The 238,537-nt window shown below is 41.8% G+C and overlaps 3 protein-coding genes and 1 pseudogene across 6 annotated transcripts; all 4 read left to right on the top strand.

Moving 5' to 3' along the window:
• The first annotated feature begins 1,442 nt into the window (after positions 1-1,442).
• On the top strand, positions 1,443-185,167 carry PTPRA (protein tyrosine phosphatase receptor type A). Of its 4 annotated transcripts, XM_030847499.3 has the most exons (22): positions 1,443-1,724; positions 114,149-114,227; positions 115,387-115,728; positions 122,640-122,666; positions 136,461-136,545; positions 137,544-137,617; positions 137,832-137,968; positions 150,520-150,610; positions 152,094-152,170; positions 160,328-160,364; positions 164,317-164,414; positions 165,730-165,849; positions 166,647-166,813; positions 167,327-167,462; positions 168,164-168,313; positions 169,476-169,569; positions 169,888-169,964; positions 170,405-170,539; positions 178,885-179,010; positions 179,090-179,241; positions 184,070-184,205; positions 184,866-185,167. In XM_030847499.3, exons 2-22 carry the CDS (start codon positions 114,155-114,157, stop codon positions 184,938-184,940), a joined length of 2,409 nt encoding a protein of 802 aa, XP_030703359.1. In that variant the 5' UTR covers positions 1,443-1,724; positions 114,149-114,154; the 3' UTR covers positions 184,941-185,167. The 4 variants fall into 4 exon arrangements, with proteins under 4 accessions (XP_030703359.1, XP_030703361.1, XP_030703363.1 ...); XM_030847501.3 differs by lacking the exon at positions 122,640-122,666; XM_030847502.2 differs by lacking the exons at positions 1,443-1,724; positions 114,149-114,227 and having other exon boundaries at positions 115,570-115,586.
• LOC132593553 (proline-rich protein 13 pseudogene) lies at positions 156,836-157,413 on the top strand (annotated as a pseudogene).
• A 176-nt stretch (positions 185,168-185,343) lies between the features above and the next one.
• Positions 185,344-192,115, top strand: LOC115847548 (progonadoliberin-2). Its single transcript, XM_030847506.2, has 2 exons — positions 185,344-190,510; positions 190,631-192,115. The coding sequence occupies exons 1-2, from the start codon at positions 190,360-190,362 to the stop codon at positions 190,816-190,818; spliced, it is 339 nt and encodes a 112-aa protein (XP_030703366.1). The 5' UTR covers positions 185,344-190,359; the 3' UTR covers positions 190,819-192,115.
• Positions 192,082-203,267, top strand: MRPS26 (mitochondrial ribosomal protein S26). Its single transcript, XM_030847505.3, has 4 exons — positions 192,082-192,353; positions 192,448-192,594; positions 192,682-192,805; positions 193,551-203,267. The coding sequence occupies exons 1-4, from the start codon at positions 192,142-192,144 to the stop codon at positions 193,683-193,685; spliced, it is 618 nt and encodes a 205-aa protein (XP_030703365.1). The 5' UTR covers positions 192,082-192,141; the 3' UTR covers positions 193,686-203,267.
• The last annotated feature ends 35,270 nt before the right edge of the window (positions 203,268-238,537 follow it).

Genomic DNA, 238,537 nt, shown 5'->3' with positions numbered 1-238,537 from the left:
CAGCCCTGCTGAGAGGGAGTGGGAGACACAATTCCTACTCAGGGAGGAACTTCCCTGCTGGGGAGGGGATGCCCCGAAGGACGCCCGCCGCACCCGGTATTCCCAGTCCGTGGCTCTGGTCAGCACACGCTTATTCCACAAATCGGGGCAGCGGGGTGCATAGAGTTCCAAATTGACGCCCCAACTGCAGGCGGTAGTGGGGAGTGGAGGTGGTCACTGATGTGGGCTTCTGCTCCTTCGCCTAAATGTCCCCGCCATGCAAATGGATTGCAACCAGCCACAGACCCTTCCCATGGGGCGCGTTGAACGTGGGACTGTCTTCCGGGCCACGGACGGGAGAGGGAGGCTCGCCACCGCCAACTCCAGGCAGCTCAGGCTGCGGGTCAGGAATGAAGGGTCTCCCAGCAAGCTCCGCTTGCACACTGCTGGACAATCTTTCTCCAGCCTACAGACTCCCCGCCACTCCCCCTGTGCGGGTCCCGGTGCGTCCGTGGGACCCTGCGTGGGGACTACAACCTGAGGAGTGTCTCACCCGGCACCCACCACGACTGTGTAATCGGCCTTCAGCGATTCCTGAAGTCCTGCAGCCTGGGACCCCGCTGTTGCCGGGCATACCAACCGATGGCTTTGAGGTGGCCACGTGCGGCGGGGTGAGCTGGGGAGGAGTTCCGCACCTCCCACCCGGTCCCCGGTCCCTGGCCTCAGGGGGAGACGCATCTCTCGGTCCTTTCGGCGCTTTGAACCTCCCCTTCCCCGCCAGGCCTATCGCAAACACCCCCACCGCAGGGCACCGTGTGTCGTGTTTCTACCCGGCTCGGTGCAAGCCAGGCCCGGATATGCGCATCTGGAAAGCTGGGGAGATTTCGCTGGGGCTCGAGTGGGGATGGCTAGGTTGACTTGATGGAAGACCACAGCCACGGTGCTAGGCCTCTTCTGGCGGTTTTGCAGGTTCCTCTCCCTCCCCACTGAGAGCCTCCGTCCTTTAAATACCTTGCACCAATTAGAAAAAGGGAGGGGGGAGTTCGAGGGAACCCGTTTGGAGACAGGAGTGGAAAGACGATTTTTGAGTTCCAGGCCGCCCTGATCGCTAGACATTGGTGTAACTTGTGTTTGGCCTCAGTTTCCGCATCTGTAAACTGGGAAGAAGGCCCACATCCAGGGAGGTGGGACAGTAGAGAGGCGGACGGTGTTGGTGCACGGTCGGCCGGTGCTCCCAGGGTCCATGTGCGCTGCCTTGGGGTGCACATCTCCCAGGCCATCAGTGAGACGGTGACAGTGAGACCCGGCCTTACGCCCCAGGCTGGCAGGCGAGAGAGCGCTCGGAGGCGCGCAAGGGCGGGACCCAGGAGGGCCAGGAGACGCCCGTTCTGTCTGGGCCAACCAGCGCCCGTCTCTGAACCACCAATGAGGAGGCTCTTTACAGCCAAGGCCGGGTCGGGAGCGAGGCTGCGGCGAGTGCGGCGCTGACAGAGACGCGCGCGCGCGTTCCAGCTCGGACCCGAGGCTGCTGCCGCCATCACCGCCGCCCGCCCGGTAGCTCCTCAGCCGCTGCCCCTCAGCCGCTTCCCCTCGCCATGGAGGCGAGGCCGCCGCCGCCGCCGCGGGGCTCCGAGCCGTGGGCCGGGCGGCGGCCCTGAGGGCGTGTGGCGGGCCGAGACGCCGCCGCGGCACAGAGGCGGAGCCGCCGTCCTCGTCCCCAGCGGTCCCGCCCAACGCCGGACTCGGTGAGTGTTCGCGGCTGCCGCCGCCCAGGCGGGCTCCGGAGGCGGGGGGGCGGCTCGCGGGAGCGGGTGGGAGGGGTCCCCGGCCCGATCCCAAATCCCTCTTTTCCGGGCCGGATCCATCCGGCTTTCCAGGGATCCCACATCCTTGCGCTGTCTGTGTGTGTGTGTGTGTGTGGTGGGGGGTGTCCCCGGAAACGCTGTCCGTCTGTGTGGGTGGGGTGGGGTGGGGGGTGTCCCCGGAAACGCGCCGGCCCGGGCGCCGACCCCTCTCTACTGCCCAGGAACTTTGCGTGTGTCCTCCTGGGGTCGGGCGGGGGCGCTGCCATAGTTCATTCTGAAAGAAGAAATTTGGACAGCGAGAACAGAATTTGCTCAGGTCCATTTAATGGGAAGAAAGAGGAAAACTCCTGGCACGAGAAAATTTGCTCTTACAGTGACCAACTTTTCTTCCCCGGGCCCCTCTCTTTACCGTCCACTCCCTACAGTTGAGGCCGCTTAGGAAGGGAAGCAGGGGCTCAGAGCTGCCCAGAATTTAAAATGAGCCAATTGGGAATGCAGGTCTCCTCCTTTTTTTTTTTTTTTTTTTTACTTTTGGTGAATAACACAAAGAATACCGTTTTTTGAAAAATTAGTTCCTAATTGTATTTCCTGAAGATAAAAATAATAATGGCAGAGCTGAGCCTAATGTTGAGGGTTTGTTTGTTTTTTTTTTGAGGTCAGTGAATGATGTTTGTAAGACAGGAAAATAGGAATGTTTAAGACCTCTCTAGGAGGGTGAATGCCTTCAGAAGCCTTTGCCCAGGGTAGGGATCCCTGCTCTAGAACCAGTCACATCTCCTGAAAGATCTCTTCTCTTGCCACCTGCTTGCCATTAAGGCAGCTCTAGAACCAGAAGATGGTGGGCAAGGAGAGGACTGGTGGTGGAAGATGGGTGAACATCTTCCTGCCTGGCCACTCCTTTACAAAACACAGATCTGATGCTGTCACTTGTTTACTTAAAACTCCCTCGCTTTCCTTTTCCCATAGGGTGAATGAAGCCCAAAATGCCTTAACAGGTCCTACAGGGCACTTGACAGTCTTGCTTCAACTTACTCTTTTACTTTTAGCTGAATCCTTCAATTCTCCTTCCTTTCATCCCCCTCTCTGGCCAATCAGAATTGCTTGACTGCCTCTTTTTTTGCTTGTGTGATCCTCTTTCCTCCCCACCTTTACCTACCAACCTCCACCTCTTCCTTTAAAGCCCTTCTCATTTGAGAAGCTTGATGAGGGCAGGAGCTGTGCCTTGTTCAATTGTTCATCTTCCATATTGAGAGGTTTCTTCCTCCCGATTGTCTTACAGGTCCTGTCCCATCTCTTCCACTTATGTTTACTTCCAGGTACCCACTTCCTGAGAAAATCTTTTTTTTTTTTAATTCAGTGGAATCTTTTTTTTTTTTGGCTGCGTTGGGTCTTCGTTGCTGTGCGTGGGCTTTCTTTGGTTGCAGCAGGTGGGGCTACTCTTTGTTGTGGTGCACGGGCTTCTCATTGCCGTGCCTTCTTGTTGTGGAGCATGGGCCCTAGAGTGCATGGGTTTCAGTAGTTGCGGCGTACGGGCTCAGCAGTTGTGGCTCGCGGGCTCTAGAGCGCAAGCTCAGTAGTTGTGGCGCACGGGCTTAGTTGCTCCGTGGCATGTGGGATGTTCCCGGACCAGGGATCGAAACTGTGTCCCCTGTATTGGCAGGCGGATTCTTAACCACTGCACCACCAGGGAAGTCCCCTGAGAGAATCTTTCCTGAGTGTTTCCTGCTTGGTGTGCACACCTATGACTTTTAGTATCTTGATTCCCCATCTCTTCATGTCCATCCCATCCAGCCCCCATAAGTAATCAACAGGCAGAAGCTGGCCGGTCTCATATGCCACTGGCCTTCAGTCTGCTTGACTGTCTCTGAAAGGCTAAAAGCCCCACCATCTCTTTTTCACCTCTGCCTGCCTGAAGTGGCCTGACTATGTGCGTACTGTAAGGCAGGGTACAATCTAGGAGGCTGTTCACTGGGTACCTTTTAGACACTAATTTACCACCTAGGTGAAATTCAGAAACCAGAAAAGCCAGTCCTCTGACTGAAGTACGTTCACATGTATTCTGTTTGCCAGGTGAAGTGCTTGGCATACAGAATAAAAGTGAGGAAGTCACATCTTTACCTTTGAGGGTAAAGCACCAAAACTGCTGAGCCTGTGCTCTACAGCCTACGAGCCACAACTACTGAGCCTGTGTGCCGCAACTACTGAAGTTGGCGCACCTAGAGCCCGTGCTCCACAGCAAGAGAAGCCACTGCAATGAGAAGCCCGCATACCACAACGAAGAGTAGCCCCCACTCGCCGCAACTAGAGAAATCCCGCACACAGCAACAAAGATCCAAGGCAGCCAAAAATAAAAATAAACAAAATAAAATAAATTAAAAAACTAAAAGATAAAGGAGGTCAGGGACTTGGGCACACCAGGCTTTTGAAAGGTCATTCAGGGGCAGTATGGGGCCAGATGTTAATACCCTTCCAATTTAGGAGGCAATGGTGAGGCTTCACAGAGGCAGAATCATAGCCTCTTAGACCCAGAGTGAGGCCTAAAGAGAATACTGCTGAGTTTTGGGCACAGGTCATACTTATGAGAAAAAATTCCAGCAGTATGAAAGCGTATGTATAGAGAAATGCCTCCCTTCTACCCTGACCTCCCCAGAGATGGTTGAAGTTTCCAGTTTCTGTGGCTTTACATAGACACTATTCCTGTATAAACATGTATCTGCCTATCCGTACTCCTACCCCATGGTACATACCAGTCACATCTTGCTCTTCTTTTTTTTCACTGCTGCTCGGCTTGGCTTGTAGGATCTTAGTTCCCTGACCAGGAATCAAACCTGGGCCCTCTGCAGTGAAAGCACGGAGTCCTTGCCACTGGACTGCCAGGGAATTCCCATATCTTGCTCTTTTTTACTTAACGTAGGAAAATCATTACTTAACTTAGGAAATCATTATATGTTAGTACATATAGAGCTATTTATTCTTTTTATTTTATTGATATTCTTTTACTTATTTCATTGTTTGGCTGCACTATTATTTGTAACTAGTTTTTGGATCAAACAACATTTAAGTTGTTTCCAGGTTTTTCTATTACAACATTATAATGAATATCCTTCTACATACTTTGTTAAGAGCTCATGTGTAAAATTACCTGAATTGTATATTTTTTATTTATTTATTTTTGGCTGTGTTGGGTCTTTGTTTCTGTGCGAGGGCTTTCTCTAGTTGTGGCAAGCGGGGGCCACTCTTCATCGCGGTGCGCGGGCCTCTCACTATCGCAGCCTCTCTTGTTGTGGAGCACAGGCTCCAGACGCGCAGGCTCAGTAGTTGTGGCTCACGGGCCTAGTTGCTCCGTGGCATGTGGGATCCTCCCAGACCAGGGCTCGAACCCGTGTCCCCTGCATTAGCAGGCAGATTCTCAACCACTGCGCCACCTGGGAAGCCCCTGAATTGTATAGTTTTAGAAGTGGAATTACTGGGTCAAAGGATACGTGTGCATTTTAAATTTGTAGACATGTAGCCAAATTACCACCCCTTGGAGGGGGTTGTACTAACTTATCCTCTTTGCAAAAATGTGAATGGACCTCAAACAGATCTTCATCAGAGTATTTATCAGGGTAGCCTGGGATGCTTTTTCAGATAGACTGCTTTTTCAGGTGCTTTTCCCTCACCTAACCTCCTCCCCTCATGTGATTCTAGCCTATTTCTTTCTATCTGCAGAAGGAGACATTGAGTCTCAGAAGGATAAAGTGACTTGTGCAAAACACTGGGTGGTGGTGATTTTTTTAAGCAGCTCTGATATTTGTATTTGCCCAGCATCTTTCATTGGAGGTTCTCAGAGTCAGTTTGTAAACATTGTTGCATTGTTTTTCTCCACCTTCATGTGGGAAAAATGAGGTGCAGGTGAAGCTTAAGTTATAAGCAGGAATCTGGCCAAATATACAATCTTGTCTTTTTACTTCTAATGTAATAACTAATATGTTCCCAAATGACAAATTTGAAGAAATTTTTTTAGTGAGTCTGAGTACAACAAAAATAGCAATAATATAACACTAACAATACAATTGAGCAACAAACCCTCAAATAACCCAGTGTTAAAATTTGTTTTAGTATATTCTCTGTGGAAAAGAGAATCCATTAAATGTGAAATTGTATTTACTTTAAATTCATATCCATTTGTGTCAGTGTATAGGCATAGTTTTTTTTTATAGTTAAAACCTTTTATATGTACATGGTGAGTAAAGTAAATACAGCATATGATTTTTGTTTTCTTGAATAACATCAAATATTTTATATTTACTCATTTTGTTTATTATTTTAAATCACAGAATAGTATTCTATGCATTGATAGCTGTAGTTTGTGCGATCGTTTTTTATTTTCCTTTTCTCTCTCCTTTTTACTATTATAAATGGTACTTCTGAGTACCCTTGTTCAAATACTTCTTTTGGATTATTTTCTTGCACTCTTACCCCTAAAATGGGTTCACTGCATCAGAATATGGTTTCAGTGCCGAATTGCTCTCTAGAAAGGTTGAACTAGTTTACAACATCATCAGCAATTTTTGTGGCCCTATTTCCTGACAATACAGCCAATGCTGTTACAAACAAAACTTAGTATTTGGGCTTCCCTGGTGGCGCAGTTGTTAAGAGTCTGCCTGCCAATGCAGGGGACACGGGTTCGAGCCCTGGTCCGGGAAGATCCCACATGCTGTGGAGCAACTAAGCCCGTGCACCATAACTACTGAGAGCCGTGTGCCACAACTACTGAAGCCTGCGCGCCTAGAGCCCATGCTCCGCAACAAGAGAAGCCACCGCAGTGAGAAGCCTGTGCACCGTAATGAAGAGTAGCCTCCGCTTGCTGCAACTAGAGAAAGCCCACACGCAGCAACGAAGACCCAACGCAGCCGAAAGTAAAATAAATTTAAAAAAACCTAATATTCGATTTTGTTAATTTAAAAGAAATGTAATGTAATAGTACTTTGAGTTAGGTTTAATTTACATTTCTTTAGAAAAACTTTAGAAAAAATCTAAATGAGCTACTAAATGAGTTTTAGTAGCTCATTTAGATTTTGAATGAAGAACGGTGCTGTGTTATATCATATCCAAGTGTTATGTAGCTAAAGTCAACTTTTTTATGAAGAAAGACATGGTTGATAGGCCAGAAATATTTTGGAAATTTAGGATAAGATCATACTGGTATGAAATAGAAAACTGGGTGCTGTTCAGTAGAAAATACCAGACATTGTGCTGGTAGTTAGGGATACTCCAGATAACTGGATACTCCAGTAACTTGGTTGTGATGTCTGTCCTTATGGGCTAATGCAGAAGGCAGACATTAATCACCTGATGGTAATTCTAGATGTGATCAAAGGGGAAGAATAAGATGTCTTGGGAGCACCAGAGAAGTTCAACAATGCTTGCAGTTTAAACAACACAGAGACCCTGAGCTAGGAAGGAATTGGTACCTTACGTATATATATATATATGTATATGTATGTTTTAATTCCCTGGGTGATTCTAATATGCAGCCAGGGTTGAGAACCACTGGACTAGAGAGAAGCAGGGGCCAGAGTTGAGGGCCCTATACACCACGTAAGGATTTTGGACTTTATCGTGAAGGCAGGGCTAAGCCATTGAAGGATTTAAAAGAGGAGTGAACTGATCTGATTTGCAGTTGTGAAAAGTTCACTGTGGCTGCAATCCAAAGCAGTAGTTTTCCAAGTGAGGTGGATAAGATGCTGGGATGCTGAACTTTTTATTGTTTTTATCTAAACAATGATAAAACGTTACATTTAGGGACTGTCACTGGCATCTTCTTGGGTCTGTAGGTCAAACAGTGTTTGGTTGTCCAGAAGTAAGAGGGGAGTCCTGCAGTAAGCAAGCAGAGCTGTATATATACATTTTGTATATATATTTAAAAATTTTTTTAAATTTATTTGTTTATTTGTCTGACCTGGGTCTTAGTTGTGGCACAAGAGATCTTTGTTGTGGCATGTGGGATCTTTAGTTGCGGCATGTGAACTCTTAGTTGCAGAATGTGGGATCTACCAGGGATCGAACCAGACCCCCTGCATTGGGAGCGCAGAGTCTTAGCCACTGGACCAGCAGGGAAATCCCTGTATATATACATTTACTTTCAGTGTATTGCAACATATTGATAACAGTCTATATTATTCAGCTTTCATTAAACTAACCTTCACAAAATGAACAAGTGGCTTAAAAAGATCCCTGCAAAGAAACCAGTGATTGAAGAAAATATTAATAACGCAAGCACAAGGAAACAAACAAAATGGCAGAGCTGACCCTTGTCTAGCTCCTATTATGAAGTTCTGGTGAGCAGTTTTTTTTTTTTTTTTAGTATTTATTTATTTATTTGGCTGCACCTAGTCTTATTTGCAGCATGCATGTGGGATCTAGTTCTGTGACCAGGGATCAGACCTGGGCTCCCTGCATTGGGAGCTTGGAGTCTTAACCACTGGACCACCAGGGAAGTCCCGCTCAGTGAGCTATTAAGTCAGATTAAATAAGTCAGCTCGTATTACATTGGAAGGTATCAAGAACTCTGTTTGAAACATAGACTTACATCCTCTGTCATTATAGGAATCTTGTTTTAAGATTATATAGAACCTGAGATATTAAATAGTAAAATATGAGGCTATCACTAACAACAAGACATTTGAAAACTAAGCATCTGGAGCATAAAGAGAAGCTCTGCATGTTTTTTTTCCCCCAATGATGTTTAAAGCCATAGCCTGGGGAGTTCCCTGGCAGTCCAGTGGTTAGGACTCAGCGCTTTCACTGCCGTGGCCCAGGTTCAATCCCTAGTGGGGGAACTAAGATCCCCCCAAGCCATGGGGTGCAGCCAAAAAGAAAAGAAAAAAAGACATAGGCTATTCAATCAGATGCTGTACATAATTTTACTAGCCTAATGATTAAAGTATCTATTTCAAGGTTTTCTGTTCTTATAAATGAACAAAAGGCACATACCATTGGCAGGTTCTCCTGTCCGCACTGCCTGCACCCACAAAAAGGTTGATATAGTGTATGGAAAATAATATATCAAGAAACTAAGACTAAATTTTGTTTGCAGATACTCTTGTAAGATGTAGTAAATGTTGCTGAAGATTTGAACAAGCAATATTAGAATAAATTTTTCAGTGTTGGAGGTTTGTTACATAGTTTTAAAAGTATAGAAGCTTCTAGCATGCCTTAGTATTTGCTAGATTCTCTTTATTAAAAGAAATCCAAGAAAAATCACTTCTTTTGTGAGCTACTGGAGAAAGTTATACTGGAGAAAACATTCTTAATAGTAAATGACTGCCTTCATAACAATGTTGTATGGAATAATTGTCTAAATGTAAACAGAACATACACTTGAATGAAAAATGAAATGCGTTCATTGCCTCTTCATGAACTATTGAGGCAGGTTATCTTGTTGGTTATCTTGTGGTGGAGTTGTTGATGTTATACATTTTACTTCTACCAAAAAAAAAAAAGCCTACTTTTTCTGTGATAAATGGCTATCTAGCTAATATTTGAGAAGTTAATATCCTTAATCTGTCTCTTCAAGTAAAGATGTTATTTTAACAGTGAATGAGAAAGTAATGTCTTTTTTCTTACAAGTATGCTATGGGATAACATTTTCCTTGTAATTTAAAAAAGAAGCTTTATCATGATATAATTTACATACTATAAAATTCAGCCTTTTAAAGTGTACAATCAGTGATTTTTAGTGTATTTGTGGAGTTGTGCAACCATCACCATTATCTAATTTCAGAACATTTTCATCACACCAAGGAGAAACCCTGCACCCATTACCTTCACTCCCCATTCCACCCTCCCTCCAGCCTCTGGCAGCCCCTACTCTTTCTATTTGCCTGTTCTGGACATTTTATATAAATGGAATCATATAAAATGTGGCCTTTGTTGACTGACTTCTTTTAATTAGCATAATGTTTTGGGGAGTTCATTCATGTTGTAGCATGAATTCATTCATTCCTTTTTATAGCTGAATAAATAATCCATTGTTTAGATATATTGTTTATCCATCAGTTAGTGAATTTTTGAGTTGTTTCCACTTTTTGGCTATTACGATTAATGCTGCTGTGAGCATTCATGCACAAGTACATGTGCGGGCATACGTTTTCATTTCTCTTGGATATAGAGCGGAATTGCTGGGTTAAATGGGTCTGTTTAACTTTAGAGGAATTGCCAAACTGTTTTGTAAAGCACCTGTGCCATTTTACATTCCCAGCAGCAATGCACAAGGGTTCCAGTTTCTTCACATCCTCACCAATATTTATGCTGTCTTTTTTTTTTTTAATTTATTTTATATATTTATTTTTGGCTACATTGGATCTTCTTTGCTGTGTGCGGGCTTTCTCTAGTTGCGGCGACTGGGGGCTACTCTTCCTTGCGGCGCGCGGGCTTCTCACTGCGGTGGCTTCTCTTGTTGTGGAGCACGGGCTCTAGGCACGTGGGCTTCAGTAGTTGCGGCATGTGGGCTCAGTAGTTGTGGCTCGCGGGCTCTAGAGCGCAGACTCAGTAGTTGTGGCTCACAGGCTTAGTTGCTCCGCGGCATGTGGGATCTTCCCGGACCAGGGCTTGAACCTGTGTCCCCTGCATTGGCAGGAGGATTCTTAACCCCTGTGCCACCAGGGAAGTCCCCTGTTATGCTGTCTTTTTGACTGTAGCTATCTTAGTGGTATGAAGTGATAGTTCATTGTAGTTTTGATTTGCATTTCCCCAGTGACTCATGGGCTCATTGTGATTTTGTTGCATCTATAAAAACTCTCATATTTTTACACATGAAAAACTTGGAAGCATAAATTTCTTACCTGATAAACATCTCCAAATGTATTTCTAAAAAAATTTCCAGATGATCTAATGAAATAAAAGACCTAGACATTGATCATCAGTTGCAATTAAAACCAGTAGGGAACTTTATAATAGAAGAATCAGAATGACAATCTTCTAATCAGTCATAACATCTCTAAAATGGGTACAACCAAACTTTATGTTCCTCTCATGTGGTACAATAGGAAAAATATAACACCATTCATGAAATAGTCTTTCCCTACCAAAATCAAATCAAACCTGACTCTAATTAAGCATCTAGATCTAACAATCAGCTTATAGAATGTAATTAGAAAATTCAGAATGTGAGAAATCCAGTAGGACAAATGAACCCAGTTACTTCAAATAAATGGCAAGGAAAAAAGTGGAGAAACTATTACAGGTTAGAAAAGACTTGAGACATATTAACTAAATGTAATGTGTGGACCTTGATTAGATCCTGTGTCATACAATTTAACTGTAAAAAGGTATTTATGAGACAATTGGGAGTAATTTGAATACCACTTAATATATTAAATGATTTTTAAACTATTGTTTTAAGTTTTTAAAGATATGATAATAGTATAGTTATATTAAAAGAAAAAACTCTTTTCCCTTGGAGATATGTACTGAAGTATTTATGGATGAGATGATAGGATGTCTGGAATTTGCTCTAAGATAATTCATTGTGTCTGAGGGTTGTAGGTTATTTACCATTACTGATAATCATTGAAGCTGGATAATAGGTATATAAGGGTTTATTATAGAGTTACTCTTGCTCTTAGTTTTAGTGGGTTTCACATCCATTTGTTAGAAATTTAAAAAGTAAAATCTTCTGACTAGTTTTCAAGAGTAATTTCAAGAGTCGTTTCCTTTTCAAGGGAAGATAGACATTTGCTAGCCAAATTTGAAGGGAAATGTTTGTATAATTGGATGGGGTTGGAAAAAGAAATACCACTCTTTAGTAAGCACAACCGTAGTGCTTCTTCCTTTTGGACCCATATTTCTTTTGGACTATGATAACCATTAAAACCAAGTATTGATTTGAAACCAGGCTTTCAGATTGCTTTGTCACAAAGTATTAAAATGAGATTTTTCAAGCATAATAAATATTTGATCATATGGATCACACTAAATATTTTTAAAACAAGGTTGATATTAACATCTTAGTGATAGCAGTAATGGTTTTTATATTTTCCCATATAAAAACCATTATTACAATCATTATTACATTTGGAAATGAATGACTGTTTTTTGTAGTATTTATATATATTAGTATCTTTATCATATTTATTGGTGAACACATGTTGGGGATGTGCGTGTTGATTGATTGACTGGTGTGCAGTCAAAAAATTTGATTGTCATTACTGTGGAGAATGAACTGGACAGAGCATAGAGACTAGTTTCATGATTGTTAGAGCATATTTGGCCAGGGTTGATGGTGTTCTGGACTGGCTAGGCATAGGGGAATGGAAATTTGTGGATAAGCATGATTTAAGCAGTAGAAGCATTAGTAGGGTTCCACATTTTTGGCTTTTTGAAAGTGAACTGAGCTTTTGTGTGTGGGGAGAAGTTAAAACCCGGCTGCTATAAATTGTTCAAGAGTTCTCAAATATTGATTGACAAATAACCATCAATTAGTTTTCAAACACTGGTTGACAGGTGGCTTAATGCAGTATTATAAACGCATTAGTAATACCCCATTAATAAAGAGAATGTCTTCCATTTGGTGTATCAGCAGTACATCAGTATATAGAATAGTTCCAGGACTTCCAGTGTTCCTCTAAAAGGAAAGGTGGGGAAGTGTGGGGGAGAGCTTTCACAGGAATGCTTCTGTTCTGGTGCCCCTTTCCATGCCTCAATTGATTTGAATGCTTTACCCACCTTTCAAGGAATGCGGCCAGTTCCTGAATCAGTGCTTCTGCTGCTGTCTGTGAGACCACTGCTCTCCAGCGCACCTTGCTTCCCACCTGGACCTGCTTGCTTTGTTAACAGGGGCTGAATATACAGTGACTTCCAACTGGTGTTTCTCTGTTTCTCCATTCTGGGGAGTTAGCCTTGCCCAGGATCTTGCTACTAGTTGGTGGAAGTGATAGAAGATCCTTTTCTTCCTATAGTTCATACCCAGTTAGCAATAGTGCTGTTGGTAGCAGTTGTGAAGCTCTGAGGCAGTGATTCTCAATAGTGGCTGACTGTGGTGGGAAGGAGAAGGTAAATTTGAGAAAGCATCTTTTTAGAAAATGGAAAAAATAATGGCTTTATGTTTTTTAATCAATGTGTATATTTTTATTTTATTTTTTATTTAAAAAATTTTTTTTTTTTGTGGTACGTGGGCCTCTCACTGTTGTGGCCTCTCCCGTTGTGGAGCACAGGCTCTGGACGCGCAGGTGCAGCGGCCATGGCTCACGGGCCTAGCCGCTCTTCGGCATGTGGGATCTTCCCGGACCAGGGCATGAACCCGTGTCCCCTGCATCGGCAGGCGGTCTCTCAACCACTGCGCCACCAGGGAAGCCCCAGTGTGTATATTTTTAAATTTGCTTCATTTAAAATCATGTATGCATTTGAATGATACATGTACATGTTAAAATATTCAGATGTTAGTACTAAAAATATACGTAAAAGGTAATTCTCTCTCCCTCATCTTCCAAGTTCCCCTTCTCAGAGGCATCCCTAGGCACTATGAACAGTACTTGTGAAACCTTCCAGAAAGCGTCATGCCCGTATACTGTGAGAGTTACTTAAGTTTGACATTTCAACTAACATTTCCTGCTTATTCACTTGCACTTAGCTTTCAGAAGTTCTACTTTGAAGAATGCTGTTGTAGAGCAAGTAGTGGTTAACAGAGCAGTTCAGTTATGTGTGTTTTGTAATGTCTGAGTGGGGCTTTTGTTCATGAAAAGGACTAAAAATTACTTGGGTTTCAAATTAATGTTCAATTTATTTAAGTGGCAAATTTAAAAACCTAGTTTTTCTTTAGTCTTGTTATTGTACTTGTAAGCATTGTAATTTATACATAGAAATAAGAACAGTAACTTTCACTTGCTCTTTAATTAATGTTAATTCAAGCTTAACTGATTAAATTCCTTCATACCCCTTTGTTAGTGAATTAAATTTTCTTAGATATTTAAAATACATTTATACTGTCAGTCTGTCAAACACTGCCAGTCCTTGAATCAGATTAGTTCCTCCCCCCTCCGCCCCCTGGCCACGTTGCATGGCATGTGGAAATCGTAGTTCCCCGACCAGGGATTCAACCCATACTGCCTGCACTGGAAGCATGGAGTCTTAACCGCTGGACTGCCAGGAAAGTCCCCAGATTGGATTTTGTATTTCTTTCGTATTTTCCTTGTCAGGCTTTATAGTTATTTTAATTTGGGGAGTTGGAAGTGACTAGAGTTCATATCCCATACCTGCCATGCTTTGTGAACATGGACAAAGTATTAATACTTAACCCTTCTGAGACTGTTTCCTCACCTAATAAATGGGTTCAACAGTAGTACTCTTTTACTGCATGTTTGTTTTAAGGATTAGATCGTTCACCCCAAGTGCTTAGCAGAGTTCTTAGCATGTAGTAAACTTTCAGTAAATGTTAGGAAATATTATAATGACCTTGATTTTGTTTTTCCTCTGTAGTAGTTGGTCAGGATACAGTGTAGCTGCATAATTGATCACAGAGTAACTTTTATCTTCCTGGGGTTTCAATGGGGGAAAATGTGGCAAGGATGGGAGAGGGAAGAGAGAGGGAGAAGAATTGAGTAAATGGGATAAACCGTACAACATTTGCTTCCTGAACCATCTTCCCCGGAGTTCTGTGACACACTTTCTTGGTTTTTCTCTACCTTTCTGGCCACTCCTCAGTTCCCTTAGGCCTCTCTTCGGTGACCACTCTTTGACTTACCAAAGAGTACATCCTTAGCCCTCTTGTGTTTCATCCTACGCATTGTTCCTGGAAGCATATGCCTATGCCCAGGGTTTCGGCTGCCAGCTCCTTGCTAAGTAGGAGAAAATTCGTCCTCGCGCTGGATGATAGCCAGCAACCTACTGGTAATCTTCACTGGACTGTTTCCCAGGCACCTGTAACAGGCTCAGAACTGACCTCATCTTCCCTTTAAATGTGTTACTTTTGTATTCTCTGTCTTGATGAATGACAAAACCCTGTAACCCAAACCAGAAATTTGGATGACACTGTTCTTCTGGTTGGTGTTGCATTCCCATCTGTTTTACCTTTAATATTTCTCAAATTTGCCTGCTTTCCCCCACCTCTTCTGTCCCTTAGTTCTGGTTTCTTCTCATTTAGATGACTGCTGCAGATTCCCTAGTTGTCTACCCATTATTATTTCCTTATTCTACGTCATGTATCACACTGCTGCCAAGAGTGATCTTTTTGACTTCCCTATCTAATCATAGCACTCCCCAGTTTAAAATCCTCTGGGTAAAATCCAGACTCCTTATCAGAGCAAGTTTTTGTGACCAACCCCTCTTAACCCTTTAGCCTTACCTTTTCCCCATATCCTTGACTGTGCTGTGCTCTTTCAGACCCTCTGTCTTTTGGACTGCCCATCTCCCTCTTTTTTACCTTGCATTATAATTTCTTAGGTAGGGATCAGTTCCTCCAATGAGCATTACCTTACTGACTGTCTCAATTCTGATCTAGGTATAGATCCTTGTGCTATTTCTATCAAGTCACTTAATCATATTATGTGATAATCCAGACACTTATATAATAATCCATACACTGACACATGCAGATTAATGGTTTTAGAAGGATCTTGGTGGTCCAGGATGTATAGTAATATGTAATTTTGCTGAGGCATGGATTCATATTACTTGCACTTTGAGTTTGGTGGCAGCAGGTGAGTTCCCTTAGTTCTTCAGTGAGCCTAACCTCACTCAGCATCTAAAGCTGTCTTTTTATTATTTCCTTCTTTTTCCTGTTCGTTTCCTAGTTTTGTAAGTTTTCTGATTCCAAAACTGGAAAATACCTTTAAACAAGAAACTGTAAGCCCATGTAATGGCTTGAAAACTCAGAAGGTTTTTAAGATGTCTTTTTCTTCTACTCTCTTCTTTCCATCTCCCTTATCTTTGGCATTAAGTTTGTCGGGGGATGCAAACTCAAATATGTCTTTGGAAGCTGGGCAGCTTATATGAATGAGAGAAGTAGATCTCTTGGGTCATATGTCATACTGGAGTTTCCATGGCCTATCTAAAGAGTTCATATTCAGTATTTTTATAACACAGTGTGCTACCAGTTTGCAACCTTCACTGTAATTGCCAAAGACTGTACCTATATGATTTAGTTTATCTTTCTCTTTGAAACTGAATTCATTAAATAAACAAAAACTTAAGTAACCGCACTACTACATAGTCTTCTAGACCCTGCTGAAGTATCACCCACTTATGGAAGTCTCCTGAATTCTCCTAGGAATTGTTTTTTCCTCCTTTTAGGGTTGGTATAACAAATACAGTATTGATCACAATGTTTTTTGGTTTTTTAAAAAAATATTTATTTACTTATTTGGTTGTACGGGGTCTTAGTTGCAGCACTTGGGCTCCTTAGTTTTGGCACGTGGGCTCCTTAGTTGTGGCATGTGAACTCTTAGTTGCAGCATGCGTGTGGGATCTAGTTCCCTAACCAGAGATCGAACCCGGGCGCCTTGCATTGCGAGTGCAGAGTGTTATCCACTGAGCCACCAGGGAAGTTCCGATCACAATGTATTTTAATTACTCATTTTCATGTCTTAATTTCCTGTTAGTTTATTGAGGACAATTATGTATTGAGCATGTCTATTAATTCCATTAGGTGTTCAATACATTGATGTTCAACATTGAGCCAAGTGCTAGGCATATAGTAAACAGACATGTTTGCTGATGAACAGGTATCGATACCAAAATCTGGGGGCTCTGTAATATAACATTTCTTTTTCTTTTGATGATTCAAAGGGCTGTGTAGCTACCCTAGATTTCAACTTTGTTTCTTGGAAATTACCAAGAATGTTAGGGATGATCGATTATTGGGTTGGCCGAAAAGTTCATTCGGTTTTTAAGTAAAAATAGAAGACACATTTTTTCATTTTCACCACGAACTTTATTGAACAGTAAAGTTGTTTACTTTTTATTCACTGTTTTGTTCCACTACCTTCTGCCATTTTTCAAGCAACGTCATAATTCCATCTTCCCAAAACATTTTATCTTTTTGAGCAAAGAACTGTTCCAGGTGCCTTTTACAGTCTTCCAGGGAACTGAAATTTTTTCCATTAAGAGAATTTTATAGATAACAAAATAAATGGAAATCTGAAGGTGCAATGTCTGGTGAATAAAGCGGTTGAATCAAAACTTCCCAGCCAAGCTGTAACAGTTTTTGCCTGGTCATCAAAGAAACATGCGGTCTTGCATTATCTTGATAGAAGATTATGCGTTTTCTGTTAACTAATTCCCGACACTTTTCATCAAGTGCTGCTTTCAGCTGGTCTAATTGGGAGCAGTACTTGTTGGAATTAATCGTTTGGTTTTCTGGAAGGAGCTCATAATAGACGACTCCCTTCCAATCTCACCGTATACACAACATCACCTTCTTTGGATGAAGACTGGCCTTTGGTGTGGTTGGTGGTGGTTCATTTCGCTTGCCCCACGATGTCTTCCGTTCCACTTTATTGTACAATATCTACGTTTCATCGCCCGTCACAATTTGTTTTAAAAACGGAACATTTTCATTACATTTCAGTAGAGAATCACCTGTGGAAATTGGGTCAAGAAGGTTTTTTTCCTTAACTTGTGTGGAACCCAAATATCAAAGCGATTCACATAACCAAGCTGGTGCAAATGGTTTTCAGCACTTGATTTGGATATTTTGAGTATGTCGGCTATCTCCCGCATGGTATAACATTGATTGTTCTCAATTAATGTCTCGATTTGATCGCTATCAACTTCAACTGGTCTACCTGACCGTGGAGCATCGTCCAGGGAGAAATCTCTAGCATGAAACTTCACAAACCACTTTTGATATGTTTGATCAGTCACAGCACCCTCTCCATATACTGAACAAACCTTTTTTTGCGTTTCAGTTACGTTTTTCCCTTTCTTGAAATAAGAAAGCATAATATGCCGAAAATGTTGCTTTTTTTCTTCCATCTTCAATACTAAAATGGCTACAGAGAAATCACCAATTTTGATAAGTTTTGTTTTTAAATGCATGCTGATATGATAGCTGTCACAATACAGTCTGACAAAATTGTTTCAATTGAAGTTAAAGACAACTAAGCCCTACCAGAGCCATCTGAGGGAAAAAAATTGAATGAAGTTTTTGGCCAACCCAATATGTTGCTGTGTTTGGTGCAGACAGATCTGTGTATCGATGGTGACTAAACAGACTTAATTGCAAATAATCAGTCGTTCATCCCCTGAGAAAAACTCTGTTACAAGGGGAACTTCTTGCTTCTAATTTCACACGGTTAAGACAAATTAATCACCTGATGACTGTGGAAAATGTAAAGAAATTTGAGTACACCTTGGATAAAGAAAGGGTTTGGAGTAAGCAGACCTGAGTTCTATTTCTGGTAGTACTAATTAGCCTTGAGACTTTAGGCAAGTCTTTCCCGGTCACAGTTTCTTCCTCTGTAAAGTGATAAGGGACTTGATGGTTTAACATCCTTCTATCCCTAAAATTATTTAATTCTAATACACTGTAATTTTGGGACTTCCCTGGTGGTCCAGTGGGTAAGACTCCGTGCTCCCAATGCAGGGGGCCTGGGTTTGATCCCTGGTCGGGGAACTAGATCCCACACGCATGCTGCAACTAAGAGTTTGCATGCTGCGACGAAGATCCCGAGTGCCACAACGAAGATCCTGCATGCCGCAACTAAGACCCAGCACAGCCAAAATCAATAAAAACAAAACAAAACAAAAAACAACTAAAAAAAACCAAACAAAAAACGAGTGTAATTTCTAAAATATTAGGACCAGTGAAGGAAATACTCATGGCCTAGCTCATTCTAAGGAGAATTTGAAGTAATTTACTGATACAAATATAATACCATTGTGTGTGTGTTTCTAGAGAGAGTGCATTTAGGAGTTCTCCAGAAAGACACCAAAGAAGCTGGTCAGTAATAATGATCACTGGGGAGTGGGGAACTGGATGCCTGGTGGGAAGGATACCTTCTATTCAGCGTATTTTCTTTTGTAATGTTTGATTTTTATAGTGTGTGCTTGATTATGGTAGCGCAGTCCATTAGATTCTATGCAGTTATTTAAAGAAGACTGTATACTGAGCTCTCAAGTTATATTAGCCGAAGGTTCCAAGAGATTCACTTGACTTACAAGATAGAAACCATCATCAGTAGTGAGAAACAGCCTTTCCTGGCACTGTGGTTTGAGGCATTTTCCTCTTAAATGGGATATTGTGTGATATGGTGAATGTTTTCAATAGAACCTCTACAGTCATACTGTAATGCAGTATCTCAAATGGGGGTCCTTGGATATATTTTGAAGAGAAATTTCTCTGAGTAGACTCTAATAGTTTTTAAAATTTCAGTAACCTGAACTATAAGCATATGAATGACTGCCCACCTTGTAACTGAGTATTGCCACACAATTTCAGTGCCCATGTTTGTGTGTGTGTTTAGGATCATTGGTTATCTATGTCTTTATTTGTAAGTAAGTAGTTTGTGGGACCAGTCAGTGGAAGGCCAAGTAGTGCTGGGCACGCTGGGCAACTTGTTTGCAGTTGTTTGAATGGGAGAGTGATGGGAGAATTAGTATTATATGACGTATGTGTTTAGGCATGCCAAGCTTAAAAAAAAAAGAAAACTGTTGTAGTAGGTGATGCAATAGCCATGTTGTGACTAGTGATTTAATTTCAGCATTAAATCGATTGTTATCTATTAATATTGTTAATTTGAATCTTACTGGTTTTATATTTTTATATAAGTTTGTTTTGGTTTTATAGCTGTATAATAGCACAGTGTTACGTTTATTCATTAATAAAAATTTTTTAATTAGCATTGAAGGTGTGTTAAAAATTTTGTTTCCTTTAAAAGGTAATTTGTATCTCTCAAATTTGAGAAATCCTGCAGTAGTGATTACAGCTTTGCTTATTCTAAGCTGAGTCCACAGTTGCCCAAATAAGAGGCAGTTTTCTACTCATCATTTCTCATAATTGAATTTTGTTGAATTAGGAAAATACTTTGAAATCACGAGTACAATTGCTGATTAGTGACACATCCAACTTACTTTGAAAATAAAGAAGGCTGAAGACAGCAGTGGTGCCTTGAATAGGTGGTGACTCCATCTCTGTTTACATGGAGCAACTGCAGGCAGGACTGAGATGGTTATCAGGAAAGAGTTCACCTGCTCTAAGGCACAAATGAATGGATAGACCAGGCTCCAACCTTCTCAGTTGAAGAGAACATGACTTGAATGAGTTTAGTCTGAAAAAAATGTCAAAGTTGTAGTACCTGGTTATTCATTTTAGCTATAGAAAGATATCACTAATCTGCCAAATTTCAAAGAGCGTAGTTTTCTGCTGAGTCCTCTAATAAGGACAACTCTTTTGGAAAAGGTTACTCTAGAAAACAGAATTGTACTATTTTAAAAAATTGTTGGATATTAACTTCCTGCTCAAAATGATTTTGATTTTATTTATTATTTAAAAATATATTTATTTATTTATTTGGCTGTGCCGGGTCTTAGTTGCGTCATGTGGGATCTAGTTCCCTGACCAGGGATCGAATCCGGGACCCCTGCATTGGGAACGTGGAGTCTTAGCCACTGGACCACCAGGGAAGTCCCTCATTTTGATTTTAAAGTTGTTGATCTGAAGCCATTTTTTGCTGTTAGTAGCTTAGAAGAATCGCTTTTCTGTTAAGGTAATTGTTCTTGACATCAAAACAATATTTATCAGCACAGAAGAGATAACTACTTTTTCTGTCTTTTACATTTCAAATAATTGTAGTAGAATTTTAAAAGAAGGGTGCAAGGTTTTATATTCTGTGCAGTGTTATCTGATCTGGCAGGAGTCTGTTGAATCCTACCGTGTGATCTTAGGGCTGTAGACACCATTTATCAGATTAAGGAAGTTCCCCTCCATTCCTTGTTGCAAAGAGTTTTTAATGAGCGAATGTTGAATTATATCCCATGCTTTTTCTGCATCTATTGGTATTCATATGCTATTTCTTTAATCTGTCAGTATAATAAATTACATTAATCAATTTCCATGAGAAAATGCTGTTTTATTCTTTTGGGCTCATTTTATATAATTTTTATTGTAAAATATACATAACAGGACTTCCCTGGTGGTGCAGTGGTTAAGAATCTGCCTGCCAATGCAGGGGACACGGGTTTGAGCGATGCTCCAGGAAGATCCCACATGCCGTGGAGCAACTAAGCCTGTGTGCCACAACTACTGCGCCTGCGCTCTAGAGCCCACGCGCCACAACTACTGAGCCCGTGTGCTGCAACTACTGAAGCCCGTGTGCCTAGAGCCTGTGCTCCATAACAAGAGAAGCCACCACAATAAGAAGCCTGTGCACCACAACGAAGAGTAACCCCCACTTACCACAACTAGAGAAAGCCTGTGTGCAGCAACAAAGACCCAATGCAGCCAAAAATGATGAATAAATGGATTTGCCTTTAAAAAATAAATAAATAAATAAATAATTTTAAAAAAATACGTAACAAAATTTACCATTTTTACTATTTTTAAGCATACAGTTCAGTGTACATTCATATTGATTGTTGTGATATCATCACCGCCATCCATCTCCAGGACTTTTTCACCATCCCCAAGTGGAACTCTTAAACAGGACGTTCCTGTTTCTACCTCCCTCTAGCCCCTGGCAACTACCTTTCATTAATTAGAAAGGTAGCTTTTAAATGAAACACAATTTGGTCATGGTGTGTACCATATTATCTTTTTATCTTATACATTGATGGCATCAGATTACTAATATTTTGGTTGGAATTTCTTCAGTAACAGTTCAGACTATTTCCTAATTTCCATTGTGGTTTTATTCTTTGATCCATGGGTTATTTATAAGTGTGTCTTTTAATTTTCAACTGTGAGGTTTTTTAATATTGGCTTATAGATTTAATTGCATTGTAGTTAAAGAATACGGGCTATATGATTTTAGTCCTTTGGAAATTAGTATTTATTTGCTGTTTGGCCAAGTATATTCTTCACTGAGATTACACATTGTTAATGGTAAATTGTTAACATTTTACCATAATTGCTTTATCTTTGTCACTATATCCATGTAGCTATACAGTTTTTCTGAATCATTTGAGAAGTAAATTGCAGACAGAAGGCTCTGTAACCTCTTAATCAGTATGTATATCCTCAAAACAAGGATACTCTTCTGTTGAACCACAGCACACTCATTAATATCAGGAAATAAATATTGATATAATATTGCTAATTCACAGACACCACTCAGATTTCGCTGATCTTCCAGTTATGTTCTTTACAGTAAAAACAAACAAACAAAAAACCCAAAAGATAACAAAAACCCACTCCCCCCTCCAAAAACAAAAGCAGAAAAACCTCTTCCTTTCCCTCATATTTCTAATTCAGAGACCATCCAGGACCATACATTGCATTTAGTTTTCGTGTCTCTTCAGTTAAAGTTAGTTCGGAAGTGTTTTGCACTTCCTAGTAAGTAAACGTTATACATTTTGTGAGATGATACTTTGAGGCTATATGAATAGTTCATTTCTCATCAACTTTTTACCTGCTAGTTGTAGCATCTATTGATGATTTGTGCCTGAGTCAGTTATTACTACAGTGGTTACCAGATGGTAAAATTTTTAAAATTTCATCATTCCTTCTGCATTCATCATTTGGCATTTCACTTAAGAAAAAGCTTTCTCTCCCCCTTTTTTTCTTTGTATTTATTTATGTATTTATTTATTTATATATTTGCCATGCCACGTGGCATGCAGGATGTTAGTTCCCTGACCAGGGATCGAACCCGTGCGCCCTGCAGTGGAAGTGTGGAGCCTGTTTTTTTTTTTTTTTTTTTTGTAATAAATTTGTTTATTTATTTTTGACTGCTTTGGGTCTTCACTGCTGCGCATGGGCTTTCTCTAGTTGCAGCGAGCTGGGGCTACTCTTCATTGAGGTGTGGTGGCTTCTCGTTGCGGTGACTTATTGCAGAGCACAAGCTCTAGGCGCATGGGCTTCAGTAGTTGTGCCACACAGGTTCAGTAGTTGTGGCTCGCAGGCTCTAGAGCTCAGCCTCAGTAGTTCTGGCACACGGGCTTAGTTGCTCTGCGGCATGTGGGATCTTCCCGGACCAGGGATTGAACCCATGTCCCCTGCACTGGCAGGCAGATTCTTAACCACTGCGCCACCTGGGAAGTCCCAAAGTGCGGAGTCTTAACCACTGGACCACCAAGTGGTCCCTTTTTTCTTTTTTAAAATCATTTAAACATATTAGCATGAACTCCTGGATTCCTGTGTTATTCATTTATCATTTATTTTGATGCTCGAATTGTCCCAAATTTGGCCATAGGCACTCTTTCAAGCTGGCTCCTGGGCCCTTTTTTCATGTCCCCATCATTCTTTGATCACTTACTTTTCTTAACTTTTTTGCACAGTGAGATTTTCCATGCTCATCTTGTACTTTCACTGCCCCAGTTGTGGAATCAACCATTTCATCAAGGAACTCTGGTTCAGACCTTTTATTAGGGGCTATATTTAGAAAACAAGATCTGAATACCAGATATGTTCTTTTCTTCTGGGGTATCATTGCTCTTAGGCTCTATTAGAGTCCAGAGGTAGGATATTGTTTTAAAATATACCTGGGATTTAATTTATAAGTACGACTGAGTGATGGCATGAAGAAGTCAATGCCACTGAAGGAAGTTTATTACTCATAGTTCCTCAGATGCAGGAGGCACCATGCTATGCAGGGCCACATGGGAGAAGCACTAGGGTCAGAAGGCAGAAGGCATGAGGGGAAAATATGGATGAGGGCCTTTATCATCGTGGTGGTGGGAAGTTGTTAGGTGGAAATTTTCCCTGTTGGGCAGGAAGTGAAACACAGATGCTGGGGTTTGTGGTTGGAGGGTTTGTAATAATTTATACATATACATACACATGTATATACAAAACATACACAAACATCGATATATGCCTATAAATATTGAAAGCCATGATTTCACTCTGATATGTTTAGTTCTGTTTCAGTACCACAGGATTTTTTCTAGTGTTTCCCCTTTCTGAATTTGTACCTCCTTTCTCTGACATTTAGAATCTAGCTTTCCGTCTTTTTTTACTCCAGCCCCATTGTGGGTAACAGTCTCGTGAGCATGAGGGCTATCTCATTGACCCCAGCCCCACTGAAAGTGCTGGCTGAGCACCCCCATCTAGTTCCATGAGTCACTTTTATATACAGAAAATTCTTACTTTGCATAGTTCCAATATGCATGAATTTCTAACATGGTTTAACGGAATGGCACTGGTCCCCAAATAACAGTAAATATAACTTGTGATCAGGAATAGCTTCTCCAAAAACTTTAAAATTTACTCTGACCCTGTAATAGCTGATTAATACCTCCCCTAGACAGTATTCAATTGAAGGTAGCCTTTTTTTATTTTTTAAAGGAAAATTACAGTCTCTGCATTGCTCTCAGCTTAACTTTACACAGCTCTGCATTTCCCTCTGTCAGTTCCTCTTGGAATGGTGGGTGGGTAGCAGAAGAGAGGATATGTACAAAAATGTATTTTTAGTTCTTTTGAACAGAGAGGTTGCTACAGCCATTGCTATTGATGACAGGAAGTATATTTATAGCTCCAGGGAAGTAGGGTCCTGGTTTAAGAAAACCTGGGAGGCTGTACTTAATATATTTCATTAAAGCTCATTTGCACTTCATAGAAAGTGAAGTTGAAATGAATGGACCTGTAACTTTTCTTATGAAGTATAGTTATTTTCATAAATATATTCAGTCTGCTCCTGAATTTGGAAAAACCTTCCATTTTGAAATTTCACAATTGGTAGCACCTAAAACAAAGGACACCTCTAGAGTATATGGGATGTGTGTGGACAGTTCAGATGGTGGCATGCAGTTGTACAGTTGAGGGGTTACCAAATACTGGTCCCAGTTAGACGTTATTTATGAAGTTCTACTGGTAGAGCTTCTGTTGTGATTTTCTTTTAAAGTCTGAAACGAAAATAATTGTTTATGGGTCATAAGATAATCTCTGTAAAACCAATTTGGGGTTTTCCACTAGGCACCATATAACTTTCTCACAAGTTTGATTGGGACAGGACTTTTGCCATTGATTATCATGTGCAGTGAACACATTAAACACAAGTTAAATTATTCTGAAGCCTTTGCTCTTTTTTTCCCCCACTCCTTTTCTTAATTGAGAGAAGCCAAGAGTTGGTTTCCAAGGATACGTCTTCTCTCTTACACGAGTCTCAGATTGATGTAGTCATGGAAACCAGGCAGTAAACTCATTTTTGGCAGCTGCCACCACTGGTCTGATCCTTTCTTTTAAAGGCATGAGATTCTTTAATAATTCATTTTGGGAAGGTTGGGGCCAGATGATTCCGGGTCATCCCAGAGGGGTGGTTGGGAATGTTGTTAAATAGATGTGATTCAGTTAAGTATTAAGAGCTTGCTAAACAAAACTGCGGTGATTTAACTAAAGATTTTATGCCTAATTTAAACTGGAATTTAAAATACAGAATTATTAATGTTTAGTTCTTTTTAAGAATATTTTAAAACATTCCTAAGTATAATTTGAAGATTTTATTTTTTGTTTTTAACTTTATGAATTTAAAATGTTAAGAATTGTAGATATGCTGACCTTTATTTAGCACAATGAAGGTTTTCAACTGGCCCACTAAAGGCTATCCACTGATGAAATAAAAATATGAAATAATGTGCTCTTTAAAATATTTTTTGTGGATTCTGAAGCTGACTGCCTTGGTTCAAATTCCATCTTAGATATGTAACCTTGGGCAAGTTACTTAACCTCTCTGTGCCTCAGTTTCCTCTCTGCAAAATGGGGCATAATAACATCCACTTCATAGGGTTGTGGTGAGGAGTAAATGAGCTAAATTATGTAACACATCTAACTCACCAGGAGCATTCAGCAAATGTTGGTCATTCCATTTATACATAAGGAATAGAATTATTGGTGAGGTTGTAAAGGCTGAAAAATAAATCCAGAGAAGGTTTGTACTGAGTTCGTTTATGAAAGACTTTCAAAGGAAGGAAGATATCTTTTTTTAAAAAAATTTATTTTATTTTTGGCTGCATTGGGTCTTCATTGCTGCCCGCGGGCTTTCTCTAGTTGCGGTGAGCGCCGGCTACTCTTCGTTGAGGTGCACGGGCTTCTCAGTGCGGTGGCTTCTCTTGTTGCGGAGCACTGGCTCTAGGTGTGCAGGCTGGGTAGTTGTGGCTCGTGGGCTCTAGAGCACAGACTCAGTACTTCTGGCATGCAGGCTTAGTTGCTCCGCGGCATGTGGGATCTTCCCAGACCAGGGCTCGAACCCGTGTCCCCTGCATTGGCAGGTGGATTCTTAACCACTGCGCCACCAGGGAAGCTCCCAAGATATCTTTTTTGACGTGTACTATTTTTTAGGTTAACAAGGGTGGTGGAGGATTTAGAATCTCCTCCGTATCCCAAATGAATAAACCATCTGTTTTTTTCTCCCTTTTAAAGATTTAGTATCGGGTTTACATAACTTAGCAAGATATTTGTCAGTTTGGGAAACAGTAATTGTTTGATTGATTGCTACATACTAGGCAGGTACTTAGATTTCAAAGGTGAATGAGGCACATCCTGTTTTGGAAGAGTATGAATGGAGAAGGGTAAAGAAGTGAGGATGACCTATTCTTACAAAACTTAATTCTTTATAAATTGTGTTAAATACTACACTAGCAGAATTTTAAATTAAAAAAAATGATACGGTGATAGGAGAGAACACAAATTAACTTAATAAGAAATATGCAAAACTAATATGAAAAAACTAAAGCTTTACTGAAGGATCTTTTAAAAGATATAAGTTCAATATTTATGCTCTGTTCCTCAATGTGAGAGACTTAAATATTATAAAGATATTATATAGATGTCAGTGCTCCCCAAGTTATTCTACAGATTTAATGCAAATTGTTGGTAAACCCAGTGATGTGAGCCTTTTCGAGATCTTGACAAATCACATATATAGTTCATTTGGAAGAGTAAATGCAGTAGTTGAAAAATTTTGAAAAACTTTGAAGAAGAACAATAATTGGAGGGCAGTAGAAGTGGGGAGGGTATGTGACCCTTGACCCTCCAGATAGTACCATATACCAGGAAGTTAAAGGTGTTTAAGACAGTTTGGCATTTGTGTTAGAATAGACAAAACAAGTATTTAGAGCATAATAGTAAGTTCAGAAACAGACCTGGATATGTGGGGAATTTAGAATGTGATAAAAATAACATATAAAAATCAGGGAGAGGACTTCCCTGGTAGCGCAGTGGTTGAGAATCCACCTGCCAATGCAGCAGACACAGGTTCGAGCCCTGGTCTCGGAGGATCCCACATGTGGTGGAGCAAGTAAGCCCATGCGCCACAACTACTGATCCTGCACTCTGGAGCCTGTGAGCCACAACTACTGAGCCCTCACACCACAACTACTGAAGCCCGCGCGCCTAGAGCCTTTGCTCTGCAACAAGAGAAGCCACTGCAGTGAGAGGCCCGTGCACCGCAATGATGAGTAGCCCCCTCTCACTGCAAGTAGAGAAAGCCTGCGTGCAGCAACGAGGACCCAACGCAGCCATAAATAAATAAATAAAATAAATCAGGGAGAAAAGGATGGAGTATTCAATAAATGGTCCTGCCACAGTAGGCTGTTTTGGGGGAAAATACATAAAGATTACTAATTTAGACTATGCTCAAATAATCACGAGATTACAGAGTATGCTTAACCAGATTACTGAATTAACCACGCTTTTTTTTTTTTTGGCCGTGCTGTGCACGGCATGCAGGGTCTTAATTCCCCAACGCCGGGGATTGAACCCGTGCTGCCTGTAGTGGAAGTGTAGAGTCCTAACCACTGGACCACCAGGGAATTCCACACCACACTTTGCATTCTTTAGAATGTACTGAATGATTCTTAAAGTGATCTGAACACTGATGGCTGACAGACTACTCTCGAGTATACCTTGCCTTCTGCAATCACTAGTTGAATTTTTACTTTCAGGAGTCAGTATGTTCTAAACCTGCTTTTATGCCAATTATACTTATTGTAATCTTGTAACCTAATTATATATTATTTAAACCAAGGAAATATGTAAAAATAGTTGTTTTTAAGAAAGTTAAGTTGAAGATCCTGGAAGGATTGGATAAATATAAGTCCCTCCCTTCCAGATTACTTTCTTACTAGTTTTGGGCATGAACACTTTAAAAGATTAAGGGAAAGAAACCATAAAAATCTTATTAAAGGTTCTGTGCTCATTTGTCTCACAGTTGTCTAAGTTTTTGTTCCACGCTAAGGAAACTGAAATTTGAAATCATCAATATGTATTATGGATATGATGATCTATGCAAGAAACATTAATTAGCATATCTGTACTTAAAGACGAGGCCTTGGTATTCTTCCAAAATATTGGCAGATGAATGTACATGTATTTTTTAAGTAAAAATCAAATATTTAATTTACATACATATATATATTTCTTGATTACCTGATTTACTGTATTTTTTCATGTAACCAACCAGGCCCAGATCCTATTTGTGTTGGGTAAAAGTTTTTACCATTCCCTGGAGGAAGTAAGAGGTGATACTTTTATGTGCTTAGGCTAAAGAAAACCCTTTCTCCAAAGCAAGGTAATTAGACAATTTCTGTAAAGGGCCAAAGAGTATGTATTTTAGACTTCACAGTCCAAAAAGCAAAATTGAGGCTCTTATGTAGGTACTTTATAACAAGAAAGAAAACACATTTCCCCAAATTTATTATTGATGAAATTCAAATATCATAATAGTAATAATAATTATTCTTATTACTGAGTACAACTTTTTGTAATACAGGTATACTAATGAGAAAAATGGACTTCTTTTTTAGGTGATACATTTTGCTTAATTGGGGTTCAGAGTTACTGTTTCCTGTCATCAAAATTGATTGCAAATGTTCATCTGTTAATGCTGATCTGTAATGAGATTTTACATATTTCATCTTTGGAAAGAAATATCTTCACACAGATGTACAGCCAAATATTGGTGTCAGCCCATAAGCATATGATTTTAATTGAACATATTAATCAATTGGGAAACATTTATAGAACTATATTAGGTTTTTCTTAGTATTTGCCTTTTAGCGTATCATTACATTGTAGATTAATTACTTCCAGTTGAAGTTTAGGTGTAAGTGCCATAATTGCACTGTTAAATAGATTTTGAAAGATGGAAATTTTCTTTGCACTTGCGTTGAAGTCCTAAAAATGCTTCCAGAATTATAGTTTGAGCTAAAAATATATATCCACTGCAAATTTGTTTGAGAACTGAGATCTCACTTTTTGTTTTAACTTTTGACAGCAAGTTGACATTACTAGCGTTTGTGTAAATGAACTAACTGCAGTTTAAGTTTCACATGTAAGTCCAGTGCTGCCCTATAAGGTTAGGTTGAATTTATTAAATAGTATAAAGTCTGCAGCAAAAGCTAAGTTTCATTTGTGATGATAGTGATAATAGTGACTGAAAACGGTCTTATTGTTCTGAAACTTCAATCTCAGCCCTGAGCTTTAAAAAATAGATATCACAGTAAAACTTTACAGCTGCTAAGCCATCAAACTGCTGCATGGGCAGGCAAGACAGGTTATTCTGTTTCTGCTGCTGACAGTGATTTAGCCCATGACAGTGAATGAAGTTCACCATTGACACTATTGGTTCAGTACCATGATAAATTCAAATATTTTCAGTACTTGCTGATGAAAAATAATAAACAACCACCTTATATCTTCACAAGCTTTGTAAGTTCCAACTAAGCCTTTTTCTACTCCATATATATTTTTTACAAACATCATCAATTATAACTCATCTTAGCAGATTCTACTTCAGGTTGTTCTAAATTAGTATTTTCTCAGCTTCTAGCCACACAGACTATTCATAAAGCTACTTCTTCAAATACTTTAAACTTGGCATTGACTTCTTTTGTAAACAACAGCAACTGAGCAGTATTGGTAACATCTGACTCATCAAGGGACAGGGGAATCAACTTGAAATCATTTGCCTTTTTTAAAAAAATAGATTATTAATTTTATTCCCATTGTCCTCAACTTTTGGAGCAGCTGGTTTTGCTGAAAGGCTAATAAGAGTCTTAAGTTTATTTTCTCTGAATACATTTCTTGAGCTCCTGCAGTCAAACATTATTTTATTTAATTTTAATTTTTGGCCACCCCACATGGCTTGCGGGATCTTAGTTCCCTGACCAGGGATCGAACCCAGGCCCCCAGCAGTAGAAGTACAGAGTCCTAACCATTGGACCGCCAGGGAACTCCCAGCATGATTTTATCAACTCACAATTGGCAAATTACTTTCCTTACTTGGCTAACAAATGAGCTTCTTGGAAACTTACTTTGGTTGCAGCCTCATTTTTTTTTCTTCTCTACCTCTCTTTCTTCCTTCCCTCCCTCTCTTTCTTCCTTCCAGAAATTCTGCTGTGATGAGATATTCCATTTCACATTTTCTATTTTTTCTGACCATTGCTTTCCTGTGAATTGGGAATATTGAGATGACTACTTAGTCTGGTAATGTTGATGTATATTGAATTTTTCTAGCACAGCTGTAGTGTCATTGCATAATAAACACAATGCTTTCCCATCTGACTTGATAACAAAATAATCCACACTTTCCACTGTGCCTTAAAAGCATGACAAAGTCCACTTTTCTCTTTTCTTGTTTTGACTTGATGGCTATGCACTGGTAAAAAAAACCCCAAAAAACTATCATAGTATGCCAGTATGCATGTGTAGCACTCAAAACGCTGTTGACTTGCAACTTTATCACTGCGATGTGTGGTACACTGAGCAGCAGTGCAAAGCTCTGTGAGTACCACATATACAAGGAGCCACTCGATTCTGCCATTGTAATGTTGAAGCCAGCCATACATAGCCAATACATCAATGAATGGGTACCATTGTGTCTGATAATTATTTGTGGACACTGGAGTTTGAATTTCATATAATTTTCGTATCATGAAATATTGTTCTTTTTATTTTTTCCAACCAATAAAAAATATAAAATTGTTTCTTAGCTTGCAGGTCTTACTAAAATCAGTTGATTTGCTCACCTCTATTTAGGGTAAAGCATTACACAAGGCCAGAATCAAGAAGGAAAAGATTGCATAAAATTTGACTGCTTAAAAGGTAATATAGGGCTTCCCTGGTGGCGCAGCGGTTGAGAGTCCGCCTGCTGATGCAGGGGACATGGGTTCGTGCCCGGGTCCAGGAAGATCCCACATTGCCGCGGAGCGGCTGGGCCCATGAGCCATAGCCGCTGAGCCTGCGCGTCCGGAGCCTGTGCTCCGCAACGGGAGAGGCCCGCATACTGGGGAAAAAAAAAAAAAAAGATAATATAAACAAAACTAAAATATAAACTGCAAATTGGGGAAAAATATTTGCAACCATATGTCAGGAAGAGGTTAATATCATCCTAATATGAGAGAGTACCTACAGATAAGAAACAGACCAATATCCTGTTAGAAAAATGGGCAAAGACAATTCACCAAATAAATACAAATGTCAGTAACTGTATGAACTATTGATCCAATACTGAACCAGGAAAGGCAAATGAAAACACGGGATGCTTTCACTTTTCACTTCATAAACTTGAGTATTGCTTGAGACTTTTACAGCAAGCAAATACTACATTTATCAGTGTTTAGAAACCAAAAAAATGTTTTTTCTTGTAATGTTTGAATTGCTGCTTTTTTTTCTGGTACCTAAGTTTTCTGTATTCCTGAACAGAGGTAGAAGAGGGTGAGTCCTGTCCCTTTCTTGCCTCTGCTGTACTATACATGTTGCTTCAGTTCAGAAGCCAGAGCATGTGGAGTTGAGGCCCCAGAAAATTCCCCCACCTCTGTCTTTTGTATCATCTCGGGTTTTACTGGGAAAGCATGACAAGCACTGCTTGCATTTGATACCTGTTGACCTTGAAGTCTAGAGTTTGATTTTTCAAACGAAGCTAGAACTTTGCTGGTTCCATTAAGCATTTTATAAATAACTTTGATGTTAAGAGTTTTGAATTGCTTTTTAATTCCATTTTTGTTGTTTTAAATAGTTATTAATAGAAGCAAGAGGGGGGAGAGAATTTTCTAAACCAACTCTTGTTTAAAATAGTTCTAATTTTGATAGGATTCTATATTCTCCTAGATTTGTTAAATATTTCTAAAGATGTTTGGCGTAGGTATTAACACTTCGTGGGCCTGTTGTATACAAACCATTTTTTTTTTCTTTTTCTAGTTCTGAATTAAGTCAGTCCCGAGCAATAACCGTACCTGCTAGGTGTGTGACTGCTACTGCATTTGCTCAAGGCATTAGGTTAGCAAGGTGAATCACAAGGAATGAAAATTCTACTTTGCATTTCTTTTCAAATCAGGATTTGTAGAATTTGATGTGTATGAAGCATGTTGTGTTATTCCTTTCCTATTTTCTATGTAGATGATTTCATTATAGGGACTTTGACTTTTAGATCTTGGTTTAAAACACTGATTGACTAAGTGATAATTAAGTATATTTCATGTGGAAAAGGAATAATATGCTTGTCCTGAAATAAGCTGATCTGATCAGGAGGAACCTTATCCTGAGCATGGCAGGAAATAAACTTGTAACACCAATTACATACAGTGTAGCAGCTATGATTGGGGGAAGATGAATATGAGAGAGAGTAAGTAAAAGTAAAGTATAAATTATAAGAAGTTTGAGAGAAAGTGACTTTGTGATCTAACTTTGTGAGAGACAGAGGTGAGAATATTGGATAGGCATGTACATGTCCCTAGATTTTTAGGAAGGCATTCTTCAAAAAGGTAGAGAAGACATGGGTATGAATCAATAGGAGTGGTATACCAAAAGGAACGTCAGTTTAGAAAAAAACAAAAACTGCTCTCAAACTAAAGATAGGTGGTTGCTTCTAATAACCATTCAGACTTGAATAAGAAATTAGAAGATAGGAGTACTGAAAAATATACAGGGTATATTAGTCTATCAGCAAATATAGAAAAAGTAAAGTAACTTAACTTCTCTTAAAATCTAATTAGTATTAAACTAATTTTTTATGAAAAAGCTTTTAAATCTTTTATGGCTTTTACTGCTGTTCTCTCGAACTGCACTGTTCAATATGATAGTCATCAGCCACGTGTGCTACTGTATTGGGTAGCACTATGTAGAACATTTCCAATGTCACAGAAATTTCTGTTGGGGAGTGCTTCAAAAATGAGATACATTATTAGAAAAGCTAGTAAAAAAGTAAGTTGGGGTATAAGGATACTTTTCTGTCCAGAAATTTTGCTAAGGAAGAATTAGATTTTTATAATACTAAGACATTGGTGTGTCCTTTATTGTTTTACTTGCATTTTGTCCTTTATTTTGAAATAATTTTAAATTTACAGATAAGTTGCAATAATAGTACAAAGAGCCTTTTCCTTTCCTTAACCATTTGTGAGTAAGATGCTCACTTGATGCCCCATCAGCCCTAATACTTTAGTGTGTATTTCCTACAAACAGGGATATTCTCCTGTATAACCTCAACATACCATGTAATCAGGACCTTAATATTGATATAGTAGTACCAGCTAATCCTTAGATTTCACTGATATCAGATATCCATAGATATCATTTGTCCTGATAAAAATATTGTATAGCAGGAGAATCCAGTTCAGAATCACATATCGCATTTAGTTGTCATGTCTGTCTTTGACTTGATCATCTTGATACTTTTGAAGAGTATAGGCTAGTTATTTTGAGGAATATTCCTCAATTTGGGCCTGATGTTTCTTCATGGTTTGATTCAGAATATGCATTTTGTCAGGAATACCACATAAAGGATGCTGTATTTTTATTCTAATCTTATTCACAATTTCCATTGTGTCCTGTTTCTCGTAATGTTAGCCTTGATGACTTGATACTAAGGTGGTGTCTACCAGTTTTCTCTACTGTAAATTTATTCACTTTTCCCTTTGTAGTTAATAAGTGTTTTGTGAGGAGGAGGTACTTTGAGACCATGTAAATTATCTCATTTCTTGTCAAACTTTCACCCACTGGTTTTAGCATCTATTGATAATTTTTGGCAGGATTATTACTATGATGGTTGCCAAATGACAGTTTTCTCATTTTATTATTCCTTCCACATTCATCAGTGGACATTCCATTGTAACAAAAAGCTTTCTTTTCTTCCATTCATTTACTAAATTGATATGGACTTATGGATTCCTATTTTATTCAGTGAGTTATTGTCTATTAATATAATTTGTTACTCTGAGCCTGAATTTGTCCCACATTTGGCCAGTGGAAACCCTTCAAGTTGGCTCCTATATCCTTTTGACATGTCCTATCATTCTTTAATCACTTCCCTTTTTACCTTCTAGCACAACAAGATGTTCCAATCTCTTGTATTATACTTTTCCTCCCTCAGCCCTAGAATCAGTCATTTCAACAAGCCCTGGTTCCTTTTACTGAAGAGCATATTTAAAAAGCAGGTCTAATGGGACTTCCCTGGTGGTGCAGTGGTTAAGAATCTGCCTGCCAATGCAGGGGCCATGGGTTCGATCCCTGGTCTGGGAAGATCCCACATGCTGCGGAGCAGCTAAGCCTGTGCGTCACAACTACTGAGCCTGAGCTCTAGAGCCTGCGAGCCACGACTACTGAAGCCCGCCCGCCTAGAGCCTGTGCTCCGCAACAAGGGAAGCCACTGCAATGAGAAGCCCGTGCACTGCAACGGAGAGTAGCCCCCACTGACCGCAACTAGAGAAAGCCCGTGTGCAGCAGTGAAGACCCAATGCAGCCAAAAATAAATAAATAAATTTTTTAAAAAAAGAAAAAGAAAAAAACAGGTCTGGGCTTCCCTGGTGGCCCAGTGGTTGAGAATCCGCCTGCCAGTGCAGGGGACACAGGTTCAAGCCCTGGTCCGGGAAGATCCCATATGCCACGGAGCAACTAAGCCCGTGACGAAGAGTAGCCCCCACTCGCCGCAACCAGGGAAAGCCCGCCCACAGCAACGAAGAACCAACGTAGCCAAAAATAAATAAAAAATTAAAATTAAAAAAAAAAGCAAGTCTGGGAATTCCCTGGTGGTTCAGTGGTTAGGATGCTGAGCTTCCATTGCAGGGAGCATGAGTTTGATCCCTGGTCAGGGAACTAAGATCCCACAAGCTGCACAGCACAGCCAAAAAAAAAAGCAGGTCTGGATGCTAGGTATGATTGTTCTACTGAGACATTGCTGCTTGTAAGCCTCTCTGGACAGACCTAGGGGATATACATATACATACACAAAATATACTCTTACATATGCATCCATATCTATATTTTCTCTCTGTATATATATGTATATATAAAATGCTGTGAGTTCCTCCAATTCCAGGCTAACACCTCAGAGTTCATTTTATTTTCTCCCTTTTTTATACTTGAAACACCCTTCTCTGACAGAGAATCTTGCTTGTATTAATATATTTATTTAATTGCTCAGACCGCTTTTAAAAATAAATTTATTTATTTATTTTTTTAATTTTTGGCTGCGTTGGGTCTTCGTTGCTGCATGCAGGCTTTCTCTGTTTCTGGTGAGCAGGGGCTACTCTGATGCAGTGCACAGGCTTCTCATTGCAGTGGCTTCTCGTTGTGGAGCACGGGCTCTAGGCGCACGGGCTTCAGTAGTTGCGGCACGTGGGCTTAGTAGTTGTGGCTCACGGGCTTAGTAGTTGTGGCTCGCGGGCTCTAGAGCGCAGGCTCAGTAGTTGCTGAGTAGGCTCACACGGGCTTAGTTGCTCTGCGGCATGTGGTATCTTCCCGGACCAGGGCTGGAACCCATGTCCCCTGCATTGGCAGGCAGATTCTTAACCACTGTGCCACTAGGGAAGTCCTTGCTCAGATCCTCCCTTTAATGTACCCAGTCTTTCTTTCCTTCTGAAACCAGGTGGATGCCAGCCTTGCTCAGCACCACCTAATGAGTTTTAGACTTAATTATTCAAGAAGGAAGGAAGTGCAATGGATCAAAATTATTTGTAGATTTATCTACTTGCTAAAATTTATTTGTGACCCCAGAATCAGTACTTGAGCTTTCACGGTTGTTTGGGGACATGTGCAGAGGGGTGCAAAATTTGCATCATCCAACACGTATATTCCCAGCTAAAGTCAAACAAGGTGACTCTCTGCCTTCTTGTTTCAGCTCTCATACTGTCAACAAGTGTTCTTTTTTACAGTCTATTTAGTGTTATGTTTTTTTACATTTTTGTGCTTTTATTGGTAATTGGCCTCCAAGTGTGCTGTCTAGTATTACTAAGTTTCAAGAAGGCTGTGATGTGCCTTATGGGGAAAATACATGTTTTAGGTAAACCTCATTCAGTCATATCTTATAGTTCTGTTGGCTGTAAATTCAGTGTTAATGAATCAACATCCAGAAAAAGGAAAGGAAATTTGCTGATCTATACATGAAAGTACTAAGGTAACATGTATAGTGCATGTGAATCTGTGGAAAAGAGGGGAAAGTAGGTAAATTTGTGGATTTGTGAGGTGATAAACATGAAAAAGGTATAGTGGACAGCACTGTTATAAGGCTGAAGGCCAAAGAAGTTTACAGTTACATTATCCAGGACAAAGAAAATATTAAACACTTCTTGGCTAGTGCTGGCTGGTTTACATTTCTAAAGGTGATACTGTGTGAAAAATGGTAAACTTGCAGGCAGTGCAGGTTCTACAGATCAGGAACCTTTGAAAAAAAATTTCTAAATACCTGCTAAGTGTCATTCAGGGAAAGGGTTATGTGGAAAAGTAGGTTTTCAATTCTGAGATTGGTTTGTTTTATAAAGACATTGACGAATGAACTTATATTAACACAAATGGCATTTTGGTTGACAAAATGTTGTGACCATGATAACATAACCCTGTATTTCTCCTTAGGAGCAGTAGTTCAGTATTTGCTAACTCAGTGTTCATGGCAACTTTACAGAACATAACTACCACGAATAACAAGCATTGGCTGTAGTTTTACTTTTTTTTTTTTAAGAAAACAGTTGATTTTCTTTTTTTTGTGGTACACGGGCCTCTCACTATTGTGGCCTCTCCTGTTGCGGAGCACAGGCTCCGGACGTGCAGGCTCAGCGGCCATGGCTCATGGGCCCAGCCGCTCCACGGCATGTGGGATCTTCCCGGACCAGGGCTTGAACCTGTGTCCCCTGCATTGGCAGTCAGATTATTAACGACTGCACCACCAGGGAAGTCCCAAAACAGTTGATTTTTATTCTCCACATAGAAGTAGCATCATTTATTATCTTTAGTCTTAGTATCACTTGAGAAAAACCTTGTTAAAAACTCAGTCTTAGCTTTTCTCCCAGTTTGTGATTGGTCCCATCCTTCCTCTCTACACACGCATTTGAGAATCTCAAAGTGAAGATTTCACTGTTCATGGTATACATGTGAAGAGGTATCACAGGCAGAAAAAGAGGTTATCTCAAATTCAGTTGGTGTAAAAACCTCACTTGTGCAGACTGTACCACCTTAATTGGTTTTGCTTGCATAGCTGAATTCTTAGTCATACTTTAAATTACATGGACTTTGCTAAAAATTGAGGCAAAATCCACATAACATAAAGTTAACCATTTTAGGGCTTCCCTGGTGGTGCAGTGGTTGAGAGTCGGCCTGCCCATGCAGGGGACACGGGTTTGTGCCCCGGTCCGGGAAGATCCCACATGCCGCGGAGCAGCTGGGCCCGTGAGCCATGCTCCACAACAGGAGAGGCCACAACAGTGAGAGGCCCATGTACTGCACAAAAAAAAAAAAAACGTTAACCATTTTAAAGTGTACAGTTCATTGGCATTCAGTATATTCACAATGCTGTGCAACCAAGACCTCTCTCTAGTTCCAAAACATTTTTATCAGCCCAGAAGGAAACCTTGTATCCATTAGGTACTCACTCCCCATTCCTCCCTATCCCCGGCAACCAACCACTAATCTGCTTTCTGTCTGTATGGATTTACATATTCCATTTCGTATAAATGAAATTATACAGTATGTGACCTGTTTTCTGGCTTCTTTCTTTTAGCGTAACATTTTCGAGGTCCATCCATGTTGGAGCATGTATCAGTACTTTATTCCTTTTTTTTAAACAATAATGTCTATCATTTATTTAGAATTTATATGGAATTTACAGAGGTTTAATAGCTTGCTTCAGATTACCAATGGTTAAATGGCAGAGCAAGAAATGGCAGAGCAAGAATTCAACCCTGTTCTTCTGAATCTGCATAAATTACTTTACCATAAATAATGCCATTATTATATTGGGAGAAAAAAATCTTATTCAAATTTTGGCTGGCAAATTTTAGGTATTTAATTTTGTTCTTTAGACATAAAATGCTCTAATTCAAGTGATAGTTTGCTAGCTTCACACTGTATTGAGACTACTGTTAGTTTATCCTCTAAAAACTAAACATTTCCTTTTGCTGCCCTTTAGAGGTTATTAAAAAAAAAGTGGTTTTTTTTTTTTTGCTTTATAAAAACTAAAATTTCAGAATGAATGTAATCATTTATATGCAACTCAACTGGATCAACTGACATAAGGTCGTTGTATTCTTTCAAATATTGCACTGGAAGATTGATCACCAGCTGTCACCTACATGAACTGTTTTGATGAAATCAAGATGGTCATATAGAAGAGTTTGGTTGCTTTCAGCATTTAGAAAATTAAAGTATTCTAGTAACCAGTAAATCAGATAGATTTTTCATACATCACACAGGTAAATATGCATTCCAGTAAGTTATCCCATTTTATTCTGAGGGCAAATACATCTTATTTCTTTATCCTGTGTCATGAAGTTTGTGCTCTATCATCTATGTATTGGGTCGGCCAAAAAGTTTGTTTGGGTTTCCCGTAAGATGGTATGGAAAAACCCGAATGAACTTTTTGGCCAACCCAATATATATCTATCTATTTACTTCTTTATATTTATCTATCATCTATCTATATTACTTAGAGTATCAGTCAGAGAAAATAACATAAAATTCAACTAACTCATTTAGTAATAAAGGCACTTTTTTGGCTAACTAGCTGAAAAGTTTAGAGCTAGAGAATAAATACTTTGTCTGATGGTATCTTTAAGGCTGCATATCCATTTGTTTATGATGCTTTCAGCTCTTTCTCACTATGTTGGTTTCATCCTTACCTTATTTTTCCTCACAGTACTTTATTACTTTTTAAGGCTCAATAATATTTTGTTGTATTTGTATACCACATTTTGTTTATCCATCCATCTAGCAATGGACATTTAGGTTGTTTTCACCTTTGGGCTAATGTGAATGATGCTGCTGTGAACTTTCATGTACAAAATTTTGTTCGAATACCTGTTTTCAACTTTTTTGGATATATACCTAGTTGTGGAATTGCTAAGTCATATAGTAATTCTCTGTTTAACATTTTGAGGAACCACCAATATGTTTTCCACAGTGGCCACATCATCTTACGTTACCACCAGCAATGTACAAGGTGTCTCAATGAAGTGGATCTCATTGTGGTTCTTACTTGCATTTTCATAACAACTAATGATGAACATTTTTCCATGTGCTTGGTGGCCATTTGTAGATCTTCTTTTTGGAGAAATGTCTAGGTGAGTCCTTTGCCCATTTTTTAATTGGGGGACGGGGTCTTTCTGTTGCTAGGTTGTGAGAGTTCTTTGTATATTCTGGTTACTAGACACTTAGATACGTGATTTAAATTTTTTTTGTTTTGTTTTGTTTTTGTTTTTTGGCAGTACACGGGCCTCTCACTGTTGTGGCCTATCCCGTTGCGGAGCACAGGCTCCGGACACGCAGGCTCAGCGGCCATGGCTCACGGGCCCAGCTGCTCCGCGGCATGTGGGATCTTCCTGGACCGGGACATAAACCCGTGTCCCCTGCATCGGCAGGCAGACTCTCAACCACTGTGCCACCAGGGAAGCCCGGTGATTTACAAATATTTTCTCTCATTCTATCTTTTCACTCTATTTTCAAAATTTTTTATTTATTTGTGGCTGCATTGGGTCTTTGTTGCTGCTTGCGGGCTTTCTCTAGTTGCAGCGAGCCAGGGCTTCTCGTTGTGGAGCATGGGCTCTAGGCACACGGGCTTCAGTAGTTGTGGCTCACGGGCTCTAGAGCACAGGCTCAGTAGCTGTGGCACATGGGCTTAGTTGCTCCGCGGCATGTGAGATCTTCCTGGACGAGGGCCTGAACCCGTGTCCCCTGCATTGGCAGGCGGATTCTTAACCACTGCGCCACCAGGGAACCCCTCTTTTCAGTTTCTTGATAGTGTTCTATGTTGTGCAAAATTTTAAATTTTGATGAAGTACACTTTATATTTTTATTTGTGCTTTTTAGTTTTTTCTTAAATCTAAATTGTGCCCTTAATGCTTAGGGTGTTTTTGTTTGTTTGGTTTGGTTTTTTAATTAGTTAATTAATTTTTATTTTTCGCTGCGTTGGGTCCTCGTTGCTGCATGCTGGCTTTCTCTAATTGCGGTGAGCGGGGGCTACTCTTCGTTGCGGTGCGTGGACCTCTCACTGCGGTGGCCTCTCGTTGCAGAGCCTGGACTCTAGGCACGCAGGCTTCAGTAGTTGTGGCACGCAGGTTCAGTAGTTGTGGCATGCGGGCTCAGTAGTTGTGGCTCGTGGGCTCTAGAGCACAGGCTCAGAGCTGTAGTGCGCGGGCTTAGTCGCTCCATGGCATGTGGGATCTTCCCGGACCAGGGCTCAAACCCATGTCCCCTGCATTGGCAGGCAGATTCTTAACCACTGCGCCTCCAGGGAAGCCCTTAGGGTGTTTTTTTGTTTGTTTAATTTTGGGTGCATGGGGTCTTAGTTGCGGCATGAGGGATCTTTAGTTGCGGCATGCAGACTTCTTAGTTTCAGCATGCTAACTCTTAGTTGAAGCACGCATGAAGGATCTAGTTCCCCAACCAGGGATTGAACTCGGGCCCCCTGCATTGGGAGCATGGCGTCATCCCCACTGGACCACCAGGGAAGTCCTTGTTGTTTGTGCTTTTGGTGTCACATTTAGATAAGATTTTTAGGACTCTATTTCCAAATCCAGTATCACGAAGACCTACCCCTTTGTTTTCTTCTATGAATTTTATCATTCTTTTCTTATATTTATGTCTTTGATTTGTTTTAATTTTTGTAAACAGTGTGAGGTAAGGGTTCAGCTTCATTTTTTTGTATGTGGATATCCAGTTTTCCCGGCACCATTTATCGAAGAGCCTGTTCCCCTCAACCTTGAATAATCTTAGCACTCATGTCAAAAAATCAGTTGATTAAATAAAGATGTATGTGTTTATCTCTGGATTTTCAGTACTATTCCTTTGATCTTTATCTCCTTATGCTACTACCACAGTTTTGATTTCCGCAGCTTTGTAGTAAGTTTTGAAATTGGGACGTATGAGTCCTCCATCTTTTTTATTTATTTTTTATTTTTTTGCGGTACGCAGGCCTCCCACCGCCGTGGCCTCTCCCGCCGCGGAGCACAGGCTCCGGACGCACAGGCTCAGCAGCCATGGCCCACGGGCCCAGCCGCTTCGCAGTATGCGGGATCCTCCCAGACCGGGACACAAACCCGCGTCCGCTGCATCAGCAGGCGGACCCTCAACCACTGCGCCACCAGGGAAGCCCCATTTTTTTATATTTTAAGACTGTTTTGGCTGTTTGGGATCCCTTGCAGTTCCATATTAATTTTAGGATCAACTTTTTTATTTCTGTTAAAAAAAAAGTACTGTTGGGATTTTGAAAGGGATTACATTGGCTCTGTAGGTTGATTTGGGGAGTGTTGCTATCTTAACAATATCAAGTCCTGGAATCCCTGAACACAGGATATGTTTCCATTTATTTAGGTCATGTTTAATTTATTTCAGCAGTGTTTTGTACTTTTCAGTTTACAAGTCTTGTACCTCCTTGGTTAAATTTACTCCTAAGTATTTTATTTTCTGATGCTATTTTAAATGAGATTTTTCTTAACTTTATTTTTGGATTGATCATTGCTAGTGTATAGAAATACAACTGATTTTTTTAAAGATGTATTTTATTTTATTTTTTGATTAATTTATTTTTGGCTGTGTTGGGTCTTTGTCGCTGCGAGCAGGCTTTATCTAGTTGCAGCAAGTAGGTGCGCGGGCTTCTCATTGTGGTGGCTTATCTTGCTGTGGAGCTCGGGCTCTATGTGCGCGGGCTTCAGTAGTTGTGGCGCACGGGCTTAGCTGCTCTGCAGCATGTGGTATCTTCCCGGACCAGGGCTCAAACCCATGTCCCCTGCGTTGGCAGGCAGATTCTTAACCACTGCACCACCAGGGAAGTCCCTACAACTGATTTTTTTAAAACATTAATTAATTAATTTATTTTGACTGTGTTGGGTCTTCATTGCTGCGCGCGGGCTTTCTCTAGTTGCGGCGAGCTGGAGCTACTCTTTGTTGCAGTGTGCGGGCTTCTCATTGTGGTGGCTTCTCTTGTTGTGGAGCATGGGCTCTAGGCACGCAGGCTTCAGTATTTGTGGCATATGGGCTCAGTAGTTGTGGTTCGTGGGCTCTAGAGCACAGGCTCAGTAGTTGTGGCACACAGGCTTAGTTGCTCCGTGGCATGTGAGATCTTCCTGGACGAGGGCTCAAACCTGTGTTCACTTGCATCGGCAGGCAGATTCTTAACCACTGTGCCACCAGGGAAGCCCCCTACAACTGATTTTTGTGTTGATCTTGCAGCTTTGCTGTATTTATTAGCTGTAACAGTTTGTGTGTGTTTTTTTTGGATTTTCTATATATGAAGAGAGATAGTTTTACTTCTTCCTTTCTATTTTGAATGCCTTTTATTTTTATTTTTCTTGCCTGATTGCTCTGGCAAAAACTCCCAGTACCTTGTTGAATGGAAGCAGCAAAAGTGGGCATTGGTGTTTATTCCTGCTATTAGGGGGAAAGCTTTCAATTTTCCCCCATTGAATATAGCTGTGGGTTTTTCGTAATTCCCTTTGTCATATTAGGGTAGTTCCCTTCTATTCCAAGTTTGTTGAGTGTTTTTGTCATGCAAGGGTGTTTGATTTTTGTTAAGTGATTATTTTCTGCATTAGTTGAGATGATGATGTATTTTTCCCTTTTATTAATATGATGTATGACATTGATATGTAGACTTTTAAGTAGTAATTAATTAGCTGTTATCTTGTGTTTTATCCTATCTTTTGCATTGTATGTAGGGTTTATTATGAATGACTGTTCTGCAAGATTGTATTGCAGGCATGTCTTCAGGATATCAAATACTAAATGATATTATCTTCTTAAAATCAACTTTATTGAGGTATAATCAATCTTCTTACAATAAAATGTGCCCATTTTCCGTATACAGTTGAATGAGTTTTGCCAAATTTATATACCTGAGTGACCGTCACCACAGTCAAGATATATAACATTTCCTTAAACCCAGAAAGTTCCCTGTGCCCTTCTCATTCTTCTCTCCCCTTACTTCCTGCACCCCAGGCAACTGTGGATTTGCTATCTGTCACTGTAGATTAGACTGTCTTTTCTAGAGTGCTGTATAACTAGAATCATACAGTAGTACTCTTCCGTCTGGATTCTTTCACTCGGCATGTTGTTTTTGACATTTATCCATGCTGTTAGGTATATTAGTAGTTAATTCCTTTTTTCTGAGCAGTTTTCCATTGTATGAATATACTATAGTCTATCTTCCATACGTTAATAAGCATTTAGGTTATTTCTAATTTGATTCCCTTATGAATAAAGCTGCTAGGATCATATGTGTACATGTCTTTTTGTAGATATATGTTTTTATGGAATTGCTGAGTTTTATGGTTTAAGTGTATGTTTGGCCTTACAAGAACCTGCCAAACTGTTTTTCATAGTTTTACACTTTATATTCCCATCAGCAATGTGCAAGAGTTGTAGTTCCTCCACATCCTCACCAACACTTGGTATTGACAGCTTTTAAATTTTAGTCATTGTAACGAGTTTGTGGTTGTGTCTCATTGTGGTTTTAATTTGCATTTTCCTAATAACTAATGATGTTGAACATCTGTTTATGTGTTTATTGGCCATATTTGCTTCTGTGAAGTATCATCTTAAATCTTTGGCCTTTTCTTTTGGATTATCATTTGTTAAAATTATCTTACACATGAGTTGTTAAGAGTCCTTTATATATTCTGGATACAGTTCATTAATCATATATATGTATATGTATATAATATTGGGTTGGCCAAAAAGTGCCTTTGGTTTTTAAGTAAAAATAAAAGACACATTTTTCATTTTCACCAAGAACTTCGTTGAACAACATGTTCACCATTTTGTTCCATTACCTTCTGCCATTTTTCAGGCAACGTCATAATTCCATCTTCCCAAAGCTTCTTATCTTTTTGAGCAAAGAACTGTTCCAGGTGCCTTTTACAGTCTCCCAGGGAATTGACATTTTTCCATTAGAGAATTTTGTAAAGACCGAAATAAATGGAAATCTGAAGGTGCAATGTCTGGTGAATATGACGATGAATCAGAACTTCCCAGCAAAGCTGTAACAGTTTTCGCCTGGTCATCAAAGAAACGTGCCGTCTTGCGTTATCCTGATGGAACATTATGTGTTTTCTGTTGACTAGTTCTGGACACTTTTCATCAAGTGCTGCTTTCAGTTGGTCTGACTGGGAGCAGTACTTGTTGGAATTAATTGTTTGGTTTTCCGGAAGGAGCTCATAATAGAGGACTCCCTTCCAATCCTACCATATACACAACATCACCTTTTTTTTTTTTTTTTTTGAGAGGCAATATCTACTTTAATATTTCCTTCATTATCAATTTAATGTCAGTTTTTCAAAAAAATATTTTAAGATGTACACGTCATTGATAACAGAAATGTGGTTAAAATGTGGTGGTATGGAAACTACATCTTTGATTCTAAGAAGCACTGTAGTTTTTCGGTTTCACAAACCCATTGTCATGAGACTCACATCTCAACATAGCATGAACCTCCATGGTGAAACAAGGATTGACCATTTCAGACCTTGATTTTATTCACTGTCATAAACCATAACCTGTCGGTGTGGGATAGTTTAAATTATTATTTCTATTTTACAGATGAGAGAAACAAAGAAAGATTGGAGTATCTTTTCCAGGGTCAGACATTTAATAAGAAAGAGGCAGGGCCAGGATTTCAACCCAGGTAGTCTTCATTCCAGAACCTTTGCCTCCTAAGCATTATGCTTCCAAGTTGCTAAATTTGATTTTGGACATGTTGAGTTCAAGGTGTTTGTGGGAGGGCCAATGGCAGATGTTCAGTATGGTGTATAAGTTTGGGGCTCAATAAGTAGTGAAATTGTTGTCGAACCCAAGTTCGTGTGCCGACCCACAGTGAGGCCAAACAAACCAAAACGTGGAATTGGGAGCGGAGAAAGGTTTATTGCAAGACATCACCTTCTTTGGATGAAGACCGGCCTTTGGTGTGGTTGGTGGTGGTTCATTTCGCTTGCCCTACGATCTCTTCTGTTCCACATTATTGTATAGCATCCACTTTTCATCGCCCGTCACAATTTGTTTTAAAAACGGAACATTTTCATTGTTTAAGTAGAGAATCACATGCGGAAATATGGTCAAGAAGGTTTTTTCGCTAAACTTATATGCACTGAAATATCAAAGCGATTCACATAATGAAGCTGGTGCAAATGATTTTCAGCGCTTGATTTGGATATTTTCAGTATGTCAGCTATCTTCCTCATGGTATAATGTTGATTGTTCTCAATTTATGTCTTGATTTGATTGCTGTGAACTTCAAGTCGTCTGCCTGACCATGGAGCATTGTCCAGGGAGAAATCTCTAGCACTAAACTTCGCAAACCGCTTTTGACATGTTTGATCAGTCACAGCACCTTCTCCATACACTGCACAAACCTCTTTTTGCATTTCAGTTGTGTTTTTACCTTTCTTGAAATAAGAAAGCATAATACAGGCTTCCCTGGTGGCGCAGTGGTTGAGAGTCCACCTGCCGATGCAGGGGACACGAGTTCGTGCCCCAGTCCGGGAAGATCCCACATGCCGCGGAGTGGCTAGGCCTGTGAGCCATGGCTGCTTAGCCTGCACGTCCAGAGCCTGTGCTCCGCAACGGGAGAGGCCCACAACAGTGAGAGGCCCAGGTACCGCAAAAAAAAAAAAAAAAAAAAAAAAAAAAGCATAATATGCCGAAAATGTTGCTTCTTTTCTTCCATCTTCAATATTAAAATGGCTACACAAAAATTCACCAATTTTGATATGAAAATTTAATTTTATTTAATTAATTTATTTTTAAAATTAATTAATTAATTTAAATATTTTTTACCGCATTGGGTCTTTGTTGCTGTGTGCGGGCTTTCTCTAGTTGCGTCAAGCAGGGGTACTCTTTGTTGCAGTGCGAGGGCTTCTCTGAATGAGGTGGCTTCTCTTGTTGAAGAGCACGGGCTTCAGTAGTTGTGGCATGTGGGCTCTAGAGCACAGGCTCAGTAGTTGTGGCACACAGGTTTAGTTGCTCTGTGGCATGTGGGATCTTCTCGGACCAGGGCTCGAACCCGTGTCCCCTGCATTGGTAGGCAGATTCTTAACCACTGTGCCAGCAGGGAAGTCCCTGATAAGTCTTTTTAAATGCACGCTGATATGACAGTTGTCACATACAGTCGAACAAAATTGTTTCAAATGAAGTTAAAGACAACTAAGTGTCACTAGAGCCATGTTATGGAAAAAACTGAATGAACTTTTTAGCCAACTATATAAATAAAATAAATGTTGTCTCCCAGCCTGTGAGTTGCTTTTTCAGTTTTTAATGGTGTTTCTCAAAGAGCAAAAAGTTGTAATTTGGGGGTCCAGAGTCAGCAAGGAAGAGTCAGATGATTTAAAACATGAGAAGGATTGAACAAGAGGGAGATTTTTCCATTGCTGGCTTTGAAGATGGAAGAGTCCATATGCAAGGATTGCAGATGGCCTCTAGCAGCTGACAATGGCCCTTGTGAGACAGGAGGGAAGGGGACAGGGCACAACCATTGAAAGAGTGACACAGCCATTGAGAATATGATAAAAACTAGTTAGAACCAACTAGGCGCAAGGTGTCGCAAGATGACTTCCAGCATACCTTGAGCCTCATTATGCACTCAGTGTAATATATTATCATGCTAAATGACACACCCACCAGCGCCATGACAGTTCCGAGGCTGGCCAGAAAAGGCCAAAAAGTGGGTGGTGGCCCAATTCCTGGAAATCCCTGCCCCTTCCCCAAAATAATTGGAATTACCCAGCCCATAAAAACTAATCACCCTCACAGCCCGGGGCCACTCTCACCCTCTGAGATGGTCCACCTTCTGTCTATGGAATGTGTATCTCCTAGGGCTCTTTCACCTTCTGATACAGCCCGTACTCTGTCTATGGAGTGTGTATCTCCCTGAATAAATCTGCTTTCACTCTACTTCTGGCTTACTCTTGAATTCTTCCCTGTGAGAAGCCAAGGACCCTCACTTGGCGGCCTATCCCAGGGACTTGCCCGAGACGTGGGATGTGACCATTCTCTCATGCCCCCCTCTTCTGCAACCGTTGAATGAGAAGTAGCAAAGAAGCAGGGACCATTGTCCTACAACTGCACGGAACTGAATTCTGCCACACCATGTGAACTTGGAAGAGAATCTTGAGCTCCAGATGAGAACACAGAATGGCATAAATCTTGAGTTTATCCTGATGAGATCCTGAGCAGAAAATCTAGCCATGGTGTGCCTGGACTTCTGACCTCTAACCTTGTGGTAACTTGTTATGCCTTTAGCAGTTTCCTCTACTTTCTTCAGAACTTAGCTAAACTTTTCAAAGCGTGTAAGCATTTATCCAGTATCTTTAGATTTTTGTGGCTGGAGAGTTGTAGCAGATTTTCTAGACTCCTGTATTTGAAGATTAAAAAGATAAGACCGTGTGCTTTAAAGATTGAGTTTAATGTACAGAAATATTGGGTGTCAGCCAAAATATAAAATTACTTTTACATATTCATTTATTAATTTCCAGTTTTAAACGACAGCTTTCCCTTTAAAGAAAGAGATCAGGAGCCTGATTTTCTTGTCTGTTTCCTGAGGAAGCAAAAAGGCAGAAACTTTGTGAATAGCAAGACCAGTGGTTGCTATAGTAAGCATGGGACTTCCTGACAATGGCTCTATTAACAGTAGGAAATGGAACCATGGCAGTGTTCTAATTTGCCATAAGATTTTGTTTCCCATCTTTAGAGTAAGAGGTTCCACTATATCAAGGAATTGGCTCTTCCAGTTTATTTTATTCATTTAGTTAGACAGTGATTAGAAAGCCTCACTGGTTGTGTATGTGGCACCATACTCAGGAGTTTTGTAATTATATGACAGTTATGATACATTTCAAACAGGGCTTTGAAACTTTCCTTCTGGAGGAAGCCCTTCTCCTCCAGTGGCTATTGACCTACCTTGGTTATAGGCCCTATTCAACCAGTGGGGAGACCATAGATTTTGGAATCATATATACCTGGGTTTGAGTCTCAGTCTTGTCACCTACCAATTGTTTGACTGTGGACAAGTTATTTAACTACTCTGTGCCACAGTTTCTGCATGTGCAAAATGAAGCATCTGTTTTCTGTGCTTGTTTTGAAGATATGTTAAATTCTGAACATTATACACTTTGACACAGTGCCTGACACTTACTAAGCATTAACAAATGGTTATTATTCTGATCCTTGTTGAGCTGCTGATTTTTGATGTTTCTGGTTATGTCTTTAAATTTTTTTTTTCTTAGTATGCCTGGTTTTTCCTTCTTTATTGAATGACTTTCAAGATGTGATTATAGTTGAAGGTGCCACTTAGAAAGGAAATGTGTGTAGAAGGCATAAAGGCTGCTTATAGACCCAGCTCTCGTGGTGATAGCAACAGTATTGGCATCTCAAGTTGATTGTTTCAAAGATCCATACAACATTTCATGGCCTTGAAAAGCAGAAAACACCCAGAAAACAGAAATCGAGCAGTTATTGAAGCATTGAATAGCAAAGATCATTATTAATTGTACTTGATAAGGAATATCCTTCATGTTTGCCTGAGCCTTTATTTAATGCATTTTAACATTTGTTGTGTTTTTCTTTTCCCTTTAAACCTTACTGTTAAGTTCAAAAATGAGCTGAACTAAAAAGAAACCAATGTCTTAGAACAGACATGTTTCTTACCTTCAAGGATCTTACTGTCAGTTGAAGGAGGCCATAAACACTTATAATAGTTTGTAACAAGTACTTTACTAGAGGTAATGATTGATTCTTGTGGCTAAAGGAGAGGAAGGAATTGGGACATCTAGGATCTCTGGCTTGGGTAAGGGGGAAGACCAGAGTTGGCAAACTGACCTGCTTGACAGTTTTTTGCACAGCCCACAAACTAAGAATTGTTTTAACATCTTTAAATGGTTGGAAAAAGTCAAATCAAAAGAAGAATGATATTTAATGACTTGTGGAAATTATATAAAATTCAAATTTCAGTGTTCATAAATAAAGTTTTATTGGACTATAGCTCCACTCAAACTTTACCTGTTGTCTTTTGTTGCTTTTGTGCTACAACAGCAGAGCTGAATAATTGTGACAGAGGCTGTATGACCTACAAAGCCAAATGTTTACTGTGTGGCTCTTCACAGAAAAGGTTTGCTGATTCCTGGAATAGATGGTGATTTTTATCCACTGAGATAAGCAATTAAGGAGGAATAGATATAGGAGAAAATAACATATTTCTATGAATGTTGGTTATTTGAATCAGAGGTGCTTGAGCTATGCAGGTCTAGAAGGCAAGGGCATATATAGATATGGGATTCTGAAGAGAATTTGAGGCTGGAGATACATGGGGGGAGAAAAGATGAGATCCAGAAAGCCTGATGGAGGAGTGGTTCTCAGCCCTGGCTGCACATTGGAATCACCCTGGGTACTTAATTAAAAACAACCCAAAAAACCCAAACACACACTGCCAGGGTTACTTCCTACCCCCACCCTCTGAGATTGTGATGTCCTTGAGTTGGGGGCGGTGGGGAGGTGGTTTAAAGAATTCCCCAGCCTTCTAATGTGCAGCCAGCTTTGGGAACTGCTGGGATAGAGTGAGAAGGTTGGGCATGGAACCAGTATTTAAGGGGCAGTTCTATATTTACTGAGATGAAGTGCTGATTGAGTAATGATGGGACTTGTGGCAATGGTCAGATTCACAGTTTGGTGGTGTAACTAAGGATTGTGAAGTCTTCTTTGGAGATCGCTGTTGACTCTTATCAAGAGGAGTTCCTGTGGAGACCAAGTGAGAGTGTATGTCAAAGGGTTTGAGGTAGAGCAGGAGAGAAACTGAGTGTACTATTGAGAGAAACTGAGTGTACTATTGAGGGAAGGAAAGGGGAGAAATTGATAGCTGGGAAGGGGAGGCATTGGAGATTTGGTTTGAGAAGTTCTTTAAGATGATAAATGCTTGTGTCTATTCATGTACTGAGGGAGTCAGCACTTGGCAAGGAAACTGCTTGGAATGGCAATATCAGATGCCACCATTCAGTTTTTCATAGAAAGAGATAGATTTTGAATAGTTCTTGGAATAATCTTATTTTATCCTTTTTGGAATTGTATCTTTAATGTTTTTCCTACATTTGGACACAGTATCTGTATAGCTGGAAAGAGAAATGGACATAGGCATTGAGAAACAAGGCCAACAACTGTTCTTCCCTTATCCTGTCTGGGGCATTGATCTCATCCATGAGAATAGGAGGGTGAACTGAACAGGCTCCATTATCTCTTCTGAAAATCTTTCATTTAAATGAGTACAAATTTTAATTACATGAATGAGGAACCCTATGAAATGTCTATGAAAAGCCTGTGAAATGTCTGTGAAGCCCACTGCCTGATCTTTTAGTTCCTTAGTACCTGGGCATGTGCTTTTTTTGAAGAACACCAGCAGTTTATGACACACCCCTCAGTGAATATTTGGGCACATTGTGTACAAAATATACCAATTTATCCTACCCTTAGAATATTTCCTCAGGAGCAAAATTTAGTATAGAGTCTTCTTTTAATGTTTTTTATTATGTACAAGCAATAGATGTTGGTTAAGGAATACTTGGATAGTACCCACCATTGTTGTTAATATTTTAGTTTATCTATTGGGAGTCTTATTTTTCCCCACTGGTTTTTGTTTCTCAATCAGAGTACATTTAATATATGTGCCAGTTGGGTTCTTCAGGAATCAGATTGAGATGGAGTAGGAGGGCAAAGGGCTTATTGAGGAGTAATGCCTGTGAAGAAAAAGAGAAAGGATTAGGTTGGGCATGGGAAGCCATCAGACTGCAGTTCACACCTGACAAAATCTCTGCCAGCCCAGATTGCCAGATTGCCTCACTGGTTGGAAAGGGCTAGGCCATTGTACCACCACATTGCCCAGTCATTGGCTGGGGGCAGTCCTGAGGAAAGTGTGCCCTCTGTTTGAAAGCTAAGGTGGATTCTAAAGGGGTTAACAGCAGGAAGCTGTCAGCTAACCACAGTCCTTGCAACTAGACAGGAATTCCCTTATCGAAGAGGGATCTGAGCAGTATATCTTTGTGTCTGCTAGGACATAAAATGTACTGTCCTGCTCACATTAATTAGGATGGCTACTATCCAAAAAACAAACCAGAAAACAAGTGTTGGTGAGGATGTGGGGAAATTAGAACCCTGTGCACTGTTGGTGGGAATGTAAAGTGGTGTAAAAGCTGTGGAATACAGTGTGGAGATTCTTTAAAAAATTAAACATAGTATTACCATATGATCTGGCAATTCTGATTCTGGTATATGCCCCAGAGCATTTAAGCAAGGTCTTTAAGAGATATTTGTACACCAGCATTCATAGCAGCATTATTCACAGTAGCTAAAATATGGAAACAACCCAACTGTCCATCAGCAGATGAATGAATAAGCAAAATGTGGCATATACATACAGAGGAGTAAAATTCAGCCTTGGGAAATTCTTCGGTATGCTACAACGTGGATGAACCTTGAGGACATTATGCTAAGTGAAATAAGCCAGTAACAAATACTGTGTGATTTCACTTATATGAGGTACTTGGAGTGGTTAAAATCATAGAGACAGACAGAAGAATGGTGGTTGCCAGGGGCTTTTAGGGAGGGGAGTATGGGGAGTTATTGTTTAATAGGTATATAGAGTTTCAGTTTTACAAGATCAAAAGAATTTTGGAGCTAGATGGTGATGATGGCTGCATAACAATGCTAGTGTAGTTAACACCACTGAATTGTGCATTTAAAAATGGTTACGGTGGTAAATTTTATGTAACGTGTTTTAACATAATAAAAAAATGAAAAAAAAGTTTCCCGTTTTTCCTATTTACATAAGTGGGTTATTTTGTAATTTTTCTAAACTTTTTAAATGGATACATAATATTCTAACAAGTTTATATATCCATTCCCTAAGTTTCTAAATTTTCTATATTAATAAAAATAGAGCAATGAGCATCTTTCTGTGAAGTTCTTTACTGTACTTAGGATTGTTTTCTTTGAATAGACTCCAAGAAGTAAAGTAGATTGAAGAGTGAATATTCTTATGGCTCTTCATGTTGAAAGTTCTTTTACAGTGTCAGTGCAAGGTATAAGCAGCCTATAGCATCAGATCCTCAACAGTTTCAGATTTTGTTTCTTAATCTTGTCTAATTTGTAGCTTAAAAATAGTGTCTCTTTGTTTCTGACCTGCAGTCTGTATGGTCTTTACTGGGCTGTGAATTGAGGGATTTGGTTAACTCAGTCCTCTGTCCAAAGGTCCAAAAGGATGGAGAAGATAATGTTAAGAATGAGGGCTCCAGAATCAGATTGATCAGGTTCAAATCCTGGCTCTGCTGCTTACCACTTTGTGACCTTAGGCAAGTCTCTGTGCATCAGTTTATTCATCTGAATAAGAAGAATAGTGGTAGCATCTGCCTTATAGGGCTATGTTGAAGGTTAAATGAGGTAGAACACATAAAAACATTTAGTATGATGTCTGGCCCATTGCATATGCTTAAGTGTTAGGTATTATTTCAATATAAATTTGATTATTTTAGTATCTTAACATTTAGAATGGGAGAGAATATTAAATTCAGACTCTAGTCTTTTTCCAAGGGAGAAAACTGAGGCTTAGAGAGGTTAATAAATTTGGCCTGGGTCACTTAGCTAATGGGTTGCAGAGCTTGGACCTGAAGGTGAGTTTTTGACCAATGCTGGGGTTTTCAACTTTGGCCTTTGGGATAATTCTTTGTCATGGAAGGGCTGTCCTGTGATTTGTTAGACAATCAAAACTATCTTCAGACATTGCCAGATGTCCCCTGGGGGGGACCTTATGGTACATAAACAACCCTACAGTGGAATAGTCTAGGTTTGGGGATTAGGGAGGAAGGTCCTCCACAGGAAGGACCTAATATATTGTTGAATACCGTTCTCATGAGTTCTTCAGTGATCTGAATTAACTGTTTAAGATGGAGCTTTGTCCTGTGGCTACTGAAATGTTCAGCACAGCTCTATGAGACATCTTGTTAGAGTGTACTCCTCCCCCCTGGAACAACCAGTGGTATTTAAATAGGGCTGGTTTATCTTTCTAAAGGTTTTTTCCTGTAATTGCAGGTGGCACAACTGAAAAAAGTTATTTATGGAATTCCAATGAGTGTTGATGGATGATGCAGTTCAAGTAACTAAAGTAAGAGAAATAAAACCTGAGCTGCAAGGAAACTTTGTCACCCAACTTATTGTCCTCACAAAATATAGCTAAAATCAGATTCTCTCCCACTCCATTTTATTTCCAAGCTATAAGAGTAGTGTATTTTTTATGATTAAAAATGTTATAATTGGGGCTTCCCTGGTGGCGCAGTGGCTGAGAGTCCGCCTGCCGATGCAGGGGACACGGGTTCGTGCCCCGGTCCGGGAAGATCCCACATGCCGCGGAGCGGCTGGGCCCGTGAGCCATGGCCGCTGAGCCTGCGCGTCGGGAGCCTGTGCTCCGTAACAGGAGAGGCCACAACAGTGAGAGGCCTGCGTACCGCAAAAAAAAAAAAAAAAAGTTATAATTATCATCCTTTAAGACAGTGGTTCTCAACCTGGTCATGTATCAGAATCACTTAAAGAGCTTTAAGAAATAAAAAACCAAAGTCTGTGGCCTGCTGTCCTGCCCTTGTTGAATTAAAGTTTCTGTGGGTAGAGCAAAAGTTTCTGTGGGTAGAGCACAGGTGATCCTGACGTCAGCTACAAATTGGCACTTGCCATCTGCCTCTACAAGGATCAAATCACAAGCTGCAGCGACCGCTGACCTTCAACACACCCTGAAAGGAGTTCAGGTTGGAGATCAGGAATGAGGCATTCTGTGCTCTGGGAAAAACTGGCAGAACAGCCCTTCAGATAGATATTTTCAGGAGAAGATTTTATGAGCCCAATTCTTGCATCTCCTTGTATCTAGAAAAGCACTAAAATCTTTCATGGTGACATCTGCTCCTTGTGACTGGCAGTAACCTTCACGAGACTAGCAGCAACCTTCTGCAAAAATGCGTGCTTGATTGCGTGTACTCCACCTTCACCAATCGCATATATACTGACCTTCCCCCCTAACTCTTCGGAGCAGTTTCTCAGAGCTATCTGAAATGCTGACTCCCGGGCTGTAGTCCTCATTCTGCCCCACATAAAACTTAACTCACAACTCTCAAGTTGTGCAGTTTTTTAGTAGACACCGAATATGGATCCTTGTTGAAAAACTGATGCACTGAGAGATTCAAAGCATTCAGTACTTAGTTTGTGTAGCATTAAACAACTTGTATTAAAAAAGGAAAAACAGGTTTTCATTATTCAACTTTGCCATCACTCTAAGTTTGAAATGGCAGTGTAAACCAGCACTACAGTTTTGGAAGACTGTTGAATATTTTCTACAAAGCTAAACATACATGTATCCAATGACTCAGAAATTCCACTCCTAGGTATTTACCCTTGAGAAATGAAAACATATGTCTACATAAAGACGTGCATGGGAACATTCACTATAGCTTTATTTATAAAATAGCAAAAAAAAAAGAGGAAATAATCAAATGTCTAAAAACAGGTGAAAAGAGGTACAAATTGTGATATATTCATACAGTGGAATTCTACTCAGCAATAGAAAGGAATGAACTACTGTACAACAACGTGGATGAATCTCACAGATATAAGTTTGAGTGAAAGAAGCCAGACGGAAAAAAAGTAGATATAGTTCAGTTGCCAGAAGATATGATGATAGAAATCAGACTAGTGGTTCCTCTGGCCGGAGGTGGGAGAAGGAGGAGGTATGAGACAGCGGCATTGTAAAGGTTTTACACGTTAATATATTCATATAAATATTTTTCTTTGTTGTGCAAAATAAAGATTGTGTTGTCCATAACATAAAAATTACCGTTTTAATCAGTTTTATGCGTACAAATCATTGACATTAAGTACATTTACATTGTTGTGCAGCCATCACCACCAACAATCTCCAGAACTTAATCTTCCCCAACTGAAATTCTGTACCCATTATACACTACCTCCCCATTTCCCCTTCCCCTGGGCTCCTGGCAACCACATTCTACTTTGTTTCTGTGAATTTGAGTACCCTAGGTACACATGTAAGTGGAATCGTACAGTATTTGTCCTTTTGTGGCTATTTCACTTAGTATAATGTCTTCAAGGTTTATTCATGTTGTAGCATGGATCAGAATTTCCTTCCTTTTTGAGGCCGGATGATTTTCTAGTGTGTGTATATGCCACATTTTGTTTATCTATTCATCCTTCAATGCACATTTGGGTTGTCTATACCTTTAGGCTCTTATGAATAATGCTACTATGAATATTGGTGTACAAATACCTGTTCAGGTCTCTGCTTTCAATTCTTTTGGATACATACCTAGAAGTGGAATTACTGGATCAGATGGTAATTCTATGTTTAATTTTTTGAGGAACCACCGTAGTATTTTCTATACTGGCTGTACCATTTTACATTTCTACTAGCAATGCACAGTGGTTCCAGTTTTTCTTCCTCACCAACACTAATTTCTGTTTTTTTGTTTGATAATAGCCATTCTAATGGGTGTCAAATGGTATTTCATTGTGGGATTTTGTGGGTTTTTTGAATTTTATTTATTTTTTTTATACAGCAGGTTCTTATTAGTTATCCATTTTATACACATTAGTGTATATATGTCAATCCCAATCTCCCAATTCATCACATCACCACGCCCCCCCGCCGCTTTCCCCCCCGGTGTCCTTATGTTTGTTCTCTACATCGGTGACTCAATTTCTGCCCTGCAAACCAGTTCATCTGTACCATTTTTCTAGGTTCCACATATATGCGTTAATATACGATATTTGTTTTTCTCTTTCTGACTTACTTCACTCTGTATGACAGTCTGTAGATTGATCATCGTCTCTACAAATGACCCACTTTCGTTCCTTTTTATGGCTGAGTAATATTCCATTGTATATATGTACCGCATCTTCCTCATCCATTCGTCTGTTGAGGGGCATTTAGGTTGCTTCCAAGACCTGGCTATTGTAGATACTGCTGCATTGAACATTGGAGTGCACATGTCTTTTTGAATTATGGTTTTCTCTGGGTATATGCCCAGTAGTGAGATTGCTGGGTCATATGGTAATTCTATTTTTAGCTTTTTAAGGAACCTCCATACTGTTCTCCATAGTGGCTGTATCAATTTACATTCCCACCAACAGTGCAAGAGGATTCCCTTTTCTCTACACCCTCTACACCATTTGTGGTTTGTAGATTTTCTGATGATGCCCATTCTACCTGGTGTGAGGTGATACCTCACTGTAGTTTTGAATTGCATTTCTCTAATAATTAGTGATGTTGAGCAGCTTTTCATGTGTTTCTTGGCCATCTGTATGTCTTCTTTGGAGAAATGTCTATTTAGATCTTCTGCCCATTTTTTGATTGGGTTGTTTTTTTTTTAATATTAAACTACATGAGCTGTTTATATATTTTGGAGATTAATCCTTTGTCTGTTGATTCGTTTGCACATATTTTCTCCCATTCTGAGGGTTGTCTTTTCATCTTGTTTGTAGTTTCCTTTGCTGTGCAAAAGCTTTTAAGTTTCATTAGGTCCCATTTGTTTATTTTCGTTTTTATTTCCATTACTCTAGGAGGTGGATCAAAAAACATCTTGCTGTGATTTATGTCAAAGAGTGTTCTGCCTATGTTTTCCTCTAAGAGTTTTACAGTGTCCAGTCAAATATTTAGGTCTCGAATCCATTTTGAGTTTATTTTTGTGTATGGTGTTAGGGAGTGTTTTAATTTCACTCTTTTACATGTAGCTGTCCAGTTTTCCCAGGACCACTTATTGAAGAGGCTGCCTTTTCTCCATTGTATATCCTTGCCTCCTTTGTCATAGATTAGTTGACCACAGGTGCATGGGTTTATCTCTGGACTTCCTATCCTGTTCCATTGATCCAATTTCTGTTTTTGTGCCAGTACCATATTGTCTTAATTACTGTAGCTTTGTAGTATTGTCTGAAGTCAGGGAGTCTGATTCCTCCAGCTCCGTTTTTTTCCCTCAAGACTGTTTTGGCTATTCGGCGTCTTTTGTGTCTCCATACAAATTTTAAGATTTTTTTGTTCTAGTTCTGTAAAAAATGCCATTGGTAATTTGATAGGGATTGCATTGAATCTGTAGATTGCTTTCGGTAGTATAGTCATTTTCACAATATTGATTCTTCCAATCCAAGAACATGGTATATCTCTCCATCTGTTTGAATCATCTTTAATTTCTTTCATCAGTGTCCTATAGTTTTCTGCATACAGATCTTTTGTCTCCCTAGGTAGGTTTAACTAGGTATTTTATTCCTTTTTTTGCAATGGTAAATGGGAGTGTTTCCTTAATTTCTCTTTCAGATAGTTCATCATTATTGTATAGGAATGCAAGAGATTTCTGTGCATTAATTTTGTATCTGCTACTTTACCAAATTTGTTGATTAGCTCTAGTAGTTTTCTGGTGGCATCTGTAGGATTCTCTATGTATAGTATCATGTCATCTGCAAACAGTGGCAGTTTTACTTCTTCTTTTCCAATTTGTATTCCTTTCATTTCTTTCTCTTCTCTGATTTCTGTGGCTCGGACTTCCAAAAGTATGTTGAATAATAGTGGTGAGAGTGGACATCCTTGTCTTGTTCCTGATGTTAGAGGAAATGCTTTCAGGTTTTCACCATTGAGAGAGATGTTTGCTGTGGGTTTTGTTGTATATGGCCTTTATTATGTTGAGGTAGGTTCCCTGTATGCCCACTTTCTGGAGAGGTTTTATCATAAATCGGTGTTGAATTTTGTCAAAAGCTTTTTCTGCATCTATTGAGATGATCATATGGTTCTTATTCTTCAGTTTGTTAATATGGTGTATCCCATTAATTGATTTGTGTATACTGAAGAATCCATGCATCCCTGGGATAAATCCCACTTCAGCATGGTGTATGATCCTTTTAATGTATTGCTGGATTCTGTTTGCTAGTATTTTGTTGAGGATTTTTGCATCTATATTCATTGGTGATATTGGTCTGTAATTTTCTTTTTTTGTAGTATCTTCATCTGGTTTTGCTATCAGGGTGATGGCGGTCTCATACAATGACTTTGGGAGTGTTCCTTGCTCTGCAATTTTTGCGAAGAGTTTGAGAAGAATGGGTGTTAGCTCTTCTCTAAACGTTTGATAGAATTCACCTGTGAAGCCATCTGGTCCTGGACTTTTGTTTGTTGGAAGATTTTTAATCACAGTTTCAATTTCATTACTTGTGATTGGTCTGTTCACATTTTCTATTTCTTCCTGGTTCAGTCTTGGAAGGTTATACCTTTCTGAGAATTTCTCCATTTCTTCCAGGTTGTCCATTTTATTGGCATAGAGTTGCTTGTAGTAGTCTCTTAGGATGTTTTGTGTTTTTGCGGTGTCTGTTGTAACTTCTCCTTTTATTTTGTTGATTTGAGTCCTCTCCCTCTTTTTCTTGAGGAGTCTGGCTAATGGTTTATCAATTCTGTTTATCTTCTCAAAGAACCAGCGTTTAGTTTTATTGATCTTTGCTATTGTTTTGTTTCTTCTTCATTTATTTCTGCTCTGATTTTTATGATTTCTTTCCTTCTGCTAACTTTGGGTTATGTTTCTTCTTCTTTCTCTAGTTCCTTTAGGTGTAAGGTTAAATTGTTTATTTGAGACTTTTCTTGTTTCTCGAGGTAGGTTTGTGTTGCTTTAAACTTCCCTCTTAGAACTGCTTTTGCTGCATCCCATAGGTTTTGGATCGTCGTGTTTTCATTGTCACTTATCTCTAGGTATTTTTTGATTTCCTCTTTGATTTCTTCAGTGATCTCTTGGTTATTTAGTAACGTATTGTTCAACCTCCATGTGTTTGTGTTTTTTACGTTTTCTTCCCTGTAATGATTTCTAATCTCATAACGTGTGGTCAGAAAAGATGCTTGATATGATTTCAATTTTCTTAAATTTACTGAGGCTTGGTTTGTGGTCCAAGATGTGATCTATCCTGGAGAATGTTCCGTGTGCGCTTGAGAAGAAAGTGTAATCTGCTGTTTTTGGATGGATGTCCTATAAATATCAATTAAGTCTAATTGGTCTATTGTGTCATTTAAAGCTTGGGTTTCCTTATTAATTTTCTGTTTGGATCATCTGTCCATTGGTGTAAGTGAGGTGTTAAAGTCCCCCACTATTATTGTGTTCCTGTCGATTTCCTCTTTTATAGCTGTTAGCAGTTGCCTTATGTATTGAGGTGCTCCTGTGTTGGGTGCATATATATTTATTGTTGCATGTATAAGATACTGTATATCTTCTTCTTGGATTGATCCCTTGATCATTATGTAGTGTCCTTCCTTGTCTCTTGTAACATCTTTATTTTGAAGTCTATTTCATCTGATATGAGTATTGCTACTCCAGCTTTCTTTTGATTTCCATTAGCGTGGAATATCTTTTTCCACCCTCTCACTTTCAGTCTGTATTTGTCCCTAGGTCTGAAGTGGGTCCATTGTAGACAGCATATATATGAGTTTTGTTTTTGTATCCATTCAGCAAGCCTGTGTCTTTTGGTTGGAGCATTTAATCCATTCACGTTTAATGTAATTATTGACATGTATGTTCCTTCGACTATTTTTTTAATTGTTTTGGGTTTGTTTTTGTAGGTCCTTTTCTCCTCTTGTGTTTCCCACTTAGAGAAGTTCCTTTAGCATTTGTTGTAGAGTTGGTTTGGTGGTGCTGAATTCATCTTAGCTTTTGCTTGTCTGTAAAGCTTTTGATTTCTCCATCGAATCTGAATGAGATGCTTGCTGGGTAGAGTAATATTGGTTTTAAATTCTTCCCTTTCATCACTTTAAAAATATGTCATGCCACTCCCTTCTGGCTTGTAGAGTTTCTGCTGAGAAATCAGCTGTTAACCTTATGGGAGTTCCCTTGTATGTTATTTGTCATTTTTCCCTTGCTGCTTTCAATAATTTTTCTTTGTTTTTAATTTTTGTCAATTTGATTACTATGTGTCTCAGCGTGTTTCTCCTTGGGTTTATCTTGAATGGTACTCTCTGCGCTTCCTGGACTTGCATGGCTATTTCCTTTCTCATGTTAGGGAAGTTTTCGACTATAATCTCATCAGATGTTTTCTCAGGTCCTTTCTATCTCTCTTCCCCTTCTGGGACCCTTATAATGTGAATGTTGTTGTGTTTAATGTTGTCCCAGAGGTTCTTAGGCTGTCTTCATTTATTTCCATTCTTTTTTCTTTATTCTGTTCCACAGCAGTGAATCCCACCATTCTGTCTTCCAGGTCACTTATCCGTTCTTCTGCCTTAGTTATTCTGCTATTGATTCCTTCTAGTGTATTTTTCATTTCAGTTATTGTATTGTGCATCTCTGTTTGTTTGTTCTTTAATTCTTCTAGGTCTTTGTTAAACATTTCTTGCATCTTCTTGATCTTTGCCTCCATTGTTTTTCCGAGGTCCTGGATCATTTTCACTGTCATTACTCTGAATTCTTTTTCTGGAAGGTTGCCTATCTCCACTTCATTTAGTTGTTTTTCTGGAGTTTTATCTTGTTCCTTCATCTGGTACCTATCTTTCTGCCTTTTCATCTTTTCTGTCTTTCTGTGAATGTGTTTTTTGTTCCACAGGCTGCAGGATTGTATTTCTTTTTGTTTCTCTCATAGGTTCTTAATAAGCCTTCACCAGGCGGACAAGAAGAACAGTAATTCAAAGGGCTCAGGTGCATCTCACCAGTGCGTTTGTTGTCAGGCTCCTAGCAGTCAGCTTCAGAGCCCACTCCTCATCAACAGAAACTTTTGTAGCGTTTTGTAAGCTTTGCCCTTACTGTGGGTGCCAGCCCGTCTGACAGTTGTTTCCTGAAGAGCAGGGAAGGGTGTTTTACAGCTTGGTTGCTGGGAAGCACAGACGTTGCAGGCTGTGCTGTGGCGAGGTGGTCAAGGCTCTTGCTGTTATGATTCTGTGATTCCTGCACAATCCAAATTAGGTACTTTGGGCAAGTTACTTGACCGCTCTGAACGTTCAATTTCTCATACTTCAAAAAATGTGTGCTGAGGCTCCGTGGCAACAGAACTGTACTGCTGGCTTCCTGTGTTACTTTCCGTTTAACAGTTTGTTGTTTGGGGGACTGCTAGTGTTAGAAGGTGGCTAACACTAGCCAGTGGCTGTGGCTCACCATGAGAACAAGCACACTGGCAGCAGAAGTCTGGGAAGTACTCCTTGGCGTGAGCCCTCTCAGAGTCCACCATTAGACCCCCCAAAGAGCCGGGTAGGCCCTCATTGTGGTTTTGATTTGTATTTCCGTAATGATTAGTGATGTTGAGCATCTTTTCATATGCTTATTGGCCACTCGTATATCTTCTTTGGAGAAATGTCTGTTCAAGTCCTTAGGTCATTTAAAAAATTGCATTGTCATATTTCTTCTTCAAAAGTGAGATTATTCATGTTTTAATAACTTGTTTTTAAAATTCTAATTTTTATTATACTACGCACACATGAATGATCTGCAGCACACATGAAAGAAGTGAAAGAGCCTGAAATAAACATGTTCTTCAGCTCCCCATCCCGCTCTGCTGAGACAGTCTTTAATTGTTTGAGACTTTTTCATGACCTCCATAATTCTAGATTATATATTTATATTGCTGTTTAACCTTAAAAGAAATCAGCACAATTTTCTGCTCCTCCAGTATGAAAGAAGAGGGTTACCGCACATCACCACCCCTCGTTTGATATTTTTCATTGTTTTTTGTTCTTCTGTTATGTATTAGTTTCCTGGGGCTGCTGTTAATAAAGTACCACAAAACTGTGTGCCTTAAACAACAGAAATTTATTGCTTTACAGTTCCAGAGGCTAGAGGTCCAAAAGCAAGGTGTCGCTATGGTTGCTTCATTCTGAGAGCTGTGAGGGGGAATCTGTTCTTTGCCTCTCTCCGAGCTTTTGGTAGCCTCAGGCATTCCTTGACTTGTAGATGGCATTTCCCCCCATATCTTCACATAGTCTTCCCTCTATGCATGTCTATCTCTGTGTCTGAATTTGCGCTTTTTATAACAGTCCATTGGACTAAAGCCCACGTTAATGATCTCATCTTAACTTAGTCATCTGCAAAGACCCTATTTCCAAATAAGGTCCCATTCACAAGTACTGGGTGTTAAGACTTCTGGGAGGATACAAATCAACCCATAACAAGTTGGTTACCTTTCCAGTTATCAGAAGTGTTCTTGAACTTCTGTTTTTTGTTGTGTTAATTTTGAGCAGTATTACTTGACTTCCACTTTGTCAGATGTGGAGGTTAGTACCCCTGCCTTTCTGTCAGGTATAGTTTTCATTTTAAGCTGTCAGAATTGTTAATCTCTGCATACTGTCCTGTAAACACTGCAAAGCCTTTCGTGGTCTGTCCATAGGTTCTCTTTAAACTGGAAAGCCAGCAATCAGCATTTATATTATTATAGCTTTGTAAATATCGCTCATTGTCAAGCCAAGCATTGTTTTCTGGGTTTATATTTCTTTCTCTGTGGGTTTTATGTCATGGACCCTGCGCTGTTCAAAGGAGAAAATGAAGAAAAAGTTAATTCCCTTTGAAACTATCAGTTGCTTCCAGTCATATCTTTATTTCTTGTTTGGACTATAACTTTCTCATATAATTTTCTCCCTGGAGTTTTTTTTATCTGTCTGTCTTTATTATTATCCTACTTTCCCCCAAGCTCTCAATCACACACATTCTAGTCTATCAAGACCCTGCTCCAATTTGTACTAATTGTTCTTTAGGTCATCTGAACAGCTTGTTTTCTTGGGATTTTCCTTATTGCATGTTTGAGTTGGATCCATCCCGCTGATCTTAGATCTCAGTCTTCTTTTTTAAATTAAAACAAAATTTTTTAAAATTTTTGCTGGAGTTCATTCTCAAGTGACTTTTTTTGGGGGGGGGTATAGTTGTTTTACAATGCTGTGTTAGTTTCTACTGTACAGCGAAGTGAAGTAGAGTTTCCTGTGCTATACAGCAGGTTCTTATTAGTTATCTATTTTATACATATTAGTGTACACATGTCAATCCCAATCTCCCAATTCATCCCAACCCCCACCCCCCACTCCCTGCTTTCCCCCCTTGGTGCCCATACGTTTGTTCTCTACATCTGTGTCCGGTAACTTCCTGAGAGAAAGAGTACCTGCAGATAAACTGACTCTTTCTGATGTATGTTCTTCCCTCATGTTTGAGTGATGGTTTGGTTGGGTTTAGAATTCTAGATTGCAGGTTATTTTCCCTCTGAACTTTGAAGTCATTGCTCGGTTTCCTCTGGCATCCATTGTTCCTCATGAGAGGTGAAATTTAGTCTCATTTTGTTTCCTGTAGGAAATTTATTTTCTCCCTTCTCTGGAAGCTTCTCTTTTTTCCATATATTTGACCCTGAATAACACAGGTCCACTTATACACAGATTTATTTCAATAAATAACAGGCATACTTCAAGGATATTGTGGGTTTGGTTCCACACCACCGCAGTAAAGTAAATATTGCAATAAAGTGAGTCTCACAAATTTTTTTGGTGTCTCAGTGCGTATAAAAGTTATGTTTAGGGGGAATTCCCTGGCAGCCCTGTGGCTAGGCACATTCACTGCCGAGGGCCCGGGTTCAGTCCCTAGTCAGGGAACTAAGATCCCCCAAGCCACACAGCGCAGCCAAAAAAAAAAAGTTTATACTATATTAAGTGTGCAATCACATTATGTCTAAAAAAAATATAAGTACCTTAATTAAGAAATAGTTTATTGATGAAAAATGCTAACCATCATTTGAGCCTTCAGTGAATCGTAATCTTTTTGCAGTAGTAACATCAAAGATCACTGATCACAGATCACCATAACACATATAATAATAATGAAAACATTCAGAATATTGCGAGAACTACCAAAACGTGGTGCAGAGACACGGAGTGAGCAAATGCTATTGGACAATGGTGCCGACGGAGTTGCTGATGCAGGATTGCCACAGACCTTCAATTTGTAGGAAACACAATTTCTGCAAAGCACAGTAAAGTGAAGTGCAATAAAAGGAAGCATGGGTGAATGTACTATAGCACCACATGATGGTTTAATCTGGGGATGCCAAACCTGGGATGAGGAGGGCGGACTATAAAGTTATACATGGATTTTTGATTGTGTGTGGGGGCAGTGGAGGGGGTCCTAGTCGACACCTCTAACCCCCAAGTTGTTCGAGGATCAGCTGTATTCTAGAATTCCATAGTGGTGTACTTGATGGGCCCCCTTAATCTGAAGACCCATATTTTTCATATTTAATGATTGTCTTATGTTTTTTCTTAGATAATATTCTCCCCTCCATTTTCTTGTTTCTTTCTGTCAGAAACTCTTTGATATTGGGCCTCCTGGATTGATCTTATACTGTTCTTATCTATTCTCTCCTGTTTTCGAACTCTTTGCCTTTGGTTTCCTTTTTTAGGTTCTCTCTTCTGGGAGATTGTCATGACTTTATCTTTCAATCTTTCTATTGAATATTTTTCAGTTTATTTAAAAATTTTCTAGAACTGTTTCTTGTTTTATCATTTTTAAAAATTGCATTCTGTTTTTGTTTTCTCTGTGAAGATAGTTTTTTAAGTTTTTTTTTTTTTTTCTGGAATTATTCCTCTTTGCTCCAGTCATTTTCTTTTCATGCTTGTTTATCTTTGGTGATCCTTGCCTGTTCTTTCATTTTTAAGAATGAAAGATTAGAAAAGTTGAGTAAGAGCTTTGAGTACATAGGCAGGGCTTGTCAGCTGGCAGAGTTAAGTGGGCATTAGCTGGCTGTTAAACTTTGAAGAATGCAGAGGGCTTGACCACAGCATTAGCTCTCTTTATTCTTCTTATTTCTCCAACTTTACTTTAGCCCTTGCTGTGTGTTTACACACATTCTTTCTTATTTATTTAATGTACATCCCTGCTTTTGAACACTGTGTCTTCATTAATGAGTGAGGTAAGATTGTAGGTATTGACATCAAAAAATGACCATAAAATAGTGTAGGACAAAAAAAAGAAAAATCAAGTTGCAGACTTCTGGTTCATGTTGCCAGATTAAAGACATTTATTCATTCTTTCTTCCTGATAACACCTCACTGAAACGATAGTGGAGGAATAATAAAAGAAGTTTAACAATGAGAAATTTGGAATAGGGCCCATAGTAGGTGAAAGAAAGGGAATTGGAAGAGAAGAACTAAATGGAGGAAGCCACAGCCCAGAGAACTCATGGGATGGACTCTGGATCAGGAAGGATCTGTAGTAGGAAAGGCCCAGAACCTGGAAATGTTGGCAGTGAGGCAGGCACTGACTGAAGAAAATTTACTTAAAGGTTTGTGGATACTCCAAACCCCACCTAAAGCCAGGCTGCCTGGAGTCAGAAGATTTCTAGTTTATGGTAGAAGGAACCCCAGAGTAAGCTCCCAGCCTCTAATCACATCCCAGAGTGGCTGTAGAAATGAGGAACAGAGTGAGCTGTTACTACCAACATAAATGCATTACTGTTTTCATTCTCATCACTACATGTGCAAATTTTGAGGTTCAAGGAACCTGTAGAATGCTTCTTAGGGAAAAAGTTTGTGTAAAGTCTTACAAATTTGGGTGTTATGAAATTGAGTTATATGGAATTTGAGTTCCTCATCTCGAAAGTGTACACCATAAAAATCAAGGCAAAGAAATGTATAATTTGAATACAAATGGTCATTTAATCATAGTGAAGGATTAGTGAATAAGGAACATGTGTAGGGGAAAACTTGGATAGTGCCTGCTGTATACTAGACTTTATAATGTGGATTTACAGTATTACATGTAGATATATTTACATTTATATTACGTTTTTTTTTTTTTGGCTGAGCTGTGCAGCATACCTGACCAGGGCGTGAACCCATGCCCCCTGCAGTGAACTCATGGAGTCCTAACCACTGGACCGCCAGGGAATTCCCTGTATTGCATTTTTTATAGTACTCACAGCAGTCCTCTGTCATCAGTGGGAGACATTGCTATTTTAAAGATGAGGAGATGAAAACTCAAAACTTAAATACCAAGAGCTTTTCTAATCTGTAGTAGTGACAGAGCTAAGATTCATATACAGTTTTGTGTGACTTCACATTTCATGCTTTTTTCACTCCATCCTGTCGCCTCTCTAAGGAAAATAATTGCTTTCTCAATTTCTCATGTATTGGGCATTTGCTGAGTGAAGTAGACTTAGATTCTGCTTTCAAGGAGTGTATAGTGTAAGTTAGGGGCACAAAAAAGAAGTTTGCCTGTGGGCCATGAGCTCATTGAAGACAAGGACTGGTTTGAATTGGCTTTCTGACCCAGCACTATACTACTATGAAATTTTATCAAATTGTATAACCACTGCCACAATCAGGATACACAGTACTGCTCCATCACCACAAAGAAAAAAAAAATCCCTCATGCTGCCCCTTTATATCAGAACTTCTCCCCAACCTAAACCTTGGCAGCCTAATCACTGTAATTTTTTCATTTCAAGAGTGGTATATGAATGGAATGTATGTAACCTTTTGAGATTGGCTTTTTCACTCAGCATGATGCCTTTGAGATCTATCCAAGTTTTTGTGTGTATCAATAATTTGTTCTCAAAAAAAGTAATAATAATTTGTTCTTTTTGGATCTCGGTAGTATTACATTGTGTGGATGTACCACAGTTTATTCATCTGCTTGTTGAAGGACACTTGTATTATTTCCAGTTTGGTGGTATACAAAAAACTGTTATGAACATTCATGTACACATTTTATGTGTGGACACGTTTTCCATTTCTCTGGGATAAATGCCCAGAAGTGCCATTGCTGGGTCGTGTGGTAAGTGTACGTTTAGTTTTTAAAGAAACTGCCAAGCTATTTTGCAAACAGGTTATAACAATTTTATATTTCCACTAGCATTATATGAGAGATGAAGTTTCTCTGTATCCTCACTAGCATTTGGCATTGTCACCTTTATAAAAATTTGGTCATTCTGATAGTTGTATAATAATATCTCATCATGGCTTTAATTTGCATTTCCCTGATGTCTGATGACGGTGAACATCTTCATGTCCTTATTTGCCATCTGAATATATTCTTCAGTGAAATGTCTCTTCATGTGTTTTGCCCATTTCTAATGAGATTCTTTGTTTTCTTACTGTTGTGTTTAGAGAGTTAGTTATACTTTCTGGAGAAATGTTCTTTATTAGATATGTGTTTTCCCCCCATCTGTGTCATGTCTTTTTATCTCCCTAACAGGGTCTTTGAGAAACTTGATTTTTAATTGTGATGAAGTCCAATTTATGATTTCTTCTCTTATAGGTCTTGCTTTGGTGTCATGTCTAAGAACTCTTTGCTCAACCCTAGGTCACAGAGGTTTTCTCCTGTGTTTTCTTGTAACATTTTTATAGTTTTACCATAAAACGTAAAAAATTTACATCTAGGATCCATTTTGAGTTAATTTTTACATAAATTTTGTATCTCTGTTTTTTTCTCTGCCTGTGGAAGTCCATTTACTCCAACCCCATTTATTGAAAACACTATTCTTCCTTCATTGGATTGCTTTTATATCTTTGCAAAAAATCAGTTTAGGCATACTTGTAAGTATATTTCTGAATTCTCTATCCTGGTCTACTGATCTCCATGTCTGTCCCTTCTTCAATACCATACACTCTTCTTTTTATTTATTTATTTTTTTGCGGTACGCGGGCCTCTCACTCTTGTGGCCTCTCCCGTTGCGGAGCACAGGCTCCGGACGCACAGGCACAGCGGCCATGGCTCACGGGCCCAGCCACTCCGCGGCATGTGGGATCTTCCTGGACCAGGGCACGAACCTGTGTCCCCTGCATCGGCAGGCGGACTCTCAACCACTGTGCCACCAGGGAAGCCCCACTCTTCTTTTTAACTAGATTTTATTGATTAATTGATTGGCTGCGTTGGGTCTTCGTTGCTGCGCACGGGCTTTCTCTAGTTGCGGCAAGCAGGGGATACTCTTCATGGTGGTGTGCGGGCTTCTCATTGCGGTGGTTTCTCTTGTTGCAGAGCACAGGCTCTAGGTACACAGGCTTCAGTAGTTGTGGCATGAGGGCTTCAGCAGTTGTGGCTTGTGAGCTTTAGCAGTTGTGGCTCACGAGCTTTAGAGCGCAGGCTCAGTAGTTGTGGCACACGGGCTTAGTTGCTCCGTGGCATGTGGGATCTTCCTGGACCATGGCTTGAACCCGTGTCCCCTGCATTGGCAGTTGGATTCTTAACCACTGTGCCACCAGAGAAGTCCAGTACTGTACACTCTTGATTACTATAGCTATATAGTAAGTCTTAAATTGGGTAATATGGTTCCTCCAAGTTTATTTTTCAGTATTGTTTTATTCTAAATTCTTTGTCTTTGCATATAAACATTACAATCAACTTATCCATATCTACTAAAAAAAAAGCTGCTGTGGGACTTCCTGGGTGGTTCAGTGGTTAAGACTCTGCACTTCCACTGCAGAGGGCATGGTTTCAATCCCTGGTTGGGGAAGATCCTGCACGCCACATGATGTGCCCCCCCCCACCCAGAAAAAAAGCTGCTTTGATTTTTGATAGGATTTGTGTTAAACCTGTAGTTCATTTAGGGGAGAGTTGACAGCTATACTAATGTTGAGTTGTCCAAAACATGAACACAGTATGTCTTTCCATTTATTTAGGCCTTATTTCATTAGTGTTTTGTAATTTCCAGCATACAGGATCCTAAACATGTTTTCTTAGATTTATACTTACATATTTTCTATTTGGGGGAGTGATTGTAAATGGTGTTATGTGTAAGTTTGTTTTTCATTTAGTCATTGCTAGTATATTGAAACATTACTGATTTTTCTGTGTTGATCTTAATATTTTGTAACATTGTTAAACTCAGTAGTTTCAAGAATTTTTAAATTGATTCCTTGGGATTTTCTATGAAGATGTTCATGTCCTCTACAAATGGGGGCAGTTTTAGTTCTACTTTACAATCTGTGGAACTTCTTATTTCCTTTTCTTGCCTTACTGCACTGGCTAGGGCTTCTGGTACTATGCTGAATAGGAGTGGTGAGAGCAGATATCCTAGCCTTGTTCATAATTTTAGGAGAAAGTATTCAGACTAGAGTTTTTGTTTCTTTAGATACCTTTTATCAGGTAGGGGGAAGAATCCTTAAATTTCTAGTTTGCCAGGAGTTTTTCTCATGAGTGGTGGTTGGATTGTTTCAAATATTTCTTCTGCATCAGTTGATAGGATCTGTTGACTCACATATATAAAAAAAAATTTTGGTGGAGGAACCAAGATGGTGGAGTAGAAGGATGTGCTCTTCCTCCCTCTTCTGAGAACACCAGAATCACAACTAGCTGCTGGACAGTCATCAACAGGAATATATTGGAACTCACCAGAAAAGATACCCCACATCCAAAGACAAAGGAGAAGCCACAATGAGGCGGTAGGAGGGGTGCAATCACAGTAAAATCAAATCCCGTAACTTCTGGGTGGGTGACTCACAGACTGGAGAACACTTATACCACAGAAGTCCACCCACTGGAGTGAAGGTTCTGAGCCCCACGTCAGGCTTCCCAACCTGGGGGTCTGGCAACGGGAGGAGGAATTCCTAGAGAATCAGACTTTGAAGCCTACTGGGATTTGATTGCAGGACTTGACAGGACTGGGGGAAACAGAGACTCCACTCTTGGAGGGCACACACAAAGTAGTGTGTGCATCAGGACCCAGGGGAAGGAGCAGTGACCCCAGGGGAAACCAAACCAGACCTACCTGCTAGTGTTGGAGGGTCTCCTGCAGAGGTGGGGGTGGCTGTGGTTCACCATGGGGACCAGGACGCTGGCAGCAGAAGCTCTGGGAAATACTCCTTGGCGTGAGCCCTCCCAGAGTCTGTCATTAGCCCCACCAAAGAACCAGGTAGGCGCCAGTGTTGGGTTGCCTCAGGCCAAACAACCAGCAGGGAGGGAACCCAGCTCCACCCACCAGCAGTCAAGCGGATTAAAGTTTTACTGAGCTCTGCCCACCAGAGGAACAGTCAGCTACTTTAACCACCAACAGTCCCTCCCATCAGGAAACTTACACGAGCCTCTTAGATAGCCTCATCCACCAGAGGGCAGACAGGAGAAGCAAGTAGAAGTACAGTCCTGCAGCGTGTGGAACAAAAGCCACGTTCACAGAAAGATAGACAAGATGAAAAGGCAGAGGGCTATGTACCAGATAAAGGAACAAGATAAAACTCCAGAAAAACAACTAAATGAAGTGGAGATAGGCAACCTTCCAGAAAAAGAATTCAGAGTAATGACAGTGAAGATGATCCAGGACCTCGGGAAAACAATGGAGGCAAAGATCAAGAAGATGCAAGAAATGTTTAACAAAGACCTAGGAGAATCAAAGAACAAACAAACAGAGATGCACAATACAATAATTGAAATGAAAAATACACTAGAAGGAATCAATAGCAGAATAACTAAGGCAGAAGAACGGATAAGTGACCTGGAAGACAGAATGGTGGGATTCACTGCTGTGGAACAGAATAAAGAAAAAAGAATGAAAACAAATGAAGACAGCCTAAGAGACCTCTGGGACAACATTAAACGCAACAACATTCGCATTATAGGGGTCCCAGAAGGAGAAGAGAGACAGAAAGGACCAGAGAAAATATTTGAAGAGATTATAGTTGAAAACTTCCCTAACATGGGAAAGGAAATAGCCACCCAAGTCCAGGAAGCGCAGCGAGTGCCATACAGGATAAACCCAAGGAGAAACATGCCAAGACACATAGTAATCAAATTGGCAAAAATTAAAGACAAAGAAAAATTATTGAAAGCAGCAAGGGAAAAATGACAAATAACATACAAGGGAACTCCCATAAGGTTAACAGCTGATTTCTCAGCAGAAACTCTACAAGCCAGAAGGGAGTGGCATGATATACTTAAAGTGATGAAAGGGAAGACCTACAACCAAGATTACTCTAACTGGTAAGGATCTCATTCAGATTTGATGGAGAAATGAAAAGGTTTGCAGACAAGCAGAAGCTAAGAGAATTCAGCACCACCAATCCAACTCTGCAACAAATGGTAAAGGAACTTCTCTAAGTGGGAAACACAAGAGGAGAAAAGGACCTACAAAAACAAACCCTAAACAATTAAGAAAATGGTCGAAGGAACATACATATCGATAATTACCTTAAACATGAATGCATTAAATGCTCCAACCAAAAGACACAGGCTTGCTGAATGGATACAAAAGCAAGACCCATATATATGCTGTCTACAAGAGACCCACTTCAGATCTAGGGACATATACAGACTGAAAGTGAGGGAATGGAAAAGGATATTCCATGCCAATGGAAATCAAAAGAAAGCTGGAGTAGCAATACTCATATCAGATGAAATAGACTTCAAAATAAAGAATGTTACAAGAGACAAGGAAGGACACTACATAATGATCAAGGGATCAATCCAAGAAGAAGATATAACTATTATAAATATATATGCACCCAACATAGGAGCACCTCAATAAATAAGGCAACTGCTAATAGCTATAAAAGAGGAAATTGACAGTAACACAATAGTAGTGGGGGACTTTTAACACCTCACTTCCACCAATGGACAGATGATCCAAACAGAAAATTAATAAGGAAACCCAAGCTTTAAATGATACAATAGACCAGATAGATTTAATTGATATTTATAGGACATTCCATCCAAAAACAGCAGATTACACTTTCTTCTCAAGCGCACACGGAACATTCTACAGGAGAGATCACATCTTGGGTCACAAATCAAGCCTCAGTAAATTTAAGAAAACTGAAATCATATCAAGCATCTTTTTTGACCACAACACTATGAGATAAGAAATCAATTACAAGGAAAAAAATGTAAAAAACACAAACACATGGAGGTTGAACAATCCGTTACTAAATAACCAAGAGATCACTGAAGAAATCAAAGAGGAAATCAAAAAATACCTAGAGATAAGTGACAATGAAAACACGAGGATCCAAAACCTATGGAATGAAGCAAAAGCAGTTCTAAGAGGGAAGTTTATAGCTATACAAGCCTACCTCAAGAAACAAGAAAACTGTCAAATAAACAATCTAACCTTACACCTAAAGGAACTAGAGAAAGAAAAAAAGACAAAACCCAAAGTTAGCAGAAGGAAAGAAATCATAAAGATCAGAACAGAAATTAATGAAATAGAAACAAAGAAAACAATAGCAAAGATCAATAAAACTAAACGCTGGTTCTTTGAGAAGATAAACAGAATTGATAAACCATTAGCCAGACTCCTCAAGAAAAAGAGGGAGAGGACTCAAATCAATAAAATTAGAAATGAAAAAGGAGAAGTTACAACAGACACTGCAGAAATACAAAGCATCCTAAGAGACTACTACAGGCAGCTCTTTGCCAATAAAATGGACAACCTGGAAGAAATGGAGAAATTCTTAGAAAGATATACCTTCCAAGACTGAACCAGGAAGAAATAGAAAATGTGAACAGACCAATCACAAGTAATGAAATTGAAACTGTGATTAAAAATCTTCCAACAAACAAAAGTCCAGGACCAGATGGCTTCACAGGTGAATTCTATCAAACGTTTAGAGAAGAGCTAACACCCATTCTTCTCAAACTCTTTGAAAAAATTGCAGAGCAAGGAACACTCCCAAAGTCATTGTATGAGACCGCCATCACTCTGATAGCAAAACCAGACGAAGATACTACAAAAAAAGAAAATTACAGACAAATATCACTGATGAATATAGATGCAAAAATCCTCAACAAAATACTAGCAAACAGAATCCAACAACACATTAAAAGGATCATACACCATGCTGAAGTGGGATTTATCCCAGGGATGCAAGGATTCTTCAATATACGCAAATCAATCTATGTGAATCACCATATTAACAAATTGAAGAATAAGAACCATATGATCATCTCAATAGATGCAGAAAAAGCTTTTGACAAAATTCAACACCGATTTATGATAAAACCTCTCCAGAAAGTGGGCATAGCGGACACCTACCTCAACATAATGAAGGCCATATACAGCAAACCCACAGCAAACATCATTCTCAATGGTGAAAAACTGGAAGCATTTCCTCTAAGATCAGGAACAAGACAAGGATGTCCACTCTCACCACTATTATTCAACATAGTTTTGGAAGTCCTAGCCACGGCAATCAGAGAAGAAAAAGAAATAAAAAGAATACAAATTGGAAAATAAGTAAAACTGTCCCTGTTTGCAGATGACATGATACTATACATAGAGAATTCTAAAAATTTCACCTGAAAACTACTAGAGCTAATCAATGAATTTGGTAAAGTTGAAGGAGACAAAATTAATGCACAGAAATCTCTTGCATTTCTATACACTAATGATGAACTATCTGAAAGAGAAATTAAGGAAACACTCTCATTTACCATTGCAACAAAAAGAATAAAATACCTAGGAATAAACCTACCTAGGGGGATAAAAGACCTGTATGCAGGAAACTATGAGACAGTGATGAAAGAAATTTAGGATGATACCAACAGATGGAGAGATACACCATGTTCTTGGATTGGAAGAATCAATATTGTGAAAACAACTATACTATCCAAAGCAATCTACAGATTCAATGCAATCCCTATCAAATTACCAATGGCATTTTTTACAGAACTAGAACAAAATATCTTAAAATTTGTTTGGAGACACAATAGACCCAGAATAGCCGAAACAGTCTTGAGGGAAAAAAACGGAGCTGGAGGAACCAGACTCCCTGACTTCAGACTATACTACAGAGCTACAGTAATCAAGACAGTATGGTACTGACACAAAAACAGAAACATCGGTCAATGGAACAATATAGAAAGCCCAGAGATAAACCCATGCACCTATGGTCAACTAACCTTTGACAAAAGAGGCAAGGATATACAATGGAGAAAAGACAGCCTCTTCAATAAGTGGTGCTGGGAAAACTGGACAGCTACATGTAAAAGAATGAAATTAGAACACTCCCTAACACCATACACAAAAATAAACTCAAAATGGATTCGAGACCTAAAGTTCGGACCGGACACTATAAAACTCTTAGAGGAAAACATAGGCAGAACACTCTATATAAATCACAGAAAGATCTTTTTTGATCCATCTCCTTGAGTAATGGAAATAGAAACAAAAATAAACAAATGGGACCTAATGAAACTTAAAAGCTTTTGCACAGCAAAGGAAACTACAAACAAGATGAAAAGACAACTCTCAGAATGGAAGAAAATATGTGCAAACGAATCAATGGACAAAGGATTAATCTCCAAAATATTTAAACAGCTCATGTAGTTCAAAATTAAAAGAACAAACAACCCAATCAAAAAATGGGCAGAAGACCTAAATAGACATTTCTCCAAAGAAGACATACAGATGGCCAAGAAACACATGAAAAGCTGCTCAACATCACTAATAATTAGAGAAATGCAATTCACAACTACAGTGAGGTATCACCTCACACCAGGTGGAATAGGCATCATCAGAAAATCTACAAACAACAAATGCTGGAGAGGGTGTGGAAAAAACAGAACCCTTTTCCACTTTTGGTGGGAATGTAAATTGATACAGTCAGTATGGAGATCAGTATGGAGGTCTGTTATAAAACTAAAAATAGAATTATCATATGATCAAGCAGTTCCACAACTGGGCATATACCCAGAGAAAACCATAATTCAGAAAGACACATGCACCCCAGTGTTCATTGCAGCACTATTTACAATAGCCAGGTCATGGAAGCAACCTAAATGCCCTTTGACAGACGAATGGATAAAGAAGTTGTGGTATATATATATATAATGGAATATTACTCAGCCATAAAAAAGAACGAAATTGGGTCATTTGTTGAGACATGGATGGATCTAGAGACTGTCATACAGAGTGAAGTAAGTCAGAAAGAGAAAAACAAATATCATATATTAACCCACGTATGTGGAACCTGGAAAAATGGTAGAGATGAACCAGTTTGCAGGATAGAAGTTGAGATGTAGAGTACAAACGTATGGACACCAAGGGGGGAAAGCCATGGGGGTGGGGGTGGGGATGGTGTTGTGATGAATTGGGTGATTGGGATTGACATGTGTACACTGATGTGTATAAAATTGATGACTAATAAGAACCTGCTGTATAAAAAAATAAATAAAATTAATATAAAAATTGAAAAGAAAAATTTTTTTGAACCAGCCTTCAATTCCTGGGATAAACCCCACTTGTTTATGGGATATTGTTCTCTTTATGTATTGCTACATTTGATTTAGTAGTATTCTGCTGAGGATTGTTGTTTCTGTGTTCATAAGGGAAATTGGTCTGGAATTTTGGTTTACTGTCTGTTGTTTATCAGGATAATGCCAGTATAAAAATAAGAATTGGGAAGTGTTCCCTCCTCTTCTGTTTTTTGGAAGAAATTGTGTAGAATTGGTGTTATTTCCTTCTTAAATATTTGTGGGATTTGCCAGTGAAGCCATCTGGGCCTGAAGATTTATTTTTCTGAAGTTAAATGTTTAATAGTTATAGGAGTTAGTGATTTTCAAGGAATTCATCCATTTTGTCTGAGTTGTCGGATTTCTGTATATCGAGTTGTTCTTAGTATTCCCTTATCCTTTTGATGTATGTGGTTTCTATAGTGATATCCCTTCTTTAACAGTTGTGAAGGTTTGTTTTATGAACCAGCATATGGTCTGTCTTGGGGAATATTCCATAGGAGCTTGAAAAAACGTCTAGTCTGCTGTTGTTGGATGGAGTGTCCTATAAATGTCAATTAGGTCTTGTTGGTTGATGGTATTGTTCAGTTCTTCTGTATCCCTGCTGATTTTCAATCAGGGGTTTTGTCAGTTACTGAGAGGGGGTTATTGATTTGTCTGTCTCTCCTTTCAGTTCTGCTAGTTTTTGCTTCATGTATTTTGAAGCTGTTTTTTGTTGCCTACATATTTAGAATCTTATGTCTATTTAGAATTGGCCCTTGTATCATTATGTATTATTCCTTTTTGTCCTTGATAATTTTCCTTGCTCTGAAGAATACTTTATCCAATATTAATATGGCTACTTCAGCTTTCTTTGGTACTTCAATGGTGTGTCTTTCCTCATCCATTTTTAAAAAATTAATAGAAAAACAGTTTAAAGTAGAAAATGCAGAGTTCCCATATACCCTCTTCTCACCACCCCCCACCAGTTTCCCTTATTAACATTTTGCATTAATGTGGTCAGTTTGTTACAGTTGATGAGCCAATATTGATACAGTATTATTAACTAAAGTCCATAGATTACATTAGGGTTCATTCTTTGTATTGTACATTTTATGAATTTTAACAAATATATAATGACATGTATCCATTATAGTATCGTACCAAATAGTTTCACTACCCTGAAATCCTTCTGTGCTCTACTTTTTTATCCTTCCTTCCCTCCCCTGAAAACATGGAATCCATTTATTTCTAACCTGTCTGTATCGTTATATTATATTTGAAGTAAATTTCTTATAGACAGCATATAGTTGGGTCTTTTTCCTTTTTTAACCAATTCTGCTCATCCTTGTGTTTTACGTGGTGTATTTAGACCATTTATATTTAATGTAATTTTCAGTATTTTTTCTATTTAAGTTTGCCATTTTATGAATTGTTTTGTTTTTTCATATTTTTCTTCTTCTGCTTTCTCTTTCTTGTTTTCTTGTGGGTTATTTGAATTTTTTTTTTTTTTTTTTTCCTGGCTGTGTTGGGTCTTCGTTGCTGCATGCAAGCTTTCTAGTTGTGGCAGGCAGGGGCTACTCTTCATTGCAGTGTGTAGGCTTATCATTGCAGTGGCTCCTCTTGTTGCAGAGCACAGGCTCTAGGTGCACGGGCTTCAGTAGTTGTGGCATGTAGGCTCAGTAGTTGTGGCACATGGGAGTTGTGCCGCAGCATGTGGGATCTTCCTGCACCAGGGATCAAACCCATGTCCCCAGCATTGGCAGGCGGATTCTTATCCACTGCACCACGAGGGAAGTTCCGAACATTTTTTTAGCACTCCATTTTGGTTTTTCTAGTGTTTTGAGTGTATCTCTTTGTATAGTTTTTTTATATGATTACTCTAGGGATTAAAATATATGTACATAATTTATCACTGTCTACTAATAATCGACCTTTTTACCACTTTAAGTGGAAACCTTACTACATTTTAGGGCCTTTTACCCTACCCTCTTTATGATACAGTTGTCTTAAGTATTACCTTTATATACATTGAGAACCACAAGGCAATGTTAAAATTTTTACTTTCAACCATCAAACATAATTTTAAAAACTCAAGAAGGGAAAAATTGTTTAATTAGTGTATATGTATTTATGTATATGTACAGTGTGTGCACACTTTATACTGCTCACTATTGCTGATGTTTGCGGTTTCCTTCTGTTATCATTTATTTCCTATTTGAAGAAATTCCTTTAGCCATTCTTTTAGAGCTGTTTTGCTGATGACACATTGTTTCCCTCATCTGCCAATGTCTTTCTTTCATCTTCACTCCTGAAGGATATTTTTACTGTAATGTATTTTGGCTTGATCCTTTCTTTTAGCATTTGAAAAATACTGTACACTTCCTTGTGGCTTCCATAGTTCCTGATGGAAAATACGCTGTCATTCAAATTGTTATTCTCTTAGAAATAGTGTATCAGTTCTCTCTAGCTGCTTTCAGGACTTTTTCACTAGTTTTCAGCAGTTTGAAGGTTTATATCCTTAACTAAATTTGGGACGTTTTCAGCCATTATTTTTCAAATAATTTTTTCTATCTCTGCATTCTTTTTCTTCTCATTTTTTAGGACTCTGGTGGCACAAATGTTAGGTCTTTATTATTGTCCCACAGGACTCTGAGGCTCTGTCCATTTCTATTGAATCTCTTTGCTCTCAGTAGTGCAGATTGGACATTTTCTATTGATTTGTTTTTTTTGTTTTTTTGGGTTTTTTTTCGGTACGCGGGCCTCTCACTGTTGTGGCCTCTCCCATTGCGGAGCACAGGCTCCGGACGCACAAGGCTCAGCAGCCGTGGCTCACGGGCCCAACCGCTCCGCGGCACATGGGATCTTCCCAGACTGGGGCACGAACCCGTGTCCCCTGCATCGGCAGGTGGACTCTCAACCACTGAGCCACCAGGGAAGCCCTATTGATTTGTTTTTAAGTTCATTGTTTCCTCTGTCATTTCCATTCTGCTATTGAGCCTATCCAGTGTTTTTATGCTTTTTGGTTTTTTTCAGTTTCAGCTATTGTACTTTTTAATTCTAAAATTTCCATCTGATACTCTATATCTTCTGTTTGCTGAGTTTTTACAAGTTCTTTTTGGAGAGTTTTTAGGATATCTGCTTTAAAATCATTTCCAAATAATTTAAAATCTGTATTATCTTGGTGTTGGCATCTATCAATTGCCTTTTCTTCATTCAGGTTGAGATTTTCATGGTTCCTGGTGTGACAAGTAATTTTGGATTGCATCCTAGACATTTTGAGTATTCTGATTCCTATTTAAATCTTTTTATTTAACAGGCAGTCAACCTGCATAGGTTTAGAGCACACACCCTGGCCTACTTTTGTTGGCTGTGGTTCAAAAGTCAGTTTAATTTTCGAAGTCTTGCTATGCTATTCTGGTCTGCCCTACTTGTGTGCTACCAAGAGACCAATCTGAAACCTGGGCATTATTTCAGACCAGTATTTTGTACTGAAACCTTTTACTGTGTTGCTTCTGGTCACTTTTACAAATAGGTCGCTCAGAGGTAGTCTAGGATTTTGTACTGATATTTAGAGGATTCATTTCTCTAGCTCCCTCCTCATCATAATCTTCCCCCCATTCTCTAGGTGGGCTGGGGTTGGAGCTCCACCTTATGGAAAATGGAAATTTTTCATAATGGAATGGAAATGGAAAACAGGGCTCTACCCACATTCTCCAAAACTGCAGCCTGATGGAGATGGGGGAGGTGCTGCCTCATTAATACAGGACAAGATTGGGAAACAGTGCCTGCTGAGGAGAAAGAGGGGTGCCAGTTTTTTTATTGCTGTTTGCCTGGAGTATGTATGTCGAAATGTTTCTGTCTTGCTGTGCCTTTCCCTGGTCCTTTGTCTAGAGAAAGCAGGCTTTTCTTGGTACTTTTTTGTTTGTGCTCGTTGTTTTCAGGTTGTAGACCTCTCCAGAGCTGAGGACAGGACATATTAGAAGTCAAACCAAGCAAAAAATAGGAAACTTCCTACGGGGTCAGTCCTTGTGTCCCATGGTCTCTAGCCAGTCCATCTTCTTTTTTCTCCTTTTTGGAATCATCTGTTAGTTGCTTCATGAATTTTATGTGGGCTTTTTGTTGGTGGTGGTGTTGTAAATTAATGGGAGGAATAGGGTGAAGTATGCTTATTCTACCTTGTCCTGAACTGAAAGTCCCTGTTTCAGTTTTAAATTATAAACATTAATTTATGAATACTAGTTTTCACCTATGTACTTTTTTTTCTAAGTACACAGTCATGCATCTACAGATAACTTGGGGGGGGTTCCCCAGTAATTATACCTCATTCTGTTTTCTCACTCCATTAATTAGAACTTGTAAAACAGGTCAGCAATCTATGGCCCATCTCCCATACTCAGCCTACTACCTTTTTTTTTTTTTTTGGTACAACATACAAGCTCAAAATGGGTTTTACATTTTTAAGTGGATGGAAAAAGACTCAAAAGGAGAATACTGTATGAACATTACATGAAATTTTAAGTGTTCATGAATAAAGTCTTTTTGGAATGCAGCTGTGCTCATTCATTTACATATTGTCCATGGCTGCTTTTATGGTACAGCAACAGAGTTGAGTCTTTACAGAGACTGTGTGCCAGCCCCTGTTGTAGAAAATTACAAAATCATTATGGTGATAGCCAACATGCTTTTTTTTGTCCTGGTTTAGTGATAAATGATTTCAGTGTTTTGCTTTTCAGTATATTGTTGGCCATTATTTTGAGATAATTTTCTCAGTTGAAAGATTCTTTTGTTTCTGGTTTTTAAGGATTCCTGAGAATTTTCCTCACATATGTGATTCTTTTCCTTTGTTCTCTGACTCACTGAATGGCACAAACTAGGTAAACCAGAAACCCAAGAGGAGTAGCATTTGACACCTCCTCTCCCTCAGCTCGAGCAAATCCACTATCAAGTCTTATGCATTTTACCTCGAAATGTCTTCCTACTTGTAATACTTTACATCTTTGCCAGTAGCCTGGCCTCCTAACTGGGCTATCCACGTCCTGTACACTGTCCTCTGTACCCAGCTAGAGTGTTCATTCCAAAATGCCTGGCAGGTAAATCAGTCTCTGGTAGAAATAGAAGTCATGCTTCTACTGTTCAAAGGCTTCTTAATGCTCTTAGGACAAAGAAAAATCCCCCTTATGTGGTCCTGACCTGCATACATCCCCACCCTTCTCTGGTACCGTGATCTTCCTTGTTCTCTGTGCTCTAGATACAACGGCTGCTTTCAGGCCTTGTTCCCACCATTTCTGAGACTATTGGCTAGAATAGAGTTCCCTATACTCCTTGTCTGCTTAACTCCTAGTCATCCTTGACATCCCAGTTCAGGAGTCAGGAGTTCTCAAGGAGCTTTACTGAGCTCCCAGACTAGGTCAGATTTTCTTCTTATAGGCTCTTAAAGTCTTGTAATTCTCCTCTCACGTTTATCTCTGAGGTGGGTTGTTTAATGTCAGGGTTTTTTTGCTCCTGACTGTTAAGTTTCATGAAGGCAGAGATTCAGTTAGGTTTTGCTTACTGTTTCATTTCTAGTACCAGGAATAGGACCTAGCACAAAATGAGTGCTTGGTAAATCGTTTTGTCTAATGAATGCCTTTTTTAAAAATCAAGAGTTTACAAGCAGGTTTTCTGGCAACCATCAGGGTAATCATGAGGCTTTTTATATTTTGAATTATTTTTGTGAGGATTTTTATTAATATGTTTCCTAGTAAGAGACCATTGCTAAATTTCTGAAGTAAGCTTTACTTGGTCATGTTGTAGTATAATTATAACACATGCTGCATTTTCTTGGTTAGAATTTTAAGATCTTTACAGTTACTGTGTGTGTGTGTGTGTGTGTGTGTGTGTGTGTGTGTGTGTGCGCTTTGTCAGATATTGATATCAGAGTTATCCTGTTATTTTCATGTTTTATTTTATTCTGTTTTTTTATTTTCAACTTTCTATATACTTATGTTTTAAACGTCTTACAGCAGTTGGGTTTTTTTGTTATTAGGTCTTACAATTTTCATATTTTAATTGGAACATTTAGTTCATTTAATGTAATTAATTGAATTTAAATCTGCCATCTTACTCCTTGTTTTTTTTAAAAATAAATTTATTTATGTATTTATTTATTTATTTCTGGCTATGTTGGGTCTTCATTGCTGTGTTTGGGCTTTCTCTAGTTGCGGCGAGCTGGGGCTACTCTTTGTTGTGGTGTGTGGGCTTCTCATTGTGGTGGCTTCTCTTGTTGCGGAGCAGGCTGTAGGGCGTGCAGGCTTCAGTAATTGTGGTGCATGGGCTTCAGCAGTTGTGGCTCATGGGCTCTAGAGTGCAGGCTCAGTAGTTGTGGCGCACAGGCTTAGTTACTCCGCGGCATGTGGGATCTTCCTGGACCAGGGCTCAAACCCGTGTGCCCTGCATTGGCAGGCGGATTCTTAACCACTGTGCCACCAGGGAAGCCCTTACTCCTTGCTTTCTATTTGACCCATCTATTCTAGGTTCCTTTTTCTCTCTTTTCTTGCTTTTGGATTGATTGGCTTTTTTACTATTGCATTTTTTTCCCTCTTATCTTTGAAGTTATAGACTCTATATTGTTTAGTGGTTATTTTAGAGATTACAACAAGCAACTTAGACTATCAGATTAATGTTAACAATATATTGGTTCTTAAACAATACAAAGATCTTGGAACACTTGATTTCTTCAATCTCCCTCCCCATAAATATCTACTTTTGTTGTGTATTTTTTTTTATTATTATTATTTTTTTTGCGGTACGCAGGCCTCTCACTGCTGTTGCCTCTCCCGTTGCAGAGCACAGGCTTCGGACGCGCAGGCTCAGTGGCCATGGCTCACAGGCCTAGCCGCTCCGCGGCATGTGGGATCTTCCCACACCAGGGCACGAACCTGTGTCCCCTGCATCGGCAGGTGGACTCTCAACCACTGCACCACCAGGGAAGCCCCTTTTGTTGTGTATTTTAATCGTATGTGTTTTAAACCCCAAAAGACATTATTATTGTTTTATATGGTTGGCATACACTTAGATCTACCCACGTATTACCATTTTCATTTTTTGGAAATATTTATTTATTTATTTATTTATTCATTTATTTAGGATGTGCCAGGCCTTAGTTGCGGCATGTGGGATCTTTAGTTACGGCATGTGGGCTTCTTAATTGTGGCATGCAGGCTTCTTAGTTGCGGTATGTGGACTCTTAGTTGCAGCATGCATTGCAGGATCTAGTTCCCTGACCAGAGATCACACCCGGGCCCCCTGCATTGGAAGCGCAGAACCTTACCCACTGGACCACCAGGGAAGTCCCACCATTTTCATTTTTCTCCACTCCTTTCTGGATCTTTTTGAAATTGTTTTTCTTCGGCTTGAAAAATGTCCTTTTGTAATTTCTTACTGTAGTTTTGCCAGTGATGAATTTTGTTTCCTTTTCTTAGTCTGAAAATTTTTACATTTCACCTCAGGATTCTTATAAGATATTTGTGCTGGGTACAGAATCCTAGGTTGGCAATTTTTGCCCTTTGAAGATATCACTACATTGTCTTCTGGCTTCTGTCTGTAGTAGTCAGGATTCTCCATAGAAACAGAACCAGTAGGTTGTATGTGCATGTATATATAAAAAGATTCATTTTAAGGAAATGGCTCACCCAATAGTGGTGGCTTGGCAAATACAAAATCTGATGAGGGGTTGGGCAATATGCTGGAGACTCAAAGTTGAAGTTTGAAGGCAGTTTGCTGGAGAATTCCCTCTTACTCAGGGAATCAGCCTTTTGTTCTGTTCAGGCTTTCAACTGATAAGATATAGCCCACCCTCATTATGAAGAACAATCTGCTTTCCTCACAGTCTACCAGTTTAAATGTAAATCTCATCCAGAAACACCTGCACAGAAACATCAGACTGTTTGAGCAAATATTTGGGAACTGTGGTCCAGCCAAATTGACACATAAAATTAACCATCACAGGTCTATCCCTTGCTAACTTGGCACCCACACACATCTTCGTAAACCATATTTAGTCTCCAAATAAAGACAATAGCAAGGCCATACTTATACCTAACATGATATAATTATCCTGCATACAACCAGAAGCTCACTAAACCTTTCCCAGAAGAGGATGCAAAGCCTGGATGATGTTTACTTTTCTCCTTGATATCTTATAACTTAAATACTGAGATATAAAGTTAACACTATGTAAATACTATGATCAGCTGTTTAGTCTGATTGCTTTTTCTTTAAGAAAATATTTCTGTATTTTCTACTGCTGCAAACCTAAGATCCCCAAACCTAGTGGTTTAAAACAACAGCCATCTACAAACAGTCCCCAGCTTACAATGGTTTGACTTATGATTTTTTTCAACTTTATGGTAGTGTGAAAGAAATATGCATTCAGTAGAAACCATACTTTGAATTTTTTCCTCCAGGTTAGTGATACATGGCACAATACTCTCTTGTGATGCTAGACAGCTGTAGTGAGCCACACCTCCCAAGTCAGCCATGCGATCACAAGGGTAAACAACCAATACTCTTATAACCATCTGTTCCCATACAACCATTTTGTTTTTCACTTCCAGTACAGTATTCAATAAATTATATGAGATATTCAACACTTTATTATAAAATTTTGCTCAACTGTAGGCTAATGTAAGCATTCTGAGCATGTTTAAGGTAGACCAAGCTAAGCTATTATGTTTGGTATAGGTTAGATTATTAAATGCATTAAAAAAAAATTTTAATGCATTTTTGACTTGGGCTTTTTTCAGCTTACAATACGTTTATCAGGACATAACCCCACCCTAAGTTGAGGAAAATCTGTAATTAGCTTGTGATTCTGTGAATCAGCAATCTGTGCTGGGTTTGCTGTTTGATTCCTCTGTAGTTTTGACTGGAGTCATTCGTGCAGCTGTAGTCAGCTAGGACTGAGATTGGGACTGAGAGTGCCTCAAGTACATGTCTGGCAGTTGGTGTTAACCTGTCTGCTGGAGCTCTTTATGTAAAGAGGTCAGCAAGGGCTACTTCACCTTATGGCAGCAGTGTTCCCAGAGAGCAAAATGGAAGCTGTAAGATCTCTTTAGGTCTCAACTTAGAAATTATGCCGTCACTTCTGCTGCATTTTATTGTTTCAGTCAAGTCACAAGGCCAGCTCAAATTCAAGAGATGGGGAAATAAATTTCACCTTTTGGTAGGAAGAGTACCAAAGTTTCATTATAAAAGGTATATGGGGCTTCCCTGGTGGCGCAGTGGTTGAGAGTCCGCCTGCCGATGCAGGGGACGTGGGTTTGTGCCCCGGTCCGGGAAGATCCCACATGCCACGGAGCGGCTAGGCCCGTGAGCCATGGCTGCTGAGCCTGTGCATCCGGAACCTGTGCTCCACAACAGGAGAGGCCACAACAGTGAGAGGCCCACGTACTGCAAAAAAAAAAAAAGGTATATGTACCGAAATGAGAGGAATGTTTATAGCCATCTTTGCAGTCTGCCACAGTGTCTTTTTTTCCCTTTTGAACGCTTAATTTTTTAAAAAAAAAACAAAATTGTTTTTCAGAAGTATTACTTTAGTGTATCTAGACACAGATTTCATTTTTATTTATCTGTTTGGGGTTCTTGGAACACCTTAAATCTGTGGCTTGATGTCCTCTGTCAGTTTTGGAGAATTTTTAGCCTTTGTCTCTTCAAATATTTCTTCCGTTTCATTTCCCTCTTTCCTCTTATCTGGGACTCACATTACATGTAGGTTAGATCATCTCACTCATATTCTGTCTACCTCTTATCCTCTCTTGTGTATTTTTTATCTTCTTGCCTCCCTCTGCTTTATTCTAGATAAATCCTTTTGACCTATCTTCCATTTCATGAATTCTCTCTTCAGCTGTATTTTATCTGTTCTTAAATACTTCTATTGAGATCTTTGTTTCAACTATTGTATTTTCTCAGTTCTAGAATTTCTGTTTGTTCTTTTTTGAGTTCTGCCATTACCTTTTTTAATAGCACTGACTCTTGGCTGAAATTCTCAATGTTGTAGTAGTTGTCTGTTTTCTACTTATTTGCATGTTATTTCTTCATGGACCAGACATTGTATTTTTAAAATTGTTTATAGAAATAATATGAGACACAGGATGATATCTTTTTCTAGAGGATTTATGTTTGTTTCTGGCCTTTCATAGGGGTCTTGGATCGTTTTAATCCAGTTTTGGGGATTCAGTTGTTTTTAAGCAGGGGCAGGTCGACTTCAGTCCACTACCTAGGCTACCTGTTATGTGTGGGGAACTTTGCTAGGTGCTGGGTAGGTCCTGTGAGCAGAGTAGTCATAGTCTTTGATTCACATGCAGCACAGAGTATTGATTACAATTGACAGGTAAATGTATATACAATTAAGTTTTGGGAAAGCAATGAATAGGCTGTTATGGTAGTGAATATTTGGGGTGGGGACGGAGTGAAAATGATCCTATTGTAACTAAAATGGGGCAGGTTTTGTTTAAGCCAAGATCTGGCTGATATGAGAAGACTGGGAGCAGAAGCATTCAAACAGCAGCAGTGCCAATGTAAAGGATGGATGGCAACAAAAAAAGTGGGTAAGGGGAGAGGTGGGGGGAGAGAGTTGGGATTGATTTAGAACCATAATAATGAGCCTTGGAGACAACACCCCTCTCCCCTGCTGCCACCGCCATTTTTGTTTCATTTTCCTTCAGAAAGATTAGTGAATTGGGAATTGACAAATCTAGGTACTAGATCTAGTTCTGTGATCTTAGACTAGTTACCTAATTCTTCATTCAGAGCAAAATGGAGGGAGGGAGGGAAGGAGGGGACAAATGTGGAGGTGGGATAGGAAGTAATGAAAGGAGCACATGAGGAGAGAGACTGTCAAGTTTCCTTGTATTCCTCACAAGTGTTTGCACTGTTTGGCGTGTATAGTAGGCATCATACACCTGTTGATTTAGCAAAATGAGAACAGATCAAATCATATTTTTAATGGGGAATTAATCATGGAAGAGAAGAATAAGAATTTTCTATCTTATTCCTCTACTACTTAAAGGAAAGAGAGTAAATGAATCAAAATGAAGAATAGTCATATTTATCTACCTCCTGGATGACAAGGATTTTATTGACTACCCTAAAATATTTCGGGTAACATGAGAATGGTAGATGATAGAACACTTGAGAGAAACAGGAACTTCTCTCTCCTTTGCAGCCCCACTTGGCACAAGACAATTGCCTGAACAAGTTAGCAAATGAGTGTTTCCCTGATTTGAAGCAACTTTGGCTGTCCTTACCTTATCAGACAGTTTACCATCCATTTGCTTTGTATAAGTTCCAGGGAGGGATTAAGAAACTATTTCCTCTTATAATATTATTAGCCCAAACTTCTGAACTGATTGATGGATTATAGAACTTAAATTTCTTCATAGCCAGCAGTCAGAGAACACATTGTTACACTGAGGTAAACAAGGTCATACCTCACAGATCCTTATAAAGTATTCTGTCTCTGGCCACAGACCGTAGGGCTTGAGCTGATATTTGAGAGGGAAAGATTGGAACTTAGTAGAGTTACACTCCCTGTTTCTTAATTTTCCAACCATTATGTAAGGTTTTTTTTTTCTCGAAAGAGACTAAACTGGAATGAGAATGAATTCTCATCAGTAAAAGCAAAGCTTTAAGTAGGTCACCTGACTTTGCTTTTGTGCTCCACATTCACTCTGGTTATAAAAGGGCCTTTCATGAATTTTCTATGCTTTCATCACTGCCAGACTCTCTGCAGGCATTATAAAAGAATTAAACACCCCCCCCATGCCTGTCTCATTGACTCTTTCATAGAGTACACACTGCACTATGTTTAGCTCAGCGGGAACTCTTTGCAGACACTGAATATATGAAGAATCCTCCTTCTAAATAAGAGAATTCAATATTGATTAGTGTCATAGCTACAAAAGTTAGTGTCTGCTAGAATCTAATACATATAGTGACTTGCAGCCTAATTTTTGCCAAATTATTAGGTCAAAGCTTAATAAGTATTTATATTAAAGTTATTATATGTAAAATTGGCCTATAGATAGTTTGTCTAATCAGTTGGGTAGGAGATTGATGAATGCTTCAAACAATCTACATACTCATAATTAACTTTTCTAAAAAATATTTATTTATTTATTTGGTTGCGCCGGGTCTTAGTTGCGGCAGACGGGCTCCTTAGTTGCAGCTCGCCTACTCCTTAGTTGCGGCACGTGTGCTTCTTAGTTGTGGCTGGCGGGCTCCTTAATTGCGGCTCACCAGCTCCTTAGTTGTGGCATGCGAACTCTTAGTTGTGGCATGCATGTGGGATCTAGTTACCTGACCAGGGATCGAACCCAGGTCCCCTGTATTGGGAGCTTGGAGTCTGAACCAGTGTACCACCAGGGAAGTCCCTCATAATTAACTTTTTAAAAGAAGACAGTCAGCACTGAAATTGTTTGTTTCACCTGCGAGAGTAGAGGAGGAAAGTAAACATGGAATTTTGAAGGGATATAAAGCAAGCTGCTTGTGGCATTATCTGGTAGTAAAGGATTTGCATTTTATTGGCACCCTGTATATCTCAAGGAAACTATAACTGCAGTTGACTGTTGAACAACATGGGTTTGAACTGCGTGGGTCCATTTATATGCTGACTTTTTTCAGTAGTAAATACTACAGTACTACATGATCCACAGTTGGTTGAATTCCGAGGGTAAGGAACCATGTATACAGAAGGCTGAGTATAAGTTATATGCGGATTTTCAACTGCATGGAGGGTTGTTGCTCCTAACCCCCATATTTTTCAAGGGTCAACTGTATATAAAGTTAACCACAACCACATTTATTGATTTTTCAAGGACTACAGCCTATCATTTACAATGAATTCCAAACAATTCTGGTGAAATTAGTTTCTTGGAGCATGGGGGGCTTCCAGTTTATTTACTCTGTTCTTCCCACTATAAAATATTCTCCAACAGCTTTTGAGTTTGTAGTCACTTAAAGTCTTTATTTTCTCTAATCATCTTTAATATCTACCTTCCTCTCCTACCAAGGTTAGATTGGTTCTGCAATTCAGCTGTTCTCTTGCTAGTACTCAACTCTGTTGGTTATATTTCTATTACATTCATCCAGCAAAACCTTAATTCTGTATGTTCTCCAAACCATTATTACTTAGAGCATTTTTCCAAAAAAGAGTTCTTGAAAAATGGATTTCATCTCACTTGAGCCCTCAGGGCTGTCCAGTGTCAACACACTGCCATTTTCTGTAGCAGCACTATTAGTCGGATCACTTCTTAAAGCTTTATCCCACTATCTCCTGCTCCTTTTTAGCTTTTAATTTTGCTTTGTACTTCACAGGAAATCTTGAAGATGAAAGCTCCCTCACTTTTCTACTAGTTCTCTTATCTCTTCCTATCTTTCTTATATACCTTCCTTTCCTTCCCTTCTGATTCCTTCTTACCAGCATTTACACATGATTCATTCTCTTCACCTAACAAACCAACCCTCTCTTGAGTGCAAATCAGTGGCTATTTTTGCAGGGTATAAAAACCTATATCTCGGGCTTCCCTGGTGGCGCAGTGGTTGAGAGTCCGCCTGCCGATGCAGGGGACACGGGTTCGTGCCCCGGTCCGGGAAGATCCCACATGCCACGGAGCGGCTAGGCCCGTGAGCCATGGCTGCTGACCCTGTGCGTCCGGAGCCTATGCTCCGCAACTGGAGAGGCCACAACAGTGAGAGGGCCGTGTACTGCAAAAAAAAAAAACCTATATCTAGTCACCTTGGTAACCCCCTGGTAATTTGCCTATATGTTCTTGTGGATTTTCTGTGTAAATGATAATATTTCCTGCAAATATGTAACTTTAATGATTAATTTTTATGATTTTGATTTTATGGTTCTGATTTTTTCTTACTGCAAAGGCTGGGACCTTTCATACATTACTGAATAGAAGTAATAGTGCATAACCATGTCTTATTCTTCCTTTTTAAAGAGAATGCTTTCAATGATTCCCTATTGAAGATGATAATTGCAAAGTTTTGTTGTTGTTTTAAAATAGCTGTTTTATCAGGTTAGGAAATTTTATTCAATTCCTAATTAAGAGAGTTTTTTTTTTAATCGTGAGTTCATGTGTTTTAATTCAGTGCTTTTTCTACATTTATTGAAATGATTATATGATCTTTCTTCTTTAATATGGGTGAATTATATTTATAGATCTTATATTAAAACATCCTTGGGGCTTCCCTGGTGGCGCAATAGTTAAGAACCCAGCTGCCAGTTCAGGGGACACGGGTCCTGGTCCTGGACACGGGTTCGTGCCCTGGTCCAGGAAGATCCCACATGCTGCCAAGCAACTAAGCCTGTGCACCACAACTACTGAGCCTGCACTCTAGAGCCCAGGAGCCACAACTACTGAGCCTACACACCACAACTACTGAAGCCTGCACGCCAAGAGCCCATGCTCCGCACAGCAAGAGAAGACACCACAGTGAGAAGCCCGTGCACCGCAACGAAGAGTGGCCCCCGCTTGCCGCAACTAGAGAAAACCCGCGCACAGCAACGAAGACCCAACGCAGCCAGAAATAAATAAATTTCAAAAAAAGAAAAGAGAAGAAAACAACATCCTTGCACTTCCCTGGTGGTGCAGTGGTTAAGAATCCGCCTGCCAATGCAGGGGACATGGGTTCGAGCCGTGGTCCGGGAAGATCCCACATACCATGGAGCAACTAAACCTGTGTGCCACAACTACTGAAGCCTGCACACCTGGAGCCCATGCTCCACAACAAGAGAAGCCACAACAATAAGAAGCCTGCGCACCACAATGACGAGTAGCCCCTGCTTGCCGCAACTAGAGAAAGCCTGAGCGCAGCAACGAAGACCCAACACAGCCAAAAGTAAATAAATAAATAAATAATTTTTTAAAATCCTTGTACACCTTGGATAAACTCAGTTTGATCGTGGGTTATCTTTTTCGTGTACTGAATTCAGTTTGTTAATATTTTGTTTAGGATTTTTGAATCTATATTACTGAGTGGAAGTGGTCTTATAATTTCCTTTCTTCTAATGTTTTTGTCAGGTTTTACTCACCTCTTAGAATGAGTTGGGAATTAGTTCCTCTTTCTTCTCACTTATCATCTGGGCCGAGTGTTTTCTTTGTGGGAAAATTTTAAACTGCGGGTTCACCTTGAAGTTTTCAAAATTATTTGCCTATAGTTATTGAAAACAGTATTGATTTTCATATGCTGTAGTTGTAGTTATTTCCACTTTTTACTCATAATATTTTGTTCCTTCTCTTTATTTTTTTGTTTATCAAAGAACCATCCTTTCACTTTATTTCATTTTTATTGTATATATATATAGATATATTTTTTTTTTGGTTAGTTTCTGCTTTATAACAAAATGAATCAGTTATACATATACGTATATTCCCCTATCTCTTCCCTCTTGCGTCTCTCTCCCTCCCACCCTTCCTATCCCACCCCTCTAGGTGGTCACAAAGCACTGAGCTGATGCCCCTGTGCCATGCGGCTGCTTCCCACTAGCTATCTATTTTACGTCTGGTAGTGTATATATGTCCATGCCACTCTCTCACTTTGTCACAGCTTCCCCTTCCCCTTCCCTATATCCTCAAGTCCATTCTCTAGTAGGTCTGTGTCTTTATTCCCGTCTTACCCCTAGGTTCTTCATGACATTTTTTTTTTAGATTCCATATAAATGTGGTAGCATACGGTATTTGTCTTTATTGTATATTTTATGTACTTTTATTTTGTCTATTATTTCTGTAATTTTTAAACAACTTTATAATTGACATACAGTAAACTGTACACATTTAAAGTTTAAGATTTAGTAGGTTTTGACATATCTATACAGCGGTGAAACTCACCACAGTCAAGAGAGTGTGAACATATCCATCACCCCTCAAAGTTTTCTTATGTCCCTTTGTAATCCCTCCTTCTTGCCCCTGCCTACTCCTCCATCCCCAAGCAATCAGTGACCTATTTTCTGTCACTATAGGTGTTTGTATTTTCTAGGTTTTTTTAAAAAATAAATTCATTTATTTAGTTAGTTATTTGGGCTGCGTTGGGTCTTCATTGCTGCACGTGGGCTTTCTCTAGTTGTGGTGAGGAGGGGCTACTCTTCGTTGCAGTGCATAGGCTTCTCATTGCTGTGGCTTCTCTTGTTGCAGAGCACAGGCTCTAGGTGCGCGGACTTCAGTAGTTGTGGCAGATGGGCTTCAGTAGTTGTGGCTCGCAGGCTCTAGAGCGCAGGCTCCGTAGTTGTGGCACACGGGTTTAGGTGCTCTGTGTCATGTGGGATCTTCCTGGACCAGGGCTTGAACCCGTGTCCCCTGCATTGGCAGGCGGATTCTTAACCACTGAACCACCAGGGAAGTCCTCTAAGTTTTTATCTAAGTGAAGTCATGTGTTATTGTATTAATCATGTGTTTATGATGCTTTGACATCTAGAACCTTGCTGACCTTGGAGAGACTTCACCTCCTGGGTTAGCCGGTTTCTGTAGATAGTAAACAACTCACCTGCTAGAGTGCCTTTCATATGCAAACCAACCAATCCAGAGCCCACACCCTAAATACCTCCTTTATTGGGCTGTCATACTCTGGGTCACTGTTGACGTGCTCAATTCACCCTAGGGCCATGTACCAGGTGACTAAGGACAACCTTTAAGCCCCAGAGCTATTTTTTTTTTTTTTTTTGCTTTTCGCGGGCCTCTCACTGTTGTGGCCTCTCCCATTGCGGAGCACGGGCCGGACGCGCAGGCTCTGCGGCCATGGCCCATGGGCCCAGCTGCTCCGCGGCATGTGGGATCTTCCCAGACCGGGGCACGAACCCGTGTCCCCTGCATCGGCAGGCGGACTCTCAACCACTCTGCCACCAGGGAAGCCCCCCAGAGCTAATTTTAAAACTTTACCTTGTCCATTGCCCATTCCTTCCTGAAGAAGCCACAATAATGGCTCTTACTCAAGTTTTCCCCTCACTCCCTCTCCTCTTGTGCCACCTCCTTTTGGGAACTGTGAGTAACAAACTAACAAACTATCTTTTCAGGAACAGTCATCTGATTTGTTGGTCTCACCATGCCTGAATAATAATAAAACCTACATTTTAAAACAAGTATGTACTCTTGTCTTGCTCCTTTTACTCAGCATAATTTTTTTTTTTTTTTTTTTGCGGTATGCGAGCCTCTCACTGTTGTGGCCTCTCCTGTCTCGGAGCACAGGCTCCAGACGCGCAGGCTCAGCAGCCATGGCTCACGGGCCCAGCCGCTCTGCGGCACATGGGATCCTCCCGGACCGGGGCACGAACCCGTGTCCCCTGCATTGGCAGACGGACTCTCAACCACTGCGCCACCAGGGAAGCCCCAGCATAATTATTTTGAGATTCATCCATCTTGTGTGTATCAACAGTTAATTCATTCTTATTGCTGAGTAGTATTTCATTATATGTCTATACCAAAATTTGCTTATGCATTCATTTATTAATGGGCACATGGGTTATTTCCAGATTTTGGCTATTACAAATAAAGCTTCTGTGAACAATAATAAACAAATTTTTATATGGACATACCTTTCCTTTTCTCTTGGATGAATACCCAAGAGTAGAATGGCTGGATCATAGTATATGTTTAGCTTTTTAAAGAAACTGCCAAATGATTTTCCAAAGTGGTTATACCATTTTACATTACGACCAGCAGTGTGAGGGTTCTGATTTTTTTATATATCCTTGATAACACTTGGTATTATTGATCTTTTAATCTTAGCCACTTCAGTGAGCAGATAGGGGTATCTTGCATTTCACTTTGCATTTCCCTGATGACTGATGATTTGTAGCCTTTTCCATGTTCTGGTTTCCCTTTACATATATCTTCTTTGGTGAAAATTTGTTCAAATCTTTTGCCCATTATTTTGTTGGGATGCTTCTTATTGTTGAAGGTTGAGAGTTTTTGTGGATACCAATTCTTTATCAGATAAATGCTTTCTAAGATTTTCTCTGGCTTGCCTTTTTAAAAAGTTTTGGAGAGATGTATATATAAATATATGATAAAATGTACTGTTTTAACCATTTTTTAGTGTATGTTCTTGTGGCTTTAATTTTATTCACATTGTTGGGTAGCCATTACCACTGTCCATCTCCAAAACTTTTTCATCTTCCCCAACTGAAACTCTGTACCCATTAAATAATAACTTCCCATTTCCCCCTTCTTCAGCCCCTACGACCACCTTTCTACTTTCTGTCTTTATGAATATGACTCCTCTACATACTTCATATGAATGAAATCATACAATAGTTGTCCTTTTGTGATTGGCTTATTTCACTTGTATGATGTCTTCAAGGATTATCCATGTGGTGGTATGTGTCAGTTTCCTGTGTAAGGCTCCATTGTATGAATATACATTTTGTTGATCCATTTATTTTTCGATGGACACTTGGGTCACCTTTTGGCTGTTGTGAATAATGCTGCTATGAACATTGGTATACAAGTATGTGTTTGAATTCCTGCTTTCAGTTCCTTTGAGTATATACCCAGAAGTAGTGATCTTGTATCCTATGATAATTCTGTATAATTTTTTGAGGAATCAAAAAGTTTGATGGTTTCCACAGTGGGTACACCATTTTACATTCCCATTAGCAATGTACAAGTGTTCCAGTTTCTCTACATCCTTGCCAAAACTTGTTCTTTTCTTTCATTTTTCTTTTCTTTCTCTCTTTTCTTTTTTTTTTTTTAAATAATTATAGCTATCCTAGTGGATGTGAAATGGTATCTCCATATGGTTTTGATTTGACTTCCCTAATGATTAGTGATGTTGAGCATTTTTCATGGGCTTATTGGCAACTTGTGTGTCTTTGGAGAAATGTCTATTCAAGTCCTTTGCCCATTTTTTTTAACCAGGTTGTCTTTTTGGTTGTTGAGTTGTAGGAGTTCTTTATGTATTCTAGTTTTCAGTCCCTTATCAGATAGGTGGTTTGCACATATTTTCTCTCATCCCTGAGTGTTCTTTTCATTCTGTTGATAGTGTCCTTTGATGCACAGAAGTTTTTAATTTTGATAATTTAGCTATTTTTTTATTTTGTTGCCTGTGTTTTTGGTGTTATATTTTAAAAAGTCATTGCCAGATCCAATGTCATGAAGCTTTTCCCTTATATTCTAAGAGTTTTATAGTGTTAGCTTTGATGTTTAGGTCTTTGATCTATTTTGAGTTAATTTTTGTATATGATGTAAGTTGGGGGTCCAACCTTATTCTTTGGCATGTGGATATCCAGTTGTCCCAGCACAATTTGTTGAAAAGGCTGTCTTTCCTCCATTGAATTGCCTTTGTACCTTTGTCAAAAATTATTTGGGCATATTTGTGTGGGTCTTTTTCTGGCTCTTAATTTTATTTCATAGATCTGTACATTATAGCCTTAACACTGGGTAAATGGATTCCTCACATTTTATTCTTTTCAAAATTGTCCCTGGTTTTTGTTTTTGTTTTTTAATTGAGATACAGTTGACTTACAGCATTATATTAGTTTCAGGTATATAGCATAGTGACTCAAATTTGTATAGATTACACTTCACTTAAAGATATTATAAAAAGGGGCTTCCCTGGTGGCGCAGTGGTTGAGAGTCCGCCTGCTGATGCAGGGGACGCGGGTTCGTGCCCCGGTCCGGGAAGATCCCACATGCCGCGGAGCGGCTGGGCCCGTGAGCCATGGCCGCTGAGCCTGCGCGTCCGAGCCTGTGCCCCGCAGCAGGAGAGGCCGCAACGGTGAGAGGCCCGCGTACCACAAACAAACAAAAAAAGATATTATAAAAATACTCACTGTAATTCCCTTTACGGTATAATATATCCTTGTAGCTTACTTATTTTATACATAGTAGTTTGTACTTCTTAATCTCCTACCCCTATCTTGCCCCTCCCCCCTTCCTTCTCCACACTAGTAGCCACTAGTTGTTCTCTATGTCTGTAAGTCTGTTTCTGTTTTGTTATATTCATTTGCTTGTTTAGTTTTTATTTTTATTTTATTTTATTTATTCTATTCTATTCTATTCTATTCTATTTCCTTCTTTCCTTACTCCCTCCCTTCCTCTCTCCCTCCCTTCCTCTCTTCCTGTGCAGCATGCAGGATCTTAGTTCCTCAACCAGGGATCCCATGCCCCCTGCAATGGAAGCACAGAGTCCCAATCACTGGACTGCCAGGGAAGTCCGTGTTTATTTTTTACATTCCACATATAAGTGATAACATACAGTATTTGTCTTTCTCTGTCTGACTTATTTTACTAAGCATAATACCCTCCAGGTTCATCCATATTGTGGAAATGACAATTTTTCATTCTTTTTTATGGCTTAGTAGTATTCCTGTGTGTGTGTGTATGTGTTTGTACACACCACATCCTGTTTATCCATTCATCTGTTGATGGACACTTAGGTTGCTTCCATATCTTGACTATTGTGAATAATGCTCCTGTGAACATTGGGGTGCATGTATCTTTTCAAAGTAGTGTTTTTGTTTTCTTCGGGTATATACCCAAGAGTGGAATTGTATCATATGGTAGTTATATTTTTAGTTTTTTGAGGAACCTCCATACTGTCCTTCTTTGTTTTGTGTTAGTCTTAGTTTTAAAGTCTAAGTTGTCTGATATAAGTGTTTGTACCTCAGCTTTCTTTTGATTTCCATTTGCATAAAATACCTTTTTGCATCCCATTACTTTCAGTCTATGTGTGTGTCTTTAGATCTGAAGTGAGTCTCTCATAGGCAGCATATATATGGGTCTTATTTTTGTATCCATTCAGCCACTTGGTCTTTTGATTGGAGTATTTAGTCCATTTACATTTAAAGTAATTATCGATAGGAATGTACTTACTGCCATTTTGTTAATTGATTTGGGTGGGGTTTTTTTGGTAGTTCTTTTTTGCTCTTTTTGTTCTCTTGTGATTTGATGACTATCTTTAATGCTGTGTTTGGAATCCTTTCTCTTTTTTGTGTGTGTATCTATTATAGATTTTAAGTTGCTGATCTCTTAATTTCAAATGCATTTTAACAACCCTGCATTATTTTTTAACTCCCTCCTCCCATGATTACTGTTTCTGACATCATGTTTTTCATCTCTTTGTTTTGGGTATCCTTTACCTACTTACTGTAGATGTAGATGATTTTATTACTTTTGTCTTTTAACTTTCCTACTAGCTTTTGTATGTGGTTTATTTAATACTTTACTGTTTATTTGCCTTTATTGATGAGCCTTTTCCTTTTGTCGTTTTTATGTTTCTAGTTGTAGCCTTTTTTTTTAAGAGAAGTCTAAAAAAACATTTAATGTTAATATTTCTTTTTTATTGATTGATTGGCTGCGTCAGGTCTTGGTTGCAGTACATGGGATCTTTCGTTGTAGCATGCAGGCTCTTTGTTGTGGCGCACGGGTTCTAGAGTGCATGGTCTCAGTAGTTGCAGCATGCGGGCTCTCTAGTTGTGGTACGTGGGCTTAGTTGCCCCGTGCAGCATGCATGTGGGATCCTAGTTCCCTGACCAGGGATCAAACCTGTGTCCTCTGCATTGGAAGGCCGATTCTTAACCACTGGACCACCAGGGAATCCCCCCTTTAACATTTCTTGTAAAGCAGTTTGATGGTGCTGAATTCTTAGCTTTTGCTTGTCTGTAAAACTTTTGATCTCTCCATCAAATCTGAATGAAAGCCTTGCCAGGTAGAGTATTCTTGATTGTAGGTTTCCCCTTTCATCACTTTAAATATATCATGCTACTCTCTTCTGGCCTACAGAGTTTCTTCTGAAAAGTCAGCTGATAGCCTTATGGAAGTCCCCTAGTACATAGCTTGTTGCTTTTGCCTTGCTGCTTTTAATATTGTCTCTTTATCTTTTTTTTTTGCCATTTTAATTACAGTGTATCTTGGTGTGGTCCTCTTTGGATTGATCCTGGTTGGAATTCTCTGTGCTTCCTAGACCTGGATGTCTGTTTCCTCTCCCAGGTTAAGGAAGTTTTCAGCTGTTACATCTCCATATATGTTCTCTGCCACTTTCTCTCTTCTTCTGGGACCCCTGTAATGCTAATGTTTTGGCTGCTCTGGGTCTTAGTTGCAGCACACTGGCTCTTCGTTGCAGCATACAGGATCTTTGTTGCAGCATGCAGGGTCTTTTTAGTTGCGGCATATGGGATCTAATTCCCTGACCAGGGATCGAACCCAGGCTCCCTTCATTGGGAGGGTGGAGTTTTAGCCACTGGACCACCAGGAAAGTCCCAAATGTTAGTACTCTTGATGTTGTTCTCGCAGTCTCTTAAACTGTCCTCATTTCTTTTTGTTGTTGTTGTTCAGCTTCAGTGATTTCTACTACTTTGTCTTCCAGCTTGCTGATCTGTTCTTCTTTATCATTTAATATACTGATGATTCTTTCTAGTGCATTTTTCATTTCATTTATTGTATTCTTCATCTCTGGTTCTTCTTTATATTTTCCAACTCTTTGTTTAAAACTGCTAAGTTCTCACTCTGTTCATCCATTCTTCTCTCAAGTTCTTTGGTCATTTTTACAATCATTACCTTGAACTCTTTATCGGATAGACTGCCTGTCTCCACTTTACTTAGTTCTTCTTCTCGGGTTTTATCTTGTTCATTCATTTGGAACATGTTCGTTTGTCACCTCATTATACCTAATTTGCTGTTTTTATTTCTGTGTATCTGGTAGGTTACATTTCCTGAGCTTGGAGAAATGGCCTTTTGTAGGACACGTCCTATGCATCCCAGCAGTGCACTCCCCTCTAGCCACCAGACCTGTATGCTCTAGGGGTACCCGCTATATGAATTGCATGGGTCCTTCTGTTGTGGTGGTCTGGTAGGTGTGGCTGGCCCCTGGTCCATTTGGTTGCCAGGCCCTACCTTGCGTGGAGGCTGCTGGCCACTGGTTGGCTGGGCCAGGTCATGAGGCAGCTGGCTGTGGAACCCCGAGGGAGTCCCAGGGCTAGTGCTGGATCACTGGTGGGCAGAGCCGGATTGGGGGGAGGCAGGTTGCAGGGCCAGGGTTCCTGGATGTAGTGTAGCCTGCTGGTGAGTGGGCCCAATTCCTGACATGGCTGGCTGCAGGTTCCAGGATGTTACAAAGCTGGTGCTACTCCACTGGTGAGTGGGGCTGGACCCTGGGGCACCTGGCTGAGGAGTCCAAGGCATCTCAGAGATGGTGTTGGCCTGTTGGTATGTGGGGCCATGGCTGGTGTTGACCAGCTAGTGGGCGGGGCCAGGACCCAGGGGGTCCTGGGGCTAGTGCCAGCTTGCTGCTAGGAGGAGCTGGGTCCTGGGGTCTCTGGGTGCAGGGCCCCAAGGTCCCAAAGCTGGTTCAACCTGCTTTTGGGTGGGGCTGCTGGCTGAGGGGCCCAGGGTGTCCCAGAGCTGGTGTTGACCTGCTAGTGGGCAGAACTGGGTCCTGGGTGAGGGGGTCCCAGGGCTGGTGCCAGCCTGCTGGCTTGTTATCTGGGTCCTGACAGGGCAGACTGCAGGGCTGCAGTGGCCCTGGGGTTGGTATCCACCAGCTGGTGGGTGGGATTGGGGTACAAGGGATCCCAGGACTGGTACCTGCCCATCAGTGAGTGAAGCCAGGTCCCCGGGTCTCTGGCTGCAGGGCTAAGTGGTCCCAGAGCTGGTATTGAACCTCTGGTGAATGGAGCCAAGGTCTTAGAGGTTCTGGGGCTAGTGCTGGCTCACTGATGGGCATAGCTGGGTCCTGTGATTTCTGCTGTAGAGCCCTGGTAGTCCTGGAGCTGATGTTGGCCCTCTGGTGAGTGGAGCCAGTTCCCAACACAGTTGGCTGTTCTCTCTAGGGTGTCCCGAAGCTTGTACCCGCCCACTAGTGCATGGGACCAGATACCAGGCTGACTTGCTGAGGGGCCCAAGGTGTCTTGGAGTCGGCGTTGGCTTGCTGGTGGGTGGAGCTGGGGCCCAGGGGGTCCTGTGGCTAGTGCCTGCCCACTGTTGTCTGAGTCTGGCCCCTGGGCTAGTGCCAACTCATAGGTGGGCAGAACCAGGGCCCAGGGTCTCTGGCTGCAGGGCCCTGGGGGTCCTGGAGTTGGTGTGTTGGCTCACTGGTATGCCTGCCCACTGGAGGGTGGAGCTGGGCCCTAGGGTCTCTGGCTGCAGGTCCCCGGAGGTTCCAGGGCTAGTGCCTGCCCACTGTTGTATAGGGCCAGGTCCTAGGCCCTGTGGTGGACAGGGCCATGTCCCAAGTTGGCTGTGGGCTCAGGAGGTATTAAGGTAGCCTACCTGCTGGTGAGTGGGGCTGTGTCCCTGCCTGGCTAGTTGCTTGGCCTGAGGCGACCCAGTACTGGTGCTGACAGACTGGTGGGCGGAGCAATGTCCCAGTGCTAATAAGCTAGAGGGAGGATTCCAAAATGCTGCTTGCTAGCACCAATGTGCACGTGGTAGAACAAGCTCCCCAAAATGGCTGCCACCAGTGTTTATGTCCCCAGAGTGAGCTCCAGTTGCCTCCTGCCTCTCTGGGAGACTCTCCAAGATTAGCAGGTGGGTCTGACCCAGCCTCCTTTCAAATTACTGCTTCTGCTCTGGATCCCGAAGCATGTGAGATTTTGTATGTGCCCTTTAAGAGGCTATTTCCCACAGCTCTCTGGGACTCCCACAGGTAAGCCCCCTTGGCCTTCAAAGCCAAGTATTCTGGGGGTTTGTCTTCCTGGTGCAGGACCCCAATGTGGAGGTAAAACCTGTTGCTGCTTGGGGAGAACCTCTGCAATAAAAATTATCCTCCTGTTGCGTTTTGCCCTCCTGGGGCTATGGGTCTTGACTATATCGAGACTCCATCCCTCCTGCCCATCTGGTTGTGGTTTCCTTCTTTATATCTTTGTAGATCTTTTCTGCTAGATTCCAGTCTTTCTCATCAATAGTTGCTCTGCAGATAATTCTGATTTTGGTGTGCCTGCGAGAGGAGGTGAGCTCAGGGTCATCCTACTCTACCATCTTGGCCAGGCTCCGTCTCTGGCTTGTTTTTCAATTTTATTTTATGCACATAACCTGTACTATATTTTGGTTTTATATCTCCAGTAGTTTATTCCAGTATGTGCTTTAAGCAGAACAAATACTTTTCCATATTGCTCTTTGTCTTAATTAATCTGCAGTATAAGTTTAGTATAAACTGTTTTGTTTATTGAAGTAAGCTGATTTCATTGTCTCCAGGCTCATCTGTCTCCAGGCCCCAAATTGAATCTTGCCTTAGGTGTAACTCAAAGACAATAGAATTTAACAATCTATTTCTGAGCCTTAGTGGGCCTTTTTCATTCTCTGCATAAGCTCATCTTTGGAAATGAGCTGCTCTTGAGAACTTCAGACTCCTATTAATTTTAGGGGTTCCTCTCCCCTTTATTTGGGACCTGTATCACGTTGTCTTTCTCCATTGAAGACCTATAATGAAAGTTGATTTCTGGTGTTCCAGGACTTCTTCAGGAGCCCTTCAGCAGTTTTTCAGGTTCTTTTTTCTCACTAGCAAGTATTCAGCGTGTGTGTGCCATTCCTACTCCACCCTCCCTTAGTGGCATGTGTCAATTTTTTTTTTTTAAGTTGAGAATTATATTTTGTTGTTAGCTTGTTTGATTATTTATTTATTTATTTGGCTGTGCCAGGTCTTAGTTGCAGCATGTGGGATCTTTTGAGTTGCTGCGTGCAAACTCTTAGTTGCGGCATGTGGGATCTAGTTCCCTGACCAGGGATCGAACCCAGGCCCCTGCACTGGGAACGTGGAGTCTTAGCTACTGGACCATCAGGGAAGTCCCAGGCATGTGTCAGTTTTTTACTCATCAGCACCCACCTACTCCTGCCTCCTGTGTTTGTCAGATGTCTCCTGCCTGGCTTGCTCATTGCTGCTTTTGTCAATCTCTACAGCTGTCTTCTTTTCTTTGGCTTACTGCCTGACTTCCATGGCAGTTGCTCTGTCATTGCCTGTCTGCCATTCTGCCCCTTCTCCAACCCTTCACCCCCATTCCATCCCCTGTAGGTACAACATGTACTGTAGTACTGTACTCTTCTCAATGTTCAGAACTAAGCTCATCACCTTCCCTATGGTATGTCTCAAAGCAATCATTCTTCTGCATATAGCATTGAGATTCATCTAAGTCAGCGACCTGGGCCTTCCTTACCTCTGACATCTCATTGTTAAGTTTTCAGTTCTGTCCCTATACACTTATCAGCCCTGCTCTGAGGTCCTCCTGGTTCATTGGCTAGATTATTTCAGAAAGCTTCAGTCAGCAGCCCTTCTAACCTCAAACCACACCAGTTGATCCTCTACCCTACTATTAGTCATTGTTTGAAAATCCATATTGTTATGGTCAACCTCCCTGTGTTAAAGCCTCTGGTGGTTCCTCAGTGTGTTCAGTGGAAAGTCAAAACTTTTTATTGTGGCCTAACAAGCCCCTTTGTGATCTGTTCGCTGCTTCTTCTAGCCTCATCTCCTGCATTTCCTCCACATATCCTCACAGTCCCCAGTCTTTCATGTCTGCCATTTTCACATTCATTTAGCAAATGTTTATCGAGGTCCTGCTTGATGCCCTTACCTAGCTCTTTGCCATTCCTGGAACCAGGTAGATCTTTTCAAGCTTCAAAGTCCTCTTTGCTTTAAAGACTTTTTCTTGTTTCTGACCCTTCTCCTGGCTAACTGCTCTTTTTCCTTCCAAGTTCATCTCAAGCATTATCTCCCCTGAAAATCCTTCTGTGGTGTGCAGTTTTACTACCTCGCCTTAGTGTTAATTGACTAACATTTTGCCAGGTGATAATTCAGGGTTTGAAATAAATAGCTTATTTGTGCCTCACTGCTGGTTAGTGAACTACTTGATGGCAGTCTATACTTAGTCCATATCTAATCTGTCTGTGTATTCCCATTATCTGGTTGGAGGTTTTTTGTTTTTTTGTTTTTTTAAAATTTATTTATTTATTTGTTTTTTTGGCTGCTTGGGTCTTCGTTGCTGCGTGCGGGCTTTCTCTAGTTGCGGTGAGCAGAGGCTATTCTTCGTTGCGGTGTGGAGGCTTCTCATTGCGGTGGCTTCTCTTGTTGTGGAGCACAGGCTCTAGGCATGCGGGCTTCAGTAGTCGTGGCTTGAAGGCTCTAGAACGCAGGCTCATTAGTTGTGGCGCACGAGCTTAGTTGCTCCACAGCATGTGGGATCTTCCTGGGCCAGGACACGAACCCGTGTCCCCTGCATTGGCAGGCGGGAACTTTGGAGTTTTAAAAGCCCTGAGTTTGAATCCTAGTAGGCACTTACTAGGTATGTGGCTTGGACAAATTCCTTAACCTCTGTGATCTTTATTCATTTGTAGAATGGAAAAACAGTACCTAACTCAAAAGGTGGTTGTGGGAATTAATTAGGTTAAAGTATATAGAATGCCTCATACAAATGCCTAGCACATAGCAGGCAACCAAGGATTATAGTTGTAAAAATAGTTTTTGATCTTAATAATAAATAACATAATGTTAATGAGTGAACAGTTAGCTGAAGGAACTGAACTCTCCATCTAGGTGCCTTTTTCTCAAATCAGAGAATCTGAAAAGCTCTAGAAGAAGGCTCAGGCAGAGCATAACACTCCTGGCTGCCACTTTGTTTCTTCCACACCTGGGAGACATCTTTCAACAGTCTTTAAACTTTTGAAGGGTCAGTGATATGTGAAGAAAAGTCCGGTAGACCTGGATTTGAATTCTACTTCTACAACTCCCAGCTATGTGACCATCTCTCAGTTTCTTTATCTTCAAAATGGGAATATGAAGAATCTCTCTCATGTAGAGTTGCTCTGAGATTTAACTGAGATAAAAGGCCAAATATTGAGATAAATTGTACCTGATACTTGATCATATTTTATCAATGTATTGAATATTGAGATAAATTGTACCTGATACTTGATCATATTTTATCAATGTATTGAATATTGAATGCTTAGCTTTGTATAGATGGACTCTTAATGGAAGCTATCACAGCCAGAGTCTCTACTCTGGAGAATGTGCAGATTGGCTGAGCTCTCCTTTGCTAGTGGGAACGTCATAATATTAATTCCTTGTAACATTTTTTCTTTAGCAAATGTATGCCACATTGTGCTTCCTAGCAAGAGCACCAAGGAAAATGCATTTCAGAGCACCCTCATCGTTTCCATTCCTTATCCATAGCAAGTCATAATGTTAGGAGTTGGTCTTCTTATTCTTTATAACTATCTGTATCAGGATTGGGGTTGGTTGCATATATCAGAAAATAGGTTTATTTCTTTCTTGTATATATGAAATCTGAAAGTAAGCAGGACTGGTATGGCAGTTCAACAGTGTCATCAGAGAACTTGGTCTCTTTCTAGCTCTCTATTCTATTATCTTGAAAGTCACTTCAGGGCCCATAATGGCTGCTGGGGCTCTAATCATCACATCTGAATTCTAGATTACAGGAGAGAGAGAACAGGGAAAAAAGACTCCCTACCTCCCTCCCTGTTAAACCACCTTCCTAGAGATCTCATAATATACTTTAGCTTATATCTCCTTGGCCAGAATTTAGTCACTTGTCTACACCTAACTGAGGAATGGGCGTGTTCTCCTTAGTACTAGCATCCAGTTTTCTTTCTTTCTTCCTCTCCTTGTTCTTAGGTGAGGGTGGCATGTCTCTCCAGACCGCAGGGTTCATTGACAGGGAGTGTACATCTGGGCAAGGAGTGTTTGTCTTTGGCCAGAAGCTCAAAAATTCTTTCTTTACTAGATACTCAATATGCCTGTGATGGTTCCTTAATCTTGGGTGCAGTATATATATTTAAAATAATTTACCCCTGAAATGTGTGTAAGCATGTATAATTGATTGCAATTCAAGAGAGACTCCCTCCCCCACAAGGTACACAGCATGGTAAGTTGTAATAACACCAATATCAGCATCATACGATTGTGAAGGATTAAGCGAGAGGAAGCATACCAAGTGCTCAGTGCAGACTGGGATTTGAGATGGGAGGGCAAGTGTGAGTGATTTAACAGCCAATGAACAATGCCCACCATCCATGTCCCCACTGCAGAATTCAGCCTCCACATGATTTCCTGGGGAACGTCTCAGATCTGCTATGCTGAATTTGAATTTTAAGAACATTTAGGAAATGTTCTTAGACACTAAAATATTAGGAAAACAATAGCTATAATTTTTCAGAACTTGCTTTGTTGTTTGTCCTAAGGCTTTTAAGTATCGCTAATGGCATCTTGGTTTTCCTTTGTTATTTGAATGTTAAACTTTCCTGGTTTATCTCCCTAATGTATGTGCAGTGGAAACAAATTTTTTTAAGTAAGAAATGTTTTTGTAATGAAAAAAGAACTGTATATTAGCCTTTTGTCTGGGTGTGGTGGGGTAGGAGAAAGGATACAGTGTGTATGCCATTGTGTCCAATAAATTAGGGAACTGCCCAGACCTTCATGACTCATCTCCCAAAGCCTCCCTGCTCATTTATTCTATACTCACATAACCAAAGGCTTATTATTCACAAGCGTGTTTGAAAAAAATGAAAAATGTATAAGCTTGAGTTTCTTCCATTATTTGGCTTTCCTGGAGTATATAATTCAGTCTTTACTCAGGCCACTGTTGCCCAATCAAAAATAACGTGTAAGGACCTCCTGGTGGCGCAGTGGTTAATAATCCGCCTGCCAGTGCAGGAGACACAGGTTCAAGCCCTGGTCTGGGAAGATCCCACATGTCGCGGAGCAACTAAGCCCGTGGGCCACAACTACCAAGCCTGCGCTCTAGAGCCCGCGAGCCAGAACTACTGAAGCCCGCGTGCCTAGAGGCCGTGCTCCACAACAAAGGGAAACCACCACAATGAGAAGCCCGCGCACCGCAACAAAGAGTAGCCCCCACTCACCGCAACAAGAGAAAGCCTGCACGCAGCGATGAAGACCCAACGCAGCCAAAAAATAATTAATTAATTAATTAATTAATATTAAAAATGTGTAAGATAGAGGAGGAAATCATATACAGTTAACTCCTACCTAACAAAAGCAAACAGAAAGACTGGTTAAAATGATTGTGGTATATCCATATGATAAAGCACTTATGCAGCTACTGAAAAGAAAAGTAGCTGGAAAGTATTGATGTGGAAGATGTCCAGAATTTATTATTTAAGTAAAAATGCAAACTGTAGACAGCAGATCTACTATCCTGTTTATTTATTTATTTTTTATGTGTAGGTATATAATTTTATAGTATAGGAAATCTCTAAAGTATATGAAAGAAAGTGTTTAGTGATCACTTTTGGGAAATGGGACAGGCAGGAGGTGAATGAGACTTAGATTTTTCTTTATATCCATCGGTTCTGTTTGTATGTCTTTTGTTGTTGTTGTTTGGCTGTGCCATGCCTAGCTTGCAGGATCTTAGTTCCCTGACCAGGGACTGAACCCGGGCCCCGGCAGTGAAAGCACTGAGTCCTAACCACTAGACCACCAGGGAATTCCCTGTTTGTATGTCTTGTAATGAGCATGCTTTATTTATTTATTTTAATAGCTTATAATTTCAGTGAAGGGGAGGAGGACCAATGTCTTTCCTATATAAGAAAAGTAATCTATTAATAAATAACATTAAAAGATTCCACTCATTTCAGTTAGAAGATGAATAAGGTCTAAGGATCTAACATAAAAGATGGTAACTATATTTGACAATACTCTATTGTATAATTGAAATTTGCTAAGAGATTAGAACTTAAATTTTCTCTGCCCCCAAAAAAGATAAACAGGTGAGGTGATGAATATATTAATTAATTAGATGGGGGAAATTCTTTCACAGTGTATATGTATATAGTATCACCACAATGTACACTTTAAATATCTTATAATTTTATATGTCAGTTTTACCTTAGTGAAGCTGAAATTTTAAAAAACAAAGATTCCATTCATAATGGTAACATAATATAAAAAAACCAGGAAGAAATGAATAGGACAAAAAATACAGTAACACTTTGAACATAAAAACTTGAATAAATGGGCAAAATACTAAAAACTTGATTAAATGGGCAAAATACTATGTCCCAAGATTATGCAATGCAATACCATGAAAATACCAGTTCTCTCAGAACTGATTTTTGTAATCAGCCTTTTATTCTAAACATTTCAAATGTAGAGAAGAGTTGAGAGAATTTTATATCCACCCAGCAAAATTCTACAATTAACATTTTACTCTACTGTATCTGTCTATCCATCCCCTGTATTCATCAATCCATATTGTTTTTATGTATTTCAAAGTAAGTTGTGTATATCAGTATACTTCTTCCCAGTTATTTAAGCATACATATCATTTACAACATGTGTTTATGGGTGGAATCTTTTTAGAGATAAAATTTATGTACAGTGAAATGCACAAATCTTAAGTTATCATTCAGTGAGTTCTGAAAAATTCATACACCCACACAACCCATTTCCTTGTCAAGATATAGAATATTACTGTTGTCCAGGAAGTACCCTCATGTTCCTTTTCAGTAAATCCTCCATCTCTTTCCCAGGCAACCATTGTTCTGATTTTTCCACCACAGATTAGTTTTGCTTTTTCTAGAACTTCATCTGTATGGAGTCATATGTTATGTAAGGCTTTTTTCACTCAGCATGATGTTTTTTAGATTCATCCATGTTTTTGTGTATATCAGTAGTTCTTTCCTTTTTATTACTGAGTAATATTCCATTGTAAGAAAAAAACCACTTTCCGTTTATATATTCTGTTAGCGATAGTTACTTGGATTATTTTCAGCTTTTTGTTATGAACATTCTTGTACTAGTCTTTTCTTGGACATATGTTCTTATTTCTCTTGTGTAAATATGTAGAAATGGAATTATTGGGTCATAAAGTTAGGTGTATATTTAGTTTTAAAAGAAGTTGTCAGACAAACTAATTTTTAAAATAAAATAAAAGTATCACAAATAGCTCATCTAAAAATCATCCTGTGACAAGGCAGAACCATTCCTACTATTAGAATTTGTGCACAGGCTTCCTGGCATCATGCAGACTATAGCTGAAAGGGAGGGCTGGTTTCCTTCTGACGTTTGATAGTGCATATTTCCCTCAGATTCAAACTATTTACCTGTTCATCTGTGTCAAGACTAGGCCTTCGTCATAGAACCAGCTTTCAAAATCCTCAATTCAGAGAGAGGTATGGGGAAGAGATAAATTTGGGAGAGTATGGGATGTCAATAAATCAGATGTGACAGAGAGGTTGAGGGATTTAACAACAAAGAAGTCGTGTGTGTGTGTGTGTGTGTGTGTGTGTGAGAGAGAGAGAGAGAGAGAGAGAGAGAGAGAGAGAGAGAGAGACAGACACACACAGAGAAGGGTGGGGAAGAGAGGAAGAGAAAGGGGGATGGGCGAAGGAGAAAGAAATACCAGTGGGCTTTTCCTCTTGTGAATTTTTAAAAATATATTTATTTATTTATGGCTGCATTGGGTCTTAGTTGCAGCATGCAGGATCTTTCGTTGAGTCATGCAGGCTCTTTGTTGCGGTGCACAGGCTTCTCTCTAGTTGCAGTGCGCAGGCTCTCTAGTTGTGGCATGCAGGATACAGAGCACGTGGGCTCTGTAGTTGTGGTACATGGGCTCTCTAGTCGTGGTGCACAGGCTTAGTAGTTGGAGCGCATGGGCTTAGTTACCCCACGTCATGTGGGATCTTAGTTCCCCAACCAGGGATGGAACCCACGTCCCCTGCATTGGAAGGCGGATTCTTAACCACCAGACCACTAGGGAAGTCCCTCCTCTCATGAATTTTGAGTTTTTTGCAAAAGTTATTATTATTGTTTTTTTGGCTGTGTGGGGTCTTCATTGCTGCACGCGGGCTTTCTCTAGTTGCGGAGAGCGGGGGCTACTCTTTGTTGCAGTGTGTGGGCTTCTCATTTCAGTAGCTTCTCTTGTTGCGGAGCACGGGCTCTCTAGGTGCACGGTCTTCAGTAGTTGTGGCACGTGGGCTCGGTAGTTGTGGCTCGCAGGCTCTAGAGTGCAGGCTCCGTAGTTGTGACACACGGGCTTAGTTGCTCTGCGGCATGTGGGATCTTCCCGGACCAGGGATGGAACCCATGTCCCCTGCACTGGCAGGCGGATTCTTAACCACTGCGCCACCAGGGAAGTCCCGCAAAAGTTATTTTTAAGATGGTTCAAAATTTTTAAAAAAGGCTTGTATGCTGAAATAAAATGATCTCCAAAGAGCCTCATTTTGTTTAACAGCTGCATAGTATTCCATTTTATGAATATGCCATAATTTATTTAAACACGTCTCCCTCTCCCACTGATAAACATTTAGGTTATTTTCAGTCTCTTTCTATTGCAGACTATGTTTCATTGAATAACCTGTATATTGGTCACTTTAAAAGTATGGGTATATCTGTAAAATTCTCAAGTAGAATTGTGTCAAAGTGTTTGTGCTTTTGTAATTCTGATAAATATTTACAGATCATATGAGAGTACTTGTTTACACAAACCCTTGCCCCAACGCAGTGTTGTTAAAGTTTTTTTATATTTGCCTATCTGACATGTGAAAAATGATATCACAGTATGGCTTTAATTTGGCTTTCTTTGATCATGAGTGAGTTTAAGCATTTTTTCTTATTAAGAGAACTGTTCAGTTTTCTGTGAATTGTCTGTTTCGTCTCTTTTACTCTTTTGCCATCTCTTAATCTGTAGGAGTCCTTTATATATCAAGGAAAATAGACCTTTGTGAATGAGTTGGAAATATTTTTAAAGAGCTCATTCTTTAAAAATATGGAGGTAGCTGTTTTAGTGGAATGGTGGAAAAAGAAGCCAGATTGCCATGGAGACAACTCTTTCTAGAAATTTGGCTGTGAAGTGGAGTAGAGAGAATGCTAGCTGGAGGATTGATATAGATTAAAAGGAGTTCTTTTCTTTGAGAAATTCTTAATTGTGTTTAAATGCTGTTATGAAAGGGCGTTAAACCTAGGAGATGGTGTTAGAGGATCTACAGGACAAGGTTCCTAAGGGACTGAGATTCTTGGGAGGAATTGCAGAGAAGGAAGAAATTTGTAAATAAGGTGACTGGTAGGTAAGGGTATCCCAGTCTAGTAGTTTCTCTTATCTCTGAAGTGAAGGCAAGGCCAACAGCCAAGGATGTGAGAGGAGATGGTTGGAGAGGAGAGGAGGTTCTTTGAAATCACTGGAGCATTAGAGAGAGAGCTGAGTAGGGAAATATAGAAAGATTGCAGAAAGTGTTCAGAGTTCCACTGAGGCAGAAACAGTGATCTTAACCTATGGGTTGTTTGATTTTCTTAAGGAACATTTGGCAGTCCAGGTGTAGGGCTGACAGTTGGATTAGTTCAGGGTTGGGGACTATTTCCCCCATGTAGGTGTAATAGAAGAACAACGTAGCAAAAGAATTTAGGATATTAGCAAGGTAGTGATTGAGCTAACACCAAGTTTTCTTGGTTGAGTAGAGAAGGAAATAAGACAGAACAGAGATATTGGAAGGAAAATTAGAGGTTCAAGGGACTGAAATCCTGGGTGAGGTCAAAGTGCAGGTATAGTAGACAGGAGTGTGAACTGCAAGGGTAAGGGAGTATGGTTGGAGAGTGGGAAAGTAAGATTCAGTATGAGAGCTTTTCCTGGTGCTGACAAAATCTAGAGTGCAGGGCTTCCCTGGTGGCGCAGTGGTTGAGAGTCCACCTGCCGATGCAGGGGACATGGGTTCGTGCCCCGGTCTGGGAGGATCCCACATGCCACGGAGCGGCTGGGCCCGTGAGCCATGGCTGCTGAGCCTGCGCGTCTGGAGCCTGTGCTCTGCAACGGGAGAGGCCACAGCAGTGAGAGGCCCTCATACTGCAAAAAAAAAAAAAAAAAAAAAATCTAGAGTGCAGCCATTGTCATGACAAGCCCCAGTGGAGTGGAGGTATAAGGTCATTGGAGGTGAGGAAGTCAGGGAACTCAGAGACTTGTCTGGATGTGAATTGTGGCTGTCATCTGTAAAGATGTTGAAACAAAATCTTCCAGGAGAATATCAGGACTTTGGAATGGGAAGAAAACTGTGAGCCACAATGCAGTGTCTTCAGTGACAAGTGAGTGCCAGGAAATCATAAGGCAAAAAAGCCCTCAAGAACAGGGCGTATTAGAGCAGACTCCAGGAAAAATGGTTTGTATATGGCATCCTAGAGGACTGAGGAAACCTCAACTGTACTTCCTGACTTTGCAGCTTTGGAATACTTGGAATGAAAGACTTGGAGACTGGAGGAGGGAAAGTTAAGCATAGGTGTGGTTGCAGTTTAGTCAGGGTGTCAGAACTCACAGGAATTTACCTGAGGGTCTTTATATCCTCTGGGAAGAATGAGGCCTTTACGATGGTTTTCCTGGTTGTGGTCCATGGATCTACCTTGTTACTGACATGGCTCTTCTTAAATTCTGACATGCCTCTCACTCCCTAGTTTATGCATACAAATCCTCTCCAACTTGCCATCCAGTATGCATTTGTTCTTTTCCTTGAATTCTTTCACTTCACTTTCCTCTGCAGTTTCCTTCCTTTAGTTTTGCTTCTTATATTCATGCTTTGTAGTGAAATCTATTTTCTTTTTAACTTACTTTTATTGATTATTTTTATTTATAAAAATATCATGCTCCTTATTTGAAAAATCTTGGAAATAAAATACAATATAAAGAAAATAAAAATCAAAAATGCTGTGCTAAAATGTTTATAGATTTTTCCTTCCAGGCTTACTTTCATGCATATACATTCATATACATACATAAATTTAGTTGAGATCAAATGGTATATTCAGAGTTTTTTTAGTATTTATTTACTTATTTTATTATTATTTATTTGGTTGTGCCAGGTCTTAGTTGCAGCTCTCAGGCTCCTTAGTTGCTGCTCTCAGGCTCCTTAGTTGCAGCTCTGAGGCTCCTTAATTGTGGTGTGTGAACTCAGTTGCAGCATGCATGTGAGATCTAGTTCCCTGACCAGGGATCAAACCTAGGCCTCCTGCATTCGGAGCATGGAGTCTTAACCACTGCACCACCAGGGAAGTCCCTATATTCAGTTTTGATCTGACGGGGTTTTTTAAGCTTAAAAATGATGGGCTTGTTCCATTTTCTTAAATTCTTCGAATATAGCATATCGAGTAGCAACAATTATTGTCTTGAAGAGCAGCGTAATACTACTGACTTTTCCCTATTTTCCCTATTTTTGGGTATTTGGATTGTTTGTATTTTTCCACTTAATGAATAGCTCCATATCATTTTAATCTGAGTTTCAGATTATTTACATATACTCAAGAATAGAACCTTGGAAATGGGTCAGAAAACAATGTGGGCACCTTTAAGATTCTTGTATAATCTTTCTGGAAAGGAGTTTGTTATTATAGGCTAATTGGTATTACCATCAGTAGTTTGAGTTCTGTTTTGAGTACCAAGGAGCACAATTGCTTGTGTCATATGGTAAGAATATGTTTAGTTTTGTAAGAAACCACCAAACTGCCTTCCAAAGTGGCTACACCATTTTGAATTCCCACAATGAATGAGAGTTTATGCTGCTCTGCAGAAGCTCCGGGATTTGATGTCAGTGTTTTGGATTTTGGGCATTCTGATAGGTGTGTAGTGGTGTCTCATTGTTTTAATTTGCAATTCCCTAATGACATATGTTGCTGAACATCTTTTCATATGCTTTTTTGCCATTTGTGTATCTTCTTTGGTGAGGTGTCTGTTCAGGTCTATTTTTTAATTGGGTTGATAGTTTTTTTATTGTTGAGTTTTAAGAGTTCTTGATTTTGGATAGCAGTCCTTTACCTGATGTGTGTTTGGCAAATATTTTCTCGCAGTCTGTGGCTTGTGGCTTGTCTTCTCATTCTCTTGACATTGTCTTTTGTAGAGCAGAAGTTTTTAATTTTGATGAAGTACAGCTTATTATTTTTTTATGGCTCTGCCTTTGGTGTTGTATCTTAAAAGTCATTGCTAAACCCAAGGTCATGTAGATTTTCTCCTATGTTATCTTCCAGGAGTCTTTTGCATTTACATCTAGGTCTGTGATTCATTTTGAGTTAATTTTTGTGAAGGGTATAAGGTCTGTGTCTAGATTTTTTTTCTTTCTTTTTTTTGTATATGTATGCCGAGCTATTCCAGCACCATTGTTTGAAAAGACTATCTTTGCTCCATTGTATTGCCTTTGCTCCTTTGTAAAAGATCCATTGACTATATTTATGTGGGTCTGTATCTGGGTTCTCTCTCATGTTCCATTGGTCTATTTGTCTGTTCTTTCACCAATACCACACTGCCTTGATTACTATTTGCTTTTTTATATTACTATTTGCTTTTACAGTAATCCTCCAACTTTGCTTCAGTATTGAGCTACCTATTCTCAGTCTTTTGCATCTCTATATAAACTTAACCAGTTCTTGATATCCACAAAATAGCTTGGTAGGATTTTGATTGAGATTGCACTGAATCTGTAAACCAAGTTGGGAAGAACTGACGTCTTGACAATATTGAGTCCTCCTATCCATGAACATTGTTTGTGATTGATTTCTTTTATATTTTGTAGCTTTTATTTTTTTCTATTGTCAGATATTCCATTTTTACCTTTGTGATTTATTCCTTTGTGATTTCTTACAATGCATTTATGTTTAGAAAATCCTTCCTCACTCTGCACTCACATTTGCATTTATTCCCTCTTAAAATGTGTTTGTAAGCATTTAATTTTTCAGCCCATCTGGATCTTATTTTGATATATGGAATGCAGTGATGGTCTAACCCCCTCCCCGCAAATACATTGTTATTTTTCCTAAAACCATGTCCTATTGGTTTATCAAAAATAGACATGGATACATACATAATAATCAGCCTTCCAATCTGTTTTCTAACCCTTATGGAGGGAATTGTATGCTTTCCCAATTTTGGATAATGATCGGGGGGAGGAGGGGAACTGGTCAAATCTTGTATGGCTGTACCTTGGGAAGGCCACTGGCTGAACCCAATTCCCTGCTAGGCATGGTTATTGGTACCAGAGGCAAACTCCTGGGATGTGCATAAACCACCTGCATTTCTTCACGCTTCCTCAGAGATTGTCATGTGCCCCATGGAGAGGCATGTGCTGATTCCCTTGGAGAGTCACTACCATATTAAATTACCTCTAAGCTGTGAGTCTCATGAAAATGGGACCTCTGAGGGTATTGCTCCCTAGTTGTTTCCCTAGTACCTAGCTTAGTATAGGGCATAGACATCTGAATGGATGAATGAGCCACTACTACCAATGGGAATGTGCCATAGCCCTCTGATATGGTTTGAAGTGAAATAAAAGGTTGAGAACAGCTGTATAACGTCTGCTTTGGAGGGCAGTACATTCATGCAGTCAACCTACCTTCTCCATACTTCTCATTCTGAAGACACTAAAGCTGCACATAGCAATTAACTGGGAAGCTTTTAAACGGATTGCTACCTGCCTCTCACCCCCAGAGATGTAGTCTGGCGCAGGGATTTGTTGTTGTTGTTGTTAAGTTCTTTGAGTGATTCTAAAGTACAGCCAAGGTGGAGAACCACTGCTCTTACTTACAGTTGTGTAAAGATTCAATTAAGTAGCTGGATTCCTGGGGAATTGTGCTTACCAGACTCGCAAAAGATCATTGGTCCTGTGTGTGCACTTTAATAGCTAGGAAGAGTTTGCCCAATATACTCCTTTGGTGAATAGTTTGGACATAGTTACAGTATAACGGGACCTTATCTAAAATGGCTCTCTATTTTCCAGGTCAACATGGATTCCTGGTTCCTTCTTGTTCTGCTTGGCAGTGGTCTGATACATGTTGGTGCCAACAACACTACCATAGGTAAAGTGCCATTTGATAAGACTGGTATTAGGAATAGAATTTTGGTTTTATGTTTAATGACCCAAATTTGAAGGCCTCGGTGATACTGAAGAAAGAAAAAATATTAAAGTTGTACTTAAAAGTGATAGTAAAATGTCTTTGCACATCTCTGGGTTATAGTGTATGCTATGCTCAGCATTGTTCTATATACCATATACTACTTTAAATAAAGAGATTATGTATTCATTCCTGAAAAGTTAAAAAAAAGAAAAGAAAACGGTTGCTATTTAAGACTCATATATTGATTCTGAGGAACTAAGTAAAGAATCCCGTTTCTCCCTCCATTAGACAGTAATCCTTTGGAAGTGAGGGAAGGATTCAGCATTAAAAGAAGAGTATGTGCTGCTTGGCATATACCCAGAGAAAACTGTAATTCAAAAAGATACATGCACCCCTATGTTCATAGCCGCACTGTTCACAATAGCCAAAACATGGAAACAACCTAAATGTCGATCAACAGATAAAGATGTGGTACATATATACAATGGACTACTACTCAGCCATAAAAAAGAATGGAAAAAAAAGGAACGAAATAATGCCATTTGTAGCTACTTGGATACAACTAGAGATTATCATACTAAGTGAAGTAAGAAAGATCCCATATGATACCACTTATATGTGGAATCTAAAATATGGCACAAATGGACCTATCTACGAAACAGAAATAGAGTCACAGACATAGAGGACAGACTTGTTGTTCCAAGGGGGAGAGGGGGAGGGAGAGGGAGGGACTGGGAGTTTGGGGTTGGTAGATGCAAACTATTACATTTAGAATGGATAAAGAACAGGGTCCTACTATATAGCACAGGGAACTATATCCAATCTCCTGGAACAAACGATAATGGAAAAGAATATTAAAAAAGAATGTATATATATGTGTAACTGAGTCACTTTGCTATACAGCAGAGATTGACAGAACATTGTAAGTCAATTATACTTCAATTTTTTTAAAAGATAATAAAATAAAAGAGGGTGAGTGTGTGTGTGTGTGTGTGTGTGTATCTGCTCATTGGTCTCCAAGTGTTTGAGAGTGTAGTAAGGGCTTGCTGCTTTGTGCCTCATACCTGTTGAGCGCTCAAATTCTTTGTGTGATGTTTTCTTGCTTTTTTTGTGTTTGTAGTTTCACCTTCAGTAGGCGTTACAACATCTATTAAAGCATCTACAGCAGAATCACTTAAAGAAGAGACCAAAACTTCAAATCCTACTTCTTCAGTAACTTCTCCTTCCTTGGCACCAACATCCAGCCCAAGCCTAACTCTGGGACCCACCTATGTAACCACTGTCAATTCTTCAGACTCTGACAATGGGACCACAAGAACAGTAAGCACCAATTCTGTAGTCACTGCAGTTTCACCAAATGGAACATGGCTTCCAGATAACCAGTTCACAGATACCAGAACAGAACCTTGGGAGGGAAATGCCAGCACTGCAGCAACCACTCCAGAAACCTTTCCTCCTTCAGGTACTAGAGGTGGTTTCTATTTGTTCTTTCTTTTCCTCTTTGAGTTTGTTCACCCTTTTATTTTTTTTGTTTGTGTTTTCTAGCAATAAAATTTCTTGAAATAAGTAAAATCGCCCAAGCACAAAGTAATGAAACCTAGATACAGGGGATTCTCAGGAATATCTGGTTAACATAGTTAAGAGGAAGGAAGATAGGGGACTTCCCCTGTGGTCCAGTGGTTAAGACTCTGCACTTCCAATGCAGGGGGCCCAGGTTCAATCCCTGGTCAGGGAACTGAGATCCTGCGTGCCGTGTGGCCAAAATAAAAAGGAGGTAAGAAGAGAGATTCTGGAGGTTATCCTGCTTTGCATGGGATCCTGGTTAGACTGGGGAGACTTAATCATGTTTAATGGTAGAGAAGAAGATTGAAAATATAAGAGAAAGAGGAGAGCTAATTGATGATGTGAGAGACTGAAGATGAAAGGATAGTGAAACTGAGTAATAGTATTAGCCTTGAAAAGGAAGGAATCCATGGAGACCATGGGAAGGAGAAGGGGTCTGGGTGTCTATAACAATTAGATAAGAGTGGAAGGCCTGTGGCCAGGAGTAGAGTTAGGAAGAAGAATTCAGGGAAACAGTTAAGTTACACTGCCAGTTTGTTCAGGGCCTCAGCCCAGCCCACTTCTCTTCTTGGATCAATCACTGGTTGAAGTGGAAGTGGCTTTGAAGATAGAATCAGAGACCTAAATCTGAGACCAGGTGGGGTAGGGCAAATTTCCGAGGACTGGAGGGGGTTCCTCTAAGGGCTTCTGTGAGTAGTAAAAGAAATAATTGTTCCCCGACAGCTATATAATTGTCATTCCTTTTCTAGCAAAAATCACTGTTACTCTTTGGTCTTATCCCCTTGGCTCATATTTTTTCCTTGTTAGAAGGTCAGTGCCCCATATGGAATCACATATGGCTCCTGGGGGGCATATTTACTGAATTGAATCTCATTTGCTGATGACATCTTTTAGCTAGACCTTACAACTCAGACCCTGCACCTGCCAGCTTTAATCCCATATGTTCTACTATAAAGGTTATGCAGCATTTGCGGTTAAGAGCACAATCTGCTGAGCCACACTACTTGATTTTGAATCCTAACTCTGCCATACACTAGCTGTGTGAGAATAGGCAAGTCTATTTAACCACTTTACCTCAGTTTCTTCATCAGTATATAAGAATGAATGATGATGATAGTACTTACTTCATAAAGGAGCTGTTAGGATTAAACAAGTTAATATGGGTAAAATATTTATAATGGGGCCTACGTATGGTAAACACTAATTTTAAGTGTTAGGCATCGTACTACGAGTTTTATAGAAGTAATTCCTGTAAAGTATCCTATGGATCCTATTAAGTAGGTTCTATTTTATGTTTTATAGGTGAAGGAGTTTTACAGTGTTTTTCAAAGCACAGGTCATGACCGATTCTTGAAATCAGTTTAGTGAGCCACCACAAATTTGTGTGTGTGTGGATGGTCCTCTTCCATTTTTATTCTTCTCATGTTACATATATTATTTTGTAAAACTTTTGTTTCAAAAAAACAAAACACATACTGAGTAATGGTGTAAAAATTTATTTCTTTCTGTAAATTATGGCCATTGCTTAGAGAGGAAAAGCAAAATAACTTATACAAGCTGAAGTAGTAAATGGAAAAGGTGAGACTGTCACTGACTGTCTTCACGGCCTATGTTCTTCTGTACTGTCTTTCATTTAACAATTCTGTGAGATGACCAGGAGTAATTATCTCTTTTTAGTAGTTGCTTGACGTAAGACCTTAGAGGTTAAATAATTTGCCTTAGATCTGAAGGCTGTCAAGTAGCAAGTAAGACCTATTTCTCACTTCTGTGGTCTCTCCACACTGCTGTTAGGGAACCGAGTTTTCTATAATCTGCTGTAGGTCCAAATTATGCCATAGCTGAGAAACCAGTTACTATACAGTTAAAACATTTCATGTCTCAGAGGAGGCTGAGACTGCCTTTCACTGGTGGCTCTTATTCAAGATCAGTAGAAGGAAAACTTTATGGTACATCAGGTGTTACAGCCTGAAACCCCACATCTGCCGTGTCACCACCATTTTATCAATCCTCCCATAATTGTTACATCATAACTTTTGGTAAAATCAGTATTTGATGTTTTATATTACTATGACTATATAATACTATTCCATGCTGAGCTGTGATGTGATTATTTTCTCTTTCTTGTACAACTTTTTTCTGGATTTCATAATTACCTTTTTTTTTTTGCTATTGGAAGCCGCTTCTTCCCAAACTTTCCATAGGTTTGTAATACGGTTAGTTTTCCACAAAGTCAGACCTATTAGATAATCTGTTTATTTCTTTTTTACCTAGAGATCGTCCTCCTGAGTCCTCCATTGTCATTGTCTTATTGAAGCCTAGGTTTTTTCTGATCACTAGGGCTGCTACTCAAATGTCAGCCTGGGATTTCCCTTCTCTATCATTCTGGGAATTTCCTTTGCTGCTTCCTGGCTTCCATATTGTCTTCTTTCATGGATTACCCCATCACTTGATAGAACGTATCCTCCAGTAGCTTCCTGAGAAAGGGGTCCATGGGAGGTAAATTGCATGAGGAATTACATGTCTAAAAATATCTTTAGGGGTGTGTATAGAATTTGAGGACATATTTTTTTTCCCTGGAATTTTTAAAGCATTGTCCTAACTGACTTCTAATTCCCAGGCTTGGAGAATTCTACTGCTATCCTGATTCCTAATTGTTTGTGTGTCTTTAAAGATCTTCTCTTCATCATTGGTGCCCTGAAATTTCATAGTAATGGGTCTTGATGTGTGTCTTTTTCTTTCATTAATTATTTTGGGATAGGAGCTTTGGAGCTTTCGTCCTTCAGTTCTGGAAATTTTTCTTGTATTTGTTCAAAAATGTTCTTCCCTCTTCCATTTTCTCTGTTCTGTTTGTCTAAAATCCTTATTATTTGGATGTTGGACATATCCTGAATTAATTCTTTAATCTTAATTTTTCTTTTCTATTGACCTTTGCTTTGAGTTTTTTTTTCACTTTTCTAAAATAGCAACTGTGTGTGTGTATATATATATATACACACACACACATACATACCTTTTTTCTTCCATTTATAACACAGATAATAAATGTACTGTGTACATTTCTACACATTACTTTTTTCAGTTAGCCTATCATACTTTTTCTATATTATAGTAAGGGGCTATCTCATTGTATGGCTTTACCTTGATGTATTTATCCAGTCTGCCCTATTAGCCAATGTTAAGGTTGGTTTTTCTTTTCAATTAATCAATCTATTTATTTATTTTGGGCTGCATTGGGTCTTCGTTGCTGCGTGCGGGCTTTCTTTAGTTGCTGTGAGCAGGGCCTACTCTTCATTGTGCTGCAAGGGCTTTTCATTGCGGGGGTTTCTCTTGTTGCAGAGCATGGGCTGTAGGCGCACGGGCTTTAGTAGTTGTGGCTCGTGGGCTTTAGGGCGCAGGCTCAGTAGTTGTGGCGGATGGGCTTAGTTGCTCCGTGGCATGGGGGGGATCTTCCTGGACGAGGGATCGAACCCGTGTCCCCTGCATTGGCAGGTGGATTCTTAACCACTGTGCCACCAGGGAAGTCCCCCCACTGTTTTAATGACTGTAACTTTATAAAATACTTAATGTTTGATAAGATGAGTTATCCCTTGTTAATCTTATTTTTCAGAATTTTGCTAGCATTTCTTGATTGTTTTTCTCCATAAGTGTTATAATCAACTTGTATAGCTGGAAAAAAGTTTTTATAGATCATGTTAAGTTTATAGATTAACAGGGACAATTGATATTTTTAATTCTTCCTATCCAAGAATGCTGTATATTCCATTTGCTGAAGTCTTTTATTTTGTATTTCTTGGAAGTGTTTTAAAATTTTCACCGCTCATGTTGCACGTGCTTTGTTCAGCTTATTTCTACATATTTCAAAGGTTTTTCTTTTTGTTTTGTTTTTTGTTAGTATAGGTGGAATATGGTATCTTCTAACTGGTTGCTGTTGGGGCTATGAAACCTATTTTTTTAAATCGAGATACAATTGACATATAATACTGTTTTAGTTTTAGCTGTACAACATAAGGCCATTGATTTTTGTACATACAATATATTTTATACTGATCATCTTAATTAATTTCCTTTGTGTTTGACATAATTTTCTTCAATTATCATAAGTTTTCAAATCATCTCATTTGCAAATATCTCTTTTTATTATTATTATTATTATTATTATTTTCTTTTGCGGTACACGGGCCTCTCACTGTTGTGGCCTCTCCCGCCGCTGAGCACAGGCTCCGGATGCACAGGGTCAGTGGCCATGGCTCACAGGCCCAGCCGCTCCGCGGCATGTGGAATCTTCCCGGACCAGGGCACGAACCCACGTCCCCTGCATCAGCAGGCGGACTCTCAACCACTGTGCCACCAAGGAAGCCTGAAATATCTCTTTTTAAATTTCCAAATATTTAGATCTCTTTCCTTCTGTTTAAATGAATTGGTGAATACCTCTAGAACAAAGTTAGGAAATAATAGTAAAAGTAGATAGCCTTGTTTTGTACTTGATTCTAAGGAGGATGATCTCAGTCGTTTTTCATTAAACATGGTGTTGACTTTTGCGTTGAGATAAACATATTTATTGTGTTCAGGATTTATTGACTCATTACTGTTTTAAAGAGTATTTATATCAAGAAGCAGTGTTAAATTTTGCCAGTTGCCAGCTGAGCATCATTGAGCAAGATCTGTATGGGTCTTTTTCTTTTTTTTATCATATGCTTCAGTGAATCATATTAATTGATTTTCTAATTTTGAACTATTTACATTCCAGCAAAAATAGCTCCACTTGGTCTTGTATTTTTCTTGAATAACTGTTGCAATTTATTTGATATTATTTTATTTCGAATTTTTTCATTGATATTTCTGAGTTTTCTTTTTTTGTTAAAGATTTAATTTTTAATTTATTTTTGGCTGCGTTGGGTCTTTGTTGCTGTACTTGGGCTTTCTCTAGTTATGGAGAGCAGGGGCTCCTCTTCGTTGCGGTGCACGGGCTTCTCCTCATGGCGGCTTCTCTTGATGCAGAGCACAGGCTCTAGGTGTGCGAGCTTCAGTAGTTGTGGCATGTGGGCTATAGAGCGCAGGCTCAGTAGTTGTGGCGCGCGGGCTTAGTTGCTCCACGTCATGCAGGATCTTCCCGAACCAGGGATCGAACCCGTGTCCCCTGCATTGGCAGGTGGATTCTTATCCACTGTACCACCAGGGAAGTCCCTGTAAGTTATTTCTAAATGAGATTGGTATATGTGTTTCCTTTGTATGTATGCTATTTTTGATAAGTTTTGTTTGTCAGTGTTTTGTTTTGCTTCATAGAAAGAATTGAAGTATACCTAGAAAATTTTGCATTTCATTTAGATTTTCAAAATTATTCAAATAGATTTGAGGAAAAGTCATCCCTTAGGGTTAATTTCTTACATAGCTGTGACTATTTCTTATTTTATATATTTAAGTCCTTTTTCCTGTTTAGGTTGACTAACCATTTATCTATTTCATGGTTTGTTGCTTTTTTCTTCTAAAGAACCTGCTATTGTATATTTATTAGTTCTGTCATTTTTCAGTTTTTTATTTCATTAATTTCTTTTATTCTTATTTTTTCTGCTTTTCTTAGTTTTATTTTGTGCTTTTTCTATCTTCCTGGATTGAATGCTTCATTTGCTTATTTTTATTCTTAATTAATATGTATTTAATGCTATGAATTTTTTATAAGCACAGCTTTAGGCGTATCCTATAAGTGTTCCTGTAGGTAGTTATATTAGTTAGGGAGTGGTCTAAGCTACTCTGACAAAGATATACCGAAATTCATTGACCACTTAAGTCACTTAAGACACAGATGTGTCTTTCTCTCCCCTTTCACATTCCAGAAGTAGACAGGGGGGCTTTACCTCATCAGAGACCAAATTCCTTTTTTCTTGTGCCTTTGGCATCCTGACAGTTGCCCTCATCTGCTTGCTCAAGAGATGGCTCTCATCACTGGGTTCTGGTTCCAGCCCCCGGGAAGGAGCAACAGAGGAAATAGTTACAAACAATTTCTTTTCCAAAGGGTGTGACCCAGAAGTTACTCTCATTGGTTTTGTTCACATCCCATTGACTGGAATTCTTCATATGATTACACCTAGAGTCTCAGAAATGTAGTCTCTAAATGGACAGGTTTGTGCTCAGCTAAAAGTGGGGGATGTTCTGTACTAAAGGCAAGAAGAGGAAGAGACTGATATTGGGGGAGTGTCAGTAGATTCTGCCACAAGTGTGATTTGTTATTTGTTTAGGCATTTTGCAGTTCGGTTTTGATTTTAATTTTCAAGTGTTTTCTTACTTTGTTAATTTCTAGTTTTATTGCATCATGATAAAAGAATATTGTCTGTACTATTTCTACTACGAGGAATTTATAGGGGCTTGTGGATATTTCATAAGCCTTTGAAAAGGTTTTCTCTGTTAGTATACAGAGTTTGGTCTATGCCATTTAGATTTTATTATCTATTATCATTTAAGGTCTTTTATATTTTTAACTAAAATTTTGCCCTGTTGCATTTTAATGGCTTAAAAAGACATAAAGACCTCAAGTACTATTGTGTTTATATTTCTCTTGGCATTCTTGTATTTTTTATGAATGTTGACGCTGCATTGTTTTTGTACTCAGGGAGAAGGACAAACCATCGATAAAAGTTTAGTGAATCTGTGCAGTCTTATTTCCCAGTTGTTGGAGGGTGCCTCATTGTAGCTCCAGCATATACAAAGGGAAAAGTATCCATATTCCTAGAGCTTATTTTGTTTTACATTAGATTGAATAATAATGTTTGTTTTTAATCTGAGTGAATGTTTCTATTTTTTTTACTTATTACACAGGTAATTCTGACTCCAAGGACAGAAGAGGTGAGCCATTCACCTTATGTTTCTTGTCCTTTTTACAGTGTACAATATTTGTTGCATTTCCTCTGCTCAGTCTGTGGTAACCTTGTGCATCTCTGACTGTTACTTGTTTATTTTTCCTTAAGTTGTTTCCATATTAACCTCATGGAGAAGAGTAACAAATAAGTATTCATTACGTTTTTAAATGTAGATGTTGTTTTTTCCCCTAGTCTATAAAATGTTGACCTCTTGTCACTTTATATGGATTTTATGGATTTTCAGCCCTCTGGTGTAACGTCCCTATGACTGGAGATGTTATGTCAGTGGTCTAAGCAGGACTGCAGAATCCCTGTTCACCAGAGAATAGAATACATGGGGACTCTTGTAGAAGTGGCATATTTCTCTTAGGACAACAGTAAGGCTACCATCAAAGAGCGTAAGATAGATTATCCAATGGTCTAAGAAATGATCATTGCATTTGAATTTGGAAAATGTTAATCTGCGAGGCAATTTTTCCCATCTTGATTTCCTATTTTATCAAATCAGGCTTGTGTTTTGTTTTCTTTTTTCTGATTCCATTATTTAAACATGCACAATTTTTCCTGCATAAGTAATGGAACACTTGAAGGCTTATGAAGTCCCATTAAGTAGGGAGCATTTGAATCAGAAAAGTACATACTCTGTACAGCAACTATAATTTAAGAAAGGAAAGAAAAGTAGATACTCTAACCCAAAGTGTTGCCCATCTGCCACTGTGTTTGGTGAGGAACAGTGAGGTGTTATCACACTGTGTACAGATTTCCCTTGATTTTCCAGCTCTCGCTTTCTTAAACTCAGGAACTGGATTTGATTAATGTAGTGCCCTTGCTATTCACTTTCACTTACCAGATTCTCACTGTCAAATGTAGAACCTAATAGATTTATGTAGCAATAGATACTTATATTTGCTCCCTAAAACGGCTCTTTTAACCAATCTTATAATAAAATCCGAAGTCAAAGTGGTAGGCTTCAAAATTAAACATAAGATCTCTGATTCCTTCCTCTACTTAGTGTGTATTTTCTTACTCTTCAGCCTTTTTCTTGCCCCAGATATTATCCCTGTTTTACCTAGCTGACTAATATAGATGTGAGTAGTTTCAGTATTATGATTAAAAAGAAATAAATTACCTTAATTATCTAGATTATTGCTAATTGTGACATACTAATATAATAAATCTTTTTAAGTTTAAAAAATAATTTTGTATAATTGCCTTTGACCAAACAGGAAAATGAAGAGGCATACATAGTCTCAGCCCCATATGTTATGATGATTTTACCAGAGCAAATCCTTAGAAGTGTTGCTATAAATTTTGATATCACATTCTAATTTTAAAGCCAAGTGCTTTTTGAGAAATGAGGCTATTGTTTTGAAACATTTGCATTATAATGGGTTTGCTAAGCAAATGATGTCTTATGCAGATGATTAAGGGTTTAAATTTTTATGCATTGGCCTTTGATATGCTTTTTTTTTTTTTTTTTTTGCGGTATGCGGGCCTCTCACTGTTGTGGCCTCTCCCTTTGTGGAGCACAGGCTCCGGACGCGCAGGCTCAGTGGCCATGGCTCACGGGCCCAGCTGCTCCGCGGCATGTGGGATCTTCCCGGACCGGGGCATGAACCCGCGTCCCCTGCGTCGGCAGGCGGACTCTCAACCACTGCGCCACCAAGGAAACCCCTTTGATATGCTTTTGAACAGCAATAGCTGGTGTTTTAATTGCCAGCCCATATAAGCATAAAAAAGAGAGGACGGGAGGCAAGCAACTTTGCTTCTTTTCTTTCAAAGTTGAAGAAACTACTTATTTTCTCATGTGTATTATTTTTTAAATGTATTCCAAGTTATTTTGGTAGAGCCAGCCTTTTCCCAATTTTGAAAAATATAAATCATATAAGATTTACCATTTTAACCGCACAGTTCAGTGGCATTAAGTACATTTACATTGTTGTGCAATCATCACCACCATCTGTCTCCAGAATTTTTCATTTTATTTTTTTAATATCATCCCAGACTAAAACTCTGTAACCCATTGAACAATAACTCCTCATTTCTCCTTCCCCCAGCCCCTGGTAACCACTAATCTACTTTCTGTCTCTGTAAATTTGTCTGTTCTGTGTACCTCATTTAAATGGAGTCATACAGTATTTGTTCTTTTGTAACCAGCTTTTCTTTTAAAACATTTTCACTGGTGTTAATTTGGATGATTTGTGTACTATATAGTAATGTATTAAATCCAGTTCTGGCATTATCTACCAGGTACCTCTTCACCATGAAGTCAGTGGTCATGAGTATACTTTCCAGTTGTTATTTAGTCTTTGCTAGTTTTAAATCTCAGTTTCATTAGTTTTGTTCTAGGGGAAACAGACTCTGAGATAAAGATTCTCATGCAGCCCCTGTGAGACAGTGATGGCAGTAGTATTGGGTAGAGGGAGGAAATGAGATACCATGGGGTCAGAGCAGAGGCAGCAAAAGCATTAGTATATGTGGTTAAAACATGGGCTCTGGGGCTTCCCTGGTGGTGCAGTGGTTGAGGGTCCGCCTGCCGATGCAGGGGACATGGGTTCGTGCCCCGGTCCGGGAGAATCCTGCATGCCGCGGAGCGGCTGGGCCCGTGGGCCGTGGCCACTGAGCCTGTGCGTCAGGAGCCTGTGCTCCGCAACAGGAGAGGCCACAGCAGTGAGAGGCCCGCGTACCGCAAAAAAAATAAATAAATAAAATAAAGGGCTCTGGAGCTAGACCACCTGAGTTTGTGTGTTGACTCTCTACCACTTAACCGGCAGGGTGGGGTAGGTACTTAACTCCTGTGCCTCCTTTTGCCATTGGCAAAATAGGATGGGAACAGAATTTCCTTCATAGGGTTGTTGTGAGGAATGAACTAACGTTGAACTAGTGCTTGGCCTACTGCTGGGTCAGCATATAGCAGTTGCTCAGCAACTCTTACCACCACCACCACTCTGTTACTATTACTGTTAATTAGATGGGAGCCTAAGGGGATCAGGAATCTCAGCCAGCCAGTCAGAATTTGTGGAAACAAGGGTGCGCTCTAAGGCAGGGTCACACTGCAGTTTACTACCACAACTGTAGACATCAGCTTATCCTCTGCCCTGTACCTTTTAAACAAAGTTCTGCATAAACCTGTCTCATCTTACTTTTTATTTTAATAGTTTTTTAACTTAGGGTTTTCACATGAAGACTTTATAACTGATATTTGTTAAATAGCAAGAATACAGGATAAAACTAGTCTAACCATACTTTACATTATTTTAGATGTAATCATTTCTATAACTGGATTTTTTCAAAAAATCTGGACTAGTACCCTGTTAGTATTTGTGAAGGAGTCCTTGAGCTACAGAGTTCTAGAACCAGGCAGGGTAAACATTCTGTTGCACCCCAGAGGCTCCTTAAAGTTTCTCAGCTCTCAAATCAGATCACCTGCTCCCCCTGGGTTTCTCTTTCAATACTTTGCTAGAGTTGAAGTCTAGAAGGGGGTTGGCATTCTTGTTAGAGAGGTATTTTGGGGGCTTCCCTTGTGGCACAGTGGTTAAGAATCCTCCTGCCAATGCAGGGGACACAGGTTCAAGCTCTGGTCCAGGAAGATCCCACATGCCGCGTAGCAACTAAGCCCGTGCACCACAACTAGTGAGCCTGTGCTCTAGAACCCGCAGGCCACGACTACTGAGCCCACGTGCTGCAACTACTGAAGCCCGCGTGCCTAGAGCCCGTGCTCTCCAACAAGAGAAGCCACCGCAATGAGAAGCCCATGTACCACAACGAAGAGTAGCCCCGGCTCATCGCAACTAGAGAAAGCCTGTGTGCAGCAGCGAAGACCCAACACAGCCAAAATATAAAAATAAATAATTTTTTTTAAAAAAATAGGTATTTTGGGATTATCACAGCAAGTGACATTATTAAGTGAACTTCATTTATGATGGCTTTCCCTAAGCACCTTTAATAATATATTCATTCAGCACCTATGAGGTGCTGAGGATTCTAGAAAGAAAAAAAAAGTTCCCTGTCTGATGGAAGAAACGTGTGAACACCAAGAATCAGAGCCCACTCAACTACATGCTATTGGATATATACCATACAAAGTGCTATGAGGGGAGCTTAAAAGGCTCACTATACCTGGGGAGTGGGAGGAGGCATGAAGGTGAATTTTGGGCAGTTTAATATAGTAACTGAGGGGGCTTCCCTGGTGGCGCAGTGGTTGAGAGTCCGCCTGCCGATGCAGGGGACACGGGTTCGTGCCCCAGTCCGGGAAGATCCCACATGCCGTGGAGCGGCTAGGCCCATGAGCCATGGCCGCTGAGCCTGCGCGTCCGGAGCCTGTGCTCCTCAATGGGAGAGGCCACAACAGTAAGAGGCCCGCGTACCGCAAAAAAAAAAAAAAAAAAAAAAAAAAAATATATATATATATATATATATATATATATATATAAGGAAAATGAGGATGCACGAGACAGGGTAAAAGCAAGGAGACGTGAAAGAGCCAGTCATGTGTTTGAGGAGCTGTGCATGGTTGACGTGCATGAAGTGGGAAGTGGTCAGAGGTAGCCTCAACAGCAGTACATTGAGCTCAGGGTGTCTCCTGGTGATGTTAAGGAAGGAAGTGACATGGTCAGATATTTGTTTTAGAAAGATAACTCCAGAGGCCCTAGGGAAGATGGATGGGCAATAGAAATTAAGGTTTCTAAATGGTAATTTGGCCCAAGACAACAGTGATTGGGTTCATCCCAGATGTTTGGGCACTTGAGGCAACTTTTGATGACTTTTGCTGTTTTTAGAGCACTTAACAACCTATAAGAAGCACTTAAAACAACTTTGCCTTTGAGTGTTGATAAATATTTCTACCAAAAAGTGTGAAGACGACAAAAAAAATGGGCCTTAGGAAGTGAGGCTAGAGGAGTATGGCTTTTACTTCACTGATTTTTTTTTTTTTTTTTTGGCTGCACTGGGTCTTCATTGCTATGCGCGGGCTTTCTCTAGTTGCGACAAGCAGCCGTTGCGGTGTGCGGGCTTCTCATTGCGGTGGCTTCTCTTGTTGCAGAGCATGGGCTCTAGGTGCACGGGCTTCAGTAGTTGCAGCACACGGGCTCAGTAGTTGTGGCACACAGGCCCTAGAGCATGCGGGCTTCAGTAGTTGCAGCGCATGGGCTCAGTAGTTGCGGTGTGTGGGCTCTAGGGCACGTGAGCTTTAGTAGTTGTGGTGCATGGGCTTAGTTGCTCCGTGGCATGTGGGATCTTCCTGGACCAGGGATGGAACCCGTGTCCCCTGCATTGGCAGGCGGATTCTTTATTTTTTTTATTTTTATTTTTTTGCGGTATGCGGGCCTCTCACTGTTGTGGCCTCTCCCGTTGCGGAGCACAGGCTCTGGACGCACAGGCTCAGCGGCCATGGCTCACGGGCCTAGCCCAGACCGGGGCATGAACCCATGTCCCGTGCATTGGCAGGCGGACTCTCAACCACTGCGCCACCAGGGAAGCCCCAGCAGGCGGATTCTTAACCACTGTGCCACCAAGGAAGTCCCTTCACTGAGTATTTTTGCGGTTGACCAACGTGTGTCTTAAGTCCTTGAGTGATTCACCTGTCTACATGTGAGCCCTTAAAATAACATGACCCTTTGTTTTCTTGGAAAGGGGATATAAGCAAATAGACAAGTCTTGTCCCAGAACACCATTTTAGTATTTTTAAAATGCTGTCCTCTGGTCTGAGTCTAGGGAGTGAACTTCTGGTAGAATGGGTGGTTGGGGAGTGGGGCGTAGGGGTGGGAGTGGCAGGGAATGGACCACTGTTCCTGCCTTGCCTGCATCATGCAAGGCCACATCTCCAGAGGGCCCAGATCAGGACAAGGCTAAGCACAATGATATGATGAGTCCGTCCATTTTGGGAGGAGCCCTAGGAGGGTGACTGGATTCTGAGCCTGTCTCCAAGTCTGAGATTTGACACAGGGAGCTGTAAATTCTCTCCTACTTTATTAATAGATCTGAGTCTCCTTCCCTCACACAGGCCTGGGAACATCTTTACTATCTGTATTGTCTTTAACTGTATTAAGCACATGGGTGTAATTCAGCTGTCAAGAGGTAAAATCTGACTTTTATGATAGAGGACTCTTCTGGCCTGAAAGCTTGGGAGAGTTAAAATGTTTTTCCGACCAACCAACCAACCAACCAACTCACAGAGAAAGAGATCAGATTTATGGTCACCAGAGGCAGGGGGTAGCAGTAGGGGGAATTGGATAAAGGCAGTCAGAAGATACAAACCTCCAGTTATAAGATAAATAAGTACTAGGGATGTAATGAACAACATGATAAACATAATTAACACTGCTGTATGTTAAATACGAAAGTTGTTAAGAGTAAATCGTAAGAGTTATCATCACAAGAGAAAAAATTTTTCTATTTAATTTTGTATCTGTATCAGATCACCGATGTTCACTAAATTTATTTTGATAATCATTTCATGATGTATGTAAGTCAGATCATCATACTATATACCTTAAACTTTCTGTGAATTTCACTGCTCTGGGTACCTCATATAAATGGAATCATACAGTGTTTGTCTTTTTGTGACTGGCTTATTCGCTTAGTATATTGTCTTCAAGGTTCATCCTTATATTGTAGCATATGTTTCCTTCCTTTTTAAGACTAAAAATATTTCATTGTACACGTATACCACATTTTGCTTATCCATGCATCTGTCAAAGGACATTTGGTTGCTTCTGCATTTTAGCTGTTGTGACTAAACCCATGTTTAGTTATGAAAATGGATATTCTTTTGGGCATATACCCAGAAGTGGAATTGCTGGATCATATGATAATTCTATTTTTAATTTTTTGTGGAACCGCCATACTGTTTTCCACAGCAGCTACACCATTTTACATTTCCACCAACAGTGCACAGGGTTCCAATTTCTCCACATCCTGGCCAGCATCTGTTATTTTCTGGGACTTTTTTTTTCCTGATAGGTATGAGATTGCTCCTCATTTTATAGTGGCTTTTTTTTTAATCGATGCAGGGTCCTCTTGCATAAATTGCAGTATATTTTTAAAGATTTATTCTATTTCTTATACTGCCTCTGCTGTCGTTGGTATTTGTGAAGGTCTCCTGTAGGGCTCTGATTGAGCTTTGCTCTGGAGCACTGAGTTGATTGGAATGTACTCACAGTAGGTGTCCCTTCAGGAAGACAAACAGGAACATATCCTAAACTAGGGGTTCAGTCATTGTTTAGGAAGTTGGACACAGTTATCCTCTAGGCGGAACTGCCTTTCTTTTCCCCTCCTTCGTGTCTTGTGGCCTAGAATTACCTCAGGTACCACTCTTGTTCTTCCTCTGTCTTTAGGGCCCACCCAGGAAACCCTCTGTGGACCTAGTGTGGCAGTCATGAGCATCCTCTCTGGATGCCAATTTTAACCAAAGCAAAACAAGCATTTATGAGACTATCAGGAATACTTAAACAGTAACTGAATATTAGAATATTAGATTATATCAAGGAATTAGTGTTGCTTTTTTTGGGGTGGGGGGCAGCTGTTGGGTCTTTGTTGCTGCACAGGGGCTTTCTCTAGTTGCCGGTAGCAGGGGCTACAGTGTTGCTTTTTAAATAAGGTAAAGGTATTGTGATTATGTTAAGAATCCTTATCTCTTAGTGCCACATACTGAAGTAAATACAGTTGAAATGATATGTCTCAGATTTGCCTTAATATAATCCAGTGGTTCTCAGCTCAGGGTGATTCCCCCCCCAAGAAGACATTTGGCAACGTCTGAAGGTGATTTTGGTCATCACAGTTAAGGGTTTGCTACTGGCATCTAGTAGCTAGAGACCAGAGATGATGTTAAACATCCTACAGTGCACACGAGAGCCCCCACAGCAGAGAATTACCTATCCCAAAATGTTATTAGTGTGTGGCTGAGAAACCCAACCCTGGTATAGATGAAAACACTGGCATCTGGTAATATTGTCAAAGTGAAATGGTCAGTGCATAGGGATTTACTGTAGTGTTCTTTTACTCCTGTGTAAGTTTGAAAGTTTTCCATAATAACAAGTTAAAAAATGTATATGCAGCTTATATTTTTTATATATATTTTTTAGTAAAGAAGCCATCAGCACACCCCCACTCTGTATAGAATGCTGTTTTTCAAACTGAGCCCAGATGAGACACCACAGCTTGTTGCTCATCCTGTGGGTGTACGGACTGCGTTGGCAAGCCTTTGGTTAAATACCCTACTACCCCAAGACCTACTTTCATCCCCAGTTCTGGTTTGACGCTGAACTTGAGGTGTTTCTAGGCTCAGATTGATGGAACTACTACTTACCTTTTAACTTGGAGGCTCTTCAGCTGTGATTGATCTCTTCAGCAGTCCAATCCCATCTGCTTTGTTGTCCACAAATCCCTCAAAGTTTCTGGTCTGCTGATGCCACTCTTTGCTGCCTTCCAGATGTGCTTTTTTTTTTTAAGATTTTTTTCTTTTTTAATAAATTTATTTATTTTTGGCTACATTGGGTCTTCATTGCTGCATGAGGGCTTTCTCTAGTTGCAGCAAGCAGGGGCTACTCTTCATTGTGGTGCGGTGGCTTCTCTTGTTGTGGAGCATAGGCTCTAGGTGCACGGGCTTCAATAGCTGTGGCACGTGGGCTCAGTAGTTGTGGCTCGTGGGCTCTAGAGCGCAGACTCACTAGTTGTGGTGCACAGGCTTAGTTGCTCCACGACATGTGGGATCTTCCCAGACCAGGGCTCGAACCTGTGTCCCCTGCATTGGCAGGCGGATTCTTAACCACCGTGCCACCAGGGAAGCCCCAGATGCAATTTTTATTTCATTCGTATTTTTATGTTTCTTCTATCATTTCAGCGTCCTTTTGGGAAGAGAAAGAAATAAAATTATGGATTCAGCCCCCTGTCTTGAGCCAGATGTCTCTAATTACCTTCTTTTTTTTTTTTTCCTTCGGTACACAGGCCTCTCACTGCTGTGGCCTCTCCCGTTGTGGAGCACAGGCTCCAGACACATAGGCCCAGCGGCCGTGGCTCACGGGCCCAGCCGCTCCGCGGCATGCGGAATCCTCCCAGACGGGGGCACGAACCCATGTCCCCTGCATCGGCAGGCGGACTCTCAACCACTGCGCCACCAGGGAAGCCCTAATTACCTTCTTTTAATACCTGGTATACAGCCCTCTGTGAGTGGCATTGAACAAAGACATATTTAGTGATAAATCATTAATTATTTTATTCATTCGCTCAGTGTAGTCCATCCAGTATTTGTTTAGTGCCCACTGTGTGTGAAATTCTGTGCTAGGTGTTAGGTATATGGTGAGAAGCAAAGCAGGTATATAATCCTTGCCTTTGTGGAATTTATGGTGTAAAGGAAGGACACTCGTAATCAGCTATACTCAAATAAATATATAATTACGAAGTGTGAGGGTATTATCAAGAGAAATAACAGAGTGCTCTGTGAGACTAATAAAAAACAATAAATCTTTAGAATAACTGATTTTACAAATAAGGAAACTAAGGCTTACCTAATTTAATGTTAAGTCAGAAAAGACCTCTCTGGTAAAAGTAACACTTGAAATGAGAACTGGATGACTAGGAGTTAGCCAGGCAAAGAACAGAGGGAGGCTATGTACAGCAGAAGGAATAACATGTTCAAAGGCCCAAGGAAAGAGTGAACCCAGCATGGAAGGATGCCAGTGGCTCAAGTTCAGTGAGCAAGGAAAGAGTGGGAGGAGATAGAGAAAGCAGGGGCTAAATGGGGGAGGTTGTTATTGGCCAGGGTAAGGATATTAGATTTCATTCTAAAGGCTTGGGAAACCATTGAAAGGTTTTTACATAAGAGGGGAACGTGATCTGATTTGCTTTCTTCGAGATCACTCTCCCTGCTTTCTGGAAAATGGACTGGCAGGGGATAGCAGCTTACCGTGATTCAGTTGAGAGAGGACAGAGATTTAGACTAGAGTGATGGCAACAGAGTAGAAAAAAGGCAGACAAATTTGAGGTGTTGGTTTTAGTGCTACAACATTACTTGCAGCTGGGTTGGATATAGAAGCTAAGCATGGGGAAGAAACTAAGGGGATTTCCACATTTCTTGCTTGAGCAACAGGGTGGATGGGTGGCAGTACTAGCTACTGAATCACCAGTGAGGGAAATTTTTTTAGACCCAGGAAGTTTGCATTGCCTGTGAAATTTAAAGTAGAGGTGACATTATAGTTTCAGAAGAGTTCGAAGAGAGGTCTGACCAAGCAGTGCAAATGTGGGAATTGCTAGCATATCACTTGAGCTTCCAGCCTGATCTGATCGACTAGATAGCATATAGAGAAGAGCGCCAAGAACAGAGCCCTGAGGAAATCAGACGTTTAGAGATCTGTGTTAGAAGAGCAACAACTGACAAGGGAAAATAATTTGAAGGAGACAAGACATAAAATCAGAAGAGTGCTTTGTTGTAGAAACCAAGAGAGGAAAGTTCTTCAAAGAGGAGGGAGGGACTTCCCTGGTGGTGCAGTGGTTAAGAATCTGCCTGCCAGTGCAGGGGACATGGGTTCGAGACCTGGTCCAGGAAGATCCCACATGCTGCGGAGCAGCTAAGCCCGTCTGCCACAACTAGTGAGCCTGCGCTCTAGAGCCCGCGAGCCACAACTGCTGAGCCCGCCTGCCACAGCTGCTGAAGCCCGTGCACCTAAAGCCCGTGCTTTACAACAAGAGAAGCCACAGCAATGAGAAGCCCATGCACTGCAACGAAGAGTAGCCCCCGCTCGCCGCAGCTAGAGAAGGCCTGCGCGCACCAGCGAAAACCCAACGCAGCCAAAAATAAATAAATTTTTTAAAAAGAGAGGAGGGCGTAGTCAGCCCGTTTGAATGCTCATTTTAGTATGAGATCCACATACCAGGGTATGTTTGAAAATTGCCATCAACAAAGAAGCATTGTATAATATCTCCCATCTCTTTAAAAACAAACTTTCTACCCCACTTCTCCCTCCAGCTGCTGCTTTTCTCTGAATCTCTTTACGATAAAAGTCCTCACCTCAAATAAGGGGTCAGTATCTCACTGTCTCTTCTTTCCATCTTTATTTCACTTCATTTGGTCTTCCTCAACAGCTGCTTAACTGAAACCACTCTTGAGAAGGTCACCAATAACTGCCCTCTTGTTAAATCCAATTTCACATCTCTGTTTTCATCCTACTGAATCTGTTGATTATTTGATTGAGTTGACTACTCCCTCCTTCTTGAAAAATTCTCTTCTTGGCTTGCATGACATCACGTTCTGCTGGATTACCTCCTACCTCATGACTGCTGCTTATGAGTCAATTTAACTAGCTGATCTTTTAAAAGAATGTAAATCCATTTATATCTCTCTCCTATTCAAACCCTTCCAGTCACATAGTGTTTCTCATCACATTCAGAACTAAATCCACACTCATTACCATGGCCTGCAAAGCCCTAAGTCTTCTGGCTTCTGCCCACATCTCCAGCCACATCTTGTATGAAAACTGGTCTTTGTGCTATTTCTTGAACTCACCAAATTCCCGAGGGCTCTTATGCTTTGCTGTTCCCTGTGCCTAGAAAGCTCTTTGCACAGATCTTTTTGTGGTTCACTTATTCACATTATTTAGACCACTCTAAGTAATGGCTCAGTATAACCACTTCAGACCTTCCCAAACTACTCTAACATAGCCAACCAATTCCCCCTCCCCAAAACCCATCACTCTCTATCCCTTTACCCTTCTTTTCTTCATATGTCTTGCCCCTGTCTGAAATTGTTTATGAACAGTTTTCTCCCACTTCCCCCAGAATGTCAGCTGTCTGTCGCTTGTCTGTTTAATCAATTCTCTATTCCCAGTGTCTGGAACAGTGCCTGGCATACAGTTGCTGGTCCATAAATTTTTTTTTTTTTTTTTTTTTTTGCGGTTCACAGGCCTCTCACTGTTGTGGCCTCTCTCATTGCGGAGCACAGGCTCCGGACGCGCAGGCTCAGCGGCCATGGCTCACGGGCCCAGCTGCTCTGCGGCATGTGGGATCTTCCCAGACTGGGGCACGAACCCGTGTCCCCTGCATCGGCAGGCAGACTCTCAACCACTGCACCACCAGGGAAGCCCCATAAATTTTTTTGTAAATTTATTTATTTTTGGCTGCATTGGGTCTCCATTGCTGCGCATGGGCTTTCTCTAGTTGCGGGGGCTGCTCTTGTTGCAGAGCACAGGCTCTAGGCACGCGGGCTTCAGTAGTTGTGGTGCGTGAGCTCAATAGTTGTGGCTCGCGGGCTCTAGAGCACAGACTCAGTAGTTGTGGCACACGGGCCTAGTCGCTCTGAGGCATGTGGGATCTCCCGGACCAGAGATCGAACCCATGTCCCCTGTACCAGCAGGCGGATTCTCAACCTCTGTGCCAACAGGAAAGTCCCCATAAATATTTTTTGAATGAATGCTGCTAAGAAGTTGAATTAGATGAGGATGGGAATGTTTCCATTGGATTTGACAATATACCATTTGTTGGTGTCCTTGATGAGCAATTTAAATGGCTCACTGAGGGTAGGAGTCAGAGCAAAATAGATTAAGGAGTACCCAGAGGTAAGGGGTTGGAGAAAACAACTGTTAAATAAGACAACCGTTGTGAGAAGTTAACTGTGAAGAGAGACATGGGGCTGGCTGTTTGTGGTTTGAGGAGGGTAAATGAGGTCAGGAAGACAGGTCTTTGAGGTGACAGTAATAGATGTAATACAGAACATATGTGACAGGATTGACCTTTACATGGGGGGATCTGCTAAAGAGGATGAAAAGTGGTGCTGCTAGGAAAGATGGAAAAAGGAGAAGATAGTTACAAATTCAGGCTGGTTGTGTAGTTCGTGATGGGGGCTTGAGAGTGCAGGAAGAGGATGAGGTGGCACCTGGTCAGCTGCCATGAGGTTCAGTGTCGGGTGGAAAGGAACCCAGGCCCTATGGAATGGAGGGCAGAGTTGCTGTATCTCCAAGCCAGATGTCACTGTAGTTGGGGTCCCGGTAAAAGGTAGCTGTGGAAAGAGGGAGAAAAGAGTACCCAGCGTTTTTTGACACTGGGTACTTAAGGATCTAATAATGTGTCCTTGCTTTAATCAGGAACAGTATTCTCTGTGCCAGGAAACCATTTGGATTTATGATAGGAAAATTGTCATTTTTCCTTTCTCTACCATCTTCCTCTAGATGGAGCGCACTGAGCCTGGGAGAAAGTACATTGTTGGCCCTGCACACCCAGCTTGCAATTAGGAATGATGAATACTCTATGAAATATTTGAGTATTTCTTATGTGCTGAGCACTGATTTTGTTTTAGGCTCTATAGCAATGAAAGAAACAGTCTCTACCTTCAAAGAGCTTTCATTGTAATGCAGGGAGACACAAAATAAACATATGTATGATAAGTCAGACATGGGGTGGGCATGTCACCCTGGGCTCTTACCCTACTGTACCCTCCTCTTCACCCAATAGCCCTGGGCTGGCAGTGGAAGGTGTCTCTTTTCTCCCTCCCTCCCTCCCTCCCTCCCTCCCTCTCTCTCTCTCTCTCTCTCTCTCTCTCTCTCTCCCCCCCCTCCCTCTCCCCCCTCTCCCTCTCCCTCTCCCTCTCCCTCTCCCTCTCCCTCTCCCTCTCCCTCTCCCTCTCCCTCTCCCCCCCACCCCCCTCCTTCTCTCCCTCTCTCCCTCTCCATGCCCAGCCATCTACATAAGCATTTGGAGGAGCCCTTCTTCCTCATTTGGGTGTTTCCCTGAGCAGCCAACTTGAGCCCTCCATTACATACAATGATAATAACATGTTTTGTTCTCTTGATTTCAGATGAGACGCCAATTATTGCAGTGATGGTGGCCCTGTCCTCTCTGCTAGTGATCGTGTTTATTATCATAGTTTTGTACATGTTAAGGTGAGCGTGCTAATGCTTCTGCATTCTCTTGGACTCTGTTTCAATACCCCAGGGTCTCAATAAGCCCACACAGTCTGGTTTAGAGGTTGAGGGAAGAAGTCACAGTCTGTTGTTACTAATAGGCGTTTTAAGATCTTCAGATCTAGCCCTATTGAAACAACCCCTGAAAGCACCCCAGTGAAGATTATGTGTTCAGTAAAGGTCTACTTTATTTCTAGTTGGGGCTTTGTCCCCAAACCCTTCTAGGGCCCCTGACTCAGGCATGCTGAACTGAACCATGTGAGCTACAGAGTTTCTCTTTCTGACTTTCTTCCAGGGTCTTGTAGGTATTACTCTTCAAACAGGTACCAAAGCCAGGAAGGGAAACCCAAGGGAGGGAAAAAGAAGGTGCATTTGTTCTCCTCCTGCTGAAGTCTCCACCCTGACTAATTGGGTTTAACTCTACCCTTATTTTTGGCTTAAGCTACTCTGGGCTCCCTCTCTTCTTCTGCAGGGATAAAGAGAGGGAAACCTTGTACACCCCTACAGTTTGTTGTGTGTCTCCACCTTTCTGCAGGAGACTTGTGGCCAGACCTGTGCCAACCCAGTCTGAAGCTCTGGGCTTCTCCCTGGTTACACCAGGGAAGTACCAGGATTTTTGTTTGATACTCTTATCTCCCCCCACTGTATTCTACCCACGCATCCTACTTCCACCTGGTGTGGCTATGATCTGCAGCTAATCCTGGAACTGGAGCTGCACAGAGGAGCCATTCAAGCCAGAACATACTGTGGGGTTCTCTGGGTTGGATTCTAGTGTGCTGAGGGTGAGCAAGAGCACAATGAGGTGCTCAAGTCACCACTGGAGCTGCTTCCGTGTGTGCAGAACCTGTCTCTAAAAGAGCCTGTTTTTTGGTAAAGGATATTTTAAAAGGCTGAATCAGTAAGTGGAGCTACAAAGCCAATGATTGGTCTCTCCTGACTCTGTGCTTAGTGTTTCACTATGAACATTTTCTTATTAGGTTTAAGAAATACAAGCAAGCTGGGAGCCACTCCAATTCGTTCCGCTTATCCAATGGCCGCACTGAGGATGTGGGTAAGACACCCCTAAATTACATGGGGAACCTTCACAGAGAAGAAAAATCAAGAAAATAGGAGTTTCCCCATCCTGAAAGGAAAGGAAAAAAGAGACTTGAAAGCAGCCCTAGTTTTTGGATGCCTGACCAATGAGATAGAACCCCTAATTTAGTCTCCAGAGAAGGGCTGTGTCCCCAGGGCACCTGACCAACCTTCCCCCTTATGCACTGCAGAACCCCAGAGCGTACCACTTCTGGCCAGGTCCCCAAGCACCAACAGGAAGTATCCACCCCTGCCCGTGGACAAGCTGGAAGAGGAGATTAACCGGAGAATGGCTGATGACAATAAGCTCTTCAGAGAGGAATTCAACGTGAGTTCTTTGCTGAGGCTGGTGTGTCAGCAGGGAGGAAGGCAGACCTAAGGTCAAACCTTTTGAATCATGGGGTAGAAAACAGGTTTCTAATGGGTTAAGAGGTGAGAAATTTTTTACCAGGTTCATCTGACTCCTTTCCTATGTGACCATGGATAGGAAATGCAAAAAGATTTGCCATACCTCCCTCTTCTACCCATCTATCCATTCATTCATCATTGCATCTGTTACTTTTGTTTAATAAATACTTATCAAGCATCTGATATGTGCAAGGTGCCAGGGATTTGCTGGGGAGCAAAAGCAGATCTAGTCCCTACACTCAGGGAACTTGCTGTGTAAGTTCAAACAACAATATAGAACATGAAGAACTGGTGCAGAGGCATAGGAACCTATATTAAGAGGTGGCCTTTTAGAGTCTAGAGCCAGGGGTCACAGGGTATCTTAAGTAGACATTAGGAATAGGTCATTGTGGAAAATGAGGACCATGGCAGACTGCAGAGCGCAGGCCTCATCTTCGGTAGTATTTACATTTGCATGTTTTATAACTCTCTCAAGGAAGCAGAACATGTTTGTGAATCTACCAGTTGATTATTCCAGTCCACCAGTTCAGAACTTCCTTTAAAAATGATATTTTAATTGAGACCTAATCATAGGCAAGGGCATTGGGGAAAGGGGGATGGGGAACATTCCAGGCACTGGGAATATCAGGAACAATCTGTCAGTAGTGAGGGTGGGTGAGGGAAGGGCACATTCAAAAAATAATGAAGGACTGTGAGTGGCTGAAGGGCAGAGACTTAAGGGAGTAGTAAGAGATGAAAATGTAGAAGACTGGGCCAGACTGTAGATCTTGTAGAACGTCATGAGAGAAGTGGGAAGCCACAGACCAACCAGATTTGTAATTTGGAAAAAATGACTCAGACTACTGGTTAGAGAATAGCCCATGGGGAGACCAGGATAGAAGCAGGAAATACAGTTAGGGGCTGCAGCAGTTAAGACCAGAGTCGCTGATAGATTGATGTAAAGTGGTAATGATTAGGGAAAGGGGAATGGATTTAAGGACACAGGAACAGTTCCAGAGTTGGCTAATTCATCAACTTGGGCATTGTTAAACTCTGTCTCCTTCATATCTTTCCACTCAGCCATGTGTCAGTCCTGTCTCTTAGGCTGGCTTTCCTCATGTTGCCAAAATGACTGCCCAGGGAATTCCCTGGCGGTCCAGTGGTTAGGACTTCGTGCTTTCACTGCTGAGGACCCGGGTTCAATCCCTGGTTGGGGTACTAAGATCCCATAAGCCATGCAGCGTGACCCCCCCCCCAAAAAAATAATGGCTGTCCCAGTTCTAGGCACCACATGGGGGTAAACAAGGTCCAGTGGGAAGAGAATGACTGTTTCTTCCTGTATGTCTCCTTTTATTCGTGAGGAAAACTTTCCCAAAAGCTTCTGGAGACTTCCCTGGTCACATATTCCTTCTTAAACTAGTCATAAGCAAGGGAGAAATAGCCTTACTGCAACTGGCTGAGACCAATCCAGATTATTCCAGTGTCATGTAGAGGATAGGCGGTTAACCCACAGAATGGGAGCTCTAGTAGCAAGGAGGAATGTTTATTGGGTGGGTGGGTTACCACTCATATCTGCTCCGCCTCTGAAGGGCTTGGGGGAGTGGAGAGTGATGTGGTCAGATTTGTACTCTGAGAAAATCACTAGCTACAATGTGGAGAATAGATGGGAGGGAAGCAAGAGGTGAAGCAGAAGACCATTTACCAGGCAAGAGTTAAGGTAATAACTTGGACTCTTTTTTCTGGCTGTTAGAAAAACACCATTTAATGCTCATTATTGATTATGAACATTCACCTCATCCCACAGGATAGCACCTCAGCCTCAACACTATAGCTAGGTCTCCAGTAGGCACTCTGCTGTTTTTTAAATATGATGCAGGCTACTTCTGGGTGATGGGTGGTGACGGGTATGTGACCTGGTGGCTGTACTTTTTTCTGTGAAATGAGTTCTTTGTTTAGAGGTGATTCCCTGAGATCCCATGATAAGGCATTCCAGTGAATACCTGGATAGGGGTGGTGTTCCTAAGAGGCATGGTAGGCAAATTCAGATAGGTATTGTGACAATCAATTGCCGTGGTATCATGGCCACTATGTTCATGGGCTCATTGGGCCAGCACTGGGGTGGTGAGGGAAAGGGCCGATCAACATCTCCTGGGTTCTTGCAGTGAGTGCCATTCAGTGAGCATACACATGGAGCATAAATATTTTCTGTCTTTTTTGTCCCAGTTATCTACTACCCAGGGATCAGCTTAGATCCTAACATCCAGTGAAGTGGATGGTGTGATACCTTGCTTGAAGTTCTGTTCACCAGACGGATTTCTCTTTTATACTCATTCAGAGCCATACCTTAAGTAGATTATCCCATAGCAATCTGCTTCCAGAATAAGCTAGCATGTCTCACAGAGCCATTTGTACACTAGGCTGGACTTTTTTCTCCTTTAGTCAACTGTTTATATCATCAGGAAGTTAGAGGAATCTATTGAAGGAGTGGGTGTGTGGCACGCGTTCTGTACACATCAGTTTCAGCTGAATTCTGGACATGTCCCAATTTATAGCTTATTGAATCACATAATACTTAGTTTATGACGGGCAGTTGACGTCATATGGATATCTAGTGTCCCATGGTCAGGCTTACAGTCTCTACCAGACCCCAGTGCTAAGCTAGGAACATAATCTTGCTGACAGGATCATGGTCTTGTCCCCAAATCCTAAGGTTTTTCATCATGATTCTCCTGCTCAGCCTGAACCACAGACACTTAGGGCCCCGTAGAATCTACCAGAGCTAATTTCTCTATGGCCTGGATCAGCTAGAGAGCCTTCTCTTTTCAGATCACTCAATAAATGAGTCAGAATAGGACACCAGCATGTGGTATACGCATGCTGTCTCCAAAATCCATAATGACCCAGCAAGCATCACTCCTCCTCTTTGAAGTGGGCGGTGGGGAGGGCGTGGGGGCAAGGAGTGGCAACTTACCCTTTACGTTGGAGGGGATATCCTGACGTGCTGCTGGCTTTTGACTTTCAGAAAACTTGGCCAAGGTGGCAGGCCACTATATAGTTGTGAGGGTGATGTCCTGTGAAACAGTGAGACAAAATCCCAATGAACCAGTTCACAGCAGAGAGAGGTCAAGATGATTTATCACTGAAACTGCTCCTGCCATGAGAAAGGGAAACTGCTTCATGTAGTCCTTGTGCATCATAAAGGAAAAAATAAGCGTACTTGCCTCATTAATAGCAAAATTCCAGGTACCACGGGTTATATTAATCTGTAGGAAATGTAACATCTGGAAAAGCAACTGCAAATCTGCAGCTCCACATGGTTCATGTATGACATTATACTGACATTCTTAAAAACTGTCAGCTTATCTGTTTGGTAACTTGCATGGAGAGTAATAGGAAGCATCAGAATAGCTAATATTAGTAGTTATTGAGCACTTGCTTCATGCCATCACTAAACTCACACATCTAAATGGATTATCTCATCATTATCCCACAACTTTTAAGTCTCCTGTAGCACTTAGGAGCTCTGTGACTCATCTAGGGACCTAGCCTTTTGGTAAAGGGAGATGACTGCTCCAGCAGCTTGCATTTGCTCTAGCTACTGGAATGGTATCTATCCAAAGGGTTAGGGGACCAATGTGGTTATTCCTACTCGTTGCTGTAGAATTCCATTCCAGCCATACATTGGGAAAATAGGTAGCTCCTAACATGAGACCACTTCAAGCCAAAAATCTTTCCATCTCCTGGGCTACAAAGGCTCCATTCAAACTAGCATGAAATTATAGCATTCTGGGTTCCCAGGAATTAGTTATCTGAAGGCCAGAACCCAGTAGACCCCAAAAGATGTATTTGCCTTTACCCAGTGGTTACCGTGGTAAATGCCTGCAGATTCTTAAGGGAAAATGAGGAGAAAGGTTCATGGTATAGGAGTGTTGATGTGCTGTGGCAGTGTTCTTTCTTACATGTGCCCATCATTGAAGGGTTCTAGGTCTGTGAACTGACTCAGGCCTGAGAGTTGGATGAGAAGGAGCCCTTCTCCAGCATGAGAGTCTAGTCAGGCCCCCTCAACTGACCTGAGCTGGCTGCCTCCCATTTCCATTATTGGGAGCTTCACAACAAATTATCCACCTTAGAGAAGTCTGAGCCCTGGTGAACTGTGGCCTCTGAGGCTTTTTTCTTCCCACTAAGATCAAGAATCCCTTTTTGAAGTCAGTTCCTTCTTCTAAAAGATGCGGGTGCTTTCCTCACCCATGTACACCCTCTAGTGAGGCATGCATCAAGGACATGATGAAGGTGTCAGTGAGAAGGTTGAGGCTGTTGGATCCCCTGTAACACTGATTTCCTCTACTTTGTGCCAAGGGCTTTCTGGCTTTTCTTTGTTACCTAGCTGAACCCAGCATTCTGTCCAGGTTCCTACTGGCCACCCCACCATTAGAACCGTGGCCAGTTTCCTGAGCGGTTATGCTAACTGCAGAAGTTCAGATAACCGTACCATAACTAGAAATCTAGCCGTATTCAAAAATTAGAATTAGACCCCTCCTTGGTCTAACATCCTCAAAATGTATATCAACAGCTATTCCTATGGTTTTTGGTGATCCAACTCAGTGAATTCCTGCAGTTTCTTCTGGGTATTAGTTCTTTGCTTTTCTACCTTCTTTATGTATTTTACCCTCCAGATCGTGTTATGCTTGCATCCTGATTATCCATGAGCAATGAGAGCTGGGTTGTGAGGCAGTTTTCATCATGAAAGCAGGATGCAGTAGAGAGCACAATAGAGATTTTTAGAAGTTGGCTTTCCCCAACTCCTCTGTTTCCTTTCTGCATCATTTCAGTTATCTCACTTTAAAGCCGTGTCTTTCACATGACCAGCCAAGGAAAGATGTGAATTCCATTGGCATTAACATTTAACAACCAGCAAAATTCTGAAACTTTAACTTTTGGTTCAGCAAAATACATATAGCACAGTCATAGAAGGGCCCTGAATTTTGTGCTGTCTTTGGAGATAAGTATTTGATTTTGGAGCTGGGCTTTTTCTTGTTTTACTATCTAAAATTGTCAGAAATAATCCTATTCCTTGGTTTCAGCATTTCTCATGTCCTTTTAATTGGCACTCCCCCTCCCCCAACTCCTTTACCATCAGCTAGAGCATGTCCCAGGTGATTGCAAGCCAATATGAAGTAACTGTTTTACAGTTGTGAGGTATGAGTGGCTTGCGCTTTCCCATAATGCAAGTTGGTTGACAGTTCCTTTGCCTTCATCTGAACTCGGTAATCAGGTTCACATCACCCGTATTTTCCCCATCAGTATCTCATCTACAACCCCACTCTCTGTTACTAACTGCTAAGTGAGTTAAGGTCTTTTACTTAAAAACAAGAGAAGTCAACTCAAGCAAAGAAGTGGGGAAGCTGGCAGAATCAAAAGATGAGATAGACTACCAGCCTTTGGACAGAGCAGGTCCTATTCTGGTGGGTCTGGGCCCTCTAGGGAAGCCTCTGCTTCTTCCTGGGTTTCAAAATCCTGGAAAAGAGAACTAGTTGGTAGCAAATGTAGGTCAGGTGTGACTGTGCTTGCATCGGTCAGCCCTGGCAGGAAAGAGGAGAGTTAACACATAGGACAAATACACTAATTTGTGTCCACTATCATAGAATAATATTCTTGTAATCATGGGGTGAGGAAGGCCTTTCTAAGCAAAACACAAGATTCAGAAGCTAGAATAGAATAGATTGAAAGATAATAAATATATTAAGATGTTAAGCATCTCTGAAAAATAACACCATAAGGAAGTGGCCAACTGGGAGAAACTATTTGCCACAGGTAGACAGAGAATTTTCCATAATATATAGAGCTTCTCCAAACCTGTGAGAAAAAAGTAAACATTGCAGGAGAAAAATTGGCAGTTCAGAGGTGAAAAACAAATGGTCTATAATCATAGGAAAAGAAGCTCAACTATATTTAGTAATCCGGATATCCAGATTAAAACTAACCATTATTTTGGGCCTGTTAGATTTTAAAATTTTATAAGATTGATATCAAGTATGGGCAGGGGTATGGGGATAAAGAAACTCTTACACACAGGTAGGGGAAGTTTAAATTGATACAGCATTGGAAGGATGATTTGGCAGTATCAACCAAATTTTAAATGCTTATGCTCTCTGACCTAACTTATGGGACTCTATCAGAAAACAAAATATATATTTGTACAAGGATGTTCATTGTAGCATTACTTATAATAGCAAAGAAAATAAAGTGGAAAATATTTATCTATCAAATAGCAGAATGGCTAAATAATTTCTTGCATCTATTATGAAATTCTGTACTGTCATTAAAATAAATGTGTTGACATAGAAAAATATGGGAAAAAACATATTCCAGGGGACTTTACATGGTATAATCCCCTTTTTTAAAAAAAATCTATGTATGTCTGCATTTGAGTGTGTTAATGCCTTTTTTTTTTTTTTTTTTTTAAGTCTGGAGGAATACTGTGAACTGAGCAGTGGTTGCCTACAAGGACGGGTAAAAGACAGGAGAGACATGATAGGGAACTTCCACTTTCTACTGAATTGTTTGACTTTCTTTTACAACAAGCATATTTTTAAATAACATTTTTAAAAGCAGACATTAAAAACTTAAAAGGGGCTTCCCTGGTGGTCCAGTGGTTAACACTCCATGCTTCCACTGCAGGGGGTGCAGGTTTGATCCCTGTTTGGGGAGCTGAGATCTGCGTGCCTCGCAGTGCAGCCAAAAAGAAGAAGAGAAAAAAACTTCTAAAAGTTTTTTTAATATAGTAAACAAAGCTATTCAAGCTTATTAGCTTTAGCGTAGTATCCATTATGCTTTAATGTATAGATGGCATATAGAATAGAGTTGGTGTCCCCAGCTTGAACTGTGCCAAGAGTCTTGTGGTCAGGTCTCTGTGAAAAGGAATATCATTAAATGGGAAGTTGTTTTGGAGGAAAAACTGGACTGTGGGGGTGAACAGCTGAAGAAACAATAAGCATAGGAAATGACAGCTGTTTTCGGATATCTGACAGACTAAATGGGGAGTGTGTAACATTTCTATGAAACCCCACTGGTTGAAAGTTGTGGGTAATGGAACTTTTGTCCTAAAGTTATAAGCTGGAACATTTTACTGACCAGCATTTGTCTCAGAAGGAAGCACTGAATTTGTTTAAAAGAAACACTTTGAAAAGCCACTTATTGAGGTCCCTAAAACATGTTTAAGGTTTAATAAATAGACTTTAGTTAGCTTCTGAGATGAAGGGGATAGGAGACAGCTAGGGAAAGAACTAGAGGCTGTGAGGCGGTCATAATCTGTGAATTGTGAAATGTGAAACCCCTTAACCCACGCAGGACCCTGCATCTTTAGTAGAGACAGCTTAATTCTTGGATTTCCAGGTAAAGAAGCATTTATGTGTAATTTGGTGACAGAACTGTGTGGCATCTGAGTGAATCAGAGGCAGAATAGTCTCTGCATTGATGAGTTGTCTCCAAATAAATATATCAGAGCCAAAGGCCTATGGGAATTATCAGTACCTATGTCAAGGGCTTTAGAATTCAACAGTCCAGGGAATTGGGAGTTCAGGATTTCCAAGGGGCAGAGAAGGTACCAGCTGACCTCCTGGGTTTTACACTAGTCAGTACAAGGGGAAAACAAATTGTGTATCTGGGTTTTAAGTCCTTCTAAACAGAACTGTTCCAAGATCAGGGGAACTGCCTTGGAAAGTAGTAGGCTCCCCATCACAGCAGAGTGTTCAGGCACTGGTGACTGTGGCCAAAGTATTTGGAAGGGGATTCAAACTTTAAAGTGAATGAGATTCAGTACTATACTGGAGACGTTAACACAGTAAGGCAAGAAAAGAAACGAAAGGTATTACGGATTGGAAAGGAAGAGACAAAAATCAGTTTTTTTCACAGAGGAGATTATTGTCCCAGAGAAATCCAAAGACTCATCAAATAAATTATTAGAATTAATGTTATTTTAACAGGGTTGATAAATACAAAAACAGCATAAAAATGAATGCATTTTCTGTTTATAAGCCACAATCAGAAAATCTAATAATTTTTAAAAGATGCCATTTACAATAGCATCCAAAATGTGAAGTACCTAGGAATAAATTTAGTAAAATATTTACAAACTCTTTGGAGAAAAATTATAAAAATGGTTGAAAACATTAAAGAAAAAAACCTAAATTAGTGAAAGAAATAGGATCAATGGATTAGAAGGCTCAGTATTGTAAAGTTGTCAATTCTCCCCAAACTGATATATAGATTCAATGCAATTCCAATAAAAATCCCAACAGGTTTTTTGTGGAACTTGACAAGCTGATTCTAAAATTAATATGGAGGAGAAAAGATTCAAGAATAGCCAAGACATTCCTGAAGAAGAAGAACAAGGTGAGGAGACCCGCCTTACCAGTATAAAGAGTCATTATAAAGTTTAGTAATTAAGACAGTTTTGTATTGGCACTGGAATAGATTGACCAGCGGAATAAAATAGAGAACCCAGAAGCAGATTCATATGTAAAGGGAAACCTATTTGTGACAAATGCTGTTGTAGTTTTGCTGGGGTAGAAGATGGTCTTTACAATAAATAGAGCTCAGACAATTGGGTAACCCCATGGGAATAAATGAAATTGAATTCCTGTCTCATACCAAAAATCAGTCCCAGTTGATGTAAACACTGAAATTTAAAGGAAAAAATGTAGAGACAATAATGTAGGAAAATATACTATGATCTCACATAAGAAGGTATTCTTAAGACTTAAAATGTTTATAAAGGGAAAGATTGATCAACTTGACTACATTAAAATGCAAAACTTCTGTTCATAAATAAATACTATAAAGAAAATGAAGGGGCAGGGCAAAAACTTGGTAAAAAATACTTGTAACACTTACAACTGATAAAGAATGAGTTTCCGGAACACATAAAGAACTTCTACAAAGTAGTAAGAAGATAAATAATCCAGTAGAAAGATGGGGAAACACTCAACTAGGTTCTTCACAGAAGAGGAAACCCTGTTGACCAGTAAACTATGAAATGATGGTGAACCTCATTAATAATCAGAGAAATATAAATTAAACCTACATTTGATACATTTAAAGTCTGACCGTAGCAAATGTTGACAAGGATACGGAATAACTGGAATACTTTACATTGCTGGTGGGAGTGTAAATTGGTACAGCTACTATGAAAAACAATTTGGCCTCATCTGGTAAGGTTAAAGATAGTCATACCTGAAACTCTTGCAAATGTGCATGAGGAAACACATACAGTTAGTGCTCAAAGCGGGACGGTTAACTGTAAACAACCCAAATATTCACCAGTAGTAGAATGGATAAATAAATGTTGGTATGGTCTAAAAATGGAGGACTACAAAGTAGTTAAAATGAATGAACTTTGGCTACATGGAACAACCTGAGTGGAATCTTCAGAACATAATGTTGGGCAACAAAAGCAAGTCACCATTTATCATTGCATTTTTATCAAAAAATAGACTGAACAATAAAAATATTTTTTTAAGGATACAGAATATATGGATACAAATAAGGGGATAATAAATACAAAATTCCAAGTTTACTTGTGAGAGGAGAAGGAAAAGGACATGATGAGGAAGGGCCCAAAGAGAACTTACAGGTTAAACTTATAAGAACTTACTTTTTAAAAAAATAATTGTAAAAATTGAAAAAAAAATTTTTTTAGCTGACACTTTTTAAAAAATGACAGTCTTGCTTCCAGTAAAGGCCTAAGCAAGGGATGAAGTGGTCTTTGATGCCACCTACTGTTTGTGGAGAATTTAACATCTTAGAGCCTTCTGGTTCAGCTGCTTCTGCCCAGCTCTCAAGGCTGGGTTTTTCAGAGTAGAAGCTAAAAGTAGGATTCCCCTTGTTTTCATCCTTGACCTAAGCTCTTTAATCTGATATTTTGCATCTAGTACAGTGTTCTCTAAAGCAAATCTTTTATTTTCTCTTGTCAAACAGTGACTCCTGTTTCTTCCTAACTTTCCTTTTAGGAGCCTCAGCCTACCTGGAGACCTAATTTTTCTTCATCATGACTGGGGGAGCTAGGGGTGCTGACAGGACTTTGAGATGTGGTCATTGTCATTACTGACCCTGAGGACTGTTTTCAAGAATCTTGTTATCACTACATCTGTTCTACATCATTTTAGACAAGGGATGTAGAGGAAAAGTAATGCCTCAGGATTAGTCTTGAGGGCTTTTAAAAACTTGTATCTCATCCTGCCCTGCATCAAGGTGGAAATCTAGCCTATCTGGGTGAAGAGACGGCAAACTGTGGGTGAACTGGGAAATTCCAATCTTCCGGTCCAGGAAACTCCTTTTTCCCCTTTATGTATTGACAGCAGTGGGTCTAAAGAAATTGGCTTTCTTAGTAAAATAACAGGCAGAACCTCCAGGGTTTTAACTCTGAAAAGAAAATCTCTTGAATAAGTGAAGGTAGATGGACTATGAGACCTTGACTCCGGTTATCTTGGGGTATTTCACTTTAATTTCTCCTACCACTATCTTGCTGGTTCCTAGGAAGTATATTTGCTCCTTCTTAAAACTTGTTTCTTTCTGGCGAAATTGGTTCCTTTTAGGCTGGCATTTCCTTTACTTAATCTTTTTTATTATTTTTATCCAAGCTAGAAACCTGAGAGTCATCCTTCATTCCTGTCTCTTTCTCTCCCCAACTTTTGTCCATTCCATCTCTAAATCTAGTCATTCTGACTTCATAATATATCTCAAAGGCATCTATTTCCTTGTACCATCATCTTTCCACATTCTGTACTTGCCTTCCTCCCAGCCCATTTTCCATGTAGCAGCCAGAGTGATTCTTTAACAGGTAAAGTGGATTGCAGTTTATAAAAACCTTGAATGGTTTCCTCGTGCACTTAAAGTAAAATTCAAACTTCCTATTCAAGGACCTATGTAGAAATATGTGATCAACCTTGTCAAAAAACTCATCTCCTCCCACTTCCTCTTGCCATCTCCACCAGCAACATTTTATACATAACACCCTCACTGACACTTTATTTCCTCACACAAACCAAGCCTTCTCCTGCCTCTGGGTCATCATACATGCTGTTCTTTGCCTGGAATACTCTTTTCCATACTCATCCTTCCTCATAGAGACCTACCCTTAATCTGTATTGGGGTATTCCTTGGGCTTTCTGATACTTTCTCTAATAACCTGTTCTCTCATTGCATTTATCATGGTATGTAATTTTATATTTACTTGTTTTATTTATTTAATATCTGTCTTTCACCCACAAGTTTGCATTGTTCATGAGAGCAAGAACTGTGTATATGATTTGATTCACCACTGTTTGCTCTGTACCTAACTCAGTACCTAATAGGTACACATTATATGTTTGTTGAAGGAATGAATGAAAAGTAATACATGAACCATAATTTACTTAACTGTTCTCCTACTGCTGAATACTAAGGTTGTTTTCAGTTTGGGGTCATTCTAAATAATGATGAAGTAAATAATTTGAACATAGAGATTTTTATTTATTTAGGCTAGAATCCAGATTTCCTAGGTCAAAGGGTATGAATATTTTTAAAGCTTTAAGACATATTTCCAAATCACTTATCAGGAAGGTTGTCTAGGTTGTAATTCTAAACTATTTCTCTTTTTGCTTTCTTAGTTTTGAATATATAGAACACAGAAGAAAACAATTCAAATAATAAAGTTTAGCTTCCTACTCCTATAAAACGAATTTATTGAATGCTTATTCTATGCCAAACATGAGATTATCTTATTTACTCCTTATGTAGCAGGTATTATTTTCCCAATTTTATGGGAAACTTTGGCCGATTTGCTCAAGTTCATACAATCCAGACTATCTCATGTCAAACCATTTATACTTACCCACATAGCTCCCAGTGCTAGCTGATTTACATTTGCTCCAAAACTGCTGCAGATTCAGTGTTACCTCATCCAAGTCCTCTGCTTCCTAACTGCTGCATCCATGTGAATGCCCTCTCACCCACTCACCTGTCCTTGCTTCCTTACCACATGATGCTAGAGGCTGGGCTGCCATACCCCCTTGTCAGGCTCCTAACTCAATTGACCATCCAGACCCCTCCTGTGTGGTTTACTCTGAGATACATCTCCAGCTTTGCATGGTGGTCAGCATGGGGATAAATGGCCCATCCTTTCAGTTGTGTCCCCAGTCCCATATACTGGGGTGGTCCATTTTGACCCAGCATTGTAACATGCTCCTAACCACATAGTAATCATATAAAGAGCATGCTGTGCTTACAGTAACAGGAAAGGCATTCTGCCCTCTGGGCATTCAAACTCTAAAGAGCTTAGAAGCTATTTAGAAGAGAGGTGCACTCTCTGTATTAGGTGCAAGTATTCACCTGGGCACATCTTTTCCCCCCTAAGAAAAGGTAGAACTTGCTGCCAGGTCAGAGTATGGTGCAGCAGTTTACATGTTTGGTGTTTATCCCTTTTAATAACTTCTGTAATTTCTCTTAACCTTTCAGGCTCTCCCTGCTTGTCCTATCCAGGCCACCTGTGAAGCTGCCTCCAAGGAGGAGAACAAGGAAAAAAATCGATATGTAAACATCTTGCCTTGTGAGTGTTTGTAGGGTTTCTTGGGATGTAACCTGAAACTGCATCTGTAGCCAGATTTTCTGAGGATGGAAAGAATCTTGTAATTGATCATAGGAAGGCTGGTAATAAGAATAGAGTCAAGCCTTTGGACTGAAAGAGCCTTTATGGCTCCCCAGGCAACCCCAGGTGCTCATAAAGTCAGTAGGGGTGCTTGACCAGGTTTTTTAAGGCAGGCCTAAAGTTTCTGGGAAGTTAAGGAGAGCAGTTTCACTAAGACCAGACAGCAAGTGCATGGTTGTTGTGGGGGTTTTTTGTTGCTCATTGCAAAGAAATTCCAATTCAGAGTTCTCTTCGTAACTCCTTCCCAGAGTTAGCCATTGCTAATCAGTTTATCTATAACCTAACAGACATTTTTCTAGGTTAGTGGTCTCCAGAATGGAATATGCATAATCTAGTGGGATGTGAGAGCAAAATGTTTGAACTTTGCTTTTTTTTTTTTTTGCGGTACGCGGGCCTCTCACTGTTGTGGCCTCTCCCGTTGCGGAGCACAGGCTCCGGACGCGCAGGCCCAGCGGCCATGGCTCACGGGCGCAGCCGCTCCGCAGCATGTGAGATCTTCACCGGGGCACGATCCCGTGTGCCCTGCGTCGGCAGGCGGACTCTCAGCCACTGCGCCACCAGGGAAGCCCTGCTTTATCTTTTATAATTGCTTTTTTTAAAAACTCATCCTTTAAATAATTCCTGGTGCAGTTTTGGGTGCATAATATATTAAAGACCACTGTACTAGGCATTTACAGATACTTATGTCTTATTTGTGTATAAATGCATGTATATATATTATATATTTTTAGTATAACTGGTATGCTGTATACATTGCTCTTTTTTCTTTTTTTCCCCAATGTATATTGGAAAATAAGTCAGATGGAGAAAGATAAATACCATATGATTTCACTCATGTGGAATCTAAAAAAACAAAACAAAACAACAAAACAAACACAAACTCATAGATACAGAGAACAGATTGTTGGTTACCAGAGGGGAAGGGGGTTGGAGGTGGGTGAAATGGATTGGTGGGGGGGTCCTACTGTATGGTGGTGGATGGTAGCTAGACTTGTGGTGGTGATCACTATAGTTATTACAGATGTTGAACTATAATGCTATATACCTGAAATGACTATAATATAGAGAAATGTATTGGTGTATTGGTATATATATATACCGATATATGTACTGGTAATTGTCAAGAAACAGAAGTGTTCACTTTCCTTTTTATCAACTGCTTACTATTCCATATTATGGATATATCTTAATTTATTTAACTTAGTCCCCTAATGATGGTTGAGATGTGTCTGAATTTTTGCTGTTATAAATAGTGCTGCAGTGACAACTTTATACTTGTGTGTCTCTCTACACATAGTCATAGATGTCACAACTGGCCTGGTTGCATTGGGACCAGTGAAAAATAAAATTGAATTTAATTGAAAAAAAAAATTTTTTTTTCTAGATGACCATTCTAGAGTCCATCTGACACCAGTTGAAGGAGTTCCAGATTCTGATTACATCAATGCTTCATTCATCAATGTAAGGAACTTGAGCTTTTCTCATTATTTCCTTGATTCCTTCTCAGCTGCATGTTAGAAGGAATATTTGTCATTTCAGTTTTTCCCGGAGGAGTCTGATTTTTTTAAAAGACTGAAAAAATTTTTTTAAAGATCAGACAGTTTAAAATGTATTCTTATGTTTACCTGTCATCATTCCCAAAATTTTCCCATGCAGAAATCTGAACCTAAATGTATACTTTTCTGTAAGAGTCAGTGAATCCTTTATTGAGCTTATTCAGATAACTAAGAACAAAAGCACACCTTGTCCTCCAAACAGGACTAGAATATCTGACTCCGGGTAAGTCTGGTTAGTCATGTCTACTATGAATTGAGAGAAGAGCTGAAACTGAAAGGTTTTTAGGGGTGATTTAGAGAATGTTTATAGAGATGGTGTGCGAGACTTGAGTATGTTTTATAGGCTGACGGGAGGGAACCAGTAAAGAGAGAGTTTGAAAGGAAGAGAGAGAGCAAGCAAGGAGCTAGAGAGAGCAAGCCTGACTACTGAAGCATGAAGAGAATACTGATGGAATTTGTACACCCATGATCATAGCAGCATTAATCACAATAGCCAAAAGGTGGTAGCAACCCAGGTTCCATCAGTGGAAGAATGAATAGGTAAAATGTGGCATATACATGCAATGGAATATTATTTAGCCTTAAAAGGGGAAGAAATTCTGACACATGCTATAACATGGATGAATTTCGAAGACATTATGGTAAGTGAAATAAGCCAGTCACAAAACAATAAATATTGTATAATTCCACTTATATGAGGTACCTAGAGTAGTCAAATATATTAAAACAGAAGGTAGAACGGTGGTTGCCAGGGGCTAGAGGGAGGGAGGAGAAGGGAATTATCATTTAATGGGTACAGAGTTTTAGCTGAGGAAGATGCAGAAGTTTTAGAGATGGATGGTGGTGATGGTTGCCCAACAATGTGAATAAACTTAATGCCACAGACCTGTACACTTAAAAATGGCTGAAATGATCAGTTTTATGTTACGTATATTTTACCACAATTTTTTTTTTTTTTTTTTGGCTGCATCGGATCTTAGTTGCGGCATGTGGGAAACTTCGTTATGGTGCGAGGGCTTCTCTCTAGTTGTGGCGCACAGGCTTCTCTCTAGTTGTGGCACACAGACTTCTCTCTAGTTGTGGCGCGCAGGCTCCAGAGCACATGGGCTCTATAGTTTGCAGCACGCAGGCTGTCTAGTTGAGGTGTGCGGGCTTAGTTGGCCCACAGCATGTGGGATCTTAGTTCCCCAACCAGGGATCAAACCCACGTCCCCTGCATTGGAAGGTGGATTCTTAACCACTGGACCGCCAGGGAAGTCCCTTACCACAATTTTTTTTAAAAGAATACTCATGGAGAGATTAGCGTTGAACATAAGAAAGGATGTTTTTTCCTCTGAGACTGATGGTAAAGGAATATAGAATAGATAGAGGTGGTTTGTAGGTGTGAATAAATCAAGCTGAGGGAACTCGTCTGTTTTTTCTAAGAAGTAAAGTCAAGGTTATCTGCTGAAAAGGGAGGATGGGACTGTGACATGAGAGTACTGAAGTCAGTAAGAAAGAATACTGAAAAGGGCATGAAAAAAGCATGTTTAGCTGCACCGAGGAACTACCTAAGATGGAAATCTTTGATATATAGGGGCCTCAGTTGTGTGATTTTCTCCAGTTGTACCCTAGGATTGGTGATATGCAGAAAACATGTGGTACTCAGACAAAAGGGCTAGGGAAGTCAGTTGTTGCTTCAAGTAGTCAGCCGAGGGCTTCAGGTTCAGTAGAGAAAGGAAGGGATCAAGGACTAGGTCTCAAGAAATTGAAAGAGCAGTCTTGGGATAGGAAAAGGAGAAAGATGGAAGAACAAGGGGCCGTGGCTAAAAAATAGGCTATCAGATGGACTTCAGAAATGGAGTAGTGCAGGCACCCTCACGAGTATGGATTTGCTGAAATTCCTGTATATGTTTCTTAGTGATGGTCATATGTTTATAGTTAGAAGGAAAGGAACCCTGGTAGAAATGATTGATGTAGTAGATAAGGAAAATGGAAAAAGGTTAGTAACCAGCTAAGAGTCCCAGGATTTAGATCAAAGATTATGATGAAGTGGTTGGGAGGAACAGGTTGAGTTTAACATTATATGGAAGAGTATAGCAATATCAGAATGTTTCCATCTGCAGGTAACAGAATACTCAGCTAGAAGTGGTCTACACAGGAACATTTACTTCTCATTTAATCCGAAGGCAGGTGTATAGCAGTTCTGGGGTGGGCTGAGTCTGTGACTCAGTGACATCCTTAAGAAACCAGGTGTTTCCATCTTTCTACTCATATCTTCAGCCTATTGGCATTGTCTCTTGCTCACAAGACGGCTACAGCAGTTCCAAACGTTTCTTATAAACACAACATAGAGGAGGAGGAGGAGGTGGAGAATTTCTGCATATGCTTTTCTTTTTTTTTTTTTTTTTTTTTTGTGGTACGCGGGCCTCTCACTGCTGTGGCCTCTCTCGTTGCGGAGCACAGGCTCCGGACGCGCAGGCTCAGCGGCCATGGCTCACGGGTGCAGCCGCTCCACGGCATGTGGGATCTTCCCGGACCGGGGCACGAACCCACGTCCCCTGCATCAGCAGGTGGACTCTCAACCACTGCGCCACCAGGGAAGCCCTATGCTTTTCTTTTTATTAGGGGCATGACCTTTCTCAGAAGCCTCTCCGGTACAGTGCCCTTCAGAGCCCGCAGGCCAGGATTGGATCACATGCTTACACCCTCTCTCCAGTCACTGGCTAGGGTGCTGAGAATTATCATGATTTACCCTTCTGGGGCTGAGGAATGACCACCTTCCAAGCCAATGAAAGGTAAATGTCTGAACAAAAGCATGGTTTTGATGGCAAGAAAGAAAGGGAAGGAATAGCTTTTCAGTTAGTGACCAGCAGTGTCTGTCACCGTAACCAGTTTGGCTCCTTCCCACATTGAAGGTGAAGACAGACAAAAGTAAGTTGGATGTTAAGGCTGGTAAGCAAGTAAGATGGGTCTATTCATGGTCATGATAAGCAAGGCACTAGAAGGAAACAAGCCTTCTCCTTTGGCCATGCTTAGTTGGAGCTCACAATAGGGCATCCTATAAAGGCTTGATGGTTAGGTAATATGAAAGTTTAGATGAAGAGGGTTAAATTGGAGGTACTTATGAACTCAGTGAAAATAGAAAAGCAGGAAAAAGCTTATGGTTAACCATTAGTAAGAGTCAGGGATTAAAGAAGATTTAGGTTTATTAAATTCAGTCAAAATTTTTTGATCACCTGCTGTGTGGTAAGCACTGGGGGTACGCTCCAAGGTTACAGAGATAAGATATGGTCCCTAGTGTGATCTACCTACAGGTAGATCATAACCTTTAGTGTGCAACATGTGTGAAGGAGGTATTCCCAGAGTCTTTGGGACTTAGAGAAAGAAACATTCAGCCAACCTGATGAGCCAGTAGAGCTGAATATTGAAGGGTAGGTCTGAATTCAAGAGAAGAAAGATGGGCAGAAACTTCAAAGCAAAAAGAGAAGTATGAACAAAGTCAGAGACTGGAAACAGTAGTCTTAGTTATAAGATATAAGATGGAAAGTCATGGGAGATGAGTCTTCGGGGATTGGTAGGAACTCGATCTTAGAAGGCATTGAATGTCAAGTGTGTCTGTTGGGGTTCTTGGTTGAAGATGACAAGAGTCCACTTTCTGTCTATTCTTTTCAACAGGAAGGGGTTTATTATAAGATAGTGGGTGACTTACAGAATCTGTGGGAGAGTCACCAGGAACAGAGCAGCCGTAGATGTACCCAACTACCCCGTATGACTCTCGTAGTGAAACCCCTGCAGAGGTGCTACAGAAGAACTCAATGCTTCCGCTGCCATGCTTGCCCAAAGACCAGATCTTCCTAGCACAGTCACCATCTCACATTGCTCACTTCTATCCCAAGTCTTATGTGGGACTGCTAGGAAGAAACTGGGTTCTTAGGCAGAACTGAGCTGCAAGAGAGTCTAGTGAATTTAGCTTTTAGTTTTTCAGCCTCTATAGAAAGAAAGTCAAGCTAGAAGTGGGTGGGGCTGGGTGCTGATTGAGTCACCTTACAGTATCTACAAATTTTCAGTACAGCTTAGAGTTTTTGTTTTTGTTTTTTATTTATTTTTGGCTGCGTTGGGTCTTCGTTGCTGCGCGTGGACTTTTTCTAGTTGTGGCAAGCAGGGGCTACTCTTTGTTGTGATGCGTGGGCTTCTCATCGCGGTGGCTTCTCTTGTTGCAGAGCACGGGCTCTAGGTGCGCAGGCTTCAGCAGTTGTGGCACACAGGCTCAGCCGCTGTGGCTTGTGGGCTCTAGAGCACAGGCTCAGTAGTTGTGGCACACAGGTTTAGTTGCTCCGCAGCATGTGGGATCTTCCCAGACCAGGGCTTGAACCCGTGTCCCCTGCATTGGCAGGCAGATTCTTAACCACTGCGCCACCAGGGAAGTCCCCAGCTAAGAGTTTTGATTTCTAGGCAATGGGATAACATTGAAAGGTGTTAAAGACAAGGAGCGATATAGCCACATTTGTATATTGATCACTCGGGTTACCGTGTGCAACATGGATTTAGGAAGGGCAGATTGAGGGCTGTTACAGTAGCATGCTACAAATGGTGAGGGTAGAAGGGTTGGAGAAGATGCATCAAAGTAAAAACCACTTTGGAGGTAGAATTTAGCAGGATATGGTGATTGACTAATATATGAGAGAGTATAGGGTGATACTCTGTAGAGTGTATTTAGGGTGGAGTTTCCTTCTTTCTCCATTTCTGGGCTGGAGGAAACACCCGAACATGTGGAAACCCAGTTCTGGGCAGCCAGGGCCATATCCACAGCCCTCTAACGTCGGGTACCCTGGAGGTTGCAATCCTGCTCATCTACCACCTGCCAACCCGACCTTTCCTCCAGACCCCTTTCCCACTCCCCCAGGAGCACCCCAGGGGAATCCAGCTTTTCCCCCTGGTGGGCCTTGTCATCTATGCCACAGCTAGGGTATCCAGGATGCCAACCCTCAGGTCCCTACCCCGCTCCATACCCACCACCTGACCCTGGCGTTGGCTCCTGGCATGGTAGGACCAGGAATGGTAATGGACAAGAAGATGCAGAAGAAAATGAAGAACGCTCATAAAAAGAAGCAGAAACACCATAAGCATGGCAAGCATTCCTCCTCTTCCAGCAGTGACTCTGACTGAATACAGGGCCTGGACCCTTTCCTCCAGTCTCTCCAGTTCTTCTCTCCCATCAAGCTTTAGATGCCATCTTGTACTGGGGAAAATTAGCCCTTGTGTCCCTCCCTACCTCACGTCCGCAATCTGAGCCTCACTCTGCTATTCAGCCCTAACTCGCGAGGGAAAATGGGAGAAGGATTGCCATGGGCTAGCAAAGGCCATCTTCGCAGTGCTTTGATAGAACTTTTAGCTGATGAGTTTTGCAAGAGATCTAGTTTTTGAAGATGGTGAGATTTGAGCTAAATGCTGAAGACATGTGATTTTTTTATACACATTGTGTAAATGTGTAAAATGTGATTTTTTACATTCTTTTGTAATACTTATGCTTGGGGAGATGCTGTGCAAATTTAATTATGGGGGAAAAAAACAACCTATACCTTTCTTGTTTTAAAAAAAAAAAAAAAAAGAGTATAGGGTAATCCATGTGGATATATCCAGCATAGTTGGGCATCATTAATCTGAGCTCAGGGGAGAGATTCCAAAGCCATGGCCTTTGAAGTCATTAGAGAAAGAGTGGGCCCTGGAGCCCACAAACCTCAGCCAAGGCACACTGGGCAAGAGGTGCTCATTAGTGAGACAGAAGGAGACCAGGAGAGAAGAGCACCTCAGAGGGCAAAGAGTAGAGCATGGAGAAGTGTTAGGTGGTCAACGGGGTTGAGTGCAGATGAGAGATCCAGTGGGAAAGAAGGAGCAGATGTCCTTAGGGCTTGGAGTATAGGGGCAGGCAATAACCTTTGCTGAAACAAATTGTGGCCATTTGTTGTGAGCTGCCAGTTACACTTACGAAACCCTTTTTTCCTCCCAACATGATTGAGGTACAGTTTATATAACAGAAATTCAAACATTTAAAATGTAGAATTCAGTGATTTTTAGTAAGTTTACCAAGTTATGCTGTCATCACTATAATTGTTTTAGAACTTTGTTAGTGGCTTTATTGATGCAATTTACATACCATAATTTTCACCCACTTAAAATTTACAATTCAGTGGTTTTCAGTATATTCACAGATACGTGCAACTATGACCAATTTTAGAACATTTTCATCACCTCAGAAGAGAAACGCTGTACCTTTTAGCTATTGCCTCTTAGTTTTAGAACTTTTTGCTCACCCCAGAAAGAAGCTTCTTGTCCATATACAGTTACTCCCCATTCCCACCCCCTGACAATCATTTACCAAGCCCTTTTTGCACACAGAACCAAGATCACACATGTATCTTGAAGAGAGGTGGTGTCAGGCACCACAGAGTGGTGGCAGTAGGCACGGGGGATGGGTTCTGTGGTTTGGAGAATACAAAGGTCTGAAAGTGAACCTGACATTGGTAACAGGAGAAGATGAAATAGACAGTACAGATGCCAACTGGGCTTCCCTCCTGGAGTCTTAGGAGGACCAGCTTCCTCTCTCACCTTGAGGTGTCTAAGGGTATAGAGGGGCTTTGGAAGTGTTTTGTTTTTGTTTTTAAACTGGTAGGAATGTAGGTGCCACCTAGAGCCAACTTGGCATTTGACTTTCAGAATCCAAAGATGTCTCAGGAACCAGGGAGCCACATTTCATCTTTCCCTTGAACATAACACAAGGAATCAGTAGTTTTGCCTCATTCTAGTTATTCCTGATTGGTTGAGCAATGTCAGCATATCACTATGTAGGCATGTTTTCATGGGGGATATATAACACACTACTGGTAAAGATGGAGCGGGAAGCACTTTGGGGCTGGGCCTTCCAACAGTGCTTTTAAGCTATTCATGACCCACATGCTCCAGTGAGAACTTGGCCGCAGCTTCTCCTGAAGCAAGCGTATTATACGGCGTAACATACTCTAAGAGCTTCTCAGTTTTAATTACAAGTTTAGTGCTATAGGCAGAATGCAGCATCCTGAATTAAGGCTTTATCAGTTTCCATCTTCTAGTGGTTAAAAACTTTTGGAGAATTCCTCTTAATAAAAATTTTAACAAGCTGCTTATTGTTAACTCTAAACATGTCCATATTGAGGCCTAAAGCTTTCTCCAGTGCTGGGAAGCAACCCTGCCCTGCCCTTGTTTGAGCTGGAATAGGAAGCGGCTTCTCAGACTCGGCCCCCTCCTTTATTCTGCCACTGCCTTGCAGACTAGTATTTCACATCATCACCTTGGTATGGTATCCCATCCATGAAGTTGCCTCCCTCATTGCCCATCTTAGTGCTGTCTGAGAGAGGCAGAAGGTGATTTACAATCCTTAAGTCAAATGATTTTTCACTTACCTGGGACGTCTCAAGTGAACACTATATTTAAACAATGAGGTTGAAAAGATGTATGACTAAACAGTAAAGAAAGTTACTGCCAGTGTCAGTTTTTCAGAGACTCCTTATCTATTAAGTGACGTCCCCAGGCTCCTTGACTTCTTTGTCTCCCACTTCCTGTAATGGAGAACCCTCTTGTCAAACACTGGGAGCTGTTACACCATACCCATGGGCTATTCCCCGAAAACTTTTGCACCTGGGTACAGCATCAGCAAGAAAATAACCCTTTTTCCTTCCTCGTGTGGGCCCAGCCTCATATGCTTCTGACTTGGAGGGTTCCTACCCAGTAACACCAAGACCCAGATTGTCAGCAACTAAGAGAGCATCAGAACAGGGTCTAGCCTAGGAGTTGTTATTTGGATGTTCTTATACTAATGTTTGCTAATAATTCACTTTAAGAAGACTGCCTAGACCATGTAATCTTTGCTTCCTGCTATCCAAAGCTAATCCCATTAAAATTTCTAGAATGGAAATCCTTGTTAATTGCCTGGACCTTTTCACAAGGAAGGCTTTGTAAACTGGTTGGGAGTCTGGAGAATTTCATTCCTATCCATTTTTGGGTTTTCACTTTCTGTTTCTCCTCTACTCTCCCACCCCACCCCCAGGGCTACCAAGAAAAGAACAAATTCATTGCTGCACAAGGTAAAGTAAGATAATTTTTTACTCTTAGGCTTAACCATGAATGGATTTGGGATTTTTCTTCCAAATGCTAATAGATTACTCAGATATATTAGCTTTTCTGTAATTATTACCACCTGAAAAAAATATAATCTACCTTGCAGGTTTATAACTAAGGGCCTTCATCTTGATGACTTAGTGTCCAGGGATCCTTTGAAAGAAATTCTTTTATATATGTGCATAAAAAATACTGGAGAAGGCTATACACACACATACAACACAGTCTAATGAGGTTCTCTGTCTTGGGGTCATTTGGCAAACTTAAGTTCAAACCAGGCTGCTCAGAATTTGAATTTGGATTTAGTCTCCAAAGAGGATTGGCCACCTCACTGGTCCAGGCTGACTCATCTCCTCCTCCCACTCATGGGCCTGAGCTCCACTATTATACACAGATAAGTGGTCTAAGAACCCTCAGAGCAGGGACCCAATGCCATGGTCCTATACATGCTCTGCACACGTTTCCATAGCCTGAAGTTCTAACAAGTGTCCTCACCTTTGGGATCCTAGCAAAATAAAAATCTTGATGTTTGCAGCACTAAAAAGTAATTGATGTTATTATGGTCCATCAAAGCCCATTTATTTAATCACTCAACAAATATTTATTGACCATTTATTAATATTATGTGCCAGGCACTGGCCTAGGTGATGGGGATATGTAGGGGAATAAAACAGAATATGGTCTCTGCCTTTTTGGAGCCTTTAGTTGGTAGAGGATAATTTATAGCAAAATAAACAGGAACTTTGGTAAGTGTCTATCGTGTTCAATACGGTAGCCACTGACCACATGTGGCTATTTAAAATAAAATTTGGGGGAGCTCCCTGGTGGTCCAGTGGTTAGGACTCTGTGCTTTCACTGCTGAGGGCCCAGGGCTCAATCCCTGGGTGTGGAACTAAGACCCCGCAAGCCATGTGGCGAGGCCAAAAAATAATAAAATAAAATTTTAAATCCAGTTCTTCAATCACACTAGTCACTTTTTTTTTTTTTTGGTACGCGGGCCTCTCACTGTTGTGGCCTCTCCCGTTGCGGAGCACAGTCTCCAGACACGCAGGCTCAACGGCCATGGCTCATGGGCCCAGCCGCTCCACGGCATGTGGGATCTTCCCGGACTGGGGCACAAACCCGTTCCCCTGCATCGGCAGGCAGACTCTCAACCACTGCGCCACCAGGGAAGCCTGCACGCTAGTCACATTTTAAGGCTCAATAGCTACATGTGGCTAGAGGCTACCATATTAGTGCAGATATGAAACATTTCCATCATCACAGAAAGTTCTGTTGGACAGTACTGTGATCGTGATAAAATAGGGATAGAGGTAACATGAGGCAGAGGTGGTCAGAAGTCTTAGATCTTCCTTGCCCTTGTAGTCTCCCATCAGGACCTGGCCCTTGCCTAACTGGACCCCACTTTCCCTCCCTCTGTAGCCATCTGTCAGTTCAGGTCCACCCTTCAAGGCCCACCTCAGCTACCACCTACTCAGTGATGATTTTGGCACCAACAACCACATATAATCTCATCCTCTCTTTGTTTGTCATGGGGCCTTGTTGATGCTAAAATAGTTCTTAAATTAGGTTCACCTTTGATTTCCCTGTTAGCCTTTTCTCAGACTCCCTCCCTCTTGAACTTCTCCACAGTACTTCACACTCCTTGAAACCCTCCTGTTATTTCCTGCCATTCAGTTCTCTTGATTTTTCTCACTTTTCAAAATATTGTTTCTCTAGCTCTTATTCTTCTTTCTGCCCCTTAAGTACAGTTTCTCTTCAATACTGTGGATGACTACTTCCCTTGAAACTCCATTCTTGTCTTTCATGGCACATTTCTGTCCATCCTTCTGCCTCCTGGGCTTTTTGTTCTGTCTGAACTTGAATAATGCTTGAAGATCCCCAGCGTTCTGTGTTTGACCCCTTCTTTGCTCCTCCCCCTCTGTATCCTCTTTGAGAGACCTCATCTAATACCCACCTCTGTTTGACTGGCTGCTGCCTCTCTTGAGCTCCAGAGCCACATTTTTTTGTTCTCTTCCGCTTGAATACCCCCACAGACTCTAGATTCAACATCAGGAACTGAAACGTGACTCTTCCTCGCCCCAAAGCTGCTTTTTCTCCTCTGTTCTTAAGAGACTGGAATGTAATCTATATTCATGGTGACTGGAATGTAATCTACCTAATCAACCAAACCAGATTTGGGGTCATCCAGATCTCCTACCTGTCCCTTGCTTTACATATGACTAGTCCTCTTGTTTCTCTCTCCAAAATCTGCCTTCTCTGACACACTTCCTTACTCTCATCTCTTCTTCCAGCTCTGTTGCAGCAGCCTACTGACTGATCCCTCTGGATCCTAGCTTTGCTCCTTGGATTCCTTCCACCAGAATGGCCTTTCTTAATGCAAAATTTTTGTCAGCCTCTCATGAAAATCCTAGAATGATTTTTCATTATCTGTAAAACAAGCCTTCCTTAGCCTGGCCTCCATCCCTTTAGATCCTGGTACCTCACCTATCTTTCTAGCTTCATCTTCTACCTTCTACACACCCTACACAGTGACCTCACTGAACTCCTTACAGTCCCTGGATGTCTCATGCTCTTACTTGCTGCTAGCCCCCTGCACCTCTGCCTGGAGTACCTCTTCTCCCTATGCCTCCTTTCTAGACTCCCATCTACTTTATCTGTCCTAACATATGGCTCAAATGTCATCTCCTCCAGGAGATATTTCCTGACCTTGCCAGGCAGTGAAATAATTCCACCTCTGTACATCTTTCCGCTATGTGTCCACTTCTGTCATTATTTGTTTTTCTTTTTAATATTTTTCTTTTTACCAAAGGGAATACAAATTTTAAGAAAGTCAAAAGGTATTACAAGGTCTATAAAAACAAAGTTCTCCCCCCTTTCGTCTAAACTTTTTTAGTCTAAAGCAGCCATTTTTATCTGTTGACTTTTTCTTATTATAGATAACTTATTTAATCCTCTTACAAACTACCTCACACTCAGACAGACATGTCCCTTTTCCCCATTCTCCTAGTGGAGTTAAATCACAATTTGTGGTGAAGATAATACTTGTTATTTACATTCTTATTACTATGCCAATATTATTCACAGCTTAAGCACATAATATTATATAATTTTTTGGTACAGTTTTTGGTTTCCCTCTTTCCCAAGAGTTAATAATTGCCTTTTTTCCTTATTCACTTAGTTCTTTATATACCTAGCACTGATTTTTTTTCTTTTAAACTCTTTGCTAGAAGTATATATTTCCTCTCAGTACCCTCAGATACATGAGGTTTAATTTTTTTAGTTTAATTTTTTATCTTGGGGTCCTTCTAGAACCTTTTTCCTTCAGTTCCATTCTGGATTGATCTAGCCTCTGGCAGAGAAATTATCCTGAGCCTTCCCTTTACCAACACCCTGGAAATTCTGTTAGTCTCTCTCCTGTGTTAGATCCCACTTTTTTCTTATTCTTTGTGCCCTTCTAGTGACTTTCTGGAAAAGGCTGTGTGGGATGTAAATTTTAAATTTCAGCCTAAGCAATTTACCCAACCTCTCTGGTTAATGACACCCACCTCAGAGCATGGTAAGAAGGAGTAAATGAGATATAAAGCACATAGCTCACTATCTCGCCCATAACATAGGTATTCTGTAGGGGTCGTGATTTCTAATCCTCAACTATAGCATCCTTGGGAAACATTGTTCATGTGTTCTCTTTTTATTTTAAGAACCTCACATCCCCACTTCACTCCCTAGTGAAGTGCCTGGCACATACATGGTGGATACACAGGAAATGTTCAGTTAGTAGGTAGGTGGATGGGTAGATGGATGATATATTTAGCTGGGGGCATGTGGGCACAGGCTTCCAAAAGTCAGGAATGAACGTTCCCAGTTTCCCAGCATCTTTCTTCCTCTTGGTGTGTGTTCTCATCTTTGCTACTATAGGACCAAAAGAAGAAACGGTGAATGATTTCTGGAGGATGATCTGGGAACAAAACACAGCCACCATTGTCATGGTGACCAATCTGAAGGAGAGAAAGGAGGTGAGTGGAGAAATTAGATAGAATGGCCCCTGATACAGGCATGACCAACAGAGGGACTGCTTTGCTGGAGTTCTGTGTTTGAGCCTAGGCTTTCCACCCTTTGTGGCTTCTGTGCCTGTCATTCATCCAGACAGGACCCAGGCCAATGTGCCTACTACACTTTCCTGTGGCCTGGAAGCCTCCGATGAACTCAGAGGTATACCTAGGGCACACCCTGTGTTGGTGACCAAACAGCTCACCTAAGATCCAAAACATCATGGAAGAAAGACTTGGGCCATTAGACAAGGAAAAGTCACAGTGGGGCTTTTCTCCCCTGGCTTCTCTAGTCCCTCACTCCCCTGGTTTTTTTGTTTTTGTTTTTGTTTTGTTCCTCCTCCTGAGATAGCAGAGGGAGCCGTATGAACTGAGACCCTGCAGGGCACAAGGAAATGTGAGCCCCTGAACTGATCCTTCAGGCAGCCTTCTGACTGGTTCTTTTCTTTCTGTGACTGCCAAGTCCATGCCTGGTCAGCTCCATCACTGGGCCACAGCCAACACCAGTCCTGAGTCCTGGATCAGGCCCCAGAGAGGAATCCCAATTCGGGATAGTCTCTCTCCAGGATGGCCCTAGAGTCAAACTGATACCCACACTGGGCTGTTGGATGTATTGATTGGCTTAGGAGGGATAGCTTTAGGGCTGGGCTTTAGGTTCTTTTTCTCCAACCCTACCTCTGGCTCTTGGGAGCTGTCCAAGGCCTAGTCAACCAGAGAAGGCCTTGGGCCTCTCGTGGCAGGTTTTACAGTCTGCATCAATCCACCCTGGTGAACTCCCTCATAGCAGGTTGCTCATTCCAGGGGATCAGACAGACTTACCCCTAGAGCATGACCTAGGATATTGTGGAAGTACAGATTTTGTAGGTAAAATGGCTTCCGATTTGCCCTGAACTGAGAGACTAGAGGTGGGAAAGAGTGAGAAGTATAGGGCTGCTGGGGCTCTGCATAAGTTAAGAGATTGTGCTAAACAGGATAGAAGCTGAGGAACTTAAAAAAAGAACAGTTAGGGAGTTCCTTGGTGGCCTGGTGGTTAGGATTCTGGGCACTGCTGCGGCCTGGGTTCAGTCTCTGGTCAGGGAGCTGAGATCCTGCAAGCCGCATGGCATGGCAAAAAAAAAGGAACAGTTAAATAAGTCTGTAGCTGACTGAGGTGAGAGAAGAGGCCATAGGGCTTTCTGAGGATTTTAGTCTGGGCTTTTGTGGTCCTTTTCTTTAGGGCCCTTTGCACCTGTTGTGGGCGGGAGGTCTCAGGTCAGGGGGGTGCATGTCTGTTTCTTTCCAGTGTAAGTGCGCCCAGTACTGGCCAGACCAAGGCTGCTGGACCTATGGGAATATCCGTGTGTCAGTAGAGGATGTGACCGTACTGGTGGACTACACAGTGCGGAAGTTCTGCATTCAACAGGTACTGTCTCCTACCTCCTTTCTTGGTTCTCATTTAGAATCTGCTGACCATTAAGAGGGCAGAACAGGCCGAGTCATCCCCGTCTTACTCAGAGTGGTCAGGAATTGCTGAGTGTGCAAAATGTTCGAACTCTGAAATCAGAGTTCTGGGCTCCCAGGGGATTTTTCTTTTTTTTTTTTTCTTGTTTTTTTCTTTCCATCAAAGCTAAGGGGGGAACATTTTCATGACTTCATGGCTGGGAGAAAAAGTATTACTGAGATGGAGTTTGGTCATCTTAGGTATGAACCAAGTGCATCAGGAGGTATTGCACCAGTATCTTCTGGTACTTGACTTACCTCTCCTTTCTTACCCCAAAGGCTCCTGACATCAAGGATGTGGTGGGCCCTGCTCCTGACCCTCCAGGGTGACCCTGGAGGCTTGAGCAAAGGTTGCCTTTAGCTGAGGGCACTGTGGTGCTATGAAAAGAGGGCTTACCAAGACTCAGGAGACCTGCATTTTAGTTCTGACCTTGCCTTTTACTAATCCTGGGACCTAGACCAGGTCATTTAACTTTTCTGAGTTTCACATTTCACATCTGTAGGCTGTGAGTAATAGTAACAGCCTGCCTACCCCATGGGGTTTCTGGGAAGGTTCTCTGTCCATGGTTAAAACTTGCTTGGGAAGTTTAATCCTCTCACTTTCCCATTGTCAGTGATAGCCACAGCTGGCCCTGGCCCCTAAGCCTCACCCTCCTTCCCCTGGTGCTGCCCTACCCCAGGGTATCAGGGCCAACACACAGGGATCTCTTCAATTCACAGGTGGGCGACGTGACCAACAGAAAGCCACAGCGCCTCATCACTCAGTTCCACTTTACCAGCTGGCCAGACTTTGGGGTGCCTTTCACCCCGATTGGTATGCTCAAGTTCCTCAAGAAGGTGAAGGCCTGTAACCCGCAGTATGCAGGGGCCATTGTGGTACACTGCAGGTCAGTGTGGCCTGACCCTTGGCTCCCCACTCATGTCACATTCTGCTCCCATGCTGAGAGCAGGGAAGGCACAGGGGCCCTGGCTGAGGAGGCTGGCACAGAGCAGATGAGCTCTTGGGGCGCCAGGGCAGCATCCAGAGAGACTCCTCAAGAAAACTAGGTGCTGGGTGGGAAAGCACTTGAGGAAAGAGGGAAGGGCAATCCTCCAAGATTGGGGGTGGGGTGACCACTGCTATGAAGCCAAGAAGCTAGGTTGAGTGCTGCCTTGTGTACTTGGAATCTTCAGACCATTCTAAGTGTCAGGGTTCTCTGGTCCTGATAACTAGAGGTAGGGAGTTCAGGGTACAGTGGAGTTGTTGGCTCCGTGAGAGTCCATACAGAATTAGCTCTACCCCATACAGAATTAGAATTTAAAGCCTTGAAGAAAGAGCCCTACCCTGTGCTGCCCCCTCCCTGGGTGTTCCCACAAGACATGCTAGCCATCCCAGTAATACTCCTGCTCTCTGGCTACAGTGCGGGTGTAGGGCGTACAGGAACCTTTGTCGTCATTGATGCCATGCTGGACATGATGCATACAGAGCGGAAGGTGGACGTTTATGGCTTTGTAAGCCGGATCCGGGCACAGCGCTGCCAGATGGTGCAAACAGATGTGAGTGGTTTGTGGGTAGGGGGCATTCCAGGACCAAAACATTCCAGGACCAAAACAGCCTCATGGATTACTCAGCCTCCCAGGTTATTGTAAATGGTCATCATACAGTGTGATGAAGGGCGCTTATAAATTACGTATTAAAAGAACTATGGAGCACAGAGGAGGCTGTGCCTAGGGGAATCTGGAAGGTGGGGCAGATGTCATTTGCACTAGACTGTAAGGATATGGAACAGGTCCTGAGGGAAGTAGGTATGTGGGCAGCCAAGGGAGCCATTGCCACAGAGTTGTGATGCAGCTTAGCCAGGTCCAGGAGCAGCAGTGAGATCAGCTCTGTGGTTAGGGCATGGAGTTCAAAGGGCACAGCACTGGGAGGGGAGGGGGGCTGGCACAGGTTTTGTGTGTCACCAGAATTTGACAACCCCTCAGTCTATGTAGTCTGTGCTCTCTGAATGAGCAGGAGTTGGAATTGTCCTTCTCTCCAGGAGGGTACCAGAATAGGACCCTCCCTCCCAAGTTTAAGCACCCCCAGAGGGACTCATGCCTTTTGAGTCCTGCCTCCCTGAATTGGGACAAGAGTGAATCATTTTATCTCTGCTAGGATTGAAGAAGTGGACTGAAGTGAAATGGGAGTGGGAGGGAGTGCTCTGGCACCACCAGGACCATGTGTATAACTGGGAACTCGGGCATCATCTGCATTTCAGATGCAGTACGTCTTCATATACCAAGCCCTTCTGGAGCATTATCTCTATGGAGATACAGAACTGGAAGTCACCTCTCTAGAAACACATCTGCAGAAAATTTACAACAAAATCCCAGGGTCCAGCAACAATGGATTAGAGGAGGAGTTTAAGGTAAGTTGGAGCTGAGCTCTTTCAGGATGAAGGATCTATGTGACCTACAGAATACAGGATGCTTGACTCCTTGTGGATTTACCAACAAATGGTTAATCCCCTTGCAAAGCATGTGGGTGGTTAAGGAGGTGGGTCTCTGGCCCTTTACTCGTACCCTAGTCATTCTCAACCCATCCTGCATGTTAGAGTCACTTGGGTTGTGTTTAGGGGGGAAAAAAAACAAAAACAGGCAATGGTATTTTTTTTAAGTCCCCCAGCTCGCCCTCCCAGGTAATTATAATGTACAGCAAGAGCAAACATTCTCTGCAAAGTAAATATTTTTGGCTTTGCATGCCATAGGGTCTCTATTTGCAACTACTTAGCACTGCTGTTATAGCACAAAAGCAGCCATAAACACCCCATAAGCAAATGAGCATGGCAGTGTTTCCGTAAAACCTCATTTGCAATCAGCAGACCAGATTGGCTCATGGACCGTAGATTGCTGACCCCTGCTGTATGCCATTAGACAGTGGTTCTCAACTCACCTAAGGGACATGTCACACTCTCATCAATAAAAGTGCTCCCAGAAGCAAGAGATTCTGGATTGGGATGGGGAAGACCAGCTGCCTTAAAGCACTCCTGAAGCTATAATGTACACATGAATTACCTCGGGATCCTATTATGATGCAGGTTCTGTTTCAGCTGGTCTGAGTTGGGGCCTGAGATTCTGCATATATAACAAGACGAGGCTGATGCTGGTTTATGGGCTACACTTTGAGTAGCAAAAATCAAGAAGGAACCTTGGAATAAGGAGAAGGGAGCATATATATTTGAATAAGGTTTTCTAAAGAATCTAAGACAGCCTCTGGGAGTAGAACAGCAGGGAGAGAGGGAGAAAGGGCACATTGTCTCCTATAAGAGTAGATTACTTGTTCCAGGATCATAAAATTTCAGTCTAAGGGAATCACAGGAACCGGGAAAACAGTGTTTCCCAAACACTCTTGGCTTATTAAAGACAGAAAAACAGTGTTCTGATAAGAACATGTGAAAATGTTGGAGGTCAGGGCTCTGCTGAAAAGAGCAGTATGCCAGTGTGCCCTGGATGCAGGTCCAGTGACAGACATAATCTTGTCAAGTCCAGTTACTGAGATCAGTAATGCTTCCCCTCCCCTTCCCAATTCAGAAATTAACATCAATCAAAATCCAGAATGACAAGATGCGGACCGGAAACCTTCCAGCCAACATGAAGAAGAACCGGGTTTTACAGATCATTCCATGTAAGAGCCCTTTCCCCACCCAAAGCCTTAATGCCCCATCCCCCTTTCCCTTCACCCTTTGAACTTCTTGGGTACTAGTTAATGATCAGCTTGGAGACAAGAATTATGGCATTGTCTCTTATTGTTCCCAGTTCTTCAGTGGCTTCTGGAAAGAGCATGAAGCCCAAAGGTTTTCTGCCTCCTGGGCTAGGAACAGGCATGTTGTTGCCCAGCTGGAATTATATCTTCTCAGAGCTGAGGTTGGGGGGGATAGATGGAAAGAGAGGGAGAAGACGACAGGTGATGCTGGGGAGCCACAGGCTGCTGTCCTTCTTGCAGATGAATTCAACAGAGTGATCATTCCAGTTAAGAGGGGTGAGGAGAACACAGACTACGTGAACGCATCCTTCATTGATGTAAGTGGTGGCTGTGTCCCCGGAGCTCCCAACACTCCATGGAGATTCAGCTGGGCCTTGCAGTGCTCCCCTCCCAATGCTTGGAAGGGTGGTCTTTGAGTCAGTCATCAAATACAGAACTGATACCCTTCCTGTACACTAGGTCTGTCAGGGCCCCAGTTTGGAAGGGAAAGTTCACAGCACAGACCAAAGGCTAAAAACACTAACCTCTGGTCCTTCCCATTCCTGCTGTCTCCATCCTAGCCCCAGCCCCCACTTCCCTCATCTTCTTACAAAGAGACCAGCATGCCAGCCAGGGTTTGGTCCTTGGCCAGAGGGGAGCTCTGCCTGGGATGTGTTTGTCTCCAGGCAGCCCCTGTCCCATCCCAGTGGCCTGTCTTCTCCACTAGCCCCTCCCTGATCAAACCATTTCACTCCTGCCATTGACCTGGATTGTATAGGGCTACCGGCAGAAGGACTCCTACATCGCCAGCCAGGGCCCTCTTCTCCACACAATTGAGGACTTCTGGCGAATGATCTGGGAGTGGAAATCCTGCTCTATCGTGATGCTAACAGAACTGGAGGAGAGAGGCCAGGTGAGCTCAGAAAGGTCCTGGGCTGTAGGAGACAAGAGACACATGAAAAAAAGCGGGGGTGCGGGGGTGGTGCTAAGAGGGTATTTGGACTTTTTCTTTGACTTAAACTAATCAAAGAGCCATTGCCCAGCTGCTTGGTATCTGAATAGTCAGCTTCTCTCAGGACTGGTCAGAGCCTCCATTCGGTTCCCAGACAGTTCACACCCTCTCATTTCTCTCCTGAATACGGTCTCCCCAAGCGTAGCTTTGTGCACACCCTCTGCACCCCACCTCCACGGGCAGGGCAGAACTAGTGAGAGGAGGGATACAGGGCCAGACTGAGGCTCCGACATGGAGCTTGTGTGAGTGTCTCTAAGGAGAGAGTGCCTTCCAAGCCAGAGAAATTAACTAGAAGACTGGTGGGAAGATGGGTCACTTCTTTGCTGACTAAACAAAAGAAAACAATAGAATTTGAGAAATAACTTTTGTTAACATTCAATAACAAGGAAATCTTCTAAAGAAAAAAGCCGTTGAGAATTGTCAGCGTACTCAGAATATAAAGGGACCTTAGAGGCCCCCTAGGCCAGCTCCCATTCAGTGTAGGAAATCTCTTAACACTATTTCTGGATCAGAACCTTGCAGCCTCTACTGAGCATTTTAAATCTCAGCGGTCACTCTTTCTCTGCCCACCTCCCACCCCACCCCTCTCAGTATTACTTGTGGCTCAGTCTGTGTTCAGATAGTGCTTATTATCTTCAGACTCTTTCTGCTGTGGTGCACAGTGTAGTAAATGGGTGCTTCATGATGCCTGGTGCGCAGCTTAACAGGGGTCAGAATCGAGAGAAAGAGCGGGAGAGGCTAGCAAGGGCCCAGGGGAAAAGGTCCTTCTAAGCCATAGTGAAGAGTTTGAATTTTGTAAAGCAGTTGAAGAACTCTTGACAATATCAGATTTGTAGTTTTTTTAAAATCCATCTGGCTATGGTGAGGAGGACAGATTAGAAATGAGCAGGCAAGCCAGAAGCAGAGAGGAAACTGCAGCAGTAATGCTGGTGGCCTGGACTCAGCAGGGGTGGTGAGAAGGGATCTGCCCCAAGAGATGGTGCAGAGGTGGGGTGGACTGGACTGGGGGAAGGGGGGAGAGGAAGAATTAAATACGTTTTTTACATTGGTTTTTCCAAGCCACATCTTTCCCATTCTGTACTTGGGCAGTTTGTTTATTTTAACCTTGATACAGCCTTGATATTTGCTCACCCTGATGTACTGTTATGTCAAGATTTTTTTCAGATTTAATCGTTTAACTCATTAGTTGTTCTTCTCGGATTTGTATCATGTATCTAATCAACAGACATACATTATAGGTCTTCACCTATCATTAATAACAGTACTGATGAGGTGAGAGATTTGGAGGAAGCGTACACCTGAGTGACAAAGTTGTCACTTTGTCACCCCCAGTTGGGGGATGAGCTACTTTGTTATCAGGAATTAGGTGCATGTCTCTTGACCGTCTCTGATAAGCTGTGATGGAACGTACATATAGACCAGGGACCTACATGAGGTTCCCTCCACACTTCCACCCTCTGGATCTATGGTGGGCAGGTCCAAAGAGCAGGCAGAAAAAGCTGGAATGGCGAGCACATTCTCAGTCCACTGCCCTGTAATAAAAAGCAGCCCAGTGAATACCTCAGACTCTGTCTAGTCAGATTGTCAGGCTTTTCCATCCTTGAAGTAGACCTAGTGAGAGTACAGGGCAGAAGGGCAGGAAGCATTTCTCACCTGTAGAGGTGGGGAGAGAGAGGACACGCACACACAAGTTTTCCTGCCTGTTGGCCAGGCCTGCAGTCAGTTGGATGAGGCCCATTCCCCTCTACCTACTAACACTGTGCCTATGCTTCTGTCTTAGGACCAGTGAAACAGAAGCTTCTGAAGTGGAACAGAACAGGTTATAGTAACATTCTTTACCAGCCTCACCAGCCTCTAAGATAAAATTTTACTTTCTGTTCCACCTCCCATTCATCTTATCAAGTGTAGCTCCCAGAGATATTAACACAGTAAGCCTAAGTGAGACAATGAAGAGTGTCTCCATTTATACATTCTGACACCACTCCCTACCCCCAATTTAAATTCCAAGAAAAAGTCTGATCCAAAAATGTAAATTCTGTATACATTAAAATTCCAAAGGAATTAAAACCTAAAATTCTCTTCTCCCTGGTTTATTTTTCTGCACCATTTAAACCGGGGGGTGCACCAAGAGGCTTGGTAAGGCCTGAGTTCCTCTCATCAGCTGCAGCTTGATGCATCCACCATCATCATCAGAGTGGGCAGAGCAGCTCTAGCAGTTTCTGCATGGTGTCACCTCAACCCAAGGCCACATTCTACTTCTCCAGAGAGACAATAAAACATGATAGACCCTTGTTAGACCCTTGCCCACAAAGCTCTGTATCACCATCACTGTTTTCAGCCCCAGACCATAGCAAGAAACTTAGTGCTATCTAGGGGAAAGAGGGGTAAACAAAGACAGCAAGAGAAAAGACTGAAAAGCTTCTCTGTTTCAGCTTCTTTAGGGATACCAATATCTAGAGTCCATAACCTGAAGATATAAATATTAGATTAAACCCCAGTTCCCAAGCATTCTTCTACTAGACTTGAACACCAACTCCTCATCTCCGATCACCCACAGATGACTCCAACACCTGGCTTGCTGCCCCTTTTTTGATTCCTATTTCTGTTTCTATTCTTGGAAGCAAAAGTATGTATGTGGGTGATCCATCTACTCTTGTCTTTCAGCTTCTCAGCCTCCTTAGCCATCCAGTTCCATGGTCAAACCACAACCTTGTCATCCCCCCATATCTGCACTGCCTTTGGAATATCAACATTAGGCATCCCGCCCTGTTTACCATCTCCTGTCCTTTCACCTCACTACTTCTCTTTTCTTACTCCAGTAATTCTTTGTCCTCATCAGGTCCTTAGAGCCATTGGCTTCTCCATTTTTCAATCTCAATCACCCCAGTAATGTCCCCACCTTCCTTCTTACTCTGTTAAGAGTTTTTGTGACTTGCCATGATTATAATCCCTCCCTTCTTAACATGCACTATTCCCTCGTGGTCTCTTACTTTCATGGCAAGGTCTCTACCCTGTTAAACTCAATTATATGCCTGCATCTGGTATCAAACATTACTGGGAGAAAACGCAAAATGGTGCTGCGTGGTCTCACATTGAATTCGTGACCACAAATCTAATATGGGTAATTAGTGTCACCTACCAATCCTACTTCCCTTCCTTCTCTTTCCTCAGACCTTCAGCATTCCCTCTTGCCTATCCCATCACACTCACACCTTATCTTTTGATCTCATTCTTCTCCAAGAAAGCAGACAAGAATGCTCTCATCTTCTTACCCCCAAGCAGCCAGCCTGGGGCTGGATGAATCTGTATCCATTCGTCCATTCTCTTGTCTTCTCTCTGGTTGCAGTAGAAAAGTGTTCCTACATTTCTCAGTCCAACTATCCACTGTGCCCTGATCCCTTCCTCTCCTGTCTTCTCAAGAATGTTGCTGCTCTCATTATCTTCTCTCACCTCCATCCGTAAATAGTTCCCCTCTCTCCTCTATACTCTTATCAGCCTATTGTTACTTTCCTATCTTTAAAAAACAAAGATCTCCTAACCCCACATTTCCTTCCATGTGCCATCCCATTTCTCTCTACCCCTTCCTAGCAAAACTCCTTTAAAAAGCGTTGGCTTTCTCCCCTCACATTCTCTCATCCTGTTCCTTCTAGCCTTGACTCCTTGGACTGCTTCAGTCAAGATCACCGGTGACCGCCGTCTGCCCAATGCAAAAGTTATTTCTCTTTTCTTGTCTTTCTTGTACCTTTGTAGCAGCGTGTGAAACCGTCAACACACACTTCTTCCTCCCCAAGACATTTTCTTCCCTTGACTTCCATGATGTCACCCCCTCCCCGCTCACTGGCCTGGCAACTCCTTTGTTATTTCTTTTGTGACCTCCTCCTCCTCTGCATGACCTCTAATCATTGGAGTGTCCAACACTCAGGTCTTAACCCACTTTTGTTCTCTTTTGATACACTATTCCTTGAGGATCTCATCCAACTCTGTGGCTTTAAATACTATATGTCAGGGACTCTCACATCTATGTCTCTAGCCCAGTTACCCCCCACCTTCCCAGTTGTGGACCGGTGTATCCACATAGCTACTTGATATCTTCTCATGGATGTCTGTTAAGAATCTCAAACTTCATATGGCCCAAATAAAATTTGGTTTCCTCCTTTCCCTCATACTGGTTCATCCCACCCTACCCATCTCAGTAAATTGTACCACCTTCCACCCAGATGCTCGTATCAGAAGTCTAGGAGTTACCTTTATTCCTCTCCTTTTCTCACTCTCCACAGCCAGTCTGTCACTGAGTCCTGATGTATGCTGAGCATATCCACTTCTCTTCAGTGTAACTCCTGTCACCCGCATGCAAACCATCATCTCTCACCTGCATCACTGAAGTAGTCTGGCAGCCAGTCTGCCTGCTTCCATTCCCATCCCCTTTTAGCCACTTCTCTACATGGAGGCCAGTGATCCTTTTGAAAATATAAATCTAATTATATCACTCCTTGTCTTAAAATCCTCTTTGGGCTTCCTCATCTTGAGGGAAAATCTACCCATGCATTCAAAATTTAGGGCTTTCCTGGTGGCGCGGTGGTTGAGAGTCCGCCTGCCGATGCAGGGGACACGGGTTCGTGCCCCGGTCTGGGAAGATCCCACATGCCGCGGAGTGGCTGCGCCCGTGAGCCATGGCTGCTGAGCCTGCACATCCGGAGCCTGTGCTCCGCAACAGGAGAGGCCACAACAGTGAGAGGCCCGCGTACCGAAAAAAAAAAGAAAAAAACAACAAAATTTAGAAACCTTTTCCTGTTAATATCCAGTCCCAAGACTTGAATTGGGTCCTTCTTCCTCTCCTGTTTCTATTGCTTATTTTAAGTCTCCTAGTTTCCATTTTCCCTCATCCCCATCTGCCCTCCACATACAGAGTGGAGCATAGATTCTGAGATGAGCCACAGCCTCTACTCCCTGAGGGTTGTGTCGCACATTTGTCACAGCCTTGCATTCCCCACAGGCCTAGTCTCCAGCTCTGTGCTCTCACGTCTCCATCCTCAGCAGGATACCAAGGCATTTTTAGCCCTGGGCGACAGTGGGTACAGCCACTGCTGGCCCCTGCTCTGGATTCTGTTACAGCTCTTTTTGCCATATCCCTCCCCACAGCCATGAGAGGCACCTCAGGAGTCAAGTCCCATTTAAGCCCAACCTGATTTTTCTGTTTGTGTTGTTGGGCCCACACAGAGGGCTAAATTAAATAAGCCTTCACCTGGCTGAATAGGGTAATTTCCTGCCGTCGGTCCAACATCTGCGATCATCTTATGTGGCTTCTCTTTATTTCATGTAGTCCCTTAAATCCTATCCCCATAAGTTTACCAGGCTTGCTTTCTCTCAGCACACCATACCTGCTTCCCTACAATAGCTGTGTCACCTTGAAATGTACCCTACAACAGCACTGATCTAACTTCTTGGTCCTACCACAGGTAATCATTTTGGCTGGTTAGGCAGCCAGAGCAGACATGCTTTCACTGTTGACCAACTCCTTGTCCAGAGTTTGAAGAGGGGATTTTTTTTTTTTTTTTTTGCCAAACCGCGTGGCTTGCGGGATCTCAGTTCCCGACCAGGAATCAAACCCATGGCCCCTGCAGTAGGAGTGCAGAGTCCCAGCCACTGGACCACTGGGGAATTCCCTAAAGAGGGGAATCTTTTTTTTTTTTTAATTTGTCTTTATTCTATTTACTTTTTATTTTTGGCTGCGTTGGGTCTTCTGTGCTGTGCGCTGGCTTTCTCTAGTTGTGGTGAGCGAGGGCTACTCTTGCGGTGCGCGGGCTTCTCATTGCAGTGGCTTCTCTTGTTGTGGAGCACAGGCTCTAGACGCACGGGCTTCAGTAGTTGTGGCACACAGGCTCAGTAGTTGTGGCGCACGGGCTTAGTTGCTCTGCGGCATGTGGGATCTTCCCGGAACAGGGATTGAACCCGTTTCCACTGCATTGGCAGGCGGATTCTTAACTACTGCACCACCAGGGAAGCCAAGAGGGGACTCTTAATGGTTCAACTCTGCATCCCTGGGAGTCCTCCTTGCAATCTGCCCCTTTTCTTCTCTGTTATGCCTCTTTTCCTAAACTAAGGAGATCTAAAATGTCTGAAGGCTGTTAAGTGTGGGACCATTAATATTTCCTTTTCTTGCCATAGTGTGATTCTAGCTCCTACATGCTGTTGCTGTAAAGCTCTTTGTATCTTAGCAGTTCTAATGGTTTTAAAGCCCCAGTCTTTAGTTCTGACTGATAAAACTGCATAAAGGCAGTGTTGGGAAGGAACTGTGGTAACAAAACTCACTCCACCCACCAAACCCTGAAAACCAATGTAGTCTCTGTTTAAGATGAGCCTTAATTAGATTTTTCTAAAGCTGTTCTGGTTGAAGAGAGGGCCCAGAGCTCTGACCCTCAGGGTATCCCCAGGGCTCCTAGTGGGCACACATTGAAAAGCAGTGGTCTGTGACATTTCCTTGATCTACCACTTTAATAATCCCGTATTTTAAAATGAGCTCAGTGTCATTTATAAAGGGGGTAATGAATGATCACACATGAAAAGCAAGAAAAGTCATTAAAAGGGACTTATAATACTGATTTTATTTGGACTGAGAGACTATCAGTGATTTTTATTTTTGTATTTAATTTCCCCAAATCTTTTCTAATGAACATAGAGTACATTTATGGTTGAGTATATTTATTTATTTATTTATTTATATTTTTGGCTGCATCAGGTCTTCATTTCTGCGCATGGGCTTTCTCTCTAGTTGCAGCAAGCAGGGGCTACTCTTTGTTGCAGTGTGCGGGCTTCTCGTTGTGGTGGCTTCTCTTGTTGCGGAGCGTGGGCTCTAGGCGCGCGGGCTTCAGTAGTTGTGGCTCACGGGCTCTAGAGCACAGGCTCAGTAGTTGTGGCGCACAGGCTTAGTTGCTCCGCGGCATGTGGGACCTTCCCAGACCAGGGCTCAAACCCGTGTCCCCTGCATTGGCAGGCAGATTCTTAACCACTGCACCACCAGGGAAGTCCCATACGGTTGAGTGTCTTTAAATTGCCAACAGTGAAGTATCTAAGATCTCCCCTAAAATGATCTAAAGAAAGGACAGCATAACCGTATTTTGTTTTGTTTATGTATTTATACCCTGGCTTGTTCTGCAGACATTAAACACATTCATTTACCAGATACTTACTGAGAGCCTACCAGATGCAGGCAGTGTGCAAGGTGCTGGGAAAACAAAGATGAAAAGAGGCAGCCCCTGCCCACAAGGAGCTGTAGAAGGAACTGAGCCAGGTGCAAGCAGAGACAACAGTAAACCATCTTGTGCTCACTAATAAGGACAAAAACACAAGAGCTAGCAACTATAAGGTGCCACTGCAGATTAAAGAGTTAAAGAGGAGGGACTTCCCTGGTGGCGCAGTGGTTAAGAATCCGCCTGCCAATGCAGCGGACACGGGTTCAAGTCCTGGTCTGGGAAGATCCCACATGCCGTGGAGCAACTAAGCCCCTGCACCACAACTACTGAGCCTGTTCTCTAGAGCCAGTGAGCCACAACTACTGAGCCCTGCGTGCCACAACTACTGAAGCCTTCGCACCTAGAGCCCATGCTCCACAACAAGAGAAACCCACGCACTGCAACAAAGACCCAATGCAGCCAAAAATAAAATTAATTAATTAAAACAAACAGAAAAAAAAGAAGTTACACATTTTTTTAAAAAAAAGTGTTAAAGAGGAAAGGAATGAAAGCATACTGTGGACTGGGCTTTGGTGAAGCACCATGGCTGGGTGAGAATGTAATTGGGTTCAGTTTTTCTGGATTAGCAGTCTGATATACATAAGTAACTACAAATGTGGGAACACCTCAAAGGAGCAGAGAAAAAGGAATTGGAACAAAGACACTGATTCCTCCTCTCACTCCACCCTGCCATTGAGTGTTAGATGCAGCTATGAGCTGATGGTCAGAGTTCTTCACAGACCCTGTCAGTGTTGCAAATTAGACTATAAATAATAACAAAAGGTTAAGTGATTAGTGGACTTAAGTTGTTAAATATGGATGTCCTGCTGAGGATCAGAAGTTAAACTGGACTGATGTTAAGTAGTAGAAGGACCCTCTGAGTTTTTGATACCTTGGGGAAGAAGTGTGTCGGTGTAAGAAGTGGCTGTGTTGAAAGGAGCAGTCTGCTCACAGGGCAGCCCTGCTTTTACCACACATGGTATTCTGAGCCCCTCACCTCTCCCATTTGTCCCCCAGGAGAAGTGTGCCCAGTACTGGCCCTCTGATGGACTGGTGTCCTATGGAGACATCACAGTGGAGCTGAAGAAGGAGGAGGAATGTGAGAGCTATACCGTCAGAGACCTCCTGGTCACCAACACCAGGGTAAGATGCCTGGTGGGTGGCCTTCTCTCACAGGGAAAGCAGGGTTGCACCTACCTCTCTGATCCTCCTTCCTCCAAAGGAGAACAAGAGCCGGCAGATCCGGCAGTTCCACTTCCATGGCTGGCCTGAAGTGGGCATCCCCAGTGATGGAAAGGGCATGATCAGCATCATTGCAGCTGTGCAGAAGCAGCAGCAGCAGTCAGGGAACCACCCCATCACCGTGCACTGCAGGTATGCCCACCCCAACCCTCAGGGGGAAGAGAGAGAAAGGCATGGGAGGCAGGCAGAGGGGTGTGATGGGAGCCTGTATCAGACAGTGAGGAAAGCCAGACAAGAGTGGGATGTTGGCGAGCACGTGGCAATCAAGTTTAATGACCAGGACAGGCCCAGATGATAAGAACTTCATACTTTAAGTGCTAGGGAACAGCAGTCCCTAATGTTAAGATATTGGCCAGGGGAGGTGATGCAGAAGGGGAACAGCAGGGGAGACTGACAGTGGAGAAGACCAGTTGGGCAACATGGGAATGAGGGCTGTTTCCCTAAGAAACACAGGAAAAGAGAAAAGGGCAACTATTTTGAAAACAGTTAGAAGAAAAATGAACAAGACTATAAACATAGCTGTGAAAAAGAGGAGTCTCCTAAGTTCGAGGCTGGGTAATGGCTGGTGTCACTGACAGAAGGAAGATAGCAAGGGGACCCATGGAGCAGGGGGTGGATTTTGTTTGGGGCACATTGTATGAGATTGCATTTTAGAAAAAATTTTACCTTAAGTTTGTATTGCTTTTATAATTGGGGGAGGGAATCTCTTTTAAAAGGGAAGGAAGAATATATTTTAAATTCCTACAAATTGGTTTTGAAGATAGAAAAATGAGCAAAGGAACTTCTAGAAATGTATCTAGTAAATGTTCTTCAAATGGTCAAAATGAAATATGTAATTACAAGAATCGAAGTACCGTTTATAATAGTAAAAGATGGTAGGGACTTCCTTGGCGGTCCAGTGGTTAAGACTCTGGGCTTCCACTGCAGGGGGCATGGGTTCAATCCCTGGTTGGGGAACTAAGATCTGGCATGCCATGCGGTGCAGCCAAAAAAAATTGAAAAAAAGATGGTAAATAATCTAAGCATGTATTAATAGGGGACTGGTTCAGTAAGCTCTGATATATCTCATACTACAGAGCTTCAGATAATTAATTAGAAATCTGTTTATGTACTGGTATTCAGTAATCCTCAAGATTTATTGCTTAGTGAGAAAAGCAGTGGGAGACAGGGAAAGAATATGTTCATGTCGGTATATGCATAAATTATCTCTAGAAGGACACACAAGGACCTGATGACGTTGGTTGTTTCCCAGGAAGAAACTAAAAGGATGAAGAAGTAGAGTAGGAAGGAGACTTTCCACTGTTTCTGACCTTTTTGAAATTTGAACTATGCTAATTTGTTACCCGTACAAAAATAACTCATTTGAAAAAATGTTTTTAAGAAGAAAAAGTGGCAAAGTCCATCATCTAATACAAGTGTACAGTAAACATGAAAAGATGCTAATCCTTATTAGCAATATGAGAAATGGGGATGAAAACAGTACAACATGGCTTTTTGTCCATTGGATTGGCAAATTAAAAGGATTCCTTGAACTACAAAAATAAACACTTCCTTGCCCACACTTTTAAATCTCCCATGCTGCTCTCTCCCTTAGTCACCCTCTCTTGACAAACCCCAGATTCTCTAGCTACCCTGCACCATGCAGCTGAATATGGCTAAAGGAAAGCACCATGTTACAAGCCTCATTTTACATTTCTGATGACTTCATGGTTGGCGATTAGTACTGCCCTGCAGTCCTTCTGCATCTCCCACTGTTCTAGACCAGGGCTAAGCAAACTAGGGCCCAGTGCCAGAGCTGGCCTGCCACATGGTTTTGTGGGGCCTGCAAGGTAAGACTTGTGTTTACATTAAAAAAATTTTTTTTAATCAAAAGAAGAATATTTCATAACGTGAAAATTACATGAAATTTACATTTGTGTTCATACATAAGGTTTTATTGGAACACGGCTATGCTTATATATTATCTGTGGCTGCTGTCCTGCTCCAGCAGCAGTATTGAGACCATTCGTGTTACTCTTACTACCTCACACTGCTGCTCAGCACACAAGAAGCACAGTTGTGCAGTTGTAACTTGACTTTCTCTCTTCCCAGCAAAACCTAAGATACTTACTATTTGGCCCTTTATAGAAAAGCCTGCCAGCCTTTGTCCTGGATGATCATTTCATCCTCCTCTCAAACCTCAGACCTCCAGTACCTCTCCCATCCTCATATTTAAGAAATGACCATGTTTTCTATTTGCCTAGGAAAAAAGAAGCAATCAGAGAATTTCCACTTGCTCTTAACCACCACAGCTCCCCATCTACCTGCATTAGTGCTGTGGACCCTGCATCCCTCCTGTTCAGTGGATGAGTTGTCTGAACTCTCTCTGAAGTCAGCTACATTAGTCCTCTATTGCTGTGTAATAATATTACCACACACTTAGCATCTCAAAACAACACACATTTATCTTGCAGTCTTTGTGGTTAGGAATCTGAGCACATCTTAGCTGAGTCCTGTGCTTCAGGGTCTCAAAAGGCTGCAGTCAAGGTGTTGACCAGATGGGCTGTGGTCCCATCTGAGGCTTGCCTGGGGAAGGATCCACTCTGAGCTCACTTGGTTGTTGGTAGCATTCAGTTCCTTGTGAAATTTTGTATTTTGAAGTTCCTTGCCACGTGGTGGACCTTCCCAGCATGGGTGCTTGCTTCTTCCAAACCAACAAAGGAGAGAGTATTTCCTTACAAGACAGACATTATGATCCACGTAACATAATCACATACATGTAATTGTATACGCTCCATCACCCTTGCTACATTCTGTTGGTTAGAAGTACATCACAAGTCCTGCCCACACTCAAGGGGAGGGGAATCACACAAGTATGTGAACACCAGGAGGCAGGGATCTTGGGAGTCAAGCTAAAGTCTGCCACACCCACCCTCCACTTGGATACCAATTCCATCCTCTTTTGTCTCTTCAGGGACCTGACTTCACTATCTTACATCATCAGGTTTTCTTCTGGATACCTACTGTCTTCATAAAAATGTGCTATAATTTCTCCCATTTTAATATTTTTTAAAAACTTTTGCCTCCAGTTCCCCTCCAGCTATCCTCTATTTCTCTGTTTTCCTTAATTGTAAAATTCCTCAAAATATTTGTTCATACTAACTCTCCAGTTCCTCTCCTCCCAGCCTCTCTTGAGCCCATTTCAGTTAACCCCCCACATACTCCCTTGCAACTGCCCTGTGAGGGCCGCCTGTGACCTTCACATTGCTGAGTCCAGTGATCACTTCCTAATCTCATTATCCTTGACTTTCATCAGCATTAGACACAGTTGGTCATTTGGTTCTCTGTGGAATGCTTTTAGCATAGCTTCTCTCCAGGGTTTTTGTCCTCATTGGCTGTTCCTTCTCTGTCTCCTTTGCTAATTCCTCCCCATCTGTGGTCAAGGGCCAAGTCCTTGGACCTCTGTCAACTGACAGTCGTTCTCCTAGGTGAACTCATCCAATCTCCTGGCTTTAATACCAACTCCCAAATCTTTATCACCAGTTCCCCTAAACTCCAGATTTATATATCCAGTTACCTACTCAACATTTCCACTTGGGCCTCTTCAGTTTTAAAGGGTTATTTCAGAACTCCCTATCTTTCTTTCCAAGCCTGCTGTTTCACAGCCTTCCCCACATCAAGAAGTGGTATTTCACTTAACTCAGATAAGAAGCCTGGAACAATTCGTTTTCTCACACATGTACATTTGTTCTACCTGCAAAATAATTTCAGAATCAAGTGTTTATCACTCCCCCCACCATGGCCCTCTGTCCAAGCCACCATGCCCTCTCCTCAGTAACTATACTGGCCTCACTGGTTTCCCTGCTCCCACCCTTCCTCCTGTAGTTTGTTCTCAACACAGCAGCGTGAGAGCTCCTTCTAAAACTTCAGTCAGACCACATCACTCCTTTACTCAGAATCCAGACACTGGCTCACGAGGTACAACATGTCTGAGGGCTCCTTGCTCAGGCTAGGCAGGGAGTGAACCGGGGCTCTAACCTTCTCCCTGAGGGCCCGGACCTTATCCCGCCCACTTCCCTCCCTCCCTCAGATGCAGCTACAGTGGCTTCAGCACCTAGACACACTCCTGTGTCATTCCTGAGATGCTCATTTCCAAGGGCCTTGTCCTCACCTTCTCAGGGTCTCTGCTCACATTCCCTGACCACCCTGTTCACAATAGCACTTCCCACACTGACTAGAACTGCTGTTCTCTTTTTCCTGCTCATACTGCATATCTTATTGTCTGGGGGTACTGCCACCCACCTCAGCCCCTACCACACAGCAGGCACTCAGTAAGGGTCTGGTGATGACACATTGAACAGGTGGACAGTGTCAAGGTGAGAGTCTGGATTCCTGGGATTTCGGAAGAAAATGAGCAGCATGGAAAAGCATCAGCAACCATATACCAGTGCAGAGGGGCAGGAAAGAGGGGGCCAGAACTCTTGACATGAATGAGCAGCAGGCCAGGGCCCCGCAGGGCTGTTTTTGTTTTTTGTGTGTTTTGTTTGTTTGTTGGCTGCGCCACGCAGCATGTGGGATCTTAGTTCCTCAACCAGGGATCGAACCCGTGCCCTTGGCATTGGTAGTGCGGGGTCCTAACCACTGGACCGCCAGGGGATTCCCCCCACCCCCACCCCAACCCCAGCTTGTTTGTAGGTGGACAGCGAAGCCTCAGTGCTGGGGGTGGGGGTGAGGTTCTTCACCACTGCCCAATGAGTGAGCCCCTCAGCAAGCAGAATGGGTCGTACAAGAAGGGCAGCAGGGGTGCACCCGCCTCCCCAGAGCTGTGTGAGCTCCTGTGCCCACTCCCAGCAGTTTCACTGGATGACTGACCTTCCCAGGAGCACCAGCCTCGGCCTTTATCTGCTCATTGTCATTGTCACTCGCCTTCTTGGCACAGGGAGTCATTGCAGGTGTGATAAGTGTATCTGCTTTGTTACAGTGCGGGGGCAGGACGGACAGGGACCTTCTGTGCCCTAAGCACAGTCCTGGAACGGGTGAAAGCAGAGGGGATTTTGGATGTCTTCCAGACCGTCAAGAGCCTGCGGCTGCAGAGGCCACACATGGTCCAGACACTGGTATGCTGCCCTGCGTATTTATCCATGCCACCACACCATCTGCAGCTCCTCTGCCAAAGCCAGCTCAGGGGGGAGGCTCTTTTGAGGGGCCCATCTGATAGTCAGAAGACTGTGTAACCACAGACTCATCCTTCCTCAAGGTGCCTCAGGCAAACAGAATGAGCTTTGGGAGGCAGGAGAGCAGTGGGGGCATAGCCTAGCCCCACACCAGTAAGAGATGGAAGTGGCCTCTGTGAAGGCTACAAGAGGGTGCCCAGGTGCTCCATGGGGCTCTTCACTTCTCCATGGGTCCAAGGTGGGGAAGACTCAGAAGTACCTCCTCTCCTCTCCTCAGGCTCCCTTTCAGCAGGTCTCCTGACAGTCTAGATGACCAGTAACCACTGAGTGTGTGGACAGACTTGAGCTCGTGTCTGACCTCTGCAGGCCTAGGAGTGCCATCTGCATGTCTAGTCACTTCTATCTGTAGAAGATAGCTGCACTCAGCCCAGAGGGGAATGCTGTCAGAACTCTGGCAGGCAGCTCAGGGCTCAGGTGGAAATCCAAAAACATTCATCTCCTGTGAATTTTCCATTTTTTAAAAAATGGGTTTGTCAGGAGCTGCAGGTACATTTTTCTCTTCCGTAACTACCCTGGCCTTTTCCCCCACCTTTCACTCTGCAGGAACAGTATGAGTTCTGCTACAAGGTGGTGCAGGAATATATTGATGCATTCTCAGATTACGCCAACTTCAAGTGAGAAGCAATGAGGCCCCGTGGACAGGAGAATTGCCTTTAATATTTTGTAATATTCTGTTTTGTTAATATACCCAAAATTGTGTATATATCTTACAACTGTTTTAGAAATTGGTACATAGGCTTCTATTACCTATTAGGTGGAGATTTTATATGTAAATGTGTTAGCACTGATAGTCCTTTTTCCAATGTTTTATTGGGGAATTAAATAGTGTGATGTTTGGATTGATATCATGAAATCCTCTGCCTGGAAATTGGGCTCTATTGTTCTTTGGTTTATACATCTTTTCCTAAAGAAGAAACACAAAACTCATTCCAGGTAGCTAGGCATTAACTAAGAAAAAAAGCACAAAGTTATCAGAGCTCTTGAGGAAATTGGTTGTCCCAGTGCCCCCAGTTCAGACCGCTCTCCCCTCCCTGCTCTGTAAATAATCTCTCCCCTTTCCACCCTTGCCCACCTTCTCGTACCACCTACATCCCACCATGGCGAGTAGAGGGACCAGAGTGTTATCTCTGGCACCACACTAGGGATTATCAGGTAATAAAAGCTTTGACTCCCTGAGGAAATGTCTCTCCCTTTGTCTGGGTTGGGGCAGTCATACCAGGGCTGGGGTTCTCCTGGGCCACTCCCGTCCCTGCCGTTACTGTTCTGTCTTAGCTGGCTGCAGAGAGGGCACAGTCTCCCTAGCTCCTTCTTTCCAACAAACACAGCCCCTCTAGCCCTTAGGTAGTTATCAGGACTATTCTTTCACTCCCAGCATATCTTTGGTGCAGTGGTCCTAGCCAGCCTTGCTCCCTGGGGAAGATGGCCAGGGTCCTCACTGCTTCCCTAAGTACAGAGGCATGGAGGAGAGAGGGGTGGCTTGGCTTTCGGGTTTGAGTCAGTTTGACCTCTCCAGTCCTTGGTGCTTTGCTGCAAAACTATCTGGATCATGTCGCTCTGTCCAGAGCAAGTGTTTATATCTACATTTATTGTGTTAAACCGCTTCCATTTCCTTTCATATCTGTCCTCATTTCCAGGACTTTTATGTGGAAGTGCCTCAGATCCAGAGGCCAGGATGGTGGGAGTCTTAGATCCCAACTCGAATTTGAGCCTAACATGTTAGACAAAGTGTCTTAAATAAGGTGGATGTTCATTTATGTTTCATGTTAACAGTCTGCCCAGTCCAGAGACCCAGTATCCTCCATCTCATGGTCCCAGTGTCCCTTAGGATGTTGTTCTCATCCTCATGGTTGAGGTCGCTGTCTTTTCCCATGGAGAAGCAAAAAGAGCATGGGCAAACAAATTCATTTTTAAAGACATGAAGCAAAAGTTGCACTTTTCACTTCCACTCATACCCCATTGGCTAAAACCTAGTCATAAGACCACACTGAGCTACAAAGTGTGCTGGGAAATGTGGTCTTTAGTTGAGGGCACAGCTGGGAGGGTGTGTCTGTTCATGGCCTCCTTTCTTCATGATCAGCCCAACACAGGAACAGGAGAGGAAACCGGTTGCCATGACTGTCAGTTCAGGGCTGAGAGAACCTTGCAGCCCTTGGGGCCTTTCTTAAGGATCAGGGGCCAGGGGCACCTCGGGGCTGTCAGGAGTGAGAGGTGGCACCCCTGTCTGGCCCATGGAGGAATGCACAGAGATCACCACTGCCGTGCTTGCTGGAGGAGGTAGGACTTGAACTGGACCTGCAGGATATTGGAAGTTTAGATGAGCGAAAGGAGGAAAGATCAGCGGAGCAGCATCACAGAGGGCCTCAGATTCCAGGCAAGCAAAGACGCAGTGGCTCCAAGATAGAAGCCAAGTTCTGCACCACATATTCAGGGTGTATGCACGAAGCCCGGGTGGCACGACAGACCACCTTCTGGAAGGTTGCAAGGGGTGAAGTCGTGTAAGTCAGTAGGTGTACTGTGGTCCTTCTGTAGGAACCAAGGAACTGTAAGGGGCGATAAACTCAAAAAGTCAGTAGGTTTAAAAGAAGCATGGATAAATTAAGCAAAGACAGAATCTAAAGAATTTCGGGTGAGGGCTGCCATGCTTGGGAAGGAAACCCTGTCTCTTTGCAAGCTACCTATTGGCGCCTCTGTGTAACCATGTCCAGGCAGATGGAGGAGGGCAAGCCTTGGGTCAGCAAGCCGTGCAACGAACATATCCCCTGGTTGCTAAACAGACATCTTCAAGCAGGAATTACCCCAGCTCTTTGCTCCCTTCTCTCCCTCAGCTTATAGGTATGGCTCATCACTCCCTCTTCACCTCTTTCTTTTCCTGTATTATTCAGAGCTTACATGGTGTCAAGCGACATAGGCTCAAAGGGAAGTGTGTTGAAGCTCACGTGGCACAATTGTGTGGGAAGGGCAGAGGAGATTGCTTCATCTAGTGCCCACTCCTCAGTCAGTCAGCTGTGACTGTGCCCACTGCACACCCAAACTTCTGGGGCCTGCCACACTTGCAGAGACCTCACTTCATCAAATTGTCTCTGTCCTGGGTTTTCCTTCATCCTCTACCCCCACCTGCCCAATATGCTCATCTTTCATTTAAAAGAAGAGAAAAAAAGCACTTCCCCCATGCCTAAGTTCTTCCATTCCCGCATATTCCTTCCTTACCCTTTCATCCTCAGTGCTGAGCCCGAGGGATCCACTGTCTCCCTGTCCACTGGCACCCGCTTGGTGTAATGACTGCCTCCTGACTTTTATCCTCACTCTGTAGCTTTTCCTCCACAGCCCCCTTCCTCAGAGGTCAGGCATTCCTGCAGTCTGTGTGGTGTGGACCCTCAGCCCTCCTCCAGCCCTGAGCTCCTGGTCCACACACCCCACTTCCTACTGTGACTCCACAGAGTGGCCCAGAGGCACCAGTCTCAGGCTCCACACACCCAGCAGTTTGCCCAGTCTCTAAAGCCCACTGCCCTTTCGTGCAGCCTCCAGCATTCTCTGCCCCCACCCACCCCGTCCCAGCCCTACTCCCACTGAGCACCAAACCCACAGGCCTGCCCCCCCCCCACAGATCCCCCCCGTAGTTCCTGTGTTAGCTCTTCTCCATTTTGTCTCTTACCCTAGAGCACCCACTGCAGCCCTATTGCCGAGACTAGCTAACTCTCCATCCTTCACCCAGACCACCTGCTCAGGGGGTGTGCCCCTCTGTGCTCCTACAGCACCTGAGCATTCAACTCAAAACCTCTGCTTTCCCAACTGATTACAGCAGCCCCCAGACTGGAATAATGTGGCCTCAGGGCTGAGTGTGAGCTAGAGCTCAGTGGTGAACAAATGGCTTTCTGTGTCCTGCTGAGAGGGATACAAGGATGAATTCCAGAGTTTATAATCTGGAAGGGGAAAGCAAATATTCCTAAAAGGCAAACTATGTGGCCAGAAAGAAAGGGAAGCTTTCCCCAGGGAAGCTTGTTCTTGTTTGGAATTTTCAGGAAAAACCACAATCAAATTACAGAAAAAATAAAGGCACCCCATTCCTTTTTTAAAATAAACACCAGGGCCTTTGAATAAAACATTCTGTAAACCCAAACCAGAACTAAGCTAGTTTATTGAACTCAGTTGTTTTCACTAAACCACAAAGCAAATGTTTTCCTAAAATTTACTTGGTTAACCGGTACATAAAGGGACAAAACCTGTTTCCCAAAACAGTTTAACTGATCATACAGTCCAAATATTCATTTCAGGTAAGTCAGTTTGGAAATTCAGCCATGCCCTTCTGCCTGGGCAGCTGAAGTCGAGGTGCCCATGATGTCATCTCCCCCATCTCTGCCACAGAATTTGACACACTTGCTCTCCCAGTGACCAGACACTGCGATGCCCAGCCTGACCCTGCCCTTGCACTTGCTGTTCAAATTGCTGTCCAAAGGCGGAGATTGGCTAACCCTATAAATTGGCCTCTGCCCCCCAGAGGCTGGTGGCTGGCAGCGGAAAGCTGAGCTGATGCAGACTAAGGCGGGAGCCTTTTCTGGCATTCCAGGGGCTGTGCCCAAATCCATGAATGGTCCTGGGCCAAGTACAGGATGAGGAGGGGTTGGAACCTTGAGGGACAAAATTATTCCTACCACCTTCGGATAGGCCCACAAAGGCTGCACTGCCCCCTTAACTGGGGCCCCTGTCAGGGACCTGCTTGGAGGAGAGAGAGGCCACCTGTGGGGTAACTATGCCCCACCCAAACCTACTTCCACATGGAGTGACCCAGTCCTGGTGCCCAAGTGTGTGGTTAAGGACATCCCACCCAACCCATTTTACAAGTGGGCAAACAAGCCCTCAGGAAGAGTGGTCATAGCTCTCCCCAGACTTCTTAACAGGCTGCTGGACTCCTCACTCTTAGGCCCCCACTTTTCTACCAGGGAAAGCCCTGAGCTGGGTGGGACTCAGGAAGACCCCAGGCATTGCCTCTCTTAGGGCCATAATTTGCTGTGTCAGAGAGGGCTGTGAGGGCTTTCTAGACCTAAGGGCAGGAGCTTGAGAATGCAGCTAGGGAAGTGGCTAGATGAGACTTCAGGGGCACAGGCCAGGCTTGTGACTTCAGATCCCTGGGAAGGTGGAAGGAGGAGGCATCTGTCTGGTGACCCCAGCGCCAGCAGCTGAACATACACTGCGAAGGGAAGAGAGTTGGTGGCGAGCTGCCACCCGTCCCCTCTTTGAGACGTCATTGGAGTCTGTGGGCCCAGAGCAGTGGGTGGAACTACCTGAGCAATAAATCTTGGGTCTGGCTGCCTGGGTTCCACTGCTGCCTGGAGGAGCCACTTCATCCACAGCTCTCCCTCGGTGAGTGAAAAGGCTGCCCTCCCCAGGGCTGGGGCTCCGGGATGGAGCTCTATTCTGGGTACACTGCTACTCTTCCCCCTCCCAAGTCCCTCTACCCCTGACCCATGCCCAGAAAAGCCCCCTTTCCCTCATCTTTCCCCAACAACACTATTCCTGTGCCTGCTGCCCCTAGCGTGGGAGGGACAAGGGGTAGAAACCCTTGCCCCTGTAACCACCACACATCCCCAACTGCCATGGAAGAGAGATAGCAACCCACAGGGAAAAGGAGCTGAGGGCCTGCCAATAACGTCCCCCAGCACTGGGTGCCCCAGATTCCCCCACACTGCTGCCTGTCTTTTGAACAACTCCCCTGTTCCCCTCTCCAACCTTCTCTCACTTCTGGGATCCCTGAGGGAAGAAAGGGTAGTCCTGCCCTACTGGGGAAGGCCCTCAACTGGCAAAGCGGGGAGCCTCTGTGCCCCAGGGGTTCTGAGAGGTGGCTAGTTGCCAGGAGCCCTCAGGGTCCAGACCCCTGTAGTCCTGGTATAGGGAGCAATAGCAGAAGAGAGAAGAACATTAGGAGACACTGAAGCTGCCCCTGAAACGCCAGTTGTCCAAGGGGATCCCGGAGGAAGAGGAAGGGGGTATGGATGGGAGCACTCCCTGAGTGCTGTCCACTGTCCATGGGAGCAGCCCTGCCATGGCCAGCCTTGGGCTAGGCCTCCTGGTGCTGCTGCTGACCACCCACCCTGAGCCCTCGAAGGCTCAACACTGCTCCCACAGCTGGCACCCTGAAGGAAAGCAAGCCTCCAGCTCACTCCATGACCCCCAACATACTCCTGGGCCCCCAGGTGAGTTGAAGGGTCTCCCCAGCCTAAGTGAGAAGAAGGTGCTGGCTGGGGCTCTTTCATCTACCTCAAGCCTTGGGTGGAGGTGGGGAGGGCAGGCTGCAGCCTCAGTTCCCTTCTAAGGAAGGGTTCTGGGCACTGCAGCTCACAGCCCAGGCCAAATTGTCCCCAACCTCCCAAGCTATGTTCTGGCTCCCCCTGAGGACAGTGTGCCCTGGGAGAGTAGGACCATGGCCCGGTGGCTCCTCCACAGGAAGCAGCACCTGGTGCAGACACTGCTGGTAAGTAAGCTAAGAACTGGCTGGGGGTGAGGGGGAATGATACACCACTGAGTTATTTATTTTTGGTTGCCTTGGGTCTTTTTTGCTGTGTGCGGGATTTCTCTAGTTGCGGCGAGGGGGGGGGGCTACTCTTAGTTGCGGTGCGCAGGCTTCTCATTGTGGTGTCTTCTCGTTGCGGAGCACGGGCTCTAGGCGCACGGGCTTCAGTAGTTGTGGCACATGGGCTCAGTAGTTGTGGCTCGCAGGCTTAGCTGCTTCTCAGCATGTGGGATCTTCCCGGACCAGGGCTCAAACCCGTGTCCCCTGCACTGGCAGGCGGATTCTTAACCACTGCACCACCAGGGAAGCCCCAATCCTAGACAATTTATGATGAAATACTATGTTAGATTAAAGTAAAAGATTAGAAGTCACTAGTGGAGTAGAAGGAGGTACTACAAACCTCCATAAATAGGACAGTGGCGGCTGTGAAGTCCCCTAGGCTTCTAGATAGCCAAGGGAAGCCAGTGTGGCTCAAGGTGGGCAGGCCCACAGCCAGTGGAAAGAGGTGAGGGGTGCGACCTCACACTCTACAGTACGGCCCCGATAACCAGGTGGTCATTGATACGTGCACTGGGAATGACTCAGTGATTGCAGAGCTCCCCAAGGCCAATAGCGGAAGACAGGTGTAGGGAGATGGTTTATTATTTTGCAAATTGTATTTTAAAGTGCACCACGGGAGCACAATAACTAAAGGAGAAAGTGTAAATTCCTATAAGGCAAGACCTTATCGCCTAATTTCAGTCGGTGTGAGCTCGGGTTTTTAGATATCAGGTGGGCAACGCCCGTTAAGCCCAATGAGCTAGAGAACCCACAGGCTGGGTCTTCTAGGAGGCTAGGGGGCGTCCGCAGGACGTGGGAGCCACAATACTGGCCGTCGGCCAATCCTAAGCAGCGAGGCCAAGCCGGGAGGCGAGGGAAGAGGAGGATAGGAGAGGAGGGGGCGGGTAAGGCCGCAGCTCTGCGGTCAGGTGACCAGAGCGTCCGGGGGAATGATCGCGCCCTCCTCCCGCAAACCCGACCCCGAGCGCCGCGCCCCGCTGCCCTCCAGTAAAGGGGTCCCTGAAGTTGTTGCATCCTTTGTCCCCTCTCTCTCCATTGAGACCCTTCCCCGGGTGGGGGCTGGAGGGATGCAGGTCGGAACCCGGTCCCCCAGGGGGGACACAGCCAGGTTCCGGGGGGCGGGGCGGACGCAAATGTCAGCGGGCAACAGAGGGTGGGGTCGGAGCCCGCGGACTACGCGTCCCGTGGTGCCCCGCGGCCACTTCCGGGCCCCAGTGATGCCCTGCGGCGCGCCGGACGCTAGGTGGTCCGGCCATGTTTCGCGCGCTGAGCGCCCTGGGCGCGCGGCCCATGGGCCGGCCCCCAGCCCCGTTTCTGCTCCCCGCGCGCTGCCGCAAGACCCGCCACGACCCGCCGGCCAAGTCCAAGGTTGGGCGCGTGGCGACCCCACCCGCTGTGGATCCTGCGGAATTCTTCGTGCTGACGGAGCGTTACCGGCAGTACCGCCAGACGGTGCGCGCCCTCAGGTGTGTGTGACGGAGGGGGAAGCGGTGCCGTCCGGCGTGTGTGTTAGGGCGGGCGGGCGAAGAGAGTGCCGACCTTGGGCGCGTCTCCGTCCAGGCTGGAGTTCGTGTCCGAGGTGCGCAAGAAGGTGCACGAGGCCCGGACCGGTGTCTTGGCAGAGCGCAAGGCACTGGAGGACGCCGCTGAGCACCGCGAGCTGATGGCCTGGAACCAGGCGGAGAACCAGCGGCTGCGCGAGCTGCGGTGAGTGGGGCGGGAGGCGGGGCGGGGACGCCTTGCCGGCCCGGAGACACCCAGCCACGCTCAACCTCGTCCTCTCACTCCTCCCAGGATGGCCAGGCTGCGGCAGGAGGCGCGGGAGCAGGAGCGGCGGCAGGCGGAGGAGGAGGCCCGGCAGGCCCGAGAGGCGCAGGCTTGGGTGCAGCTCAAGGAGCGTGAAGTGCTGCAGCTGCAGGTGGGCCGTGTCTCCAGAGGGTGGGGCTGCAGGCCGCGAACTCTGCCGGTGCCGCGAGTCCTGCGCGCAGCCAGGTGGGGGAGGTGGGGCCGCGGCTACAGGCAGAGTTGGAAGAGAGTAGCCTTGAGTCTTGACACGGGGTTAGCAGGTGAGGATTTGGAAGAGGAGGCGTGCAGGGAGAGTGTCTGTCAGGCGCGAAGACCCGGAGGTGAGAGTTGACAATGCAGTAGTGTTCACGTGGCTAGCCACTTGGCTAGCCACTGTCTGTGAGACTGGCCCCCACGTTCCCCAAGGAGTTTATATTTTGCTGTGAGAGTGGGAAAGTCACCGAAGGGTTTAAACATTTTGGCCTGGGATGCCAGGTGTGAGACTTAAAAGCAGGGAGATCAGTTAGAAGTGATCCAGCGAGAATGGGTGAGGCTTGAGTTAAAGTAATAGAGGGAGGACAGTTTGAGAGAGGTTGAGTGATCTAGGCAATATTGAGAGACTGATTCCACCCAGTGAATTGTCACAGCTGGTGTGTCCGGGTTTTGGCCGAAATGTCCAGGGGATGATTATCTAAGAGAACTGAATGTGGCAAAGCTGCCTGATATTCTTCCACTGGAAGGTCAGCGGGGTGCTCAGAGAAGACCTGGGCTGCAGACATCTTTCCCATAGGAGAGCTGGAGCCCCTCCCTCAGTGGGCTAAAGGCTAGCAGGCATGTTCTGAGGGCTTCCATTCAGTTGGCCTTCTCTCTTCCAATAGGAGGAGGCAAAAAACTTCATCACCCGAGAGAACCTGGAGGCGCGGGTGGAAGAAGCGTTGGACTCCCCCAAGAGCTACAATTGGGCCATCACCAGAGAGGGGCTGGTGGTCAGGCCACAGCACAAGGGCTCCTGAGGGCCCAGTAAGGACAGTGGCCACCCAGGGACCGTGGGGGTAGGGGGGTTGGGCCTGATCTGGAATAAAGCAGTTGTTTCTTATGAAGGAGGAGGCTCTACCTATTCCAATGCAGCCTTCACTTTTGGGCCTCAGCACCCACCACTTGGTCAGAAACTCCACACACACAGTGCCCTGTTCTGCACCCATGTACAACTCTTAGCAAAGCACCAGACCTTAGAAGTTTCCATCTCACAGAGGAGCATAGTCCCCTCGGCAGCCAGGTCATCTCCTGAGTATCCTCAGGGTCCAGTGGTTGGCATATTGCAGTCCTTGGGCCAAATCTGGCCTATTGCTTCTTTTTGTAAATAAAGTGTATTGGAACACAGCCACAGTTATTCATTGACTGCTCTCATACTACAATGGCAGAGATGAGCAGGTGCAACAGAGACCTTATGAGTTGCAAAGTCTAAAATATTGTTATATGCCTTTTTAAATTGAAATATAGTTGATTTACAATGTTTTGTTAGTTTCAGGTGTACGGAAGAGTGATTGAGTTATACATCTATTCTTTTTTAGATTCCTTTCCGTTATAAGTTATTACAAGATAATATAGTTCCCTGTGCTGTACAGTAGGTCCTTGCTGGTTATCTGTTTTATATATAGTAATGTGTATATTTTAATCCTAAACTCCTAATTTAGCTGCCCCACCCCAATTATATGACTTTTTTTGGGGGGGCGCACCATGCGGCATGCAGAGCTTCCCCTACCAGGGATCAGACCTGTGCCTCCTGCAGTGGAAGTGCAGAGTCTTAACCACTGGACCACCAGGGAAGTCCTAGATGACTTTTTACAGAAAAAGTTTGTTGACCCCTGATCTAGGGCTTTCAGGCTCCAGCAAGGAGCAGATATCACCCAGTAACTGAGCCACAAAGTAGCCATTGGCCAAAGATACGCTTCTGCTTGACCCTGAGTTTTACTGGCCAGGGTCTGGTGTGCCCAAGACACAGAAGGCAGGAAGACCCCATTTCTTCTGGTGGCCCTCTCCACCCTTGGCCTCAGTGACCCACATTTACCCTGGCAGTGCAGCTTCCTTGGACCACACACCAGATTGGTGCTGGCAGAGGCTTGATTGACCTTTATAAGCTCAGTGTGGCTTGTCAAGCACTTGGAGCAAACCAGAAATACTTGTGATTAAAGTTCACAAGCTTAGGGACTTGCCTGGTGGTCCAGTGGGTAAGACTCCGTGCTCCCAATGGAGGGGGCCCGGGTTCAATCACTGGTTGGGAATCTAGATCCTGCATGCATGCCGCAGCTACGAGTCCGCATGCCACAACTAAAAGATCCCGCAGGCCTCAACTAAGACCCGGCGCAGCCTAAATAAATAAATATTAAAATAAAGTTCACGAGGTTGAATAAGTGAGCATACAGATCCACAGCCTCTACTCAGGTGCAGGCCCTCCAAGAGCATCCAGGGTGAGAAAGAGACATGTTTCTCTGAGCCAGAGCTTATGTCCCTTTGCGACCATTCACTGAACTTTGCCTAGATACCAGCAGAGGAAAAAACAAAACAGAATCCTTGCTTCTTTCCCTAATTCCCATGTTGTAGATAGGACCTGAGACCCTCAAGAAATGAAAACCTTTTAGGGAATATGGGCAATCCCTCACGTTCAGGTAAGGAAGCAGGTAATAGAGATGCAAGCAAAGGGCCATGGTTATCATAGTGCCTAGGACACAGTCCCCATCAGGGTATCGCATCCCTGAGAGCAGTGGCCTCCCTCCTTAGGCTAGTAATAGCTCTTCTCTTCCCTGGCACTGAGCCCAGGCACAGTGGAGTCCTGGATTTCAGGTGCTCAGCGTAATTTCTAGGGTGAGAGAATAGGCACACATTGTGGGCCATGGTTTATGCCCACAGCCTTGGGCTTTGTTATGGTGAGGAGTGGGCCATCTGGTCTCCTGCAGAGGAAGCCTTTGGTGAGCTTTCACATGGGACATTGAGCCTGTTTGGGGAAGTCCCTGCTCGTCTATCAGGATCCAGACAAGCCATCTGTCTTCAGGTACAGGAGACAGTGTCATACCTTCTTGAAACTCTGTCTTTGGGCTGTTTTTCCTTCACTGGTGTCCTGCATGGGGCTATAATTCCTTAGCATTCACTGCTGATGGCAGCAGGTCATGCAGAGCTACCTGTAAACCAAGCTTGAACATTTTTGTTCTCCACCCACGGCCATCTTACTGGTTTCGGCACAAATAGGCAGTTTAGTAACTTCAGGGTTAATTCAAGCCTAATGCCATCTGTACCTGCATTTAATGGATTGTAAGGTGCTGCTAGGTGCACAGGTAAGCTGTCAGATCATACCCAGTCCAGGTTGCAGAGTTATGTGGTGTCCCATGGAAGAATGCTTAATCTCCAGTAGAACCCTAGTAGTTAACCTGATGGGCAGTCTTGCTCAGAAACACCAGGATCTCTTCTGATTCTTACCTCAAGTTCCAAATACGGTTTGGATCTGCTACAGACAACGTGAGCTTGTACCTCCTAGAGAGAATCTTCTCTTGCTCAAGGCCCCACTTAGTAGTAGATTTGAGGGCTACCCAATAAATGCATTTGGAGCACAATACCCAAATGTAAATGCTTTCACCAAAATTTGAAGAGGCCTACTGTGCTTTGTGCACAATAGGATAGAGAGGATAGGGGACAAGTGGAATTTGTGTTTCACTTGTTGGGAGAGGTATGCTGACCCCCAAAAACTTGGTTGAGTGAGCACTTTTTTCCCAGGATTTATGTCCCCAATCAAGCATAGGTGTTTTGGGAAGTTCCGTGGTGGTCCAGTAGTTAGGACTTGGTGCTTTCACTGCTGTGGCACGGGTTCAATCCCTGGTCAGGCAACTAAGATCCCGCAAGCACCTGCAAGCCTCGCGATATGGCCAGAAAAAAAAAGCATAGGTGTTTTACCAAAACACGCAGGATTCTTGCCGCTTCCAATTCTCTAGGAAAAGCAGCATGATGTCAGCAAAGTGGACCACCATTGTGTCCTTGGGTTGGGTGGTCAGGGTCTTGAGGATTAGGTTGTGCAGAGTTATTCACCTCTTAGACTGGGTTGTGGTGATACACTGCTGCCAGGGCAAGGCATACTGCTAGTAGTAGTCCAAGTGGACAGAAAAGAATGTATTTGCCACATGAATGGGTGCCGGGTGCCTCCTCAGTCTGTTCCGTCAAGGAGACCACCTAGACCTCAGTAAGCCTAAACTCATTCCCCATATTTTTGCAGTATACTCCAAATTTTCTGTGTGTATACAGTGTTCCCTGAAATCTTTGGGAAATTTCCCCCTGAACTTACCCTGTGTTTATTTTCCTGACGCAAGTACAGAAGTGAAATGGATACCTAGGAAACAAGCCTAGTTAACTGCTAAAATGAGGGCAATTCTGAATTCTGGTAGGAAGAGTCAAGCTTGGAACTCTTTTTCCTTCCCAAATAGGAGATCAGAAGCGATATTTGCAATCCCAAATCCTGAGACAAACAGGCATTTCTCCCAAGGGGTGCTCCAATGATTATTTCCTCAATGCAGGTAAATGCATAAGCCATGAATGTGAACATCCATGTCTGGGTAAATTCATAGTGCAGTTTACAAAGCCTTGAGATCAAGAACCTGTAAGGAAGAACACCATACTGCCATGGGGCCCAATAACGTGACATAAAGAAAGGCAGAGCTGCATAAACCCCACCCTCACCAGTACTCTACAGTGGCTCTGTGGGTCACTGATATCTAATAATCTTCCACCATTCTTTGGGCATTTTCCCTCGCTGAGGGAAGTGTTATATTCACACTCTTTTTTAATGCTGGCTCATGCGGGAGAAAATGGTCTGAGAGTGGGACTTTGTGTCTGGGAAACCCATAACTGAGGTATAAACGTCAACCATGACTATTGCACCTTTGCCTGACACTGCCAGAGCCAAGCCCGCAAGTGCTGGTGCTGGCTGACCCGTTGCTGCTGCTGGAACTGCAGTGCCTATGCAGGAAGGAACCCAGGAGCCACGCTTAACTGCCGCCATTGCTGCTGCAGCTGCCAGAAGTACCAGAAGCTGAGGGGAAATGTGGATTTGCCCTTCCTCTGGCTTTAAAAACAAATCTTTTGTCAGTGACTCCTATGTTACTGTCATAATGGAAGCCAGCTGGCAAGGAAGGCCTCCAGCCTCCTGTGGAACTGAGAGCTATGGATGAATAACCGGTACAAACCAATTTTTTTAGAAGCACTGTTTCTCACAACTTACAGTATTTAGAATGGGATAGGCAGAATTGTTTTGTGGGGACTTCTTTAAAATAAGGCGAAATGAAATTTGAGACAGTCATATATTTTGGCAATCAGGGATTCACACTTTCTGAAATTCTGCAAAAATTATCAATAGCAACAAACAGCATATCACTAGCTTGTTTTTTAATCTGAAAAATGTGATACTTTCAAATATAATTTTGTCTAAAAACATAGTTTAATTCTAACTTTTAATAGTAGACAAATTTAATTTGTCAAGAAGAGTTTCATGTAAAATATCTTCAAATTATTGTTTGGCAAAGGTCATTAAAATACATATTTTTGAAAACAGCAGTTTGTAAGCAGCTGTTCTATATACGTCTCTTTTATCATCATTTATCAGGATTGTCACTTCTTTGTGTGAGACACATGGTTTTTTCCCTCTGAATATTTTATTGCTGCCTGTGACATTCAGCACTTCGGAAATTTTTTTAAATGACAAATTTCCCAGACAACATATGGACTGGAAGAAAATATTTGCAAACGATGTGACCAACAAAGACTTAATTTCCAAAATATACAAACAGCTCATACAACTCAATATCAAAAAAAAAGACAACCCCACCAAAAAATGGGCAGAAAACTTAAGTGTACATTTCTCCAAAGAAGACATACAGAAGACCAACAGGCACATGAAAAGATGTTCAGCATTGCTAATTATTAGAGAAATGTAAATCAAAACTACAATGAGGGATCACCTCATATGGTCAGAATGGCCATCATCAAAAAGTCTACAAATAAATCACTCGGCCCATAGTAGGCCTTCAATAAATCATCATTCCCCCACATTTAAAAAAAAAAGTCTACAAACAATAAATGCTGGAGAGCGTGTGGAGAAAAGGGAATCCTCCTACGCTGTTGGTGGGAATGTAAATTGGTGTAGCCACTATGGAGAACAGTATGGAGATTCCTTAAAAAACTAAAAATATAGTTGCCGTATGATCCAGCAATCCCACTCCTGGGCAAATATCTGCAAAAGACGAGAACTCTAATGAGAAAAGATACATGCACCCCAATGTTCATAGCACTATTTACGATCTCCAAGACACGGAAGCGATCTAAGTGTCCATCAACAGATGAGTGGATAAAGAAGATGTGGTGTACATACACAATGGACTATTACTCAGCCATAAAAAAGAATGAAATAATGCCATTTGCAGCAATATGGATGTACCTACAGATTATCATTCTAGGTGAAGTAAATCAGACAAAGACAAATATATGATATCACTTATATGTGGAATCTAAAAAAATGATGCAACTGAACTTATTTACAGAATGGAAACAGACTCAGACATAGAAAGCAATCTTATGGTTACCAAAGGGGAAAGGTCAGGGGGAGAGATAAATTGGGAGTTTGGGATTAACAGGTACACACTACTCTACATAAAATAACCAACAAGGACCTACTATATAGCACAGGGAACTATATTCAATATCTTGTAAAAAACCTGTAATGAAAAAGAATTTGTATGTATGTGTGTGTATATATATATATATATACACATATATATATCTGAATCACTTTGCTGTACACCTGAAACTAACAACATTGTAAATCAACTATACTTCAATAAAAAAATAAAATTATATAGCCAATAATAACAAACAATTTCCAGTATTTCAGTTATTTCCTGACCTGGCAAAATTTAAGTTTTTGTTTTTGGATGATCTTTGCAAGTAGAATATCTGCTCCAGAAAACTAATTTGGGGATGACTTAAGCTGATTGAGTCACACTTGTGGCTTCCGGGACCCTTTTGTGAGTTTATAGTAGAAATTAAAAATCTCCAAGAGATATGGGAGTGTTTGCATGATTTTCCTGCTCACTGCTTCAATCCAGAAATCCATATGAATAAGTTAAAAATAGAGAAAGCATGGTGAGAGGCTACGTAGCTTAGTGGTTACAAACCTGGTGCAATCTGCCTGGGTTTGAATCCCAGCTCCCCTTCATACTACTTTGTTCCCAATGTCTTTGGGAACATTTCTTAGTCTCTCTATGCCTCAGTTTCCTCAAAAGTAAAATAGGAATAATAGTGATATCTACCTATAAGATTATTATAATTAAATGAGACATTCATGTAAAGCTAAAGTTCAGTGCTTGGGACTTAGTAGGTGCTCAATACATGTTAAATGCTATTTTTTAATGAAACTACAGAATGGCCTTAAACTCATACCACGAACTAAAACAATATGGTGATTCCTCAAAAGAATTACATGCCAAATACAGTAAAATAGGGAATCAATTGCCGGAGGAAGAAAAGATCCACTCTGCAGCTTCCCCTACCTCCAGCAGAGGGCAGCCTCACCAAGACAGTGACAGGGCCTTCAAAAGTTGGTAAATTTGACATTTTTACAAAGAAATGAAAGAAGGAAAGGCAGCAGGAACCTAGGTAGTTCTCTCAGTCTGTTTCCTCTAACATCACTCTGTCTCTTAAATCTGTTGCTCTCTGTACATTTGCAGTCTGCCTCTCTCTGTCTCTCATTTGAAAGTAAGTTGCAGCCATCACAACACTTTATTTAAACATATATCATTTAAACATATATCATTTCATATATCATTTATATATATCATATATCATATATATCATATATCAAACATATATCATTTCAGAAAAAGGTCATTTTCCAAAGTAACTCTAATGTTATTATCTACCCAAGAAATCAACTCCCTATTTCCCCCTCCTTCGAGCCTCTGACAACTACCATTCTACTTTCTGTCTCTATGAATTTGACTATTCTAGATATCTCATATAAGTGAAATCATACAGTATTTGTCTTTTTTGTGACTGGGTTATTCACTTAGCATGATGTCTTCAAGGTTTATCCATGTTGCATCATGTGTCAGAATTTCCTTTTTTTGGGGGGTGGGGGGCATGCCACACACCTTGTGGGATCTTAGTTCCCTGACCAGGGATTGAACCCAGGCCCAGCAGTAAAAGCACCAAGTCCTAACCACTGGACTGCGGGGGAATTCCTTCCTTCCTTTTTAAAAAAGTCACATTGATCATTGAAATACAATGGTATCCCTTTGTATGTATATACCACATTTTGTTTACCCATTCATCCACCCATGGACACTTAGGTTGCTTCCACATTTTGGCTGTTGTGAATAATGTTGCTATGGACATGGGTATACAAATATCTCAAGACCATGCTTTCAATTCTTTTGGATATATACCCCGAAGTAGAATTGCTGGATCATATGGGAATTTTATTTTTAATTTTTTGAGGAATCACCATACTATTTTCCATGGCAGCTGTACCATTTTACATTCCCACCAATAGTGCACAAAGGTTCGTTTGTCTACATCCTTGCCAACACGTTATTTTCTGTTTCTGTTTTTGTTTGTTTGGTTGATTTTGATAGATCCCAGTGGGTGTCTCATTGTGATTTTTATTTGAATTTTTTAGTTTTGATGAAGCCTAGATTATCGATTTTTTTTCTTTCATGGATCATGCTTTTGGTGTCATATCTAAGACTCATTACCTAATCACAGGTAATAAACATTTTTTCCTACTATTCTAAAAGTTTGATAGTCTTCAGTTTTACATTTAGATCTATAATCCATGTCAGTTAATATTTGTATAAGGTGTGAAGTTTAAGTCAACTTTCATTATTTTACATATGATACCTAGTAGTTCTTGAACCACTTGTTGTAAAGACTAGCTTTTCTCCTTTGAATTGCCTTTGAACGTTTGTCAAAAATCAACTGACTTGGGACTTCCCTGGTGGCGCAGTGGTTAAGAATCCGCCTGCCAATGCAGGGGAGATGGGTTCGAGCCCTGGGCCAGGAGGTCTCACATGCCACGGAGCAACTAAGCCCGTGCACCACAACTACTGAGCCTGCACTCTAGAGCCCGCGAACCACAACTACTGAGCCCATGAGCCACAACTACTGAGCCCACGTGCCACAACTGCTGAAGACCACATGCCTAGAGCCCATGCTGTGCAACAAAGAGAATCCACCACAATGAGAAGCCCACGCACCACATCGAAGAGTAGCCCCCGCTCACTGCACCTAGAGAAAGCCCACGCACAACAACGAAGACCCAACGCAGCCATAAATAAATAAATAAATAAATAAACTGACTTTGTCAGTTTCCTGGTTTTGGGTTATGTAAAACACTATCAATGGGGGATCTTGAGGGAAGCTGTGTAAAAGGTATAGGTTAAATCTCTGTATTATTCTTTGCAACTTTTTGTGAGTCTTTAAATATTTTAAAATACAGTATTTTAAAAAATCAGTTGGCCATATTTGTGTGGACCTATATTTAGATTCTCTATTATGTCCCCCTGGTCTACGTGTCTTGATTATCGTAACTTTATGGTAATTCTTAAAATCAGGTAGTATGATTCCCCCACCTTTATTCTTCTTTTACCAAATTGTTTTGGCTATTCCAGTTCCTTTGCTTTCCATTTGAATTTTAGATTCAGCTTGTCTGTATTTACAAAAATTCCTGCTGGAATTTTGATTAAAGTTGTGATATTGTTTTATCAATTAGATATTATTTTATAACCCACAGTATAGTCTGTTGGTCAATGTGTTCCATGTGCTTTTGTAAAGAATGTATATTTTAAACAAGTTATGACACAAATGACCCTATCTACGAAACAGAGACAGACTCACAGACAGAGAACAGACTTGTGGTTGCCAAGGGAAAAGGGGTTAGAGGAGGGATGGAGTGGGAGTTTGGGGCTAGCAGATATAAGCTATTATATATAGAATGGATAAACAACAAGGTCTTACTATATAGCACAGAGAACTGTATTCAATATCCTGTGATAAACCATAATGGAAAAGAATATTAAAAAAAGAATGTATATATATGGATAACTGAATCACTTTGCTGTATAGCAGAAATTAACACATTGTAAATCAACTATACTTCAATAAAAAGCAACAAAAACAAGGACCTACTGTATAGCACAGGGAACTATATTCAATGTCTTGTAAAAATCTGAAAAAGTGTGTGTGTGTATATATATATATATATATATATATATATATGAATCACTTTGCTGTACACCTGAAGCTAACACAACATTGTAACTTAACTATACTTCAATATTTTTAAATGGTTAAAAATAAAATCCCAACAGGAATAAAAACAAAAAGAAAGAATGTATATTTTGTTTTTGAGTGACGTGTATATTGTTTTTGAGTGAAGTATTGTATAAATGTCAATTAGATCCAGCTGGTTGGTGGTGGAGTTCAGTTCTGTATCCTTGTTGATTTTCTGTCTACTACTATCAATTACTGAGAGTGGAATATTAAAGTCTTTGATTATAATTGTGGATTTGTCTATTTCTCCTTTTGGTTCTGTTAGTTTTTGCTTCGTGTATTGTTACTGAGTCCAAGCTTGCTCTGCTTGCAGCACGACAAGCCAATAAATTGGGAGACGAGGTGTTGAGGCAAGGAATAGCATCTTCATTCAGAAAGCTGGCAGACCGAAAAGATAGCAGACTAGTGTACCCCAAAAACGTCTTATCAGGGTCTGGATGCCAGTTTCTCTTATAGAACAGAGAGGGGGGAGAGGTGAGGAAGTAAAGTAAAAAGACCATTTGTCTTGCAAAATCTCCTCCCTCAGCCCACATGGGAAGGGGATGTGTTAATTTCTTCTTTTCTGCAGCCCATTCACAGGTGGGCAGGGTCAGAATATCTCTCTGTGAGCTGAATAAAGGCCTTCTAGTCAGGCAGAGGGGCAGGGTTCCCTGTGGCAGGCCATTTTGTATGCTTACAGCTATAGACAGTGATTATAATAATAACAAAAGCAACGAAAAGCAAAGGTTAAAGTAAAGGAAACAGAACCAACATGGAGTCAGAATTTGCTCTTTCCTGTTACAGTTCCCCACTGTCAATGTCCATTCCACAGTCTTGTGGAAAAAGGGGCGATGACCGTTGTAACTGCTTCTTGTTGTGTCTCGTCAAATGGATCTTTCTGGGAATGTCCACCATCAGTGCCAGTGTTCCAAATGTTGCTTCTCTTGTTCCTCTTTGGAAAGTGTCTACTTTACACCTGTAGACTTAAAGAATATTCACAGCCTAAAAGTTGAGAGTTATGTTTTATTCAACGGGAATTTTGAGGACTTCAAGCCCAGGAGGCAACATCTCAAGTTAAGGAATTTAGTGCTTTTCTATGTATGGGAAGATGCAAGAGCCTGGGCTCACTAAAGTCATTCCTTTGATATGCACCTCAGCTATCTGGGGCCTGTATCCTGTATTTTCAAATCCTGAGTTTCCTCGGGGCTCACCATAGGGAGTGGCTGCAGTCTAATGGCTGATATGGCAGGAAACATTCCATTTCTTAGATCTTCTCCTCTTGGTCAGGAATTTGACCAATATTTGGGAGACACTTCATGATCAAACTTTGTCCCACAGCACTGGGAGGCTCATCCCAGATCAGGCAAAAATTCTTAAAATGCAACTCCAGGTGCTAATTGTTGGATTAGGCCCTATCAATAATTAAAGATTCTCTGGATCCTCTGTCAATTATGATCCAGGAGACATTTTCCCTTGTTGCTTCTTCCCATACTTAGAATCACATTATTACAATTATTTTATGTTATAAATGTGATGTTTCCTCAAGATGTTTAGCCATAAAAGTTTTGTTGGAGACCTTGTTTCACACTGGGTACTGTAAGAGACAACAATCTTATAAAATAGGATATAAGTAATGCAGTTAGTAACATTGACAAAGTACAAAGCACAAACAATCTGGAAACAAAGAACAAATTAATACAATGATTGGTATAACTAGTTGTAATCCAGTTGCAATAATGAGTGACCAAAGGAACCATAACTGATTTAATGAGCCATCTGCAGATTCACTGTACCAGCCATGCATACTTAGACATACATGGCTTAATCTTTGAGACAAGCATATACTACTAGCAGGATCAACCAGGTAGAGAGAAGAAGATAAATGTTTTCTCTTTGTTTACAAAGGCATACTTTATCAACCTGTTGTAGGTAATAGCCTAAGAGAAAAGTTTTTTTCTGAAAAACTAAGATTAAAGCTAGTATATTTCCCAAAGTCATAAAGTTATAAATCATATTTACCAGTCCCTTCAGTCCATGTAATTAATTCCTGTTGATCTGAATGAAGTAATCAGGCTTTCCATTAGTTTTTTTTTTTTTTGAATTTTTGAATTTCACTTTATTTTTTTATACAGCAGGTTCTTATTAGTTATCCATTTTATACATATTAGTGTATATATGTCAATCCCAATCTCCCAATTCATCACACCACCACCATCCCCCCCAGCCACTTTCCCCTCTTGGTGTCCATACGTTTGTTCTCTACATCTGTGTCTCATTTTCTGCCCTGTAAACCAGTTCATCTGTACCATTTTTCTAGGTTCCACATATATGCATTAATATACAATATTTGTTTTTCTCTTTCTGACTTACTTCACTCTGTATGACAGTCTCTAGATCCATCCACGTCTCTACAAATGACCCACTTTCGTTCCTTTTTATGGCTGAGTAATATTCCATTGTATATATGTACCAGAACTTATTTATCCATTTGTCTGTTGATGGGCATTTAGGTTGCTTCCATGACCTGGCTGTTGTAAATAGTGCTGCAATGAACATTGGGGTGCATGTGTCTTTTTGTTTGTTTGTTTATTTGTTTTTTGCGGTATGCGGGCCTCTCACTGTTGTGGCCTCTCCTGTTGCGGAGCACAGGCTCTGGACACGCAGGCTCAGCGGCCGTGGCTCACGGGCCCAGCCGTTCCGCGGCATGTGGGATCGTCCTGGACCAGGGCACGAACCTGCGTCCCCTGCATCAGCAGGCGGACTCTCAACCACTGCGCCACCAGGGAAGCCCGCATGTGTCTTTTTGAATTATGGTTTTCTCTGGTTATATGCCCAGTAGTGGGATTGCTGGGTCATATGGTAATTCGATGTTTAGTTTTTGGTGGTTTTTTTTTTACAAAATGTATTGCGTCCATTTATTCTGTCAGGCAAAGTTGGGTTCCTCTCATTTAGGACAGACTGCATGGTAGCATACCAACAGAGTATATATTTTATAGGTAGCAATAAAGTCTTATTAGTATAAAATCTCATTACAACTAATGATACTTAAATCCCTTTTGAAGTAGGTGAGGTTATCTGGCTTTAGAGGGAGTTGGCAGGTAGATGGATTGATAGTGAAAAGAACTCAAAAAGGTAAATCATGTCATCAGGGCCTGCATGGTTCCTAGTCTCTGCACCCACTCTCCTCACAGCTGCAGCCACTTGACCTTCAGCCTCAGGTCCTCTCTCTCTCTGGCCTTGAAGTCAATGATTCTCAAAGTGTGGCCCCAAACAGGAGCCTCAGCAGCATCTAGGAATTTGTTAGAAATGCACATGCTCAGGGGGGAAGACCATGGACCTAAGATGGAGCCGACAAAATAGAGTCAGTGTGGTCCAGCCACACAATAATAAATTCCCTCTTTCCACATTCTCTTATTTTATTATTGTTGTTCTTTTATAATTTCTTTAGATCCTGAATTCCTTGTTTTTTAGTCTTTCTTCTTTAATACTAAACATTATTGAGATTATATGCATTTTTTCTGAGTTTGGCTGTATTCCAAAGACTTGGGGTTCATTGTTATCCTTTTCATTGTTTTTCCTATGGTCTGTAGTCTATAATTAGGGGCTTGTTTAACTTAATTTTCTTTTTTTTTTCTTTTTTAACATCTTTATTGGAGTATAATTGCTTCACAATGGTGTGTTAGTTTCTGCTTTATAACAAAGTGAATCAGTCATACATATACACATGTTCCCACATCTCCTCCCTCTTGCATCTGCCTCCCTCCTACCCTCCCCATCCCACCCCCCCAGGTGATCACAAAGCACCTAGCTGATCTCCCTGTGCTATGCGGCTGCTTCCCACCAGCTATCTATTCTACGTTTGGTAGTGTATATATGTCCACGCCACTCTCTCACTTTGTCACAGCCTACCCTTCCCCCTCCCCACATCCTCAAGTCCATTCTCTAGCAGGTCTGCTTCTCCATTCCCATCTTACCCCTAGGTTCTTCATGACCTTTTTTTTTCCCCTAGATTCCATATATATGTGTTAGCCTACAGTATTTGTTTTTCCCTTTCTGACTTACTTCACTCTGTATGACAGACTCTAGCTCCATCCACCTCACTACAAATAACTCAATTTCATTTCTTTTTATGGCTGAGTAGTATTCCATTGTATATATGTGCCACATCTTCTTTATCCATTCATCCGATGATGGACACTTAGGTTGCTTCCATCTCCTGGCTATTGTAAATAGAGCTGCAATGAACATTTTGGTACATGACTCTTTTTGAATTATGGTTTTCTCAGGGTATATGCCCAGTAGTGGGATTGCTGGGTCGTATGGTAGTTCTATTTGTAGTTTTTTAAGGAACCTCCATACTGTTCTCCATAGTGGCTGTATCAATTTACATTCCCACCAGCAGTGCAAGAGTGTTCCCTTTTCTCCACACCCTCTCCAGAATTTATTGTTTCTAGATTTTTTGATGATGGCCATTCTGACTGGTGTGAGATGATATCTCATTGTAGTTTTGATTTGCATTTCTCTAATTATTAATGATGTTGAGCATTCTTTCAAGTGTTTGTTGGCAATCTGTATATCTTCTTTGGAGAAATGTCTATTTAGGTCTTCTGCCCATTTTTGGATTGGGTTGTTTGTTTTTTTGATATTGAGCTTGTAAATTTTGGAGATTAATCCTTTATCAGTTGCTTCATTTGCAAATATTTTCACCCATTCTGAGGGTTGTCTTTTGGTCTTGTTTATGGTTTCCTTTGCTGTGCAAAAGCTTTTAAGTTTCATTAGGTCCCATTTGTTTATTTTTGTTTTTATTTCCATTTCTCTAGGAGGTGGGTCAAAAAGGATCTTGCTGTGATTTATGTCATAGAGTGTTCTGCCTGTGCTTTCCTCTAAGAGTTTGATAGTTTCTGGCCTTACATTTAGGTCTTTAATCCATTTTGAGCTTATTTTTGTGTATGGTGTTAGGGAGTGTTCTAATCTCATACTTCTAGATGTACCTGTCCAGTTTTCCCAGCACTACTTATTGAAGAGGCTGTCCTTTCTCCACTGTACATTCCTGCCTCCTTTATCAAAGATAAGGTGACCATAAGTGTGTGGGTTTATCTCTGGGCTTTCTATCCTGTTCCATTGATCTATCTTTCTGTTTTTGTGCCAGTACCATACTGTCTTGATTACTGTAGCCTTGTAGTATAGTCTGAAGTCAGGGAGCCTGATTCCTCCATCTCCATTTTTCGTTCTCAAGATTGCTTTGGCTATTCGGGGTCTTTTGTGTTTCCATACAAATTGTGAAATTTTTTGTTCTAGTTCTGTGAAAAATGCCAGTGGTAATTTGATAGGATTGCATTGAATCTGTAGATTGCTTTGGGTGGTAGAGTCATTTTCACAATGTTGATTCTTCCAATCCAAGAACTTGGTATATCTCTCCATCTATTTGTATAATCTTTAATTTCTTTCATCAGTGTTTTATAATTTTCTGCATACAGGTCTTTTGTCTCCTTAGGTAGGTTTATTCCTAGATATTTTATTCTTTTTGTTGCAATGGTAAATGGGAGTGTTTTCTTAATTTCACTTTCAGATTTTTCATCATTAGTGTATAGGAATGCCAGAGATTTCTGTGCATTAATTTTGTATCCTGCTACTTTACCAAATTCATTGATGAGCTCTAGTAGTTTTCTAGTAGCATCTTTAGGATACTCTATGTATAGTATCATGTCATCTGCAAACAGTGACAGCTTTACTTCTTCTTTTTGGATTTGGATTCCTTTTATTTCTTTTTCTTCTCTGATTGCTGTGGCTAAAACTTCCAAAACAATGTTGAATAATAGTGGTGAGAGTGGGCAACCTTTTCTTGTTCCTGATCTTAGTGGAAATGGTTTCAGTTTTTCACCATTGAGGACGATGTTGGCTGTGGGTTTGTCATATATGGCCTTTATTATGTTGAGGAAAGCTCCCTCTATGCCTACTTTCTGCAGGGTTTTTATCATAATTGGGTGTTGAATTTTGTCAAAAGCGTTCTCTGCATCTATTGAGATGATCATATGGTTTTTCTCCTTCAATTTGTGAATATAGTGAATCACGTTGATTGATTTGCGTATATTGAAGAATCCTTGCATTCCTGGAATAAACCCCACTTGATCATGGTGTATGATCCTTTTAATGTGCTGCTGGATTCTGTTTGCTAGTATTTTGTTGAGGATTTTTGCATCTATATTCATCAGTGATATTGGCCCGTAGTTTTCTTTCTTTGTGACATCTTTGTCTGGTTTTGGTATCAGGGTGATGATGGCCTTGTAGAATGAGTTTGGGAGTGTCCCTCCTTCTGCTATATTTTGGAAGAGTTTGAGAAGGATAGGTGTTAGCTCTTCCCTAAATGTTTGATAGAATTCGCCTGTGGAGCCATCTGGTCCTGGGCTTTTGTTTGTTGGAAGATTTTTAATCTCAGCTTCAATTTCAGTGCTTGTGATTGGTCTGTTCATATTTTCTAATTCTTCCTGATTTGGTCTTGGCAGGTTGTGCATTTCTAAGAATTTTTCCATTTCTTCCAGGTTTTCCATTTTATTGGCATAGAGTTGCTTGTAGTAATCTCTCATGATCTTTTGTATTTCTGAAGTGTCAGTTGTTACTTTTCCTTTTTCATTTCTAATTCTGTTGATTTGAGTCTTCTCCCTTTTTTTCCTGATGAGTCTGGCTAATGGTTTATCAATTTTGTTTATCTTCTCAAAGAACCAGCTTTTAGTTTTATTGATTTTTGCTATCATTTCCTTCATTTCTTTTTATTTCTGATCTGATCGTTATGATTTCTTTCCTTCTGCTAACTTTGGGGTTTCTTTGTTCTTCTTTCTCTAATTGCTTTAGGTGCAAGGTTAGGTTGTTTATTCGAGATGTTTCCTGTTTCTTAAGGTAGGATTGTATTGCTATAAACTTCCCTCTTAGAACTGCTTTTGCTGCATCCCATAGATTTTGGGTCGTCGTGGCTCCATTGTCATTTGTTTCTAGGTATTTTTTGATTTCCTCTTTGATTTCTTCAGTGATCACTTCGTTATTAAGTAATGTATTGTTTCGCCTCCATGTGTTTGTATTTTTTACAGATCTTTTCCTGTAATTGATATCTAGTCTCATAGCATTGTGGTCAGAAAAGATACTTGATACAATTTCAATTTTCTTAAATTTACCAAGGCTTGATTTGTGACCCAAGATATGATCTATCCTGGAGAATGTTCCATGAGCACTTGAGAAAAATGTGTATTCTGTTGTTTTTGGATGGAATGTCCTATAAATATCAATTAAGTTCATCTCGTTTAATGTATCATTTAAAGCTTGTGTTTCCTTAATCTATTTTCATTTTGGATGATCTGTCCATTGGTGAAAGTGGGGTATTAAAGTCCCCTACTATGAATGTGTTACTGTCGATTTCCCCTTTTATGGCTGTTAGTATTTGCCTTATGTATTGAGGTGCTCCTATGTTGGGTGCCTAAATATTTACAATTGTTATATCTTCTTCTTGGATCGACCCCTTAATCATTATGTAGTGTCCTTCTTTGTCTCTTGTAATAGTCTTTATTTTAAAGTCTATTTTGTCTTATATGAGAATTGCTACTCCAACTTTCTTTTGATTTCCATTTGCATGGAATATCTTTTTCCATGCCCTCACTTTCAGTCTGTATGTGTCTCTAGGTCTGAAGTGGGTCTCTTGTAGACAGCATATATATGGGTCTTGTTTTTGTATCCATTCAGCCAGTCTGTGTCTTTTGGTGGGAGCATTTAATCCATTTACATTTAAGGTAATTATCGATATGTATGTTCCTATTCCCATTTTCTTAATTGTTTTGCATTTGTTATTGTAGGTCTTTTCCTTCTCTTGTGTTTCTTGCCTAGAGAAGTTCCTTTAGCGTTTGTTGTAAAGCTGGTTTAGTGGTGCTGAATTCTCTTAACTCTTGCTTGTCTGTAAAGGTTTTAATTTCTCCATCAAATCTGAATGAGATCCTTGCTCAGTACAGTAATCTTTGTTGGAGGTTCTTCCCTTTCATCACTTTAAATATGTCCTGCCAGTGTCTTCTGGCTTGCAGAGTTTCTGCTGAAAGATCAGCTGTTAACCTTATGGGGATTGCCTTGTGTATTATTTGTTGCTTTTCCCTTGCTGCTTTTAATATGTTTTCCTTGTATTTAATTTTTGACAGTTTGATTAGTATGTGTCTTGGCGTGTTTCTCCTTGGATTTATCCTGTATGGGACTCTCTGTGCTTCCTGGACTTGATAACTATTTCCTTTCCCATATTAGGGAAGTTTTCAACTATAATCTCTTCAAATATTTTCTCAGTCCCTTTCTTTTTCTCTTCTTCTTCTGGGACCCCTATAATTCGAATGTTGGTGCGTTTAGTGTTGTCCCAGAAGTCTCTGATACTGTCCTCGGTTCTTTTCATTCTTTTTTCTTTATTCTGCTCTGCAGTAGTTATTTCCACTATTTATCTTCCAGGTCACTTACCTGTTCTTCTGCCTCAGTTATTCTGCTATTGATCCCTTCTAGAATATTTTTAATTTCATTTATTGTGTTGTTCATCATTGCTTGTTTCCTCTTTAGCTCTTCTAGGTCCTTGTTAAATGTTTCTTTCATTTTCTCTATTCTATTTCCAAGATTTTGGATCATCTTTACTATCATTATTCTGAATTCTTTTTCAGGTAGACTGCCTATTTCCTCTTCATTTGTTAGGTCTGGTGGGTTTTTATCTTGCTCCTTCATCTGCTGTGTGTTTTTCTGTCTTCTCATTTTGCTTATCTTACTGTGTTTGGGGTCTCCTTTTTGCAGGCTGCATGTTCGTAGTTCCCGTTGTTTTTGGTGTCTGTCCCCAGTGGCTAAAGTTGCTTCAGTGGGTTGCATAGGCTTCCTGGTGGAGGGGACTAGTGCCTGTGTTCTGGTGGATGAGGCTGGATCTTGTCTTTCTGGTGGGCAGGTCCACGTCTGGTGGTGTGTTTTGGGGTGTCTGTGGCCTTATTATGATTTTAGGCAGCCTCTTTGCTAATGGGTGGGGTTGTGTTCCTGTCTTGCTAGTTGTTTGGCATAGGGTGTCCAGCACTGTAGCTTGCTGGTCCTTGAGTGAAGCTGGGTGTTGGTGTTGAGATGGAGATCTCTGGGAGATTTTCGCCGTTTGATATTACGTGGAGCTGGGATGTCTCTTGTGGACCAGTGTCCTGAAGTTGGCTCTCCCACCTCAGAGGCACAACACTGACTCCTGGCTGGAGCACCAAGAGCCTTTCATCCACATGGCTCAGAATAAAAGGGAGAAAAAGAAGAAAGAAAGAAAGAGGATAAAATAAAGTAAGATAAAGTTATTAAAATAAAAAATAATTATTAAGACAAAAAATTTTAAGTAAAAGAAAAACAAAAACGGATGGACAGAACCCTAGGACAAATGGTGAAAGCAAAGCTATACAGACGAAATCTCACACAGAAGCATACACATACACACTCACAAAACGAGGAAAAGGGGAAAAAATATATCTTGCTCTCAAAGTCCACCTCCTCAATTTGGGATGATTCGTTGTCTATTTAGGTTTTCCACCAATGCAGGGTACATCAAGTTAATTGTGGAGATTTAATCCGCTGCTCCTGAGGCTGCTGGGAGAAATTTCCCTTTCTCTTCTTTGTTCGCACAGCTTCTGGAGTTCAGCTTTGGATTTGGCCCTGCCTCTGCATATAGGTCGCCGGAGAGTGTCTGTTCTTCGCTCAGACAGGACGGGGTTAAAGGAGCAGCTGATTCGGGGGTTCTGGCTCCCTCAGGCCTGGGGGGAGGGAGGGGCACGGAGTGCGGGGCGAGCCTGCGGCGGCAGAGGCCAGCGTGACATTGCACCATCCTGAGGCGCGCCGTGTGTTCTCCCAGGGAAGTTGTCCCTGGATCCCGGGACCCTGGCAGTGGCGTGCTGCACAGGCTCCCGGGAGGAGAGTTGTGGAGAGTGACCTGTGCTCGCACACAGACTTCTTGGTGGCAGCAGCAGCGGCCTTAGCGTCTCATGCCCATCTCTGGGGTCCGTGCTGATAGCCGCGGCTCGAGACCGTCTCTGGACCTCCTTTAAGCAGCGCTCTTAATCCCCTCTCCTCGCGCACCAGGAAACGAAGAGGGAAGAAAAAGTCTCTTGCGTCTTCAGCAGGTCCAGACTTTTCCCCGGACTCCCGCCCGGCTAGCCGTGGTGCACTAACCCCTTCAGGCTGTGTTCGCGCTGCCAGTCCTCTCCCTACGATCCTACCGAAGCCCGAGCCTCAGCTCCTAGCCCCCACCCATCCTGGCGGGTGAGCAGACAAGCCTCTCAGGCTGGTGAGTCCCGGTCGGCACCGATCCTCTGTGCGGGAATCTCTCCACTTTGCCCTCTGCACCCCTGTTGCTGCGCTCTCCTCCACGGCTCTGAAGCTTCCCCTCTCCGCCACCCGCAGTCTCCGCCTGCGAAGGGGCTTCCTAGTGTGTGGAAACCTTTCCTCCTTCACAGCTCCCTCCCACTGGTGCAGGTCCCCTCCCTATTCTTTTGTCTCTTTTTTCTTTTGCCCTACCCAGGTACGTGGGGGAGTTTCTTGCCTTTTGGGAGGTCTGAGGACTTCTGCCAGTGTTCAGTGGGTGTTCTGTAGGAGTTGTTCCACGTGCAGATGTATTTCTGATGTATCTTTTTCTTTTTCCTTTGTGCTTGGTCTAGATGCACTTGCTCATAGGGGGCTGCGTGCAGAGGCCTCGCGCCCAGCCCTTCACACTGGAGTTCCTAGTGCGAACTGGCTTCAGCGAACACTGTAGATTCAAGGGCCATGTGCAGACGCATGTGCAGAGCCACGTGCAGACACGCTGAGCACCTCACAGCAGTTCAAGATGGCGGCGGCGGGCCGTGTGTCGATTTTTAGTTTTTTAAGGAACCTCCATACTGTTCTCCATAGTGGCTGTATCACTTTACATTCCCACCAACTGTGCAAGAGGATTCCCTTTTCTCCACACCCTCTGCAGCATTTGTTGTTTGTAGATTTTCTGATGATGCCCATTCTAACTGATGTGAGGTGATACCTCATTGTAGTTTTGATTTGCATTTCTCTAATAATTAGTGATGTTGAGCATCTTTTCATGTGCTTCTTGGCCATCTATGTCTTCTTCGGAGAAATGTCTGTTTAGGCCTTCTGCCCATTTTTTGATTGGGCTGTTTGTTTTTTTAATATTGAGCTGCATGAGCTGTTTATATATTTTGGAGATTATTCCTTTGTCCATTGATTCATTTGCAAATATTTTCTCCCATTCTGAGAGTTGTCCTTTCGCCTTGTTTATAGTTTCCTTTGCTTTGCAAAAGCTTTGAAGTTTCACTAGGTCCCATTTGTTTATTTTTCTTTTTATTTCCATTACTCTAGGAGGTGGATCAAAGAAGATCTGTCTGTGATTTATGTCAAAGAGTGTTCTTCCTATGTTTTCCTCTGAGTTTTATAGCGTCCAGTCTTACATTTAGGTCTCTGATCCATTTTGAGTTTATTTTTGTGTATGGTGTTAGAGAGTGTTCTAATTTCATTCATTTACATGTAGCTGTCCAGTTGTCCCAGCACCACTTATTGAAGAGACTGTGTTTTCTCCATTGTATATCCTTGCATCCTTTGTCATAGATTAGTTGACCATAGATGCGTGGGTTTATCTCTGGACTTTCTATCCTGTTCCATTGATCTATATTTCTGTTTTGGGGCCAGTACCATACTGTCTTGATTACTGTAGCTTTGTAGTATAGTCTGAAGTCAGGGAGCCTGATTCCTCTAGCTCTGTTTTTTTCCCTCAAGACTGCTTTGGCTATTCGGGGTCTTTTTTGTCTCCATACAAATTTTAAGATTTTTTTTGTTCTAGTTCTGTAAAAAATGCCGTTGGTAATTTGATAGGGATTGCATTGAATCTGTAGATTGCTTTGGGTAGTATAGTCATTTTCACAATATTGATTCTTCCAATCCAAGAACACGGTATATCTCTTCATCTGTTGGTATCATCTTTAATTTCTTTCAACAGTGTCTTATAGTTTTCTGCATACAGGTCTTTTTTTCTCCTTAGGTACGTTTATTCCTAGGTATTTTATTCTTTTTGTTGCAGTGGTAAATGGGAGTGTTTCCTTAACTTCTCTTTCAGATTTTTCATCATTAGTGTATTAGTAGTGCAAGAGATTTCTGTGCATTAATTTTGTATCCTGCAACTTTACCAAATTCATTGATTAGCTCTAGTAGTTTTCTGGTGGCATCTTTAGGATTCTCCATGTATAGTATCATGTCTTCTGCAAACAGTGACAGTTTTACTTCTTCTTTTCCAAATTGGATTCCTTTTATTTCTTTTTCTTCTCTGATTGCCATGGCTAGGACTTCCAAAACTATGTTGAATAATAGTGGCGAGAGTGGACATCCTTGTCTTGTTCCTGATCTTAGAGGAAATGCTTTCAGTTTTTCACCATTGAGAATGATGTTTGCTGTGGGTTTGTTGTATATGGCCTTTATTATGTTGAGGTAAGTTCCCTCTATGCCCACTTTCTGGAGAATTTTTATAATAAATGGATGTTGAATTTTGTCAAAAGCTTTTTCTGCATCTATTGAGATGATCATATGGTTTTTATTCTTCAATTTGTTAATATGGTGTATCACGTTGATTGATTTGCGTATATTGAAGAATCCTTGCATACCTGGGATAAATCCCACTTCATCATGGTGTATGATCCTTTTAATGTGTTGTTGGATTCTGTTTGCTAGTATTTTGTTGAGGATTTTTGCATCTATATTCATCAGTGATATTTGTCTGTAATTTTCTTTTTTTGTAGTATCTTCATCTGGTTTTGGTATCAGGGTGATGGTGGTCTCATAGAATGAATTTGGGAGTATTCCTTCCTCCACAATTTTTTGGAAGAGTTTGCGAAGGATGGTGTTAGCTCTTCTCTAAATGTTTGATAGAATTCACTTGTGAAGCCATCTGGTCCTGGACTTTGGTTTGTTGGAAAATTTTTAATCACAGTTTCCACTTCATTACTTGTGATTGGTCTGATCATATTTTCTATTTCTTCCTGGTTCAGTCTTGGAAGGTTATACCTTTCTAGGAATTTGTCCATTTCTTCCCAGTTGTCCATTTTATTGGCATAGAGTTGCTTGTAGTAGTCTCTTAGGATGCTTTGTATTTCTGTGGTGTCTGTTGTAACTTCTCCTTTTTCATTTCTAATTTTATTGATTTGAGTCCTCTCCCTCTTTTTCTTCAGGAGTCTGGCTAATGGTTTATCAATTTTGTTTATCTTCTCAAAGAACCAGGTTTTAGTTTTATTGATCTTTGCAATTGTTTTCTTTCTTTCTATTTCATTTATTTCTGCTCTGATCTTTATGATTTCTTTCCTTCTGCTAACTTTGGAGTTTTTTGGTTCTTCTTTCTCTAGTTCCTTTAGGTGTAAGGTTAGATTGTTTATTTGAGATTTTTCTTGTTTCTTGAGGTAGGCTTGTATAGCTATAAACTTCCCTCTTAGAACTGCTTTTGCTGCATCCCATAGGTTTTCATTGTCGTGTTTTCATTGTCATTTTTCTCTAGGTATTTTTTTATTTCCTTTTTGATTTCTTCAGTGATCTCTTGGTTATTTAGTAACGTAGTGGTTAGCCTCCATGTGTTTGTGTTTTTTACGTTTTTTCCCCTGTAATTCATTTCTAATCTCATAGCATTGTGGTCAGAAAAGATGCTTGATATGATTGCAATTTTCTTAAATTTACTGAGGCTTGATTTGTGACCCAAGATGTGATCTATCCTGGAGAATGTTCCATGCGCACTTGAGAAGAAAGTGTAATTTGCTGTTTTTGGATGGAATGTCCTATAAATACCAATTAAATCTATCTGGTCTATTGTGTCATTTAAAGCTTCTGTTTCCTTATTTATTTTCATTTTGTATGATCTGTCCCTTGGTGTAAGTGAGGTGTTAAAGTCCCCCACTATTATTGTGTTTCTGTCGGTTTCCTCTTTTATAGCAGTTAGCGGTTGCCTTATGTATTGAGGTGCACCTATGTTGGGTGCATATATATTTATAATTGTTATATCTTCTTCTTGTATTGATCCCCTGATCATTATGTAGTGTCCTTCCTTGTCTCTTGTAACATTCTTTATTTTAAAGTCTGTTTTATCTGGTATTAGTATTGCTGCTCCAGCTTTCTTTTGATTTCCATTTGCATGGAATATGTTTTTCCATCCCCTCACTTTCAGTCTGAATGTGTCCCTAGGTCTGAAGTGGGTCTCTTGTAGACAGCATATATATGGGTCTTGTTTTTGTATCCATTCAGCAAGCCGTGTCTTTTGGTTGGAGCATTTATCCATTCACGTTTAGAATAATTATCGATATTTATGTTCCTATTACCACTTTCTTAATTGTTTTGGGTTTGTTTCTGTAAGTTCTTTCTTCTCTTTTGTTTCCCACTTAGAGAAGTTCCTTTAGCATTTGTTGTAGAGCTGGTTTGGTCGTGCTAAATTCTCTTACCTTTTGCTTGTCTGTAAAGCTTTTGATTTCTCAATCGAATCTAAATGAGATCCTTGCTGGGTAGAGTAATCTTGGTTGTAGGTTCTTCCCTGTCATCACTTTAAGTATGTCATGCCACTCCCTTCTGGCTTGTAGAGTTTCTGCTGAGAAATCAGCTGTTAACCTTATGGGAGTTCCCTTGTATGTTATTGGTTGTTTTTCCCTTGCTGCTTTCAATAATTTTTCTTTGTTTTTAATTTTTGCCAATTTGATTACTGTATGTCTCGATGTGTTTCTCCTTGGGTTTATCCTTATGGGACTCTCTGCGCTTCCTGGACTTGGTGGCTATTTCCTTTCCTATGTTGGGAAAGTTTTTGACTATAATCTCTTCAAATATTTTCTTGGGTCTGTCCTCTCTCTCCTCTACTTCTGGTACCCCTATAATGCGAGTGTTTTTCCAGAGGTCTCTTAGGCTGTCTTCATTTCTTTTCATTCTTTTTTCTTTATTCTGTTCCACAGCAGTGAATTCCACCATTCTGTCTTCCAGGTCACTTATCCTTTCTTCTTCCTCAGTTGTTCTGCTATTGATTCCTTCTGGTGTCGTTTTCATTTCAGTTATTGTGTTGTTCATCTCTGTTAGTTTGTTCTTTAATTCTTCTAGGTCTTTGTTAAACATGTCTTGCATCTTCTTGATCTTTGCCTCCATTGTTTTCCTGAGGTCCTGGATCATCATTATTCTGAATTCTTTTCCTGGAAGGTTGCCTATCTTCACTTCATTTAGTTGTTTTTCTGGGGTTTTATCTTTTTCCTTCATCTGGTATATAGACCGCTGCCTTTTCATCTTGTCTGTTTTTCTGTGAATGTGGTTTTTATTCCACAGGCTGCAGGATTGTAGTTCTTCTTGCTTCTGCTGTCTGCCCTCTGGTGGATGAGGCTATCTAAGAGGCTTATGCACTTTTCCTGATGGGAGGGACTGGTGGTGGGTAGAGCTCAGTAGAGCTTGCTTTGGTGGGTGGAGCTCAGTAAAACTTTAATCCGCTTGACTGCTGATGGGTGGGGCTGGGTTCCCTCCCTGTTGGTTGTTTGGCCTGAGGTATCCCAACATTGGACCCTACCTGGGCTCTTTGGTGGGGCTATGGCGGACTCTGGGGGGGCTCACGCCAAGGAGTACTTCCCAGAACTTCTGCTGCCAGTGTCCTTGTCCTCATGGTGATCCACAGCCACCCCCTGCCTCTGCAGGAGACCCTCCAACACTAGCAGGTAGGTCTGGTTTGGTCTCCCCTGGGGTCACTGCTCCTTCCCCTGGGTCCCGATGCCCACACTACTTTGTGTGTGCCCTCCAAGAGTGGAATCTCTGTTTCCCCCACTTCTGTCAAAGTCCTGCAATCAAATTCCAGTAGACTTCAAAGTTTGATTCTCTAGGAATTCCTCCTCCCGTTGCTGGACCCCCAGGTTGGGAAGCCTGACGTGGGGCTCAGAATCTTCACTCCAGTGGGTTGACTTCTGTGGTATAAGTGTTCTCCAGTCTGTGAGTCACCCACCCACCAGTTATGGTATTTGATTTTACTGTCATTGTGCCCCTCCTACCGACTCATTTTGTCTTCTCCTTTGTCTTTGGATGTGGGGTATCTTTTTTGGTGAGTTTCAGTGTCTTCCTGTCGATGATTGTCCAGCAGCTAGTTGTGATTCTGGTGTTCTTGCAAGAGGGAGTGAGAGCATATCCTTCTACTCGGCCATCTTGGTTCCAATCTAAAGATTTGTGTACAATGCAATTAGCAGGAAACTTGGATATTTGTGTGACATATAACATTTTAGACTAACTGGGATTATGATTGATAACATATCAGGACATATCAGATGTTAAGGATTCCATATAAATTTTGGAATATCTATATTAATAACATTTATCCATACACTGTAAACTAAGGTTCATCTGCAATCACTTGACAATGTTTTTGAAGTAATTTAACATACCAAATAAACTTAGTTTGACATTCCTCTCTGAGATGTCTCAGGGATGTTCTTTCCAAGTAACCCAGAGTCATCTGGAGGCTTAAAAACTTTTGTCAGATTTTGATATTTGGGAATTTTGTTAAAAATATCAAAAATGCTTTAAAACAAAACAGGATCATAGGTCACTGTGAAACAATACTGATTCATTTAACCAAAGTCACAAAACAATTAAAAGAAAGTAAATACGGATCACCTAAGGGCACAGAAACTCATACAATCTGTTATCAAAAAGGAGCACTTCTAACAGAGAGATCAAATTCCAGTCTTGTATTAGCTTACTTAACAAAATGCATTTATTTAGTTAAATTCAATCTAAATTTAGTTAATCCTGACCATGTATAAAACTTTCTCAGTAAAATGTAATTCCATCCCTCATACCTTCTTATCTGGAAGCACACATTTTACTATACTGAAATGTTTTATTATTTTCAGTAGCTTTAATTATATATTTAAATTAAAATCCCCAACTCTTAAAAATCTTAATTTCTAGTGAAAACCAAGAGGCAAGTAATAGTTACCAAAATCTGGAGAGACTATTTTAGATAATCTTCAGAACATTATTATTCATATAGAGTTTACCTAGGGCTCTTATCTCATTTACATTTACTTTTTTTTTTTTTTTTTTTGCGGTATGTGGGCCTCTCACCGTCGTGGCCTCTCCCGTTGCGGAGCACAGGCTCCAGACGCGCAGGCTCAGCGGCCATGGCTCACAGGCCCAGCCGCTCCGCGGCATATGGGATCCTCCCAGACCAGGGCACGAACCCGCGTCCCCTGCATCGGCAGGCGGACTCTCATCCACCGCGCCACCAGGGAAGCCCTACATTTACTTTAAGGTTTCATCATATCAAGTTATTTTTCTTGCTGACAAATTTGCAACAGGTATAACAAGATTTCATTTAACTTCTATTAAACCTAGGTGCAGTGAAAGTATTATACTTAATGTTGATGACCCTAAAGACATGTCTATATTAATTAGATCAACAAAAACATTAATTTAATACTATTTTCCAGTTCACATGAACCTGAAACTCATTTATCTCAATTTCTCTTGTGTTTAGAATTGTTTGGTTTGTAAGCACTTACTTTTCTTTAAGCCAGTTAAACAGAGCTCATCCAGCCACTTCCTAGATAAGGAGGTGAAACTCATCAAGAAGATGGGTGACCACCTGACCAACCTCTGCAGGCTGGCTGGTCCCCAGGATGGGCTGGGCGAGTACCTCTTTTGAGAGGCTCATGCTCAAGCATGACTAGGAGCCTCTGGAGCCCAGCGGCCTTTGAGGACCCCCTCTGGTGTCAGGGCCTCTACCTGAAGCCCCCCTCTGCAGCCAGTAGGCAACTTCTTAACCATCCTGGAGCCTTCTCCCAAGCCTTGGACCAAATGGAAACAATAAAGCTTTTTGCAGGAAAAAAACACAGAGCTCATCCACAAATAACCTCAGCAATGTTATCCAAAGACAAAGATACATACAAACACACAAACAGAGAGACCTCATAGTTCTCATTTCAAAGTTTCAGCCCTGAGTTGGGTACAGCACTGTAAAACCCATCAGTTTACAAAAGAGGTTGGATTAAAATTAAGTTTTTGGCAGATGGAAAAAATCAAGCTCACTTGTCTAGATGGCTAAATATTTATAGAAAAGACACTTAGGATTTCTATTTACCTTTGACGAGTCAATTTCTAAATTACTTTACCCTCTTTTCAAAATTTACATTTTATTTATTTTATTTTTGGCTGCGTTGTGTCTTCATTGCTGTGCACGGGCTTTTCTCTGGTTGTGGTGAGCAGGGGCTACTCTTCATTGTGGTGCACGGGCTTCTCATGGCGGTGGCTTCTCTTGTTGTGCAGCACAGGCTCTAGGTGCATGGGCTTCAGTAGTTGTGGCACACGGGCTCAGTAGTTGTGGCTCATGGGCTTAGTTTCTCGGCAGGATGTGGGATCTTCCCAGGCCAGGGCTCAAACCCGTGTCTCCTGCATTGGCAGGCGGATTCTTAACCACTGCACCACCAGGGGAGCCCCCAAAATTTGCATTTTAAAAAGATGGCAGAGATGAGGGTTCCTGAGAGGACCAGATAGGACATTTGCATCTCAATACAGGCAAGTTTCTCCTAGGATGACTTTGTTTCCCCTTTGTTTAATACTTCTCAAGATAAATAGGGAGGGTTTGGGGAGCAGTATCTATTAGAAAGTCAATCAACTTGTTCCCCACTGTGAAAGTTACCCAGGGCTCCTGTGGGGAAATTAGAATTGGATGCCTCAAGTCCAAGGGAGTCCACTGGCCTTTTGCAGGATACCAGCACAAGGGAAATTGCCCTGCAGAAGAAGTGGCTCCCAGTCCAAATTGGGTGCCCTGTAGGGTCTTAGATGGTGATACTAAGCCAGGTCCCTGTGCTCCAGGAGTTAACATAGAAACTTCTATTCGATCCCCATGGATAGGGGAAACAGGAGGCAGTAAAAGGAGTGACTATGTTGGCGGCATGGAGGGGCAGTTGGAACAACTGCTGGTGCGGCCTGCTCAGCCAGTGGGGGAGCTGGATATGCCGGGGTGGGGGGGGTTAAATTTTGAAGTAACATGTACCCACTCTCATTTTCTCCCTCTTCCCCTTGTAGAATAGGTTCCCCCCTTGGTTTTCCTTTCAGACCACTGCACCATAAGGTGGCAGTCCTCTGACTCCTTTTCCTCCTGGTGCAGTAGCATAAATGCTTCTACATATGGAATCTCATCTCTTTTCCCTGCTCTTTTGCAAAACACCTCTAATTGCGAGATTGTATAATAATTGAGTGAGCCATTCGGGGCCATTGCTCTTCTGATCCTAACATATATTGGGTCCACACCCTATTACAATAGTATATCATATCTTTCTTAGTTATAGGCTCACAGCTATGTTTTGCCCATTTATCTAATACACTCCCCAAAGGGCTCTCCTTCGGGATAGATGGAGTATTTCCCATTTTTATAAGTTTGATAACACCAAAACATAAAAGATACAAACAAATTCCAACACAAAAGGCCCAAACAAATTCCAACATTGATGCACACAAAACCAAAACCAAAACCAACACCAACTAACCGGTTCCCAAATTAGGTAGAGTCCAACAACAATTCCCTCTCCAACAAGGTCCCCAATCAAACAAATTGGCTTGTCCCATAAAGGAAAAGCCCAAATTGAGGGGAGAACATGTTCCCAGTGTGCACACCTGAGAGACTCACCCTACAAAATCGAGGCCTTCAACTTTCAGAAGTTTGTCGTTTCCTTATTTCAACTGCCAAGCACTGGGGTAGCCAATGACGCTTCAGGGAATTATGAAGGGAAGATCCTCAGGACAAATTGTCCCAGCAGCTGCTAGGGCTGCCCAAATATTCCCTGACCAGGGCCTGCTAGCCACGAGCAGCAAGGCTCCTGGTTGGCTCGCCAAATTGTTACCAAGTCCAGGCTCACTCTGCTCACCAAACAACAGGCCAGTGAATCGGGAGAAGGGGTGCTGAGGCAAGGAATAGTGACTTTATTCGGAAACCTGGCAGACTGAGAAGATGGCAGACTAGTGTACCCAAAAAAACTCATCTTATCAGGGTCTGGATGTCAATTTCTTTTATAGAAACAGAGATGGGGAGGAGGTGAGAAAGTAAAGTAAAAAGGCCATTTGTCTTGCAAAATCTCCTCGCTCTGCCTACATCAGGGAGGGGATGAGTTAATTTCTTCTTTTCTGCAGCCATTCACAGGTGGACAGGGTCAGAATGTCTCTCTGTGAGCTGAACAAAGGCCTTTTATTTTAACAGTCAGGCAGACGCAGGGTCCCTGTGGCAGGCCATTATGTATGCTTACATCTATAGACAGTGATTATAACAATAACAAAAGCAATGAAAAGCAAAGGTTAAATTAAAAGAAACAGAACCAACACGGAGTCAGAATTTGCTCTTCCCTGTTACAGTATTTTGAAACTCTGTTGCTTGGCACATACACATTTTTTTTTTAAATAAATAAATTTATTTATTTATTTATGGCTGTGTTGGGTCTTCGTTGCTGTGCTCGGGCTTTCTCTAGTTGTGGCGAGCGGGGGCTACTCTTCATTGTGGTGCATGGGCTTCTCATTGCAGTGGCTTCTCTTGTTGCGGAGCACAGGCTCTAGGCACGCAGGCTTTAGTAATTGTGGTTCATGGGCTCAGTAGTGTGGCTCGTGGGCTCTAGAGTGCAGGCTCAGTAGTTGTGGCACACAGGCTTAGCTGCTTCATAGCTTGTAGGATCTTCTCAGACCAGGTCTTGAACCTGTGTCCCCTGCATTGGCAGGTGGATTCTTAACCACTGCGCCACCAAAGAAGTCCCACATACACATTTAGAATTGTTGTCTTCCTGATGAATTAACCACTTTATCATTATATAATGAATTTCTTTATCCCTGGTAATTTTCTTTGCTCTGAAATCTACTTTGATACTGATTTAGCCACTCCAGCTTTCTTTTATGTTTTCATGTCAAATCCTTTTCTATCCATTTACTTTTGAAAGCTGGACATAATATGTCTGGTAATAGAAACGGAGGTAACCAGGCTTTTAGTATGAGGTTTTTTATGTTAATCTGGTTAGAATCTGGGCTGTGTGTAGATCTTTGCTGTAGCTGTAGGTTCCCAGGGCATATGTTTTCTCTAGGTTCAATGTTTTGTTTTGCTTTTCTCCCCTGTTATCTTTGCTTTTCTTTAAGGATTTCTTCTTACATAGAGTTGGTGTCTTGCAGCTTTCTCCATCAATTGTAATCCACTGTATTATACTGGAGCCCTATTGATGTAGTGGTAAAGTGTGGAGAAGAGAGGCATTCTACAGTCTTATGATTTAATCTCAGGTTTTTGTTGTTTTTTTAATGGGCGTATATCCCTAGGCTGTGATCTTCAGAAGCCTATTTTAGCCTTTCTTTTTTTCCTCCCCTTAACTGAGGCAGGAAGGCTATAGGGGGCTGGAAGTGTCTAATTGTTCTTCCCGCAGGTCAGATAAGGCTTTGATAAAGTAGTTTCCCTTGAGGGCAGGCCTTTGTTATATACAGTGCTCTGGGTGTATTTCAAAATCTTTACAGGATTTTTCTCCAATCTTCACTTTGAGAATTGATGGCTTTCCTGAAGGCAAAACCAACAGAACTCTAAGGGTCTTTCCTAAGACTGGTCACTTAGGAGTTAACTCTCAAGTTGGTGTGGACAGAAATAATTAATAACCAATCTATAAAAAGAATAGAAGAGTTTTATTTGAGCCAAACTGAAGACTATAGCCCAGGAGACACAGATTCAAGAAGCACTTGTGTTCCGCTGGACTATAAAATGGGGGAGGCTTACAAAGATGAAATTACATAAATTGTTTGTCAAGAATTAGGATTGGAGCTGGCAAGAAGTAAGGGTGCTTGTTAAGCAAGGATTGCTTGGGGTCTGAAATTGTTGCATAGTTACAAGTGATAGCTCAGCTTCACTGTACACTGGTGCCAAATTGAATCTCGGAGACAGAGTTTTGGGTGAAGCAGAAAAGGATAGCTTTACTGCTTTGCTAGGCAAAGGGGGACACAGTGGGCTCCTGCCTCAAAAAACTGGGAGGATTTGATGAGGGATTTTATAGCAATACTTCAAGTGTGGTGTTGCTGACAAGATTAGGGTATGTGCAGGGCTTGCACTCCCTTAATCTTGTCTGAAGTGGTTTCTTGGCTGTTTCTCCCTTGATTAGCAACTGTTCGAGTCTGCCCTTTGGAACTCAGGGAAGGTCATGGAGGCTGGAGTCTTTCCTCCAAGAAATGGGGAACAAAAAGGCCTCCGTGCCTGAGAGTCCCACAGGGCCCCACTCAGTTTCACAAGGGGAGACCTTGAGACTGATACCGACCAGGGTTCTTGGCCTTCCCCAATCAATAGAAACTGACTAGAGGCTCGACAAGAAATTCAGGCAAGGCTTTATTGGGACCCCTGCTATAGCAGGGGGTAGCAAGAACAAACAACAGGTTCCCTGCTTGCTCGCTCCCTGAGTGGGGGCAAGCTTGTTCCTTACATGGGGTGAGGGTAGGGATGTGTCCAGTGGTCAGGCCAGAGGGGTAGCTTAGGTGTTTTGCTCACCCACTAGGTGGTGTTGTGTGCAGGGGGGCATGCTCAGTACCCTGCTTTTGCTCCCAACACCCTGTTTATGCTCTGGGCTCTTCCAAAGTGGCAGTACGGGTTTTTTTGGTCTTTTGTATCTTTTTGTCCATAATTTGCCCCAACTGTGCATGCATGCAGTTATTTTCTGTTTCTTTGTATTTTGTTGCTTGAGGAGAGGTGTGTCCAGGTGCAAGCATTGCAGCACTGCTGCAAAGGGTCCCAGGTCTCAGCCTGTCTCAAGACTTATAAGGCTGCAGCTGGCAGCTGCTAGCAGATATTGTTTTGAGAATGGCTGGTGGTGTCCTTGAGTCTGATACAGTTCAGAAAATTCAACCTCTCAATAGTACTGGAACGTCTGAAACCATATCCACAATGGCCACCCAGCTCCATTTTGAATGCCTGAACCACAATTACTCCGTTTTGATTTTTAAATGCATTCTTTTCTCTAATGGTTAAAGCAGATGTATAATTCATGTTTGACAGGCCACAAAACAGGCTGTTCTAGTTAACATAAAGTTCAAGTTAAATCATTTGTAAGCCAAAATGACTTCCCCATACCTCAATATGTGAAAATTTCTTCTATCACTAGTCCATACTCCACCTCTAGGATTAGTCAATTACCATTTGAGTGTTCCTAAAAATTGCTGGCTTCAGGGGCTTCTGCCCCCCAATAAGCTGATTTTGGCTCTGATTATCTATATTCATGAGTCTTTCTAATTTTTAAGGTGGCAGTTTGCCCTGTGACCTCAAGTCTCTGATGGATCTAAGAAAAGTCATTAATTTTCAGTTTATTCAACAGTTTTATTGTTGTGAGGATGGGAGTGATATTTCCTAGCTCTTTACAAATCAGAGATAAATCCAGAAGTCCATCCATTTACTTTTCATCTACATAAATCATTATATTTCGAGTGAGTTTCTTGTAGAAAGCATATAGTTGGGGCATGGTTTTTTAAAATCCATTCTGAAAATTTTTGTCTTTTAATTGGTGTGCTTAAACCATTTACATTTAATGCATTTTTTGATATTTTGGATTTAGGGCTACCATTTCCCCACTTCTGCCTTCTTTGAGTTATTTGGATTTTTTTTCATATTTCATTTTAATTAGTCTATTGTGATTTGCTTATATCTTTATATTGTTTCCTTTACTGTTCACTCTAGGGATTACTTAATAATTTTTCACAGTTGTCTTAGAATCAACATTTTACCACTTCAAGTGGAAACCTTACTACAGTAAATGTCCCTTTACCCTCCTTTATATTGTAGTTGTCTTGTTATTACATCTACATACGTTAGAACTCCATTAGACAATGTTATACTGTGGCTTTTCCTTCAATCCTAATGTTCCGATTTTCCCTTTGGTATCATTTTCGCTATCTGCAAAATGTCCTTTAGCAATTATTTTAGAGCAGGTAATGCATTCTCTTGGTTTTCCTTCACTGAGAATATCTTTCTTTTTTCTTGACTCCTGAATGATATTTTAACTGGAATACAATTCAGAGTTAACAGCTCTTTTGTTTCAGTACTTTAAAAAGCTGTACCTCCTTCTGGCCTCCATAGTTTCTGATGAGAAATCCACGGTCATGTAATTTTTTCCCCAATTAAGTAATAGATTGTTTTTCTTTGGCAGCTTTCAAAATTTTTTGCTTGCATTTAGTATTCAGCACTATTGTTATGACTTGTCTGGGCATGAATTTCTTTGACATGATCCTATTTGAGTTTCACTGAAATTCTTGAATATGTGAGTTTATGTCCTTCACTAAATTTAGGAAATTTTCAGCTATTATTTCTTCAAATATTTTCTTCTGCTTCATGCTTCTTCTCCTCTCCTTCTGGGACTCTGATGAAACAAATGCTAATCTCTTCAGATTATACCACAGGTCCCTGAGGCTCTATAAACATTTTTAAAAATCTGTTTTCTCTCTGTTGTTCAGATTATATAATTTCTGTTGCTCTATCTTCAAGCTTATTTACTTATTCCTCTGCTATCTCCATTCTGTTACTGAGTTGTTGGGCTGCACCCTGCAGGCCAGCAAGCCCTGTACTTGCCCAGCCTCAAGACTGAAGAAAGAGCCCAGAGTCAGTGACAGAGACATCAATGGTTTAATGGATAGAGGGATCTTACATGTCTGAAGCAAAGCCCTGAAGTGACACCCCACCGTGTGTGGCAGATGGTGGGCAGGACATGGCAGCAGTCTTCACTACGCAGGGGAGAGGAGGGGGGAATTGACATCAGGTTGGCTCATCAGTTACCAGGGAAACCAGCAGAGCAGCATGCCCCTCACTGCCCCTTTGAGAAGCTATCATGGTGTAGATGTTCTGATCTAAAGATTAGAACAATCAGTAGCTGGGGCTAGAGGCAAGTATGTAGGCATTTACAGATTAGGCTCTATGATTAAAAGGGAAGGTCAATCATGTGAGTAATGTGTAGGTGAAGCAGAGACTGGTCAAACAGAGGATATACAGAAAGCAAGAGAACAGCCATCTTGGGTGGCCTGATCATACATGAGCCCATAGGGTTTTGTTGTTGTTACTGTGTTTTTCAGTTCTAAATTTTCCATTTCCTTCTCCTTTATGTCTTCTATTTCTTTGCTGAGACTATCTTTCCATTCATTTCAAGTGATTTCACCTTTATTTCATAGAACATGGTTATAACAGCTGTTTTAGTGTCTTCTTCTGATAATTCCAGCATTTATGTCATTTCATTGTTGGTATCTGTTGATTGTCTTTTCCTTTGTCAGTCAAGATTTTCTTGATTCTTCATAAGCCAAATAATTTTGGATTGTATCTTGATTTTTTTTAATGCTTTGTTATCATCATTTACTTTATTTATTTATTTATTTATTTATTTGGCTGAGTCGGGTCTTAGTTGCAGCATGTGCGATCTTCGTTGAGGCATGTGGGGTCTTTTGTTGTGGTGTGCAGGCTCTTCGTTGCATTGCGGTGCATGGGTTTCTCTCTAGTTGCGGCATGCGTGCTCCAGAACGTGTGGGCTCTGTAGTTGCGGGACACCGGCTCTCTCATTGAGGCATATGAGCTCAGAAGTTGTGGCATGCGGGCTTAGTTGCCCCAGGCATGTGGGATCTTAGTTCCCCGACCGACCGGGGATTGAACCCGCGTCCCCTGCATTGGAAGGCAGATTCTTTACCACTGGACCACCAGGGAAGTTCCTATCTTGATGTTTTTAATATTATGATGAGACTCTAGGTCTAGTTTCAATCCTAAGAATTTGTTTGTTTGTTTGTTTTAGCAAACAGTTGACTGGGTTAGGTTCAGGTCACAATTTCTGACCTGCCTTTTGTGGGCTGTGGTTCTAATGTTTGTTCAGTTTTCAAAGCATTTGCAATACTATTTGGATCAGACCCTCACGTGTGCCACTCAGTGACCGGTCTCAAATTTGCACTATGGTCTAGCTGAATTCTAAAGCCTGTGGTGTAGTGTATAGCGTCAGATCTGCTTATGCAGCTTGAAGATGGGCTCAGGAGTTCATACCCAACTTTACGCATTTGCTCTCTTCACTCTCAACAGTCTCCCTGATACTTTCCAGCTTCTAAGGGCCTTCCTTCCTGGTCCTCTGGTCAGAAAGCTGGAGTTTTACATTCCCTGTTAGGCCACACCCTTCATGTGACTATATCTGTGTCCAGAGCCAAGTGGTAGAAAGATAGAGAAAGATGAAAAGCAATGGAGAGTGACCCCATGCTCTTTGGTCAGAGAGGAAGCATTTCCCTCCCTCAGAGGTTTGGGTGCCTGTCTGGATGTCACTGCTTTTGCTTTGCTGCCACCTTTGCCACCATTTCTGTGGCCATAGCAGCATTGCCTGGTGGCTGCACTGTGATAAGGGGGGATGGGAGGGGTAGAAAAAGGGGAAATTACTCTCTCTGAGCTTTAGGAGATACCTTCCACTCCTCAGATCAGGAAGAGAGGAGAAATTCTCTTGGAATAATTTCTTTTCAACATCTGATGCACTCTTTGAGTTCTAGCTAGGCAATACTAGAGGAGAAAAATAATAAACCCACCGCCAGTTCTGGGAACTTTGAATGCTAGTCTACTTATGTGCCTGCTACCATGTACATTTCAGAGTCCTCATGTAGCCACTCTGTGTCCAAAATTTATACTTACATTCAACGAGAGAGACCAGGTGGAGTATGCTTGTTCCATCTTCTGCAGAACAAGAAACTTTTTTTATTTAAAACTGTTATTTATTTGTTTGTTTGTTTTTTGGCTGCACTGCGCAGCAGATCCCTTAGATCCCCAACCAGGGATCGAACCCATGCCCCCTGCAGTGGAAGCTCCAAGTCTTAACTTCTGGACTGCCAGGGAAGTCCCTTAAACTTTTAAATTAAAGTATAACATACATACATAAAAGTGCACAAATCTTCAGTGTTTACCTAATTTTCACAAAGTAAACATACTGTGAAGTCAACATCAGATCAAGAAATAGAAGCACCTCTCATGCCCTTCCCAATCACTACCTACTGCTAGTGGCCACTCTCCTCTTACTTCCAGCTCAGTAGATTGAGTATGCCTCTTTTTGAACCTTATATAAATGAAATCATACATTTCTATTCATACACATTCTTTCATTTGACATAAAGTCTGTGAGATGTTTTCATATGTAATAGTAGTTTCTGCATTTTTCATTGCTTTATGGTATTCTGTTGTATAACTTTACTTATTCCATTTTACTGGTGATGGACATTTGGGTTGTATCCAGGGGGGGCTATTACAAATAGTGCCACTATGGTAAACATTCTTGGACATGTCTTTTGATGCTCGCTCACATGTATGTATTTCTGGAGCATAATTGTGGGACCACATGGTATGTACATGTGCAGCTTGCGTAATACTGCGAACCAGGTTTCCCAAGTAGTTGTACCAACTTACACTCCTTCCAGCAGTGTATGAAGGTTCCCATTGTTCTATATTCCCTTGGTAATACCAGCCTTTTTTGTTTTTTTAACATCTTTATTGGAGTATAATTGCTTTACAATCGTGTGTTAGTTTCTGCTATATAACAAAGTGAATCAACTATACATATACATATATCCCCATATCTCCTCCCTCTTGCGTCTCCCTCTCACCCTCCCTACCCCACCCCTCTAGGTGGTCACAAACCACTGAGCTGATCTCCCTGTGCTATGCGAATACCAGCCTTTTTTAATTTTAGCTATTCCAGTGGGTGCATATCTCATGATGGTTTTAATTTTAATTTCCCCAATAACCAATGGGATAAGTACCTTTTCATTCTTATTGGACAATTGTATAGCTTTTTTCGTGTTTGTTTTTTTTTTTTTCTGGTTCATGTGTCTTTTTTTTTCTGGCCAGGCCACACGGCTTGTGGGATCTTCGTTCCCTGATCAGGGATTTAAACCCAGGCCCTCAGCAGTGAAAATGCTTAGTCCTAACCACTGGACTGCCAGGGAATTCCCTGTAGGCATTTATTTTAGATTTTGACTACAAACCCTTTGTTGAGTATATATGCTGGGTAATAAAAATGGTTTGATCCACAGGGATCTTTGGGAGGCACTAAGTGGTCATGAGTCTCCTAAGGACTGAGATAATCAGGAAGCCCATTGAGGTCCCACTTGTTCTATATGACCAAAAGTACTCTATCTGTGGTGAATAAGGGCCTAACCTAAGCCACCACAACATAGCATCCTAGTCCTTTATCCAGTTGCCAGACCTCTGTTTTGGTTACAGACCCAGAGCCACTTGGATGAAGGAAAGACCAGATGAAGGAAGAACCCTGCAATAACGTTACATATTTGTACTATAAATCTTCCTCCTGGCATTTGCCAAGGAGACCTGTGACCTGTGTAACTGGAGTGGGGAAAAAATACCAAGACCTTCCTAGAACGTAGACTAATCCCCAGGGACCCAGAGTTCCACTGTGGTCCAGTGATCAGAGCCAAAGCTTGTGGTAGTCAGGAGGTAAGTAGGATGTAGGTATCAGGAAGTAACATCATACCTTTATAAAATGTATGTGTGTTAGAGGGCAGGAGATAAATCTCATGAAAATACAAAGGCTTGCATGTCAATGAAGTTTCTAGAAATGCAGTGGCCTGGGCCATGTTGGGATATCCTGTCAAAAGTGAAAGAGAATTTCCACACTGTGCTGATAGGAAAAGCTAAACGTAAAAAATTTCTTGAATCTAGCAATTCCACTTGTAGGTATATACCCAAGAGAAGTGATGTTTGTGTTTGCGCATGTAGGAGAATGTTCACAGAAGCTTTATTCACAATAGCTAACAACTGAAAATAATCCAAAAGTCCATCAACAGAATAATAGATAAATATGTTAGTATATTCTTACAACTGAATACTACTCAGCAATGAAAAAGAATCAAACCACTGCTACATGCATTATTGCATATGCATGGATGAACCTCAATGAGAGTATATACAGCAAAGTAAGCCAGATATATAATTACATCTATATGAAGTTCAAAAACAGGCAAAACTAATCTATTGTGATACGCATTAGAGTAGAGGTCGTCTCTGAGAGGATACTGACTAGGAGAGAGCATGTGGGAGTCTTCTAGGGTGCTGATCATTGTAGTGTTTTACAAAGTATAAACGGGTAAGAATCCACTGAGCTGCACATTTAAGATTTATGCACTTTATGCAAATTTTACTCTGATAAGTAAAAGTGAAGGAGAAATATTTCCCATCATGAGACAAGGTGACATAGCTAGAAATGACTGCATAAATTTGTTGGCCAAGAAAACAGAGAGCGCATCATATGAATACCCTCTCCTATGCAGATAAGTGTGTTGCTCTTATAGTAACAGCAAAACAGATGTCTTTCTACCCCTAAAAAAACAATGGACAAGTTGCTATACCTTGAGCCCTTTATCCCTGAAAAAGAGATGCATTGAACAGTGGACCTCCAGATACTGGAATCCACATTGGCCACATTTGAATGTACTACTCTGACCCATTTAGCAGAACCAGAAGGGCTGTGGGCTTTGAGGTCATCCAGGGCAAGAGGACACCACAGGAGATCCAGCTGTAAGGCAGGCAGCTCTGCCTTTTAGGCCTTAGGACCCAGCCGACCCCCCATGCTCAAGATGCCCACGGGTGACCAGAATGCTGGGGAAGCCTGTGGCAAGCCCCAGTGGGGTCTCACATCAGAAGTTCCTAGGGTTTTAGAACAAAGCTATGACCCTTTCTGACAAGTCACTAGCTCCTTGTCGGAGACTACCTGATGCTGAGACTCCAGGGAGTATCAGTTAGCTTATTCTGTACACAAACCACCCAAACATTATTGGCCTGAAACAATAAATACTTATTACTGCTCATGAGTCCCTAAGTCTTATGGATGATTCTTCTGTTCTTGGCCAGGCTCATTCACGGTGTGTGGTCAGCTGTGGGTCAGATTAGCTTCATGGACAGATGGACTCTTCCTGAGCTCATGTTCCCTCCCCAGCCCATACATGTGATCTCATGGGGAGTCTTATATGTCCAGTTGACCAAAGAGGAAAAAATGAAGTCCAGTTTTCAGACAGCTCATGTCCAGGTGGCAGATGGCTACAGTGTTGCTGTCTTGCTTAAGTGGCCCTGAAAGACAGTAAGGAGATGAATTTTCTCCAATTGGCTGTACTTGATAAATTACATCACAACCACTTAACCTGGAGCTAGAGAGAGCCTTAGGGACAGATAAGTAGCTAATGTTTTGGCTGCATGATAAGGGACTTGGGACTTAGAAGGAATATGATGGGAGGTTGGTAACGTGGAGGCCTGTGGAAAAGTATGTGGATGGACCTCTCAGAATGGATCTGAAGTTGGAGAATATTTGTGGAATATCTGTTGAATCTCACCAAAGGGACCTACTGCAGAGGTGGCTGTCAGGAATCAGGTGAACAAGGTGACTTGTGCATGTCAGACATCCTCAATCCCATCCACCCCAATTCTTGCTCAGTGGACTCATGAACAAAGTGGTCATGGTGGCGGGGGTTGAGACTGTGCGTGGGCTCAACCGCGAAGGCTGACCTGGCTACCAGCACCACTGAGAATCTAACCCACCAACAGCAGAGACCAAGTTGGGCACCATCCCCTGGGGCTCAGCCAGTCACTGCTAGCACCAACATTTATAGACACACTGAAATACAGCATGATGGATATTCCACCAAATTGCTTTTGACCAAAGAGCTCCCTTTATAGGAAAAGAAAGAGGGCAGTGGATTTTCCTGGTCTTACCATGCACCTATTCATCAGAAGCAGCTGGCCTTGGAGAACACCAGAACAGCCTATTGAAGATGGAGTTACGGTATCAGCTCAGAGAAAACAATCTAATCTAATGCGTATCACATCTAACCTGGGGTTAGATTGTTTTCTGAATCTACAATCAGTGTGTGGGACTGTCTCCACATAGGCAGTGGTGTGGGAAAAAATAGCTGACTCAACAAAGGAAAATAATTCGTGAACAGTACTGAGAGACTAGTTGAAATTAGAAACTGCTCACTCTTTGTAGCTGTGAGATTCCCATTAGCAGTACTCAGTCACTCTGACATAAGAATAGAGAAGGAAGCTGCAGCATTGAAGATCAAGGTTGTGTGGGACACCATTATGCACCAAAATTCTCTCAGCCCTACTCTCCATCCAGCTGCTGCTGGGGGACCACTTCATGTGGGCTTTGACTGGCTCTGCACCAGGACCATCAGGCAGCACTTCCACTTAGGTGGAGGTGATACTGCTCACCTCTTTTTTTTTTAAATTAATTTATTTATTTCTGTCTGCATTTGGTCTTCATTGTTGCACACGGGCTTTCTTTAGTTGCAGCGAGTGGGGGCTACTCTTCATTGCGGTGCATGGGCTTCTCATTGCAATTGCTTCTTTTGTTGCAGAGCACAGGCTCTAGGCATGCAGGCTTCAGTAGTTGCGGCACATGGGCTCAGTAGTTGTGGCTCGCGGGCTCTAGAGCGCAGGCTCAGTAGTTGTGGTGCATGGGCTTAGTTGCTCCACGGCATGTGGAATCTTCTCGGACCAGGGCTTGAACCTGTGTCCCCTGCAGTAGCAGGCGGATTCGTAACCTCTGCGCCACCAGGGAAGCCCACTGCTCACCTCTTAAATAGTTCATCGAACACTTACTATAGGACCCAGCAATTCTATTCCTCGGTAACTAACCAAGAGAAATGAAGCATATGCCCATGCAAAGACTTGTACATAAATATTCATAGCAAGATTATTGTAATAGCCAAAACTAGAAACAATGTCCATCAACTGATGAATGGATAAACAAAATGTGGTCCATCCATGGACTACTTCTCAGCAATACAGAGGAACAAACTGCTGACACATAATCACTTGGATGAACCTCAACAGCACTATGGCAAGTGAAAGAAACAAGACACAAAAGATTACGTACTGTGTGTGGTTCCATTTATAGGAACTTTCTAGAAAAGGTGAATCTATATCAGTGGTTTCCTGGGGCTGACGATGGGAACAAGGAGTAATGGCGGACAAGCACGAAGGACTTTTCCTAGGATGGAAGCGTCCTACAATTGGATTGTGCTGATGGTTGCACAACTGTTTACTAAAAATCATCAAACTGTGCTCTTACAATGGGTGAATTTTATGCCATATAAATTATACCTTATTGAAATTGTTTAAATAAAGAATTTCAACTTTTATGTCAAGCAGCATTTGGCACAACTGATCATTTCCTCCTCCTTGAAATCCCGTCTTCATACTCTTGTTTTCTCTGACCTTACTCAGGGTTCAATTCACTCCCCCTAAGTGACCTCCTTCAGGTCTGTGCCTTTACATATTGGCACTGATGATGTCCACATTTACATATCTGCAGCCCAGCCCTCTCTCCTGAACTCCAGACTCTAAAACCCAAATGCCTGCTCACAGTCTCCTTGGATATGTGATGCACACCTCAAATGTCATATGTCCACACTGAGCTCCTGCCCTTCCCAACCCCGATCTGAGCCACCCTCAGGGTCCCCATCCCAGCTGATGGCAGCTCCTTTCTTCCCACTTGTGAGGCCAAAAGCCTTGGAGTTGTCTTTGACTCCTCTTTTTCTCTCCCACCCATATCCAACCCATCAGCAAACCTCAACTGGCGCTTCCTTCTAAATATACCCAGAAATGGGTCACTTCTGCCCACCACCTTGGTCCAGCCCATTGTCATTCCTCGCAGGCATTGCTGCAGTAGCCTCCTCTTCCCTGCTTCCACCTTTTTCCCACAGCCTTTTCACAACAAGATATCCAAAGTTGTGCTAATAACATGTAAACCCAATCACATCATGCCTCTGCTCTGGTTCCCCATTTCATTTGGGCCTAATGTGACCCAGTCCCATGTGACCATTCTGACCTCAGGACTCGGTCACTCTGCTCCAGTCCCACTGGCTTCCTTGCTATTCCTTGAACATGTCAAACATTCCCACCTCAGGACCTTTGCACTTGCTCTTTCTCCTGCCTAGAATAGTGTCCCTCCAGAATTCTAAAACAGTCTTGTGATTCCCACCCCTGGTATCCATACCTTTGTGTAATCTCCTCCAGTTGCATGTGGGTAGGACCTGTAACTTTCTTCTAACCAATAGAAGAATATGGCAAAAGTGTTGGGGGATCACCCCCATGATTATACTATAAGCTAAAGATGAAGGGATTTTGCAGATGTAATTAAGGGCCTAATTATCCAAATTAATCACTTTGATTTTGAGTTAGAAGATGACCCTGGTGGACCTGGCCTAATTAGGTGAGCCCTTTTAAAAGAGGGTTGGGGACTTTCCTGGTGGCGCAGTGGTTAAGAATCCGCCTGCCAATGCAGGGGACATGGGTTCAAGCCCTGGTCTGGGAAAATACCACATGCCGCGGAGAAACTAAGCCCATGCACCACAACTACTGAGCCTGCACTCTAGAGCCTGAGAGCCACAACTACTGAGCCCGCGTGCCACAGCTACTGAAGCCCACTCACCTAGAGCCCGTGCTGCACAACAAGAGAAGCCACCGCAATGAGAAGCCTGCGCACCGCAACGAAAAGTAGCCCTTGCTTGCAGCAACTAGAGAAAGACCGCACACAGCTACGAAGACCCAACACAGCCAAAAATAAATAAATTTACATTTTAAAAAAGAAAACATACATAAAGTTTAAAAAGTTATTAAAAAAATAAAATAAAATAAAAGAGGGTTGCCTGCACTTAGAGACTTGAAGTACCAAAGACTCTTTCTCTCTGTTGCTGGCCTTGAAGATGCAAATCACATGAGTTCTACAGCTGCAAGGCAATGCATTCTGCCAACAATATCCCAGGCTCCAGAAACGAATGCTGCCTGGCTGATATCTTGACTGCAGCCCTGTGAGACACTGAGCAGAGGACCCAGCTGAGCCGTGCCCAGACCCACAGAAACTGTGGGGTAATAAGTAGATGTTGTTTTAAGCTGCTAAATTTGTGGTAACTTATGACATAGCAATAGAAAACCAGTCCACCCTCAGATATCCACATGGCTTCTTTCCTCACCTCCTTCAAATGTCAGATGTCACCTTCACAAGCAGACCTAGACTGAGCACCTCAGGAAAACTGCAACAAGCCCCACCTTTTCCTCCATAGCACTTACTGCTTCCTAACCCACTGAAATATGTTTCTTGCTTCTCCCCCTCCACTACAATATAAGCGCCTGAGGGCTGGGATTTTTGTCTGTTTGTATCACTGATGTTTCCAAGCATCTGTACTGGGACCTGGTGCATCTTCAGATGACAGTTGTTGAACAGCTGAAGGAAAACTGTCCTGTGGGGGACACTATGCTAAAATAATCTATGTGCATGTGTTAACTTGGGTGAGGTCACTGTGCTCACAGGGCAGGCGGGAGGCCTTTCTGGGGCTGCCTCCAGGGTCAAGCCCTTGGCCTTCTAGCCCGGCAATGCCAATGAGCTGATTTGGGTGAGAAACAAGACCAGCTGCTGACTGGTAATCCAGGTCAGCCTGATCTGCTCAGCCTGGCAGCCTCAGCACCCACCTTGAGGGGGTCAACAAGAGTGCAGAGGAGGCTGTCTCCTCTCCCAGGGATGACAATGACCTCATTTTTTCCTATTGCACGTCGGGATCCCCAGAGAGCAGACTGAGATGGAGTTTAACATGCAGGATGCTTATTACCAAGGGCCCTTGGGACCCACACTTGTGGGAGGGAGGAGGTGGAAACAAGGCTAGGCGGAGGGAGAACTTCCATGCAAGTCTCAATTGACCCCACAGGGATGTCCTGAGCTGAAATAATCCTTCAGAGTTGTCCGGCATTAGGCCAAAATGGACCAGTCATTGGATGTGGGCCGCCGGGGGAGGATGTGACTATGACCTTGGCACAGGCGGCTCTCTGTAGCTGAGGCAGGCCTTGGATGGGCTGTCAGCCAAAGGCTATCTGATGACCACTCTCCCAGCAGCTGGGTGGCAAGTCCCTTCTTGAAGGAGGATCCATGCTGAGCACCTCCCTGGTCATGACAACACTGATCAACACCCTTTCCACTGAGGCAGTCTGTCTTTCTTTTATTTTTAATGATTTTCATTTTAAGATACTGTACATTAAAAATGCAAAAAAAATCAGTTGTTTTTCAATTTTATTTTTGGCTGTGTTGGGTCTTAGTTGCGGCACGTGGGATCTTCATGCGGCATGCTGGATCTCTAGTTGTGGCGAGCAGGTTTCTCTCTCTAGTAGTGGCCCGCAGGCTCAGTACTTTCAGTGCACAGGCTTCATTGCCCCGCAGCATGTGGGATCTTAGTTCCCTGCATTGGAAGGCGGATTCTTAACCACTGGACCACCAGGGAAGTCTCCCCAAATCACTGTTTTTAAATGCATAACTAAAAACATAGAATTACAAATGAAACCAGTTATATTTATGAGCAGGTATCAAAATATTAAAAACATTTGAGATACAGTCACAAATGTGCTTCTTTATTTAAAGCATTAGATAACAAGATCTAGTGGCAGGTCCAATAACTGCCATAATTTCAAAGGGATGATGAGTCTGATGTTTAGAGA

This window comes from Globicephala melas, chromosome 15, assembly GCF_963455315.2.
Source record: "Globicephala melas chromosome 15, mGloMel1.2, whole genome shotgun sequence".
Classification (NCBI taxonomy): domain Eukaryota; kingdom Metazoa; phylum Chordata; class Mammalia; order Artiodactyla; family Delphinidae; genus Globicephala; species Globicephala melas.
The sequence above is the reverse complement of the archived record's forward strand: the minus strand, read 5'-3'. Positions and strand labels throughout refer to the sequence as shown.

Bases quoted from the DNA above. Each gene is read 5' to 3' on its own strand.
- PTPRA (XM_030847499.3), top strand. From the start codon at position 114,155: ATGGATTCCTGGTTCCTTCTTGTTCTGCTTGGCAGTGGTCTGATACAT. The intron at 137,969-150,519 runs GTGAGTTCTTTG...TTAACCTTTCAG, and splicing joins TCTTCAGAGAGGAATTCAAC to GCTCTCCCTGCTTGTCCTAT. The intron at 170,540-178,884 runs GTGAGCTCAGAA...TTTGTCCCCCAG, and splicing joins AACTGGAGGAGAGAGGCCAG to GAGAAGTGTGCCCAGTACTG.
- LOC115847548 (XM_030847506.2), top strand. From the start codon at position 190,360: ATGGCCAGCCTTGGGCTAGGCCTCCTGGTGCTGCTGCTGACCACCCAC. The intron at 190,511-190,630 runs GTGAGTTGAAGG...TTCCCTTCTAAG, and splicing joins ACATACTCCTGGGCCCCCAG to GAAGGGTTCTGGGCACTGCA.
- MRPS26 (XM_030847505.3), top strand. From the start codon at position 192,142: ATGTTTCGCGCGCTGAGCGCCCTGGGCGCGCGGCCCATGGGCCGGCCC. The intron at 192,354-192,447 runs GTGTGTGTGACG...GTCTCCGTCCAG, and splicing joins CAGACGGTGCGCGCCCTCAG to GCTGGAGTTCGTGTCCGAGG. The intron at 192,595-192,681 runs GTGAGTGGGGCG...CACTCCTCCCAG, and splicing joins CAGCGGCTGCGCGAGCTGCG to GATGGCCAGGCTGCGGCAGG.